The sequence below is a fragment of the Phasianus colchicus genome, chromosome 2 (genome assembly GCF_987193195.1).
Source record: "Phasianus colchicus chromosome 2, bPhaCol1.hap1.1, whole genome shotgun sequence".
Classification (NCBI taxonomy): domain Eukaryota; kingdom Metazoa; phylum Chordata; class Aves; order Galliformes; family Phasianidae; genus Phasianus; species Phasianus colchicus.
In genome coordinates this window covers 23,744,348-23,979,832 of record NC_143437.1, presented here as the reverse complement: position 1 = coordinate 23,979,832, position 235,485 = coordinate 23,744,348, and the positions used below count along the sequence as shown (strand labels likewise).

Sequence of the window (235,485 nt, the reverse complement as noted above, 5' to 3'; positions counted from 1 at the left end):
AAAAAAAAGACACATCAAAATAGTAGAAAATGTTTGGCAAATGTTTTTTATGGGTAAATTTATACATCCTGTGCATTCTGTCAATGAATTTATTTTCCATATAAAATTGTGGAATTTCCAAGTTTGGAAAAGGCCTCCAAGATCATTCAAATCCAACCCTCCACCTAATTTTTAACATTTTGTATCGAAATCATTTTATCTATTTCCTCACCCAACTATACTGGAACATATACCTTTCTCAGTTGCATTTGTATGAACATGTAGGTAATGGATTACCCCAGTCTCATAGCACTGTAAGAGAGTACTACTGGCCTTTCATTCCATAATGCAATGGTGGAGCTACACTGGCACATAAAGGCTGCTTGACACAGTATACACATTATAACTTCAAATAGCATACCTTATTCAAGATAATTAATACTTTTGATGGCTTAACACTCTTATTACAGCTGAAATTGGCTTCACAGAAATGCCAGTAATTCACAAATCAGCAGTTTCATCCTGTTGAAAAGAAGCAGCTTCTAGATGTTCACTGAAATGTGAACATCCTGACACACACAGAAGAAAGCACAAGAGGGAAATGAGAACATCTTTAAAAAGAAGAAGTCAATCTATTAACTTCTTTCTCATTATTTTAGAATTCAAGTAAAATCTAAATGGACTGCAAAGTAATCTCTAAACTTAGCTCATTAATAATCTAAACAACAAAAAAAGTTATAGAATTATAAACTGAAAGATCATTTGTATTTTCTTTTATTATTATTTTTATTATTTGATCCTATGCTTGCAAAGTTTACACTTACTGAGAGTGGACTGAAACTGCTGTTATTCAAATGAATTAAAATGCCAATAGTTAATCCCACCCTTGAATTTTTAAAAGTTCAACATACAGAGATTTTAGTAAATAATGAAAAGAAAGAATTACTTTGAAAATATCTTAAGATATGAGGAGTTAATAATTTCAATTTCTTACATTGTTTCTTCAAATGAACATGCACTATTAGAAACTTATGTTCATTTACTTAACTTGAAGAAGAAAGGTTAGGAAAAGTATGCTAGAACAGGAGAAGAGTATTTATTGAATGTGTGTTTTAAAGGTATGCAAAAAACCTTTTTACACTGCTATATGATGTTAATAGGGAAATCATAGATGTAGTTTGTTCTCTGCCATAAGGTCTTCACTGAGAAGGTTCATGCTGTGAGGATTTCCATGGCAACTTAAATTGACATAAGTATTCATTTTTAAAATTGAGTGCCCAGGGACATGATTAGCTATAGCAATACCATGTAAACCACCTAAATAGAGATCTTTTGTTCAGGTAAATCAGCTTTCTTTTCCTCCATGGGAGCTGACTTCAGAATGAGCCACTAAATAAGTTAATAAGTTTGAAAAATCTCACAGCTTCTATCCTTTTTTTTTTTTTTTTTTTTTAAAATGCAATAAACAACAGTGCATTTCCATATATACATACAGCTGAAGTGGTGATTTCTTTAGATTACCAAGTATGTCAGGTGGCCTATAGAAAGTCTATATAAATAAGGTAATACTGGAGTCACACAGAGAGGCATAAGACCAAATTTTTGAGATCATTTCCAAGTCTACGAAAATAAATCTGCAAAGACACCAAAAAGACTGAGTTCCCTCTAGTCCTAAATGAAGATATTTACAAAATAAGTACTCACCAGTAGATTGAATTGAAGCTGCTATAACACATTGATGTTCTGCTACAGTAGCTCTGTAGCAATACTGCTCTGTAAAGTACTGCTCTGTAGCAGTAAAAATGGAGGGTTCTAAAGTAACAAACTGTTCCAAAGGGAAGAAGCATAAACCAACAAAATGATACTTGCCTTACCAAACTTGAAATGGGAACAGACAGATCCTTTATACCTGTTTCCCTCCAGCAAAGTAAGCACACTGCCCATCCTAACCTACAGGCTCTTTGGAGATAACAGCTAGCCAATCCAGTCTTGATTCAGTGTCAGTTTATAATGGGATGGGGCTAATATGCAGAACCTCTACAACTTCTTGGCCCCTGCTAACTTTTCTCAGCAGTGGTCTTCCAAGGGATTGTCTGATCCAGCTGAATGTATTCATCTTACAGAGCTGATGGATAATATCTTTACTCATCAGCTAAAGTAATACTTAGAAAGCTTTCCTTCTGCAGTATAGTGCAGCTGACACAGATCATTAGAACCAGCTTGAAAAATATATTTACTTTTATGCAATCATCTGAAAGGGAGAATTTGATATCAACTCAAATAAAGTTCCATAGAATACGTAGCTTTCATATTCACATATCTATCTCAGACCTCCAGCTGTATCTCATTAATTTATTCAGAGAAGTATAGTAATCTGTTTGAAATTTTCTCTGTTATGTTAGTCACTTCATGCATAGTCTACAAAGATGTCCCTTTTTTTTTCCCTATAAGTGTTATTATACAGGGCTATGCTACAGAGACACTTTCTTACAAAAAAAGCAAAAACACCTGGAAATAATTCTTCTACCATCTCATCTCCTTTCCCATCTGAATGTTCAAATTTTATAATTCATTTCAAATGATATTTAAGGACTCATTCATGAAAGACATAATGATGGTGGAGAAAGATATCAAGAAGAGCAGTGGGTCAGATGGTCTGCAGCCACATACAACCACGCTGTACGGGAACATTCTGAACAATTCCAAAAAATACTCTTTTGAGAAGATGGTAAGGTTTAAAGGGGCTTGTCCCAGTACAGCACGGAAAGATAGCAGGGCCTTTACCATGGATTCTCTTTAAATCGGATATAGGAAACTACAAGCTGAATTGAACAAGAACTAAGGCAGAATTTGCTAATGCAAAATTCCTGTACCTATGCACCAGCTGTGTACTCAAAGCAGGGACTGGGCAGTAAAACAACTCCATTGCCAGAGCTGAGTGGGGAGGAGACATTCATCCTTGCTGACTCCTGTAGCTAACGTGCTACCTCTCAGACTGGGCACTGGAATATGACATATCCTCCTTGTAGCTGTTTGTTCCCACTGAGTTCATTAAGTCCTTTTGTTTCCCAGCAATGAAAAATAGTGAGTTCCCAAGCATGCTACCTGCAGGTTTTGCACTCAATTCATTTCCACATACAGCTACAAAGCACGTGGATGAGACACAATATGGTCCTCTGTGACTTCAGTGGACATTTCTTTTGCTGCATGCTCAGAGGAGTTTTGCTTTAGGATTCCCTGTGCTCTGGAAGAACTAACTCTCTCCTCTGTATAGACTTGTGTTATTTCTGTAGACCAGGAAGGAAAAGAAAAGCTGCACAGAAGGCAAATCCCCTATATCTGAGTGATAAATAAAGCAAATACTCTATGATGTAAAGCTCCCAGGCTCAGCAAGGCACTGTACAAACTTAGACTCTGAGACAATCTGTTTCCCTGAGGCTTATAGGCTAAATAGCAAGCTAGAAAATGGAAGCTACGCAACAAGCAGAGAAAGGCATCTGACAAAAGCCTCATTAGCCCTCCATTTCCTTCACTCCTGGCATATGTTTGTTTCTGCTTAGCACTGACATTTCTGTAGGTCTGTAGGCTCAATATTTACCGTGTATCCAACAGTGAGAAACAAAGACTACATAGTCCTCTGAATTAAAGACTTATTGTGTTAAAACTTTGCTTGTCTAATCAGTCAGTATTGTGCAAATTTAAGTGCCTGACTGAGAAGAGAAATCCAGAGTAGAGCAGAGATGACTAAGAAAAACACTTCTGCTACTTTAATTGCTTTGTATTGAGATATTACCTCTTGGTGTGTAAACATCAAATTAGCAATATTCTAAGGGTGAACGATAACATAGTAATCAAATAACCCCTTCCAGCTATGCAGCTTCAACTGTGAGCCCTCACTCCTGTCCTTCTGTCTTTTTCTCGTTATTTGGTGCTCTAAAAATACTTAAAAATGTATTGCCGTGCTGTACTCTATTAAATTCCAATTATCTTATCCCTTTGAACAAACTTCATAACACTGAATCTTATCAGCACAGAAAGAACTCTGCTGTAGCTGGTTGCAATGAGCCAGGACTTTGAGCTCTGTATTTCCACACTCAAGGCTCTCTCATGCAATTCATTGGAATTTTCTATAGAGAATCTACAGGCCAGCATTATTCAAAACAATTTTAGATCATTGTTTAAAAAATAATCCTAAAATTCCCTAGCATTAAAAAGTATGTTTTATCCAAGGCAACTTTCTAACTCATACCTACTTTATTTAGATCAGCTTCTGCAATATTGCTGTCCTGATTCAGAGCTAAATATCCTTCATAATCTGATGGCATATTTTATCAGTATCTCAGATATTGTCTAGGGGAACTTAGTTGCCATTGCAAAGCAAACAAACAAGCAAACAAAACAAAAAAAAAAAAACTCACAGCATTTTGGACACATGCAGGCATGACACAATGGCATTTCGTAAATTGTCTTGGACAACCTTATGATTCAGAATGCATCTCCACTGAAGAACAGGCTAATGCAGGAAGCTGGGAGCAGTTCCCAGCCATCCTGCAGCTCTGTTCTAGGGCATTCAGGCAGATTTCCTTCAAAATTAGAGAAAACTCTGAAAAAAGAGCAGTCTTAAAGGACCACCCCCTGCAGCATAAATGAGGTTGTAGCATATTTGTCCATGCTGCCTCAGTAAACACACCATTTTTTGGGAATGCCTCATTTAGATTATCTTGTTTTCAAATCAAAACAAGCTTCTGTTACTATTATCTATGGCTCAATTTTCCATTTCCTCTAGAATCCTATATTTAATCCCTTTCTATGAGGTATAAATTTACCCAACTATACCAATACACATAGTCATATTTGAATAACTATTTACGATGATAAAGTTTCAGTGAAGGCCAGAGATGTGTTCACTGCTCTCTTAAGTTCAATTGGCAGGAATCCAATGGATGCCAACTGAGCCAGTTGGGATTTTCATCTGTATAAATAGGAGCAGGATCTGGCAACCATACAAATTACATCTGTTCCATTGCAGCCATCTGTAATTCAATCTCCAAAATATTAATCAAGTTTATCTGACATGATTTTTCCTCCATCATCGGCTCACGCTGCTGATTTCTCCTTGGTCCGTTACCCTTATAGTCTAATAGATTTTTATTCCCTTTAATATTTATGCCTTTAAGAAAGATTGAGTTAGATTCATTGGGCTGTGATCAATACCACATTACTTCCTCCTTAATTGTTCTGTACATATCATCTGTTTGTTATATATGGTCCAGGCTTTCTTTACACTGTTAACCTAAATCGATATGTTTAGGCTTAACAGCGCATTTGAGTATTATTCAACCTCTCTGTGCACTTAAAAAACAGTAAGTCTATCACCTCATTATCTTAATTTTCATGCCAATTTCTTAAAGTTTTATTTTATTCATCTTCCTTTGTCCTGATCTTTCAGGCAATACTCTTAGGTGAGGTTACATTTCATTTTTCTCAATAATAACAAGTGCTAGAGAAGTTCTGTTTGTTTGTTTACTTGCTTTTTTTTCCTCTCTCTCTGTTTATTTATTTATTTTTAAACAAAAGCTTTGATTTCATAGAACTACAGAATGGTTTGGGCTGGAAGGGACCATAAAGCCCACCCAGCTCCAACCCCCACTGTGGGCAGGGCTGCTCTCCACCCCAGCTCAGGCTGCCCAGGGCCCCATCCAACCTGGTCTTGAGTGGCTCCAGGGATGGGGCACCACTTCTCTGGGCAGCTGTGCCAGCATGCCTCAGCACACTCATTGTGAAGAGTTTCTTTCTAAAGTAAATCTAAATCTCTCCTCTTTTTAGATTAAAGCCATTAACAGTAGGGCTATCTATCACTACACTCCCTAATAAAGATTTCCTCTGGATGTTTTCCTTTAGAAATTTTAAAGAAAATGAACAAGGTGCTTTATATGTTTTATAAATACACTTGTCTTCCATATATTTCAATCAGGAATAGTCCGTCTTGTTTGATCTTAGGGTTTTACTGATGCTATGTATGATTTATGGAAATAGCTGGCTTTCTTAAAGATATCACACTTAAAATTAATCTTCTTGATACACAGATCAATGTAAGAAATGAGTAAATTTTCTAAAAAATGCATATATGTTTAATCTACAACTGTTTGAATAGGTTAACAACCACCAGTGTCTGGTCAATCCAATCTAATATCCTTCCAGAAACAAGGCAAATAAAGGAGAAATAGAACTGTTGTACATTTACAGCAAGGCCCTAGACTTTGGTTCACATAGGTGGAAAAACATGTCAAGAAAGAACAGAGCAGGTGAAAATATACTCAAGTTGAACTTCAAGCAATACTTAAAGCTAGTTGAATAAAAAGTTGAATAAAATTCTACACAGAATTAGTGGGGACAACTGCAATGTGATACAAACTAAAATAAACAAACTAAGCATATAGAAGCATGAGCAGCAACTCATGTGAAAGCTTTGCAGGAGAATATCTGGAGGTCTTTGTAGATCAGCAAATGAAAACAAATATATAGGGCATTATAAAGGAAAGAATAAACATTATAGAGACGTATAAGCAATTCCTGAAGGAATCCCTTCCAGTCTATTGGACACTCACAATGCCACAGGTAGAGGCTTGTTTCCAGTTCTGTGTACGTCTTAAGAGGGAGGTATGCCAACTGGAAAGACTCCTTGACAAGATGAACAAAGGTGGCAAGTCCAATGGGCAAAGCTGGAAGAAATGAGAACTGACTGACGTAGGAAGAGGGAGACACATTGACAATGCCTATTACAATACAGAACAGGCTGGTGAAAAGAGAAAAGTAGTTTGTTCTGCTTAACTGTGTCCATTTCTCATTCTTCAAATGGAAGCTTAAATAAAAATGACCTCAATGTAGGCTAAGGACTGACTGCATTAGTGCTGAATTATAATCAAATTGCAGTGAAATTATTCAATTTCTGTCATTGCAGCCCAAGAACACATAAATTACTATTCCACTCCTGAGAGGACAATTTATCCTTTTTAAAGAAATTCTAAAACTTTGTATACTCCAGGAAAAGCTCTCCACACTAGATTACTGCTCTGCAAATATTAAGGCCATGCAGATTTTTAAATTATTCTCAGGCTCATTGCTTTGACATACTGCAAGAAATATATAATTTTGGCCCAGTGATTTGCCTAACTGTTCCTAAAGTAATAACAGGTAACGTTAGGAAAATTGCTTCTGATTTCAATAGCAGCAAGTTATACCAGAATACATTTCCTAAACAAAGGACAGACAGATGTGTTGTTATATCCAGTACAAAGTCCGTTATCTCAGATGTGACCAATTGCCTTCTGCAAAAATGTAAGCCTACTTCTTAACAGTTGATACTGCTACTTTCAGATACTGAAAAAAATCTGAATCACAAGCTTGACTGAAAAAAACATTTTATTTTACTGTATTTAAGATTTTTTATACATCTATCTTAAGGTTAACCCATCCCAACTAAAAACTAAACAGCATTATCTCAAGAGCTGGAGACATCCTAGGAAGCAGGAAATATGCTGGGATTTCTCTCTCACTCACTCCCTCACTTTCTCACTGCCAAGTATTATATGACTGAAGAAGAGTTGGCAATCCTGGTTATGAGAGTTAAAATGACAAACTAGATGACTAGGGTCCAAGACTGTAATCCAGCCAAGCTGTCGCTCCTTCCCTTTCCTCATATTTATAACAGCATCTGTTCCTTCTATCTTCATAGTGAGCGGCATAATTAAAGAAATGAGGAAATTTCCCCACTTTTTTTTCCCCTTGTCCTATGCATGGCTTCTCACCTAAATACCTGCCTGCCACACAGAGTACATAGCTTGTGAAGCACATTTTTGACAAGATATGAGAAGCTGAGATTTTATTTTTGATGGAAAGAAGGGAATTTCAAATTGTCACGAGGGCGGTGGATTACAGAAGGCACCTTCTGAAGCTGCTGCCAGCTCTGCAGAACTTGGCTTGGTAAAAGAAAAACAGGCACACGAAATATGTTTCATCATTGAACTTTTTCCTACATCTCCCTTATCAGTAATTAATGTGAGCAGTAGAATGTATACACTTCCTCAATAAAAGTAATGATCATGTAGAGGGCCAGAAGTTTTTAAATCAAAGCTTAAAAGATACCAAAATTACGTAGGCCTTCTGCAGGATTTCTAGAGGGATATTTTTTTTTCTCTCTCACTCTGAAAAAATTGAAATAATATATTTTTCTCAAGACAATCACTTTAGGTAAAGGTCAGCCATGTGTATCTGCTATTTTAAAATAGTCTAAAACTAAAGAGTGTCCCTAAAGCTACAGAATGTTAGTCAGCACCACATGCCCAAAGAAAAGTGCTAATAATCCAGCATTTCCCCTGTGACTCAGGCTGACAGATATGAGTGATGAAGGACACAGGTTGTGATTATGTGTTGTGTGTTAAGCAAGAGAATGGCTGGTTCAGCAAAACATGCTTTGCCCTCAAAGCATATATGCTGCACTGATATGCTTCAGATATGAGGTCTGTCAGTACTGGGTGCCACTTTCTATTATCATAATAACAGTTGTTGAAAAGGACCAAAAAAAAGCTAAGTCCTCCCTCCTATCAAGGCCTCTGGGGAAAGAATGTCAGTATCATTGAACAAAGATCAGATTTAAAAAGATTAAGCGCTTTTCCATATTCGTAAATCTGATCATTTTTTAGGGTTAGCTGTTGCTGAACAGTCATAGCAGATATCTGGGTTTATGGAGCAGAATCTCTAGGATCACAGCACAGTTAATCTGTAAATATCATTTAAAACAAGGACCACATGCAAACCTACGTCTGACTCCTTGTGGGTGACCAGGCAAGCTTTATTTTTGTTATTTATTGTAATTAAATTGGTTAAGTGGAAAGTGAGTGATTCATCCTTCACGTAGAAAATTTTATCACGTAGTTTACAACTTGTCACAGAGTTATCTAGATCAATCTATGCCTGTGACAGGCCTTCCATTCCTCTATAAAGAATTTGACAAAGGTAGACTTGGTAAACCTCTGTTCATAAAAAGTGCATGTATCAGATCTCCTTTACAATCACCCAGCACTTTCTATTGACATATCCTGGGAAATACCAATATGAATTCTTAGTTTTTCTGCACCTGAGTGCAATGCTAAACTCATCACATTCCATGAGTACTGCAAAGGTCTCATTAACACTATTTATTTTCTGACTTACTCAACTAATCACACAGATAGATGAGTTCATCACAGTTTCAGCAGGATCTGTGTTTTGAACTACTGTTCTACCTAGCTGCTTTGCTATCTCCTACAGCAAGACATACAATATTGCTAATATCTGGGGAACTGCAAATATTTCAGTACTTCTGCAAAACCCAGATGTCTGATTGAAAAAAAAAAAAAAGAAAAAAAAGAAAAAAAAAAAAAGAAAAAAAAAAAAGCATGCTCCTGAAAGAAACTCTGTCTGCTCTATGAATTCCATACCTAAGATACTTCCACCCCTTTTCTTTCTCCTGCCATCTGAGAAGAAATTAATGTTTTGGATATATGGTCACATTTCTAAAAATACATCTTGAAAGATCTGTGTGATTGCAGCACTCATTAGAGCATGCAGCAAAAATGTGTGCACACAAGTGCCTACCTTATAACTTACTCAACTTCAATTTTTCCATCTCAGAGGCTACCAGTTACTTTCTTTTCCCTCCAGTATCAAAGACTACAAATTGTCTCAGTGTGCAGGTCCATCTTCAAAAAGGGCCGGAAAGATAATCCTGGTAGCTATAGGCCTATCAGTCTCACCTCAGTGCCCAGGAAGGTTATGGAATGAATAATCTTGGGAACCATCATGGACCAATTAAAGGGGGATCAACCAGGGGATCGGGCCCAGTCAGCATGGGTTTACGAATGGTAGATCCTGTCTGACGAACCTGATTTTGTTCTATGACAAGGTGACCCACTTAGTGGATGTGGTCTACCTGGACTTTAGTAAGGCCTTTGACACTGTCCCCCATAACATTCTCATGGAGAAGCTGGCCGCCCATGGTCTGGATGGGTGTATGCTCTGCTGGGTGAAGCACTGGCTGGATGGCTGGGCCCAAAGAGTCGTGGTCAATGGAGTCGAATCTAGTTGGCAGCCGGTCACAAGCGATGTCCCCCAAGGCTCAGTACTGGGGCCGCTTCTGTTTAACATCTTCATTGATGATCCTGATGACGGAATTGAGTGCACCCTCAGTAAGTTTGCAGACAACACCAAGCTGAGAGGGAGTGTTGATCTGCCAGAGGGGAGAAGGGCACTGCAGAGGGACCTGGACAGACTGGATCAGTGAGCCAAGGTTAACGGCATGAGTTTTAATGGGCCAAGTGTCGGGTCCTGCATTTTGGTCACAACAACCCCAGGCAACCCTACAGGCTTGAGGAGGTGTAGCTGGAAAGCTGCCTGATGGAAAGGGACCTTGGTGTACTGATGGACAGTCGGCTGAACATGAGCCAGCAGTGTGCCCTGGTGGCCAAGAAGGCCAATGGCATCCTGGCTTGTATCAGGAATGGTGTGGTGAGCTGGACTAGGGAAGTCATCCTGCCCCTGTACTCGGCATTGGTGAGGCCTCACCTCGAGTACTGTGTTCAGTTTTGAGCACCTCAGTACAGAAAGGATGTGGAGGTACTGGAGCAGGTCCAGAGAAGGGCAATGAGGCTGGTGAAGGGCTTGGAAAATCAGCCCTATGAGGAGAGGCTGAGGGAGCTGGGGCTGTTTAGTCTGGGGAAGAGGCGGCTGAGGGGAGACCTTATTGCTCTCTTCCAGTACCTGAAAGTGGTAGGTCTCTTCTCACTGGTGACAGGTTACAAGATGAGGGGAAATGGCCTCAAATTGCACCAAGGTAAGTTTAGGTTGGACGTTAGGAAACACTTCTTTACAGAACGGGCGGTAAAACATTGGAATAGGCTCCCCAGGAAGGTGGTTGAGTCACTGTCCCTGGATGTGTTTAAGAGCCGTTTGGATGTGGTGCTCGGAGATATGACTTAGCAGAGGGTTGTTAGAGTTAGGGTACTATGGTTAGGCTGCGGTTGGACTTGATGATCCTTGAGGTCCCTTCCAACCTGAGTAATTCTATGATTCTATGGTTCTATGGTTTTGTAGGTATTGGAAGTTAGTGTTCCAGACTCCAGTCACACAGTAGCTATTTCTTCAAGAAGCATTGCTACAAATGTACAACTTTGTTGTACAACATGCTACAATGGATACATTATGTTGTCCTGTAGAGACATTCTACACTCCTTGGATGGGCAGAAAAAGTTCCCTGTGAGAGATAAAACACAACACACTGAAGACTGCCAAATTTGCAAAAGGCTAACTTCTTAAAAATCCATTTTTTCTGGGAAAAAACAAACAAACAAACAAACACCAAAACACCCAAACCCACAGGAACTTATTCTGTCAGTTTAAGAAAATGGCTTTTAAAATAAAGTAAAAAGACTCTAAAAAGTTCCAACTTACCTACAGTACATGATGGCTTTACAGTATCCCATAAATGATGTCCTTCATTTCAATAAGTAGTTTAAAGGGAGAGAACAAATCTTTTCTGAGCAACACCTATACACTGCTTATTCTTCAGCATCTCCCACTCATGTTAAGTAATATTCAGTCCTCCAAGCAAACGGAGGGTTCTTCTGTTGATTCTTTCTTTCCACATTCCTCTCCCTCTCTGTTTGGCTTGCTGTATCCATGAGGTGCCAGGTGTGTCAGGCTCCAGTCTTGCCTGGGGCCCACATCATAGCTTGTGACCATCATTTTATTGGGGTACAACATTGGAAGAAAATTTTCCATTTTAAATGTCCTGAATTAATGAGACACATCAGAATAAAAAAATAAAAATAAAAATAAATAAAAAATAAAAAAATTAAGCATTATGTTGATGTCATGTTTTGTATTACCTGAAGCATGAAGGCATTTGAAGGTACAAGATCTTTTGTGAAAAAAAAAAAAAAAGAAAAAAAGAAAAAAGAAAAAAGAAAAAAAGAAAAAGACTATTCAGTGCAAAATGAGGAAAATTAGTTTGGTCTCATCTGCACAGCCCTGGAATATGCAGTCAGTGGTCAGTCTTCAACACTGCATCTTCCTTAGAGAGCTGTTCCACAGTATGAATATGAGATCTGAGACAAATCTCCCATTTTTGCTGTGTACTGCTTACAGCTTCGGATCTCATGTCTGCTTCCATGTGTGCTGACGTTCCTTTTGGAAGAAGTTTCACTACAAATGCACTTATCAGAGGTAGGACTTTCCAAATAAATTTGCAGGCTGCAATATCACACAATCCTCTAGGACGCTCTTCATGAGCATACGCCAACAGTAAGTAGCATTCACAAAACAGCCCAAATTCTCCTCATACCAAATGCTATGACATCCTTCCCATTTACCACTTCTTTCTTTCATCTCTTACTTCTTTCTTCAGCATGAACAAAAATTATTTCTGGTTCAAAAATTCTGTCTCAATTACATGCCTTATTTTAAATACAGAAGAGCAAGACACTACAAATGTGGGATTTCTTGGAAGAATGAAGTTAGAAGTAGACAGAAATGAGTGACTTCAAGTCTTTCATTGGAAGGACATTTAAAAGTCATCAGTTGAATGTTATTGATGATGAAAATTGGGGGAAAAAAAAAAACAACAGTAAAACTTGTGGACACAAACAAGGTACGAGCTCAAGAATGACGACCCATCAGGCAAGTAGCAGGGTTCCCACTGATGCAAGTAGAGAAATCTGGTGAGCAAGGCTATGAGGGATTACTATTCCTAAATGGAATTCATGTTGTTCTATTTAATCTGGCAGTATACCAGCCTATAAATGGAACAGTCTGGGTTCTCATGTATTTTTCTTGCCTATTCACCTTGTGTCCAGGCCCAAGTTGGCCTCCCATCAACTGTGCAAGCTTTATTTCTCTTCAGTCTTCAAACATGATTACACCAGCAGTGCAGCTGTATCTTGGAACTGCTGTTGCAAGAAACACAGACATGCTGCGTGTCAATACTTATTTTACACAAAAACACTGTATTGACACAAATGAACTTTATTCATTTTCACTGTTGTTTGAAAACCTTATACTCATGTTCTTTTGTCCACCGTACAAAACTTTTAGTAACTACTCACATACAAAGACAATATCTGGAAAGCTAACACCATTAATTTGCACCTCCCTAACACTGATTTGTTCCTTACTTTTCTACAGACTAGAGCCCATTAGAGCACCCTTAATACAGGAAAACACTGAACCTCTTCTCTCCAGCCTTGTTTTATCTCTTTTAAGTCTGATAAGCATGATCATTGCATTATTCTTCAGGTTAAAACATTCACCACACATTTTCATTTTTAAAATACTTACCTTCTTAGAAAGAGAAGCATATAATCCACAAACTGTAAAGGCTTGACATTTTGCTGAAGGATATAAAAGCTCATAAAGGCTGATTGATAAAAATTACTACCTTTCAACAAAAACATGGAAAATCCCAGTAATATGAACTGAAAATAGCATTAAAGCATGAACAGAAATGGTTACATACAACAAATGTATATATGACAGACGTTCACATCATGCATTTTTTTTGAAAGGCTGATTGTTTCTAATTGTTCTTAGTCCAAAAAGGGAATTGGCTTCTGGATTTGATGCTTTACAAGGCTAAATATATATATTTATATTTACTCCAGGCACTGAAATAATCCTTTAGACTTACCCTTACTTCTAGATGAAACCCAAATACCTGGAGATCTATGTCTGATAACTATATCAATGTGTTTCTTAAGTTTTTACTGAAGTGCTTCATATCATCTCAGAGGAAAGGAGAAGGACTCAGAGTTTATCTCCACAAAATGGAAGGCATTCTTGTGAAATATTTATACCAAGTTTGCAACAAAACCAGTGGGAGTTAAAAACTCCTACCAGCTCCCAGAAAAGCTCAGCATCTTGCAGTAAACCATAAATGAGCAAGAAGATAAAATATATTCCTTATACCATATTTCAGATCTTTTAGATCAGAGTTAAACATAGACATATTGGCTAGATGGAATAAGAAACACATGTTACCTCTGCCAGTGGTATGAAGGCTGTTGATTTGGCAGCTTACAATTCTGTACATGGACTTTTATCTGGAAAGTTTCCTATTCTAGAGCAACAGTGGAAACAGTACACCAGCATCTCTGCAATTCCTTATCTAAGTGACTCATCTCTCAAAATAGAAGATATTGTATGCCTGTGAGATTTTCAGGCATTCTGGTCTGACTTTTCAGCTTGGATGCCAAATACAATTAGTATCAAACTTAAGATGGCAATTTCTGGGACCCCAAAACTTCGGTCAACTGATCACTCACTTTATATACTGTTTTACTAAAGTATTTCCATTTTTTTACTTCTTTTCTTAACAGAGGAAGATTTCATTAGTTTCTATATCACAGGAATGGTCAGGATCCCAGAAAGGTAGCACAATTTATATGGTGCCTGTGTGGAAAGAGATGTGAAGATGTGGTCCCAGCCACAAACAACTTCAAATCTAGGGCCCTAATTCTCATCTGTGTTTATCTGAGTCATAACTCAACCCATTTTGGAGTTGGTGATTTATTACTTTATGTGAAGTATATATATAATACACATAAGGACATTTCTATGCATTTTCTCATATATTCTAATTACCAGAAATAAGATGAAGTGCCAGCTTTCCCCATATGCCTCTCCACCCATCATTATCTGTCTTTAGTTGCTCAAACAAATCAGGGCTGGGGAAGATTTGTATTCAAATGGTCAATGACTTGAGGGGAGAGGGAGGAGGTCTGAGATTTGCAGAGACAATTAACCTCAAATTAAAACTCCTTTAATACGAGCCTACAAATATTGTTTATCTTCCTTTTCTGTTGATTAAAGCATTACCTAATTTTTTTTCCACTCTGCCTCTTTCATACGCTTAATAAACTCATGCCTTGTGGTGCTGGTGACTTTTACAGATCAGCTCCTCTACCACCCATCAATCTTTACGCAGAGCATTAATGTTTTATTACTCTTGTTCTGGTCGTAATGATTTTTCCCTTCCTCTGCTGATTTTTTTCTTTTTTTAATCAAAAGTAATTTACAGCGCTCTTCACCAAAATGAGCCTTTGCCAATTTAAAATACATCATGTGTGTGTTCTCTGACACTTGGTCAAATCAAAACCTGACCGATATGTTTTGCTGGCTTTTAATCAAGCTACATTAGGTCATAAATAACATGGTCCTGTAGGAATTTCCCTAACCATTAAAATTAAAGAAAAATGTCTTTTAAGTCACTTAAAATTCTGCTTTTCTGTGTTTTTTTTTGTTTTTTTGTTTTTTTTTCCAAATAGTATTAATAAGAATAACTGAGTGAAGGATCCTTTTAAAATACTGTATTGTATATTCCTTTGATCTGCAGTTTCAAAAGTAAAACAGATTTCCTCAAACATTCAGTTATTTGTCACTATTCATGAAACAGTCACTGTGGATTTTATTGAGTGGATTATGAATAACTGAAATAAAAGCTATTCAGAATCAATATGAATCAAGGCAGACACTTATCTGTTTTTTCACCTACAATCTATTCTACAAGAAGCAGTTGTCAAGTTCACCAATACATCACTTAGCAGGAGATCAGTTCTGCCAAATATTTCCTTTGCAACACTGGCATAAACCTCATTTTCACCTCTCTGCTGTGCATTAGAGCTAAAACTTTTCCCTTTATAAACACACCATTTTGTGTCAAGTTCACAAGATTCTTGGATAACAACAGTTTTTTACCATGGGTATTGTGTAGTATTTCTTATTCATTCCAGTAGATACTAGATTGTTTTTATAATTTTAATATTTTTCTAAATCTTCTCAGCAATAATTCATATTCATTTGCTAAATATTCAGCTAATCCTTTTCTTTTTAATTTTTTTTTTTTAATTTATTTTTTACATTGCTGCAAATAAAAAGACATCTGGTTATATTCATCTGTGAATTTGCTATGAATACAATTTATAACATGGTTGTACTTTAGCCTGCAGTCCATATTTGTTAACTTTTTCAAGATGAAGATTTGTGTACTGAAATTTTTTTTTGAATCTTGGACGTTTTTCAGAGTTGAAAGCTAGAGATTATCTTGTCCCTTGGCAGAGATGTTGTAAAAGCGTCTTCTTCTGTCCATCTCCCTGCTGTTTAAGAAATAGGCTGATGAGATCATAGGCTTCTGCCTTCAGACTCTTTTGCCAAAAACCTTAATTCTACAGAAACGAGAGTTTCTTCTGGCAGAATGTAATCCTTGAATTTTGAAAAATCTTGACATTTTTAAACAATTAGGAGTAGTGGTTATGTTGCTATGCTGCTTTTTCCATATGGCACAAAAATCCAACATGAAAAACTTAAAGCTCTTTACACCATTCTACATTCAATAGCCCATCTCCACTGAAATGTGGTGTTAGATAGATATCAATTATTATTGCAGGGAATACTCTCAGCCACTGCAGTAAAGGAGCTGAAGTGTAAAGGTGTCTGGGAGGGAAAAAGATGCATGGATGACTTACCAGCTCATAAGCTGCAACATGAAGACACAGGTTAGGCATCTGTCTGAAGCTGCATTTGAAAAAGAAAAACTAATTTTAAAATAAACAAACAAAGCACAACAACCTACACTACACTTCTTTTTGCACAGCACACTTTTTCTGAGCTACAGGCCCTTCAAAGTGCTTGACTGAACAGAAATGGAAACAGAAAGCAATGTTGAAGCCAGGGTTCTTAAACTGACGGCTCTATATGCTTCAAGCAACAGAGGAAACCATACTGATAAGAATCATGTTTGGGGGCAAAGAAAATAGAGGTCTCATATTGTTAGAGGTCATAGAAAGGCATAGTTTGGAAGGAACTTTACAGTCAGTCCATCCAGTTCCTTCTCCATGCCATGGGCATGGCTGCTGCCCACCAGACCAGGCTGCTCAAGGCCAACACAGCCTTGAGCATCTCCAGGAAAGGGAACTTTTCCAACACCTTCCATAAGGAGCCATCTGTATGAAAGTAGGAGGACAATCCACCAGTTTAAAACTTATATTTTAATATACGACAGAGTAGTATTTTATTTCAAAATTCTGCAGTGATTTTCTATCAGTTCTGTGCTACTACTCAACTGTCTAGCTGTGCATAGATGTAAACTTTCTAAATTGTACCACAGATGCCGACCTGTGTAAGAAAGAAGGGTCTTATGAGCAGTGTCCGATGCTCAGAAAGAGAAGGCGGCCCCACTACCTCTCCTATCTTTAGTACAGACATCTTACAACCAGCTACACATCACCCAGTCCTACCAGATGCTAAAGAATACTGCACTCACACCCTGAAGGCAATTCTGGGTATCAATTAAGCCAGAGTTCTGTAGAACACAATTCCAGAGAGAAGAGTCAGGAATGCAAATTAGCTTGTGCTGAAGGAATCAAGAGCCAAAGGTCTCAATTTTTGTTTAGAAAAAGAATAAATGAACTCCATGGTCAGCTCTGTTTAGATAAAGTGTTAGACCACGCTCACAATTCAGGCAATCTCAGCTTTTAAATTCTCCCTGGAAACAGAGAATCAGGCATGAAGGCAGTTCAGGCACGACCTTGGTGAACACAAAATGTATTTCTAATGAGCCCTTTTGTCTGCATGTGGGACTTTAAATAAAGAAATGCCTAAAAATATTTTTATCAGAAAATAGTTTTTATTGGTGCATTTGTAAAATTTCATCAACTTATAGCTTTGTGCTACTTTTCATTTTGTAGCACTGAAGAAGTTCAGCTCCTTTACAGTGGAATTAACAGGAATTTGGTTTTGGAGGATCAAACGTTTTTTATGTATTCAGGAGTTATTATGTCTGTGTGTGCGAGGAAGTAATTTCAAAAGCCCAGACAGATGGATATTATTAGCATTTGCTGGCCTTTTTCACACCATACAAGAAAAGACAGGACTACTTTCAAGATAAAATAGTTCATCTAGCTTCCCTTAATGTCCTCAAAACACTAGAATGATTTTCAATGGTATTAAATGTTAGGGAAAATACATTTAAGAGCTTGCCTTGCACAGAAAAATTGCTTTATTCCTATTCATGAGTACCCATGCAATCACAGAAGTACTTAAGTCTAATTCAGATATGAGAAACAAATTAAATTATATCAGTGCAGTTATATTCACATAATGTCTAACCAAGAATAACAAATTTGGAAGAGAATAAAAAAAAAAATCGTATCCAGGACAAAACTTTGTGCCAGGAAAAAAACTGCAGGCCAAACATTTAGTATATAGTACATAAGAAATCTCATCAGTGGTTATTTAACTTTTCTTAGAGTATAAATTGATGTAAATGCATCTGTATAAAGATCTTTATCCTAAAAGCCATCCCCATCTTTTAGAAAGCCAACTTCAGGTCCCACTGGTATGTGAAGATCCTGTTACAGGAAGATAACGATTTTCAGTAAGTGGTTATATATTCTCAGTATGAGGACTGTTACAAGATCAGGCTCTACTATCTTCCTGCCTGTCATCTATCAGTATTTGGCAGCTTCAGTGTTAAAGCATGTGATTTGGAGCCTGATGGTATCTGAGGGATAACGTAGCTCAGCTAAAGATATGAATATTTGGGGAAACCAAAGTAGTAACACTGAGCTTTCTCTTACACTCTGTGTGCTATACAGGGTCAGGGAGCTCACGGGCAGATCTGGAGTGTCTGAAGGCCTGGATGTGATCAAAATGAACTTCCAGGGACCTTCTGGGAACTTTGGCAAGCTCAGGATTAATTGCATGAGCTGCAGCCCTGGGACATGCACAGTGATGTCTCCTCAGTAGAGTACAAACTCACTGAGCCAAAAGGCAACAGCCCCATGTCCTAGGCACCTCTGTGCTCTGGCAATACCCAGTATTCATCCATGCCTCACTCATGTTTCTTCACAAAATTGGAAATACACATATATACATGTATACATACATGTGTTGTCTAATGGCTTCTGTGTGATGCTCAGGTTGGAAGAAGCACTTAAAAGAAATAAGAACCTGACAATTTCCTTACACAAATTAGTGCTCAGAAACTCACAGAGCAGGGGACTCTTGAGAAATCTGCATTAGCCAAAGTCTAATTTAGAAAGGGGAGCTAAAAAAAAATAATTAAAAACTCAGTGGAATTATGGATGGGATGAATAGCAGAAAAAGGAAAATAGACTTCAACACGCAATCAGTGATAGAACAGTTGGAGAAGCACATTTTACTTTCACCTCAATGATCTGAGGAGGGACTTGCAGAGGAAATGCTGGAACTATCAGAAGGTTGTACAATCCCTCTACAAACACAGCAAATGAGGAAGAAAACAAACAGTTTCCCTCTTGGGCACCTATAGAAAACAAAGCAAAACAAAACAGCAGGGAACAAATAAAAAAGATGTGAAATTGCCCATGAAAGCTTTGATGACCTCCGGCTATGACTAGCCTCGAGAACACCAGCTGTGTGAATTGCTTGGGCTTTTATTAAAAATTCAATTAATATAAGCAGTTGTAATAATGGAACAAAAAACTAAACTGGGGTTATGTGCAGTCAAGCCACAGTCCAATAATCCTGTTTCCTTTCTCAATCAAAAGCCTAATAAAAACAAGCACTCAGAGAGTGGGCTCATGGTGTTGCAAAGGGAGAGAGGATGTGCAAATGCTCAGATACTGCATTTGGAAAGGAGGGGATCCAAACCCACAAGCCAAAGACACACAAATGTACAGCCACCTTTCACTCAGAAGCAATTGCACAGTGAATGAAACCCATTTGAACACAACTGTGTGTTCTATATGATCAAGAAACCCAGCTGCCAAATATTCTGAGTGTACCTGCTTACTGACAAAATACATCTAAGACTGCAGCAAGGACCCAGGCTCTTTCAGTAGACCTGAAGCAGGAGGCAGAGACATTGCCACTCTATGCACATTCCCATTCCTGAATTTCTTCCTTCTTCAAACCAATTTAGCTAAAGATGGATCTTCTAGTGGTGACCTCTTCCTTTGTAATCTCTTGATGACAGACCTCTGTAATAGGGCATCAGGGGAGGCATATATGCTCAAGAGGAAACTATATCACAATACCAAAGAATTCAGGATGAAGAAAGAGTAAGAAAACCTTATTCCCTAAATCTCCAAGGAAAATACAAGGTCTTTTTTTACTTCTTTCATAAAATGCATGCAAACAAACACTTTGGAACATAAACCAGGTTTACTTACGGCATTATGACAGGAGGAGGGAAGCACCAGACAAAAACCAGTCAAATAACTAAGATCAGACATCTGCCTCATCACATGGCACAAAATTAACCTCAGTGGTTGGCACCATGCGGTCCCTTCTGCCAATTCCTGTGTTAATTTGGGCCACAATTTTATAGCTCAGTATGGGAAAGAATGGGAATAGAAATGTATCAAAATTAGCTGTTTTTTACATTTAGTAATGCTTACATCATCCTGGAATGCTGGAAAAGCATATATTTGCAATTATTTCTAAGTCAGCAATACTCAGAGAAGAAACAAAAATATTAGGAAGATATTAAGACTCCAGCATTCCAAAATTTGCTGGGTGCCACTTCATTCATAGAATCACAAATTATCACAAGTTGGAAGGGACCTATAAGGACCATGGAGTCCAATCCCTAGCTCCATACAGGACCATCCAACATTCAAACCCTATGTCTGAAAGCATTGCTCAAATGCTTCCTAAACTCCAGCATTGGGGCTGTGCCCACTGCCCTGGTCAATCTGTGCCATGCCCACCATACTCTGGTGTAGAACCTTTTCCTAGCATGGGTGTTTGCTCTATGAAAGGTGGCTGTGAAAAAATAAGTAAATAAATAATATTTATACATATTTGAGAAATCACGTGTAAGCTGCTAATTTCATGCATATGTATCTGCTGAATCAAGAATTACCATGACCCAATATATTTAAGATGTATTGAGATATCAACGGTTCTAAGAAAGTGCTGTGGGTGAAACCATCCTGTTAAACTCAATAAACCTTGCAGAATTATAAAAATATTTTTCATTAGAAAACCAACAGTTCTGAAATGCTTCATGAAAGACAAATCCTGTTGTAAGTTTTAAGCATTAGTTACTTTAAGAAACCCTTCAGCCTAATCTTTTTGCTGCTGCTATGTCAAATATACTACTGTTAACTCAATTTACAGAGCAATTTCCTTTTGCAGAATCTCAGAATTTTCTCACAAACTACAGAGTAGCACTAAGCTCCAAGTGTCTTAAAGGCAGGTGGACCTTGGCTGCACACACAACACTGCAAAACAAAGGTATGGAGAGCAAACTCCCTCCCTCAAAGGGACAAAATCAAGGTACTGCAAAAGGGACTAATTCAGAAAGGTTCCAATGAAGGATCCTCACAAAACCATGTGACTAGAGTGAAAGATGCAAAGTGAAATAGAACAGAACACAAATGTATATGAAGCTCTAGGAAGAAACAGAGGGCCGCCTAAATGCTGCTTTCCTATACATAGGTTAAGAGTCAACTGACATGGACATTGTGTTGCTTATAGCATGTATGAAGAAACCAAGGAAACTCTGTCTCTGGCTTCTCATAGCTGTTATGGTAACAAACTAATTGGCTCTGGGGATTCTGAACATCCTAAAGAGATGTAGAAATATCTTGCAAAGGTCAAATCAACGTTTCCTTATTCTCTTCACATCATATGGCAAAAAAATCATGTCAATTTTTAAATTTCATTTCAGAATGATCTATTTCAATTTAAGAATTTTTTCTAGTTTTCAGACAGCTGTGATATAATAATAAAAAATACAACTCTTAACATCACAGATAAAATGAAAATATTCTAACAATACTTACACAATAAGGAATTCTTTCCTTATTTATTTCCTGTGACAGACCAAGAACAAGGGGGGGGGTTTCCACAAGACAATGTACCTAAATTAATCTGTAAGAATACATTATTTCATAAGGTACAGTCATACCTATAAAATTCATTTCCAGATTGCTTTAACTAGTTCTGTACATTTAATAAACCGTAAGTCCAATCCTCTGTTCACACATAATTGCAATTTCCTGCAGATAAGATCATATTTAGGCAAAAGGCATCTGCAGCATAGTATGAATTGAAAGGCTTAGGAAGATTTCCCAGAAACAACCAAAAGGAAAGAAAATAAGTTTAATTCACAACAATTTAGAATCTAAAAAGATATCAAAATACTCAACATACTGTTTCAGGGAACAGTCTGGAACATCTGATGGTAGAGCACAAGAAACTTTTCCTTATGTGCAATCTTCTTAGAGTTCTTTCCCAGGGATACAGGTGTTCGTGGCTCTTTGAGAAACAAAGTACTAAACAGATAGAAATAATAATGGATATTAATATACTTTAAAAGGAAGTTGGATGCCAAAATGTTTTTACAAAAATCACTCCAATGGTTATGGTACTCTTGTTGGCTAATGACACAGATCCATGTATTTGATATCCCCCCAGAAATATGAAGCCATTTATCGGCGGTGCTCTCACTGAATGAGACTGAAAGAAACCAAGAACAGCACTCAGACTCTTATTCCAAGTGTGGTTTTGCTGGAATCCTGAGAGCAGTACAGCTAGGTTTTGCATTCTTTCACCGAGCAAATATTTCATTAGTCCCTAAGATATCTCTGAACGGTTTGTCCATCACAGTAAGTATGCTATGACTCATACATTTCTAATAGACATGCCACAACTTGCAACTTCATTGTACTTTCTCTGCAGCTCACTTCACAGGCTCTTGGCTAGAAAGTAGCCCTATTTACATCCAAATGCGGGCAGCAGTCTTCAAGCAACAACAACAACAAAGCCGGGTACAGCTCTAGAACAGCAGCAAGTAAAATGACAGGTGGACGTTTTTGATCATTCTTTCCTTGTGCTTGCAATGAAATTACTCAGAGCATCTTTTGAGTTTTTAGAAGAATAGCTGGAGATCAAGCACCACATACCCATTCAACAGAATTACTGCTTATTTCTTACTGGTGATCATTCTATCATTTTGTAAATGCTACTACTTGAAAAGAGAGTACCAATCTTCCAAAGATGTTTGCTACAAGATTAATCTATTCATATCACCACTGACCAGGTCCAGAAGTGTTGAAATTCTTGCTGCCATCACATTAGACAGCATATTTAAAGCAGTGAATAAAATATCAGCACCTTGTTCTGTAGAAATAACAGTTAGAGTCTGTATTACTGCTGCTCAGTTGAACCTCCTCGTTGTTTCCATAAAAGTTTTTCATTTTTCATTCATCAGAATTATTTAACTAGTACCTCTCCTAATTTTTAGGCATTTTCTGCATTATTTTGAAATTGAAGCTGTTGTCCAAAAGGCACACAGTCCAAAGAACTATACAATGCTGATACACATTGTTCTTTGTTATATAAAATACCTGCTTCTTTCCTGCTCTGTTTCAGTCAGCACTCTGGAAAACATACCAAAAACTGTTGGTATTGTGGCTGCCTTATTCCATGCTTCAATTGCCTATATATAACTGAAGCTTATGCCTGAATTAACAATGTATTGCTTTTAAAGCCAGAGGTCATAAATAGATGCAGAACAAGCTCAAAGCATTAACTCTCAGATGGTATTACTTCTTCAGAATTGAGTTTGTACCCCTACATACTCGTTATAGTTATTAATTAAATCAAAAAAGTTGCTTTTTGGTCTGTACATAAAAAAACAGGTGGGTACCTAATAAAAGAGAGTAAGAGAAGTCTGCCACACAGACTCAGACCAGGAACTGTTGCTTACACAAGGTCAACAAACTGAGATGGGACCTGAGTGCTGTGGCCATTTCTGAGCATCAGGTGGCATATACACAGAAGGCACACAAATGGAGTTGGATACACTCATGTAGTCACATACAATGACAACAGCACATCTGGGGGTGATACAGATCAGAGAGAAGCAGACTTGTCTCCTTAGAGGAAACCCAGTGTGATGCAGTTCTTGATATAGAGACCTTTACTGAATTGATGATAGCAGGTAGGGTGAATCAGGGTATAAATGTTATTAATGAAAATGGAGTTCTGCAGCATCATTTAGGTAGTGGAAATCCACATTTATAAAATGCCTGGCAAGCAAAGAAGCCCCAGTCTCAGACTTAGCTTTCATTTAACAGAAGTAGAACAATCTCTTTTGAAGAGCTAAGCACTCTAAAATATTAGAAATCTGTCCAGTGTACCATCATAGGAGCTGGAAGTCTATCCAACTGTCTCTGTCTCAAATACTTTTCAATCTCTTAGACAAATCCAGACACAGACAGTGAATCCTGTCCCTGTGAAAGCCAAGGGGGGTTTTGCAATTATTTTCAATGAAGTCAGAATTTTGTTTATGAAATAGAAACATGCAACAGAACAGAGATATAAGAAATGCATTTTGATATGTTCTTTCAATAACGGGGTTCACATGTTTGACACACAAAATGTAGCCCAAGCACAGAACATTCACCAAAAAACTGCACTGAGGTATGAAGCAGAAGACACAATAACAACATGAGAGCAGGGGTGAGCAGATGGAGAACTGGCATTAAAAAGAGAAGCAGAGCTTTGAAGTCATGGAACCACTACAGACTGACACTCAACTAATGAGATCAGAAATTGGCTTCTCATAGTGCAAATTTTGCCTCACTTATCAGAAAAGAAAATAAAATTAATTTTCCATGACTTAATTATCATAGTCTAGAATCAAGCCAAATTTACTAATCTAAATTTTTTCTTTCGGTATCCAGTGCAGAATGAGCACACATGCAGTGAAGATCAGACTGTGTGGTCACATCTGAGGCCTTTGTTACCCTTATTACCTAAAATCTACAGGAGAGCTACAGATTGGAACTAGTTTCTGTTAGGAAGTGCACAACAGGTTATGAATTGTCATCTTTGAGTCATCCAGGAAACAACTCAGGAATACATTTTTCTTGGTATAACTAGCTGATGCTGCTATGGTTTCACAGTGTTTCCCTGAAGCAGCAGTTCAGTTCTGTTAACATTGATCAACCTGCTGTTAACTCAGTGTTAACACAGTTGAGACCTTTATCTTCAATGTTTACTTTTCACAGTAAGCTTGTTACTTTCAGTGAGAGATGAAGTTACTTAGATTTCACATACACATTATTCAAAGATCACTGTTTCAATATTTATGATAGCTGAATACTTCTCACCTCCATAAACATTAGAAATTATGTTATCTCCTCCTTTGGTGACAGTCAACATTACAAAGTGAATAGAGCAATATCAAAATACATAGCTAGCTAATATTCAAAATTAATTCAAAACTTCTAAGCTACCACTGAGCAAGCAGCAGTCAAAAAGCAGCAGCAGTAGGAGAAATATAGCTACATTCATCTGATTATTCCAGAGCTGAGTATGTGAGCTTAGTGGCTACGGACCTTAAAAGACTGATATCAAGTTAGCCTTGAGAGGCTCCTAGATGGGAACTGGTGAGAGATCAGCAGTAGTTCTTATCAGAGAGGCTCATTGTAGACATTCAAAATTATCTTCCAGATTCATTTTTTCATTTAAAAACTCCAGAAGGAAAGGCAATGCCATATTGCTACAAAAAGCTAAGCTGATCTTCCAACTGAATGAAACCTACCTTATGTTAATATGATCAGACTCCAGGATTTATATATCCTTATAAATGTTTAAAAATCCTTATAAAAGCACACTTGGTTATATTGCTAATTACAAACTCAGCACATGGTCAGAGCCACAGCTGAGTTCCATATTTGTGTGTGGAATTAGTTCCTCATGGCCTAAAGAGACTCTTCTCTAATATTTCATTGAATCTCACAATATCTGTTCTGTAGACAGACAACTGAGCAGAGATGGAGAATTTATTAAGCAGAGATAATAAAGCACTGTTTTCATTTGCTGTTACCTTGTATGCTATGCAGCGTCTCAAAGTTATGCAAAATACAACCGATGGTAGAGAATCTTTTTATGTATGTCTGAAGGAGTATTTTGAACTGTTACAAGATCTTCCAGTATGCTTCTCCTGTATTTTTGGCTTTCAGCTGGTATGGAGTAAGATGTGATGGGCATTACTCCAAAAAATTTGGTAACCACTGAATGGGTTTATTGCAATTCTTGTATGCAGTAAGAGCTCTCTGCCAAACACCTGTCCAAATATGTTTTCCTCACTGAATGGGTTATTATTCTTCATATGCTGTAGATGGGCACAAATGTGTAAAATTAAAACTCACTCAACCTATTTGGCATGAACTAGTGTTCCTGTGATTACAGACTATCACCATACATTCTGACTCAGACTGTCAAAACAGTCATTGACAGGTGCATTAGTTATACTTCAGAATGTTTCTATAATACTTTCTGCTATTTTCTATGCAAAGGTGAAAATCAACTACATTCCTTGGTCCTGATCAAGAAAAAGAAATTTGCATACATGATTTTTGAAACATTTACTAGTCTAAAACAACAATGGGAAATATTTCTGTCGAGCTAGAAACCTTTTTCTTTTTTTCTTCTTTTTAAAGCATCTTACACTTGTTTTGATTTCTTTTGACCTAATGCTAAGTATGCAATACTCAAAAGCCAGAGAGAATAGACTTTTATCTGCAACACAGTCCTCAGAGTTTTGAATTAATTATAAGCTTTTCACTTAACTGAGAAAGGAAGAATGATTTCTTGGCTGCAAGTTCAACTGCTATTAAAATTATGTATTTGCAAGCAATCTGCTTCCATGACCAGAGGGTGCTTGTACTGCAGACAAAAGTAGTTTTCAGCTAATCCTCATCGTCCCACCTGTGACCACTGTGCTCCAGCCTTGCCTACTGCCATGTTTTACAGCAACTGAAGAGCTGCACTGGGAGCTACTTCTCCACAGAGTAACACTGGCTGGTGTCACAAGGAAAAAGGAACACGTGGCAGTATGACAGTGCAAAGGTCAACTGACTGAGTGAACCAAGCAAGGGGTAGGGTTTGTCTGAAAAATCCTTATGGTCACACAGGTACTAACTGACACTCTCCCCAGGCACTGCTTCAGGGAGGTATGGAGCCTATGGGCCATCCGGCAGCTGTGTACCAACAAGCAGCAGCTTCAGCTTGGGTTCTCCTCCACAGTGTGATGTCCACCTAGCAGTATTTTCCTTGATCTCAACTACTAGATGGGTTTATAGCAACATGATGGCACTGGCTGCAAATTAAGACAATTATCTAATTTGGCCTTGATTTTAATAGGGCTGGATCAAATGCCCTTTTCAGTCTAAGGTCCTTTTCAAATTCTGGCTTTCTATGATCCTCTGATAGGATCTTTCCTCTGCTCAGGCTCCATTTGCTGTTGACTTTACCCTTTACATTATTTCAATAAAAAACCCTGAAACAATTTGCATGTAGCAAAAAGAGAGAACTCCTCATTTGGGACAGCTACCAGGAGAGTTTTTTCTCTGTTCCACATCTCTCTCAAAGCAGAGGGTAGCAGCTAGATTCTGGAGAATATGTTTTCATGGTACCTACCCACTGTAATAATTGATGTCATATACAAATAAAGTATTAGTTCCTGCTGCTGGGCCAACAGCCATTTTTCTCTTCAGAATTGTGCTCAGGCACTGTAACAAGCTGATTCAGTGCTGCAACATATTGAAGAAAAACTGTGTTGATGTAATGTAAAAACAAACCATTGATCACACTGACACAAAACAAACAATGGATCTCTTCAATCTCAGAAATGATGGCTGTTGCAAGTGCTACCAAATCATTCTATACTACCCCATAGACAATGTTTATTGCTTGACATTAAAGGGGCTTTTTTCGTTGTTTTCTTTCCCCACTGGCACATATTTGTAGCTTTCCCCTTCCAGGTGCTGTTTCCTTTACAAGGGAATGATAGCAGAGCCAGATGAGCTACTTACAGAGTACAACTCACACATTGGTTATTATCTGCAGCTCAGTAAAGTAAGAAAAGGTCCTTTCCCAATGACTAACCAAGATAAAAACAGCACAACCTGAATTGACTAACAATTCAGAGCTGTAATCCTGCTGGGATAAGAAACCAGTACTTTTACATTTCAGTTCAATGACTGTAGACTACTGCCTGTGCTCATCCTCACCAAATACCAACGAAACATTGCATCGACTGAAGGGTTTTTTGACAATTTTCTTTCAAATGATTCATGAGCAGATGTCTTAGTAATTTGCTGCTTTTTTGCAAGGTACAAATTTAAAAAACTACTCCTAGGAATATAAATCAGATCCTAGGATCCCCAAGAATGATTGTCATATAATAAAGATATATTTGTCATACAATTTTAGTAGGCATTCACTGTTTATGAAAGTCATGTGGCTGCCATGTTATCTTGTTTACGTGTCTTATTCAGCAAAACCTAAATATTTTCCATGGTACAGTCAGCCAGTTGCTTGAACCACAGCTCTTTCCCATCTCTTGAATTTCCTATCTGAGATAAAAGCCCAGTGTACGTCTGAACTTGGAGCCCTATCCTTTATCCTTTCTACCATCATTAAATACAGCTTTAAAGTCAGTTTTCTATACAGCAACTACAGGGTAGCCACCATTTCAAAACTAAATATTTGCTAAGAGTTGCCAGTGCAACAGTTCAAGTAGCATCAACATCACTAATCACATTCAACTGCCTTGTAATTAGAAATGTGATATAATACTTTTTACCAGCCTTTTCTGTTTCATTTTTAAAATATTGATGTTTGACATTTTATTCATAGGAACATTCACAGAAATGACTTCTGGGCCCATGGCTGAGATGCAGGAGGAGATTTTTTTTTTTTTTTTTCAAGTGTAATGCATTTGTAAATGTTTATTTGTTGAGCCAGAGAACTGAAGAAGTAAGGTACATTCATAATACAACATATCACACAGCTTCATTATTAATAATGAATACCAAGTACCGATTAAAAAAAAAAAAAGTGAGTTTTTCCCAGAAAAAAATAGTAACAAAAATGAAAAACAATGGAAGTGCAATCAGCACTATTTCTGTTCCTCACAACCATTCCCACACCTCAAAAACAAACCAAACAGCAGAAATCATTTCAGAAATAAAATAAATAAAAAATAAAATAAAATTAGAAGCTCTGTCAACTGGGAGATCCAGAGCAGTAGTACTCCTAGCATATCATATTATTGTCTCTATCACAGATTTTTTGTCTAGGCTGTGCTGCATTTTCAATGTTGCAAAATACTCTTTCTCACAATGGGAGAAATCAGATATGTCATGGAGATCTCTGGTCAGAGCACATCAAGAATAACTTAATTGAACTTGGGATCTCAATCATACAATCTTTGAAAAGATAAACATGATTTTCAGGATGCACAGTAGCAGAATATTTGAACAAAATATCATATTATCATGTCTTGGTATGTTGAGCCATTTGAAAGAAAATAATAAATTCAACTGAGTTACTTGTAAAAATATTCTAGATCAAAATCCACATTTTCTACACATTAACTAAAAAAAGTACAGTCACTTTGACTATTTGAAGAAAATTAATACAAAAACAGATTTCTTAGGGAAATTATGTAGCTATTTAACTTTGCATTTAGGATACTACATTACTTCTACTTTTGTTGGCAAGGCTGCATTTCATGGTGGTATATTGCTTTAGCAGTTCAGTGGTTCAGAAAGAAACTGTACCACATCTCACTCCTATGCTGTGCATGCAGATGAGTAACATTCAGACCGTAAGTAAATATTAATTAGAAGCTTTTGAAATGCAGAAGCAAGATAAACATAAGCAGGGAACTTTTAAAAATAGAATTATTTCCTATTTAATAAGGATCATTTTCTCTCATGCTCTCACATAAAACGTTACTGATTTCTGTGAGATTAATTGTATGAACCTGGGTTGCAGAACCTCTGAGCAAACATGGCTGCCTAAACCACAGCTTTGCATTCAAAGTCAATTATGTCTCTGCTTCCATGTGCCAATAACACTATTGCCTCTTCTGAATGTTTCCTGTGTTTGAACATTGCACTTGCTAGTTCTGAATTTGTTCTTATCACGTATTATGAAATCACTAATTCTAAGCTTTGTCATAAATCAGAAAGGAAATTTTGCATTTTTTAGATATACATTTAAAGAAGCTTAGTTAAAAAGAAAAATGTAACTAGTAAAAAAGCTTTTCTTTACTTCTTCCACCTTGTTTGCCCACATCTTTTCTCTTCAATGTATTTTCAACAGTTCATCTGAAAAGACATGAGAAAGCTATCCCAGAAGAAACCTAACAGCAGACATGATTTCTCATGTTCTGATTACCTCAAGTACATTTTTGATTCCTAGAGTCCATGGACATGAATAACTTAAACTTTTTAAAGCTGATGGAAAAGCTTGGTAATACTCTTCACACACCAATCTCATCATTTAGAGAGCTGAATGCTTTTTAAAGAAAGCAAATTATTTTTACCGAGTTTGGGGGCTTTTTAGAGGTATAAGTATATTCTGACTACGCTTTTAATGTGCATTTGAGTAGTTCTTCATGTAAAAAAAAACTTGGGTATTTGTATGGGAACTGCTGAGACACAGCCTGAACCACTGATTGATCACCTGGAGAAAGGACCTGGTCAGCCCTGGGAGCACAGGTGAAGGAAATTCAGCTGTATGACCAGAAGGGGTGGAGCCTGGCTGCACCTCTCTTAGACCTCATTTAAGGGCTGACTCCCACTGGGGAAGGATATCTAACTAGAAATCCTTACAGCCAACCAATTTAATGATATTCTTTTCATGTGTAAAGATAAGGATAACATGTTCAAGTATCAAAATGAAGCCTTATGAAATTAAGTACTTCCAAACTCTTATGGACCAGTGGTATTTCCACAGACTAAATTTAGGACCATGGAAGATCTCTAAAATAAAAAACTTACTAAAGTAGAAAAACTTTATAGGATTGTTTCATGTAATAATTTTATCTCATTAGCTTTCTATCTGCTTTTATTTTCTACAACAGACTAAAAATTAGAGATGTTAACATCTTGCATATTGTGACAATTTATTACCATTTCTTAATTAAGTTGTATGTGACCTAAAAATTATTTTGTGGAATATACTGAAAAAGCTTCATAAGAGTTTTTCATTTTAATTCATTGTATGCAATGGTACTTATAAACCAGAACTGCTATATCACTAGCATGGAATAGTCTGCAATATATACATTCTAATATGTTTATTTAAATATACTTTTGAAAGCAAGTGGGAAGCAGATGCTGTTCTCCTTTAGACTGTACCAGCACAACTCCACTGGAATTCAGAATCTTCTGCTCTAAAGGCTCAGTCGAAATTCATGCATAACTCCTGAGCAGCTGCCAAGTTCAGCCGTAGCTGAAAGGCAGAGTTGTGCTTTCCCAGAGGCAGCTTTCTGGGACCGCACAGATGTGCCACCAGCAGATGGGCTAAGGGAGGAGCAGCTGTTCCATCCACCCTGAATGGGAACTATGAAATTTCCTGACTGGACTTCCCTCTGGCAGCTGAGGCAGAGGGGTGCTCCTTGGAATGTGTGTCAGTGGTTTAACCCCAGCTGGCAGCTCAGCCCCACACAGCCCTCTCTTTTCTAGTCCTGTGAAGATGCAAGGAAGCGTACAGACCCTAGCCTCCATGAACTCACTATTCTGACCTACTAAGCAACACAAGTCAAACACAAAATGCATCACTACACCAATTCTACTAATCCTAGGGAGATTTAAACAAACAAACAAAAACAAAACAAAAGAAGAAGAAGGAAAAAAAAAAAACTCCTATTAAAAAAAAAAAAAAGAAAGAAATATAGCATATGCTCAAGCATGTATATTCTGTAACCAATCTTTGTTAACTCCGACATCAAGCTTGTTCCTACACAGCATTTCTCCATTGTGAGCTTTGTTGCAGAGCAAAATTCCTAATCATGTTTGTTATTACAAAAGAAAGTCAAAGTGCTTTCCATATACTAAGAAATGTCCCAGGGGCATAATAGGTTTGTCCAATGCCCTACCTGCTGTGTCAATTCAAGTTTGCCATATTGATGTCTCAACAGTGGATATTTTCTGGAACTCAGTGAGCATCTGTGTGTTCCCTGACTACAGATAAAAACACCAGCCAGCTATATTGGGCAGCCAGTGCAGGTTACAGAAGAGCAAAGCACTTCTGTGCTGTGGCCAAAATTTGTCAAGTAATCTAACTGTGAGGTATATTTTTACATATTGCCCTGCAAAGCAAGCCAGAGTGAGTTGCAGAAATCAGAGCCAAAGGATGTCAGCATTAGCATGGTGATATCAAAACATTAAAGCAAATATGGCAATTACAACAAAGTTCAAACATGGAAGACTCCTCATTCTTATTGACTGCAGCTACTCACTGAGCATCTAGAAACTGTCCAAAAGATAATGAAGTTTCTAAAGGGTGAAGCAGAATAAACAGCAGCACATAAATGCTGACATAAAATGCAAGAATCAAGCACTAATACAAACCATAGCTGTTTTATTGATTGGGACACTTCAAATTTATATTAGTTCACTGTCTGTTTGTTTACTGTAATTGATATATCTGCCTTGTTCAGATACTAGATTATCCACTCAATCTGGTAGATATGACACAATGTCTTCTGTTCAGTAGAAATACTGTCCTCCCTAATACGAAGGAATCCTGATGAACTGTTTCCTCTATAGAACAGAGCAGTTCATCCAAGCAGTTCCGTGGGAATGGAGTTTTGCCACAGCACCTCATCTGCATTCTGATTAGAAACTCCAACCACCTGTACAATGGACACAAAAGCACTTCTCAGTTCTGACTTCAAAAATTCCCTTTATCACTGTCCTGTGCCATACCCAAGTATCAGAAACGCTAGACAGAATCAATCAACAGTCTTTCCTACTGATCCTCATACTGTATGGAAGTGTGAAAAATAACCAATAAGCGCACTTAAATATTAAGAAAGCCTTTACAAGCAGCTGGCAACCTCTTTCTACCAATACAAACACACCGCACAAAACTATACTTTCATGCAAGACATAACCACCCTTTATCCTTTATTGCCCACCTTATCTAGGAATTTTCACTGGTTTCATCAGACAAAAATATCATTCATATCTGAACCTCATTAAAATTCTTATTTTGAAACTTGACAAAAGCCTATTGAGAAGAAGGTTCTATTCTGAAAGTTGTCCGCAAACTGTCATGCCACCATATAAAAATGGGCTCTCATATCTAGCTATTATTTAGTGCTTGAGTATGTTTCTGCCATGCAGTCCGTGCTGTGGCAATGACATTTTTAACAGCATGCTTGTGCACTCTTCAAGATAACTGACATTGAAAATGTCTGATTTCTTTCTGCTCATCCAAGGAATGATATCATTTCAGGAAGTGTGATTTTCACAGCAATAAATCCACTTCTTTCATTTTAAATTGAGATGAAATGCTTAAAAAAAAAAAAAAAATCACCACCACCACCAACAACAACAACAAAAAAACCAAGCCCAACCTCTCAAAGAGGTAGAGGTCTTATCACTTTTCTGTTGACTGAAAACAGAGTTCCCTGGTTCCATCATTCCATTAGTCAAGCCATGATACTTCTTATCACTTTGCACAGTGATCATTACATCACGAGTTGGACACTGGCAGGAACCCGCTTGCCTTTCAGAAGTTCAGAGTCCACTTATCAGCAAGTCAGACTTGTCTTCTGACATGCTTTTGGGAGGGAGCTTGCCCTGAAGACAAAACAGTAAAATGGACACAAGATCCTCATGTTTTCTTCCTGACTATGTACATAGTTGCATCATAACTATTCATGATGAAAGAGGCCCCAAGAAGATGTTTTCCTCTTCTTTCTCAAACACCTCTCTTAGCCCTCCATGTTACCAGAACATTCCTAAGTGGCTGTAAATGTACCTACAACATAATTTTGAAGGGAAAAGAGCTCATTACTTGTAGCTACACTAGTTATTTCAAATAACACTTTCCATTGCTTAGTGAAAAAGTATATTTTGAGTAAGTGCTTGGGAGGTGAAGACAAAGCCCTTTCCAGTTGGCATCCCCACCTCTGAAAGCTTTGAACAGAATACAGCAATTTGAGAAACTGATTTCTAGATGAGGTGAAAAATGAGGTGAGCTTCTTCAGAAGAGCTCTCTTTTCATGAGGAGAGCTAAGTGCACAAGCACTTAAAGGGAACAGCACAAACAAAACATTCACCCTTATAATGGTAGCTGCATAAGAAAACACTTGCTGAGATACTGCTTTTGTTATACAAAATACAATGAAATAGTAATTTAGATTATTCAAATGCAAGAAAACTGTATTTGAATTCTCATCTTTGGATTTTTAAAAATCTAGGAATGTGAAATTCCACCAAGCTCCAAATTTAGCCACTAGAGCTTGAACTTGGGGTTTTTTTTTATAGCTGGACTGTTTTAATAGGAAACTACTTCAAGCATTATGAACCCTTTGAAGAAGTATGGCTCCATATCTACAGGTGGGCTGGAAATAAGCATCTTTCACAGAACAGATAGCTTTCACAAAGATCATGTTTAAATAAAACAGAATCATAGACATTAAAGTTGGAAAAGACCTCTAAGATCATCTAGTCCAACTGTCTACCTACCACCCCTATTGCCCACTAAGCCCTGTCCCTAAATACCACATCTACACATTTCTTGAATACCTCCAGGGATGGTGACTTCACCATCTCCCTAGGCAGCTTGTTCCAATGCCTCACCACTCTTTCAGAGAAGTTGTTTTTCCTAATATCCAACCCGAACCTCCCCTGGAGAAACTAAAGGTCATTCCCTCTCATCTTATCATTCTGACTTCCTGCTAAGGCTCAAGACCACAGGATAACAACAGCTAAATGAATTCTGAAACACGAAATATCAAAATACACATTACACCTTCTCTCATGCTGTTTTATTAAGACGACTAAACTTTTATAAAATTTTAATTAAATGTAGGTCTTCAAGTGAGTTTTCTGTTCACTCACTGCAAATGGAAATGTCTGCTTTACAAAATGAGCCTTTCTAGCATATACTGGGACTCTCTACAGAACTGGCAAGTTAATACATTGCAATAGTTTGCTTTTTATGGGAATACTAGGACTTGTTCCACTTATTTAGATACACCTGGGAAAAGAAACTCAATACACAAAATCATACTATCATTATTCTGCTCTGTACATTTTTATAAGTAAGAAGGAGAAGTTATACAGCCTCCTGTACCAGTTCTATATCACTGTCTCCTACATTCTGGAAAAGCTGATGAAAAAATCCAAATAAAGTTTGGATTAAATGACAGCACAGAAATGTGGTTATTACTTATGGGCAATAATTCTGCAGAGAGCACATTTTTTGATGAAGATTCCACTTTTTCTTTTCTCATAAAATCATACTGTCCTACTTTCTGATTCAGTAAGCTACTTCAAGATTACTTGCTAGAATAGGAGGAATGTATTAACATACAGCTGTAACCTAGCAAATAAAACAGAGCAAAAGTTGAAACCAGAAGAAAAACTATAGTTGCTGCATCTAACTTGAAATAAAGAATACAACACAAATGAGAAATCAAGTCAGTAGATACTTAGTCTGGTCTTCAGCTGGTGAACAGGAAATATATTATCACTGAGATCAAGAAAAGGTGCATTGATTTACAGCTACAGAGAGTCCTCTGTGTATCTGACATGACAGCCAAATCTATTGGTGTGAAATGGAGTCAGAGCTCTGTGCTGATAAATCTACAGAGACAGGAGTTGTTTTAAGCAGCAAAATTTAGATTGCTTGCGCGTAGTCCCTGACAAAGGATCTTGGACAAAGAGTTTGGACAATTTTAAATCAGACTGGGACATTAACTAGTGAAACCATTCAATCCTGCCTTTTCTTAACTATCTTTCTTTTTTTTTTTTTTCCTTGTTTGTTCTGAACAAGTATTTTATTGGAAAATATTTTTAGTACAATACTTTGTGTACTGGTGGATACAGCTCTGGGTTGCAGAAAAGCCTCATTGCCAAGTGACTGCCTCGAATGTCCCTGTGCATCTTTTTCTGGCTGCTGTTTCTTTCCAACATCTTTCTCATGCTTTTCAGACCCAGACCAAAAGGCATCTTTAACTCCTCCTATCTCACTGTTAGCCAAGTACCTTCAGGAACAACACATACAGACTGAAAACTCTCACTAATGACCAGGCACAAACAGAGAGAGATTAAAATAATTTAATCCAATTAATCCTGAAAGCACAGCATGAAATAGACTCACATGAAAAATAGCAGTTGGAATTTTCCGTGAAGGACGCTCTTCGATATAACTACGGCCAAATGTTAGTCTGCTTCTCATTTGGACTTAATTTCCCTACTTAAAGTCATCACATAAAACCTGCCTGTTAAACTAGCCAATTTTCCTAAGGCTGGCTGTTCCATTTTTATAAGATCAACAAGATTTTAAGCATTCTTGGGAGCGGCTCTTAAGAGTTAATTACAGGGTGAGGAAATGGGAACATGCAGGCATATGGCCTTCAGACACTGGCACAGAGCAGTATTTGCTTACGATCAAAAAACAGTTGAAGATTGGAGGCCCCTGGACCTAAGTTATACATATATTATATATATACATATATAAATAGAAATGCATACAACTCATTTGTTTAGTTAGGAAGTCTGTCTTCATCATGCAATACCGACAACGAACGGCTGGTCAAAAGGAACACAGTGAGCTCAGCCTATTCCTTATCTTCACAGCTGGTATCAATAGCATGTAGATAGATGACCATGTCAGGAAATCCAATTGCTGGTTTTTCCACAAAATGAAATGAAGAAAATGACAAAATTTTGTCAGAATTACATCGTGACTCTAAAGATAGCCCTTTCAAAGCCATTTCATTTGTGCTGGTAAGAAGCTTATGAAGCTAGTGTTCAGACTTCCCCATTCATTGGTATCAGATAGGCAGCTCTCCTCTTCATTCATCATTTGATTTAAGAATAACTTGATTTAAGAATCAAATTATTCCAATTTAAACATTTGTTACAGTCACAGGCACTCAAACAAACCCTTGCCCCAAAACTGAAAATGGCGATGTACATTGTGAGATCTGGGGTATTAACTCTGCCTGGCTTTAGAATACAATTCACCCTGAGTTGCTGGATGTTCTCTTCCCATCCCTCATGACAATGATAGCTCAAACTATATCACCTACCTATCTGTAAAAGATTTTGTCTTTTACAGAAATTCATGTAGGAGGTGGAGACCAATGAATATTTGCAGTAGACTTAACAGGTATTGCAAAACTACTATTGAAGAAGAAAGGACTTAAGCCAAATCTAAGTGATTTTAAAAGCACACTCTTATCAGAAATGAATACATCTCTGTTTGCAAAATAGAAACTCCATTTAACAATCCCATAAAAAACTATGCTTGTTCCAGGAAGACAGAATGCTAAAGCTCTCAAAACATATTCCAAATGTTAAAGCCAAATCCCCTGTGCTGAATTCCTGTACTGCCAGTAAAGAACTAGTGGGAAGCAGTTATTTTCCATGCAGATAACTTTAATAGCTGATAGTGCACAGAATATTAAAACATGAAGGAATTAAATGTTCGACTTTTCAGAAATTACATAAAGAAATGAAGAATCCCTGAAGCAAAGCTTTCCAAGAGACTGAATACTTTTTGTTGTGTGTACTTGAGGTAGGCAAAGCAATTCCAGAAATGATGGAAGCAACATACTAAGCCCGTAGGTTGGTGGCATTTTCTATGCTGCATACCACAATATAATTCTGCTTGAACCCTTGATAAGGTTAGAATGGAAGCCACACCTTAATGATGTAGGAGAATGCAAGTCTTTTGATGTGTGTGTGTGTAGTGGCGGAGAGTAAGACTGAAGACTGATAATTTTTTATAGTTCTTATAAATTAGTTTCAATGTTGTGCTCTCCAGCATATTTCCTCTTGAGGGAAAATAAGCAGTTTCTGCTTTCGTAATCAATTTACCCATGAAAGTTCAGATCAGACACAACATCTGGTTTGCAGCAAAATTTTCTTTTCCAAAGGAAAAACTGAATTAGTCTTTTATAAATGATTCAATAGTATTGATATTACAATCTGAGCAGAAATAAATATCATAAAACTACCAGACAATAAACACTACACTTACAGAATCACAGAACAGAATCATAAAATCAGCAAGGCTGGAAAAGACCTCCAAGATCATCTAGTTCAGCCATCCACCTAACACTAATATTCCCCCACTAAACCATGTTCCTTAGCACCATATCTACATGTTTCTTGAACATCTCCAGGTATAGTGACTGAATTACCTCCTTTCTAAAACCTGACCACTATTTTGGAGAACAAATCTAATATCCAGTCTGAACCTCCCCAGGTGCAACTTGAGGCAATTCCCTCTAGTCCTATTTCTAGTTGCATGGGAGAAGAGGCTGAGCCCCACTTCACCACAGCCTCCTTTCAGATAGTTGTAGAGAGCTATAAGTCTGCCCTTAGCCTCCTTTCTCCTTTTTTCCAGGTTAAAAATCCCATTTTCTTCAGCTGTTCCTCATAAGGCCTGTGCTCCAGACCCCTCACCAGATTTGTTGCCCTTCTCTGGACACACTCCAGGGCCTCAGTGTCTTTCTAGTAGTAAGAGGTCCAAAACAGAACACAGTATTTCAGGTGCAGCCTCACCAGAGCTGAGTACGGGGGGATGATTACCCCCCTGCTCCTGCTGGCTATGCTGTTTCTTATACAAGCCAGGATGCCAGTAGCCTTTCTTTGTCACTTCTGATTAGAGTATCCCCCTAAAATGAGAATTTGCTTCATCTGTTCCCAAGATGGTGCTGCATACGAGGTAATGTAGGTGCCACTTATGAGGTAATGAACAGATTAAAACCTGAGGGTGACAGGGTCATTTACCATAATGTAGTTTTTATCATTTTCTAATCTGGACGATATATTCTGAAATTTCATTTGATGTATGGCTTTTGTGAAAAATGTGCCATCTTTGCTGGAGACAAGATGTCTGGGTAATGAGTCAGTGAATGACAGGTCAGTTTCAAAAGCTTTATCCAAGCACAGCTATTAAGCACTAAAAATTTCAGTTATTGATCTGAATTATTTCAGAGTAGAACAAGGTCACACATAGATGCAATATGAGACCACACACCTCTCAAGTTTACAAAAGTACACAGTCCCACTGAGACCAATGATGCCCTCAGAACTCTTGCAACCTTGTCTGAACTGAGAAACACCCCAAATTCCTATAAAAAAGTTGATTCTCTCTGTGTAGTTTTACCACATTTGTCTTACAGTAATATTGTCTTGGCTGCAGAGGCCATCCCTGATTCATAAAATAATGGTAGTGAAAAATCAATAGAATTTAAAGCCTTGAGTTAAAAAAAATCACAGTAACAACCCCTTTCTTTCCCTTCCACCTACCTTTGGAAGAACCGTTTTCTTGATGAACAAACCATAAGCCTCTTTTTTGTAACTCAATCAGCAAGTTTTAACCTTCTCTGACTGAAAACTATCTGTAATCCCTGGAAGGCGGCAGCACACATGGGAGATCTTTCTTTCACTATGGGAGTTCTCATAAGAAGGTGCAGAGCCACGACTGTTGACAGAAGCATGAAAATTAGTAATGCTGCAGCATTCTGTCTTGTGATACTGAGAAATGTGAGGCGACTAGAAAGGGCAGAAGTTACTAGAGAGGGACTTTACAACACAGGTGCAAACAAAATGTATTGCAAATAGCAGTATTAGCACCGGTGGTAAGTGCAAGACACAGAGCACATGCTGCACAAAGCAATGCTAACAGGAAAAGTAACAGCACACTGGACTTCTCACAAATGCACTACACTCTGATCCAGACACACAGGGAAGAAATTCATCTCTGACTGTGCTTCAAGTTTGGGCAAAATCTAGATAACATCTGCCAAGACACACTTAGATGAAAGCTAGGGGCTTGATGGACTGCATCAATTTGCAGCAATGCGCGCAACTCAGCACTCATACATGTAGGAATATACAAATACATATTTGCATTAGGATAAAGCAGACATTGATTTTTGATTTTTTTTTAACCTGCTGGTAAATAAGTATTTTGTTTTTGTGCATTTCATTTATTGTGTTAATCTTATGAGCAAGCAAATTATTTAAACAAGGTACAAATTAAAGAGCTGTGTGCCCATAGAACGTATAAGCACTTTGAAACTTGTTTTACTGTAAATTAGCAGGACAATGTCAGATGTGCTTGTTACCTTTTGACACTGACAACATAATTGAGCTTCCACAGCTAATTGCCCTAAAGAACTGGTCCTCTATTTATTTTTTTTTAATTGTTCTTATTATGCACACTAGATGGTGCTCAAGTTAAAAAATGAGTGGCAATGAGTTCCATAAACTTTGCATGAGACTACCAAAATCCATGTTCTTCCCTTGCAGAGTGTTTAACAAGAAATCAGGAAAATATGCCTATTTACCTGAGTCTCCTCAGTGCTGATCATAAAGCATTGTACTTCACTGACTTGCTTCATAATTACTACTGATGTTTCATTGCATATTTATGAAAGATTTGCAGACAGACACTTGTAGCATCCTGCACCATTGAAAGCTGAATGAATTTCATGAGTATAGGTACACTGCTACAAGGGATGCTCCGAAAGTAATGCCTCCTATGTTATTCTGTTGGCACATGATGTCAGAGATGGATTTTGGTGACATGGTAGTAGAAGCTGAACCTTCCCACCAATATTCCATTGTGTTTTGTTGCTGTGTGACAGATGGCAGCAGAGGGGCAGCCTGACACGATGGCATGTGACATGGAAGCGTGTATGAAGCAAAGGTGTGTCACTGAATTCCTCCATGCAGAAATAATCACATCCACTGACATTCATGGAAATTTGTTGAATGTTTCTGGAGACAAAACAGTGGATGTGAGCACAGTGAGGCGGTGGGTGGTGCATTTCAACAGTGGCAGCAGCAATGTGAAAAACAAGCTATGTTCCAGAAGGCCATGCACAGCAGTCGTACCATGAAATGAAGAGTATCTAACTCAGCTGATCCATGCAAATTGGCTAGTGGTGGTGACTATGTAGAAAAACAACTTTTTTGCAGCTAAAACTGTGCTCTATCAAATAGAGTTATTGTCCTCTTCGTATTAGTTGTACATTCCATGGAAATAAATGAGGCATTACTTTCGGAGCAACTTACATATAAACAACATAGAAAATGAATTTCTTCAGCCATCAGAAACTGAGTATCTGTGTTCATGACAGTATGAAACAGAAACATCTGAAAATAGGATTATTTCTTTCTCAGTGATCATAGTGGACTAACCTATTATTTTATGGAAAAGTTATCATATCACTTGACATTTCAAACAGATAAATTGTACCAAATACGTTCCTGACCTTTATACTAGCTGTAGTCTGAATGTTGAGCAAGTCAGGCTCTTTTCAAGCAGCACAGAGAGAAAGGACTAAGCAATTCAATGTCTACACTTTTTAATAGGTATCCAGTCCTGGCTGGAGACTGATAGATACTTCTGAATTGGCAGTGATTGAACAAGAATGGTCACAATCAGGCACAAGTGAGAACTCAAAATAGGTGAAAAAGAGACACAGATGTCAATGCTGGATTAGTCACAGGCAGATAAATGCAGGCAATCAGAAACATAGATCCTCAAATCAGAGTGATTGGCATTGCATTGATTGATTTGAGATCATTTCTACTTTTCCAATAACCTCATGTGATATTTAATTCTGCAAGTTTAATAATTTTGTGGGTTAGGCTGTGGACAGATCTCTTCTTCCAGATGTAGTCATGTAGTTGAAGATGCCACTGACCTGAGCTGTTTGTCTTCCATGGCCACCAGAGCTCCCTCTGCTCCCCTCCCTCCTTGCTAGTGGATTCTCTTCAATCATCTTTCTTTCTTTTCAGAAAATACCATGTAGTTAATCATGATTTTCAGGCTGATTTTGAAGCAGAAAACTGCAGAGTCCATGCTATTTTTCCTGCTGAGAGAGGGCAGAAATCCCCAGCGGAAGATCAGTAGTGAGTAGCTGTTCCAGGGTGACATCTTCAATCAGCATGAGTGTTAAAGTGAACACCAACCCCACAGCCTTAGCCCAGTCCAGGTACCAGCTCCACTTTTGGAAATTTTTTTTCCAGAATTGCAAACCAATATTCAAAGGAAAAGGAGGTAGGAAGTAAATTAATTGAATATAATAGAACTTCACAAGTCCCTCTAAATATTTGCACAAAACCTGAAAGTGAGCTTGATTCTTTTTAGCTCTCACCTGCTGCTTTGTCACAGTCCAGCTGAAACAAACAAATGACTCCAATCTGCTGGAAATAACAAAAAGCAAGAGAGTGTCAAGGGCTATTTGCACAAAGAGAACTGTGCAATAAAGAAGTTCATAAAATCATGAGCAAAGTTCACCTTTATCCTCTACAAATAATGTTTTAACTTCCCTCTGTCTGTCTAATGAAAAAAAAGCAATGTTTCATCCACATAGAACCATCCGGTACCTTTCAGTGTATTATACTGTCTTTTTGCTATGATGTGAAAAAAAAACCAAAAAGTTGTGAATAGGAATCAGCCTAGATTCAAATATAGGGAGACCACTAAGAGATAGTCATTCTTTTCTGCCCCTTAATTCAGAACAGAGGAACACACCCCTTTCTTCCCCATGTCACACAACAGTACACCTGTAGAAACTGCTGTGGTGACACCTTCTCCTGCATCCAGGGCTAAGACAATCCTATGTCTCCTACCAGGTTCTGCACCACTCTCTTTTTTTAAATAAATACCACAGGCACTCCTGCAAAGCTATACATCTTAAAAGCACATATTTATATATATTTTAATAATTGCAGGAAGATATTAGCCCTAACCTAAAGAGCTTACAGGCTTAGCGTACAATCCTGATTCAGGATTCTTTATTAACTTCAAGAGGATTTGTACAGATACAGGACATTGGCCATAAGGATGTTTCTAGAAGCATCATGAGATCATGGAGATTAATTCTACAGTTCCTATGGTGAGAGTGGGATTTTCTGGAACATCCCCAGAGAGGATAACTGATCTACTCAGGAAATAATTTATCTATGCAGCTATACAGTCTGACACACTGTTCCCAGACTTGAACATACAGAGAACCAAATGCTTAAATGGGAGAATGAATGCAGAATAATACCTGTCCTTTTATTGAGAATTGTACCCATTAGAACAGAGGTTCAGAGCCTGCTGTTACAGACAGCACCTCGCTGGGTTGTCAGACTGTGTCTTCATTTTCAGTGATGTTTTCACTCTGGTTTTAGAACCATCTATGTAGGTTGGCCCAGATGGGCAGAAGGCTGAAATCAAATCAGCAAAATGAAAAGAGCTAATGAATCAGGTTTTCTCAAATTAACTGCTACTTAAAAATAATAAGCAACTGCAATTGATTCTTATTAGTGCATCAAGGGAAGATGGAGAAAATCCAGAGCTAGACAGTCACTTCATTTATATTCTTCTACTGAAATCTATCAAATTTAATCCACACAAATAGTAAACAGAAGAAAGCTACTCAGCATTCAAGTAGCAGGTCTAATTAGAGCCTGGCAAGGCATGTTTGATAGAAACACTTGAGCCAAACCCTGAAGCAGAACTCCTTTAAGCTTCAGGGCAGGATAAAAAGCCAAATAGGTTGAGACCCCAAGTTTGCAGCAAGCTCCTGACTTTAGAGCAGACAGTACACAATAGTGGCTCCAAACACCCAAGAAGAGACTTGAAATATTAGTCTGGATTAGAATTCTATTTGGTCAGCACATTATCTAGGTTCATTGCCCTCCACCCTTGTAGGTACAAATCTGTGATTTTGAAGATTATCATATTTCAAGTAAGACCTGAGCATATTAGATTAATCTTCATCAGTAAAGAAAATACCAAAATAAAGAAAGGTGTAGGGGAAAGAGTAATAGAAGATAAAACAGCCTTAAACTTGAAAATGATGGAGGGATGAGGGAGAAAAACTTCTGGGTGCTTATAGCATCTTCTTAATTATAATCTCCCTTGACATCATTCTGAAAAGTGAGTTAAAAGTCACAGACAGAGATGAGCGTTCAAGGAAGCATGGCAGGATTAGGGTGCCTGAACTTATAAGGGGAATGGATCCAAATAAGCCATTAAATAAGAGAGCTGGTGCATATTCTGGTTATGCAGCAGTGGAATGGAAGCACCTCCAGAGTCCTCAGCTAGTCTCAACCATTTCTTATGCTACAAATTCCATCATTGCCAAGAAACCTGCTTTAGTCCCAGAATGAGAGAGAGATTTTATTTAACCATGCCTAAATTGTGTACAAATTGCAGGATGGAGTCTAGCCCTCTTGGAAAGACCAATCAATACTTTGCCTACTATTGCAAACAGGAAAAATAGGCACTAGGGCTGGATTAACAAATGGCTAGAACTGAGTCAGGCTCCTGCAAGCAGACCATGGACACGGCTGCCTTATGGATTAAATGCATTTCCCAAGGATCAAAGGCATTCAGGGTAAGTTTGCTTAGATTCACTGTCTGATAAGAGGTTAAAATGCTAATGGAAATCCAGATAGCTCTCCCCCTGAATCAGTGCATTTCTCTGTACAAACTGGTGCTCCCAAATCTGGAAACTCTGTGGGGAAATAGTCTACTTTATCTCTATTTTTAATGACTGCAGAAAAGTTAAAACTTTGAGAAAAAAAAAATCACGCTTATTTTAAGTGCCCAGCAAAATGAAGGAAAGAAAACAAATGTGGAATCATTCATCCCTCAATTTTCATTGCATCTGCTCCAATAAATTATTTTAGCAGTTCCTTCTCCCAGTATGCAACTATGAGGCTGAGGAAATGGCACTAGTGTAACAGCTTGATGAATGCAGTAAAAGCAAACAGAGAACTGGGAAGAGAAAGGACTGCTTGAAAGACAGTCCAATCCTTCAGCCAGGGACAGTTACAACCATATAACAAATGAAAACTATATCCAGTGACCTAATATGTTATGTCATGCTATTTTAAGCTTGTACATGCTTTACTTACTTTTTAGCTTCACGGATGTACCTGTGAAGTTCCCTTATTGCTACTATTACCTGGAATGTTCTTTTATGTGCCTAGGCAGAAAATATTAGAGAAAGAGCCACACTTAGCCCAAAGGAAACAGAAGCTGCTTCCTCCACATTAACGAAACTATTGATTCACATTACGGGGCAGAAAATCTCCGAAGTAATAACAAAGCTGCACGTGGGGGCTATGGGGAAAACAAACCTGCCAACAAATTAGGGAGTCATCACATTTTTTCGGACTCAATGAATACTAGATTTTGGGAAGAGATTCTGCAGCCATGAATCTCTAACTCAATAGGAAGTGAAGCAGCATCAAAATCTGGCTCTAATCCTTTCCTCCCATTCTCTTGCTTTAGGCAATAGAGACTGAAAGAGGCAGGAGATTTTCTTCTTTACAAGGCTCTATCAAGCCAGTTGAAAACAAATGTGCACATCACACAATGTTGCTGACATAATACCAACTCTAGTGCTGGAGGAGCCTTCCAGCTACACAAACTGGACTTTTATTTGAGTGCTTATTTCAAAAACTTACTGGTCAGAGACAGCGCTTTGCCCTGATGTCTAGATGTTCCCATAATATTAGTAACAAATAGATTTCATTTTCATAAAGTTCCCCTGCTTAGCTTACAAAGAAGGTCTCTCCAGAAGTAATGCTTTCTATTTATTTCTATGAAAACTACAACAGCTACAAAGAGCACAATAACACTATTTGATAGAGCAAATTCTCAGCTATGAAACACTGTTTTTCAATAGCCATCACCATTAGCTATGCATTTTCATCAGTTATGAACAAAAGCCTGCATGACAGGCTCATAAAAATCCACACTAATGGAGCAGATGAGCATCTCAGACCTCCTGCTTTTTGACTGTGGCTTATTCTAAGCTTGGTTAAAAAGATGCCAATTTTCCCAGCTACCCCAGCAAAGAACTATGTCCAGAGATCATCTCCTTCTCACTATGATTATTGCTCACCTAGGGAAGGATTGATATATGTAATTTATCATTCCAAATAAACCCAAACACCATATTTGGACTTGGAATTTGCCTACGCCTCTTGGCAGGAGAGGATGACAGAGAATATCCATTCTAATGCAAGAACTTGAAACAAAATTTACAGATGACTCCAGGATGGGTGGGGCAATTAGGAAATAGAAAGAACTGCCTTGGACAAACCTGTGAAGCAGCAGTCCTGTTAAAATCCCACCGTGTGGATCTCCTCCTCTGCAAAAAACAAAACAAAACAAAAAAACCAAAAAACCTATCCAATGTAATTGAGGAAATTATTTTGCACGTTAGTAAAGAAAACTATTCAGTTTATGTCCCATATTCTCATAGAAGTCACCAGTTCTAGGTGCTACCAAATTAAAAGCAGTGTAATTTTTTGATACTAATACTGACCTGGAAAGTTTGGATGCCAATGTCAATGCACTGAAGACTATAATGCACACTGTATCTTCTAGTCTGTAGTCTTTTACCTAGATTTCAGTTCAATCCTAGACATTTTTCTAGTTCCAATACAATAAACAATAAACAATACTTCATGTTTCTCTTTCTCTCTTTCTTCTGAATCTTTTCTCTTTATTCACAGACAACTATTTGTGTCTTTAACACTAGTGCAGTTTTAAGAGTTCATCACATTTCAGTTTGTTGCTTACTGAACAGCCTATAAGACAGTGTCAATGTAGAAAATTTTTTTCCTACAAAAAGGACCAAGAGTCACAAAGCTTGTACACAAAGACACTTTAATGCAAATCAGACAGTAATATATTTCATTCTAAGGTGCTCCACATCCTCAAATATTCAGCATTGATCCTCCCAGTTTTACCATTCCTTAGAGAAATTCACTTACAATCTAAAGAATTTAAGGAATTTTAAAAATGACAGCTTTTTATGTTTCTCTTTTTAATTTAATTTTCAATGCTGTATTTCAGCAACAACTGTTATAAGCAACAGGAGCATACTCCGCAAATCTGTGTTGATCATTGCATAGTACAATCTGAAAACTCTTATCCAAAACCCATGTATTCCAAAATTAGGTTTCCTCCCTCTACATGCAACATTTGAATAAAAAAGTCCTGACTTACTCCAAAAAATTCCACTCTGCAGTTATATAAACTCAGATCTTTTGACACCCACTCTGGTTTATGAAGACACGGGTTTATATAAAAGACCTTCAAGAAGAAATGTAAAACAAAAATATTTTTGCTGACATTTCCAGAGGATTCTAACACACTTCCATTACCATAGCATTGCATATACAAATGCACTGTGTCTGCTATATTGTACTTTGCAATATAATATTTCTGAAGGAGTATAATTGTTCTCTACACAAGGCTGTAGGATATTATGCTGTGACTATACCAGAAATTACTACGCAGCCATTCCATTTTATCTGCAACTTTATAATTAGGAAAGTGCCTAGGTTAAAACGACATTTATTAAAAAGCTTGCTTCAGATTTAGGTGCACAATTTTTAAGTGCCGATTCTGGTTCATTCTTTTTCTACTCATTTGTTCTTCTTTTCATTTTTAATCCCCATTTTCTTGTACCATGCTGTAAGTTTTGAACTACAGAAACAAATATTTGCTTTTGATCAAATCAAAAAACAATTTAGAATGCCGTTGGAATGTCACCAATGTATTTTAAGTATTCCCAGATCCATCCTACATGTAGGATGGATTCGATCCTACATAACCAAAGCTTCCTTGACCAAGTCATTACCTTGAAAAATAATCTGAAAAAATATACTAAATATTTCAAGACTGCAGAATAACTACATACTTGAAATTGGTAACATTTTAACAAAATCTTCTTCCTCTTTATATGAGACCTCTGGACAAAAAAAAATGAGCATGCATTTTGCATGGTTTTTGAACTCTGTAGTTGTAAACGGAGAGGTGGTTTTTCAGATAGCTTTCTTATTTAGCTAACAAGAAAATAAATCATATTGCAAACACAGTACTGAAGCTGCCTAGATTTTCTTGCTCAGATCCATGTTAAGAACCAAATGTCTTGTCCTTGCTTCTGAGGCATATGTTTATACTCAGTGTCATTGTTGATGACTGAGATATGTTAGCTAGGTTTAAAATAACTAGCTTGAGAAGCTTGATAAAAACAGTACTGTGGATATACTGTTATAACTTACACAGGAATGTGCTCTTTGCTCAAGGTCAGCAGGAAAAAAAAAAAAACAAAATTCAACTCAACAGACAGCATGGAATTGCGAGATGTTATGGAAAGAACTGTCACAATTTCTACAGAAGTCAAACCAAACAGGAACATATTTTCACCTAACCTTTCATCATTGCTTTCTGTTGAAATTCACGGGTAAATTCTGTATCCATCCTCTGGAGAACATCTCACAGGAAGGGTAAGATTGAGAGAGAGCAGGTAAAGACAAAGGTGCGATACGCAGCGTGCAATTTCTCTGTGCACTGTGTGCATTTTAAAGGAAGGAAGGTCTCCATGCAGCTGCATGCAAAGCAGTTTGAGGATGGACCAGAAGTTATAACAGTGAACAGTCTCGACTGCATTAACCCTCTGTGAGCGTTGGCTGTTGGCTATTACAACCAGTGGCACAACTCTGCCAGGCAGGGTCACAGCATTACTTCCACTGCTTCCTGATGAATTCCCTCGGCTTGAAGCTGCAGGGGAGGACTCTTCCTTACCTTGGATGCTTGATGCAGAAGATAACTGCATCAAGCTGCATAACAGGGAGTCATGTTATGATTCTCTCACTCCTCAGAGGGAAAGAAGAAAAAATGATGTCACAAGAGACTGTTACAAATACCAATACTTTTGTCAAAGGCAGAAACACACGAGGCTTTTACAAAATACTGGCTAGACACTGTAGCACACTGACCGAAAGAAATAATTCAAGTACAAGCTTAATAAGGCAGGGTAGAAAGGATATCCATCAGCTTACAGCAAAAGACACTTTGAAAATGAGTCTGTTGTGTGTGATTTCAGGGGTGCCTGAGGGAGACAAAGCTCTTTCTGCTCATTTTTTTCATACTTTCAGTCAAATAGATTGCTGAATAATCATGTTTTTAATGGGTGAGAAAGCTATTATGCAGAAGGTGTTTCCATACGTCGCAGTTAATAAAGGCAATTCTTACTAATAAGATTGGGTTGTGTCTGTTCAGTATCTGATGAAAAACTCTCCTGTTGTGAGGAAGAAGCAGATCGTGTGGATAGAAGAGAATCCTAGGGCTGCGCACTTCAGTGGCTCCTGGAAAAATCTGTAAGCGGATGAATCCCAGGTCTTCTCCAATTGATTCCCAATCAGTGACATTCAGTAGGGTGCTCAGGGTACTAGAAGCATTTCAGGCAAAATCTCTCCTCCTTATTCACCCTTTGCTTGCTGGTGAAGGACAGTGGACAAGACCTGGATCCGTCACTCTGTAAAATCATCAAGTTCCTTCGCAAGGTCAGTGTGCTTTCTTTTTCGAGGAAGCATCTGGATGACTGTCTCAAGAGTTCAAAATCTGACGTGGTCAGCATGGCTAGTTACAGGCTAGTATCACAGATGCTCTTTCAGACTGAAACTGTAAATAGCGTGGGGGTGTATATTTCAGGAAGGGGAAGGAGGGAAATCACCCAGAGGTATGAGATACTACTTACACCTTCATCTTTCTAACCACAGAGCTGGGCATACATCCATAGCCAGATAATAACCTGACACCCATACAGTGCCGCTAGAGTCACCTAGTAAAGAACTAGAAAAAACATCTTGAAGCTTATTCTAGCTTATGGTGATGCGTTCAGTGTCTGACTATCTGTTAAAAGCCATATGGAAACAAAACCTATTGAAAGACATAACTTGCTTAAGATAATCAGTGTATCTCAGCTAGGTTTACACAGCAGTGCTACACACTGCTTGCCTCTCGATCTCAAAGTAGGGCAGAGATTATTCACCTGTAAGTACCTGAGTAGAAAAAAGACCTGCCTCTGTTGCCATTCCCACTTTCAGGGGGACTGGCAGCTTCCTACAAGTAGTTACAAAAGGCACATCATCTCTCCATGGTAAGTCTCCACCTGTAGCCTTACAAGTATGAATTTCAAAGCATTCTGCAGCAAGACAACTTTCTTGTCCATATGTATAAAAATGTAGTAATTATTTAGTGGAGAGTCATTGCTAATAGGAAATATTCTTATTTCCTCATGTTTTCCCAGGAATGGCATTCTGCTGGCTTTGACTGTTCAAAATAGACTTCAAGAAATGCTAAAAATCCCCAAAGAAATAGGTGGATGCTTGCAAATATATAGATAACCATACTAGGCAGATGGTCATGACCACACATGATACTTTCCAGGATTTTAACCAAAGTTAATACAGTCAGCATTTTAAAATGGGCCACTAATTCTGGGCATTACCTACTTTGGTCCAAGTTTCAGAACTGCTGAACAACTCCTCATTCCAGCCTCTGGTTGCTCAGCAGATCAGAAAATCAAATCCAAAGTGATTCAAGCCAATATTAAAAAATTCAAACATTTGAAGTCTGCAGCACTTTCTGAAGATGCTGACCCCTACAGGCTAAATCCTGTTACAAAGTCACAGCAATCATTTTGAAAGCTGCTTATTTATGTATCACACCACTAGAAGGCATAGACAAAATTGTGGGGGTTTCTCTGCATCCATATTTCTTCCTTGTGGTCAGTATAAATAGTCCCTCTCTGACCATCCAAGTCTGACGAGGGGAAGAGGGGGAAACAGCAGGACAATCATCAAAAGGCCTGCACAGCGAACCTTAAGTAGCCCTTACAGAGACAAAGGAGAACAAGGGCTACTGTTGGATCCTGACCAGAACACAGAACCCAGCCACAGTGTCCATATAGGTCCCAAAGATGTGGAAGGTCCCGTTGTGTCTGTGTTCACAATTAAACAAGATTTTAACATAATTATGTTGCTGATGCTGTTGTGTCTTCAGTGCGTGATGGTTCTTGGCTCTCTTCGTGCCTGCCTATTGTTCATGAGAGATTTTGTCTTCGCAAGAATTGGAGAACAAGGTGTTCTGGAAGCTCTTTTCAGCTGCAACTTGGTAAACTTCTTACGGATTTTTCTGTATGAAGGGAAGGAGGAAAGGAGGGAAAGAGGAAAGAGACAATAGCAGAGATAAATCTCAGTCTTTAACAGGCAGCTGAAGGGATAATTACAAACGAACAAATACTCTTACCGGAGCAGGAAGGCTAGTTCCTGGAAAAGAGACTTCCAGTCAACTAGAAGGAGCTCTGGCCATCAACTGATGATTCACAGTTGTCTTCAATTAGTAACTGACACTTACTCAGTGAATTGGTGTTAAACAATATTTGGATGATAACAATTACATGAAATCTTGGGACAGAATACTCAAATGGGGAATCCTTGTGTGTGATTTCAGTACAATAATGAAGGGTCACAGAAGAAAGAACCCAAACAAACGTGTTATTTCTTTAAAAGTGACAGACAGATCAATTTTCAGCGTGGTTATTTTCACTGTATCAATTTTGCAAATAACGGATAGTCTGAGACTTTGGGCTTTTTGTGCTAGTGCCCTTCAGGTGCAGTAAATTCACTTTAATTTTAGTCAAACATTAACTAGAGGTGGCCACGTTGTTTGTATTATAATCTTATGCATTCAAGGATAATTAGTTTCATTGAAAAAGCTTTGTTAAGTTCCAACTGCTCTGTTGTCTCTGTATTGCTATAAATCAAAACCATAGTGCTGACTATAATCAGAGCAAAGTAGCAGAAAACATGGAAATGATGAATACAGCGTATACTGAGAACCATCTTCATTGGCAGGGTCCAGAATATTACACAGTAGTGGAAAATTACTTATTTTCTGAATTTACTCAGGTTTGTTATCCCAGCTTTCAGTTGTATAGTTTATAAATTACAAAGGTTTTGAACTTATGGAAATGAACTACAGTGAATGCTGCCCTTTACCAATTAGAGAGATCAGATTTTCAAATTCAGACTTTCAAAGTTGAAAATCTGACCTGATTGCAAATTACATAGTGCTGATGTGCATCAGAGTGCATCAAGGTTTTGACACAGTAACCAAAGAATTGATTTTTCCCTTTCATCTTAATGGGCTGCTAACTCTGAAACTGAAAAATGGTGATCCTTGAAACTGAAAATACAGGGACAGCTTAAAATATACTCTATTGAGTACTAAAATGGCTCTTATTTGCACATTAAATTTTCAAGCACATATTTAGTTGCTGGTTGAGTTTTCCTCAGGAATCTAAGCTACCAACCAAGTAACTGAGCCAGAGAAAAGAATCTAATCAAGGACAAAACAATAAGCCAAAGATCAGGAGAATATACCGAGCTCTTACAGATTAAGGGAGTCTGAAAAATATGCCTATTTTGGTTTATGTTTTTGAAAGGCATAGGGAAGTATTTGTCTTAGCTGCCTGAAAGTAGGATGTCGTCAGCATCTCATGGTCTGGAATACCAAGCTAGGATTTAGCATCATTCAGTACTAAGCATAATAAAAGAAAAGGAAATGAATTTCCAAAAAGCAAAGCTTCAGCTATCCAAGCAGTCCCACAGAAACACTGATTACTTACTTTACATGGTCATCTCAATTTAAGCCTAAGGAGATATGAAATATATTGACAAGGAATTGTATTCAGAATGGTAAAATCATAGAAACATAACCTGAAATTGTTAGAAATACGTATTTCTAGAACAATGAGATAGTAAGGCTTTGTAAATTTATGTTAAAAGATGAGAGTTTTTCCCCACAAATATTATAATGGAGATCACTCCTGAAATAGCCTACAGAACTGGATCCATTTTTAATACATTTGTTTGCAGAATATGTATTTACTTAAAGAACTGATGTTTTCATTAAACATGAGAAGCCCACAGTTTATAAAATGGTTAGATAATAGTTCACCCTTCTGACTTTATAACATGGAAACTTCATAAGCTGTCAAGGAGTTCCTAGCAATGAAAAAAATATAAATACTAAATGTAAGGATAGTAAAATATCCGTGATTAGGATTTATGATTGTTATGCAAGGATAGTAAAGTCAAGAGATGTATTTAACAACTAGCACAAAGAATGGCAGAATTGAAAAGAAGAAGGTCATCAGCATTGCATCAAGCAAACCACAAAACCGATTTGTCAGCCCTTCACATAAATGGAAGTAGCTCCATACAGGCAGTCAGAAGAGCTAATCTGGTACACATTCTGAAAAGACAATCCAGAACTTCTATTTAAACAGGATTGTGAAAATGCTTCCAGAAATTAGCTCGCAGAAATAAAATGGGAAGGATGGAAATTTTCACTGGCTTTAATAGCAAAAATATGCAGAGTGAAGGAAACGAACTCATTACGCTGAAGAATTAACATCTAAAACAGTTAAACTTTTTAAGAGCCACAGATCATGTTTTACAACCCTTCATCATGCTTTTTTTTTTTTTTTTTAAACACTTGAGTAATCAGGTTATAATGGTAACTGACAAAAGGTAGGAAATTCAAAGATAAGGTTGTCAGCGCTTCTCTCTCAGAACACTTCAACACAATCTCCTCTCTCCCCAAGCAATATAGCAAATTAAGGGCAGAGTCACCTTTAATGTTCAATTTCCTGTCCCTTTTTCAGTTAATGCCAGCCATATGTTTTAATTACATACGGCTTTTTATTTGGTGCTGGCAAGTAAATGACTTTAATATCTGTAGCGGTGATAACATCCTTTGCAGTTGTTAGGAAAGAGTAATTGCCATTTTCACCTGCTTTTTCTTTCGATTCTTGTACTGGTGCTTGAAGCATGATGTGTTAAAGACTTCATTTGAAATGCTAATTAAAAAATGTTTTAAAGCCTTTGCATTGTACTTCCAGTCCTCCTGAGACCAAAGGTAGGAAAATGAATCAAACCTCCAAATAAGGGACTGTATATAAAGCCCACTGCGCTCATTTCTATGTCAGATGTGATGCACTGTTGCGAATGTAGAGGTTGACAAATTACTTATGTCCACATGATAGTAACTGCAGATAAAGGTAAATAAGGTGCCTGGCAGCTATTCAGAGAAATATGGAAATGTATGTAAGTACTGCATACTATTAAGACGTATTTTCTTTTTGCAAGTTCTATGTAGAAATAATGGCTACACCGAATAATGCATTTATGCCATGCTTAAACATAATTAGGCAAACAAGTTCACTGAACCAACCCGTTTTTAGGATTTAACTGGATTCTGCACTTTTACTTCCTCTAACCAACCATCTACTGAAGTTTATAACCTCTTGTGATATCTAGATTTCCCAGGAACAGAGATTTTCATGTCAGACGCCATTTTGTCAGACTGCTCCTCTGTTGCTATCTGTTACATGGCAACAACATGCAATGGAATATTGGTGGGAAGGTTTAACCAACCAACATTCACCTCTGACATTGTGGGACAACAGAATAACATAGGAAACAGTACTTCTGGAGCAGCCACTGTATTATTACATAGTTGTTGCTAGTAGTGCAGAGAATCTGAACAGGTCCATAGCAAGCATGAGAGAACGGATTAGCTGCACAGTCAACACTGAAATTTCACTGACTCTTTAGATTGGGGTTCACTATTCACTGTGACTTGCCAATTGTAAGCAGAAGCTTAAATCTGCCAGTTTTACAAAGTACTACCACCATGAAGAGAGTGGAGTTTAGACACTGACTACAACAAGGCAGAATTTTGCATTTTTGTACGTGCTTTATGCAAAATTTGCAATCAGTGTTAATATCAAGACACACAGAAAATAATAATTTTAAGTTTGCCATGGTCTTTATTTCAAGTAACAAAGATGCGTGAAGTTGCTACTGCTGCATTGTGTGCAATGTAAGCTCTTTGAATGCAAGCTCAAGGCCACCTAGAAAAACACAACTATTCAATAAGTAGCCATGATTCCTTCTGGCATAATTGTCTTAATTACCACTTATTTCCCTGAAGGCTTGTTGTATCCAGAAGTACATTATAACTCTTTAGTGGATTAAATTACAAGAAAGGGGGCTATTTTAGGAGTCCTACAGTCTTTCAATTAATTTCAACAAAGCTTTTAAACTAAGTGAAAGGCAAAAAAGTGAGCAATGCTGAGTCTGCTAAAAGAAAAATCAACTGGGATGTACTTGTAGATGCAGATACAGATCCTTTGAAACCTGGTAACTCATAGCACTTCCTTCATTTCTACCTGTGCGGAGTGGGAATGCTGTATTTTATTTGTCTATTTGGCTTGCTGATATATGCTTTTTTTTTTTTTTCCCTTCAACACTTTAATGCTCAAGTTTACCCATATATTTTCTATTAAAGTTCTGACCTAACCTCAAAATTATAGAAACTAGGACAATAAAGCTCCTTTGTGAAATGCTCATTTACAAAACAAAGTATGTTTTATTACGTACATGGCTACCAGAAAACACTTGCCTTGAGTCACTATTTTATGTTATAAAACTAATACAGGTGGCATAGCATGCTAAAATCTTTATGAGATTAAAGAGGTGCTGCTGTAGACACTTGAACATCATATAAATGCTTTAAGAGATTGCCTTATTTTTTCCCTTCTAGCAAGGAATTGTTTTCCTTTGCTTGTGGTTATCTTCCAATTTGGCACAGATATTAAGAGGAAAACTGTTCTCTGTGAACAATTTACAGACACACTAGTTAAAAGTCATGGTGCCAGATCTTCCTGAGCAGCTTAATATATTATTTTCAAACACCATACCACATCAAGGGCAAAAGCTTAGAATTACTATGAATACATAAAGCAGTAAACAATGTTTTTGAGCCATTTCATTATGGAGAGGAAAAAGCCAGGTCAAGTGTTTTAAGTACAGACTTCTATGACAGTGTTGTGGAATGGCACAAGATGCCTTTCTATCTCCTTCTACTTGCTCTGGTTTAAAATCTACTAAAAAATCCAACTTCCTTGGAGCAGAAACTATCCCTTTGTATATATTTATTGAGTACCTCCTAGAAGGGACCCAACCCATTATTGAAATTATTTGTATCACTTTTACTGCAAACAACTGGCATGGCTCTCTGAAAAATCATCTCATCCAGCATATTTTTCCATGCTTTTGTTTTCTCTGAAAATTGCATGTTTCGTTAATATTGTAAAGTGGCTTTGAGTGCTCTGAAAGAATTAAAGAAGTGCAAAATATTATTCTCAGCATTACTGTTAATTTTTCAGCTGAATGTTGGAACTGAGATAAAGTTATCTGTTAACCCCTAAGAAATGTTCTAAATAGATTCTGTCATAAAGCAGTCATCACATGATGACTAAACCTTAACAATCAACGATAGAATTATTCTCACAGTTCATCTGTGAGCTTGGTGCTTACCACCAAGAGACTAAATTTACCCACTGCAGATGGCTAGGACAAAAATGATAGCACATCAGTTTCACTGCAACATGGGCTCGCTCACTTTTTGGCAACGCTGGCAGCACAGGGGCTGTGACTCCTTCCAGTCCCCTCTGATTTGTGCTAAGCACCATTTCAAAGAAAAACCTCAATATCATTTGTAGAAATGACAGACAACGCAAGTCTCACCATGGATTAAGTATCTGAGGACTTGCCCTACCTCTCAGGTGGAGTTTTGCTAACTCAGAAATGACATTATCCCCTGCTGCAAGCCAAAAAGCAGCGCCTAACAGAGAAGCATGCACAGTCATGTTCCTCTGTTTCCCTCAAAGAAGGGAGAAAAGCCAGTCTGTAGCGTCATGGCATTCAACCACAGCGCCCATCTTAGAGGGAATGAGACCTAGGAAAAGTAGATCAATAGAATGGGTGAAAAGTAAATTATTCATACATTTTAAAACAAAACAGTGGCTCAGGCTTCAACAGACATGTAACCTGAGCTATGGGACAGCTGCTTCGAACCTTATTTGAAATTAATTAGCCCCTCCGTAGTTAACACTGAATTCAGACAGCTTAAGGCATGAATTTGCTCTATTAAAGAAAGAGTTGCTTAACCTCTCCTTCCCTATCAGCGTACCTACAAGATCACCACACATTTGTCAATATGTCTGCGCTCTGAATCCAAGGAGCCACAAAGTCCTCCATGGGCACAAAAGCCAGAAGATCTCAAAGCAACTCCCTTATTCTTCCCCTACAGGATGTGGGTGAATTCCCACACTACAGAATCTTATACTTTGCCAATAGAAATTGTCATCACCATCTAGTATTTTTAAGAAGAATAGTCACTCTGTATATTAAATATAACCCACTATTAGATGAAAATATATCCCACGTGACAGCATACATTTTTTCCTTAGACAAAAAAATTGAGAGAAAATGCATCAGAGCTGGCAGAATAAATGAAGAATTGCTTTCACCTCCTTCCTGAACATCTTGCATAGTAATTTATGATTCCTGTGTTATTCCAGAAGACAATTTGTTATGTCTTTAAGAAGGGGCTAAGAACATACAGTGTCTGAGTTCTGGCCTTGGTCTACAAACATTATGTGCCACTTACGTAGCAATAGACAGAATAAAACCCTACCTGACTAGTCTCACCATTTTGATTCAGAAAGATTTTTTTTTGGTTGATTTGAATTCTGTGATTATGTTTGACTTGGATGGTATATCTTGCATTTTGTTGTCTTTTCCACTTTCAATACGCTTCAAATATGCTGTCATAACTACTTTAGTACTTTATTTATTAGGAGAATAATTTCTATAACTTTTTTTAGGTTTTTTGTTTGTTTCTTTTCTTACTTTGTTTGATTATTTCATCTGAGGTTAGTGGCCTGAATTCTATGTTTACAATATTACATCTTATAACATTACCTGAGGCTGAAAAAAAAAAAAAGGCAATATTTTCTCTTTATCAATAATGCATATGCTTTTCCTAGAATAATACATGTACTGATAGAGCACATTTGAATGAGCTTCTTGGCACTATTTGCTATTAAGCAAAGGAAGAAAATCAGAATGAATCCTTCATACCAGAGAGAGCTGGATACCAAAATTTACCTTAAAAATCTGACCCAAGGGGCCTGCTCCACAGCATCAATTGTTTTCCTCAAAAGAGGAAAGCTCTGCCACAAAATGATTTGATATGCTAATTTTTAAGGTAATCCTCATTTAAGATCAGAATTTTTATTTAATATTCACAGTACCAAGGGTCTACTCTAGTTTGTTTTCTGACTACACTCAGAAGATTTCATTCAGCTCTTCAGTCTTATAGCCAACAGTTTTCCTGCCAGTACCGCACAGTGTTTCTTGGTCTGTTTAATTAAAAAGTGCAGAGCATCCATGAGAGCAGTTGTATATTAATATTATTCAAATTTACAGGCTAAAAGCTGGAGCTATTCAGATGGTAAATGCCTTGTCTGGTGCAACAGGAATTGTGAAGCACAAATCTGAGCTTTTACCACTTGCACAATATTCCTATTGTATTTGGTCAAGTAAATATTTTAACCTCTATTCATAGCACAAGTAATGAAATCAGCCACTCATCTTGTCTCCTTAAACATCTGACAAGAACTGACAGTTATCTCTGTGATTGTCTTTCACAGTCATTATGTTCTCCAGTATTTTACATTTAAAATCCCAATGTAGTTACTTACGCAAGCTTTTCCACAAAAAGAGACCAACATTTGCTTCTTCACAGCCTTATTTACATTAATTCAACAGAATCTTGCATTTAACAGATCTTAAGGAGTTTAAATACTCAGAAGAGCATAACAAATAATAAATGATTGAATGTATACGCTAAAATATAGACTACTTCAGAATTAAATCTTCTGTCAGTAAAAAAAAAAAAAAGTAATCTTTGAAAACTGAAATTTAGCAGCAGTGTTTGAGGATTACAGCCATCAATAGCAGAGAGCTAATGTGATAAAGCTCTGTGGTTTAGGCACAGGAATTGTGAGGGGAAGCTGCTTTTACTCCTGAACTAGAGTTACTTGAGCACTGCTACTGATAAAACCTGCATAATCAATCTTGACTTTTCTTTCATAACGAAGTATGTGGAAGACTATGCTGATCTGACAAGGTAGCATTTTCATTATTTTTTTTTAATATGTTTCCCAAGGCTCTATTAAAGTGCTTTTAAAATGGAAACTAGCTTCACGTACAAATACGTTTTCTTATAGAAAATAAATTCTTGTTCAAAATCAAATAGTTTTTAACTCCCACAACAGAATAAGGCCAAGAATTACAAGGTGACACATTCCCATTGGGGATGTGAATTTAGGAAAAAGCTGAACAACAAGCTAACAAAAAGCAAGTCCTAAGACCTTCTGTTAAAACATCCTGTAAAGAGAATTGGGTTCAGCTACATCAAATCTACTGCACAAACACAAAAGATGGCTTCTGAGGGAAAACCTTTAGAAACAGCCAACAGTACTACAAGAAATTCAAAGTTTATAAAAAAAACTGTAAGAAAACAGGTGAAAAAAATTGTGTGATATCCTAATTTAACATAAGGTTGAGTTACTGTCTGACACACTCAATCTACCTGCACTCAGTGGGAGCCAGGCATGCATTTAAGAGCTTTAATGAACTGGGATTAGAAGGTCTAACAAAACGAATGAGGTTCCTGGAAAAGTTAAGTAATCTTATAGGAGCTTTTCCACCAACATCTGTGCTTAAGACAGTCATTAATGAACTTAACATCCCCATGTTTAATTTCAGCTCCTTTCCCCCTCCCCACCAGGTTTTCTAGGAAAATAAAATTTTGCAAAAATCTTGTTTGGGAATTATATTTCCCTTCCCAAATATAAAATACACTGGCTATTTCCATGCCTTCTGTCTGAACATGAAATGATTCTTCTCAAAGTGAACAGAGGATGGGTGCAAGTGGTTGAGTAACACTCCTAAATGTGTCATTGCTCTTTAGTTGAGTCGTGTAAATTAACCACATTTGAGCTCCTACCTAAAATGCAATTGCAAAATGTTTTGGTATCTAAGCCACCATAGAGAGGCTGCATATGTGAATTTCTGCTCACAACAGGGTAGAATTCTACAAGATCATTTTACAAGATTCAACTGCGTGACTTTTCAGGCAGCAGTAACTAGGTCATTTACAACCATCTGTTCATAGCCCTCTGTCTCCCTGCTGTCATCACTGAAGCCATGGGGACTAATTAATTTTCACCTTCTAATCAGTGGAGATAGATCTGAAACTAACAAATTGCCCAGTCTCAGTCAGCAGCTTCTGGACTCCTGTGGATAACATTTCCGTGAGACTTTATTGTCAATAAAGGTAAAAAGTGTTTGAAAGGAGATTCCTTCTGACCTGCTCTGTGTATAACAGCCCTATGGAAGAATAAAGTAGTTTTCATTTGATTCTTCAGATGGAAAACTGATTTGTACATAATTACACTCAAATCTCCAACAAAGTATTTAGTCAGCTTATGAATTTTGCTATGAGGAGTTGGGCATCTAAACGCTTGGAGATACAGGCATGAGGTCTCACAGAAGCCTGTGAAAGAGCACCAAACTAAATCCAGTTTTCTCATGTCCTGCCTAAGAGTGCCAACATCTTCCTCTTAGCTTGTAGCTTTAAACAAGGTTAGTAGCTTACTACGTCACTGAAATTTTATCTTAAAGCTCCAAGCCAACATGGTTGTATTTCATTTGTTCTGAAGACTAACAAAACAAAATTCTTCAAAGCTTATGCTCTTCAAGCCCAACAGCAATAGGCTATGGGTCATAACTCATACTGAAATAATCCTTAAATGAGAGAATAGGTGAAACACTGCAGTTCTGGAATTGTTTTCTGAGTAGATATCTATTATTCCTTTAACATGTTAAAAAAAATCTTCACTTCAAATGATGCTGATTTTAGTTTCGTGAAAAATCCTGCTATTAAAAACATCAGCATTATTACAGCAATATTACTTTGATTCAGAAGGTATCCTAAAGCAAGCTAGAGGAAAAGCACCTATCGATGAATAACATCAGAAAGTATCTGCACATCCAAGAAAACTATTCAGAGAGAAACAAAGGGCAAGAGATTGTGACCTACTTCCTCTATTACTGATCGGGATCCCGCATCACAGCACCTCAGCTAGAGCTCAGGGGAGAATTATCACTTATAAGGCATCAATAATACATAACATTCACCAATGTTCCACACTAAATAAGGTTAAAATAGCAGTTCACTGAAATTCTTAGATTTTTGCTCTGAGGAAAGTAACAAAATATAGCAACTTTGAATACTACTTAGCCAGGTAGGACTTCTACCTGGAGCAGGGACAATTCCTCCCCAAACTCCCCATCTGCTGTATTGTACTAGAAATGATTGCACACTCACCTGAACTCACATGCATCCAATCAATATTTACAATCCTATCAACAAGGATTAGACATAATCCTAAAAGAGATATTCTAATGCTATAATCCCCGCTTTTCAAGATGTATGACAGTGATATAATCCAGCAGAAGTAAAGGAATCAGAAAAATGCATCCTTAGATAGTTATTTATTTATTTTCTGATTAGAGGTTTGCAGCTGGTGCATAGCATTGTTAACTTGCAGCTGATTCTCCAAGTGTGCAGTCAAGCATCTCCATGCAGTCAGATACAGAATGGGAGAGTCTCATGGCCACAGTTCCATGAAGGTAAGAAATGAAAGGGCACTGTGCTCTGTGATCCAATCATGGAGAGGCAAAAGCAAGACACAACATTTTGCTGAACTTAGTTTGTGAGCACCACATTCTTGTTTTTTGTTGGTTTTTTTTTTTTTTTTCCAACATGCAACTTTAGCTTTAAGCTTTTGTGTGTGCTATGAGACATGCATAAGTAAAAATGAGTGCTATCAAGTAATTATCATAAACACTGTGATATCCTTACATAGTACCTCAAAAAATCAAGGGAAGCTTTTATGTTCGAGAGGAAGAACATGATGTGAAGAATATGAAAATTGCCTAGATAATACTGGCACAGGGATGCCTCAAACCATTTTATCAGCAAAAAGGAAGCAGTGTCTGCTGGTAACAGCTAAAGATCACATTCTAATTTTAACAGTTGCAGTTAACTCATTCCCAATGGAGTTGCACTTACCGTGAGAAGGTTTCTAACTGCTTCAGCGCTGAAAGGAAACAAGCATTGAGTCATTCAACTGTAGTTCTATATGCAAATATGCTTCTTGGCGCATGAAGGGAAAGCATATGGAATCTGCAGCTATAACCCTTCCAGTCAAACCTTTCCAGACATTTCTTATAATTCAAATGCTGAAAAAAATGTCATTTTTAAACAATATTTTAGCTGTCCCTATACAAATATGATCGACAGCACACACATGTCCTGTTATGGACAGAGTGTTATGTATAGAAACAGTATGCATATTGCATACCTAGAAGTGTTAAGAAAAATAAAAATCTACAGATACATTTTCCTTGACATCCAACAGCTATATGGATTACTAGTTTTATTTACAAATTGTCTTATATAACTCAACAGATATTAAGCTGATATATTACATTTTCATTAAGTTTCAATAGACAATAAGAATTTTCCCAATTATTATATAAGACCCAGAATGGTAATTCATTACAAAGAATTTAATTTCACACACGGTAGCTATTTTTTGCATTAACCTCTAAAAGAGCCTACAATAGAATCTATGTTACAGCTAGTCAACAAAATGGGAATAAAACTCAAAAAGTTCCTTATGGCAAAGGTGATTTAGTACAATGATTTGAATAAAATTCTTTTATAGCTATGAGACTATTGTCTGATCTCAATTATACACATAGTGGTAGGACAATCCCAGCAGCTAATATCAAAGTATATTAAAAGGAAATAAGTAGACTCCCTTGGTGGGTAGTGATGAATGTAAGGCTCTTTAAAGAGTGATTTTTCAGTGAATCATGTAGATAGATTTTGCACTTTAGAATAAAAACTTGAGCAAGTTATTTTAGAGTAGGAAATTTCTTTTTCATTCAGGAAGTGAATGAATAAAGAAAAATATGAAAATATTAAATTCATTAAAGTTCAACATAAAATTATGATGTATCTTTACAGTAAGTGCTTTTGAACTGCCACCTACTTTTCACCTAGATTAATTCCTGCTTTGATTTCAACTGATGTTGAAATCCCAAGTAAGCTGAACTCACGCAGGTGTCAGAAATATCTAATAGGCATTCAGGTCGTGGTCTTAAAATTCTAGGATAATACCAAGGATTGCCTTGAAAAAATTAGACTAGTTGTAATTTCTTTAATTACTTTCCATGCTCTGAATTCTTAGAACCCTACTCATCCATCACTACCAATACCCTGGAATCTGAACAATCTGACATACAGTATTGAACTTTATAGAAATATGATTGGAGCTTAAATTCAGAGGTGGGAAGAATGATAATAATTTCTTTAAAAATACCATTTAACATAAAAGTACAGGCATAAAAACATACTCATCTTACCTATTGAAAGACAATAATGTTTTGAATGCTTACGTTATACATCTTTGGCTTGGTGAATGAAATTGACTGGCACCTCATTTAGTTTAGAAGCAAAAGGATTACATTATTGTGGTATAATTTTTTAGCTAAATGTCTGAGAAAATCTAGATTTACTGCTGGAGGTTTTATAGAAATATGTACCTTAAACCTTAATTCACTGCACAAGCAAAAATGTTTTTGGACAGAAATGAAAACTGTTCTGCACCATATCAATCCAAATATTATACTGAAAAAATATTGTAATTAGCATATGTCTTTCTCACGTGTATTTTTAACAAATACACATGATGAAACATACAGGATGCAGAAAAATAGGGAAACGTGCCTTAAAAAAACCAAGTTGGTATCTTGGCTCAAATGTGATGATTTCATTAAAAATGAGCATTCAGCAAATTTTTAATGGCTGCAAACTGGTCACTGAAGTATTTTCCTTTTTCATTTTATGGTAGGACTGGGTAAATTGTGTTTTGCTTTCACAGCCATCTCCTCCATATATAAGATATCTTTTCCCATTGCAATTGTGTTGCATTCAACTATGTCATAGCCATGCTCAACTGTATGAACTCCTATCACAAGGCAGGTCAACTGTTAGAGACCAATGCCTTCTCTCCCAAGGAGCAGAACATTTAATAACTGTCTGAAACTCCAGTACACTATCAGCAGCAGGACCAGGTAGGGCTTTCCACTTCAAGTTACAAAGGCCAGAGGCAAATGAAAGCCAAGAAGAGAATGAGCTACACCATATCTCTTTCAAATAATCTTAGAATAAGAGTGAAGGGAATCTAAAAAAAAAAAAAAAAAAAAAAAAAAAAGAAAAAGTTAGAAAGGAGAAAACATCCCTGGAGTTAGGGAAGGAATCAACTGGGGAAAAAAAAAAAAAAAAAGGAAAAAAAAAGAAGAAAAAAAAAGGAAAAGACCTGCGAGAGAGAAGGAACAATGTCATATGAAATGGAGTTTCAAGGGACAAAAGCTGCTGTCTCACACTAATTTCAATTTTGAATGTTGCACTTGTTATGGTTGAGGTACTATTACCTGTCACATTTTGGTGATATACTCACTAGGGACTTGTTTGATAGTGGCTATACACGCTTAGCAGTATCAGGCAAGCACTGAATTTTATCACTGAGGTAGACATCAGAAGCCTAAGAGCTTATCATTCTCCTACTATTATCTCTGAATTGCAAAACCTCTCATGCAAAAGAAAATGAAGTACTATGTTTAAATGATCTTGAAATAACCACTAAATTATCACATAGAATATCTACCATAAATCAAGTTAAGTATGTGTATTTTTCTTGGTTAGCTCTATATTTACATATATTATCCCTACTCTTATTTTATTATTGACATTTTTCTTTGACTGATAGCCTTTATAGGTCTGTGAAATAATCACAGAATTGAAGATCAGTCTGATGTTACACAAGTAATCCTTCTGTGATATCAAACTCTTCTGGGAAAAGTAAACGTTAATTAAATTTTATCAATTAATTTGGAAATGACAGACTGAAGAAGACTGTTACCTTAGTTGGAAATCAATTAATATTCCCGAAAAGACGCTGGCTGCTATATATTTCTCTTTTCTGTGTTATATATTTTTCTAGTTCTGAAAATTTTAGTTTAGCCTCCACTGTGGAGACGCGTGCACTTTGCTGGGTGATCAGCCATAAACTTCATTGTATTTGAACTACAATTAGTAACAATTTAAAAGTTCTAACCTCTGCCACACAAAGTATAAGACTGAAAAAGTGAAACACTGATAACATTAATACGCAAGAGATGAAAATTGGGTGTACGTTTTGATGTATCATGGCTCTTCACTCTAACACAACCTCAAACAATAATGACAAAAACTGTTATTCAAATAGTGAATCAATAGCATGTTTGCAGTTAAGGCTTTTTCCCTGCTTCAGTTTCATTTCTCTTACCTGGTCTCTTCCGTGGCTATAAAGAAACCATCATCTGAAGCATCAAGCCAATTTTGCCGCTGTCTCTTTATCACTGGAATGGCGCTTGTCTTAATGGTACTTGCACTGGCTTGCAAGGACTTGCCATTAGTTATATGAACGCGGGGAGCAGCATGCTGAAATCATAAAGGAAAAAAAAAGGAAAGATATTTGCCAGAGAACAAGAATAGTTCTCTTAACTGATTCTGCTGTAAAGGGCAGCCTACACACACTGTCATTCTCAAAAAACAGCTAATTCTTCTCAAACAAGTACCTACCAATTAGATAACATCTCCTGATCATCTGTGCACAGTGACATGTTTTAGCCACAGAACTGAAAGCTTTTTAAAACCCACTTGTAAAAAGAGAAGCGAAGCATGAATCAATGTCATGAACGAAGCAAGTCTGCAAGAGAAACCTGTTGATTCTGGGAGCAAATTCACTTTGCAAATTTTTCTGATCAAAACTCAATATCCCAACCAATTACTTGTTTTTTGATCCAAGGTATTTAACTGATTGATGTCTTAGTGCACAAAACGGATACTGCTCAAAAAGTGAGCAACAATTCATGCATAGAAAATGCAGTCATACAGCCCAGATGTACTGATTTCATACTATATTCAAAGTGATTATTTTTACCTGGCAGAAGGCAGTGCCATACATTACAGAGGACCATTCAAGGGACTGAAGAGCAATTTATTTTTTTTTTGCTTCCCCAGCCAGAAACAAGTTTAAGTTCTCACATATAATGGTTAGTATCTTTTCCTTTCTAATATGCCACTGAATGTTGTCCTCACTCAAGACAATCATAAACATGCAAAGTATGCTTAGGAATCATACAACATACAAGAAGTGCATTTCCTACTGCAAAAACTTTGTAAAACAGTTAAGCCTTATAGAAAAATTATAGGGTTTTTTTCATAATACTTTTTCTGTGGTAAAGACAGATGTCAATACTAGTCCTGAACTGTTTTTTTCCCCATTTCTCAGAATCTTATTCTTATTCCAGGCAAGATATAGTATTACAGAAAATAGTGCAAAGATTACAACATTGTCTCCTCTCTCTCACATCATAATGATTGTTTTTCCTTGTATTTCTCTTCTCCATGAGTCCTTTCAATTTATTTGGAGAAATTAATTATGCTTTGCTTAAAGACCAGTCTTTGTGCAAGGGACCACATTATCTTTAATTTCCAGTTAATAGAAACAATTGAATTTCTCAAACAATTTAAAAGTAGAAAAATCAGTTCAATTAGTTCCTCTAAAAAATATATTTACCTTTGTGTATTAAAATGAGCTTTCAGTGAAACGGTCATACTAACATCAATACCCAGAGCAAACAGACCTTTCATACGGAGTACTTTTAAATGCTCTTTCTTTTCCCTTTTTTTTTTTTTTAATGTTTCTCTTTTTTACTTTGTGAGCATATACAATTGTAGAAGGATTATGGATGCCTCAGGAACATTGCTAGTACAGCCACAGAAGCTCTACTCAAACATCATGCACACAGAATGCTAGGATAATTTCGTTGTCATGTTACTGTGTGCAACTAGCAGCTGGCATTTGATTTTGAGTATTTACTTTACTAATAAGCTGTGCTGCCATTTTCAACAAATCGCAGGTATGCCAGGTCCACATAACAGTGGGAAAGTGCAGATCAGCAGGAGGCTTACTCAGAGTTTGCCAGCTGCACGTTGGACAAATCTACCTTCCCAATAAGTGATGACTTCCTCACACATTCTTCCTTATTCCAGACTGAATGCATTCATTCTGCTGTCTTGTATCCCTAGAAGAAAACTGTTCTACACCCCAAAGACACTATGAGAAAACTTCTGAGAGCAACTGGAAGAGAAACACAAAGCACAAGAAGGTGTGGTTTGGGCAAAGCCTCCTAGAGGTAAACTGAGGAAATAGATGTTTAGAGTCTGTCCACATGTCACAACAAATAACTCCTTGAAACACATTTCTGAGCGTAAGTGAGATGCCTAGAAAGGCACCTCCACACCACAGTTCGGTGTTAGGCCCAATAGAGAAAAGTGTCCTGATCATGTATTGCTTCAGTGCGTTGATAAATGCACGCACTGAAAGTTTGGTGAGAAAACAAAGCTGTCACCAGTCAGCCTTACAGCCCAAGCAGGGAATAAAAAATCCCCATCACAACTTTAAGGCAACATGGTGCATTCAATAAAGATTGGAGTCAGAACAGAGTAATCTCCAGTAACAGTTTCACCTGCCAGGAAGGAGGTCTCCATGCTGAGGACTCTAAGACATTCTCAGAGACTTCTGAAAACAAGTAATCTTCTGAATGTGTTCAGCAAGTCTCTGATGATGAGTTTACGGGATGATTGTGTGTTTGTCAGAGCAGCTTCGCAGTGCCACCTGTCCCCCACTACAACATTTCTGCAGGGGTGCCATTCTCTGGTATTTAATCCACACACAGGCAGGTATGCAGCTCCATTTTTGACAGCTGCTTGCAAGTGCTGCTAATCAGCACCCACCTGGCAGGGACATGACTTTCCCATTTGTGTACACAACTCTTCATTTCCTAATGAGCACAAGTGAGGCACCTCCAATTCTCAGTGAATGCAATGCTCTTTTTTACACAGAAGATACATAAAAAAGTGTTTGAAGTAAGCACATAACACCAGCAGGCACTAAAAGTGTAATGTAAAAATTAATGAGGAATGTCTATGCTGGCTGTGACTGAAAAAATGTTTACCTGGATTATCATAAAATCCTAACTGGCTTTGAATTTTTCAAACCTAACCCTCTTCCCATCCTGAAAAGACATTTTTCCACTGCCTAAATCAGTGGGTTTTGTTTGGTTGTTTGTGGTTTACATTTTTTCTCATATAAATTTTTTTTCTCAAACAAAATCCAATGGTAAGATAAGATCTCTAGACAAAGAACAAATCACTAGAAGAAATCACGTGCTTAACATAATTGGCAGTAATTCATATTAATTGCTTCAATTTATTTAATTGACCTAGTTATACAGGATATCATGTAAACCACATCTAGACATTGAGTTTAAATTAGGTGTTGATTTATTTTTATTTTTATTTTTTGCCAGATCTAAGCAGTTCTTATCTGCTCAGACATTATCCCTCTCAAAAGAATCAAAGTTTGGAGCTAGTTTAGTTTACTTAGGGAGACTTGAGACAAATGCAAAAAAATATGTTTACATGGACTCGCTTCTAATATAGAAATTCATTCAAGTAACCTGAAGGATATTAAAGGTAATAAAAACAATAGATCATATGCAAGAAATTAAACAAATAGTCTACAGAAGTACCATTTTGAACATTCTGATTGCTACTTAATCTTCAACAAAATGCCTAGACTAGAATTAATTCTGAAAATCCTAGTCAATGACTTCTGTGCAAGAAGAAGATTAAGAAAAGGCTAACTTTCCAGGCTAAACTACTACCATGTTCATAGCATTTAACAGAATTTACACAAAAGCTATATAACCTCTGAATAAACCACATCTTTAAGTGCAGCACTTTGAAGTAAATGTTTATTTATATAGATCAGTCAAATTAGTAATGAAAGACTATCCCAGCCATCTATTCATAGAATAACAAGAAATCTGTTTTATACTTAAAATGGAGAAGACCCTCATTCCCCTCACATACAAACACACCCCTAAGCAGTTTTCTAGGTTTTTCATTTTTATGAACAGGAAGCTGAAACAAACAATAGAGGAGAATGATTGTATTTGAATGCAGAATTCTTGAGCTTTAAAAAATGAAGATATACGTAGTGTTCTCAGAAAAGCTGCGTGTTCTTTTTCATAGCAAAGTACACTCTATTCCACACTGGCTTTGATTTAAACACAAATCTGAAACTTCACAGAAAAGATCAGATTTAATGTCTTACTTATGCTATTTTTCTCTCATTCTGTTTGATTAAATATTATGCTTAATTTTGTATCTGTTAGAAAATTAATCAGTCAGAACATGTGGACTTAATTTCAAAGTAATTTATTTATTGCAGTAGTCATTCAAAAATGGACATCGACAGTATTGCTTTACTATCTCTGCATTGAAAAGACACTCTCATACTGCTTCTAATGTGCTGAATAATACATTTTCTGGCTTTTGTGATATTATCTCCCCACTGAGCGGTAAGAAATTTTCCATTGCACATTCAGTTATTTTATTAGAGAAGAGTGGGCACTGTCATAGCCTTTTGACACCGTCTAATTAGCGTACGTATTTTTAATTACACTTCTATTTATTCAAGTGCAGTGGACAACTACAGCATTGCTTTGGTTGCACAGCATTAGTCTGAGAGGTCTGAGCTTTCAGCAAGCAGGTCTGGGGAGGCTCAGAATGCAAGGAGGTTGAGAACTCAAGTTATTCAAAAACCTCTCTCCTACTGCCTCAAAAGTTTGGCCATATTTTGTGTAAGGACACACTTGTATAGGAAAAGAACATTTCTTTGGTTAAGTTCTTATAGCTGTTTTGATACACTGAGAAGACAGACTGTCAAAATACGTGTTATCTTTGGAGGAAAATTAACAGGGAAAAAAATTACAGGGAAATGAAGAATGTTCTTTTCAACAGTCTCTTAACCTTTAGCTCTTTTTCTGACATCAGTGCAAAATTTGAAAAATACTGAAAAATTTTTCAATCCCTTTCAACATGTTACAGCACAGAAATTCTACTGGTTAAACTTCTTATGTGGAAACAAGTCTACTTCAATACAATTAATCACAGCAAGGATTATATCACACCCAGTAGAAAAATGAAATGTTGCTTTTCAGATGTCTCCACTGCTTTGAATTTTTGTGGTCTGTAGTCTTAACCAATTTATTATCCATTAGCATTAGACTATTAATGGTTATTGGTGATAAATGCAATGAATTACATTTACCCTTTCCTCTGTGTTGAATCAAGTTTCCGTGTGGGAATTCACATGTCCCACAAATGCTGCACATGTCTAAGAGGTAATTATTTTAAATTAACGCTGAAAACTGTAGGAGTGACAACAAAGGCTCTAGTGACATCATGTTTTTTTCAGGTTGTTTTAAAATTTGAAAAGTCTGCCTCAAAAAATCCATCTTTTTCCAAAGTGAATAGCCCTCACCCCAAATCCCTGCTAGATGGGCATGTTCCTAGTCAGTCTTATCCTTTAATTTTTGTTCAGTCCTTATCTAACTTTTATTAGGAGGCTGAAAGAGAAAGAGACTGATAGAATGTCTCACTCTATAAAAAACCCAAGACAGACATGAAATCAATGACATTTTTATGCACAGAACTTTTTAATCTAACTTTTTAGAAGTTTATCAGTCAGTTTAAGTGTTTCACTGTCCCTGGAACACAAACTATCAAACTTAAGATAAAGTCAGAAACCAACCTCACAGGAACGTGATACAAGACATTACTTAACATGTTTTCAACTTTAAACATTCTCTGACATGATATATACATACAGTGTAAGAGATTTAATCAACTTTAATTTGACATAATTAAAAAGTCTCTTAAAAACATAATACCAGCATTGTAATTGGATATTCATATATCTACCTGCCAGTACTGCGATTTCTTAAACTATTCACCCTCACATTTTCTTCAAGATTTCCCATGAAATGACTCGCTTAAACTCAACAGTGGCAGTGGACTTTATATGAAAACTTGCTAGCAAGCTGTCTTATAAAGTTACCATACCTAATTTGTGTTCAAAGGACAAATCATTTCTATAGATTGATCTATACCTAAAATTTCCTTTATGCTTACCATTATTGTTCTTGTAGAGTGGCTGGATGATTCTGGAAAACAGAAGAACCACAGTGCATTAGAATATTGTCTTTACTCATAAAAACCTTATTTTCTTACGTTTACCCTGAAATATAAGATGTTTCTGCATGGCTACAACAAGGAGCATATCAGAAATGCAGGGACTGGGAAGAGGTCTCATGAAACAAACATGAGAATCATCACTGAAAATACATAGCAGATAAAAGTATACTGTTACTTGCACTCATTATTCTATATTCTTAATTGTCCACTTCTGCAAGAAAATGAAAAAAAAGAACTAATTCATATTTCACATCTCAAAAATTTTTTCTATGTTGCTTTTAAACTGCGGCACAGTTAATTTTCATAAATGATTAGCATTGTAGAAAAAATACAAACAGTAACAAAATAATTCCATAACTATTCCCATTTTGAAAAACTCTGAAACTACATTGTCCTTCACATGAGAATTTTCATGGATTTTTATTTTAAATGGCAGAAGGAGATTGAGACTTATAACATTCGGAAATTTTAATTACTATCTCATATATGATAAATTACAAGTCAGTCAAACACACGTTTACATAATATTGCTGAGAAATCATGACCAGGCCAATAGCCAACAAAGACTTCATCCTGCTACTTATCTTACAGTACATTTCCTTTGTTGTTGTTGTTCTTACTTTTCTCAGCGGGGACAGAAGACTCATCCTTTGTGGCATTATAATGCTACAGGTGTTACATCACAACTGTGCTCTTCCTAGCAGATTAGAGTGAAGGAACCTATGATATGTGCAACTCATATCTTCACAGTGAAGTTATTTTTGTTATTACAAGTTTATTTACTGTTTTGACATTACAGTCAACATTTCAGAGAAAACCCAGTTCCTGAGAAAACCCAGAGACTACATTCGTGGAAGGATATAACTCTTGAGAAAGGACTCATTATTTTTACAAGCCCAACTTCCCAGTAACCAAAACAAACCAAAACAAAAGCAACAACAATACAACATAAAAGAGCACAACTCCATTTCCTGAAGTGCTGAAAATCAGGTTAAACAAAAATAATATGGTTTCTTCTCTCTTGAAACACAAAGATGTGTTGCAGAGCACCTCCACTCATTCACAAACAGACTGAAATGAACTAACTAAAGCACATACTTCCTATATTCAGATACTCCAGAAATAAGAATATCTTCACTCTTTTTCAGAGGTACTATCCTTTTGACACAGATTTATATGTCCAGTCCTATAAAGTCATGCTTAGCCATGATTCTACTACCAATGTTCCAGAATAATATCTTCTTTGATATTAATGCCAATATTGATATTGATATGAACTGAGGACTGCAACACTTAACAGCAGAATGGACCTGGAGGTTGTTAAAAGTATTTTTCAACAATATGTTTACACACCTAATACAATGGAAACAGCTGTTGATTCTGGGATTTCAGCATTCTGATAACCCATTAATAACCAAGCAAAGAACTAAAGAAAGACCTGTTACACATACAGAGTGTTTACACTCTATAAGAAAGAATAATTTTTTGCATTTTTTTTTAATAAAGTGCTGCAGATACTGAAATACAATCTCAGTTGTGAAACACCTTCTAGAAAGACTTGAGTAGATGTCATGGTTTTATGTTTTTCGGTTTTCAGTATTCCGCATCAAAACATCATGTACTGGAACAGTGTTAATGCTCCAATTCCAGGTACTTATCCCTATACATTATGAAGTCATGGGATCTGACCCTTCTGGGTGGGACGATCTCTTACTGCCTGGCAGTGGGTGCAGGAAGGTGCTTTCATAGCCGTTCCAAGCTTTTCAGGTTTGACTCGGTCTCAGGAACTCTCTCTCCTATCTTATTTGATTTATTAGTTTCAATTTCAATTAGATTGTATTATATTGTGTTATCTTGTATTCTGATATCATAGTTAGTAAAATAAGTTTTCCTCCATAGATTGTTGCTGCTGTTTTTTTTTTTTCCTCCCTTCCTTCCTTCCCATTTGGTGGGGCTGAGGGGCAGGGGCCTACTGCCCCCTGTCATGGGCATAGATTGATCTAATTAACTCCATGACAGTAGATTTATAAATAAAAAAGCTACTGAAAGATCTCTTTAAGAAGTAGATGTAGTCAAAAGATTCTAGATCTAGCAAAGTACTATTGTTAATTAATATTTTTTAACAATTAATATTTTAATAATTAATATTGTTAATAAAGCACTACTGTTGCACAATTTAAACTGTCGCATACTCTGTTAACTAAATATTCTTTGAACTCAGAAAGAAATGATCAAGGTATAAGATAATTATAAAAATAATAATTCTCACATTTCAAGATGCTTTATAAATTTTACTGACAGATCAAGCATTTCTTCCTATTTACAGGCATTATGAGACTATAATATTTCACACTGTAAAACCACTAAAGGGTAAAATCAGAAAGAATCCACTGATAAATATGGTGCTAACTACCAAGTTATTTGAAGTTTGCATATAATTCCCCAGTGACATATATTTTTGTTCCCTTAGAGTCTTTTCTAACTAGGTAAGAAGCCACAACCTTAATATCACACCAGCCTTTTTCCAGCTGATAACATGTTTTGTTTCTATGTGCTAGTCACAGAATCACAGAATTGCCAAGGTTGGAAGGGACCTCAAGGATCATGAATCTCCAACCCCCATGCCACATGCAGGGCCACCAACCCTCCCACCTAATGCTAGACCTGGCTACCCAGAGCCCCATCCAACCTGGCCTTGAACACCTCCAGGGACGGGGCATCCACAGCCTCTCTGGGCAGCCTGTTCCAGTACCTCACCACTCTCTCTGTAAAGAATTTCCCCCTGACGTCCAACCTAAATCTTCCCTCCCTCAACTTAAAACCATTTTCCCTTGTCCTGCAGTTATCAACCCTTCCAAAGAGTTGATTCCCCTCCTGTTTGTAGGCTCCCTTTAGGTATTGAAATGCTGCAATGAGGTCACCCCGCAGCCTTCTTTTCTCCAGGCTGAACAAGCCCAGCTCCTTCAGCCTGTCCTCATAGGGGAGGTGCTCCAGTCCCCTGATCATCTTTGTGGCCCTCCTCTGGACCCTCTCCAACAGTTCCCTGTCTTTTTTGTACTGGGGGCTCCTCACTTGGACGCAGTATTCCAGATGGGACCTCACAAGAGCAGAGTAGAGGGGGACAATCACCTCCCTCTTTTGATGGAACCCAGTCTTTAGTCAGTCTGCTGATAGAAAACTTTTAATTTTTATTATTAAATATACATATTTACAGGGTGATCAGCAAGACTAGCAGGTGAAAGTTGCCCTTATATAAACCTTTCCCTATAAATAAGCTTTATCATTGCCTTGTATATAATCTTAAACTAAGAATTAGTTTGAATTTATTTAAGGGTGATTCTTCGTCTTCCAAGATCAAAATCTGAAACGCTAGAGAAAGACAAGAAAAGCAAAAGAACACAGAAATATACAAACGTATCAAAAAGTATCTTCCCCAGATGCAGGAACTTTGCAGTTAAACTGCTTAAGCAGTTTTCTGAAGGTGCCTTCCGTATCACATTATGCAATAAACTTGTACTTTGCAATCATAGCTTACAATAAATAATCAATCCACTTGGCAGTAATCATACACAGAATTACTAAGTACAAACTCCAGATCTCAAATCCAGTGCATGTAATTTGTGAGGTAATTATGCTCCTAACCCTATTAACCAGCAGATAGGATCGTCTTTCTGCAACTTCAATTCTTTAAAACTCTACCACTGGAAAGTAACCAGAGCCTAATTCCTGGAATGACCACCTGCACTGTTTTGTGAGCTAATTTGATTATAAAGTTGTTCTAATTGTTTACTGTTTTAAGAGCTGGTTTATTCTGCCAATTATAAAAGATTGCATTACTGTGAAATAATGCCTACACATTATCCATATGTATAAAAATATATTCTTATTTAGCAGCAGAAACTGGGGACAGCTCAGGGGACACTTCACCGTGGAATACCCTCAGCTCCCCCTGTGATCCCATTTAGATTGCTCATCCTACAATCTGAAACTGCCAGTTTCAGATTTTCCTTAGTCCAACAAGATGGAAGCAATGCACAGAATGCTCAAAGTGAGACATCAAGGCACGTGTGCTAATCTATTTTGAAGTTCTCAGAATTGAATGTAAGTGAAGAAGACTTACAAATGAAGCATTTCCTATCTTCATATAAATAAAAGCTCTTAGTCATATATAAGTTGGGAAATAACAAAGAGTTGTAAATGACTCTTTCACTGACGAGTCTGCTTGCCCAACAAATAGCAGTAACATTACAGAAATACCCACATCTCCAGAGAAATCTACTTCCTGTACTCACATTTCCATCAATTTCAGAGCACATACTTCAGTTCTTTACTGAAGTACGATATGTAGCCAAGTATTTCAAAACTTTTACTAGTTATAGCAAAGATCAAAACTAGCACACACATTTCCACAGAAAATTTCAGAGAAAAAAAATCTGGCTTTAAAACAATAAATAGCATTTGTTTCTCACTTTTCAGAAAAATGGGTACACAATTCATTATTAACTGCACGTTTTGTTTCAGCACAGGGGAAATGGTTACAGAAGATTCACACAATAGCTTACCACATCTCATTTCTTCTCTTTCAGTTTTCAAATGACTGGTATATAAAATGAAGTTTAAAACAATTTAGGTGGGCATATAGTTTATTAATATGAAGCATATGCATGAAAAAAAATCATGGTTTTATTTTTAAAGTGAATGGAGTATCTGATGTTTTTCAATATGCATTCCATGATTGTAATCTGCCACCTTGGTAGAACTTCTCTAGCTTTACCAAAACTAATATTCTGATAACAAAAAAAGCAGACACCATGAGAAAAGACATCTGTCTCTGCTGAGAGATTCAATCCAATAGTGAAAATATCTTCTTCCTAACATATCTTCACACAAGGTTATACGAAATAAATTCCAGGGAAACACATATATATATTTTTTCTGTTTCAAGAAATTTTGAGTAGGAAAGATTTAGATTCTCTGCTTGTCAGTTAGGCAGCTTAGAGTTTCATATATTTGATGGACAGTCGCAAATTCCCAATGGAAAAAAAAAAACAGGAGTAAAATATAAGCTTTCTTTCCTTGTTTATCTCTTCAATAGCCAATACTATTAATCATAAACGGAGTAAGAGAGACTGATCAAAATAGCACTTAGGAGAGAAGGTACAATTTTTTGAGGTCTTTCTCACTTTGTCAATTCCTCACGTCACTTTCTTATCTTTCTACGATAGAGATGCATGGGTTCCTACAAAAATGGGCCAATTAAATTTCTTTCTCCTTCTTAGATACAGCTGAATCCTTCAGTAATTTATTCCCTGAGGAACTGAAGTATGACTGTTGAAAGAATCCTCTTGAAGTTATCAAGACATCTCAGGCTGAAATACAGCACTGAAGGTCTCAAAAGAGGAAAATGGGATCATAGTTGTTGATTAAAATTTCTTCAGCTATGAACAACTTCTACTTCTGCCCATGAGTAATAAGATTGGTATCACTGGGTACAGAATAATCTCTATACTCCATCAGTGACTGTATCATCTTGGACATCCTGTGGATATTCTTGGTTCTGATGCATATAAAAGCAAAGAAACAGCTGTCAGTTGACAGAAATTACATTAACGTAAAATAACTTTACCTGATCTTTCCAAATACTACATGGAAAATTATCATTACAGATCCTACCAAAACAACATCCTGACGTGAAACTCAAATTACTTGGATGTACAAGCATCTTGTGAGTGAAAGTAATTGTTTGAAATAATTTCAGTAATTCACACAGTAATTTAAAGATCAGATTCAAAATATCTACAAAGCACCTCATAGTCACTCCTAAGTCTTATAATCATCAAATCCAGCAAACAACATTCTGCAACGCTGTGATCTTCTGAAGATATAAATTTCCCCATTTGAAAGAGACTGCCTTCACTACCGAAAACCATTTAAATATCTCGTGTTGATTTTCTTTACAGCAGCAATGGAAATTCTGTATCTCAGAGTAGTTTAAAGCACCAGCATGCATATTACTTGATGCTGTGCATTTTTCCAGAATAGAAAAAAACTTTCTAATATTTTTCTTTCTATCCTACAGAATGCAAGATGTCCTGTTATTTGAAAACAGACAAAAAAAAAAAATACTTTTCTAATATCATTCAGAAAAATTCTCCCTCCTACAGGAGAGAACACAAACACATAGAAGATCTTTAACTGTGAAAAAAAAAAAAAAAAACAGCTTCTGATTGCAACCTTTCTTCTGAAAACACCAACAGTTCATAATAATAGCCATAGTACTATAAATAGCACTTAAGCAGTGTTGTTTTATTCAGGTGTATGAATTATGTGTGGATGCATAGAACTAGAACTATGTCTCTTAGCCATGTGTGATTGATAATCAGATCTTTAAGCATAAGCCTCCCTATTTCCAAAAAGAGATGAATGAGCTCCCTCAGTTAACAAGGAATTATGGTCTGAAAATGACACACTCCCTCATCTATATCAGTTGCACCATTTTTTTGCTGGAGAGTCACACATGGGACATGAAAAAGAATCTTGTACTGCATTGGCCATAGTAAGGACTTAAGCCAATGTAAGAAATGGTAATCAAGTTCTTATTCCGTCATAACTTACTTAAAAGTATTAAACCATACATTACTGGTTTTTCCTCAGTCTTCCCCTTCTCTTTCATAGATTTGTTAGTATGACATTCTGTAAAAATGCAGCACTCAACTCACCTGGGCAATACAATTGACTTGAAATAGGCTAACCTAAAAATATATTTACAAAGGCCTAGGTGACATTTACTTGAATACTGTATATCTTAAGTAAACATACTTCTATGGCTTAAAAAAATATTCTAATACTGTTCTGGAATAATTCTGGAATTTTCTAATTAATGCAGTAAAACCAGAAACGATCAATAGTATTTTGGAAACAAAAAAGCCAAGAGGACCACAACCACTACTGAAAAATGGAGATTAAGATGATCCAAGTGATCATAGCCAGCAATGATCTAAACAAAAATTATGGTTAAGGCTGATATGTGGCAGAGGATGATAATGCAACTGATTTTATGCTGAAAAAATTGTTAAGACTGTTAAGGATCGTCAACAAAAGATAAGTTTTGGCCATTAACTAAGTTTAGTGTTTATTAAACTTCTGTTTGATTTGGTAGAACAAAGTAGTCTAATGCAAATTATATTTCCATGATCACTGTTGTATCACAGCCAGTGTGTCAGAAATTATTTTGCAGTTTGCACTGACTACACTTTGCAAGCTTTTAACTAAAGGGAAAACTAGGACAAGAACCAAAATACTCATTTTTATATGAACAAAATACACTTCCCAGATTTCTATTACCTTGGATATATGCTTTCTTTATGATTTAATAGAAAATAGATAAGTAGAAATAATTATCACCTAAAGCAACAATTTACAGTTCTCAATAGTAATTTTTCAAATTAGATTTAGATTAAATTTAAATTGCTCTTATGTCAAATTGTCTTAACACAGTTATGTATTTGATACAAACTAATCAATGTGGCTAATAACAAGTTCTATAAATACTTCATGTTGAAGAGAACATTCAAAATAAATAGAAGAAATGTTATGAAGCTCATCTCTTTAAAGGGATATCATCACAATAATGTTTACCTTGAACTTATTGCTATAGTTTTCTTTGCTGTGGAAATGTAGCAAAATCTTTATTTCCAGGTGAAATTCATTCTTCGCTCAAAGATTACAAAGACAGTCCAGTCTAATGGCCAGCATTAGAGAGGAGAAAAAGCAGCTTTTGTTCACAATCACATGCAGAAACTACGAGATCAGCACTACAGTACTTCACAATGAATGTCCACAGTGAAAATTCTGCTGTGTGAAACGTACAGCATTTTTAGCTATGCCTATTAATGGTATCATTGTTTTATCACACAGTTGTCATCTTAGTCCATTGAATAGCTTGCATTGCCATGCATGTTATTTGCCTACCATGTGATTGTTGTTTGCACAATGAGGAAATGTCCAAGTGATCCTGTCATACATATATAGTAAATAACCACTTTTTGTAAAAAAATTTAGTGATTTCTAGGTATTGTTAAACGTACAATAGGTATTTTCACTGCAAGATACAAATGACATTGGCAATGACAGAAAAGCATGATTGTTCTGGTAAAATAATGGATTGAGCTTTCACTCCTGTATTTGGAATAGTATTTCTATTATCTTGTCTAAAAAGAATCTCTCTCATTTCTACCTTGACCCGTGAAACATGAAAACAGAAAGGCACTTCTTTCGTGCTAATCATGTCTCGACAGCCTATTTTCAGAGCCTAACTTCTTTCAGATTTTCTACTTGCAACACCACACAGCAAATAATCTAATTGCTTACAGAAGTTATATCTCACAAGAAGAATTCAAGAAATGCAATGCATATCTCTGCAAAATATTTTTTCAAATAAAAACACAATAAAGCAAAGTGAAGCATTTACAGCATCTTTCTCTTTTCACTAAATTTGCTTTATTCCTTTCTTATGCTTTTAAGTAAAGGTGAAAGATTAGTAAGAAAAATGGTACAAATAGGTTTTGTAAGACATGGCATTAATGGCATTAATGAATGCTCACGCTCAGTGAGTATGCATCACCATTAATTGCATTACGAGTGCTGAAAATATGCTGTCTACACCTTAAATTTCTATGACTGTGCCTTCTTATTTAACATCATTTTTTAAAAACATACACCCTACAGAAAAGTCATAAAACTTTGCTGTTTCAGGTCCACAGAACATTGTGCAATTCAGAAATTTAATAGAATGTTTCTTTTATACTCTTTCACTTACCATCAAGACCATTATGATGGCTGTAGTTCCTTTTTCCCAAAATACTTAGTGAAGAGTGATTGGGGGGTGCAAGCAGTCGTTTTGTACTTGGACTTTGAAGGCTCGGAGTTGATCTGATTACATTGGGTTTCGCTGCAGGGTGAATCTCTGTTTAAGACAAAAGGGAGAGAGAGAGAGAAAGACCGACTTGATTTATAAAGCTTTTAGTCTACTTGGTTTACTAAATTTGCACTTTAATTTCTAGTAGAACAGAAGTGGTTTTCTTCAGCATGAATGTGTTTATAGGATCTTGAATAACAATTTGAACACACCTTCATGCCTATTATTCTTCCAAATAAGGAAGAATCAATTTAATTTTACATTGCCTGAGTTCACTGCAATGGTGTAAGGTATTCACAAGTGAAGAGATAATAGAGATCAAACTGAGACAGCTCTGTGTTTTCATTTCCCTCCTCTTTTGGGTTTTGTATTGGAACTACAAACCTACAAATTGTTAATCAAGGAAACAAAAGCATTTTACAACAGCGAAGCCACCTCAGTGTCTTACATTATTCAAAAATTTCTGTCAAAAGAGCAAGCTTTAAGGGATCGTCTGAAATACAGGTTGCTAAGTGCAAGGATCAGGGAGAGAGCTACAGCACTACCCCAAAACTGCAACATCATTACCCAGGCACTACCAGACTTCAATACAGAACCGTTATTATGGATTCAAATATTCGAGAGCACCTGAAAGAATTCACACAGGAGGATTACTTCAGGGATGGAAGAAGAAAAGCATATAAAAGGCAGTGAAACTCATCTGCCCAGTGGGATTCAGAGCAGGTAGCTGCTTAGTTTGCCAAAAGCTGGTGCAGTTGTATGGAAATTTCACAGTAACCTGCCAGATGAAGCTGGCAAAGGCACTGGGCAGCAGCAACGAATGCCACACAGGCTGCCCGAGGCGTGTGGCCCAGCTGAGACCTGCCACCTGAGTCCACCGCCAGTCAGAGATGCCCTCTGACAGGGCAGGGGTGGCTGGCCAGCGAAACAGGAGCCAGCTATCTGCAGAGAGGAAGAAAAGAAGGAAAAAATAAAAATGAAGTACTTCAGTAGCCCAGGTTTGCACCTGAAAAGTGATCCTTTCTGCTTTTTTTTTGTTTGTTTGTTTATAAAATAAAGCACACGAGCTGGGAATACATAACATCTAAAAGGAGGAATGATGTCCAAAGAAGAGGGCCTTCGCCTCTGCTATTCATAGCAATTATGCAGGAGAAACTGTTGTACAGGAGTCAAAGTCCACTCTGATAGCACATTTTTTTCTTCCACAAGTACTATAGCCCAATATCAGAGTGCACCACATGCCATTCTCATTGCAAACCTTCACACCTACCCACACCAGGAGTCAGGGAGCTCTGCAAAAGGTCTGAGGCAGCCGCAGTAATCTTTAATAAGCAGAAATAGGGAGGTGGGAGAGCCAAACAGCCTTATCTATAGAAAGGAGTATGATGGCCAGAGGGAGTCAGGCAGGCTGCATAGTGAGAAAGGACCAACAAACTTTGCACTGGAAGACTATGGTTAACTGTCCAATGTTTTGGTCACAGCACGTAATCTTACTCTTAAAAGTATGAACACTCTTATCCAAGATGTTTCAAGAGATTCAGATAAAAAAGAACACTCTTATCCAAGATGTTTCAAGAGATTCAGATTAAAAAGAGTGAAGCAGAATAACATTTTTAGTTGTTAGAATGACATTAAAACCAGGGTTCTGGTAACTGCAAGACAGTCCTGTAAGGCTGCACATGTAAAGGCTAGTTCAATATCTCTGATGTTCTCACTGTTTACTTAAGAGCTTTGAGTCCAAAATGCTCTTTTGGCAATCTCTTTCAATTTTCAGAAGGAAATGATTAATATTCAGGGCTAATACCACTAAAATATTATCTATTTGCAAAAGAGCTCCAGCAGCAAACAAAATAATCCCCAAAGCTGGATCATCAGACTAGAACTCAAACTCCTTCCATCTACAGTATAAAGGAGATATAACTCTGTATTTCTAAAAAGTGCTACCAGCTGAGAAAGGATGCATTTCCTTCCTATGAGATTTCTTCAGTTTGCCATTTAAACAGTCTTTTCTCTTTCTGCAGATGAGTAAAGTAGCAGAACCAAAAAAACTTTATTAATCAGTCAGACCATTTCTCAATAGTTTGAGTCCTTACACCATCTACTCTCATCCTCTACCTATAGACTTGCTTCAAATACTTGCACTTTTAAGGATCTTTTTATTCCCACTATTACCCTTATTCTACTGCCTAGTACTTTTCTTCACTGAAAATATCCTATCCACTTGCAGCTTCTGCTAACTTACAGAACTAAATGTAACATGCAAATAATCCAAATTATCCCAATAGCTATGGAACAAATAACCAACTGGCCAAATTCAGATTCTATGATCACTTCTGAAATTAAAATAAAAATGAAATGAGAAACAATACTTCAATTACATGTTAGGAACCTTTGTTATACGACTGGCTTCCAGCCCCAAGTAATAGCAATAAAAACTCTAAAAGCTCCCATTTCCACTAATGTCACTGAGATACTCAATACATATACAAAGCAAGCTAAGAAAATTTGAAGTCTCCTGCTGAGCCACTTAACTAACTAAGCAGCCTGAATTCCATAGGTGTTTAAGAAGTTGGATCTCTCTCATCTCTTCTCAGCATGCATCACTGCTGGAAACTCTAGACTGGTTTCCTCATAACTAAGAGGAAATATAGGGCATTTAATTATCTAGGGACTCACTTTAGAAGGGTTTGTTTTGTAAGTACAGTGAAGACTGTAGAGATTACAGGGGATTAACCCCAGCTCCCTAGAGGACAGGGCTTAGTTTTAATACTTAACCTATTCCACCTGGGGAGCTGGTGGCCCTGAAGCAGAAGAGACAAAGGAAGACAGTGACCTAGAATGCACAAAGCAGAGATATCCTCCTTCTGCCTCATCAGTAGGGCTCAAAAGAGTTAATAGTTAACAGCATTTCAATAAACGCTTGTGCGTATGGCCTGGAAGGGATTTTAAAAGGAAAACAACTACCTCCTGTGTAAGTTATCACATGACATTTAACACTAAATTTTAAAATAAATAATGAAAGCACTACTTATTCACTGGAACATACTATTAATTTCCAGTTTTCCCTCCCCACACAAAAAATGCCATTATCAAGCCATCCTTACACAACTAGCTTAGATGTATGCCCAGAACTATGTTGGGTATACTCTGTATCCCTATAACATGCATTGTTTGCCTTCTATTGTATTGAGATATTTCACTTCTCATCCACTCAGAAGCTAAGTGGATTCTGCAGATACCTTGTATATTTTAGCATTGTTAATCATCTTCACAAAACCCTCACCTAAGTGCACATAATGCTATCTAACATCATCCATCCATTTACTCCAATTAAATCTATAAACCTGTGCTCCCAGAGTTGCTAAAATGATCCCTTTCAGCCTAGATAAAACGACATTAAGAACATACAACATTTCCTAAAATGCTGTCCTTTCTTCTTCTGGCTGCACAAATGGGCCCAACCAGATGAGCCATCCCCTCCCTCAACCACAGCTCTTCCCAGTAAGTGGAAACAGCCCTTCTCTCCTCCCTTCTGTACGTAAGTAACAAAGAACGCATGGCAGGGATGCATGTAGGAAGTTAGCACTGTCATTTTCCTTACATTCCAAAGGAGGAAAAATCAAAACTCTGTGACGGTGGATATTAATTTTTCACTCTCCTGTTTTTTGAAGTTTGAATTTTGTTAAAGTTGGTGTTCTGAAAGAACAGTCATAACCACATTTATACCTGATTTCTGTTTCAGTAAGTCGCAAGACCATTATTGTTTACTTTGTTGCACAACAAACAGCCTCCTGTTGGTTTGAATATTGAGCAGAGATATCTAAAATGAGTTGTACTTCTGTAGAACAGTGATGACACTGCAGAATCTCTCCCTGCTTCTGATCAATTGATTGATTTTGGTATTTATTTCAGGATAAATTAAAAGCCTCTCTGGTATTTCATCTCTTAGATGATAATGTAAATATTTAATTGTCAGTTCCTTAAAAAGAGGACTATTTCCTTTTTTTTTTTTTTTAAATAACAATTACAATGACTGGAATTCCACCTCACTATCTTATGTGAGCATCACATCCTCTTGGCTATAGTATCAGTACAATTTGCGTCATCAAATTAAGAGAAGGTTAGTGTTTTAGGTTGGCTGAAGTCTGCTCTATCAGAGAACGGGAATTTTGAACATCGATTCAAGAAGCACAGAACAGCACGCAGAATACCAAACATCTCCCCGCTAAGTGCTAATGTTTTCAAACTACCAGACTGCTTTTTCCCATTGTAAATTTCATCGGGTTTCACTCTGCCATTTTAAACCAGTATCAGAAGGCCTTTTGCCTACATTTTCCATGATCAATCATACAATTTTCCAGCTGAATACAGTAGCAGACCAGAATATTTGTTAATTTATTCATTTTATAGTTTTCTTTTTACTAAAAGCAAAAATCTCTCAGTTTATGCACATAGAATTTCTAAGTATCAGTAAATACCAAATAGTCATTTGATTTATTTTACACTGGAGGAAGATACCCACCTAAATACCCAATGATACATGACAGTGGTTTTCTGGTGCTTTTGATCTTCAGAGGATTTCCAGCAATTTCATAATGCCGATCTGCATCTGAGAATTTTAAAGAATAAAACTCAGTTTAAATGTTTTACCATTACAAATATAATTAGGACACACCAGCCAGTTTTTGACTTAGACTTTTGCTACAAATTTTTGTTTGATTTTCTTTCCTTTTTTTTTCTCCCATCAACATTAACAATGATAGATATCTAAAGGTAGGCTATGTCTTCACTTATGTAAGTGATTTTTAAATTATTTGAATGTTAATACAAGATCTAGCAGAAATTCCATTTTGTCTACAAAGTCATTTTGGATACAGTAAATTATGCAAATGAAACACAAATGAAAAAACGCTAAAATAAAGGCAGCTCCGGCTATTAGCAAGAATTTACATTGACTTCTTCACTTTATTGATTTCCACAATCTTGTCTGGCTCTAATTGGGGTATTACAGAACTTTGACGCCTTTAATTCTGAAGTCTGAATTCTGTCACGTCTTACTCCCTTGGTATGGTGATTCACATAATCCCACTGTCACTATCATGGAGAGATGAATTTTAAACAAACAAACAAAGAAGACACAAACAGAAAAAAAACTTTACTATAACATCTAAGCAAACTGGCCAATTTGTAACCAAGTATGCATGCCAGTGCTCAAAGGTCTCAAAGTCTCAAAGACCATAAATTCCTGAAAATGAAATGAAAATAAGCAGTTCAGTAACTACCTAAATTTGATCCTATGACTACAATCTCACATTTTTAAAGGCACTGAGAATACCCAAACATGCCTTCTACATGCCCCAAACACAGAAGCGCTATAAAGAAGAGGTTCAGACTTAGGAATTAGACCCTATCAACCCAAGGCAAAAATCCACAGGACACCAAGTTTCATTAGTCAGTTTCAGGATTACTGGAATAAGCTTTCCTTTTAAACTCTTTGGAAAGAATGGGTCATCTGTTTTACAAGATCATATAAATAATCCCCCCAGAGAGTACATCCAGAACACAGATTTCATACAAAACCACATTCACAATTTGATACTGTAGATCTAGAATTGTCTCACATAGAATTTCTTCTTGCATATATACACACCCATGTACACGTTTTTTTGTATGCGTATCACGTGCACACAAATCTGCATTTTCTAACAAGCTTTACAAGAACTAGATATTAAAAATAGATTATAGTAATTATAATTGTACTTTGCATCCACAGTGCATGTTACTAAAATATTCCTGTGTGTGTCAATCCCGCACAGGAGACTGAGTACATTACATACAGTGATTACACCTACACGAAAAGGGTAAAACACTATACAGAACAATTTATCTTTGAGGAAAAACATAACATTTACCCTTTATATATACTCTATCCAAATCTGTGAAAAAATGTGCAGGTGATGTAACCACAGCAATGACTGTCAAAAGTACAAGAGTCTGTTCACAGGTGTTTTAAACCTAGTAGACAATGCTCAGCTTGTTTTAATGTTATTTTTCCTTAATGTAAGTAACAACATATGCTGTGCTCAGTGAAGAAAACGCACTGGAGCTAGTGCCTGGAATATTTTTAACATTCCATAACACTTGAACTATTTTAACTGACAGTAGAAAGAAGCATCTCCACTGACTCTCTTAGTAAAATAAGCACAGGCTATGCAGTGAATATTTTATAGTTTGGGAATAGTAGAGCATTGACTATGAAGAAATTAGCAAGAAGTTTTTCCACCTACATGTTTTCACTGTAAAAAAAAAAAAAAAAACAGACATTGAATCATAGTGAGATGCTAATATGCTGAGAATACAGACTGCAGAAAGAGCCCAAATTCCACGCTTCAGGCAAAACATTTTCACCAAAGGTGCCTGGTGGATATTCCAAAACACTGCTGTCAATGAAACATGTTTAATGATGGCAGACTTCAACCCACAGTATGGTACTTTCATGATAAAGATAATAGAGTTCATGATCTTTATGTACTACTTATGAAAAACAACAACAAAGTCCTAACATCAAACATGACTATCCATGTAGACACCAGATGGAATGGAAGCATTGAGAAATAAAAAAAGGCATTGCAAAAAAAAAAAAAAAAAGAACAATTCTTTAAAAAGGAGTATTGTATCTGATGATGTGTATTTTTCAGACATATCAAAAACAAGAAGTGCTCTAGTACTTGTATTAATATGACATGATCAAGCGTGATGCAAATACACAAGGCAGTTAAAGACTTGTCAGAAAAAAAAAAAAAAACCTAATTCTTTGAATTGGTGTTCACTGCTGAGAAACTTAAGAGAAAACACTTTTATGAAAAAAGTATGACAACTATTTCACATAAAAGTGTCCACGGAAAATATTTCAAAACAAATTAATGAATAGAAACAAGTTTCCGGAACCAGGTGAGATTCATTCAGCCAGAAACTGCTGAGCACATACAGTATTGGTGTTCAGTTATTAAACTTCTCTCAATTCAAGAGAATAAAAACATGGCGAATGTGATAACATTCTTTAGTAAGTAGTTTTGTAGACTGGAAAAAAAGGACTGAGCTATTAATAGAGGCATACAGATCAAACACCAAGAGCCAACAATGACCCTGAAAATGGAAAACACTTTTGTTGTGTTCACATTATTCAGCAGCACGCCCTTGCAACAAGGACAACTGCATGCTGGACCTTACTAGCATGGGTGCAGCCAGCAGGGAAAGGGAGCTAACCCCTCCCCTCTTCTTGGCTGTTGTGAAACCACTGTTGAGTTCTGGAATCACTACTGCAATAGAGAGATGGATATACTGGAGCAGATCCAGCTACTGGAAAGTCAACAGGCTGATGGGCCACCAGTATAAGACGTAAAGAGAGGCTCAGGGAACTGGGTCCGGCCAGCCTTTAGATAGGAAGGCCAAGGGAAGACTTGATTACCACCCACAACTATCCCAGAGAGGCTGTAGTGTCTCCATCCTCAAAGATTGACAAAAGGTTCTGAGATTTATGCAGGTGGTTGGATCAGACATTCATAGGCCCCTTCCTACACACATTCTGTAAAACAGCAACTGCAAGTGTCAGGGGTCTGCCAGGATCCTCTGAAGGATCTTGATACACTCGCACACATCTGATACTTCATCCAACTTGGAATTTCAAACAGCTTTTGACAAAATGTGTCACAAAAGACTGTTACTTTTCAGTGGCTATGATGTAAAAGAAAAAGTTCTGTCAGGGATTAGAGCCTGATTAAAAGTAATTGTCTATGCAATTCCAAAAAGATGCGTACTGTTCAACATTTAAATTGGTAGAATTGGTAGGAAAAAATGTGATTATGGAGTTCAAGTAAACTAAAAATAAATGACTGAGCATAATCAAAACTAAAACTGATTGCTAAGGATATCAGTAAGATCAAGCACTGAATGTAAAGTAATTCTTACAGAGTAGAATGACTAATATACAGATAAAAACAATGGGTTCTGAATGACCAACATGCAGAATAGAATTCTCAGTGTCAGTGCAAACGCTTTCTATAAATAGCTGGGCAATATTTGAAAGTGGTTGCTTGGTGAAATGATGGTGAAATTATTACATAATTAGAAATTACTATGAGAAGAAGAGTGAGTGTTTTGGGTTAACCAAGCAGGCAGGTCAGCACCACCAGGTTGCTCACTCACCTCCTTCAACAGCCAGTGGGATGGGGGAAAGAACTGAAAGAAAGGCACACACAAAAAAACAACACAAACACAAAAACCAAAGTAGAACTTATGGGTTGAGATAAAAACTATTTTCTAAAACAGAAAGAGGAAAAAATATGGTAGTAATTATACATACACACACACACACACGCACAAAAAAAAAGTGATGCACAAGCAATTGCTCACCACCTGCTGACTGATGCCCAGCCAGTTCCTGAGCAGCAGCTGCCCCCCAGCTAACTCCCCATCATTTCTCAAGTTTTTTCCACATGATGCTATATGGTATGGAATATCTCCTTGGTCAGTTCAGGTCAGCTGTCCTGGTTCTGTCCCCTCCCAGCTCCTTGTGCCCCCTGGTCCCCTTGCTGTCAAGGCAGTACAAGAAGCTGAGAAACTGAAACGTCCCTGGCTCTGTATAGAGCTGCTCAGCAATGACTAAAATATCACTGTGTTATCAGCATTGTTTTTCTTCTAAAACCAAAACATAACATCACACCAGACATTATGAAGGGAAAAATCAGCTCTGTCCCAGTTGAAACCAGGAGCAAAATAGTGAGAAAAACAGAAAAAATACAACGCTCTCTAAAATTATGGGAAACTGTGGGACACCGCAACCCTTAAAAAGATACAGTACAATTAGAAAAGCTACAGGGAGCAACATTACAAACCACAGTGTGAAATGGATTCTCTATGAGGTTTTAAACAGTTTAATTTCTCTGCCTTGAAAAGGGATGACTGTTGTGAATACCAAAGAAATCAGGCATTCTAAGGAGATGATGATAGAGAATGGAGCTTTTAAATTTGAAAGCGGTTTAAATTTTTTTGTACTTACTAGATTTGTAGACCTCTTAAGCTTAGAGATTCTCACTTGTGAGTTATTTCTGCCATTCCATTTCTGCCAACACTCTAACAAATATCCAACAAATTTACTGAAGATAGTTTCTGAATTTCTCTCCTCTTAGTAACATTGGAAAAAAGTCTCACATTCTTTTGATTATTTTGCTGGCTAAAAACTCAAAGATTACAGTAGAGCAAATGTTTTCATCTTATGTACAGCCAAAGATCTTCTGCGGCTATAAAAATCAAGAAGGTAAAGAAATGATTTCTGACTGGTAAATGTTGGTAAATGTTATTCACTTAAGAAGATTGGGTAGTGTTTTGCCAGTACACAGACTGTATGCTTAGAAAAACAAATCAGTAGCAAGATCTTTGCATACACTACTTAATTTTCACTTGTCTTTAACAAACAGTATTGTAAAATATAGCATCACGTACCAAATGTCTGTTATTAAATCTGCAGACTTAAAGGTGTATATTTTGGTCATAGACTGTTCACTGATAACATTTTGTCACCTCTATAGACAGCATAACTATCCAAATATAAATTACTGTGATTATTATAGATAATTGTATCAATAAAACTGTACGTGAGGAGGAATAAACAAGCAAACAAAAAACAACCAATGAAATTAAAATTTACATTGAGGCAGTGAAGTTCACACATACACGGTTCACTGCCAGGCATCAACAACTTGTAGGATTGGATCCATCTCCAGCTGATCTCTGACTGCGGAGAAGAAAACCTACTACAGTTTCCTTTAATAAAATCAATTGACAGAATTATTTTGCTCAACTTTCTAAAAATTTGTAAACTAACAAAAAGGTTGAATATTTTGCCTGATTCAGAGTATGAAAGTTTCCTTACTGAAACAGTTCACCAATTCTAATTATTCCTAAAAATCCACCAGACAAGCTTATAGTCTATTATCTCTAGGCAGAACAAAGTTTGCAATTTCCATGATGGATTGAACTCCTAGCAAGAGACGCCATGCTCGCTCAACCTTCTGGTGACCATCCGTAGATTAAACTGAGATGTGAATGTATCTTCTCCATTACCTCCTGCTGGCATCAGATCTCGGGTCATGCTACATGGTTCACTAATGAGGAAAATCTAATTCTTTAATCTAACCAAAGGAATGAAGAACACAGAATAGGACCTTGTTCTCTGCTAGCAGATGTAACAGGCTGAGGGAGATGATTACAGGAATTAAATAAATGCTCTGAAATCTGTGGGGTTTTCATTTGTTTGTTTGTTTTTGCACTATAAAAGCTTCCATGCTCCTCCAAGACAAAAGCAGTGTCAGCAGATAAATTCAAGCAGAATGCGAAAAACAATTTACTTTATGAGAAATCTAGTAAAAGCTAGAAAATTAAAGCTAGAAATCCACTTTATGACTAGCTTGTTCAGACTTCCTTTCTCATAACAGGTAATTAATTTTATCAACAACCCAGCACTTGAACAATTTGCCTAAGACTAAGAAGGCCTAAAACTTGATAGGCTGCTGGGGTTAGAGTGCCCTGCCTTTCTCCTTTATTTCAATTTTAAGATTTCTGAGAGAGTAATAATGTTGGCATAGTGCCTACTACAATATAGCTGTGAAATGCAGTTATAGCTCCCAGCACTTGTTCTACACACACAGAATTATGTAATTCTTAAAGAGTCTTAAAAAAAAAAAATTAGACTCAAGTTCCAGCGTACCAGCATGGAAAACAAATTCTAACCATCTCATGCTATACTGTAACCTATTTTGGCTTGGTTATCTTCTAAGCATGACTATAAGTATTGCAACAACACAACCATTCAATATTGTAACTGCTCAGTGGTCTTCAACATATGAAATAATTACTGCTAATTAAGTACCTCATTTAAGATGATTAATATCAAGCTATCATTTAAAGATTCAAGGCATTCAGGGAAAAAAAAAGTCTATTTAGAAATAACATTAAAATCCACATAGTGCACTGAACACAGGTCATCAGTGTAAGTACATGAACGAAACTAGAAGAGTCAGTTATTTAACAGTTTCCTTCAGAGGCTTTACTGGAGTAACAATATGACAAAAATCATAAGCAGGTAAGAACACTGTAAAATTCTATAGAAAGATGGCAAATAACAGAAAATCTGTATATATGTGCATTTACACACAAACATTAAATACATTTCATGAGACATAATTTGGTTAGCAGTACTATAAGCTAATTTGAATGCTGTACTTAAAAAACATAAACAACTGATTTATTTTTTTTCCTTCCAATCTATGTCAGATCTAAACCGGAAGCAGCAGCATTCATAAAGATGAAATAGCAAGGTCCAATTACTTTATGTAAAATGAATAATAAAAGATAGAAGCTACAGGAACAAACAAAATTGTTCCTGATGTTAATCTGATGTGGCACGTGTTCACTTAAAGGAACAAAGATGAAGCAGTCACGACATTGTTAGTCTGATACAAGAATGACTCTTCCATGCTGAAAAGCTCAGCTTTTTACCTCCTTTGTTTTAAAAGCTGAGAAGTGACTATAACATTTGTTCTACTATGATGATTAATGCTTGGATGAAACCTCCTCCCTCCAACTTTTTGAACAAAAAGCTCATCTGCAATAAGAAGAAATAGATAAAAGATTCAAGTTCAAGTGAACAAGTTTGCCCCTGTACTCAGTACTGGTGAGGCCTCACCTCAAGTACTGTATTCAGTTTTGGGCACCTCAGTACAGAAAGAACATTGAGGTGCTGCAGCAGGTCCAAAGAAAGGCAACAAGGCTTGTGAAGGGCTTGGAGAATATGATCTATGAGGAGAGACTGAAGGAATTGGGGATGTTCAGCATGGGGAAAAGGAGGCTGAAGGGAGACCTTATTGCTCTCTTCCAACATCTGAAAGGTGTTTACAGCAAGAGCAGGGTTGTTCTCTTCTCACTGGTGACAGGATGAAGGTAAATGGCCTCAAGTTGCACCACGGTAAGTTTAGGTTGGATATTAGGAAAAATTTTACAGAAAGGATTGTTAAGCACTAGAATAGGCTCCCCATAGAGGTGGTTGAGTCACCATCCCTGGATGTGTTTAAAATAGATGTGGTGCTCAGGGACATGATTTAGCAGAGGGTTGTTAGTTGGGGTAGTATGGTTAGGTCGTGGTTGGACTTGATGATCTTTAAGGTCTTTTCCAACCCGAGCAATTCTATGATTCTATTCTATGAATCTAATTCTAAAAATAATTTTCCTTTATGATTTAGTAAAAATCAGTGCCAATTAAGTTAAAAGGTAAGTTAAAAGGTACAATCGTTTCCTCTCAGAAAATAATGGTTACTTTGTATTAAGGATTAAAAATATAAGCACAGTCCAGCCTTGGAAATAATTGTCCCATGAAAGTACAGCCTGTTTTATTGACACAATGGGCATACAGTTTCCTTAACTATGAAAGTTGTTCTTGACTTGGCTGTTTTCTTTCTTCTTTCAAAGCTGTACAATAGGACAAGTAAATAAATGAGGACAATAAGCAGAAATATTCAACAAGTTCTGGAAGTCGGCAGAAGCAGGTGAAGAGTTTGCATGTGAGAAACAGTTGGTGTTAAAGTACATTAGGGAAAAATACTCAAAACCAGATTTTAAGCCTCTTATTATTTCTTATAATTAACACTGATATCATTGGCATCCTGGGAAAACACTTAGCACTAATCTAGTGAACATGGTTTTAAAACCAATGTCTTATATTCTAAATAGGTCTCTTCAATTGTGCTACATTTGGTAGCATGCCAGCACAGCTTGTTTTGGAATATCAAGTGCCTCATTGGAGAACTGTACTGATGAAGACCAAAATAGAACCAGGCAGTGTAAGCAGTAAAACTATGCTCTTCGTACAGACACAAAACCTGCTGAAAGTGAGTGACTTCATAGGACTGTGGAACAGAATCAAAACACATGAACATAGAGTGACTTCCTGATGCTATCAACAGCAACCCAAAACCATTTGTTATACTATTACTCAACCATTTCTTTGTTTTGACTACAAAAACAAAAGGCATCACACTGTATTTTATTTAAAACTAAATTTTGAAACAAAATGGACAAAAAAAAATGCAACTATTGTGAAATGATAAACTTGGCTATCATTACCCACTTGATCACATGATGAATTGTTGCATTACACACCACATCTAAATTCTTATACATCCACAGCAATACTACTTATTCCTTGGCCAATTCCACTGAGAAAAACTAAATAAAGTACAGTTCTATACTTTCTACTTAGTAAAAGAATAAACAACAATATAAATGCAAACTTCTTTCACATTATCTAGTTGGAAGCATGACTTCTGTCACAGCATGGATCCTCCACAAGATTTTTTTTAAATGACATTTTCTGTAAGCAAATTAGGCAATGGCTATGTCCCTGTTAATTCACTTGAAATGCCCCCCGCCTCCTTCCCAGCCCCCACCTCATCCCCAATCCTTCCAGCACCTTCCAAAACATTCTATTTTTGAAATAGTCTGAAAACCGTTCAAGGCAGCCAGACTTTAGGAATGTGTTGGTGATGTGCTAGACAAATGAAAAAATGAAAAGCAAAAGCATATAGACAAGAGATGTTTATTGAAAAAGAAAATAAAATTAAAAGACAAAAATGGGTGGGAAGCACAGCACACAGAACTAAGAATTAAAAAAACATCTTACATTCTGCCTTAATGGCAGCACAGTTAATAGGAACAAAGGGACGTCTTGCTGCCTGCCGCAGCCGAAGGGTATTTTTGCAGACCTGACGGGCAAGTTTTGTCCAGCACGTTGTGTGAAGAAAGAAAGCTTGGCGTGTTTTCACAGCTGACTTTGGACTTCCAGTGTTACGAACTGGAGTTCCTTGTGTGGCCTGCCGGGACATATGGGTTCTAACATGGGATTCCTACAGAAATAAAACAAAAAATAACAACACAAACTTGAATTGCACAATCTGAATGTTCCCTACTAGTGACAGGTGGTACCAAAAATAATTATGTTTAACAAAAGAATTATCTAGTGTTATTAGATCCTGTCATGTCAAGTTGAAAGAATGAGCAGCCTTCTTCCACCAAACAATGAAGAAAATGAACAAAAGATATTTTCCTCATAATTAATTAAAAAATAATAATAGTAATCCAAAAGCTGAATAAATTCACAAGGCTAATAAACTAATGTGTAAGTGCTATTGAAAAAACTGGGGCTATATATATGAAGCTATGCAACACACTGGAAAGCTCTGCTGTGAATTGACATACATTATACCATTCTAGATGAAATAAATGTTTTATAGTTAATATACAAATTGCTTGACAAGATGACATTTCTCCAACAGAAGTGCATGATGTGGACATTAGTCCACCTTTCCAAGACTTGGTCAAATAAGGTCAAGTCTGGACTAGCACAATGTTTAGCTATACGAAAGACAGGAAAAGGATTAATAAGAGTAAGAGAAGTTTTGTAACATCATGGTTGAACACACATATAAAATGCATGCCATTAATCATTCAAAGCACAATAGTGCTGTGAAGGCATCACACTTCACCTCAGGAAGTCTTATCTACACAATCCTACCTCTGCAGGTTGGCTGGAAGAGAGTTTATCTTCATCTGTCTGTGTGGGCATTTTCAGGCCACCATATTTCTTCCAATAAATCCAACAAGATGCACACAATCTACATTGCATATTAGGAGGACCCCAAGAGTACCACTGGTGAGACTGTGAAGCTAAGGATGAGAGAACACCACAACTAAATTGTATGCTACATTCAGAACAGTATATCCAAACGCTGTAATGCATGGCATTTCCCAAAAGCACTACCAAGAAAAATGTTTAATCCATTTGATATGGAGAAAAAGTATTTCTGCATTTATTTTCAAACTCAGGATTCTCTATCAGCAAAAAGAGATTTTCTTCCAGGGGGTCTTCAAACAAAAAAGAAAGCCAATCAACTAAAACAATCCCAAACAAAAAAACCCCTCTGCTCTCACTCTTCATGATTTCTCAACTTAATGTGGAAAACTGACTAACTAGGATGCTTGCTACCTACAGAAATTGTTTAAGATCCCTGTTTCTACTCTGTGACCTCCAAGTTACATGAAGCCAGTACTTATAAGTCAAGGTCCTCTTAAGAAAAGGGTAAGCACATCAACTAGTTTTTAAGATGCGTGCCTATCTTTATCTCGTGCATGTTCAGTCTTATTTGGAAACATTAATTTAGTCTTTTATTTTTTGTAATCAAACTTTCACCAGAAAACTACTCTTTAAAAATATAACTTGGAAAACAACAAATGTATGTAACTGGGACTTTTTAAACTAAAATAATATTTTTTATGTAATTGCTGCTCAAGACACAGAGAGCCATCACAATAAGTAAGGAACTTCCATATGCCAGGCTTTTTGAGTCTTTTCCAGTTCAGAATTTTATTATATCTTCTCTTATACGATCTATATCAGAAGCTGCTATTTCAAGAAAGGACAATCACAAATGCACAAAATACTAGAGAATTTAAAAAAACCCCAAACTGCAACACTACCCAATCTTGCCACAGCAACAACAGCAAATTAAAAGCAAAAACAAAACAAAAATCTGCAACAAAAAACCTTGAAAACAAATTTAAAGCACAAGCAAAAGTAAATACAAATTTAGAAGCCTGAAGGTAAAGGAATAACATCACATCCATTACATCATTCAATACTTGATTGTTCCATACTTACTAAATTGCTGAAGAAAAAAATTAATGACTTGGATTTGAGTATTAACATTACATCAATTTATTGAAGGCAGTTCTAATCTGAAGTTATTTCTGCTGCATAATTGATCAAAAATTATCTCTTACTTGTAAAAGTATATAGATTTTGTTTAAAGTGTATTAAGATTAGCCAAAACTCCTCAATTATTCAAATATTTATGAAAATTTGACTTACTATAGCAGCTTTCACAAGCCCTCCCTATTAGTGAGGCCTGTGCCTGGTAAGAGGCTCCCATTGCTCCATTGACCGTAGCAGGTTTCCCATTGTTGCTGGATATTTGATTGGGATTTGGTTTATTGCTAAAAAAAAAAAAAAAAAAAAAAAAAAAAATCATTTTTCAGAAATTATTTTCTAACCTGTTAATAAAAATGAAAACAACTTAATTCTGGAATTCCGTCTGGTGACAGCATCTGTAAAAATTAACAAAAGACTAATTTTTACGTTCTTCTGGTATTCTCAACACAGAATCATGCATAAAGAGCTGCTACAGTACTCAAATTTGCAGATCTTTGTAAAATGGTCAAACTTGCTTAGCAAGCTAAAGACAAAGCAAGCCCCACTGTCAAACACTGAAACAAGTCTGGCACAGCATAGTCCCCCTTTGCAAGGCTTTACAAGTTGAGGCTGGTCTTTCTGTGAAATACATAATACATGAAAGTAGTAACAATGCCTGTAATACAACAAGGCTGTCTAGAATAGAGGACAGCTTGCAGCTGTGTATCTAAATGAGAGGCATGTAAGTTTCCACTAAACGCAATATGCTGCAGTCCTATAACTCTGGCACAGGTCACCCGTGTATCAGGTTGTTCTGCCTGGATTCTGTCCTAAACCACTCATTCTAAGAGGACTGAAGAACTTATTCTTCACCACTCATCTATTGTGTACTCCCCCTTCTCCTTTGTTCATTATATCCAGTGAGAGACTCTTTCCAATTTCTAAATACTCTTCATCAAGAATCTTCCCAAGATACTTCCAAGAAGTATACTGAGATAAAGATATAAGGAAGATCAAGAGGTAGTTAAGTCTATTTTTACCTGACTATCTCTTGCTTAGTTACCTTCCAGAGCAACCAGAAATTGAAAGGGACTCTTTGATTATTGAGGACAGACTCTTGCTTTTACAGCAAGTACCTTCTGACAAGATCAAAAAAGTATTCAGTTTAAGAATCAATGCCACTCAGATTTCAAATACAATAAATTTGTCTTGAAATAGAGCGTTAGAACTATGTTTACCTACATGTGCCTCAGATTACAGCTATCAATGTCTCAAGAATTCCTGTTCTAACAATTGAATATGGATTTTGTCTTGACGGTAAGACAAGAGATGGTAATAAAACAAAATGAAAGCAAGTATCTGTATTTCAACAATAGGTTATGTCAAACAACACAAAATAGTCCTTAACAATTTTCCTAAATCAACAACTTCCCTGAGTTATGTAACGCTCATATGAGACTTTTCCTCTAGCCTACAATGTCAAGAAATATCCATGTTGCAAATATGACTTGAATGTAAAACTCACGATGCTTTTTGCACAAATGAAATTAAAAGACTGAAATTCACAGTTTTGCTGTTTGTATTAAATCCACTTAAGAGAAAAAAAAGTCTGTATGAAATATGCAAATTAAGATCTATTGTATCCAATTTATACATGTAATCAGAAAGGCAACAATGGATTTTCAAAGTATTTCATCTGGTATTCTAGTCTTCTGTTATATTAACGTTGGTATTAATGGGTAAATTCACACAGAGAGTCAATATATCCACAAAAACCTTTAAAGATTGTCATCTATAACCCCCTCTCTTATCATAATCTTAAGGAAATTATAAATATGAAATCGAGATTATATCTTGGTCTATAATCCACACATTAACAAAAGCAAATCTAGAATCAAGTTTAAATCTAAAGAAATAAAGTACAAATCTCTCAGAGGAAAACAGAATTCATTAACAAGAACTGATCAAAGGCAAAGGATTTGAGGCTGTGTGCTACCTTTAATTTACAGCCAGAACATCTTGTCTCTGACTCAAGAACAGATGATATCAAGATAAAACTGTAACCAAAGTGAGTATCTGATTTTATGCAACTACATTAACAACAGCTTCTATTTTAAAATTCTGAATTTACACAAATATTAAATGTTGAGCTACAGAGATACTGAAGCAACTACTCCAGAAAAATTGCTTTTAAATGACAAGACCCTTCTTGCATGTGAGCAGTTTGTGTAGCACTTGATCAACTTCTGCAGAAGTTCTCACCTTTCCAGAACAGAAAGTTTGATGGTCAAAGCCAATGGGTTGAAATAAGGACAAAGAATTTAGAGCATTTTCCAATTACACTTCTGCATGTGTATGTACTACTTGCATATACATGCTAAAAGTATTAGGACAATGATGAAGGAAATATCATGTGTGTTGATACACTTTACATTTTCACCTATAAGTAATTCAAAAAAGAACTTTATTGCTATACTCACTAGGTGGGGATGTATACTTGTTTCAATTTACTTTCTGCTTCAGCTGCTTTCAGGCGTTTCTAGATGAAAAATCAACACATGAAAATACTTTATTATCTTCAAGTACACAAACTCATAAAACTGCACATAATCCACCCTTAAATTATTTGCGTTTCATTTCACAGTTGTATAAAATACTCTAAGAAAAGCATAGAAATCTAGATGATGAAAATCATTAAAAAATAGAGCTGTCTATTTTTATTATCGGTTTGAAATTACAGCATGCTGTCCTTCCTGGCAAAACACAATCCTCAGCACATGACAACAAATTTGTAAAAACAACGACTACCGTGTATATAAATTACATCTACCAAAAGAAAAAAAAAAAGTATGACATTGTAGCTAACCCTCATCACAGAATAAATGCAAAATGAGTGAGTGAAACTGCACACAATGAGTCAATCAAGTAATTCAATATTTCTCGTGTGCTCTATCAGCTTGAGGCTGATATTTTATAAACAGTCCAAGGAAGCGGAACAGGAAAGTCCACCAAGCACCTGCGTTCATTTAATGTCATTACAATTCTGTCAAGAACACTGCACAGAGATAATCTGTGATTTTTCTAAGCTGTAACTTTCTTTTAAGAAACTCAATGCATGTTGCATCAAGGTATTATTATTACCTTAAGTCCAAGTGGTATTGCCTGTTTATTTAAGTTAGTGTTACTTGGCATGATATGAATGAACTTCTACACATGAAAGTTATCCATGACATATTGTCAGAACACTTATGAAAGTATTTATACTGAAGACAATTTTCTCTTGAATGTTTCAACCACACAGCAGTGGCATAAAATCCTTGAAAGTTAACAGAAGACACTTCAGTTTGTTTGAAAATCGTAAGTTACATGTCACTATCTCTTGGGCAAAATCTGGAGTCCCTTGATTTCAGTCAGGGTTTTGCCACTTTTTGTATCTGCACCATGACAGATAGTAACCAATCTGCAGGTGCCTGAGAACAGTGGGAAACTTGAAATGATACAAAGAACAACAGTTTTCTCAGCAATAGCACAAGACATATAGACTTCAGCTGCCTACTGGATATCTGAAATATCTGTCTCTAAATAAAATATCAAGGAAAAATATTACATCCCTGTTCTTCCTGTACTCAGGACACTATTATGCCTGATCACTCAAAAAATAAAAATGATTCTGAAAAAAGGTTTTTTATTATAGAGGAAAAAAAGACTCTGATATTCTCCAATAATACGTCAACACTATCTTCCTGCCTCCCAAGATTCTCCCTTTCTTTTGCAGGTGTTCCAATATAAGTCAATTTCTCCTACAACAGTTACTTCTCTCCTCTGCTGATCTCCTATTTTTTGATATCCAATCTTTACAAGGTTTATAATCCAGAAATATACTTCTCACCTTGAGAAAAATACCATCAAAAGACTCTGCTCTGGGAGTCTTTTACATGAATCATGAGGCAAGTTAGAGGTTTTATCAGCTTTCTTCTGGCTGAGTAGCCTGAGTAAGCATCCACATATAAACCACCGCTCTTCCATTTACAAAGTTGCCATCCACGACCCTAACTTTCTTTTGTAAAAACTGCATCTTCAGGGAGCAATCTGTAACTATAGTGAGACTTCTAAGCAGTCAATGCCACCATGAATTAATTCATATTCAACATTAAAGTAATCTTCACTTTCTTCCAACATAGATTTCTTTCAACAACTTTTTTCCCCTTCACATATGTCACCTTGTGTTTGGAGCTACAGAAGCGACTTCCACTGACACATCTGGTGCAGTTACAGTCTGTCTCCAGTACGAATCAACCTTCTGAAGGCCCAAAGCAAAAGTATAAATATGCTATGGTCTACATGCATAAATCAGTTTTTACAAGAGCAAGAAGAACAACAGCAGAACTAAGTTTTAGCGTACTTTTAATGCTGGTGGTTGTAAGTAATAGAATTTTAACAACTCTTTTCCTTGTGTGTTTACCAAAATTAATCATATATTGTCTTCTATGAAATAATTCCACAATGTTACTTCAGCATAAACTATATTTTCATGCACTAAAACGATGATTAACATTGTTCCCTACAAGTAGCAGAAAGTATCACAGCTTTAAAGCTGGTCAGTCAGTATAAATTCATATACTGTGAAAGAAGAAATAGTTGCAATTTGAGATGAACTTTCTACCTATTGAAATGCAGAGGGCAAATGCTAGGAAATTGAAAAGATTCCAAAATCATGAAAAATCACATGTAGGTAACAGAAATTTGAGAAGGGAAAGTCTGAAAGTTGAAGCTGGAAGTATTAGAATGACAACTACTTGTTTGTAAGGGTAATAGGATAATAAGACACTGGAATAATGAATCAGATCTTTAAGAAGAAAATAATGTGAAAACATTTCAATGAGTGAAATGGGTCATCTCGCTTTTCTCAGATGCTATATGTTGTGGTCACCAAGAATGATTACTGAAGGCCAGGATTAGTTTTGCTAGACAGGTTTTAGTAGAGATAGAAGCCTTCAATACAAATATTTCCCTTCACCTTTACTTGAAAGGAACATGCTCTAAAGGTGACAGCAGTATCTCCATCAACATTAAATCACCACCTTTAGCTAGAAAGTATGAGTGACATTTAGAGGTTATTATGACAAGGAAACATTCATTATGACTGACACAACACAGCCAATTCATGCAAAGAAATAAACAATTAAAGGGCAAATTTTCATATTAAACTGCACAAAGTCCATATTTTATGTATGTATAATATGTAAGAATGTACATCAACATTTCCCTGTTCCTCAAAGCTATTCTACTCCTCAAGGACTGTATTTAGAAAAGAATGACTCCAAAATTGCCACTTTTTTACTGAACATATATTCTCCCTGAAATACACTCAATCATTACAGCTTGTTCTAGTAGGGAAAAAAAATAAATCGAAAACCAAAACCCATAGTACCTTTTTTTTTTTTTCCTGAGCTGTATTATTTCTACTATTCCAGAGCAACCAAGACAATGTCAGGATGAAGTTCTGATCTCTGATCAGGAGGATTGCAGACATGTTCAGTAGCGTACAAATGAGATACCTGGTTTACACTGGTTTTGCTATTGATAATCATGCATGACTTTGAAAAGACCTTGCTTAAAACAATAAATCCTGTGGTGTCATGCCATGTTCTGAGTTAGGATGTTACACCTTTATTACGCAAGCTCAATGCATCACATCTTTACAGTCGTAGCAGCAGAATAATAATGAAGCCCTACAAAACTTTAGAAAAGGAGTCTCAAGAGTCTTTTGCCAACCAATCTAGAGCAATTTCAGAAAAATTTCACAGGAAACATGATCAGCTCTGAGCAATCTCAAATCAGCTAACAAAACTAAGCTTTCAGTTCAATTTATCCTCGATCCAAACCTTAACTTTTTTTAATCTGATTCTTCAAGATCCTTCAACGACCATTCCTCAGGAGTTGACAAACAGCAAAGCAAAACTTTGCTGGCAATGCCTTTTTAAGATGAATTTGAATAGTACAAAAAATAAATGGGGACAAATTGAAAAAAAAATCCTTGAATACAGAGCAAGTCATTTTCTTTTTGTTTTATCTAAAAGATCCTAGAGATAATTCAAAATTCAATTATATGGCTAAAAAAAAAAAAAAAAAATCAGAAACAAGCAAACACTTTTTCCCTTACTTTTCATATCCCAAACCAAGCAAAGAAACAAAAATCCAACCCAAAACACACACACACACACACAAACACACACAGAGAAGAAGAAAAAATAACCAAAACCACAGAGCAAGCTGCAGTAATCATCCTCTGACATACGGCAACAAAAAGATCTGGAACAACTCCAGACATCCATTTAACAATACAGCTGTCATCATTCATTAGAGCATAAAATTTATTTTCAACATTCTGTACTTCGTGTTTCTACAAATTATACAAGTGAATGAGCTACAAACTAAAATGTTAAATTGTGAATTACAGTGAAGTATTTTAAAATATTTTGAATATCTAAATCAAGGAGTAAACAGGTAAATAGTATAATACATAAAAAGTACTAACAGTAAAGTATTGCCTAAATCTGTTTCAAATAACCCAGCATAGGTATCCAAAATTATATTATCATTCTTCTTTTACAGGAGGACTCAAACATTCATTCAGAAGGATGAACATATTCATTGTGTGCAGAATGTTCTCAACTTTGTTTTTCTATCTTGGTCATGCCAAAGTAATATTTTAGCATTAAGTATCAACAAAATGTTCAAAACATTAAGAGTCACATTGAATACAATCTCTGTTTCCTTATCCTTTGATTCCTTACACAGTTTCGTAGCCTACAGCGTTTGCTCCTTAGCCCATTTCTTTTCTCCACACCATAGCAAGATGCAGAAATCATACTGCTACAAATGAGTATACAATCCACATGGCTTAAAAAGCACTTCACAGCTATGTAGTGTACAGTAGGCATTCTAGGATTTGGCAATACATCGTGTGAACAGCACAAAACCAGTATTCTGCATCCTAAAATATTACCATACGCCTCCTGCCACGTGTCTTTTTAAGAACACAAATGATTTTTTATTCTTTAGCAAGCTGAGACTTTTTTATTTTTTTAAAGAATGTGTCAGAATTATTCATGCTGAAATAACCATTAAATTACCTGCTGTACATATCTGTCAGTAGTTTTCCACATGTAGTAATATTCAATGATACTAGTCAGCGACTTCCAAGGGAGCTGAAAAACATGTTACAAACTGAAGTAGTTCCAAGAAATTGCAGTGTTCACATTTTATTCAATACATGTTAAAAATCACATATAGCGTATGCAGAAATTTTAAAATGTATATGCATTAAATACCTACTTTAAAAATCCATATGCATATAAATGCATGTACTACTAATACTAACAATCTATAATTAACAAAGATGCAGAATTGCATCGATATTAAATGAAATATTAAATGACACATGGATTTGGATATGTAAGCCAGACAGTTAAACTAAATGATCAAAACAAAAGCAGGTGCATCAGGAAACACAAAGTTAAATCTGTTATGAAGTGCATCAGATTAAGAATGATATCAGGACTAAAATAAATCACCTTGACATGACTATGTTGAAGTCTCATAATAGTTTTACTCTAAATAAGAAAAAAATACACTGGCTTTAGTAGTTAATTCACAGGTTTTTCAAGTCTCATAACAGCTCAGCTGCTCTTATAATACTGCTGGTTCTGCATCAACCTCTACACACTCAACCATTAAGCACCAAACAAAAGGATGCAAGGGACAAATTGCAATAAGAGCAAAACTGACACAGAGTACTTCACAAAAATTTCTGAGCAAGATCAGAGTAGTTGAATATTAATATTATGACCTTCTTAACAATTTTGGGTGCACAAATTTATCAATAAAGTGAAAATCTATGACCTAAAATCACATTCATAGACTAGGTTTAAGGAAAAAAATTAAGCACAGAGCAGCTATTTCTAATTAATACCCAATTATCTATTTCACAGCAAGACTAATTCAATACCATCAATTCTCTATTACTTAAATTAGTAAGACCCATACAGATTTAATGCAATTTTTACTTATAACCTGGAAAGACATTAGTATTTTGTGCACAGTATTTAATGGAGGCATGCATGAATGCTAATAATAATCATGCTGTGAAAGCTTATCTTTGCGATCTTACAAATTCGAGTAAGTGGGGGCTTTCTCCATGTTCTAAGACAAAAGGATAAGTTCCTGAACCTTTAATGAGTTCCTGAAAGCAGCAGAAGAAAAACCGTATCAAACTGCCTCTGCCAGCGTACAGGAGCTTACAGCCAGTTTTTCACTCTGCTTGCTTTCAGGCACTCAGACGAACTGTATTTGGCTCCCATTCCTACTCTTGGGAGCTGGGATTTGGGTTCAGATTTAGTTGTGTCTTCTTTTTCAGACAGTATACCACACTGTATAAATCTCTGGTCCAAACGACAGCAAGGTTATCTGTTTGCATTTAACTAACAAGTAGCAGCGCAGCAAATACATAAATTGATGCTGCAAAGAAACAGTAACACAATTCAGTTTACTGAAGTTTGTTTACTTTCTCATGTAAACGATGCCTTAAGAGAAATCTGACCACAAAAAGGGCTGGTGAGTAGCACACACACCTTCACTGTGAGTTGACAGATGAGCTGCTTCTCAGCACGTCCACATACTTCATGACACCAAGGTGAAACCCTAACTATCTGTTGTCATCAACTAGTCCATTTTAACTTCTTAATACCTATTTTCTTTCCTCAACATTTATGCTACTAATACATTCACGCCACAGAATATGTTTACCATTTCTCTAAACTTCCATCTGCTACAACTATGACTGTGACACGAATATGTTTGTTCACTCAATAGGCAACTGCAATTAATGGAAGATAATTAAGGTGGTTGAATTGGATAGCCATAATCCTTTTTACACTGAGTCACACATCCCAGAAAACCTGTTTGACACACTGAGTACGAATTGCCTTTATTCTGTTTACTTGCACACAGAAATGATAACACACTGTAAAGACACTAGAGTTTTCCTTACGTTGCTCTTAACTGCCACAGAAGCCATAAGCAGATACAGAATAATGTACTGCCATTATGAAATTATAATAAAAAATTAATTGAAAGACATACAAATGACCACCTTACTGACATTTTTGCAGGACAAAAATAACATTAAGTTGTTAGCAGTACAAAACCAGGAAGAGAGAATTTTTGTTTCCTGAGTTTTTTATGGGGCAAAAATGGACCACTCAAGTCAGACCAGCATGAGAAACATAGGACTAAGCTATTTTAAAATGAATGTGTTAACTTTAAGGCATATTTCCATGATTTTCTGATACTGGAATCTCTTTCCTATTTTATATAAATAGTTTGAGTCAGATTTTCAAGGCATTTCCCATATTTTTTGAGATATGAATGTCATACATTTGTGAAAAATTAAGATCATGAAAAACTAAGGATTAAAATGCTGTTTAGGAAAATATGTTTCGAGAACACAAAATATTCACTGTTTTCCCATTTTACAACCATGGGATGTGAAGCAATTCAAGTAATTCAAGTAAATTAAGTAATTCTAATCAAGTTAAAAATTTTAGGTTGATTAGGATTCACATAGCTCCTTAAAGTCAGTAGAATCTCAACAAATTAGCTCCTTTAACAGTTCATGAGTCAACAGCCAACAAAAATGATTATTCAAAGACTAGACTGTAATTTGATAACAAATGAGCTGCACCGGTCTATTAAAAAAGGTAAACTCCTTTATACCATTTAATTTATAATAATTATTTTGCTTCCTAATATTTAATGGTTATAGCATCAAGTTTGAGCTGCAACTTTAATGTCAAACAGTGCTGGTTCTTACTAATTGCTGGAAAGTAAATGAGCCTGCCCTTTAGAGAATTATAATATAAGGGCTGCAACTGCATCTTGCCTTGTAAATCTGGGCTGATTCAGATCCTCTCCTCTGGCATGTAATGACTCAAAGCGGTATGGCACAACCCTCTTCTTCACAGTGTTGCCATCAACTCCAGGACAGTCTTGCTTGCAAAGTGGCACTATGGTGCTGACTAAGCTGCTTAGGTTCAAGTTCTCAGACAGCAAAGGATTAGATGTAAAATAGGTGCTGAAACAAGTTAGCACACAGACTAGCAGTGTATTAACTTCTTTGTCTAGGCTTTTCCGACATATATAAGATTAACTTACAAGGTGTGATAACCGGTAATCGATAAATGTATTCTAATGAATAATTAACTGCTGAGCACTAGAAATGTACAGCTATCTCAGCATGCAGACTTTTCATATTATCCATAATTTAAATCTTAAAGGTCTATTTTAAATGATTACTTGAAAATAAAGGCTTGTTTTTAACACTCTTCAACTTTAGAATATTACAAAGCAAGTGAAAATATATAACTTTCTCTTTGGAGAAATTAAGGTATCTCACAAGATTACATGATTAATGTAGTGGAGAGCTTCCAAATTACATAAATTTTATCTCAAGATTGTGTGCACTGTTACCAACACTGCATGAAGTACTATGTAAAATACACCTTCTAATGATGCTTTAAAAATGGTGTGTCAATTTTTCAAAGGTTAAAAGAAAAGTGACTAAGGATAGATATCATTTCTGTTTTAACTAAGGGACTTTAGTTGATTACTACCCCATATTCATTTCTGCTCTACTCTGGCTAATCATTAATGCACCCTCTTTAGGCTACAAAACCCTATCTTTAGATCTCTTACATTCTGGGAGAGGAGCAAGGAAAAATAAAGCACCCATGCTTTGGCAACTAATATTCGATGAAATAGAGAGAGTATCAGTAAATATCTACCTGAGATAAAAATCAGGTAGATTTTAAGCTTTTTTAAATAGATTCAAAGCTCACTGAAGTAGCTATATTTGAACACTAAGAGAAAAAAAAAAAAAAGAAAAAAAAACTATTTCTGCAACATATTCTTGCACTGTATCAATCAACAGAATTTAACTACATATACTAACACATCAAAATTATACAGAAGTTTCTTTTCCATAAATAACAGAGAAAAGGCTTAGAGTTCCTTGCTCACAAATTGCTTTAGAATACAATTTATAAACAGCAAATAAAATACATAGTAGATGCCTTAGCTAAATACTAAGCATTACAAGACATTCAGTTAGAAGTCATAGTAGTCAGCTACTCTACAATTACAGCTTAGGACCCATTTATCTGCATGATAATTAGCAACCAAATGTAGTTTACACTGATTTAGGTTCTAAAATTCTATAACACTCCTTTTCACTCATTTTCTCAAATTCGAGAGCTCTTTCATCCACAGTGCAATTTTCAACTTCATGTGACAAACACAGTGAATTTTCTCCCTTAGAAATCAAGGAATTAAGCATGCACGTATAATACACCTGTTAAAATGTCAGCTCTCCAGAAAAACAATGGCCTTCCCTTCCCACTTTTATTCAATTATCTGTTTCATTCCAGCAGAGCTTAGTGTTTAGCCTCCTCCCAGTGTCCCACACACTAACTTAAAAGGACTTCTACATTGTACTATATAGTACTACTTTTCCTTTCCAAAAGTGATTAGTAACACCTACAAAGAAAAATAAATTTTGAATTCTCAGGCTGAAATTGCCATGAAAATGTTTCATTCAGCTTCAATCTTAAATTCAACCTTTACAATTTTTTTTTGGCTTATACCCTAACCCTTCTCACAAAACCCATTTTGAATGATTTAGTACAACGAAGGAAATACTTTTTCTTGAAAAGGAAATTCTTCAAGAAACATGCAAGAAAAAAATGTAAACAAATTACTAACAATTTCAGAATTCATTTCATTATTCTGCAGTAGAATGCTGCAAATTATAGCTTTGCTGTCCTGTAGTCTGATGCTTAATTATAAAAAACACCTCTATTTAGAAGGTATTGGAAAACTTTTTAGAAATGCCAGAATATCTGGTATGTCAAAGTTACTCACTGTAGTGGACTTGAAAGCTATCTGAATACTTCTTTTTCTCTGCTAACCACAGAAAGGAACCTCAGAGTTTTCAAAAACACCCAGAGAAGTAAAGTGTATAGCTAATAAATTCCATTCAAAATTGTGAACAAATTCTGACATTCTTCCGGAGCTTTTACAGATCTGTATTACATCCTGTTAAAATTCTTGAACAAAACACATTTCCATATGAGATGCCCTATCTGGCCAGGGGATTATCTTCTGCCAACATCTTTCTGAAGAATTCCAAACAAGAAAGAATATTTACTTTCATCTGAAAAAAAACATGCACATTAATTACATATATTAGCTGCACAAATTTCTCTTCCAGTTAATCTTAAAAACCTACAGAAAGTAGTTACGCTCACCTGTGTCACAGGAATAAAGAAGTAATCTACTTCAGTACTTACAAAGTCTTGTCGAATATCGTTGAAGTCCTTTCCATATTTTTCCAATGCCTCTTCAAACAAACTAGCTTCTGATGCTGACCATTCTTCCATTTCATCTCTACACAAGACAGGTCCTCCAAGTGGCACTAGAACACTGATGGCACTGCTCAAATCATAGTTATGTTTATGCAGTGTATCCATTGCATGAAACTAGGAAGGAGAGAATGAAAAAAAAAAGCTTGTTTAATTAGACAGTAGTCCAATTAACACAAATTCAGTGTATTATTTTCTATATGCTACGTAACAAGCATCAACTAAAGCTAAATATAGAATGTAATTTGATATCATAGGATTTCCACTATGAAATATGAGGAAAATAAATTCTTAATTACTTAATCTGGGAAAGGAAACATCTTAATAAAATGTTTGCTAAAAATAACATTAGTTAATTAGCTCCTGCAAATTACCAGCAAACATTACTGGAGAATCTTTACTTGGTAGAAATCGGTTTCAAGTAACCCAGAGGAGACAATGGCCTATGTTGACTGAGAAGCAATTTTAATTAGCAAAACTTCTAAATAGTAGCTGAAGAGCTTCTCAGGTATACATATGCTAAATATTCTCACTTCTCAAAAAGGAAATAATTTATTGTTTTCATTATCATCACACGGAAAAAGAAGTAAGATTTTTGCCCCTTGCTAAACAATGGAGATGGGTAAATTAGGTGTTTGGTTTACTTCACTTTCCCTTTAAGTGGAAAAAGGGAACAAACACGTTAAAGCTTTCTTAACTTTACAGGTTACACTGGACACTCACAAATTATGATGAACATTAAAAGGAAGTTGTTACTTAACAGACCCACCTGCGTGGAAAACGAGGAACATGCAAGAAGCCTTTCCAACTCAGAATCCTGAAAGCCTACCATCACAACCTTAAATCACTGTGCTAAAGGTGGTATAAGGGGTATTAAGTGTAGTACAGTCTGTATGCGATTGCATGTCATTGATTTGCCACATGATGGGCAGTGAACTCTAAGGGTAGCATGCAGCCTCTCACATAGCCCTAAATTCATCTTATGAAAACTGAAACTTTTTAAGGAAGGAATGGTCAGTACAGTGCATACACTGAATTTCCAGTTGAGTTTCTGCATACAAAATGCAAATAATGGATTCTCCTTATCTTTTGCCATCTCCTGCAAAGTCTTTCTCCAGCTCTCCATATACCTCTTTGAAAACTATCAGAGACAAGATTCTCAAACTGTTTAATCTGCAAGAGATAATGTCACCATTATCCTACAATAAGTCTCTTATGGTTCAAGCCACACTCACCAGCCTTGAGAAGAAGCCATTGTTAACATGAAGTATTCTAATACGGAAACACTGCAGCCTAAAGTTTAAAAGTCAAAATCTTTAGATTAGAGAATTAAATTACTGATCTATGGCTTACCATGTGGGCAGTGAACAAAGCAAGCTTAAAGATTGAACTCTTACGATAAATTTAAATTGCAGCCCTCTTGTATATCCTGCAAATTTTCCAAGCTAAATCCAAATTTAATCATTGAAATCAATGTTCTTAAAAATTACAAGACAATAAATCCATGCTCTTTCTTTACATTCATTTTTCCATTTAAAATGAACAACAGCTTCTATAAAGGTGTGGTTTTTTTTCCAATACTGCTTAAATTGACAGAGAAATCTGTGGGAAGAACAATCTTTACTGAGCTGTTCTGCAACAGAAAACTACTGACAAGTTCCTACGGTAACACTATCTGCCTTCCACAGGTCTGTCAGCCTCCACTTAAAGGAGATTCCCACATTACTAGGAGTTAAATGCACCAGCGAAAGCAAGAATAACCAAAAGATATTGTCCAAGACAAAGTCCTGAAGTTTCTCTTTTTTATCTCTTTTTCCTCAAGGATGTGAGGACTACAAGAAACAACTAATGGGAACACAATACCCAAGGAGCAGGAGGCTGGGAAGAGCTGTCAGTCAGTGACTCTCACAGATAAGGACTGGAAGAACACATGAGCCACCCACCCTAAGCAAGTTTGCCCAGAGTATACTCTCCAACATAAATGAGGGATCTCACCAGAGGAAAGATATTGTCCACACAGACAGAGGGAATTTCAAGATCAAAGTTCAACTGACAGAGAAAGAAGATGTCCACTAAGAAAGGCAGGACAGAGCCAGGAAAAAAAGGAATAGCAGGGCATATTGTAAACAAGCTCTAACAGTTCCCAAAACAGCTGCAATTTCAGCAATCAGTTAAATAAACTAGACAGAAGTGCCTCCAAGACAGCACTCAAACTGGAAACTGAATATGGATATTATGAATTCAACAATTTTGACACGATTATCTTATGTGCCCCGTATACAGAAGTCTAGTAAAATTTACAAGTCGTTATCAATAATTGATGCAAAGAAACATATGTTCATACTTTTTAACTTTCAAGACACATCCAAGAATAGATCACCTTTATAGCAAAATAGCATGGGTTCATCAGAACAAGCCCCCCACAGCCAGCACACAAACTGAATCTGTCAACCTCCTCTTCTTTAAGGGCACTCACCCTCAGTGTACACATCTTGCAACATTTTGGAATTTGAAACAGGAGACCTTTCTTCTCAGAGACTGATTTCATTATAAAAGAAAACACTCTGTCTGGGTGCACCAGAAACACAACCTTTAGTTGTCTCACCAGAGTGTATCATTGTAACAAACAAACAAAAAGCAAAAGTACACTATCATCTAGGAAGTTAAACTCACGTGGTTTCATGTCTTTCATCAAGGTTTTCTAAATAACTTAGTAATTTCCTGCCTTATCTCATTACCTTCCCCAGATTTTCAAGATAAAAAAGGCTGAAAGTAGCCTCTCACTGTTAAGCTCACAAGACCTTTCCAAATTGCAGACACCTACCCTGAATTTACTTATGTTTATAAACTAAGCTATCGGATTGCTTATTATCATCTCTAACTGGAACAACTAATTAAAAAGACTGGAAACCCACAGACATTGGGTACAGAATCTCCATTAATAAAACTTCAGGTGCAAGGGTTATCCAGCACTAAGAATACTGACAGTTTAATTGTCTTAGTATTAGGCACCTACATCCTTTCCAAACCATAAATGAGACCCACCGCAAGTTCTGCAAACGTCTGTACTAACTTTAACTGCTGTTCAAAATATGCTCCTAATTAACATGGGAAAATATGAAAGAATAATTACTAAAATGACAAATATGTCTTTTCTTAACTTAGAAGGAAGTACATTGCAAAATAGGGTTTTAAAAAGCTTGTGGGGGTAGGAAAATGAGAGAGAACAGACAGACACAATAATTAAATCTGGGGAGGTTCCTCCAGTGCCTCATTATAAGATATGCCTTTCATTAAGTGTAATGGAATTTAATGGATCATTTGCAATGCAGAAACTTTTATATGGCACTCAAACGTTAAATGCATCCCTTTATTAGCAGCGCTGCACATTTACTTTCAAACAGAGAGAAACTGCTATAAGAATCAATCCATTCTCTTAACCATTGAATACAGTTAAGAAGGATGTACATTGTGATAGGTTTATTACAAATCCTTAATCCAATGCAATATTAATAACATAAAAAATGTCAAATGGAAGAACTGTTATGATGGAAAAACTGAAGTATTTAATGTGAACAGAATTATGCCAGCAAGGCCATATCAGCAAGCATGAAACAAAAAGCAGCTTCAGAATACAGAACAAACTCTCTTGAGCATTACTGAAGAAGTTACCTTCTGCCACTGCCTTTACTACACCACAGCAGTCCAGGCTAAGTCAGTTTCCTATTTAATAGCCTTTGAGAGTACATGGTAAAAATGTAAGAAATCTAATATTTTTCTCATCGTACTAATGAATACAATTTACCCAGAATATAAGAAGTGCCCTACTGAATCAGATCAGTCAACCACGTATTGAAGTATTCTGTCCTTGTCAGCAGAACTAGAAAATTTCACTTAGAGAGTAAGTCCTGGGAATTACAAATGCTAGATGATCAGCTTCTCTCTGGCTCTTACTATCAACTCGCGGATCCATTGTCTGTAAGTTTTCTAATTTTTATTTTTCCTGCTAGCATTTCTTGTTCCTTCAAAATCTTGAGGCACTGAATAACAGAGCTGCTCTACTGTGTAAGGCAATACCTCAATTCAAAGTATTTTCTAGCGAGAGTTTCATTGAGTGTCCTCTAGTTCAAACATTCAATTACCTGATATGTAATGGACCCTCTTTACTATCATCTCTATATTGTACTGCATAGATATCCAACCTTTTGGCTTGCCTGGGCCACACTGAGTAAAAAGGAATTGTTCTGGGCCACATAAACATAGGCCACACCAAAAGTAATGCCTCCTATTTATTTTTATGGAAACTACAATAAATGCAATGAGCATGGTAACTCTGTTTGATAGAGCAAATTCTCACCTACAGAGCACTATTTTTCAATATAGTCACCACCATGAGCTATGAATTTTTGTCAGTGATGAACAAGAGCCTGCATGCCATGCTTGTCAAAACCTGCACCAGTGGAAGTGACCCACACTCACTGTTATCATTGCTGAAATGCACCACTCACCACCTCACTATGTTCACATCTACTGTTTGGTCTCTGGAAACATTCAGCAAGCATCAATGGCTGCAGCTTTTTCTGAATGGAGGTATTTAGCAGACTGCTTCTCTGCTGCCACCTGTTACACAGCAATAAATGTAATAGAATACTGGTGGGAAGGTTCAACTACTATTGCCATGCCACCAACATCTGCCTCTGATATTGTGGGTGAATAAAATAGGAGGCATTACTTCCAGAGCAGCCCTTGCAAAACATATAAGCAATATAAGTTAACTGTTTGTATTTTTATTAAAGCGTTAAAAAAGAGCAACAAAACAATAAAACTAGTGGAATATTTGACTTTTTTTTTCTTTTTTTCTTTTTTTCTTTTCTTTTTTTTTTTTTTTTTTTGCAAACCTAATGCATCAGTTTGGTTTGATTGCAATTATTGCTGTTCTTAGCAAGTTCTGAAGCTGCTTGTCAGAGATTTTTGATGAAGTTTTACTATTCCTGTCCTTCATCCTTCAAAATAGCTGTTCATAAATGGATATACTGCAAGAAATTGATGGCATAAATAAAGCATGACTGTGAAGCAAGGGATGTTTTCCTGTGGTAAGAGAGTTCTTATAAAACTCTGGTAAAGAGACATATCTAATTTTTCTTTTAGTTGAACATCTGATTGCAATTCTACAGATTCCATTTGAAAATTCACAAGTAATACATTTATTGCAACTGAAAATAGAATCGCAAATATACAAAAAAAAATTATTTTTTCCAAAAATCTTGAAACCTATCCACAGATTCCTTTATCAGAATGGAAAGCAGGACTACATGTTTTTTTACTGTTCAAAGGACTGCGTGTAGCCAACGTATCAAAATGCATACAATCATTTTCCATGATTTACCACTACACTGAGTCCTCCCTGTGTCCTAGTTTCAGTCCAGGCAGTGTTAATAGTACACTGATGGTTTGGTTGTTGCTGAGCGATGGGTGTGCACCTGGAACTAAGCCAGGATGCTCCATGGGGAAGAATCTCTGCCTTTACAGCATGGAGCAAGGGGTGGCTGCATTGTGAGCTGTGCTGGGTCACACACGGTCCACCAGTTGGACATGCCTACTATACTGTATCACCTCTCTGTACGCAAATATTTAGAATAACGAACTCCTGCTGGTGTCTTTGGAAAGTAAAAACCAAACTAATTTCTATGAAAGAGTAAGATTTTGTTCTCACACTGCTTTCCTTTTAATCCTTGCAGCACATCTCAGCCACTACGAATATGCAAAGATAAACTTAGGTCTGTAATTAATATACTTTTAAATTTCCTCTAAAAGATGTAGTTGCTTATATCATAGTGACTACTTCAATGAACTAAGTGAGCATCCTAAATATATCTTAAATGTTCTTCAAGACGTTGTTTACAAAATTCTATTGCTTATACTCTAGAAAATTTACAGGCACAGAGGTACAATCAGCTTTATTACAATGTATTTTAAATGACACTACTCATAGATTCTACTAGAGCTCTATGCAACAAGCATTACCCTGTTTCCTGCAAAAATTATCACATGTGAAGATGTTTAAACAGATCTCATTTGAAGCCAAGTGATTTACGATACGATTACAATGGCAGCACTAAGAGGTTACAGAAAATGCACAGGATTTTCTACCATATACATGGAAATAATCCACACAGGTATCTAGGTGAATTCAAACATCTAGGGGACAAAGATTAAAAACATACTACTCAAATCACAGATGTAGAAAAGCTGTAGGGTTTTTAACAAGCCACCTACCAGTGTGATGTCCCGGGAAGCAGCAGCTGCACTCATGTGTAAACTAGGTTGCCTGACAGAACTACTGCAGTCCAATGCCCGCGCAAACGTGCCAACCGCACTGCAACAGAGAAAGAGTACAGATAGTAAATGCATAAAGATTTTAAAGATCTATACCTTCTTTTTAAAAGACCAGACTATACAATACCCACAAAGGTATAATTTTATAATAAAAAGACACATACTGTAACTCTTAAGATTTCAGATCTTTACCAATTATGTAAAGGCAAACTACTGAATACTGCAGTAAAAATTCTGACCTCCCCCAAAAGTAACATCCTACATGCAAGACAACTTGTTTGAAATCATCTAGAAATGAAAAATACCCATTCTTATGTAGCTTATTTCCTTAGAAGCCAAAGACTTTGTGTTTTGCAATTATGACAACTTTTTCAAAATTAGAAAGCCAAACTATTGTATAATACAATTTTAAAACGTAGTTCACCAACATATTCCTGTGAAGAAATTAATAACATTGTATTCACTTCAGTAATACATGTCGGCTATTTCTATTAGTAAACAAAACACGTTAGCACCTCCAAAGTCATACTTTTGTCACAGCGGTAAAGTAACATGCGGATCCTTCACCCTAATTAATAAGAGCATAGCAGGATTACCAAAATGGGACATGATTTTCTCCAAACTTCTACCTTTTTGTGGCACAGAGATGGAGAACACGTGTGATATCTGAACTGCGACCTTTTCTTAAGAGCACATCCATCAGATATTATGCATGGTGATGGGAAAGATCTCGGGAATAATTTGACTGGGCTCAGCCCATCACAGAAGTGAGCAAAGATATAATGATATGTGAGAAAGATAATTAATAAAACAAATCATGCCAGTACCCTTACAGTTGAAAAAACATTCTTAAAGTGCATTGTGGCACTGTGATACTTGAAGAAATGATTTGCTCCAAATATAAGACAATGCAAATCTCTCTAAATTGAAAGATCTAATTACAGTATCAAACATTTTTAATATAGTGTAAACCTCCGGACTAAAGACTGGAACCAATTTCAGTAATTATATCCCACACAAGTTACAAGTGTGGGATTATATCAACAAAGTAAGTCAACCTCAACAGACATCAACATACATAAACCGTCAGACTACTGCATACTACAAACCTAATATTCAGTGTCAAAATAATAAGCATCAAGAGTTTTACTCACTATGGGTTATTACAGATAGTGGAGACACTGGTAACAACATCTGTTACTGAAACACTATCCTCAATCTCAAAACATTTAACACTTTTCAGTATGCCACCAAAAACATTTAAGACACAATTAAACTGAAACAGCAGTGATTAACGTATTGCAGACATGAACTGCTTCAATTTCTAAAGGCTGTGGAGTAAATAAGCAATTTTCAAGCACTGTTCTGTAATCTTTACTCCTTCTTTACAGTGATAGCAAATACGTGACAAACATCTACACACTGTTTTCTTTCTTTCTTTTTTTTTTTTTAAATACTTAGCTAGATATATAAATCAGTATCTGTCCACAGATCAGTCGCAACAATCTACTGGGAACATACATCCTGATAGTCAATCAACCCCTTTAAACACTTTGGCCTCGATGAGGATTGTAGCTAACAATCTTTGTTGTTATCATTCTGTTGCTACTGTTCAAACCTGTAAGGCAGCATGCAGCATGACCATATTTCCCTTCTGCTGCTACCTACTAGCTTATCTCTTTTCTTGCATAATTAACACTACTTTATTTGACCATAACTCTAAAATAAAATCAGAGCACATTAGGAAAATTACAAAATAGTTTCTATCACATTAAACTGCTTACAAAATTTCCAGGCTGACTTCAGGGTAGAAGCATATATGGATGACATTATCCAGTACATAAAGCTAAAATTAAGAGATGTGATACAACTAGTTTCATTTCAAGAAAGCGATAAAAAGATAAGAATTGAAGTACTAGTTGATATCACTTCCAATACTGTACTGAGTAAGACAAATCATAATCATGATTGATTGCTATGCTGGACTATGGTTTATGTGAGTGCAAAACATCCCAGAAATGCCATAAAGCACAGGCATTGTGTTGTTTTAAGGAGAAAGGATGGGGCATTTGCAGCTGTATTTCAAAATCAACTTATAGGTCAACTTTCCTGGAAATTTCTGAAAGATGGAGTTTTTCAGACAACCCAAAAAAAATAGAAATTCTAAAACTTTGACTGTTAAATATTTACCTAGTCTCAAAACTTAACACACTAATATGCTGCCCTCTATATAAACCAGCCATGCAGTCAAAATGAAAAGTTAAGTATTTACTTTAAAAATAGTCAGAAAACCCTGGCTATGGTTGTTTTTTTTGTTTTCCCACTAAAAATACACACACAAGGAGTATATTGATATCAAGTCCATACATTTCCTTTAATGTTCTTTCCTTGAGTGACTTTTTACTAACACTACCATGAAAGAGTGATTTAAAAATATTAAAAAGAAAAAAATCATCACTGCTCATTTCCAAATGACACCCTATTGCCTATACCTACCTGCTAGCAAAACAAATGTCACTGTTCAGCCAAAGTAGCCTATGCCACCAAACCCTAACTATACTTTTCATGTTTTTTTTCCACCTTTAAGCGTATTCTTAACTAAAAACATTCCTGCTATTATCAAGCCTAGAAGAGAAGCTCAGAGAGGATTTAACCGCAGTAGAGATGAAGAAGATGGAGCCAGATTTTTCTCAGCAGTTCCCAATGAAAGAAGCAAATGCAATGAGCAGAAAACGAAACACCAAAAATTCCACTTAAACACATGGAATATTTATTTCCTTTTTTCTTTTATTAGATTAGTATCCACCAATAGCCACCAGTATCACATACAAGTGGACACTAAGTTCACAGGATCAGAGCCACCAAAATGGCCAATGGCATCCTGGGTTGTATCATCAACAGTGCTGCCAGCAAGAGCAGGGAGGTGTCCCCCTATACTCAGCTCTGGTGAGAGTTGTACCTTGAGTACTGAGTTCAGTTTTGGGCCCCTCACTAGAAAGAAACTGAAGCCATGAAGGTGTGTCCAGAGAAAGGCAACAAAGCTGTAAGGGGTCTGGAGCACACATCCTATGAGAAGCAGCTAAGGGAAATGGGATTGTCTTGTCTGGAGAAGAGGGGACTCAGAAGTGACCTTATTGCTCTCTACAAGTACCTGAAAAGAGGTTGGGGCAAGGTGGGGGTCAGCCCCTTCTCTCACGTAACTAATGAAAGGACAAGAGTGAATAGCACCAAGGGAGATTCAGGTTGGACATTAGGAAAAATTTCTTCTCTGAAGTCAGGCACTGGAATGGGCTGCCCAGGGTGGTGGTGAAGTCACCGTCCCTGGAAACATTCAAGAAATGTTTAGATGTTGTACTGAGGGATGTGTTTTAGTGGGGAAATATCAGTGGTAGGTGTACAGTTGGGCTGGCTGATTTTTAAAACTTGGTGTTTCTATGGTTCTATGAGATACATAAATGGAGAAAAATAGCTTTTCGCTCTTGAGACACTAAACAAATTCCATCAGACTACATACACAAGGCCAAATATATACATTCATGCAAATGGGCAACACAAATAGAAAAAGAGTATTTTATCACCGTCTAACAAATAAAGTATGCTTGAGTGACTGAAAAAGCTGTTGCCTATAACATCAAGAGTAACTCTTCTTTCATCTAAAGCAGACTGAAAAAAAACCCACATGGGAATACATCAAGGACATCACGTTTAAAAAAGATCATACAAAAAGGTTTTTTAAATGCCCTCTTAAGCAAAATTACACATAAGAAATTGCTTAGAAAAAAGTTCTTATTGTTATTGTAAATTTGAAATTCTGTCAATTTCCAGGCAAAAGACAAATAACATCTCACTGGAAATCCAGCAGGCACAGCCAATGCCCAGATAACTGCAATGAAGATATAGCAGAGGGATCTTCTGAGTCTGCAGGAACAGATTAATCAGACCATAATACCAATTCCATACCCAAGCAACTTTTACTGGTCCAGAATAATGAAAGCCTTTACCTGCAAGCACACAATATACTGAATGTAAAGCTGCCATAATTATCACAGGTGAATTTTTTAAATCAGTAAGTCTGTTACAGAACCACACAAAAAAAATTCTGATCTTGAAGCCTGTGAAAGCAAACATATAGAGAAGCTTGGAAAGTGTTCCTCTCAGTTCAAAAGCAGCAAAGATGAGTGGAAGTTTGTGGAAGAACATCAATAAAGCAACTGTCTCTAACAAGATGTTAGTCAGACATCATTAGTGATTCACCTACCATAAGGTCTCTGATAGTTAACAGTTAAGCAGCTATAACCAAGACTCATTCTCTCTGTAAAAATATCCTCTGAAGTTTATCGATTTCTACATGAATGCAGACTTTGTCAGGGCATACACAGCACTGCATATGATGTCATAACTAAGGGGAAGAAGAGATTCTCTCTTAAAATCTCAGTCATTTGTTCTATTACTTCCCAGTAGATTGCCTACTGGCACAGTTGCTTCCAGAGGAGAACATTTTCAACTTGACAGTATACTACTTAAACTCCCCACGGTGGCTGCAAAACGGGAAGTGAAGGGATGTGAAGGCAATGAACAAACTCTGCAAAGACATACAATCAGTTTTGTAAGTCTTCATCTTAGGACATAGATCTTCCACTGATCACGAGAAGTTGATGTAATTGTTCCAGATTTCAGCAAAGCTTTTGATATTCTTTCTCACAGCATCATTCTGGACAAAACGTCCAACAAATAGCTAGACAAGTACACAATATCATGGGTGAATAACTGGTTGACAAGTCAGGCTTAAAAGGCGAAAGTAAATGCAGTTACATCAAGTTGGCAGTCAAGTCACTAGTGGTCCCATTTTGGGGCCAATTCTCTTCAATGCTTTTATCAGTGACAAGGATACAGAACTTGAAAGTACACTAAATAAATCCACAGGTAATGTTAAATTGGAGGAAGCTGTTGACTCAAGAGCAGAGAAGACTTGCAGAGATATCTATCTTGACAAATTAAAGGACTGAGCAATCACCAATCCAGCAAGTGTTGGTCTCTGCACCCGCAGTAAGGCAACCAAGGATATACAATATAGACTGGAGAATGACAGGTTGGAGTGCAGCCCTATGGAAAGAGATTTGAATGTTCTGGTTTATGGCAAGTTGAACATGAGTCAGCAGTGTACCCTGGTAGCCAAAAAGACCAACCGCACTTTGGGGTGCCCCAGGCCTAGCAGTGTCATCTGGGTGAAAGGTTATCTACTCTGCTTTGTGCAGCCTCACCTCCAGCATTTGGTGTAGGTATGGGAGCCACAATATAAGGACATAAGTTATTAGAGAGCATGCAACAGAGGGTTTCAGAGATGGTGAAGGATCTGGAGGACAAGGTGTGTGAAGAGCACTGAGATCCCTGGGTTTGCTCAGCCTAGAGCAGAGGAGTTGAGGGGAGTCCTCACGGAGCTACAGCTCCAGAGAGCGGAGGAGCAGTGCTGAGCTCTGCTCTCTGTGACAGCAACAGGACCCAAGGGAAAGGCATGGAGCTGTGTCAGAGGGGCAGCTGGGGCGTAGGGAAAGATTCTGCACCAGAGGGTGGTGGGCTTAGCACAGGCTGCCCTGGGAGGTGGGCACTGCCCTGAGTTGCAGGAGTTGAAGGAACATCTGGACAGTGCTCTCATCAAGTTTGAATTTTGGGTGGTCCCATGCAGAGCCAGGAGTTCAGCTCCATGTTCTTTGTGGGTCCCTTTCAACTCATGTCATCCTATGATTTTGAGACTCCAATTAAGCTGGAAGAGTAAAATAGTCAATCAGCAACTCATTTCACTGCACACGTAAGCTGGAAAGTATAAAGCAATTTCTTCTTTTGTTTTTTCTTCTTCACTGGTACTGTTTTTTAAAAAAGAGATAAAAGAAGAACAAAAGTTGGAAACAGCATTAAAAGATTATTTGCCTAGCAAGATTTGAGAATATGCTTTGCAATCAGGTTAGAAAAAAGAACAGAACAAATCAGGATAACATCTCTATGTCAGTCACAATCAACAGTACTCTGTTGGCATTTTTCTAAGTGAGACTAGAACTTCTGTAATCTATTCCTGTGAATTGAAGGATAAGAGTAACATGCTCTATTGTGCAAGTGTAGAATCATCCTTCAGTAAAAACATTTTCTAACATCTGTCAAAAACTCTGGAGAAATTATTTTGAAAGGTATTTGTGAATTCCAAGGGCTTCGATGGGCCTTAAATTAGTTTACATAATCATATATTAATCTACAAAACTGAACTGACCAATTTTTTTCCACTAATAAAAAGCATCACTTCACAACTGAGATAACTGCACTGCATATTAGTCAACTTATATGTAAATCTGGCAAGTTTTGCATTCATTGCATTTGTTTACACCTTCTTTATTTCTTCTTTATATTACACCATGAAATTCAAAACACTGTAGTACAAGACAGATATTAACACTGAAATCCCATTTCTAATTACTCTGATAGCAAAACAGAATGATGTCTACATTTAAATATCAAAATCCACTACAGTCTTAAACACAGGCAGTCTAGCACAACTCACTCTTTTTCTCTCTCTTCTGCACTGGTAAACTCAATAAATATTCAGAAGTTTATGTTCTGATTTTCTCTTTTAGCTAACTGTGGGAAACAGAAGGGCTCACAATATGGTAAACAAGTTGAGTTACACGATAAAGGGGAATAAATAATCAGTAGAAAAAGGAAAAGGATTCTTTTTTCATTAGAGGATTTTAATCTTACCGTGCTACAACTAAAAACTGGTCAATCTGACGGTCTGTAAGGGGGCTATCTGGATCCCATATTTTTACTTCCAGCTTTGCCTGTTCTCTGTCATCTAATTCTCCTGTCAAAAGGTAGATGGGACAAAACACTTATTACTCACAATGTTTTTCTCTGTGTACTTCTTGAACTACTTTTAAAAGAGACATTGTACATTTTTATATATATATATAAACATATGGAGTACTTAATAATCAGCATCTAAATCCCATACTGAAACATTCATAAAATAAGTATCTTCCCTTAACATCAGTATTTTAATTTATTTTAAGGAGGCATTCTTAAAAGGTGCAATATCAAAGAACTTCAATAAAATGTTATCACAAGCTTGAAACCAAAACGTAAATAACCAGTGGGGATTTTAAATTGCTTCTTAACTATATAAAAGTTTCATATAAGTCACATTAAAATTAATTTTACACTTAACCAGTTAGAGCAATTAAAAATCCAATTTGTAATCTGAATGCAACTCAAAAACAGAAATCATTATGGAACAATGCTACCTACTACATTTAATTATTTTTTCACCTCTTACTCTCAGCCTTTACATTATCTGTATTATTAATATTAATCATACTATTAGAATTGCAGTGTATATTGGCTACTTAAACCCACTTACAAAATAATAAGGTTACAGCACAATAAAGTTACCATACTGTACATAATCATTTTCTAAGCCCAATTTTATACACAGAGCAATCTGTGTACACACACGGCTGAAACAACAATGGAGTTTTCAGAAACTTAATTTGCACTCAGTTCATTATTAAAAAGCACTATTTTTCCAAGCAATACACAAAGTATAAAAACACTAAAATGATTCACATTCATATTGAAGCCTAAATCTTTTCTTCACTACTTTATCAATAACTACTACTGCAAAATGAGAAACACAACAGGCTGCTTAAATAGGCAACACACCACCTACTAGCATAAGAATATCTGCCTATGCAACATGGCCAACACAGTTGGAACCACAACAAATGAAGAGCAGATCACCATTCATCTTTGGTATTTTAGAATATAAGCATATTCTTCCTTCAGTGAAGATGTGATGAACTCAAGTATTCAGTTAGTTTCTAATGCTTCTTTCTGGCTTTCGTGAGATACTGCAAGAATAAAAACCTGCCTTTTCCCTCAAAAAGTTAACTTGTATAGGTATTTCTCGTCTCACTGAGCACAGAGAAAATAGCTTTAGTCTCTGTTATTTCTCATGACTTAATGGAATGGATAATCTAGATAGTTTATATATGCATAACATCACTAAGACACGAAAAACAGTGTCCTCGTAAGAGTCTGGAAGCAGACTGCAAAACAAGCACCAGTTCTGCTGAAATCCTGTTAGGTATGGCACATTTGCTTATTGCATTAATTCTGCAAGAAAAACTGTGGTATACATTCATCCCTGTCATAAGCACAAGTTAGAATTTCATCATGATATTTAGCTAATGGGTCAGGAACACTCTTAGAAAAATTAATCAAATTAACTTTTTCTGATGCACAAGCAATAAGGCCTTGTCTGCCTAATAGGACTTACGCTTCTGTTTAAGCTAATTCACATTCAGAACTAGAGACAAGATTTCTAACACTCTCAAGTATGACTTTTTGTCTATAAACTTATTCAATGGTCTACACACTTGTCAATAAAATCATTTATTCCATCTGTGGCAGACACATTGTGGGTGATGTTCTTTATTTTATAAATAACCTCAGAGCACTTCATTTCAATCTGTTAATGTAGTTTTAAAGTACCCTTCATATCACTTAACTGTTTCAGGACATCACATCCTGGAGATCTTAAATGTAGAAGTATGAAATACCCAATGCTTGGATAGGCCATGGTTCACAAAAAGAAAAACTTCTTACAAACATAACACAGATATTCAACCAAAAGATGTCATTCTCCTGAATCAAGTTTGCAAAAAGATATTTGAAATTGACTAACAGATATCCTCCTTCAACTAGAGGTAATTAATTTTCTTTTACTACAAAATTTTATTTGAACTGCTGATAAAAGTAAATCTGAAATACTGCCAAACTATAGTTTGTATACATAGATAAGATAAAAGCAACAGAATCTATACCAAAAGAATCCATATGACATACAAGATAATTTTTGCAGTGACATTTAATATTTCAAATGTTAGATGGGGAGGTATCCAATATGTACGTAGTCTCTGACAAAAAGCAGTTGCAAGATATGCTTTCTGATTATAATTATTGTTATTTGCCAAAATGGCAGGAATTGTCACTTCAGTAGGAAGAAAATGAACCTAAATAGTTTAAATTGCAGACAAGCAGAGCAGCTGAAATCTTTTCTTCAGAAACAAAAATTGGATACATGTCCTGAAGAAATCAGTTTAAAAAGATCCCATAAAATAAACAAGTCTTCTTTTCAGAGGCATTCATTCAAAATCACAGAATTTCCAGAGTTCGAAGGGACCTCTGGAGATAATCTGGTCCAACTGCCCTGCTAAAATAGGTTCCCTACAGTAGGCTACATAGAAATGCATCCAGATATCTTGAATATCTCCAGAGAAGGAGAACCCACAACCCCCTTAGCAGCCTGTTTCAGTCTTCTGTAACCCTCAAAGAAATTTTTCCTCATATTCATATGGAACTTCCCGTGTTCCAGTTTCCGACAGCTGCCCGTTGTTCTACTGCTGCTCACCACTGAAAAGAGTCTGTCCCCATCAATTCAACACCCACACTTTACAAATTTATGAACAGTGATGAGATCCCCTCTCAGCCTTCTCTTCTCTAGGCTGAAGAGACCCATGTTACTCAGCCTTTTCTTGTAAGGGAGGTGCTCCAGACCCTTAATCATCTTTGTGGCCCTCACTGGACTCTATCTAGAAGATTCTTGTCTTTCTTGAATTGAGGAGCCCAGAACTGGACACAGAACTCCGAATGTGGTCACACTAGAGTAGAGGAGATCACCTCCCTCAACTCGCTAGTCACGCTCTTTGTAATGCATTCCAGAAAAGATCTGATCTCAGTGAACTCTTACCTGTTATTCTTCAGCTTTACATCTGTGAAATGGACACAATATTTCTTAGCTATATTGCAAGGATATGGAAGATAATTACTTAACATTTCTTACCCTCCCTTAGTCCAGCACAGTGTGCAACACAACGAAATTTCCATAACTGAAATACAGGACCAGACTTAGAAGACAGCTTTTAGCTGATTATTATCTGAACTGTTAGAAAGTATATTAACAGCAGGTAATCCTATATCTTTTAGATCACAGCTTCACATGCTATGTAACACTTCAAAAACAGAAAACTAATAACTGAAAATGAGATTTCAATTCAGGAACCACCTTCTTAATCTGACATGTAAGACTGCTGGAAAACAGTTTCTTTAACCTACAGAAGAAAAACAGTATCACACTTGTTTGTTTTTCTTGCATTGTTTAGCAATGAACAAAGTTCCAGATATCAAACTTGCTTGTCTAAAGTAAAATCTAAACTTTCTCTTCCAATATCACTTCCTTAGTTCCACTCTTAAGCATTCAGCATATTTCTCCTGTCTATAATGAATATACAGAGGATAATTATCAAAAGACATCACACAGCTTTTCATGAACAACCGACAGCAGGATGGAGGGGAGAGAAAACAAGCTATAAAATTTTCCGTGTCACTGGGAAAAGGAGTTTTACATTAAGGTTAGGACAAAAACATCTTTCAGACTGTTATACAAACTATATTTACTGACACTTCATGAGTTCAACTTTACATATACTGAATTCATTTTAAATAGCTAGATGACTTGATCTTAACCAATGGAAATCACAATCTCTCTCATTAAAGCTCTGCAGACAATTCTTATTACTCATTTTTTACTTTTTAAATGACTTCCAGTTGTTGCTAGTATTGGTAATAAAAAATCATCCAGAAAAAGATTCAAAACCTTAAACTCAACTTGATACACATGCTGCTAACTTCTCTGATGAAGTTACCATGGGAAAGCTTAGATTACTTGGATATTATAAGCAAAAGGAAAACTACCTGTTTATTGTTCAGTTACAGCACAATTTTTTCCCCTGACTTTATTAACTTGCCTGATAGTAGTAGATACAAGATATTAATTAGTCCTTCAGACAATGTGTTCTATAATTTATAGCAGTGATATTCTATAACTTAATACATTAACATAACACACAAAAACACCACTAGTGAAAAACAGTCTACATTAACATTACATGTAGAGAGACCCAGAAGGAAAGTCATCAGGAGATAGAACCACATTCTTGGTCTCGAGCAGGAAATTTAAAACAGCTGCTAACCATTTTTTAAGCCAGTAAACCACATATACTCCAATTGTCTCCTACCCTCTGGAGCTCTACTCTACAAAAAATTTTCAGTCATTCTTCACTTGACAAATCTCTTCCAAATCAAACTTCCAACTCCATAGACTTTAGTGCTCTCCCAGTGCTTGGTCGTGCAGTGCTTATAAATTAGATGCTGGTGAACAAAAGGCAAGACCTCACAAAGCACTCAAAAGTTCATTTCTAGAGATCTAGAACTTGATGAATTAAACAGAATTACTATTGGACTGAAAACAAATTCAGCTGTTCCCAGGCAATAATGACCAACTTTTCCATAATGCTGCATCAAGAATAGCAGGAATGTCTGAAAGAAGAGGACCAGAAGAAAGGAACTAATAACGTCACTTTCACAAAACCCTGCAGACCAGTACTCAAAAAGAAACTTCCACAGACCTGGAAAAAGACAATAACATCCTCAAAACAGACTACTCCTCACTTTATAGTCCTTACATTGAAACCACATTTAAAAAAAATTGTCCTTTCATTTTAACTTTTTATGGCAAATCTAAAGGTAATGACACGTTCATATAGTGCATAAAATCAGAAGGCCACCTTCTGGTTCAAAGGCAAGGGTAATTATTTTAGAGACACCTGAAATTCACCTTTATTTTGGAACTGTCTTCTTGAACTCCTTTGATATCTATGAATGAACCTCAATAGCGTGACCTGCAGCATGATTCCTGCTCTCTTGCCCCCATTTCAGGTGATGTTTTGTTCAACTTAGCATTATGCTGTGGCCTAACACTAGCAACTACAACAATTTTTCCTTAATTCCTGAAAGAACCATGCATGAGGTCATGCAGTTTTCAGGTAAACAGGGTGAAAAATAATACTACTTATAAGTAAAAACATTACCATACTATATATAGGCATTAAGAATATTTTAAATACTTGTTTTGGAAAGAGCAATACCATATCACATGGACACTGTGTTCTTCCAAGAGAAACAAACAAAGAAAATCCCACACCATTAAATTATAATAAAATCCCTAGTCCAGCAATTTATTTTTTTACATAAGCAATGTTATGAATATGTGCAATATCTGGCCACAGTATGCTAAGGATAAAATAAGACTATTTGTTTGCATAAATTTAAACCAAATATGTAATTCAGATAAGAACTTTTACTTTAGGAGGAAATATATTTTGAATAATTCAAGTGTAAAACACATTTCATCTACATCTGACATTTGTTTTTCATCTTCTACAAAATAAACTTGAAAGAAAATCATACTTTTAAAAATGGTTACAATAAAATGGCAAAGGACACAAAAACTGAACATGCAATAAGCCCATTTAGGCAAAGTTACTGAGGTGGAAAAACACAGCAAAGTCAATTAAACCCTAAGATGTTGTGACTTGAAAGGCAATTTGTGAGCTCACTGCATGGCATTACTTTGGATAATAAGCACATACACAGCATACAATACATAAGTGTATCTCTATCTACCACACAGAACTCATTCGATATTTGAACAGCCTCAGAGAAGTCTCTACAGCCATAATAAAGACACCTTTCCAACAGCAAACACATACAGTCTTCCAAGTCAATAACACAATACAGATCATTTGTCATGGGCTGAAACCAGTACACCAAGAGAAAATAGCAGTTTGACCACCTCCTTCAAGCTGTTGAAAAACAAGATGCTCATAAAAAACATATGAAAAGAATGGCAACAGATGTGCATCTCCTTGAGATGGAAATCATAGCTCTCGTTACGAATGCTAAAATTGTGACTTCTCCAAATCATCAACAAATTTAAGAATTATAGCCTTGCTTTTATAGGAGGAGGAAAAAAAGACCACTCCAATAAGCAGAAACACCTGAATAACTGCCTTCAAACTGCTGAACAGTTTTTATAAGATGTAATTTCCAACTCTTCTAATTTATCATTTGACTGACAACACAAAAGTTGTGAATTATCTGAGAATCAAAGTTTAGAAACATCCAAGTACCACATCATATAACATAAAAATACTAAAAGAAGCATGCAGTTAATAAACCATAGAATTATAGCAAAACGCAACAAATATTTTAAAATTATTAAGTGACCTAAAAGATAGGTGCACATTTCGTTTCAAATCTATTTTTACATTTGTTACAAGACTCCATAAAACACCACATTTCATTAAGCAAAGTTACTAATACCTAATTGGGCTTCTGTACTATATGTGGCCACAGTGCTGAAGTACAGATTTCCCTTGTAGGTAAGCAAAAGAAAATGAAGTCTTTACCTAAAACAGGCAAAAAGAGGTCATTTACATGTGTTTTGTTTGTTTGTTCAATTTATAGTAAAACTGATCAAGAGCCCATAAACATTCATTTAATTGTTCAGCACAGAAATCACACAGCTGTCAAGAAAGTGACTAGTAAGAAAGATCCAAGTGGTATTATAACTCTTTAAGAGTTTGACACAATCAATATTGTAAGAGTATTTTACTACTTTAGATGATCATGGATTTGACAGTTAGTTACAAAAACATTACTTCGCTGAGTTTAGTAACAAGAAAAAATATCTACAAATCACACAAGAGATTACTATATTTAAATCTTGCTAATGATCAAGAAACAGCTCCTTCTGAAGAAGATAACAGAAAAGCTTTTGATGTTAAGTCAAAAGTGCAACCAAGCGAAACTTCATTTGAGAACAAAATATAATTGAGAACACTAACAAAAACTTCATTTTGTGTATTTATTGCCTTTGTCAAGATTCACCACATCTACTCTTAAACACCCTCTAATCTATTCAGGTAACCATTATCAGGTGAGATGAATGACATCTCAGCATTATTTCCCTGCTTTGATCATAAAAGCAATCCTACTGAGCTAGCAGAACTGTACCTTTTATGTTTGGCATTCTAATCCCACAAGCAAGAACTCCTGAATCTGGTTGTGTTATTCTTTATTTCGTACATCTTCTGATAAAATGCTTGCTTCAGTGAAATAGGAAATTGTCGTCATCTATTTTAACCAATGACCCCCAAAGACCTCCCTCCTTCTGGCCTACTCTGACTAAGACAAGCAGAGAAAGTTCAGAGGCTACTTCCCTCTACAATCTACTTTCTGGCTAATTATTTTGTGTTAAACCTCAGGAAACAGCTCATGTTTCTACAAGAGAAAAAACAAATATTTAAAGGCTGTTGCTTGCTCTGTTACCTGAATCAGACTAGGCACATGCAAAGCTTTTTAGTGTATTACCATTTGCATAATCAAAGTGTACACAAGATTTTTGGTTAAGTATTAATGCTGTTATGACATTAGCGTTTGAACTTGCTGATCTTTGAGTTCCTTATGTTTCCAGGCTAAGATTTGCTAAATGCTCAAGGTGCTGTCTCAAGGCTTATTAGAGAAGTCAGGTGATATTAAGCATGCTAATATCAGCAGTGACTGAGTACGTACTAAGAATTTATTCACTACTCAGCATCATACCAGGAGGAAAGAGAGGTTCCTCTTGAAAAAGCAAAACAAAACAAATCTAAACATATCACAAAAGAGAGCAATACAGACCTTGTTATATAAAATAGAGCTAAAAAAAAAATCTGTCAAAGTTTATAGCAATTTGAATATACTCAAAATAATTTATGAAAGCATGCTTTTTAACCAAACAATAGTAACAATTATGAACACAAAACTAACAGTTAATTGTTTTGGGTTTTGTGTTTTTTTTCTCTCCAGGTGGTAGCATACGTTTTGGTTATTCACTTATCTTAGAAGTTACTGATCAGAGACAGTTGGTAGCTGCACCAAAATCTATCTATAGCAGAGGACTAGGCACCTTGCTCCTGGACTGTACAGAAGAGATGCTTGATATAAGCAGCTCCCTGCTCAAATAAATGTTTCAGCTCTGAGATGAACATTGTATATGGGAGCAGAATGTTATCCCACAACAGAAACAGATTTGAAAATAAACAACTATTATATTGACAGAAAAAGAGCTTGAACATGTGGTTAAAAGAGAAAGGATCTTCTTTAGTATCACTCTCATAAGAAATTAAATCAGTAGTGTATAATCTGCTGTTCTTCAATACAATAAAAGTAACTAAAAAGACTCACAATCTTCAAACTGGAGCACATGACACAGGGGGAGAGGGAAGGATTTCACTCAACCATCATATTATTCCTTGCCTGACTAACCCTGTAGTCTTACGCAAAGATGCTTTAATAGAAGTAGTATTAGAGTGTTGAAATCTGGTCTGGTCTTTATACACTATAGTCTTTACTAAGTATAACTCCTTACTACAAATAAAAGCAGTGTAGATACAAAGTTTAGATATTTTTGATGAAATTTTAACATAGCTTGTATTTGTTTATTATAAGGACAGCAAGAGTAGAGGATTACCATTCTATAAATAAATTATGTTCTTCATATTCTTCTTAAGCACTTACATTTCTAAAGGATTTCAAAAGGTAGGTTATCTTCTAAGTCTACCTAATACTGCCTTCTTGTGCACTATCAATTCTCCACGGCATCTTTACCCATCATCTGATTCACAGCAGACAGAATTCTGCACGCTAGCTCACTGAGCAACCATTTGTATTTTTCATACATTTGTGTCCCTGTATCATATTTCCAAAATGTTATTTAAAACATCCTCAAAATAAAAGGATTTCTCTCTTAATATGACCCTCTATGGTACTCATACCTAAGAAATCCACGCTTCATAAATGCTTTTTAAGCATTCCCTCTACTTATTTTTATTCTTTCACGCATAAACATGTCAGTCTTTGTGACTTCCAGGCATCCAATTGGAGATATGCAACTTAATTTATCAGCATTTAGCAGCTGTATTTTCAAAGTATTAAACCATACCTTCTTTATTTTGCATCTCTTTTGAAAACTCTACCTCTAAAGTAGTAATTTTGCTAGACAACATCCTGACAAAGCTCATGCAACATCGGCAACAAACAAAGGGAGATCAGAGGCAGAAGAAATATTGATGGTAAAATCAAGCTATGTAGGGAAGTGAAATCATGAAGTTTATAAGAAAATTTGGGATTCTATGACTAACCACCACTTCACTTAACCATACATCTGTTGAAATATATCTTAAACTACTACTGAAAACATTACTTTTTAATCTGATTATGCATCAAATAATCAACTATAACTGAACTATGCTCAAACTGAAAGCAAAATATATAAATACTTCAGCATTCTTCAATGTTTTTCAGTGGGAAAATACTGTTCAAACTGACATCAGCTAAACTTCAAGTTCAGCAGTTCAACTTCATAGTCCAGCAGTTCTGCAAATCTAATCTTACATTTTAGTCTAGTATCCAGAATTATGATTCCAGCTTGTATTAGGAATCCAACAGTCTAAGTTACATTTCCCATGCAGTCTGTTCTGAAATATGTGACCTCCAGTAAGCAAAGAGGCCCCAGAAAATTTGAGCTCTCTCCACCTTCCCTCCATACATGCATTCAAACACACCCAAACAGAAGTCCCTTCCCCAAAGTGAATGAGAAGTAAGGGAGTTGCTATAAACACTGATTCAGAAGTTTTCTTTCTTGCTTGTTTTAGTTTACCTTTGTTTTGTTTTTCGTTTTTAGACTGAATCCTTTTGGAAATCACTGGGTAAGTATTGCAGCCATTCATCAGATAATAAAACTAATATATCAGTATTTGAAAGCATATATATGAATGATATATTCCATCTTTTGGAAGGCTGCTTTACAATGATGCCAGTCAATGACCACCTCCTCATAAACTTATCTGTACACTTCTCTATTGACAAGTAAGCATATAGTAACGTTTGGACTTCCAAAGTTAGATATACAATATCTTAATGCATGCCCTGTTTTAAATAAATCTTTTAATCTTCTAAAAAGAAGATATTCTTTTCTTTTAATAAATTAGGAAGACAAAGTTACACAATTCACCCTTGGGAGGAGAAAAACAGGCATGTTTTATCATCTGAAGTTTGGCCTACACATGAAGTTCAAGTTTTCTTTTTAAAGGAGTAATGGTAATGTCAGTTAAAAATAAATAAATAAATAAATCCATTCCAACAAAAAAAAAAAACAGCATCTAGTCCTTCAATAAACAAAAAACTAAGTAGTTCATTTAGACAGAAAATAAGTTATCAGAATACTGTAAAAAAAAAATTTTTAGTCTCCTGGAAGCTACCAGTGCATTCATATATTCATATCGAAATGGATTAACTCCCAAGCTGACAGCTTACACAGAGACACCACAACAGCTGAACCATCTTTTCCTTTAAGGTCTGAAGGCTGCAGAAACACAAATTCACAATTATCCAAAAACACTGTGGATTTGGCTATTTTTATCCTTCCAAAACAAAATTATTTTTTCCACAAGCCACTGCAAATATGTGTAGAAAACAAACAAAAAAAAGGGTCTCTAATGCCACCCAATCTTTGGTTTGTGGGCAACTTTTGCTTCTGAATCTTAACAACTGATGGACTCTTACTGCTTACTGAAGATATCAAGAGGACTGCATCACTTGCTACACTTTAGGGATTAAGGAGTGTGAAAAAACAGAGATAGTAACACAGACTGAAATCCTGTCTTAATAATAGTAGATCGATCTACTAATTTAACTGAAGCAAGGATTTGACAGAATCACAAGATTTGGAAGGCACAACTGGAAACCATCTAGTCCAAAACCCTCTGGTAAAGCAACCTACAACAGGTTGCACAGGAGCATCCAGGCAGGTCTTGAACATTTCCAGAGGTGACTCCACAACCTCTCTCAGCAGCTTGGCCAGAGCTCTGTGACCCTCAGTTTTTCTTCATATTCAAATGGAATTTCCTTTGCTTCAGTTTGTGCTCATTGCTCCTCGTCATGAAAAGAGCCTGATCTCATCCACTTGACTCCCACTCTTTACATATTAATAAGCATAGATAAGATCACTTCTGTCTTCTCCATGATGAACAGCCTCAGGTCTCTCAGTCTTCCCTCATAAGGAAGATGCTCCAGTCCCTTAATCATCTTTGTGGCCCTCCGTTGGACTCTCTCTAGAAGATTCCCGTCTTGAACCAAAAGCCCAGAACTGGACACTGCTCCAGCTGTGGCCTCACCAAGGCAGGGGGGGAAGATCATCTCTCTCAACCTGCTGACCAAGCTCTATGTCCAGTACCCCAGGACACCATTGGCACACTGCTGACTCATGGTCAACTTGTCTATCAGGATATCCAGGTCCTTTTCTGTAGAGCTCCTCTCCAACAGGTGAGCCCCTAACCTGTAGTTATACATGCAGCTATTCCTTCCTAGCTGTAGGATTCTGCACTTGCCATTGTTGGACCTCCTACGATTCCTCTCAAAGGTAAACTCCAGAATTTAGTAATTTCTTTTTTTTCTAGAAATCAAGTTCCTAAATGTTAAATTTCCATGAAAGAAAAAAAAAAAAAAAACATTCACTTTAGATGTATTATTTATTGCTCCTGAATTAGTCTCTATTGTTAATAATATTTCCTGCTGTATTCTGCTACTTAAAAGCTTCCTATTTGGAAGACAATGGCAACTCATCCTAAAAGCCCTCACAGTTCAGTCAACCACTTCAAATCACATTGATGCTTTCTAGTTTCTTCATTAAGTATATTAAGACTGTCGTTCTCTTAATTGTCTGAGAAACATTCTTCCTGAGCATAAAAACATCTATATATATTTCCTTTTTTGTGAAAGGCATATCTTACAGCAGGAATAGCAGTGTATAATATTCTTGCCATTGCCTTGTTCCTAAATAAATCTGTATTCTTTATAAACAAATCTAGAGTAGTCTTCCTATAGCTTATTTTTTTATTAAAATAAGTAGTATTACACATGAGCTTCTAAACTGCATCTAACCTCCTGTTTGCCAGAAATTGAATAATTCTTCTTTTATATAGTTCATTAAATAAATTCTGCAGAAATACCTGTTTTGTACATGAGACAAGTATAGTATGCTAAAAAGTCCATCCTTAATAGAGAACACTCCATTTAAACTTAAATCTATGTATCTGGGCATTCAGAATTATTTTGAGTTAAGTTATAGTACTGTTGCAAAATCATCTTTTTTTTTTTTAAATTAATCAAAGAATATATACCAATGTTCTTAAAAATGATATTTATATCTAGATATTTCACAGGAAATTTTTTCTTTTGTTGGTGACCAATGTAGAACACACATTTCACTGAAGAAAATTTAAAATTTACCAAGCAAACATACTATAATTCAAGACACAGACAGCTACTCATGCATCAACATCCACACTCTAATTAAATATTGTGTTTTAAATTCTGTTTTAACAAAGTTCCTATGTAGTATAAGACTAAAGCACACATACTTTTTGTTCAGTTGTGCTAAAGAATGATTTGATGTAAGCTAATATTTTGAAATATGTAATCAAAATGGCACACATTACATAAGCAGAGTCTGTATTAAGAGGAAGAGCAAGAATACACTTTTCACTTATTCTGTGACTATGTTGTTATTCTACAGAATGGGTTAGACCTCAATTTTTTTTTCCATGAGGCCTGCAAGAAAGATTTAATTGGACAGTACAATTACATTAAAAAAAAATAGAATGGGGAAATTGTTAACAATCTCTTTTGAAGAGCTATTCAAGCAGCATTGCTCGTTTCTTCATAATACCTACCGATATCCATAGATATTGTAAGACAATTTTCCAAGACCTAATACTTTATTTTCTCAGCTTCAATGCTGACCAGTTTAATCCTAATTATTAATGCTAATGTAAATACTGCATGATAAGGATATTTTTTTAAACTATACAAGGAGCAAATATTTACCTTCTGCAAGCATGTCAGGCACATCTGCTTGATATCTAGGCCCCACTCTGATTTCTCCTTTGTCTGCCAAAAGCGTTTTCAGTGATGGATCATACACCAATGAATAAAAAAAAGTATCCTAGAAAAGAAGATACATTTGCAATAGCATAATGAATTTCAGAATTAGCTTTGTAGATCTACCTCACCTTCCATGTGAAAATAATTAAAGTAACACCTCTCATGTGCTTTCACAGACTACAGGTTTGGCAGAAGAATAAAAATTTTGAAACATTAATCATTTTTAAAAATGCAGATCTTTCACGTGAATACTGTTACATGGTTAATCAAAGCTTTTCTCACTGCTAGAAGTTATTTCAGAATAGAGAAGCAATGAAAGGATCAATACTCATGAAATGTAACAAATTAAAAAAAAACTGTTAACCATTTTCCGAATTTAATGTTTCCTTTCTTAAATATTTCACCACACTGACTTTTCATACAATAGTCTCAAACAGCACAAAAAAACTGGCAGTGACTGAAAAAGGCTTACACAAAAATAGAATTGACATATCTTGTACACTCATTTGTAGTAAAGGTTAGGTGTTGCTCTCAAAAACATTCTACAGATTATCAGTGGTTTTGGTGTAGAAATATGAAAATAAAGAAATGCTAATTCCAACCAAAAAAAAAAACCACCGTCTGCTTGCTATTAAGATTTCCAAATAAAAATACATTTATTTTTAAAGGTATTTTGCATTACAAAACTAGCTTAAAGACTTATCTTCCAAATTCATGGATAATTTGTTTCCTTTCTAGTAAAGCCAATTTTCTTCTACCAGAAAGAAAAGGAGACATTTTGCTTACAGAAGTTCAGAGTACTAAAAATTAAACCCCTATGCTACGCTACCCTCTGGAAGAGCATCCCATTCACTTTACAATACAATAGTTTGTCTCTGGAAGACTTGTCTTTCTAGAATGCCTCAAGACAGAAAAATAGTAACTACACAACTAGAGAACAGTAAGAACAAAACCAGAAAAATACTGTATTGTGAATTTCCCTGTAAGTATCCACTACCTGAAAAGGTCTACATGTTTTTATTTTGTAAGATACCATGTGAATTACTTTAACTATTTTCTAAGAAACCCGCCATGTGCCATTTCAGTTACTGTTCCAAAGCACTTTCAAAATCAGCACTCTCAACATTTTTCTAACATAACATTCAATAAATAAGTTTGCCCATTTACTGAAAACAAAGGCATAAAGCAAACAAAGCCAAACAGAACAAACATAAAACCATTCCCAATATTTATACAAATAGAAATCACAAACATTACCTCTTTCTCCAGATACGACAACACAGATTCTGTCTCATTCAGAAGTGCAACACTGCATTTTCCCCTAAAAATACATAAGAACTGTTACTTTTGTAAAGCTATTTTTTTGTTGTTGTTGTCAAAAAACCCTGCAAATTTAATCTAACTTTATTTTAAAGCAATGCAAGCAGATATGGATGAAAAATGTTAAGTGTACTGAATCCTTTTGCTAGAATAGGCTTTTTTTTTTTTTAATGCTACCATTTTCAATTCAATTATTTCTTTGTAAGAATGCATCTATTTCCTGCATTTCAGGCACCTAACTCTTACTTAACTTCTATCAATTTGGGCAGTATTTACCAATTATCCTCGTGGTCTTGGACATACAACAGGACCATTCTATCTGCAACAGATTAGCACACAAATAAACACTAGAAAAGACAAATTACTTTAGGGATCTCTGGGATTTAAAGATATAAAGACTCAAAAATATTATAGCAAAAATCCCTCTTATTTCAGAGAATGTTTTCTGTTAAATTCAACTGCAGATATTACATGCCAATTGTTAACCGCAAAAAAAAACAACCACCAAAAAACACCATAAAAAGACATCAAAAACATAGCTAATGTCTCTTTCATTACTGCTGGAACAGAAACAGAGTTAAAACATTCATTAATATATAAGCTCTTGAGTTTCTCTCAGTCTCAGTGTCAAGAGAACCACAATTCCAAAGAGAAATGTTGGAAAAATTAGACTGAAAAACCTGAGCACAACACACAACAGCAAGTGAGAAGATTCCTGCAGTAGAAAACAAGGAGAGCATCTCTATAATCAATTATGTCTTTGAAGATTTTATTGAGCTTTTGACCTTGATAATTCCAGAACACTAATATCTAAAGATTAATTATATGCTATACCGTGGAGACAGTTCATCAATTTTACTTTCTTTTTTTTAGTATTAAAGGCTGAATAGTTTAACTTTCCAGTTTGTTTCTGTTCTGTACACTTCTAGTATGTTCACTCCATTCCAGACTACCCTTATTTAACTCCAATTATGGCAGAGGCTTTCCTTCACTGACACTGTGGCTGAAAGGGCATAGTATTGACTGACTTTATATCATATTGCTGAAAGTTTAAAAAGCTTCGTTTTATTTCATTAAGAGAGAGGATTAATTTCCACAGCACATCTCCCAGCTGAATGAATTTCTATTTGATATTAGATTTCTTTGTGCAGCATTTTAACCATCTAATGTCTGGAATCATTACTAGTATTTTATGTGCTTCTAAGATTTTTCATGTGTATGAATTATAGCCTCAGAAAAAAAAAGAATACAAGACTAAATGCTAAAATGAAAAAAAAATAAGAAGCACTTGGAAACAGGTAAGCTGATCAACTATAAGGAACAACACAATAAAAAGAATCTGTATTATAGTTGCCAGCTTCCATGATTCACAAACATGAAATTCTTACTATAAGTATGTAGAATTAAAAGGCATAAAATCCTATCATTTCTATATCTGTTTACTCTTTCTCCCCTTCCCCCCATGCACCAATCAGAGGAAAATCCTCAGCCTACTATAAATGGTCAATTCTGTTGAACCAATGCATCTTGACAAAAACCTATCAATCATGTATACTTAGGAAACAATTCTGTGCAGACTTAAGATGATGCATCCCTAAATATTCTTTAACCACCATCGTACTCTTCACCTCTTCTTCCAAAACTAATAATCAAAAAGCTCTATGAGAAAATTAATGTGGTTTAAACCGCATTGCAACCAGACTGGTCTCAGGGACTGGATAAAGGGAAACATCACTGCCATTTATAAGAAGGGATGGAACACTGCATCCAAGCCTAGGGCCCCCAAAACAAGAGAGCTGTTGGAGCAGGTCCAGTGGAGAGCAACAAAAATGGCTAAAGTGCTGGAGCACCTCTCCTATGAAAAAAAGGTAGAGGGAGCTGGGCTTGTTCAGCCTGCAAAAGAGAAAGCTCTGGGGAGTATCACTGCAGCCTTCCAGTACTTAAAGGCAGCTCATTATCAGGAGGGAAACAAGACTTTTGTGTGCGTGTGTGATCTGATAGCGGTAGGATAGGGGGAATGCTTTTAAAGTAAAAAGAGGGGAGATTTAAATTAGAGGTTATGGGGGAAATTTTCACCTAAAGCATGGTGATGTGCTGGAACAGGTTGCCCAGAGAACTTACAGATGCTCAGAGAAGTTACAACCACCTCCAAGGATGAGGCATCCAGGGTCAGGTCACATGGGGCCCTGGACAAGCTGGACAGGTGTCTGACTTACTGGTTGTCAACCTTGAAGGGGAGCTGGAACTAGATGACCTTAAAAGATCCATTGAAACCTTCTGCTTATCATTCAGTTGTGATTCTGATTTAAGCTATATTCCTCTACCATGCAGCATCCCTGACTTCTCTGTTCTCAATAGCAAAAATTACTGGTAAATAGCATCAAAGATGTTGCTATTACATTCCTGGTTTTGACTTTGTCTATTTACGCTCTAAAAAAATCATTATTATTTCCCAGGCAATTAGGCAAAATTGATTTTGTGTGAATGTTGAGTGGATCTTTCTGATACCTCAACAGTGTATAAATAATAGCAAACAAAAAATAAGTTAGCGTTTATGTCTTCACTTACAATTTAATTTTGATAAGATAAAACTGCCACTTCAGAATCCCTTCTACTCTCAGAGGTACTTAAATGTACTTAAACTGATAAAAGATAAAAAGTTGCTCCATTTAGCTGACAACAATACCAACATAACTTGCCAAAGTATTAAATCAGCAAACAAACAAAAAAAGGTTATTTACAGATCACAGAATCGTAGGGGTTGGAAGGGACCTCCAGAGATCGAGTCCAACCCCCCTGCCAAAGCAGGTTCCCTACACCAGGTCGCACAAGTAGGCATCCAGGCGGGTCTTGAATATCTCCAGAGAAGGAGACTCCACAACCTCCCTGGGCAGCCTGTTCCAGTGCTCCATCACTCTCACTGTAAAGAAGTTCTTACGCACATTTGTGCGGAACTTCCTGTGCTCCAGTTTTCAGCCATTTCCCCTTGTCCTGTCTCCACATACCACTGAAAACAGTCTGGCCTCGCCACTCTGCCCCCCACACCTTAGATATTTATAGACCTGGATCAGGTCTCTTCTCAGTCTTCTCTTCTCAAGGCTAAATCTTTCAGTAAAAGGAAGTAACAAAGCTTACCTGGGTATATGCTCATGGTATTATCAGCCTCTATTATATAAACCACTCAGGATTCAATTACTTCTTCTGTCCTAGAAAGCTCAGCTGTAACTCAATTTTTTCTTTAAACCAGTAACCATGTGAAAGTTGTTTACACACATTACACCTTTGTTCATTGCTATGTCTTAAAAGTTTTTTTCAGTTGTTAAATCTTTTGTTGTATCTTTCAGCTAACTCCACCAGTATCTGACAATTCTTGGCCATATACACACATCAGCTAAAGGATGCCTAACAATCTCCCTCTTTTTTCATGCCTACCACCTACTTGAGTTATTTCAACAAAGCCATTCTGGTACAACACAGAATTGAAATCCGAGCACATTTCACACTAATTCTAAAACACTATTCCTTCAGGAAAAAAAAACAAAAACCAAACCAAAACAAAAAAACATGCTTTAATCATTTTGCAGAAAATAAATTCTTCAGTAGCCCAAACAGTGAGCCTCAGTCTCAAAACCAAAATGCTAACAATTTACAACTAAAACAGCAAATAGACACAGGGAAACTAGTGAAGGTTACAAATAAATGGAAAGACATACTAGCCATCATGGTAAGCAGCAATCCCAAGAAAGAGAACAAAAATATTTTCTTCCTTTCTGGGGGGAGCTACTCTGCTTGTTTGTGCTGTCCCTGTAATCATCTCATGAGATTTTTCTTAAAGTAATCAATATTGCAGATATATTTATACAATTCCTCAACAAAAGTAATGATGGAAACCAGATCTTAAAAGTACCAGAATGAATCAAAATCAACAGCTATTTTTATCATTTGAAGTTCTTATTTTGGCCCAGTCCACCCTTTTAAAACAATAGAAACCTCTACAATTTCTTCTCTGTCACTTTTGCAGGCTATTTTTTCACCTGTTTTCACTAGATCAGTAAGACAGTCCATGAGATGTAAGCCTTGTTTTAATAATTATCTATTCAGACAGGAAATATACTAGCAAAAATTACAGAAATAAATTACAAAAGAAATGCAATACTTAAGCGTCTGTTAAGCAGCATAAGCCACAAAAGTGGAAAAGGCAGCCTGATGGCTAGAGTATTATGTCCCACAAATTTCCTGTTGTAATGCAGTTGTATCTTGGGTAAGACTGGCACAGAGTATGAACTTTCAGAACTCATTGCTCTGGGTTCCCACCAAGTCAATGGAACTTGCTGTGCGTTAGTCATGCTGATGCTATTTAAATAAGAAAGATAATACATGCAGTGGTGACCCCACAGACTTTGAAATTCTGCTATTAACAATTACTCATCGCCTTCCTGAATTTGACAAGATAACATCGGGTAATTTCATGCAGGTAAACTGATTGTCTCTTGTTGCTCTTGATCAAAAAATGCTGATCTCAGTAGAAATTTGAAATACGAAACTTTGCCGCTAGTTGGATAGTAAGAACAAAGTAACTGCAAAGAATATTAGGAAATGTTATGCTTATGAGGAAAATCTGATTTGATTTTAACATATGCTGCTGCTTCAATGACAACTAGAAATTAAACAGAGGATAAAGAGAAAAACTGAGAGGGGCTGTAAGGCTCAAGAAAAACCAGACCACAAGAGCAACCTTTCTCCTATGAGTCATAAAGGAAAAAAAGGGAATAAGGGCACAGAAAGCAAAGGATGAGACAGCTACCCTAAATGAACAAGGTATTTCCTGAATTATCTGAAATGTTTTTTGAAGATTTCCAAACAACTACTTTGAGCCAAGTCATGACCCCTTACAAAAAGTCTAAATTGCAATGACTATTGCCAAATCACATACTGGGAACTGCAGAGTTGTAGGACCTTTCTCAAATTACATAAAATTGATCCCCACTTGTGGGAAGCCAATACCAAGTACACTTGCATATTCTGCTTTTAAGTGCAGCTCAAGGAGCACAGAACGATGCTGACAGGCACAAATACATAGCAATTTCCAAGCTCTCCAAAATGCGCAGATATTTACAAATGGAGTGCAATATCTTGAGTATGAATATATTATATATATGAATATGTTGAGTAGCATAAAAGCATTGTTGCAGTAACTAAAAGCTGTAACAGACACCCCAGCTAGAGCTTGTTTTTTTTTTGTTGTTGTTGTTTTTTTTTTTTAATATTCACAATATATAGAAGATAGATTCTGACAGAAGAAAGATCTGCACTCATTGATTCCTCCTGGGCAGAGTTTAACTCCAGTCATTTACTGAACTCTCTCAAAAATAAGGGGAGAGAAAAGTCTCACTTGATAAATAACTAATACTGAGACTCATTTTTCCAACAAAATAATACAAATTGCCCGGACAGTACAAGATCACATGTATGATACGTATCTGTTGCCGAAATGTACATTTTCCTGTTTAACATAGGATTTATAAAGTGAAACTAAAAAATGAACGTACAGCCAACCAACTGACTTAGGTACATCTAAATGAACCAGTAAATGCCTGGCATCTGAACATACGCGTAGATCACACAGATGATCCAGAGTTTTTACGCTGAGTGTGACTGTCAATCTGAAAGTTCAAGGTTTTAACCTTAATTCCAATTGAACTCCTGATTTTGAGAACTCCAAATTGATGCTATTTAAAGGTTAAGTCTGTCTTGGAATGATTGTGCACAACTGATACTAATTCAACAAAAACTTGACAAAACTCCACAAAGTAATTTACAGACAACGTTCAAATTACTCTTTTCTTAATATGCTTAAATATCCCTGAATTCCAACTTTTAATGACAACCCCATCAGAAGAAAAAACATCTCCATGTGAAAAACCTCATTTTTAAAAGACAAATATGAAGAGTTTCTATTCAGTATCAATTTACATAGTTTGTATACACAAACAATTACCTAATTTGCAGAAGAGCCGAAGCATTCAGCAACATTACAATAAAAACTTACTGAACAGAAGATGTTAAGATAAAAACATCTGCATCTATGAAAGCATGCATGTGGGTGGCTGGCAACCCTGCCCACAGCAGTGGTGTTAGAACAAGTTGATCTTTAAAGTCCCTTCCAACCCAAGTCATTCCACAGTTCTATGAAATTATAACTTAAGACTGGATTTACAGTCATACCATCTGTACAATCAATGAATATACAGATGTTATAGTTATGAGATGTACCAGAGAGCTTGGCTATGCAGTTATTATACCAAAGCAGAAAAGATAGGATGCTCACCCATATCCCAGGCTCACTTACAAAACTCCAGTGGAGCGGATCTCCAGAAGAGATCCTTCCCCACTGGTAGTCAGCTCTTAAATGGGTCTAGGAGAGGTGCAGCCAGGCTCCACCCCTTCCAGCAGCACAGGTGAATTGCCTTCACCTGTGCACAGGTGGCTGACTCATTGCTCACCTCAGGTGATCAATCAGAGGTTCAGGCCATGACTCAGCAGTTCCCATACACCATCCCAGTTTAAATCACTGATTGCATTTTGAGTTCTGTTGCTGAGAAGGGTTTTCAGTAAGAGAATATATACGGAATAGAAAGAACAATGCCAAGAACAAGATCCAGATCATAATATGGAAATAAGTTCTTGAACTAGGCATAGCAAAACTATGTTTTCTTATCTAGCTAACACAATAGTACGTATACTTCACATAGATTGTAGTAGGAAACTCAAGTCATTAGTCTTTTTTCCTCAGAGATTAATTCAGTCTAAAAAGGAAAATAAACTACTTTTTAACAGAAAAGCAGCAATACACATGTATCTAAGAAAGCCATGGGAGGCTGGTTAGGAACAGTTTTTCTGCATGATATTATAGGGTCATCTAGCCTGGAAGCAACACTCATTGCTCCTGAACTATATAAGCTTTGCACTACAGGAAATATTCTGACTTCGCAATTATGTCACTGTGGGAAAAACTATAATTTTCTTACATTTAACTGACAGTCTTCTACCAATAAACATACTTTTTCTTATACTCTGTTATTACTAATGGCTATTGACCACAACTGAGAGCAAGGCAAAATTACAATCTAGACCAGAATCTTACCTGTGTAACAATTCTCCAAATTCTACTGCCAAAGGAAAAAAAAAATAAACAACACCACAACAAAACTAACAGGCATCAGACATGCTGCAAAAGCCACCTTTCTCTAAATAAACTCAATCCAGGAAGGAAGAATTCCTTAGCAATCCAAATGACCAAGAACATGCCTATTCAAAGTAGATTCACTCAATTTATCTAGTTGTCTGACTTACATTAGAAAATAAAGAAGATTGAAAGCTCTTATAAATTATCTAAACTTTGTAGCTTACATATTTGTACCCATTTGTCTGCTGAAAGCTTCTTGTTTGCTGAGAATGACAACGTCCTAAGATAATACCACCAATTCCTAGCATACCATACCTTAAAAAGTCACAATGCTACTATAAAATGACCTGTTCCATCCTACCAATTACCTGTCTTTGAGCTTCTGACTATTTGGTGCGTTCTATGCAAAAGAATTGTGAAGAAAAAAAAGCATTCTATACCTGCTTATTTTAAAGTAGTAATACTAGGGTAAGGTCTGGCAAGATCATAAAGAAGAAAAGCTCAGTATAATGAAAGTTGTATGATTCATTACGCATCAAAGCTAAGGCAAGTGAGAGTTTATTTAAAAGAAAGTCCAAAAACTAACCTCAAACCTGAAACACAGACTTGTTAGATAGCAAGTAAAACTTAGCTAGTAGCAAGCAAAGATAATGAAATGGTAAAGTGAATCCTGATGGCTAAATAAGTTTTTACACAAATTATATGAAGCATTAAATTCAAAAGCAAGCACAAATAATCTAAGAAATTAATGCAGTCTTTTACAAGAATTGCCTACTAACTCTTAAAACCTCAATGAAAAGTGAAAATACAAAGACCAAGATAACAAGTGCATCTTTCCAAAGAGATTTTTTTTTTTTGTGAATTGTTATACAAATAGTTGGCAGATTCTTTTCACCACATGCTGAGTTGCATGATGCACTTCATAACATCAACCAACAATCTCACCATGATGACAACATTTAAATAATTTTTTCCCTGTGCCTTATCATGACTTTCCAAAACGCTATATTTAGTAATGCTAAATCTCTGCAAATCAAAGCTAAAATACACAGCACTTTGGCTCAACTCAGTCCCTTACTGGGACCTGACACTGTTTAGATGAACTATTTGCACCATGAATTATGCATGCATTCACTATGTGATGTGTATACATACTCAATGAAGGAAAGGGCTCAGTGAACCCACAGCAGTATAACATCATTGTAAAATTTGGAGATTACAGAGCATGGCAAAACTGCATTTGTAATAAGCAAGAATTGGGAAGGAAGGAGGTAACTTATCACTGGAAGAGTGTTACTAATCTTATACATTTGAGGAAGGAGAGGAAGCAGTAGTTTCGCTTGTAACTTGACAGGTAGGAACAAAGCTAACAAGCCCTAGAAATCCAAATGAGAACATCTTGACACTGTCCATCACTGCATACCATCATTTCAGAAGTCAGTGCAATTATACATTCCTTCAACACATTATACCACATCAACACTGAGGTTACAAGACAACACTGCCACAACTGTTTTGTCCTATGTGAAGCCAGGAGTTGGAATCAATTATCCTGAATAAGAAGGGAACCAAAAGGATATTTTATGATTCTTGTATCTATCTCTGCATATTTTCTAAATCTGTTTTTTTTTTTTTTTTTTTTTAGAGCCACAAAGTTTACCACTTCCTAAAGTTACTAAAATGGCAGTGAGCATCACCTAACATAAAACACAAACAACATTAAAAAAATATATGTTTATATCAAAATGAATTATATTTAAAGAAAATTACATGTAATGTGTGTTGCAAAATACAGAGTATGGGAATATGGACTGATACTGTATTACAAGTTTTAAAAGCAAACAAATGACATCAGAATTATTCAACACAACTTTACAGGCCATACAACTTCAGGATTATTTGTACAACAAAGAAATTGAATCTATTATAAATTTAAAGCACATTAATTATAAAGTGGTATCATCGAGTATGCAAAAGAGACATTGTTGTGTTTTTAATTATGAATTAGAATAAAATAAGTCATGAGTGGGTTTCTTCAGAGGGAGGGATGGAAGGGAAACAATGTCATTTTCTCTGCCGTCTGAGTTAAAATTAAAATGATTTTATTGCCTTGAATTACACAGAAAGAATTGTTTTGTTTTTTTTTCCCTTTGCTGAAGATGCCAGTAAAAGTTCAAGATCTGTAGTTACCAAGAGCAACTGCAGATAATCAGCCTCCTCTATTGCTTTTAGCTCTCCCCTCTTCCTTCTGAAGTGATTGAACTTGCCTTCTTACTCTTGAGAGAATTTATCTCCGTTCTACATTCCATTCTATCATACTATTTATTCTCTCTTGTAAATACTACAGATAGTGACAACTAACCAAAGTCCACAGAATAGAGCTACTGAGACTTTTAGTGTGCGAGTCTTTCCACATGGAGAATATTGGTTTGGTGGACTAGTGACAGCAACAAATGCCCTTTACTGTGACTTCAGCAAAGCCTATAGCATGTCCTATATTGGATATTAACCAGACCAGTAACATACAGGGTAGATAAGCAGACAATAAGGTTGGAAGAAAACTAGCTGGCACATCAGGCTAAAAAGGTTGAAATGAGTGGTTCAAAGTCCAACCAGCAGCTGATTACTGGTCCTCCCAAGTGCTAATACAAAGGCCAGCAGTTTCACATCTTAAGAGTAATCATTCACACACTCTGAAGGAAACAGACAGATCCTAGTGCTGTCTTCAACTACCTAATGAAGTAAATAAATAAGAGAGGCTATTTTCAGGGAAGCACAGTAACAGGACAAGAAGCAATGAACAGGAAGTTCCAAATAGCCCCAAATAGATGTCAGGAAAGACTGAAACAGACATCCAGAAAGACTTTGCAATCTCCGTCCTTGGGTATGTTCAAAACTCAACCAGACAAAGCCACAACAGCCTGATATAAGTTGATCCTGATTTCAGCAGGAGTCTGGACTAGATGACCTTAGAGATGTCTCTTCAACAGCATACTATTCCACAGCTCTAAAACCTTTTTCTGAAATACTATCTATTGGGAAAAAGGTGCAGGAGCACTGCCTTCACAGTATTTCAATCCTCACTCTATAGGAAAAGATCACAAATAAAATTTACATAAACAATCAAGAAGAGCTGAGTTTGTGAATGTTCAGAAGTTAACATGCTCAGTAAGAACTATGTTGTAGGAGAGGTGTTTGTTAAAAATTCATTAAAATACATACAACTTGTTCCAGAACGCATCTGGTAAAGGTCTTATTAGCAAATGATAGTATAGCACTGCAGCATTTAAACATTCTGAAAAGTTATTCAAGTCATGCCACTGTATGTGCCCACTGTGCAATGCTGCATGTACCATGAATTCATATGGACTCTTTGTGAAATGTGTACTGAAGAATCTCTTCTTCCTCCCTGAGTAGTAAGGTAAGAAGACATTTACAATACTGCTTCACTATAACCTTCTCTCGGGATAGAGAATACCTTATTTCAATATTTAAATGTCAAAGTAAGTGAAAGAAACTGTGCAGGACTACTATCTCTATGCTGTATTTGGGAAAGCAGAGATTTGACATCTGAATGATTTTCTCCAAGTCAGAGAACAAGTGGATGAATCAAGCACAGGAAATTAATAAATAATTCCCAACTTCCAGTTTTTATTTTGGCAGCAAGAAAGATAAGAAGCCACGTTTGAGAAAGTACATATGGACATACAAATATTCTCTCTTACTGGAGCATATAACTACTTTTCTTTTCTAGCTGAAGAAAACAGCCTGAAATGGTTGAGGGGAGATGGATGTACTGAGAAACTAAAAATTCCTTTGGAATACAAACTTGTATGAATTCTTGTTTTACACTTGCCACACTCCTCTTCCATTATGCTCCTGATTACTCTCTTCTATTTCCAGATACATTCCCCTCTTCCCCTCTCTAAAACTTCCCCTTTTTCCCCCCAAAAAACTGTTTGACTCCTAAATAAAAAATTACTTGGGCACTTAGAATACTTACAGAAAGACATTCAAAACTTTTTTTTTTTTTTTTAGCTTTATCAAGCCTCTTCTTGCTATCATAGATTATCCGCATCGTGGTAATCTAAAACAATACTTGAAACATTTAGCCAAACTCAATCATGACTTCTTCCCATTTACTAAAGTAAGTTGAGGTAATTTTATTTTTAAGTGTGTGCAGCACTACAATGCAGATCTGACCACTGAGTCACTGTTCCTTTCTAAACCCATCTGTGGTTTCCCCAGGCAAACAAAATGGTCATATTTCCTTTGGACAGCAGAAGAAGAATCAAGAACACCCCTCCAAAGTAGGCACAGTCTGACTTTGTACAACATGATCACTTGATGTTTCAATTTGCAAGCTAGAGTTCTGTCTATGACTGTCCCTTTCAAGGCTTAAATGCGAAGAGACAAAAGGCAATACTGAGGGTGGTACCAAATCAATTCATGGCTCTACCTGGCACAACTAAGCTGTACCCAAACACTCCCTTTTGCAAGATAAAGGCTGAAGTGTTCAAATGGTTGGGCTACTGGCAAGCAGTCCAGCTCAACAGAATACAGATAAGCAATATTTAATTCTTACCTGATGTGAGTTGCTGGAAGAGACTCATACTGGCGAGAAAGAAAGAGCTCTCTGTGTTTCAGCTGATGTTTCTGTTTATCAGTCAAGTCAACCTCAATTGTAGTTTCAGACTCTTCTTCAACTTCTTCTGCAGAGAAGCAGAGCGTAGGTCGAAATTAACTCTGTTACATAATACACTTACAGCCATTTCATTTGACATCTCCCCCACCCCTCAGCAACTTCCCTTAGTATTTGAAAGAAAAGATAAGTTCAACAAGACTAGTTTATGTAAGTTGACAGAATATTAAGTATTTTTAATTCCATACCTTCTACTTATACCCTTTACAAACTCCTCTCCTACTGTACTATGCACTGATGTCTTTCATACAGCTGTAAGAACAATCCTAACAAAATTACTCATTCTTTGTTCATCTTCTTCCACCTTTTTTTTCCTTTAGGTATGCTTCTTCCTTGCTTACCAGTACATTCTGTTACTGATACTCATATTACTACAACTTTTACAAGGGTCCTGGGAAAACCACTTTATGAAACAGAAATTTACTAAATGCCATAGATTGGCTAATCACAGTATGGGAAAACTGCCTTCCATTATGTTAACCTTAATAGAGACTAACAGCAAATATAATTTATTTGCATATTTACACAAGATTTGAAAATATTCCTCTTTCAAGGAATACAGCACCATTTTGTCTAGAGGAAGATAGTGTCTAAAAACCATCAAGTCTTACAAAATATTTTTGAGGGATTTTTGCAGTTTTTTATAGTAGTTCTAATCTGAAATTGTCCAATATTACACTGAATATGATAAAACCAATGGGGAAAAAAAACCACCTCCTTTTAAAGTTTTAAACCATCTGTAATATGCTAACACAGAGGAAGAATTAAAAGCGGACACTAGAAAGTGTCCCACATAGAGTTAAAAAGCAATGCTCACAGCAGTTGCTAATATACTATATGGACGAACGCACCCTCCAAAATGCTATCTTGGGAGCTTCAAGGCTGAAATATGCCTTTTGAGAGGGACATGCAGAACTCCTACTCTAACTTCCCAGAAAGGACGTAGTCTTAGAAATGCAGCATGCAAAAAATGCAGACATTTGAATAATTTCTCAAGAGATTTAGCAATTTTCTACTTGCTGTATTATCCATCAGCTGCAAAACCAAATGTATTAAGACGGTATGTCTTAGGAAATTAAACAGTGAAAACTCAATCTTAGCTAGTATTTCATAAAGCAACCTTAGAACGAATCACCTCACTTGCTCTTCAGAAGAAGCACTTTCTCAAACAACCTACATGCTGCCCCAAAACAAAGCCTGTATCCTCATGGCAACCTGGTTCTATCCAGATGCAACACTGCTGTAGGACTTTTTTTGTTTGTTTGTTTCAATTGTGACTTCCTGTAGCTTATTTCACTTTTTCCCACAACAGTGATAAAACAGCACGATCTCATAACCAGTTCTTCAAATTGAGCTCCATTCACCATAAATCAGTTTGGCTTGTAGGATCCCATTCACCATCCCTGTTTTGGCAAGCACTGTAGGACAGTTTCAGCAAAAACAAAGCCTGACAGTCTCACCTAACAGACCTACAAGTGCAACTCATACCACAACTCAGTTCAGAGTTATCTCAACATCTGTCATATTGACTACAAATAAAGCTTAAAAATCCTGTGCAAATGCAAAGCATTATTAAACCAAGCAAGCAAATAATGAAAAACATAGGTATTAATGTGAAAAGGTTTATGTTTCAAGCAAAAAATTAACTTTGATTGTTTTCTACAATAAATGACTATTGTTGGCTATATTTGTATTTCAAAGTTCAAGCACTAATATTTAAAATATCCGGGTGTGCCAATATTTGTTTTTTTTAGGATTATGGTTGTGGGTTTTTTTTTCCATTGTTGGTTCTTCATTTGTTTATTTCAGTATATGCACTGCTTGTAATATTTTAGAGGTCCAAAGTTCTCATTCGACTATTTACTTCCTCTCCTTCTTAAAAGATATCAAAAGCACAAAGTAATCCAGTATTATAACTATCTGAAACCTAATGACAATTAGCAGTCCATTAGAAAGCAATTTAGACATCCAAATACAGGCACCCAGGGTCATTTTAGATTGACATATCCAAAACATCTCACAGTATGCATGGTACAAAACACAGGAGAATGTATGCCAATTTAAAGAGACAGCACAAAGCCAGGAATGATATCAAAGAGAGCTTAAAATTAATTGCTTTTTAGACATCTATGCTGAAGTAACATAATAGCTCCCTTAATGAGAAACTTTAAGAAATAAAACTGCGTATTTTTTGTACTTTTTCAATTTAGTTACTGCAAAGAGCCCAACTTCATGTTCCCTATAACCTCCTCGCACATACTAGCAGAGCACTTCTTGTCCAGGTGAAAGAAGCTCAATTTCCTTAGTCTCTCCTGCCAGGGAAAGTGTTCCAGTCTCCTCTCTCTCCTCACCATCACTGTGGCAGCCTCTGATGAACTTCCTCTAATAGATCATTAACTTCCCTGTATCAGAAACCTAAAATTGAGTGTACTGAAGTGCTGAGTTTTCATAGGGGATAGCAGCCACTTCTCTCCATCTACTGGCTATGTGCCTGGCAATACAGTCTCCTGAAGAGCTGCTACCTCCAGCCCTTCCATCTCCATCCTATATTGCAATCAGAGGCTCTTCCTTCCCATGAGCCGGACTTGGCATTAACAATCAGTTTAAGCAATTTATAGTGTTACAACAGCTTCATCAAGTTTAAAATACTTCTAAAATCGTATTAGATCAGTTCAAAGAGTGCCATTCAGCTTGACTTTAAGAAGAGTTTTTAAACTTCTATGATTTCCTACACATCTTTTTCTCTGAGCATAGACTGTACTATATGCATGGTGTAAGTAAAGCGAAATCTATACACGTGGTAGGTATCACTACCATATTTTAAAACCTATAGATAAAAGGCTGAGAATGCTAAGCAGCAGCAAGTTTACTGTACATATCAGATGGCAGTGTGTAAGTCTCAAGCTTAGCTGATTGGAGCAAAAGCATCAAGCATGCATTTGGCAGTTGGACACTGCAATAGAAAGGAATTATAAATATAGATTTGAGAGAATAGATTTGTTTGCTGTCAAAATGAATACAAAAGGCAAACATTAAGACTAACTATGAACAAGACTATTCCTACAGTGAACGAAGTGCTCTTTTAAGTCAGCAGTTGGCCAATTTGCTCAGTCTGCATGAGGTTTCTTGCCACATGCTGTGTTGTACTAACTTGGTTGTGATATTTAGCCCCCTAGTGCTGCAGTGAAGCAGTTTAATCAACTTTGGGAGCTAGACGATGCACAGTTATACAGTCAGTTTGACTGAGACAGTGTTTACCAAAGCTGATTTAATCAGCTCTACTTACACCATGCCTGTTAGCACAGTGCTCAGACCGTATGTGACATCTACGTGGTATTTGCTGCTACTGTCAGATAGGATTAGAAATCTGAAACACAACATGTATGGATCATGAGTCATTTTGATAATATACTACTACATCATGTGTGCATGAGCAATTTAGCAGGTAGAAAAAAAAAAACTGGTTGGTTGTGCTTACAAGAAGCAGGTGTACTTTTTATTCCTGCTGGATAGCACAGATACATACACTCACTGCCTGTACGGGGCTTTCCATTTTTCTTACACAATGAACCAAGTGATCCTCCCACACAACGATATCATCACTTTTCTAAAGGAGGTCAGAAATAATTGCATTCCACAATCATTAAGAACTAGGATGCCACACCTACTCGCCAACAGAAAAATATTTCTAAAACCAAGGACAAGGTTGTTTCAATATTTCTAAGTTGTATGTTATATAGTAACTACAGTAGCAATTCTCAAGATTACAGTCACACAACTTGTAACTATTTCATGCTTATCTTAAGCCTGTAGCATGATGAAAACCATGGCAATTCTCATTAGTAGAAAACTCCCCATTCCAAAACTTGATGGATGGAGATTTTTGAGAGCAAGGACCTTGTCGGCAGAAGGCAGGGAAGGATTACCTTTACAAGTAGCATGAATCACAAGTGCTACATGAAGAAATATATAATGATAAGTTAAATGCTACATGAATAAATGCAGGAGTAAGCATGCTATGGTTTAACAGCACTATTTGGTGATGCAAAAGTTTATGACAACACCTCAAAAAGGAAGGGTTTCAAAGAAGCATGAAAATGGTAATATGCAGGCAGTGATGAAATAGAGCTGGCAATATTCTATCAAAAACCTTAAAGTAGACTTTTTAATTCCCCCACCCCCCATCGACCTGGTTTCTGTTTCATTTATTCAAATAGTAACTACTTCAAAAGAGGAAAATATGCTGTTAGAGAAATCAAAAAGCATTTTGTCATGAGTACACCTTTATAAACTGCAGCAACCTGTTGCAGCATGTGCAGGCAACAGTCCTGCACAGCGCGTTCCCTTTAGCAGTTCCTTAGAAAACAGCATACTCAAAATTGTGCCAGGGACAAAGCTACATGCATTATGGTTAATATTTCCAATGTCCACATACTGGATCAGGCTCATCAGCTGAATTAGAGTCCAATTAGTAAATATTTTGAAGTGTAAATACGTCTAGGGCTAGGTAGGAAGGCAAGTGAAAAGTTTTTGTTCTACCTTCGTATCCAAGCTGGCAAACTATCCACAGAGCAAAATTGCATGCAGGCAATTTGACACTGTTCAAGTAAAATAAAAACATGAATCTAGCATCTGGCTCAAGAAATATGAAGGCCACCTGCATCAATGTCACGTAGGTAGGATTCTGCTCTTTTAAACCCAATCATTCCTTCAGAGCAGCACAAACATTATACAAACCTTTTTGTACCAAAGTAGTCATGGGACACGTAAGAAAGCTTCACCTTTATGACTAATTAGTAGAGAAATCTGTATCTTCCATTTCCATGAGACTGATCCTATTAGCAATTTTTCCCACCAGTTAGATTTTAACTTTTCTACACAAACCAACCTGCTCATAAGACCATTTTAGATGGCATTTCCTTTAAAAACAGCTAAAGTGTGCCTGATTGAACCAGTTACCAAGTGGTACAATTGCCTCTCCTTAATAAAATGCAGTGTAAATATTTAAAAAACACGTATCACATAGAGTACTAGTAGCAAAAAAAACCCTTAAGTGTTCCGTAAGAACCAACCCAGAGTTTGCATTTAAGATCTATACAAGTGTTTTCTTTTATCATGTTAGGATAATAACCACAGAATTTCAGAGATTTAAACTGTTTTTTTAACAGCTGATTTATATCCGCAGTAGCAGGTATAAACAGCTTTTCAAAATTTGTTGGCAAAGGAAAGGCACAGATTGTAGAAGCACTTTCCTCCCCCTACTCAGAATGGCATATGATTCTGCTTATAAAACACAAATTATTTATCTTCTACACTGCCTCCTTCCAGAAGGGCTGAGTTTTTGTTCGACTTTTCAGGGAGGAAAGAAAGAATAGCAAAAAGTAAAAATAAAATAAAGGAAAGAAAACGATTTATATATCCAGTTCCTGAGTAAAGTTAATTAAGACACATTAAAGTTTCATGTTTAGGAACTTAAAATTAGAAAAATATTACCCAAGGTAAAGTCCACTCTATGCCAACACGGTAAGAAAACTTTTGTTTATAGATTTGATGAGATGAGCAGGAAGAGAAGTTCATTCACTTTGATAGCCTTAGTCTTGAAAGTTAATTTTTTTTCATCTTCAATCAAGTCAGAGTTTTATCTTCTTGGGTCTGTTCTTCCCTTGATGCATGTACAGAGATTTTAAGATTCTAATTAATGATAACTGCATATATGAACTGGGAAATGTATAAATAAATAAGAAAATATATGACTTGGAAAAAAAAAAAATCAATAAAACCTTGAGTTATGATGCCAGTTGTGTGAGGAAATCAGTGTAGAAATAAACATCCCATTGTATTAGATAGTCAAATCTTCAATATACGTGCCATATTTTCTTTTTCTTTTAAGTAAACTGAAATAAAAGGTCAAAAAAAAAGTCTTTCTACTACTCATAGCATTTTGTTTTTACACAACACATTCAAATACCATGTTTGCTATAGTACCAAGTAAAAATATTTTTAAAAAATCATTTCTACTCTTCATACATGTTGAAGTTGAATATTCAGTATTTTGATCCTTGACTCTGCCTCTCATTTTAAAAAAAAAAAAAAGCCTGAAAACAGAAAAAGATGGAAAAACGCTGCAGGAGTATATGAAGCTAGTCACCCCTTGAAGGCAAAAAATACAGAAGCTGTCCATTTGTCATAGCCCTTTTTCTTTATGATACTTGGCCCCTTGAAGCCTTACAAAGAACAACAGCATCAGCATTTTAATCTTGAAGGCAGCAACAAAGGACCTGGCCCAAAGGAATTGTCACACAGCACAGGGCCACAGTGACCTGTAGGACCAGATCACAGATCACCAACCCTGCCAACATTGCATTTCTGCACTGATTTAAGCCAAACAATACAGGAAGCTGCAACAAGTCACCATCTTCAGCACTGTACGTTCTTCACAATCCCTAATGGAAACAAGAACTGAAATGAAAATTTAAGTCCATCACTTGGCACACCAAAATGGGAAGACAGCTAACTTAGTTTTTGATAGATGCTTAACCTGCTGTACGAGTAGAAAAACACATGTATTTACATAACCTCGGGATGTATGCGTACATAGCACTTTATGCATAGCCCATCAACTTTGCAATCTGCACAAAGACGATAAATCTGCAAACAAGTTTTGGATTCAGACAGACTGCGACAGCCAAAATGAACTACTCAGCTCTCCAAAGTCTTTTAAGAATTTCATAACGTAAAACAGGCTTTTACTGGTAAAACTGCACTTTTCACCAGTCAAACTTGTTTTGCTCATGGGTGTGATACATTCCACATTAGAATAAAACATCTCTCTGCCAGGATCCTCACAGAAGCACTTGCGTAGCACATATAAACAGGTTCACACAACAAAGCTTCCCCTGTGAAGACAGGGCTACAAACAGTGAGGGGGAAAACAGAGTATTGATCAGACAGGCAAATCACGTCTCTAAACAGCACAGCTATTCTAGACACCCACTCTGCCACTCCATACGGTCCAGGGCACATCAAACTCAACATACAAGGTTGAGGATATGAGCCCATATCCTGTTATTCATGGAGGCTACATTTAACCAAAAACTAAAGAATAAAAAAAAATGTAAAGGCAAACCTCTACATATAATCACAATACATAATCACTCTACATATGAATCTCATCTGCTACCTCTACTTTATCTGTAATACCTCACACCAAACTACTCAGTGCTGCACAAATTCATCTGTCAACTTGGGTAGGAAGCACCACGTCCTTTCTCACACAGTGCTCTGCCCAAGCTAATAAGCCCTGTCTCTATCATCCTGTGTGAATTTAAAGGCATGCATAAGTATCATTGAGGACAGCTATCACAGACTTCATTTCACTGTGCAATGTAGACATATGCAAGAATTACTGCTGGGAAGCCTTTAAACCACCAGACCTCACCCATGATTCATACACCTAATTGCCACAGTCAGATGGGAAAAAAAGTCATTCTATATTACTAGTGAGTTTACATCACTTGGATTTGTAAGTAATACACTACTGATTCAAATAGATGATCAGAGAACTCTTTGAAGATGTAAAATGCATCCCTAATTGGAGCTTTAAAGATACAGATAACCTAGCAACGTGGGATTTTTTAGACTAAAATTTATGCCTTGAGTGCTTTTTCTCACTGGGGAAAAGATGGGAACAGCGTAGATTTCCATGATCTTGAATGTTTCTAGGAGATGTGAAAGACTCATTACCTTTGGGAGACAAACAATTATGATCAATAATATCAATTTAAACTAACTATATTTTGTAGGTCATCAAGAAAACAGGATCATGACCTGGCTTGCAACACTGACAAACATGAAGGTGGTAAAAAGAAGTTAACATCTGAGATGACAGTTCACAAATCAAAGAAAAAGCAAAAACAGTAAGCATGGCAATACTGAAGCACATATTTAAGCTTGACCAAATGGGAACAAATCCCAAAACACGCTGGGAAGTAGAGAATGCACAATGCTTAGACTGTTCTCCGTGAACACTGCCTCCCTTCCAACAACTCAAACATGAAGAATTTATTTTGTGGGTAGAGCTAAAGAAGTGCCTCCTTCTTTTGTGACCAAGCAAGCCACTCCCTACAGAATAAATGACTTCAGTAAACAAGGAATAAAAACACAAGTTGAATTTCACAGCTTTGTTAAACTTCTGAAATTAAACAGCTTTTAGTACAAATACACGGAAGTTGGTAATTTGCAGCTTTTTTTACTCTCCACAGCCAATCATAGAATTATAGAATCATAAGGCTGGAAACAACCTGCAAGATCATCTAGTCCAACTGTCCTCCCATTACCACAACAAGCTACCACAAGCGCTAAACCATATCTCAAAGCTCCTCATCCAGGTGCCTCTTGAACAGTGCCAGGGACAGCAACTCCACCACCTCCCTGGGCAGGCCATTCCAGTGCCTAACCACTCTCTGAGAGAAAAAGGTCTTCCTTATGTCTAATGTCTAAACCTGCTCTGGTACAACCTGTGGCCATTTCCTCGGGTCCTGTTTGTTGCCTGGGAGAAGAGGCCAAACCCCTCATCACAGCCTCTCTTCAGGAAGTTGTAGAGTGCAATATGGTCTCCTCTGAGCCTCCTCTTCTCCAGACTAAACAACCCCAGCTCTCTCAGCTGCTTCTCTTAAGACATGTGCTCCAGACCCCTCACTAGTTTTGTTGCCCCTCTCTAGACACATCCCAGGGCTTCAATGTCTTTTTTGTAGTGAGGGGCCCAAAAAAATTCACAAGGTTAATCCAGATTTTGGTTTTAGTTTGTTTTTACATTCACAGAGATCAATAGCAATGTCTTTAAGCCTTTTAAATTATGTATATTGAAAATAAGAGTTTGAAATTTAAAGTTAAAAGGGAAAAAAAAAAAAAAGAACTTTCAGGTATGGCTGTCCAGAATTATAAATCTGTTCTTAAGAGATTAACATTTAAAGCTAGCAGCTAGCTTTCTAATTCAACCACACAAAGAACACACAGTGGACATGCAATAATTTTAACACACAATGTCTTACATACTCAAATGCAGATCCTACATACTCAAGTGAAAAAGTATACATACATGCTTGCAAGTCTACTGTCAGAATTATGATCTCCTTTAACTATAGACTTGGCTGGTAACCCATTCACTCCATTAAGAGAACATGAACATTCACAATCTAATAAAACATTCTGCACCAAAGGAAGTGACTGAACAGCCACAGAAGTTAGTAATTCCACACTATACTTAGAGCTGACAGTAAGCTGGCTAATGAGACAATATTCAGTACAGTTAACTACTAATTCCAAAATGTCATTCACAAAAAGAAGACTGTCAGAAGTAAAGAGCTCCTCATTACTGTTTCTTTATTGTTTTTATCACTGAGGGGAAAAAAAAAAGTACACAGTTCCTGCACAAAAATGGAAGGAAAAAAAACCACATTATTTATGAGACAACCCAAAGCACCCTTGAAAAAGATAATTGGGAGCCTTGGGACAAGTTTCTCCTTGGCGACAAGGATGTGATTTTGGACAAGGCTTGCTTTATTTTAGCGAGTTCTGTACTTCCTCCCCAGTAAATTAAACCCGAAGTAATTCTCTCCAGTAAACGAAGAAAAACTTTCACATTCCCTTGTCTCTGGAGATGAAAAAGGTCACGTCTTCCTCTACAATAACTTTCCCTCAAACTAATTTTTAGTGAAAGTGATAGTTATACAAAAATATCTTAGCATAAAAGCTACACTGCCACCGATTTAAGAATTTGTTATTGGAATCGTTCTTAAATGGTCCTCCTAAGGTGTGTCTTACCACATCACAGACTTGAGGATAGCCAGAAGCAACATTACATACTTAACTTTGCTAGTGCTTATTTACAGTCAACTGAGGGAGACATGTAAACCAAGCATAACACGCAAAATCCCAGTCTCAAGCAAGAGATCCACTGCAGCTCATTCTCCCAGGCTTTCTTAGGCTACTACATTTGTTTTGTATCTGCTTGCCATTTCGTCTTCCAAGCAAAGGCCTGAGTCTTCTGATGGCTTGCTCAGACACACTATCAAAAAACTTGTCTTCTCCTCAAAGAAAAGAGGACAGAAATGCTAGGTCAAAAAAATCATTTTCTCTTACTTCTTTGCTACCAGAGAAGGCGAAAGCATCTAATCTGCAAACAAACAGTAGTTATGCTTACAGAAGCCTTGAAACTATAAAGGCAGCATCTCACTGTACCAGTTACACAAGTCTGCACACCCACTCCTCAGGCATATCTAGCAGCCAACCCTCCTCCTCAAGAAATGTTCCGAGATTCTCTTATCCTTGATTCCCAACTTTGCCCTCCCAGTCTTTAACTCATTTTCCTCCTAACACTCAGAAAAAATGGTATACTTCATCATAAGGTAACACCAACAGATTTGTTTTCTTAACAGTGAGAGATAGGCCTTCTCACCTAGTGTAATTAAAAATAAAAGTTGCACCCTAGCAGAAAATGTAGTGTAGATTACTAAATCTCATGGAAAAAGAACAGTTACACATTATTGCAAAAGTAACAAACCAACAGAACTCCTGAGTTCTGAATACCCTTTCTCTCCCCACATCACAACCGTAAGTAAGATCCAAATGGATTTGGGTGGATCCACAAAGGTGGATAAAATGGATCATGTGCAATGCAAGAATTAAACGTTCATCTCTGGCATTCATTTGACAAAACATGCTTCTGATTAAACTTAGGGTGAGAATAAAAAATAGGTATTCAAGGGAACTCGGAGGATCAGAAATAGACAATTTTAAGTCTTCATATAAAACTTCAAAAGATATTTTATATTCTAATACATTAAATGATTCAAATTAAGTAACAAGAAAAGTTCTCACACTGTAAAATTATTTTTCAGTGGGGATTTTGATTAAAGAAACATTTTATCTTTCTGACCAGCAGCATTTTAGTTTTACGTACAAAAATACAATACTGGAAACAAACCAGAACAACAACAACAAAAAACCCATACAACTTTCTGACTGTTATCATCTGATTGGACAAAAGTAATCCAGAAATACTGGATGACTGAAGTTTTGAATTACATTCTATCAAATACACGTCTCAGAAAAAAAAAGACCACCACAAAGTGTTTTAGGCACTTTACTTAGGAGTCCTTTACTGAAACTCCAGGGTTTCTACGGACATACAATTTTTCTTTTATGAACTGAATATATGAATTGCCTTATTCCCATTTTAGTTCCACTAACTCCTGATAAAAATACTGAAAAGCAAATCTTTAAGCTGTGTTTCTTGAATTGTTGAAAAGGATTAAAGAATTTTCACGTGTTCCACCTAAAACTGAGTACCTAAGACCACCACTATGCGACAGCAACCATGTATTCAGAAACCTGATGACAAAAGAAAGGTACAAATGTAGCTACATTTAATTTACTTTTATCAGTTTAGACCACATAAGAAATTCTATCATGAGTCCTATTTTACAGATAAAGAAAAGCACAGAAAGAATGTGATTTATCGTCATGAGACATCAGTGTCAGACCAAGAACTGAGCAGAGATTTCAAACTTTCCACAGAACCCACCTGATCACTAGCCTCACTGATTCTTTGTTCCTAGAAATCTCTACGGCATAAACAAAATCCTGAAGGAGAAATATCATGTTGTATCACAATGAGACAAGAAAGCTGACTGTTTAAAGAGAGAATGCATTACAAAAAGTCCTTTAAAAAGTGCAATTATAAGATGCACAGACAGTAAGTGATCTCAACAAAGAGCATATGGACTTACAGAATGGGAAAAAAAGATAACAGTACCCAAAAAAAAAAAAAAAGGAAATACAAAAGAAGGAAATACAGAAGTTAAACCTTTCACTGTAACACAAAATTCGTGCTCAGCATAGCCCAGCTATTAAAGTGTTTTCCTACAATGTTTATAACAATCCCACTTTATCTAAAGGATCAGCTAAATCTCACAGATCAAACTACATTTGGCAATTTTTAACAACTTCCCACACTGGTAAGAAAACATTGCTATGCCACCCATTTATGTTTGCTTCTCCCATTTTAATGAGCTGCATTTTTGTTCAATCTCTCCAAGTTAATTTCTTATGCACTTTGGTCATCTGTTGCAATAGCTCTTGCCTGCTCTCTTCTCCCTACAAAGCCAGCCTTACTCTGTTGAGGAAGGAAAGACTCCCTTCCCTAGGACCCCATGGCAGCAGTTACCAGCTAAGAGCTGCTGGGCACTGCACCTTGACAGAACTCAGCTTCTTTACTTAGAAGGATCTACTGTTGAGGACAAAGAAGTACATCTTGTCAATATTTTGTGTAGGCTTTCAAGCTGGCCTTATCAGACCCTGTTTTACCAGTGTGTCAGCAGAAGTCAAAGGGGAAAATGTACTATCATCAAGGGCTCATAAAACATCGAACATCATCCTCTAGATTCAAATGCCTGCAGTTTGCTAATGAAATTACTTACAGATCAAGAACAGCACACACTATGTTGGTAGGGAAGTAAAAATGCTACCTTAAGTTCCATCAGAAACACCAGGTTTAAAAAAAAAAGGGAAGAAAAACAACTTCCCCATACGTTAGTGACAGATTATTTGAAATTAAGGGAACTCCTCTATACCTGAGTATCAGGTCATCTACTCTCCCCTTCATCTTTTATATACACACACATATATACACACACACACACACACACACTAAATTTTTTTAAGAGATTTTAAGTATGCTGAATTCCTTACCCATGACCATTTCACAGACCTAATTCACTCAGTTTTCCCAAATATCATTTAAAATAGGTCTGAAAATTTTTCAAGTTACTGAAAAAAAAAAAGACTAAAGTTCCTAAATATTTTCTTATGAAGGCATTTTAGCTTATTAGACAGAACGTGTATCTACAAAACACCACCTTTGTAAACCGCAATGTTGCCCCAAAAAAGCTAACCTCTCACCTAACTAAAAATCTCAAAATATACATCAGTCAGGATAGTTTTCAACATTCAGAAAGGAAAAGTAGCAATCAGTTGTAAGAGAAAATGTCATTAGAAAAGTTCAAGCAGATCATATAGTTGAGAATTCTCTGGACGCGCACATTGGAGTAACCAGTGACTGGACAGGAGCTTCCATTTCATCAGAAATTACTGTCTTTCAGCCTTCATTTTTAAACAAAGCCAGGTAGAAACGTTGAAGCACCAGCATGTTCAGTCGTATAAACATTCTGTCCACAAATACCCAAATATTTTGTTTACGTACATCATATTTTTTAAACAGAACACTGATATTTCAGAAACAAAACATTTAAATTGATTTGACATTTAAATACATCTGCTGTGTGAGCTGCACGAAGATCCAGTCCAGCAATTTTACACTATGTGCCATCCTCTGTAATGAAATAAACATCTCATAAGACAATTTAGCTGTGCAGATTGGTCAGAAGGAAAGCATTGTGTACTGAGAAAGCGCAGCTACGGAGAAAATTAAATGCTAAGAACAATGGTTATAAGAATTACTACCTGTAAAACATAGAGGCATTCTAAAGAGGCTTGCTGGATCAGATAGAAATCACATCTTTACTTTTTCACATGAAAACAGCAAGGGATTCTCAGTACGGAAAGCACAGCAGAACACTCCCTGGTGCTTCTACTCACTCCACAGCAGTGCTAGCTGCTACCGGAGAGAGAGAGGACCATCAGCAAAGTCCTTTGTGCTGAAGTGCTGATGAAATGGCAATCTGTACCTCACTGAGAAGTTAAAAATCTTTTTTCACTTTTTCAAATTGAATGATGTCACGAGAACTACCATTTCTTTTACTTACTTTTTGGATTCTTTTAAAGCAGGAATTGAAGATTGCTTTTTCGAAAATCAAATTCAAAACTTATATTTTCAGTAAAATAACTTTCTTTCTCATCCTTCTCTTCCCCAGCACAGAAAAGAGAAAGGAGCATGGGAAAGTTCAGTGAGACTCACCTTAAGTTCTACATTTCTATACATTTCACATAGGAGAACTGAAAAGACTGATGACACTGGAGGTGGACTATCATAAATAGGTCAACAATAATTCTGAACTGTGTGCAACAGCACTTGAATCACCCTTCTAGATCAGTATCAAAAGAACTCTTCCATTGAAATACCGTGCTACATTTAGAAAACGTCATTCTGAAAAGAAATAAAATTACCTTTTCTGTATGTGATTTCTCCTTGCTTTAAAACCAAGCTAGCGCTTCATGCTACATGATGAATTGGAAGTGATTTAAATAAGATCAGTGAAAGAACAAATTAAAAGCCAAAATCCAACTGTTTCTCTTCACTGTGGGAACACACGAGTAACATTAGCAGAATTTGACCTGAAGTCAGTTGTAAGGTATTTTCTTAAGAGTCCTATCACCCATCATTTACCTGCCCACAAAACATGGCATTAGATCACATTTTCAAAGAGATGCACTGAGATAAATTCTTGAATGGAAACTCAGGACACATACAATAGTTCTGAAACATCATTCATAACTGAGCTGTTATTTAACAATGTATCACACCATTAGCTACAACGTTGCAGAGAAGCCTAGCGTTTCAGTTGTTGACCAAAAGGCAGCTCCCACAAACAGCTAAGTGTGTGACAACAGTAAGAGTTTCTCCCTGTTACCATCACTTCACTACTTCTCTGAAAAAAACAGCAAGGTGATATTTTATTAATATCTGGCTCCAACAAGTGCACATCATAGCTATTTCACAACGTGCAGTGATTTTCACTCCCTTGGAATACACTTTAATCTTAACAATAGACCTTTTAGATGTGTTTATGCCTGACCCAAGTCAAATCAAATTGCCATCAATGCTCTTAAAGCTTAAAACGACTTATACCCAATATGCACTTTTGACATAAAAAAAGAAATATAGTTAGCTATTCCAGATTTAAAAAAAAAAAAAAAAAAAAAAAAAAAAAGCATTGAAATGGAGAGTTCCCCTCATTTTAAGTACAGTTCAAAGCTCCAAGAAACAACCACTAGAAACGGGGCCAATATCAGATAACAATAGGAATCTAACAGGATATTAATTACTGCTTAATATAAATATACAAATATACATTACTCATGCCAAAGAAATTTGAAGTACAAAAAGCAAACAGGCTGTGATAGAAAGAGAAAATGCTCGTGCAGTTTACTTACTAGCATGCTTATCTGCAAGCATGATGAGGCTGTTGGAAATATCTCTCCTCCTGTAGAAGCACACCACTTTCGCTTCCACATTTCCATTAGCAGTCTACAAAAGAAATTAAATCACAGTGCGTCCCTGCTCAGCTGAGTAACACAGACTGCACATCCCCCACTTGCATTTTTTCCTTGTATTAAGCAGTTCTTACATGAGTAGCCAGACTGAAATAGAACTGCAGGAACTGCTTCCTGACATGGGCTAATCAATTTCATATCAAATTACAGTATTGATTATAACTATTTACTCATACAGTACCATACGTTACTCAGCAACTAAGGGACGTAACACCAGTATCATGCTAACATAAGAATACCTAAGAAGCAGTAGAACCTTGTGAAGACTTAAATATATACATATATACAACCTAGTTTTAGACTGAAATGGGGACATCAACAAGTGTGTACTTCAACATTTTTTTTTCCAGTCATATTTTATACGACATGGTGTGTTTTAAAATTAACTTCAGCTTACAAGATAAATTAGCCAAAAATATATATATCATCCCTATTTACATCATGATAAGCATTTTGCATGTTAACTTTTTACATAACAGTTTATTAGTAATTAATAATACTGCTTGATGGAATAGTAAAATAATAAAGCAGTGTGTGTATGTGTATACACACACACACACACACTCTGCTTTATTATTTTTAAAAGTCATAGTAGTATAAGAACCAAGAAATATTCATGCTTTTCCCACACACTGGAAAAACTCTATACCTTATATAAAAATAAACTCGGGACAAAGAGAGAGAATATAGTATCAATTTCAATTCACAATCCCCCATTCAAAGCTACAAAAAAAGCAATGTGAGAAACATCCACAGGAGCTATGTATTGTTACTGGATCACTGAAAAGTCTCACTGACACCTACAAACTCTTTACATAGGTATCCAGAAGCAGACATGTTATATTATTGCCATCACTCCAGATGGATTCAGTGTCATCATCATGAAAAGAATTAAATTTAGTAACTTCCTCAATCATCCACATGATTGGTTTGGATTTTTTTTTTTTTTTTTTTTTAAACAGCAGGGAACTCCTGTTCACTGAGAATGATAAACTGGGCGTTTCCTTAGATAACAGGGTAGAATTCCAACTTATCACACAGCAGTATTTTAATAACTGAAATACAAACAAACGCATAACAAATCTCAAGGAAGTAAAAAAGGATTCAGAAAATTCTACCAACAGAAATCTCTCGGGATGTTTAAGTCACCCTTGGTTTTGGAAAAGTACACTGACAGTTGCTGTAAACTAAGCAGGAACCTTGGATGTTTGTGTACCTTGTTAAGCTCTTCAATTCGCCTAATAAGATACGGATTGCTGGAGGAATTTTCAAAATAAACATAATCTGCAATGAAAAAAAAAAGAAAAACATTGTATTAATTCAAAAAATAACACAGCTAAAAATATATTTTTTTGTGCAAAAGTTTTTCTGAAGCTAGAGTAACCTCCAGGTGACCTGCAGAGGTCCTTCCCAACCTCAACCATTCTGTTATTAAGGGAGATTTAAGAAGAGAGGTCTTAGTGAGTTTCTAGATTATAGAAATAATACCCGTGTAACATATGTTACTTCACATTCATTATCACATGCTTCTGTAACACAGTTGTCCAGATGAGTAATGTGCGTTTTGTGATATGTGGCTTTGCTGTCATCTCTCCTCAGTAACATGTAAACTACATTCAACCATAACAGAGCCTCAAGTCATGAGGTTCTTCTCTGCCAAAATCTCTTCTAGGGTCATTAAAATAAAAGTATTCTCACAGAGTATATGGAAATTTGCTCACATCCTAAAAGCTACTCCCAAAGAACACGCAAACAAAAAAAAAACTGACACACAAAACATTTCCTTCTACAGGTTTCTCAAAACTTGTATCAAATGAAAAAGTAGCCATCAAATGATGACACTCTACACTCCGTATCCAACTTTTGCATGATGTGTCTCACAAGTTTTACTTAAAAAGAAAAGGGAGTGAGAGGAACCGTAAGGACATATAAAACCTTTTGCGATGCTTTGATGTGAGGTTAAAGCCAGGCAGAGCCTCCATTAGCTCAAATAGCACTGAAGGAAGATCTCTCTGGTTATTGCCCACCCTTAAAGTTACAACAAATAAACTCAATGATCTAAGAACCAAACCCAAGCAAGACATCAACAGCGCTGCTCGGGTAAGGATTACTGCGACGGGTAAAGGCTGATGGGATTACAGCCGCAGCGCCCCGATGAAGGAGCGTGCAGAAGGGCGAGCTGTAGGTACGTCAGCACACCTTGAAGCCGACACAGAAAGAGACTGAAGAGCTGGGAGGGAGGGCACGGCTCCCTGCTAGCATCGCGCTCGGCAAGGAGCAGGAGCCAGGAGTGAAAAGTAAACTTCTGCGCCGCACCTGAGCGGCAGCACCGGAACACAGCCACGTTCGTTCCACGGCGGGGGAGGAGGGGGTGGAAAGTTATCAGAGTCAATTTCGACAGGCCGGGGATGGGGAATCCAATGTTTGTTTCGCTCCCAAGCGACTCCTCGCTCCCGCCGTATGCCAAGCGGCCATCTACCGGGCCGGCAGATCCCTCCATCTACCCGTGCCGATGCGTAATTCATCTCCAGGAGATGCGGGGAGGCGCGCAGGACCTCGGAGGGCTCCGAGGCGCGGCCCGCAGCGCAGCGCCCACTGACGGCCCCGCGCCGCCCGCCCGCACCACGCCGCCCGGGCCGCCAGGCCGCAGCAGGGCCGGGCCCGGCCGTGCCAGAGGGCCGGGGGCGCAGCGCCCGCCAGGCCGCCCGAGCCCGCACGGCCGCCGCGAGAGGCGCGAAGGGCGGCCACGCCGTGCCCGGCCCGGGAAGGAGCCGGCGGCGCCGCTCCCCCTTTCCTTCCTTCCCTGCGGAGGGCGGCGCTGCCCTTGTGCCGCTCGGCGCGGGGCGGCCTCCCACCCTGCGCGCGGGGCTGCGGGGAAGAACCCGCGTCCTCCGCTTCCCCCCCCCCGGGGCCGGGCTCGGGTGCGCCGCTCGAGGCCGCGGCGCCGCGGCAGGAAAGCGGGGGGAACCGGGGAGCCCCTTCTCGGCCCGGCGGGTCGGGAGCGGCGCGGGGCGCGGAGCCGCGGTCGCCGTGCGGGTGCTGCCCCGCCGCCACCTACCTCCCACTCGGTACATGTTGGCCGCCATGTCTGCGCTCTGCGCCCTCCTCCCGCTGCCGGGCCGGGCTGGGCGAGGAGGGAGCGGCTCCCGCGGCCCCCCCGCCCCGCTCTCACCCCCACCCTGCGCCAGCCCTCCCCGCCCGGGCACAGGACACGGCGCCGCGCCTCGAGGGGCCGCCGCTTCCGGAGCCGCCCGGCGGGGAAGGGGTTAAAAACCGCCCCTGCTGCCTCCTCCTCAGCGCGGACGCCGAGCCCGGGTCGGGCGTGGGGCTCGGCCGCGGCCCGCCGACCCCTCCGGGGGAAGCCACACCTGCGGCCGCACCCCCGAGGAATCGGCGAACCGCTGCCGAGCCCCCTTGCCGCATCGTGACTGTTTGTGCTCCGCTCGGGCCTTTGTTCCCCGCAGCCAAACGGCTTCGCTCCCCCAGTGGGCAGCTACTTGCGGCAGCTGGGGGAAAGTTTGGCACACGTGTGCGCGCAGCACCTGTTGATGATCGATTGGGAGAGGGTTTGTTTCCCTACAAAGAGCGGGATGCGACCCAGGAGCACGCTTTGTGGCTTCTTAAGCTGTCTGCTGTGCTCGGTGAGGGGCAGTAGAAAGCATCCTCGACAGGACAAAGATAGATCCCGCAGCACCGCAGCGTAAGGAAGAGCTGAAGCAGCTGCTCGCAAATCATCTGATGGGGGGGGGTGAGGGGGGTGGCTGAAAAACATCGGTATTAATGTTGCAGGAAGGCACCTCCCCGTGTTTGTACACAGCCTGCACTACCGCAAACCATCTACGTACTTCATGGCAAATTTTACAGTGCTCCCTTCGAGGAGAAGGGCTTTTTATCATTTCCCTTGCAGGGATGGTGGTGATTTATCACACGTTTCACACCCCAGATTTTTCTGCATGCATCTTGAGCAGTACCAAGAAAGATTTTCAGTTCATCCTGGGAGAAAAATGAGCTTTCCCGGTGTTTCAAGTGATCTCTCCTCACTTTCTCCCTTTCTGTGAATCTGGGCCGATAAGATGAAGGCTTCTTTTACTGCACATTTAACTTTCTGAAATACTGCTTTGAGTGAAGCAGATTACAGAATTGCTGAATGATGTGCACCTGGCGTACAAAACACGCAGTCAGGTAGTCCTCTTTAATAAAAGGCAACAGACTCAGGCACTGAAATGAAAGATCTGGTATCATCCTCTATTTTGTCTCCTGGCAGGAACATCTGTGAGAGCTGACAGAAAGCCCTTGGGAGGCTGCAGCTCTAACTAGCTGGTTCCCCCAGAAACAACAGCACTACTGTGCCAGGGACCCAAAGAAAAGTGGCTAGAAGTTAGGTGGGGGGTTATTTTCACTCTTGTGGTTTACTGCCTGGTTAATGAAACAGAGCTTAACTGTTGAAGGCAGGAGAGTAGTAAAAGCAAACAGTTGGCTTGTTGTAGTGGTTATCAATTAAACAAAATGCCTTCAAGCTCCTTCCCTTAGTTGAAGCCTGCACTGCGACATGAGAGGAATTTCCCACGCTCTGAGGCTCACCGTGTCCTCATCCAGCAAGGAGAGGATTTCAGTGGAAGTAGACTCTTCCTCCTGTGATCTGAAGGCATAGGTTAGACATGAGGAAGACAGCTCCTGAATTTGCCAGTCCAAAATCAGGAGTGAACAAACAGCCCAGAAATTCCCACAGTCCTGAGCTGCTCCTCTAGGACAACAGACGGCCTGAAAGCAGCAAGATAAAACCTTATTTACAGCTGCCTGATTAAGGCACGCGTAACAGCCCAAATAAATAAAGAATGCCATATATATACCTTAGCACTGAATCTCTGGGCCTGATTGTTCACACTACAACAACTCTTACAGTCACAGGCTGCACGACCCAGTGTTGTGCAGTGTCCTGATTTTGCATGGCTCAGAGTTACTGCTTCAAGCTGGGGAAAGCTAAGGCACTCCTTGCTGTGCTCAGGTGCTGAGTTGCAGCACTGACAGTATATCTTGTTTTGTTGAAACACACATAAAAGCTTAGACACAGTTTATTTTCTGTGCTATCTCAGAATAGGAAAAAATAAAGTTATTTAAGCATCTTCACTTTTCTAAATTAAATATAATGGAAAACTTGAATGCCGTCTCGTTTTGAGCATGGCATTGCTAAGGAAAAAAATAAAACACACAAGATTGTTATCTCAATCTTGTAAATGAACTTCACTTAGCTACAAACTATGCAGGTTTTGAACAACTTACATCCTATTTTGAGTCCAGATAACTTCATTTTCAATGTTCCAATCCAGTACCTTCTCCGTAAATCTAAAACAAACAAGCTAAAACAACAAGAAAAAAAGCAAGAAAACAAACAAAACAAAACCAACACATATGAAGCTTGCAGAATACACCAGTGATGAAGGCAAATCTTCCTACTAAATTAAACTGATAGTTCAGAGGTCTAAAATAAAATACATCGACTGAAGTGTTCATAAGACTGAAGTATTTTTTTACCTTACCTGTAGGAATATCATACTGAAATCAGCAAAAACAGCAAAGAGCTGTCTTTACCTTAATGAAAGGTGCTTAGCTACTTGTTGAGCTTTAATGGAGACACATCCTCATGTCGATACAACAGAGAGGAAAAGGCCTTCAGGGTTTCTAATCCTTGAGCCATACTTACAGGTCCTAACTCAAAGTCCATCAGACACTGAGTTTTGGCAACAGAAGAAACATTAAGCAGAAGGTTTATTCATTTGTGCCAAGGGAATGTGGCTGCCTTGCTGGTACATCTTTGCTGCAATGGGTAAGCAGGCTGTATGTGTGTACCCATACAAAGAGTTAAAAAACTTTACGTTATTATCATTCCTTATCAGCCTAAGCTCCTACTCACACCGGGAGTAATTCATTCCCACAGAGGACTCGGGTAGTTCACTGACTTGTCCATGAATCAAACATTATATGTAGCATATACAAAGTCACTTTCATCTAGCATGGAAAAACATGCCAGTTAGTACAATTTCAGGTCTGGCACACTGGGTTATGTACATGCCTGCAAAATCTCATAAATGATTTTCTAGCAAAAGCATAATTCCTACTGCTATCACTTATTTAGTCACTGAAAAAATACATTTTTCCATATTAATATTCATGAATGCATTCATAAAAGCTTTAGATAACTTCCATTGTACAGAAGGTTTGGGGAAGATTTTTAAACTTACAGGAACATAGAATTCAGTTTATTATCAAAATCAAAAATTGTGGCTGCCTTTACTGGAGTATAAACTAGGTGCAATCTGTTCCGGATGCTTCCATTTCAGCTTCTTTATAAATCAGCGAATAATAATAAAAAAAACCTACCCCTAGACCTCTCACAAAATAAAATCTTCTCTTGACATCAAAAATAACGTGTTTTTTTTTTGTTTGTTTTGTTTTTTTTATCAGCTCTATGAATCAGATCTCTCTAGAGACAGATAGCTAAATATAATGTCACTATTTTCATTAAATATGATTTATACTATAGCATAAAGTTAATTGCTGAATTATCAGTAGACTGCAGATTTAGAAGCTCAGTCCAAATCTTAAAGTCCTAAGAACGCCACTAAATCAATGTGTAGAGAAAAGTGGTGCTTATGCTGGCAACAAGATATTACTTGAGTGGGTATTGAAAAGAGATATTGGTAATGGTTTTCCACTAAGCATCACAGAGTTACGTAGATAGATGATATAGGCTGCCATATGGCACTGCTTTGAAGCAACGCATAATCTTATTTCCCATAAATCACACAATTAAATTAAGGAGATTTTTTGCAAAAAAAAAAAAAAAAAAAAAAAAGTCAGACCTTGTATCAGTCTTCATACTCTGACTGCATTTGCTATAACAAAAACCATTCTATCACAAATGGAAACGCAACTATTGGTTTGAGGGAGGGATATTAAAGTGTGGTTTGTCATTAATCTGTAAGAAACTACTATTAATGACTATGTACACTAAAAATTATATGTTCAAGAAATGCATTTATTTCACTCCACAGGTTTTGCTAATAAACTCGGGAATAAAGTAAAGACCTTGTTTAGTACTCAGATAAAAGAATAAAGAATAAAGAAAAAAAGGGAAATTTACCAACCTGGAGATTTAGTTGGTAGCTGCCACTGCATTTTGCAGCTCACATCCTAACAGAAAAAAAGCCTACAGCTCTAGGATTCAGTCTGGTAACCCATTTTGTTTGCTAGCTTTACAGAAGACTCGAGTGCACATCTGGCTTCTCTTAGAGTCTGTGAGTTTCGTGCTGACTTTATAAGGACTAAGATGAGAGCTATTGTACACCTGCATTAGTTTTGACATAAGTGAAGCTGAGAATCAGAGTAGTTGGAAGCACATCGCTGTGTTGCTTTCACACGCAGTCCTAAATGAAGCCTTTTTAGTCTTAAATATAATTATACCAGATAGAGATTAAACACACTGCACTGGTTTTACTCCTTGTTTCTCCCCTTCCCTCAATCGATCTATTTTTCATGATAAAGACCTGCTAAAATGCTGTCAGAGGTGCTTAATGACACAGATTTAAGTAGAGTATGGTACATTCGTCTGAGCAGAATTAATTTAAGTCAAGGACTCAGCATCTGTTCGGCTCAGCTTTCTGGGGACTGAGTGATTACAGGCAACTACCACCCAAGTACAACTTATTGATCAAAGGTACAGTTAGTCTCTCCGTGCCTCACCATACCTCCAACCACTGTTGTGTGTTTCCATTATGGAAGGGTTTGACCTAAAATTCTCAGTTCTCCTATTCAGCTTGGAAAATCAGAATAATCGCTTTATGCAGGTCAGCATCGTGACCCAACAATTTTTTGCTGCTCTGTTGGTATAAGAAACATCAGTTCTGAAGTGGCTGGGTGAATTTCAGGGACATTTTCTCTCTGGTGCAATACACATACACCTTCTTCCTCTTTGGTCACTGGAACAGTGCCTGCTCACACACAGTGAATTTACCTTTGTTATCAGGTGATGTTTATTTCTAAAAATAAGTAGTGCCACAGAGGAGGTCAGTTGCCTGCCTGCTTCACAGGCTGCTGACTTGATGACTCGCATCCCCACTCAATATGTGGTAAGGAGCAGCAGCGCTCCCCAGGACTGTGGCAGCACTGTTATTTCTGAAAGAATCAGTGGTTGCTTTTAAGCTGGCAATAATCATATACCTGGCTGAAGTCAGCAAAGTGCATGCAGTTTTCTCAGGAAAACACAAAACATACTGGCGGGCAGCAAGAGAGCTGGAGACAGCCCAGGTCAACACACCAGGCGTGGGGTGATGACATGAAAATATTGCAGGATGAGAGGCTACAAGAGGCTCCCAAGGTGAAAGCTGGCGTGCTGTTTTGTTTATTTGCTTTAAATCAGCTCTGTGTTATGCCTGGCAAGAATAAATAAACAGTTTGAAAACACTGTGCCCCATAGCACACAATGACAGAAAGAGGAAATGCTATTTCTTTGTTGCTTGCCAGGGAGCAGGAGATATTACATATTTCATAAACAGGAATATAACCAGGAGTGTAACTTTGGATGTTACACCAATTCGTATGTCCTGCAAGTTCTGTAATTAAAATTATCTGGTCGTGCTGAGCAGGCACAAGAATAGCCAGATTTGGTTCAAATAGGCACAAACTGAATAACTGAACAAGTAACCACCCTCTAAAGCATCCCCATCCAGTGAAAATCTCCTGATTACTGCAGTTGAATCTCTTTTCTTTGTATGGAAGACAGATACCAATTCTACTATCTGATACCCCATGCCCATGCTCAGACCATCAAGTTTTACTCTTCTTCCTGGCATAGTGAAGATGTTTAGCTCTGCAATCTTCAGCACCATTTAGCAGATGAGCCTACAAATACATGTTAGCCTCCACAACTAGACCTTCTTGCACCTTGAGTCTTGGTTACTGCTAAAGATGGAAATCCATAAAATCTAGATAACCTAGATTAACAGTCTGTGAATACGAGTTTTAATATTCTACAGTATGGCCTAGAAAACCAAGCAATATTTTTTGTGCTTACAAAACAAATAACTCCTATCATTTATATTTCAATATAAACAACAACAAGCAAGGTACACCAGCTGCACTGGGATGGAAAAGTACGGCATATAGCTGAGGTAACTGAGCCCAAACTGAATGCTTCCACTCCTCTGCCTTCCTCAAAGCTACCCAACCAACTACTCCGAAACAGGGAATTGGCAATGAGGAGAACTGCTTAGAGAGAACCTCAAATTCTTGCTTTCAAGAAGAATATGGCCAAAGAAGTGCCTTTTGCAAAATGCTCTTTGAAATAACCTAGATTCCCTGATCCAACGGCTCTGCAATAGAAAACATTTCACAGTCTGTCCTGCAAGTGCTGCTTTGGGAAAGGACTCAGAAGTTCCAAACAAACAAACAAACAAACAATGAAGATTGAAGAAAGGAGCCTTGAGTTCACATGCATTACAGTGTGTTTGGTTTCTTATTCTTGCAAATACAAGAATAAGCTGTACTGGAATAACTACCTTTTATACTGACACATCTGTGTTCCATTGAGGAGTCTGTAAAAGTTTTCAAACTAATGCATATCAACAGCAATGATAAAAAAATAAGATAAAATACAAAACACACACTGCACAAACCAAACCAAATGAAAAAACTAGACAATAAGTGTTTGGGACTATTCTCACTGAAACCAGTTCCTGAATTTCACTTGAGTAATGAGCAGCAGTGAGGTCAAAGTACAAATATCTATGTATGCAAAATGCCCAATGACATCAGAGAAAAGATGATTACAGTTTATGGTGCTGAAGCACATATATTCTGTGAGAGAAGAGACCAACACTCAGATGTTGCCCAGATCTGCTTCCAGAAGTTCTGGTCATGCTCCTGAGAGAAGACTTAAAGCCTTTGAGGACCAGCTGGGTCTGTAGCTAAGCAGCGGTCAACACCCAAACCCATCCCTGTAGGTCTCATTTCAAAAAGGTGTTGAATGCAAACTGCTTTCATTAATGTCAACTGGAGATGCAGAATGTAAAGTATAGGCCTTAAACTTTGCATTGCTGGAGAGGTTCTGGTAATAACTATTCATAACATCAGCTCCCTACAACCTTCTCCATGTAAAGAGTTCAAAATACTGGAGCATGAGAGGGAGGGGACAATTGCAATATTAATTTCCAAGTCATAGGACTGTCAAGCCTTCCAGAATATTACATTTTTAATGAATATTTTAAGAAGATTACATGTCCTGATGCGGTTCTTTTCTGTCAGTTTCCCTACATTTTGTGATGAGGAAGGTTATTTATGATTGTTCAATGAATATTTTACTCGGAACACAAGTCGTGTTTAGCTATCAACCTTTTCTGTTTAGAAAATAGAATAACAAATAACTGAATATAGCCTCATGATCTGTTGTGACAGGAGAAGCAGGAGAAGGTGTTTGTGCAGGGGTGTAGTGTTGCCTCCTATAGGATGGCAGGCGAATGCCAAGGAGTTCACACTACTAAATCTGAGGTTTTACCATGACTTCAACAAGCTTAATAAAATCCATGGAGCATAGAATATGTTCAGTTTATATTGGTTCTTTTCTTAAAACTCGAAGAGGAAATTGTTATTTAAAGGTGACCAGCCATATTTTAAAGGGCTGTTGTGTATTCAGTTTTCCTCATACACCCAAATGTAAAAAGAAGTGAGTGAAAGAGTATCAATTTAAAGAAGAGGGGCTTAAACTATGTATATACTTTTAAATGGGGGAAACTGCTGCTGAGCAGCTTCCTTATTCACCTACAGATTTCTGTCTGTTGAGGACTGAAAACAGTATTTGCCGCTTTATCAGTTCTTAACAAATTCAAGTCTATTTCTGAAGGCAGTGCACAGTTCAAGCACTTTGTTGTTCAGCAGTGAGCTGTTTCCTAAAAGCCCTGGGAAAACCTCATCACACTTCCAGAACTATTTCCCCACCAGAGAGGACAGAAGGAACTTGACTTTTTCACGATCTTTCTGGAATTGAGTATTAAATTGAATTTCACCTTCTGTCTGCTGTTCTGAACACCAAAGGGTAGTGTTGCTATTTCAGACACATCAGTCCTGCAATCCCCACTGAGAGCAAAATTTCTGGGCTCAGAGAACCCATCATGTCACCGTTCATAACTTTAAATTTTTCTCCATTGCTATTTCCATGCTATTTCCATTATGAGTCTCTATTCTAAGGTTTATAACTTGGCTGCAATAGTTTGCGCTAGGCTGAAATTTGTCCTGTGAAGTTTAAGGAACCCAGGAACTATTTTTTATTTTTATTTTATTGTTATTATTATTATTATTATTATTATTATTATTATTTTTACTACAGAATTATTTCTTTGGTTGTAGGAAACAGAGAAGATTGCTTTTCTGTCAAGAAAATACACAGAGTCTAATGCCTGCAAACAACTGCACCAAGGAATTTGTCTGTGAGAAAGAAGTGTTTTGTTACTCAAAATAGCTGTCTCTTGTGTTAGTTGACCTAAATGGCCACATCTTTTTAAAGTGCAGACACTTTTCTATGGAATTTGTTACTGCAAGTTAAAAGAAATTACTTTAATACATTGAATATTGGAGTACTAGATAGACTATCACTGCTAGTGATGAAAATGTATTATATTATTTGCCTACAGAGACTTAGAAATACTGGGTCATAACTAACTCTCAGTCATACCACTGTAAATTCAGCCTAAGAGATGGTTAAAAAAATAAGGAATAAAAATCAACAGCACAAGCAGACAATCTGATTATATCTTTGACAGTGCCAAATATTTTTTCACATTCTGTTAAGTCATTGAAATATTGAATTCAAGAGACAAGGAGACTGTAAGGAATATTTAACAATTAATCTGTGGAAATAATGAGACAGAGCACCAGGCTGCGGCACATCGTTTGGTCCTGCTGGGACCCAGCCATGGCAACTGTATGCATCTTTGGATGGAGGGAGCTCTCCCCAGGCACAGCCCTGAAGGCACCACATCTCTGAATGGGCAACTGCAGCCCCTCGGTTTTCTGCAGGCTGAGCAGGGAACTCCTCCAGTTACGCAGAGGCACAAAGGAGGAGAGGAAGAACTCATCACTTCTCGAGTAGGACAGTCAGAAAAGGGCCCCCTGCTTTTGTACTTCTTTCTTTAAAACAAACAAACAAAACAATATTTCTTCCACATTTTTTTTTTCTCTCTGGGAGAAGGAATAATTTTTGCTAGACAAAAAAACTAAACAAACAAAACAACAACAACAACAAAACAACAGCAATTTGAATTACTGAATTAGACAGATCTCAGAACTAAAGGTATAACTGGAGGAGGAAAGAACTCAAACAAACAAGGCACTGAAAACGTGAGATATATGTTCCCAGTGAAAGTCTGTTTGGCAGCACAAATGTTTAAACAGATGAAATTTCTAAAAAAGAGAAAAGAAATAAGAGTTCCATGTAAACCTGATGAAGAAAATAAAACATACTGATGATCAATCAAAATATTCTTCAGAAAATTACGGAAGAAAAATGATCATAAGTTCCTGTGTTGCAGCCGTGAGCATGAGGCCACAACAAAAAATAATATTAATTAAAAGGAGTCCAAATCCCCACAAAGGAAGCTCCTCTGAAACACACCGTAGGAATACTGCAGTTCCTGGACAGAGATATCTGCCACATACACATGTTCCTACAATTTCCCACCTTTCAGAACTGGAGCAATATTGCATTCACTCAAGTACAACACCTGCAACACTGTGCAGAATGTCTCATTTCATAGTGTTGAGCTTTTCAAAAGGACACGTACAAATTTCTTTCTATTACAGTTCTGAGAATGTTTGTGCAATAGACCCTCCCTCCCTCTACCCTACTCCCCTCATCCCTCCAAAAAACCACCACAAACTCCTGGCCTTCCTCAAATGAGGAAGACCTCATTTAGAATCTGAAGCAAGTGCTTTGTTTCATTCCAGCTCTTGCAATTGAAAGGCACATAAACCTGCCTGGCACCTAACACACAAAAACCGAATTGTACTGAATGTTTACCAAAGATCCTTATCAGAGTAAATTTGCATAGCTCTGCAGGCTGCAGTAACAATCTGCTTCTTGGTCATTATTTCTAAGCCAAGATTTGTTTTGTTATCAAGACCACTAATTTTGTCCTTGTGCCACATCCAGTGTGGAGTCAGTCCTAAGCTGATGGCAAAGTTGAGGCCAAGTCCTCCCAACCTCAGCTGTTAGAATTTGTCCCAGTAGGAATCTGGAAAATTAGGGGCTATTCAAACTACAAATGCTGCAGCTCTCCGTGCTGCAGCTACGTAGGCAGAAGAGTCAGAGCAGCACTCACTGGCCATTGCAGCAGCACGAGTGGCACACTTGGGGTTTGCATGACACAAACACTTCTGGGAGCACATAGCCTACAGTGGTGAAGGAACATGTGTCCTCCAGCTGCAGTTTCATTATGGACTTGGCATGCATTGTAGAGGAATATCACCATCTACCCTCTTCTCTTAATCCCAACTCCTCCAATCCCAAGGGAAGAGCAGGGAGTCCACCTTCCTTTTCCGTCATTAGTGGGAAAAGAAAAATTAATGAACGTGTTACAACTTTCCAAGAAGTGACCTCAATGAGTCTAAAGCATGGGGACAGGCCTGCCTGAATGTAGGTGGGGTCGGCAGCTGCCAGTAGAGAAACAGAAGTGTGTTGAAAGAGGCAAACATGCTTAAAAAAATAATTAATGAAATCAGTAATTGCACAGAATGAAGCTACACCATGGGAACTGCAGTATTCCCATGGTGTGTTTCAGAAGCTAGAGGAGCTTCCTTTGTGGGGATTTGGACTCCTTTTAATTAATATTATTTTTTGTTGTGGCCTCATGCTCAAGGCTGCAACACAGGAACTTATGATCATTTTTCTTCTGTAATTTTCTTCCAGTAACTTAATCTGGAAGAGAACATTGCATAGAAATTGTACACAAATGAATATTTCTGCAGTGCAAAAAGAAAAAAATATATATTTTCTCATGTAGTTGGTTTAATCTCAAAAGCGTTTCAGCTGTTCTGATCACTTTTTTGACAGAGAGAGTTAACAATCTACTGTATAGTCCTGGTGGATTTTGCTGCAAGTGTTCATACCTGATCCAGAACATCTGTTGCTATATCCTGAAGTCACTTTTGACAGAAGTCATGAAGAATAGTCTACCACCACAAAAGGGTAGATGTAGCACCTGTGGTGAGATGATGGGTTGATGGCTGGACTAGATGATCTTAGAGGTCCTTCTAAACCTTAATGATTCCACGATTCTATGAACAGAGAGAAAAACTGAAATTCTTCCTGGCTACAAGGGACATTTCTAGCTGTACAATGGAGATGATCATTTCTAGGGCATGACTGAGGAAGGAATCATTTGATATATGGGGTGAGAAGTTAGTACTTCTAGAGACAAATGCTAACTCATGCCTGGGGTGCAGCAGTGAACACAGGGAACATCCATGTAATTTACTTGGATGTTGAGAAAGATAATGTCAGCATTTGTGGAGGACTGTACACCATTGCTTACGAGCATCTGGGGATAACACAGCCTCTTTGTCAGAAACAACATATTAAAGGTAAGCCAGATGAGTTGCAGAAAATACTGAGGGATCTTTAGGTTCTACCTGCATAGCAATGAGAGACAAACTTCCATTCAACATCTTATGGGCAAACTCAGGCTGGAGAAACTTTATTGGCTTCCCTGTAAATGTAATGGAGCTATGCTCCAGTTGTTCCTGAAGCTCTTACAACACAAAGGCTTTAACACCTCACTGCACTGCAGAATCGGGTCTGCCAATGTCCTGAGGAGGTATATGAACACACCGAATCCTCCAGCACTGCCACAGCCTCAGGAAAGGAGGATTTTTATCCGGTCAGGTCTCCTCACTGAGAAGCAAAGGGATCTCTTTATGAACAGAACAAAAGACGCTGCTGTTTTATTAACTTTAACTGGATAAGTATTTGACTTCAGTTTTAGTATGTTAGGAACGTGATCATCTTCTTTAGGTTTAAAATAGTTACATAGACATCCTTCAATGTATGCAAACATGACAATTTTTATAAACTGTAGTCAACAAGAAGACTTCCTGAAATTTCTGGGAGAACATGTAGGATTAGACAAAAAGACAAACCGTTCTTTTTCCAAGAACACAATTTGTTGAACTGATTACATTTTGTATCCTCAAGTGTAACAGTAACAGGGTTTCTAAGTCACATCTCCTTCCCCTAGGAGCTTTAATACCTGCAATGGAAAATTATACTATTTCTCACTAAGGAACAAAACACGTTACCCAGTATTTTCAGAAACCTCTCTTTGGAATATTTTTTCACAAATCTGGTAGAAGTGTACTTACAGGGCATTAACTCGCTGTGGTTGAGTCTCTCCTATCTAGCCATTGGTGCTGCCAATGAATGAGCAGGCAGGGGTCCCATGCTGCCTCTGCTGGCCCTGCAGGAGCTCTCTGCACACTCTCCAGCCCTGGAATTCTGAGTCCCAGTAACCTTTTATGTTAGCTAATGCAAAAAATGTAAGATACCAACAAAATAAAACTTAGACACATTCATCGGGCCCAGTTTTCTCCCTCTTCTCAGAGTGAACTATAGATTCCCCCTGAACACAGCTTCCCTAAGTCCCAGTATTTCTCTCCATCACTGCAGAGTTTCCCTTCCTCTTGGTAAGCATTTTGCAATGGATCTCAGTAGTGTGAAAATGTATTCCTGTGTTCTTCTGTCCTGTGAAAATATGCTGATGCCTTTGAATTCCCCATTAGCAAGTCTCCTTCTAATCACCTGCCTCAGGCAGGCAACGTCCTCCTGTCTGTGCTTGGTGTCTTCCTGCCTGTGGTTCTCTGTAGCAAGTCGGCTGAGCCCAGCTAGCAGCCATCTCCAATTAAGAGGGCTTCATAGGACCCTCTGATCATTGAAATGTAATGAACATCAATCATTAGCCTGGTATCATGTTCAAGAATCTCTGCTGGACTTTATCTCAACATGAAGGTAAAAGACAACAGGGAATGCAGTTGTACCTCATACCACAAAAGCTCAGTCTGACCCACACTGAGCTCCTGATATAAAATCCATTTATTCATGGCCAAATTTCCCAAATTGTTAGCATGTTTCATGCAATAAGTTAGTCTAATTCTAAATGTCAACCACAGATTGTATTCTGTGCACATGTATATATATGTGAGTACCCAGCTCTCTCCTAAATGTCATTCAGCCAGTTTTAGAAACATTCATATTCAAAATTATTCAGATTTTTATAAGTGCCTCAGTGACAAGGGAACTGGTGCTCTCATGTCAGGTGCCACTGACAATCCCAACTGCATCTGTCATTGGACTTTGGTTTGCAGTTCTACATGGCAATAGGCTCTCTTCTCATAGGTTTTCCAGGTAGCCCACAGACCATACTGAAGCACTGGGACTCTGATGCAGAGAAGCCAGATTTAAAAAATGGTTCTAGCAGAAATTGTTTTTTCCCAAGATCTAAACTAAAGATAACTGCAAACCACAGCCCATCTGTGCACACCAAACCTTCTGAAGCATTTGTTCTATTCTTTCTTTATTGCCTCTTCAAGTAATTAAGATAAATTTTGTCAAAGCAGTCCCTTAATACTGAAAAACAGTTTTCCTCTCCAAATTTTACATATACACACTGCATGCTACCTAAGCAGGAAAATCTTTAGTTCTGTATGTACAAATCCATCATTAGAGGATCCTGCTGCACAGCTGGATCTTCTGGTGCAGCGGTCATAAAACAACCAAGGATCCTGAGGGAAGACATTGGCAGAAGCCAATGCTGCCTGCACTAACAGCAATCAGTAGCTTCCGCAACTGGAGCACAGTCTGACCTGGAGTTACGAGAGAAGCCTGCCAGCAAAACACGCCGACTCACTCACAATAAAAGACTGAAGTAAAGAACCTCTGTTTTTAAGAGCAAACACAGTGCTGCACTCAAAACACAGAGCAATGGGCTCAGCATGAGGCCAGAAAGATTTGGAAATGGCAGAAAATATTTCAAGTTCATTAAATACCCTTAGGAGGCAATAGCACAGAGCAAGCCAGGAAAATAAATGTTGATACACAAAAAGCTGTTTTTACATAATGACTATTAATTGTGAAGTTCCTCCTGGGCAGCAAATGATACAACTGTTAACGCCAGGAGAAGTGCAGCTTTGATACAACAGCCAGTGTGTATTTCCAGAGCATTTTAAAACAAGAGCCACGCAGAGAAAAGAACCCCCAACCACCTGGAGAGCTGAACTCGATCAATCTCTGGGAGAGGGCTTCACTGCACTTCAGGTTTTTAGCCAGCTCTGTCCCACCAGAGATCCACTTTAAGCTCTCCAACCACAGCCTTTATAAGTGTCTTCTGCTTATATTTGCACTTATATTTTATGCTTATTTGTTTCTGTTTATGGTCACACTCAGTCTCTTTAAGTGCTCTGTCTCTTTCAGGATCTCCATCCTGTTCTTCAAATTTCTTCACTCACAAAACAACAAAAGGTTTTTCTGCTCACTAAAACTTCCAGGAAAATAAGACACACACCGAACAGACACTTGTAATGCCTGAGTAATTCCCATGAAAGCACCTGAACTTCCATGAGCTGACCAATAAAGCTGCTATTCCATATCTACAGCAATGCGACCAGCCACAGAGGGCCACAGATCAGAACACTTTCTGGGAAATCACAACTCCTGACTGAAATCCGAGTGTTTGTTCCCAGCAAATTGCTGTTCCTGGTGAGGGAACTCGTGGCTTACAGCTACCGACACCAGCTAGCTACAGGAAATCACTGTTGAAAGGTGGTAACTGTAACTAAAGTAACTGAAGTGCAACATTCCTGACCACAGAGAGGGAAGAAAATGGCAACCGACATTGCTGTCATCAGGTTAGTGTTGCTTACCAGCATCGATCTAAAGGAGAAAATCACCATATTCAGAAAAATTGAAAAACACATAGAAACCTGTATTGCCTCACACGCTGGGTCACTTTCAAGCTACAAAGTGACCGCAGCATGTTACCTGCTCTGCCACGGGGCCACACAGTGTACAGAGCTCCGTCTGCCTCAGATTGATCTCCTGAAGGCACACTGCTGCGCTGCCATACAGGGCCCTGCCTGTTCTGCTCTCCTCCTCTGCAAACTCACAGCAAAGTAACCTGCGGTGAGGTGTACAGAGCAGGAGGCACAGCACAGCGTGACACTGGAGGCACACGGATAATGCCTGATTGCTGACACAGCTCCAAACAGATTCTGCTATTCTCTCTCTTTTCTTTTCTTTAATCAAATATTCTAATAATTGTTTCGGAAAGACTGAAGGGCAGGAACACACATATAAAAAAAAAAAAAAAAAAAGTGCAGAGATTTAGAAAAGCTTTTGCTGCTTATAAAATTAAAGAGCAGACAAAGCACACGAATCGGCAGTTGCTGGAAGCAAACAGTTTTACAGCTGTATGAAAAACAAAAGCCCAAAAGAATACCCAAAAGAGAGCAGAACGACGTTGATGTGGAGCTGACGCGCTCACCTTCCCACCTTCCCAGCCGGCGTGGGGTGGTTCCCCGCTCCTCCCGGAGCTCTCGGGCAGAACAGCGACGCGCGGGGACCTCTAGCGGCCGAGCGGGGTCGGGCGGGGCGCTGGGGCACGGCTGGATTCATCGCCTCCTCCTTTCAATCACAGCCGCCGCTACAGAACGGCTCGGCCGTCCATTTCTTTTCACACGTGTGCAAACCTCGGCTGTGAAAGTAACGTGGCGGCGGCAACAACAACCGTAAAGACAAACACATGTACCGAGAGACACAGAACGGGGACGGCGAGCGCCGTTCGGACCCGGGGGTGCTCCCGCAGCCTCACCACGGGTTGCGCCGTGCTGGGAGAGGCGCGGCCGGGAAAGCTGCGGTAGGACGACGGGGAAACGAACGGACAGTGAGAGGGTGGTGGGAAGGGACTCCCCGCGCGTGATGCGAACCCGTGAGCTCGGAGCGCTGGGGAGCTGCCAGCTGCTGGCGGGGTGATGTTGCCGTGCTGGAACAAGAACGCGGGCACGAGGGCTGAAGCCGCTGATTGACACTTGGACACTTCGTCCGCGCAGCAAGAGAGAGAGAGAAGAGAGAAAGAGGAGCGCCGCAGCCGCCTTCTCCAGCTGTGCAGGAGAGGAGGGCTGAAGGAGCCCAGCGACGGAGCCGGGCAGCCGCCGTCCGCGGTGTGCGAGCAGCGCTCGAATCCCAACTCTCAGCTTTTTTCGGGGTAAAACACCCCAAACTTCTCTTGCGCTTGGGCGGACGCTCGCGGGGCCGAGGCGAGGGCTGGGGCTCCGCGCGGCGCGGGGGAGGCGCGTCCCCTCCCCTCCCACCCCGCCTCCCGCCCGCCCGGCACCGCCACCGGAGCGGTGCGGAGCGGAGCTCCCGGCCCCGCGGCCGCACCCGCGAGCGGAGCCCGAGCCCTCCGCCTTCCTTCCTCTTCCTCCTCCTCCCCCCGGCCCGTCGCCGAGCTCTGCGAGCGGAGCCGGGGCAGCCGCTGCCCCCCGCCGCTGCTCGCCGCCCTGCCCTGCCCGCCCCCCTCCTCCGTCCCGCCCAAGCCATGAACTTTGGCCGCGGCCCCGCCGTGGTATTGAACGTCGGGGGCACCCGGTACTCTTTCTCCCGGGAGGTGCTGAAGGATTTCCCGCTACGGCGGGTGAGCCGCCTGCACGGCTGCCTGTCGGAGCAGGACGTGCTGGAGGTGTGCGACGACTACGACCGGGAGCGGAACGAGTACTTCTTCGACCGTCACTCGGAGGCCTTCGGCTTCATCATGCTCTACGTGCGGCACGGGCACCTCCGCTTCGTGCCGCACATGTGCGAGCTCTCCTTCTACAACGAGCTCATCTACTGGGGGCTGGAGGGCTCCCACCTCGACTACTGCTGCCAGCGCCGCCTCGACGACCGCATGTCCGAGACGTGCACCTATTACTCGGCCGAGGAGCCGCCGGGGGAGCCCAGCGCCGGTCCGAGGGGCAAAGCCCGGCGGACGGCGGCAGCCGAAGGGGGGAAGTGGCTGGAGAGGATGCGGCGGACTTTCGAAGAGCCCACGTCTTCGCTGGCAGCCCAGGTGCTGGCCACCGTCTCCATCCTCTTCGTCATCGTGTCCATGGTGGTGCTGTGCGCCAGCACCCTGCCCGAATGGCGGGCGCCGGAGAACCGCAGCGTGGAGGAGCAGAGCAGGTACACAGCAGAGTCAGTCAGGGAGCCCTCAGGGTAGGAGGATCCTTTATTTTCCCGCTGTCCCGTGTGTCCCGTCCCGTCTGTCCTGCCGCTCGTCCTCGTTCTCTGTAGCTGCAGCCGCGGCGGAGAAAGCCCAAGTGCCGGAGCGGGAGCCGGGGGCTGGGGAGAGGGCGCTGCCCCGACGGCCCGGGCGGCTGCGCGTTCCGCTGCCGGGATCCGCCGGTACGGGCACCGCGCGGCTCCGCTCTCCGCGCAGCGTCTCGGAGCTGCCGCGCCTTCCCTTGTAGAAGCCGCGGGGCTCCTTACCCACAGAGAGAGGTTCGCACGCTCGGGAAATCGCGTTAGACCGTACTGTCTATTTAGGGAATAGAAGCTTGTAAAAACGCTGATCCCTTCTCTTTTCCTTTGGGGAAAACACTTCGGTTATTCACACAGGTCCTTCTGCTGGAGCAGACCCAGTGTGACGGATCTGACCTGGTAAAATCTGGCATGTGGGAGCAGCCTCACCCCGTCCCGTTTTGCCACTCAGCATCTCTGAGCGGACCTATCGGGCTGAGCACGGAGCTCCTGCAATGCTTCATCCCGTACCCCGCTGGGCGAACGTAGCAGATGTTTACATTTCCTATAGACACAACACGTGTAAACACGCTACACATTGTGAAACAATTGCAGAAACAAGAGCACGGGTTTTAGGCTTAGCTCCGAGTCCTCCAAGCTAGAACAACCCCTTTGTTTTTCCTCTTTGTGACCTCAGTTCGGGGTTACAGCCATGTAACTCTGCTGACTTCGGTATCACCACTCTCCATCTTCTGCTCTCCTAGGGAACAGAATGAGCGCTGCTCCACTAAGAGTTCTCTCATAAATAAGCCTCAGACAACACCGATTAAAGTAAACGCTTCTTGTATTTCCCACACCTCTTCGTTTAAAACCAATAGAATATTCAACAAAAAGTGTTCAGCTTCTACTCTGCTCAAGGGGCCCCACAGTGAAACTGCAGCCCCGTCATTATGAAATTACCATCTTTTACCATAGAGTTAATTGGAATGTGATATATCACATTCAGTTAAATTAATTCCTTGGAAAGTATTTTCCTAGTTTCCATTAACTTAATGGAAAGTGCACCTGTATTTCTGTTTGTAGCCGAGCCAAAGCATTAATTGTATGAACAACAAGAAAGCAGCTACAGAGTGAGAAGCTCTTGGTTCCTGCCCAGATGCAGCTATGTCAGAAGCTGCTTTTACACGTTCTTCCAGTTAGGAAGCCTTACATAACCTCTGCAGACTTACTTCAAATGGGGGATGCTCTGCATGGCCTTTGTGTAAGGCAGCACATTGTGTAGATATCCCCATTAGATACGGGAAAATACATGCAACAGCAACATAGAATCAGTGGCACTTTGGCCATATCTTTGATCACGTCTTTATGATGTGGACATTAACAATTTTCCACTTACTGAGAGTTTAATGTGCAGACGGACAAGGCAGATGACCTAATTTTTATTTCGTAGTACCTTCATTTTCAAGAACATGTATAGAAACACATAGTTTTTTCTCCTCCAATTGATTGTATGTTGCATAACAGGTGTTGGAATCCTAAGTACTCATGAGATTTTCTGTATAGCCAAGCACCTGCCAGAATAGGGAAGGCTGCTTTTAAAAAGGAAAGGAGCACTGCCAATGATAGGGTGAGTTTCCTTAAGACCAGCTGTAGTAGTCTATGAATTGGCAATAATAACTATAAAAGTTGCTGTGAATTTCTAACCTTCTTGAAAAAGTCCATTGCACACAAACACACAGGCTGGTTCATTTCAATATGTGTCTTAGCCCATGTGCTATCTCTATATGTTAATCAATAGCAATTTAATGTGAACACACTGACAACAGACACAAATATATTCTTTTCTGTCCACAGCTTGTCACCTCCTGAGGTGGCCCTGTCCCCTTAGAAGAGTCACTCCTTTCCTTGTTCTGCCTGCTGCATAATGGCTAAAATGCCTGAGATGCCTAGAGAAAAGGAGTGAGCTACCGTTGCTTTTGAGCAATCCAGTTAAGTTGCATCTATTGACACTTGCCAGAGGATTTGACTTAATATATCTGGTTGTCATCTGACTTCACATCATTTACACTTCCTTAGGTTTCCAAAACCTTTCAGCTTACCTGAAAGTCTGACCTTAGAAATTGCACAGCAGTGCACGTAGTGATGTACTCTGGCAGTACCGCCTGTCAGTGAGAACGCTCATAGAAACTTGCCACTGCTTTCCAAGCAATCCAAAAGTTTGAAGTGAAATTCTGTCTTTTGTTTATTAAGCGAGGTGTCTTACTGAAATGAAGAAATTCTACGTAACATATAATATGCAATAATGTTTATTGCCAAGAGAAATTGTGACATTATTGCTATTTGGAGGTGGGTTTTGACATATAGCACCGTAGTAACCAGTACAAAGACTTTACATTATCCTTAAAAACACATTTCAAAAACTTTTAGAAATAAAAATTGAATGAGCTTATCCAGAACTCAACAGAAAGGCAATTTTGGATAGAACTGACTATTCAAATCAGTATCACTCAGTGCTTAGAGCAGATGAGCATTACCTCAGGAAATTCAGTGACCCTAAAATCTTGCTGATATTTTCAATCTTTCATAGGTTTACCAATAAAAACCAAAAACAAAACAAAAACTGTCCTTTTCTCAACGTTATGTTACTTATGGCTGGAAAGGTGCCACACAAGTCATTTCTGTGGCTAAACTGAGGTAACCACCACAGAACCGCTTAGGGCAGCTGTAGTGGAAACTGCTCAGCCAGGGTGTCTCCTCCATATCTGGACATTGTTTCTAAGGGCAAGGTAGTAACTAATTCCATAATGTACAAAATCAGCCTCTTTAATGATGTTTGCAGTAAGGGTTACTACTGCTGCCAATTAATACCAGCTGTGTTTATATCTTTTTTTTTTTTTTTTTCCCCTATTATACAAACACCTCTTCACCAGAAGAGGAATTGAGTCCACCAAATTTTTACCATATCCTTCTCAGAGACCCTTATGTTGTTATGACTTTTCACTATGATAGGACTGTCAAAAGGTGAACAGTGTATGTCTGGTTTTGGTCCTCACAGTAACACCCTTTAGAGGACAGCAGAGAACTCCAAGGCTTTTAAAGGAGAGAGGGATGAAGAATCTGATCTCTGAATTTCACAGATCTCAGATACAATATAATTCCCTCATTTGAAGAGGGATTGCCTTCCTCAGGTCTCTGTTTAGGATGAGGGATGAGCTATTAAAATTTTCTCACATTCTATGGTTTCTCTCTCTTCCCTAACTTGGCAAGTTTCGCTTACCAGAACTGAAGATTTGCATCAGATCTGCACAGTTTAGAAGCAGATAGGAGGGACACATGTCTCCCTTCTGTTGCTTCTGGCAATTTTAAGTCATCTTTGCTCTCTTCTGAACTATGCCAACAGTTGCATACTGAGAGTCTCTGATCACAGAACCATCCATAAACTGACCAGAAGCATCATCTTCTGGAAGGAGTTTAAGCCTGTGACAGGAAGTAATTTGAAGCTGCTTGACTTAGAGCCAGCACAGTTCTACCCACCTGTCTTTAAACTATTTTTCTTTCACTAACTATGAGTAGCTAGGTAGCATAAAAAGAGGCTGTTGCCTCTTTTCCACTTATGATTAAATTGACATTGAAATAATCTCTCAGTTGTCACACGTATATGATTGCTGTGTTGTTAGGCAAAAGAATTTAAACAGCATTTCTCAACAGATGCCAGTCAGCTTTTTTTTCTGTCTGCAAAACATCAGCTTAAAAAGTTACATTTGAATTTTAGAGGCACAAAAATCATTATTATTCCAGAACACCCAAACTTTCATGTTCAACAACTGTTCATAAACATAAGAAATTCTTTCTTGGAGAAAATCTAACCACATTTTTGCCTAAGTTCTAAAAACAGGATGAAGGTTATGAACGGAACTCCAGATTTAGTTTAAAAACCCAGATGTGGATTCTTCTTGTGAATTTAAGAGATTTTTGAAAAATTGACATAACACAAAGAATGGACATGCATCACTCCCTGGCCACAGTGGAACCTGAACAATCTCACCAAGGCTGGGTGCTAATCCCATGTTCCAAGAATGTGACAAAGATGACCTCAGGGCTGGAATGTTCCTATCCATATGTTGCCTGGAAGCTGGGAAGCATTTTCCCCTTCTCCAGGCAGTGCTGGTCATTACACCTCCCCACAAGAGGCAGACACTAACCAACATTTAATGCATTGAGAGATACTGCTACCAGAGCAGGGAGGGAAGGGGAAAACGTCTGCAAAACTGGCTGTTCTGTGGTCTTTGCTCTGCACTTTGTAGGCAGGCAGAAATCCTGTTGATTTCAAAAGGATTAAAAAAGGCTTTTTGCTGAAACGATGACGAGTCTTCCTGAGCAGGAGTTTGATCTTTCTAGCTACTGCTTGGACGTTCTTCAGGTGACATGGAAATAGGATTTAGCAACAATTTAACACATCAGTGCTAACAGCCTTGAATCCTGTCATAGACTGTCTTTAACTGTTTCATGTTTTCCTCATGTCTTGTTGATGTTTATGTTCTACTTACAAGTTCAATCAGTAACAGTGCCACAAATTAATATGTTGGGGAGATTTCAACTGAATCACAAGGGAATATTAAAAGTATACAAACTGGCACATTGGGCCAAGGCATAACAGCAAGATCAAACACTTTACGATGTTATTATACTAAAAAAAGTTAAATCATATCATAAAACTATTCTTGTTAGTGATTGAAAAATATTTTGCAAGCACTTTAATTTAGTGTACATAAAACTGCCTAATCCAAAAGGAAGTTATCAGATGGAACAGAAAATTAAACACTGACTGGATTACAGAGGAAGCGAAGCTCAGAAAATCTTCACTGTCAGTTTATGGCCAAAAGACTCATTAAGTACCAAGAAGCAATTTATTGAAAAAAACAAAAAAACAAACCAAAATCTCATCCTCTTTTATGTAACTTAGGTCTGGGCCAATGAATAGTAACTTTGAGCAGAAATAACCTGTAATTAATTAAAAATTAGAACTTCATATTCTCTTTGGTTATTCAGATTTAGTGGGGAAACATCAAATAAATACTTCATGAGCTTGTTTTTAATTTCCTGCCTCCTTTTTGGATATCAGCTATTTTAAAACTGAATGGATAAAACAAACACTAAACAAGAATAGGTATTACATTTTACCAAATAAAGCTCATGATTTAATTATACACTTAGATACAGATGCTAAAGCAGCTTATTATTTCAGGAACAGGCAGTCTGTCATATGAACATGCAGCAATATTTTAAGAATTGATTACAATTTGGTAACATCAGTCTTTTTAGTGAATTTCAGTTGGCCTTAGCTTGATACTAAATTCTTTTAAGGATTTTAATTTTCTTATTAGGTATTATTTCTCCATTAACAAGGATATATCTTAGTTATAAAGATAAGTTACTATAAAGAAGAGGGAGATGATCTGAAAGTGGAAACATAGTATGTGGCACTCTAGGTCTCACAGCAGGTCAGAGGCTTCTAGTTGTGCTCACCAAATCACTTACTCACTTAGGTGATTCATTAGGATGGTTGAAATCCATCTACAAATGAGAAAAAAAAAAGTGAGAAGAGAGGAGGAACAACACATTTCACTTGTGTCTAAGTAGTAAGAAAAGACCCTTCTTTGTCAGCTCCCAAGACAGTGTATGTTGTAATTGATGACAAAAAGGATTGATTAATAATATATATATAAATGGAGAAATGGAAGTGCAATGTACTGTCAAGCAGATGTAATGCATCTCCACTATTTTGATAAAAATGACTGCTTTGTCATTTTTACATCATTGATGTTCCTTAGCTCTCTTGTAGTCCACAATAAAAGGTTCTCCAGTCCTTCCTAAAGTAGTATAACTGATGTAGAGTATCTCTCATGCTCAGGATCATTGGAGTAGAAGAATAGATTCATCACATTTCATCTAACACGGATTTTTACTTACACAACTATTTCCCAAAGTTATACCAGAACACTGAATCAGCTGTGATTCATAAAGATAAATTCTACTGAATCACAATGATTAGGACCTAGCTTCTTCAAGACTTGACTCACAGATAACCTGCCAATTTGGGATATAGTCGAGGAATTACACCACTGTTGTTTTAGGGGCATCAGGAGGAAATACCAAATATAGCAATTTTTAATGATAAAATTAAGAATGGCTTTTTCATTTAAATGCTCATATCATAGGTCACATGTAGAATTATCAGAGAAATCTAATAAGATGGAATGGAACAAAGTTTGTTGACATTATTGAATATTCCTGGCTGCAAATTTATTTCCAGCCACATTTCTTCTTGTAATAGTTACAGGAAGACTCAGCCAACTTAGAAGCACTTTCAGCCTTCATCGGTTTGTTCATTGCCATAACCTTGCTGTTTGGCTCCTTTTAGTGAAGAAAGCTTTATGTATTTTCTACTCAAGTGAATTTACCCAATAACATTTTTTTCTAGATTTTTTGGTGTGATGATAATTCATATTCATACAATAACTTTCATATATTCTGTACAAGACTTGTTTAGAAGGTGTTATGATCCGAACTTTCTTTTTAAAACCAAACTGGGATCTGACCTAGTTACCATTCACTATTATTATTCACAAGAACACCAGTGTCTTCAAAGGCTCAGTATTTAAGAGAACACATAATTCTTAAGGGAAAGCTATTTTTGAAATTTGTGGGTCCTTACATCAGAGGTTGCTAATGTGAACAAGTAATTTATAAGCCCTTTATTAAGAAAGACCCCTTTTTTACAGGGCTTTCACTGGTATTTGTGAAACACAAATAAGATCATAACAAGGTATGTGGCTGAAATCATAGCATACGTTATGAATATACATCAACTGACTATTACTATTGCCTCTACTTTTTAGTATATAACTGAAGTGAATAAAGGAATAAAACAAAGTTAAAACAAAGCTTCAGTGTATGAAGCTTTTATGAAAGTTGTTCTATAGTCTGTTAACATAATTACAGCAGTTATAGAAGAATCTGTCTCTCTAGCAGCCCACTGTCTTAACAACAATGTCAACAGATTTCAGGAACAGTAAATATGTATGTATATGTAAATGTGTTAAGGAAACAAAACTTTATGCTTTAAGTGACAGTTGAAAAATTACTTACAAATCATTACTGTTCCTATAGACATTACCTTATTAGAAAACCTGAAGTAGAAAAAAGTTGCATCTAGTATTTTCAGGTCTCCACTCTAAGGTCACTTAGGTGTCAGGCCTGTTGGTAGAGATGGTACTGGTGAGTGGCTTTTTTTTTGCACAAAAAGCTAGTGAAAGCAAACAAAGGAAAGAGGGAAATACTAATTCTCATTCCATCCAAGCAAGTGACAGCAGTTTGAATTCCTAAAGAAAAGGGATATTTTGAGATGTGATATTCAATAGAGTGTGCACAACCGTTATCAAATAATTGCAGAGAAAATTTATCTTTTGTTTCTACCTTCTAGTGTTTCAATTTGAAAATGTTCTCAAGTCTCACATGCTCATGCAGGACTTTAAAACACTCAAGAGAGTACTGAAATCACCCTCCAGGACAGCAGTGCTTTCTTTTATCAAGGCAGCTACTTGTATTTGAGAAGACAATCCTGCCTATCATTTTGTCCCCCGACATTTTGCTATGGCACAGTTTAGAGGGAGTTACATTTAAAAGAAAATATAAAATTCAGTAATGCTAACCATAATGGTAAATAAAGGCACACCAGATGATTACTTTGGTACTATGTTTACCCTATGGCGAAGAATAAAATACTATCTGTTTTCAGTGGCAATACTATGAAACCTTGAATACAGTTCTAGGTAAGCCTCTGTTTGGGATGCAAATAAGACTGGTTTCAGCTGGTTCTTAAAGAGCCAATTTGCATGAATTATCTGATGCAATAGCTGATTTCCACCTACTCCATCTTCACTTTCATTCTAGTTTAGCAGTCTGGATCAACACATTGCCAGTTCACTGATCCACAGTCCTTGGCATTCCTAAATGGATCAAACCTCACAGATCTAAAACGAAACCAAGCAGTATTTTAGATTATGTTACACACTGGCATTGGTGGCACACCATTTTCTCAAGGGTCCCACATTTTGTGGTCATATTTCTCCAGTATTAGGATAGGCATATATAATCCACAGAAAATCATCAGTGAATGAGTTCTTAGCACGGATAAGTTTAAACTCCTAATTAGATCCTAAGGTTAGTTGCTGAAATCTGGTGCTTCATACTCAGAATAAAAACAGTGTGGCTTTCTGTTTGTCATTTGTGAAGGTCTGAATGTCAATTTGGTAATGTCTGTGGAAAAAAAAAACATCAAACCTCCACTAAAGCCCTTTCACAGAACATAAATGCTGTACTTTCTTTCTTTTGACAGGATAATTGAAGCTATCTGCATAGGCTGGTTCACTGCAGAGTGCATTGTGAGGTTCATCGTTTCAAAGAACAAGTGTGAGTTTGTCAGAAGACCTCTCAACATTATTGATTTACTGGCAATTACTCCTTACTACATCTCTGTTCTAATGACAGTTTTTACAGGGGAAAATTCGCAGCTCCAGAGGGCTGGAGTCACCTTGAGGGTCTTAAGAATGATGAGGATTTTTTGGGTGATTAAACTGGCTCGTCATTTCATTGGCCTTCAAACACTTGGTCTGACTCTGAAGCGTTGTTACAGAGAGATGGTGATGCTCCTTGTCTTTATCTGTGTTGCTATGGCAATTTTCAGTGCACTTTCCCAGCTGCTTGAAAATGGGCTGGACTTGGGAACTAAGAATAAGGATTATGCCAGCATCCCTGCTGCTTGTTGGTGGGTGATCATCTCTATGACCACAGTTGGTTACGGTGACATGTGTCCCATCACAGTACCAGGAAGGATTCTTGGAGGAATCTGCGTCGTTAGTGGCATCGTTTTACTAGCCTTGCCAATCACTTTCATTTATCATAGCTTTGTGCAGTGTTACCATGAGCTCAAGTTCCGATCTGCTAGGTATGGTAGAAGCCTCTCTGCTGAATTCTTAAATTGACCCAACTTGAATTCTGTTGTAGTTACTTGCTAAGCTTTGTCTTAGAAGAGAATGGTGGGAAGTCCCTTCATGTTTCCTCCTTGACTGGACGGTCCTATGGAACAACATTCTCGCCCGCCTGGAGAAAGCCTGTCACCATTCAGACAGGAAAGATGGCTACCTACCTTGGGCACCTTGCAAGGAGAGAGTGATGTTTTCAAATCCGAGAGAACAAAATGACAAAACAGGATTCAGAAATCCTCAACCAGACCAGCTTGGTCTTCAGTTTGCCTTTCCACACAAAAGCAGAACAAATAAATGGGCTTAACACCGAGGTCCATCATTCCCATAGTTACATCTTATATCATTCAGAGCAATGTGTAGCAGAAGTACATGCAGCTCTGAATGTTGTAGCAAAGACCTCCCTAACCACAGTTACTTTCTTCTCTGGAATCAAACCTTTAATAGAAGTGTTGTACTTTATGAAGATCAACATAAGAATACTGGCATTGATAAATGTATTTTCAGGTAGTTTAGTGAGAGCGCTATCCAAATTTTATATACCCTCAGTTCAACTCCATCCACCTGAAATTACATATTCATAAGCGTTGTTTTCTTTCCTCTTAATTAAACATTTCACTATATCACAGTGAAAGCTCTTAAGACAAATTATAAAATGCCATCACTTGAAACAGTCTGGAGAAAGCACGGAAAACAAAAGTAGCTGCTCCCTGTCAAATGAGACTCTCCATCATATTTAAATTACACAGTCCCTAACAAAGGATACACTTCATGGAACTTTTAAAAGCAATTGCCCAAAAGATTTCAAAGACAGTGAAATATAGAAGTGCAAGTTGCACTTGGCAAAAGGGTATATTCTCCAGTGTAACTACCAATTAAAATGAATCAAGTTAGGTTCTGAAATGCTGTTCACTACATTTCTTGTGTAGTACTGCTAACTAGCCTTGTACTGTATAATTCTGAAAAGCTGCTATGTAGAACTGTGCAGTTACATACTAAAACACGTTTAGGTACAGCTTTACAAATTTGGGTACCAATAAACATCAGTGAGGAACCTCATTACTAACCTCAAAGTTCAGAGTCATCAGCATAGTTGAATTTGGTGTGCTTGCCTTAAAATAATGCATTTAATGTTACCGCGCTGTAGAATCATCTTTTGTATATGTATTTGTTAACAGCTTTAGAAATAAAATGAGTACCACCTAGAAAACACGGATTTGGAACTGCTCGCTCAGAGAGAAGTATCACATTGGCCAGTGACTGGTATGTTGAACGCTCTACTCTGAAAGAACACTTGAGACTTGAACAATTTATTAGCATTTTCTGTCGTCTTAGTCTTAAGTAGTCTTAAGAGATACACTGAAAATAAAACGTTTCTGAAGACCTGAAAAGAATTTTAGCTGCTTTCTCAAAGACAAGCTTGACTTTTCCTGCAGCAGTTTTTAAAGAACGTATTATTGAGTAACATTACAAACATACCTTTATTTCTTGCCACTGACACATTCTGATGCGCAGGTGGTCAGCTGTAAACTTTCCTATTCTGCTATACTTATGCCTTTTGTATCAGAATTATGTAGTTCAGAAATGTGCTCTTGCAACCACAGAGAGGTGAATATCAGTTAAGCAAAAAATTCTTAGGTGAGATTCACAGCTGATGTTAGCTAGGCAAGCAGTGACTTCAGAGACACTCAGATATCTTACTCTGATGGAGATGCTGGCTCTGTATTCCTGCATGTGTACCTATATATATCCTGCATATATTATATATTATAGTCAGTTGCAATATTTTCTCCTTACAAAAAAATTCCTCCTTGATAAAACTGAAATTTCAACCTTAAATGCAAACACAGCTGTTTGAAGAAAATGATATTTTCATCTTCTAATGAAAAGTTTATTTTGACAGTATAAAAATAATCCAAATTTCAAGGAGAAAACTTCCTTTTTTTTTTTTAAACTTCTCTCCAAATTTTTTCCTTTAAAAATGGAAAAACAAAAACAAACAAAAAACAATACCCGGTTAAGATCATCTACCTACAGATTTTCATGTTATTCTCAAGTATTAACCTTGGGAAAAATACCAATGAACACACTTAAAAATGACTTCTTTTGTTCATTGACCAAATCAATACTTTGAGGTAGAACCCTCCTTCCACAAAACAATGCATCATCAGGATGACAATTCTTTGAAATCAGTATACAATGGAAATGCACTTTAAAGCATGTTGCAATCTTGATTCCAAGACAAAATAAAACACTTCAATATTACTCAATACTACCATAAATCTAATTTTTAGATGTCTGTACAAAGGAAAAAAAATATATACAAATTAATGCACATGCTAACTTGTGAATATCAATTTGCATCTTGAATCATTTTGTATAAGCAATTAAGTACAGGAAATTTTCAAAGATGAACAGATTCAGGTTATATCTGGTACACAAACAAAATGTTTGATCCTTTATGAATTGTTTTCCAGCTAATGAATTCGTTCCCCAGTATAAAAAGATTAGCTACAGAAAATAATTGTGTAAAGGAATAAGCCTGTGGAGATTATATACTTTTTTTAAAGTTTATGTTCAATTTTTGTATGGCAAAATGTGGACAAAATGACCTTATGTATTTTTAATTCAGCTATAATAAAATATTATTTTGAAACTGCTCTCTTTATAAGACAACTAAGAAGAGATACTGTTGGGTTAGTTCTTCTGTTGTAGGGTTGGTGGTTTTTTGTTTGTTTGTTTGTTTTGGTTTTGATTTTGGTGGGGTTTTTTTGTTTTGTTTTGTTTTTTTTTGCTGTTGTTTCATGATTATCAGCATGTAAACTTTGGTTTTCCTAGAAACCAAGTTGAAGTAACATGATCTCAATAGTAACCTTAAAAGAGAATCTTATACTAAGCAATTAGGGTTCTTGATTTTTAGCAGTATATGTTATGTCATTCTCTATGGACAAGTGTTCTCCTTATTTTTTTGTTTAGTGAAACTGTAAAGTAAATGAATTATATTTGTGGTTAAAAATAAGAACATATTTGAACAGGTGAAACTTTTACTGAAAGTGTACTTGAGATCATGTTTTATGCAGCCATTGGGTACAGTGCTTTCTTTTAAAACACAGCATGTCGAAGCCAAATGAGGACAAACTGGCTCATTTCTAGTATTTACCAGTTTTAATCCAAAACAATAAAAATATTTAATGGTTGGTACCTTTTTGATCATTAGAAACATTTGCAATTGAAACAGATTAGATAAAACACAAAATAATAAAAGTAAAGATAAATGAAGACAACTTACAGTTGTGACCCAGCCTTTCTGTTCACCTGAAGTTAAACCAATGCCAATGAATTCTGAAGTACCATTATCCATCTCGAAGACAGCAAGGGTTAATCATACCTTAGAATAGGATCAAACTTCAGATTTGATCCTCAAGGCTGACCTACTGGGTCTGCAGACCTTCAAGGTATTCAGTGCCACTTAAACATTTGATAATTACTGAAATCACTGTTATTGAAAGGTGCCCACACTTCATCTATCTTCCTTCTAGAGTTCCTCGTGGAGCATCATTCTCAAAAATTGCAAAGAATTAGAGACAGTTTCCTTTGATGCAAGTCTGTGAAATAATATTTCTCTTATGGACTCCTGCAAAAAAACAAACAAATGAAAAACCCCAATTAATTTAGTAACTGGTGATTTTACAGTTTTATTATCATAGGGATCAGCCATTTAAACGCGTGGAATTCACTCTTACTGCACAGTGGTTGATGCTGGTGCACAAAGGAGCAAGTTTGAAGATAAAAAAATCCCATACACCTTTCTTGATGCCTATGTATTTAAAGCAAAAGGTACTTGGTTTTTGTATTGTCTATGAAATTTTGTCCCTGTGAAGGAATCAGTCTCCAACTTCTTTAGTGTTCAACTTTGCTGTTTCAGAAAGAACCTTATGTGTTCAAACCACTTGTCTCTTCCCCTCCTGGTAATGATAAGAAAACCTTACAAGCCTCAAGAGCCTGCCAGCAGTAGCAATACACACATAGCAGACACTGAATTCCATATTCAAAGCAATGAGTCTCCCATAAGCCAGCAAGATGAACAAGGTCTGCTCTGAACATTCTTCCTCGTAAGAGATTCAGGATAAAACAACCAATTAGAATTTTGGTCTCTTGAGGTACCTTCATGTTTTTAATATTATTCTTTCCAGTGTGCTTACAAGATGTTTGCCAGAAAAGAACCTTAGCTCTGCGAAGAAAAATAAAATAAAATAAAAATAATGACTTGTTTTAGAAAACAAAATCCTTCAGAAAACATTTTCTGTTTTTTGTTTGTAAAAGAAAACATACAGATTAGTATATAGGACACCAATTCTTGCTATATAAAACAGTTTTCTGTTTATAGTAAGGAGACTTCCTTAAGTGAGAAAGGTCCTCTGGCCTTGCTAGAGCTACAGCTTACACAGTTACAGTTTACGTTAGCTGAAAACGTGTCCCAACACATGTGGAAGAAACAACAAAATACCACTCTTATAGTGGAAAACTAATATGATCTATAGCCTCTGAAGTGCAACATAAAGTAGGGAGTGTCTTTTACAGATGATGTAGTAGGATAAACATCAAGAAGGCTGCACTGGGAGCAAGCACAACTGACAGTACGCTTGACAAGAAACTTTAAGAGCCACAGAAGATGAATAAAATAAATCTTTACTCAAATTACTAAAATATGAATGTTTGCAACTATATGTCAGACTCCTTTATTCTTTACAAACTCAAATGTTTATAATTTTATAGAACATTTATATATTGTTTGCTTCTCTGTCAAGAAAAATGTATGCTATCATTTGGAAATATAATGGATATGTTTTCTTGATGTGAAATACAGAATTAGATGCCTAAATTCACAAAATAAAATTTATTGGTTTTGTGAAATATTTCGTGGGTAATGGGTCAAGACAAACATGTTTAATTGTATGAAATGTTTTACTTTCAACAAATTATGTGGCTATTCATATTGGTACCATGGCAAAAGCTTTCTTCCTTTAACAAATTTTGGCTTTTGAGAAGCTTGTCATTTAGAACCTTGTCATTTAGAACCTTTAGAACCTTGAAGCCTTACTTAACAGAAAATCTGTATGTTTAATCCACAAGCTACTGTGAGACAATAAACAAGCAATAGAAAGGATTATTCTTTTCAACAACAGCAACTGAATGTCATTATAGCAATATCTGGATCAATGTGGGACTGAGTTTACCATCAGTAAGTTTGTGGATAACACCAAGCTGTGTGGTGTAGTCAGTGCACCCAGGGACAGGATCCCATCCAGAAACCTGGACTTAAGGCTTAAGCAGTGGGCCCAGAAGAACCTCATGATGTTCAACATATTCAAGCACAAGGTCTTGCATCTGGGTTGAGGGAACCCCCACTATCAGTACAAACTGGCAGATGTAAAGGTTGAGCATAGCCCTGCCAAAAAGAATTTAGGGGTACTGGTGGATGGCAAGCTGGGCATGAGCCAGCAATGTGCCCTCACAGCCCAGAATGCCAACTGTATCCTGGGCTGCATCAAAAGAAGTCAGAAGGGCAAGGGAGGTGATCCTTAGTTTGTGATGGTGAGGCCTCACCTGCAGTACTGCATCCAGATGTGGAGTCCTCAGTACAAGAGAGACATGGACCTGTTGGAGTGCGTCCAGAGGAGGGCCACAGAAATGATCCAAGGGATGGAACACCTCTCCTATGAAACAGGCTGAGAGAGATGGGGCTTTTCAACCTGAGAGCAACCTGTCAGTACCTAAAGGGGGGCTGTAAGAAAGAAGGGGCTAGACTTTTTAGCAGGGACTGCTATGATAGGACAAAGAAAATAGTTTCAAACAAAAGGAGGGGAGATTTAGATTGGATGTAAGAAAAATGTATTTTATGATAAAGGGTAGTGAAGTGCTGGAACAGGTCGCCCAGAGAGGTGGTGGATGTCCTGTTCTTGGAGACTTTCAAGGTTAAGCTGGACAGGGCTCTGAGCAACCTCACTGAGATGTAGGTGTCCCTGTTCATTGCAGGGAAGTTGGACTACATGACCTTTAAAGATCCCTTCCAACTCAAACAGTTCCAGTTGATGATAATTATGGGCAACAGAAAAAATAAAAAAGAAAAGAAAAAGCAACCATGTGGTACATTTGTTATTCCAGAAGAACAATCTAGAACAATTGATTGAATTTGGCTTCAAGTTCACTGAAATATATTCATAGTTCTGGAACTACAAAGTAACAAGAAGGTCCCCTAGCGCAATGCTTGCATTGCTGTGGCTCATGATAGGAGCTAAAGGGATGAAGTAAGAAGAGATGCACTTTGGTGATTCATTAAGTGCAGCCATTTCAAGTGTACTTTCAAAAATGAACACAACTAATGTTCTTTAGAAAAAGTTTGAATATTTTAAGAGATCGGTGTATTATCAACTACTCTGGCATCAGCCCACTGCATTATTATGAAAATGAACAGACTTTTGTTTAGAACTCATGAGCATTTTTGCTTCTCACTTATTTATCAGTTTTCTATGTTTTTACATGAAATAAGTGATATGAATATGCTCTGCAAACATTTTGTTAAAAGAACTTCTGAAATATTTTGGAAGCAAAAGTTCTCTGTTTTTAATATTTTAACACATTCTTTTACAGATACTTTCAGCACTTCCATCTCCTATCAATCCAAGATGTAACCACAAATATACTGAATACCAAAAAGTAAAATAGGATTCTTGCTATCTCAGGGAACATTTAATACATTTTTTTTTTGTCATAAGAATTTCTAAAAGACTGAAGAGATTCAATAAAATCTAGAAAATCAGAAACTTCAAAAATTACATACTTTCCATTGTATATCAGAAGGTGCTGACTTCAATTTTTGTTTTTCTATTTCTTTTCATTCATATTTCATCAATACTGAAGTAGCAACTAGGAAAACAGAAGCCTGGTTTCTAAGTAATATACAGCCATGGGTCAAAATTATAATGTCGCTCCAAAACACACACACACAAAAAAAAAAAAATCCAAAAAACCGAAACCCATCATCATCCAAGACCAAAACACAACACCAAATAGGTAGCAAGATGAAAGTGCAAGCAAACAACACTGCTTTTCTCTGCAGCATGATGAACATCCCTAATTTGTTGAGTCTGGTATACTTTTAAGTACTCAAATACAATTCCTCTCCTCCTCCTCCATTTTAGAGTTGCTCACACAGGATGCAGCATTTAGAAGTTGATCATTCCTATGTTGCCAAAAAACCTTTGTCATCAGTACTGGCTGTGCCAAGATAGCACAGCTTCTCGCCATGACTTTGTTGCTAGGGTTTCATATTCCAATTGGATGTCAGTGGAATCATTTGATGGAAAGCTATGAACAAGAAAACCAAGGCAGTTTATTTGAATAGCATCCTGAATCCTTGACACGATATAAGGATGCTATTGTATAGAAACTATATAAATGTCATAGAAGAGAAACAATCCCAACAGGTTAATTTCTAAGTGCAGTCAAGCAGAGGCCCACTGAAAAGAAAATCTTCAGTAAGAAAAATTATTTCATTAAAAAATAAACTCAAATCTAAAAGTGTGGATTCCTGCCACAAAGTCTGGCTTATAGCCTTCAGATTCATATGGATTCCTTGCGTATCCCTGCCTTTGTATGCAGTGACTTCAGGCTGCATCTGCTGGGTACAAACTGAGCTTGTAGGTCACAACAGCTTTTTTAAACTACATTGCCTCAAGAGACTTAAGAATCAGATATATCTGAAAAGAAAAAAAAAAAAATAGGGATGGGCAATGAGTACAGAATTAAAGATGGTTAAGAAAAATTTTGCCTTGCTTTTAAAAAATCTGCTTGACATCTGAATTATGGAGGACAAAGGCTTGCATATGCCTGCCAGATTATTCTCAGCGAGACCAGGGACTATGAAGCTCACTGGCTTCCCTCATATAGCAGATACCATACTCAGCATCTCCATCCTGCTTGTTTCCTTAGACTTTCTCTTTTTGCCTGATCCTCAGTCAAGGAGTGTTAAGGTTAAACATTAACATCCCACAACTGAGGCACCTCTTACCTTTGCCTTCTCTTCACTTAGATTGTCCCAGTCACATTTGAAATGCTATTCAGATTAGATAGCAGAGAGCAAATATCCATTACATTTCTCTGTGTCAGCGTAGGCTAAAAAACTCTCTCCTCCTCCACAATAAGTGTCACATATAATGGGAAAGAAACAGTCATGCAAAGCAAAGCAGTAAGTCATGCGAAGCTTTTACAATGCAATACCGAATAGCCTAAATCATCCACATCCTACCCTTTGCCTACAGCTTCAGCCTGGCCCCTCACATCCTGCAGCCCATTCAAATCCACTCTCACATCTGCAGTAAAGCTCACCAACACTAGATGACCTGGCAGCTGAATAGGTATTGCCAATAGAATGTCCATGTTGCTGATTTGTAGTATCAAAAAAATAGAATATCCTGAATTTGGAAGGGACCCACAAGAATCATCAATTCCAACTCCTGGCTCCTCATAAGACCACTCAAGATTCAAAACTTATGTCTAATAGTGCTGTTAAAAGACTTCTTGAACTCTGGCAGCTCAATGCCATGACCACTGATCAAGGCAGCCTGTAACATACCCACCACCCTCTGATGCAGAACCTTTCCTTAACCTCCAGATGCCCCTCCCTTGTCTCATCTCCATGCCATTCCCTCAGGCCCTGTCACTGCCACAGAGAGGAGAGTTCACTGCTGCCCTCCACTCCCCATGAAGAGCTGCAGTCTCCATGAGCCTCCAATCAGTTCCTCTGCTCTGGGCTAAACAAACCAAGAGACCTTAGCTGCTCCTCATGCACCTTCTCCTCCAAACATTTTACCATCCTGGTAGCCCTCCTAAGAGGGACATAAAGCATGAGTATCCAAAGATTGTGGCACCCAAACTGCACCCACTGCTCGAGGTGAGACCGCCCAGTGCAGACTGGTATGGGACAACTCCTTCCCACTCCTGGCTGGCAGTGCTAGGCCTGGAGCACACCAGGTATGGTTTGGTCTTTTTGGCTGTCAGTGTACATGCTAACTCACACTCAGTATTTACCCCTTTATTTTTTGGTTTATTATTCTAAGTCATTATTTCTTCTAGGCATCTGTAAAGCAAATCAGACAAGCTTGAAACAATGCATGTCCACTGGCCTTTCCACCAGTATGCAGAAGCAATACTAGCAGCAACCAACAGCTCAGAACTTGGTATGCTTTACTTTCACTTGTTAAAGAATTCAGTTTAAGACCCAGTTGAAGAATCATTACTTTACATTCCATGGCCTGGGGGCATTTATCACTACTTAGAGGCTAGGACTGTTGTGCAAACTGAAAGAACATCACAGAGAGCTGATGGAAGGCTGATTAATGGAAAAAAAAAAAAAAAGAAAAGAAAAGAAATGGAAATAGAGGGATAGGCAGAGGTTGAAAATACTAACTCTAGCTGTGCAAAATGCTCTGAGACAATTATGAAGTCCTTTCTAAAAGCAACTCACCAAAAATTAAGAGCAGACAATACAGATGATTCCCAGACACCAAACACAATAGGGCTACACTGTGCTCTCCAGCCCTCCACCCCATCACTGTTAATGTCCTGCCATGCCCTTCCTGAGAACACTTCTCTGCTTTCCTTTGCTAGACTTTTTCAATCCAACTCCCTTCCTCTTTGATTCCTACCCTTTTCATAGCTGCCTCATTTTCTTTCTGTTACCAGCTGTACTGGCCTCTGTGCGAGTACCAAATACTTCTGAAATGGTCTGCTTTCTCATCCTGTCTATTTCTTTCTGTTTTACTGTCATCTCTGCAGGTACATCCATAAATCACTTCCTTCAAGGAACTGTGTTAAAAAGCAGTTCTGCAGTCCACTCATCTCTTGTAAGCATAATCCAGTGGAAATCTGCCTCCTTTGATAAGAAACACTTTAAACCCTTTCTTCAGGTTACACACTGTGACAATTTGTATTGCCAAATTTGTGATTTACTATTTCTCTCTAAACGTCTTGTGGAAGCGTATGCCTACAGAAGCAATCTTTCATATCACAGAGAAGAAAATCTAGCACCATCCCAGCCCATTCAGCAGCTGTCTCTTTCCATTGACTGATAATGTCTACCCAAAAAATATACGGCATCCATAGTAAGGAGATCCAAGGACTGGTCTGTGCAGGCTGTAACTCAAAACACACATAAAAGCAAACAAAGGGCTTTGACTTAAAGGCTCAGAAAAGTTACATCTCCTTTGATAAGAGTGCTGGAAATTTCCATGGACATGTGTCATCTCAGCATGGAGATCCTAGCTTTTAATCATGACAGTTGATAGACTAAACACAACCTGTTGCTGCTTACACAAGCTGAAGTTGTAGTTAGCACCATGTCAGCCAGTTTCTTGCACTTCAGGCTAATACTAACATATGCAGCAAAGTCTGCTGTGGTCAGTTCCAGAATCTGGGCTCCCAAGCAACATCCTTAGCAATTTTCTCCTGATATTCTAAAGCACAGTATACTACAAACAATCCTTACCAATTTGCTTTTCAAAAGAGAATGAAACAAAAGCTCAGCTGAATTGTCTTGGAGACCACAGCAGGGAGAAGAGAACTACAGTAGTGCATTAAGCGTTTTCACTGCTCAAAGACGACACACTGATCTGAAACAAAAGGCATTCAACGTGCATGGATGGTACATTTCAGAGTAAAAACAGGGTAAATCCATTATACAAACATGAAGTTATTTACCGGTAGTCGTAAATAAACCATAAGATCTCTATGATGTCTTCTATTTCCTCTTCACCCATCAAATATGTAAATCATATTTCATTATTTCAGATTTTTTGTAAAGACAATCAGGAAATTTTTAAGCTTTAGGGATGAAATCACTCAAAAAGGAAAAAAGTGAAAACAAATAGACAGGTATTGTTCCAAAGTCCAAACTAGTTTATGTAAGAAGCAAAGTCAGCTCTTAAATTACACTGAGCATATACAGACCTTAAGTAAAAACTTTTTAATGGTGTTTGGAGAACAGTTCTCTTGTCTATACCCATAAAATTTTTCTGTAAGGATAGAAAGTAGATCTTACTTTCAATTCATTTCTTACTGAAGCAGTGCAAACATGATGTTATAATGTAATAACCTAGTGAAAGCAAAAAAGAAAGAAAGATGGAAAGAAATTAGAGTAATATGGTTCCTTTTGTTTCAGCATAATCTCTACATTATAAGGCAAGTGCCTAGCCAATGCTGAGAGGCTTGAGTCTGTAGACTCAGATTATAGTAATATAATATTGTGTCTGGTGGCAAATTGATTTGGGATGAGCAATTTAACTGGGGTTAAAGTAGTACCACCTCCAGCAATTCTGAGGACACAGAGAATCAAGTTTCTATTCTGCCTTTGAAAAGCAAGCAACAGGAGCTCTTGTCAAAGGGACACAGGAAATCCATCAAGAAACCATAGTCCCATTGCAAAAATCTAAAAAGAGAACTAAATTGGGGATGTGAAACAATCAAGAAAACATGAATTAAAATGCAAGTAAAATCATGCTGCCAAATCTGTTTCCATACCTCCTCATCTTTTCAGCTCCCTGAAGCTACAGAGCAGGACATGGCACTCTTACTAGAAGATGCCTGCACTATGAATGCTTCTGCAAGCTCTGATATTCCCCAGCAAAAGGGAACTCAGATTTTCCCACTACAAGAGCCCAGACTCCTATATTCATTGAGCAAAATGAAAATCTTCACAAATAATTTTTACAACAGAATCAAAGCAAGACAAGTCAGACAGAGTTGGTTCGGCAAAGTTTACAGCGAAAAACCTTTAGCAGACAGGCTGTAGCACTCTAGCACTCTTCAGTCCATTTTTGCAGAGCTGCTACTGCATTTCCTTCTTTCTCTTAACTCCAGATTTTCTCAGTGTCCTCCTGCACTTTTACCAAATCTTCACAACTTCTTTCTCCTATGCAGGGAAATGCTGTTAGGGTTTTTTTTTTCATCTGCTAGGATACCCAGTTTTACATGTTCCTCTTCTGACAACAGTAAGAAAGCATAGATAGGTATACAAGAGCTGACAATGAAAATATTTTAAAAAGTAAAAATATCACTTTAACATGGCAAGACAAAGGGTGAAAGCACTAAAAACTTGCAAAAAACAAGTATATCTGAGTTACACTACCATGTGAAGAGACTACACTGGATACCTGCTTACAGATGTGAGTGAGGCTACAAGATGCTGCAGGGAAATTAACAAGTTGAGTTACAAATGTATCACAGCATAACAGATCCTGCTGCTGGCAGAATACAATCTTCAAAAACAAACATTTTTAAACCTATTCAATTTTCAAAGCTGGAGACACTGATCACATGGCAACAATCTATTTTTATTATGTTACCTCTGATGTACTAAATGATTCATAAAACAAGAACATTTTCTGTGAGAAAGATTTCTCTAGTAACCACACAATTGACATTAGTATTACTAAATTTAAGCGTGCCTTTTTATATTTTCCCTTCTTCAAAGCAGCCAAACAAAAACCCATTAGAGTACAGCCTGTTGAAAAATAATCTGAGCAAAGCTGGGCGTTCTGAGTGGGTACAGCAAGAGTTCAGTCAGCTCTCAATTGCTTTATCTCATGGCAGTACCTGGAGTTGTGTCCTAGAGGTACCAGCGGTGATTCTAGGCAGGCATCAGGATCTAGAAAATCCATCTTTACATCCCATTTTCCACAACTTACCAGGTTATGCCCCCTGTGGGAAGCAGTGCAGACAAGTGATGGAGTGAAGTGCAGAACAAAACAGTGGATGCTGAGGATTGGACATCCACACCATGTACGTTCCAGGTAGGTTTATTTCAGATTACTTCTAGACTTGGTCACTGCTGGGAAATGATAAACTAAGTTCAAGTATTTCAGAACACCATATAAGATAGGCAACTGATAATAATTAAAGTCATAAGCGTGAGTGACTTACGAGGGGGCAATAAAGTGACAGACTTATGCACTCAAATCAAGCCACTTTCTATAAATTGCCCTGTGCGTTTCCAAGACAATGGTATTTAGCTGTTAATACTGAGAAACAGCAGAGAATCTTTCATCAGCTTGACTCTATACTATTGTCTATCTGCTACATACTACACAAATTGCACAGAGTATTTTGTGGTTTTTTTTTTTGTTTGTTTGTTTTGTTTTGTTTGTTTATCTTGCTTCATTTAGAGAACTTGCTGCAATATTGCTTAAATACACAGTCATCTCTGAACTCCAGTCTACATGTATTTGCACAAGGAAAGGCTGACAAGAAGAAATGAAATACGACGACAATGCATCATCCTCCCAGTATCTACAACAAAGCTGAAAAATTAAGCATTTGCTGTGGACTGTTGGGAGATAAACACTCACAGGCTAGGGAGTGATAAAAGGGAGATGAAGGAAGATTTTGGCAACTGAGTAAAAATAAAAAATCTTGAAGATTAATTTTACCACTAGATGTTCAAAGATACAGCTCACTTCACTTGGGTGCCTATTTCACTATACATAATATTTAAAAGAAAAGACCAAATAGTTTAAGTCACTGCCACACTGAGTCTTCTCTTCTGGTCACAGAGGAAAAAAATGTATCAGAGTAGAAAAAAACAGATGTGCTTTTGAGGTGCTGTCGTCTTCATCAGTCAAAAGCAAAGTGCAAAGGATCCTGTCTCTCAGCACGGTGTTTCAAAAGTGATAAGCATTTTAAGACATAAAGAGAAGGTACAATAATTTCAAGATTACTTTCTTTAAAAGTATATATGGTGTTTAGGTAATTATTATTTTAACGACAGAGAACATGGATGTCTCACTCAGATGAAAAGCTTACCTTCAGTCCTGCAATTCAGATAATACAGGGAAAAATAAAAAGCAGAGACAACAAAGCTGGGAAAAAGAGAAAGAAATATTTACTGGAGGTCCCTACAATGCTTTTCACATCTGAAAATGGGAGAATTAAACAATATTTTGTCACTAACCTTGAACAAACAACTGCTTTCACAATTTCCAATCTGCTATTAAACATGCAACACAATTGCAAAGGAACAGACTACTAAAAGCATAACTTATTGCCCCAGAAGCTTTATTCAAGCACTGGGCTTTACAAGAATTAGATCACCCTGCTCTTGTGAGGCCCCATCTGGAATTCTGCATCCAAGTGTGGAGCCCCCAGTACAAAAAAGACAAGGAGCTGTTGGAGAGGGTCCAGAGGAGAGCCATGAAGATGATCAGGGAGCTGGAGCACCTTCCCTATGAAGACAGGCTGAGGGAGCTGGGCTTGTTCAGCCTGGAGAAAAGAAGGTTGCGGGGTGACCTCACTGCAGCATTTCAAAACCTGAAGGGAGCCTACAGAGGGGAGGGGAATCAACTCTTTGAGAGGGTTGATAACAATAGCATGAGGGGAAATGGTTTTAAATTGAGGGAGGGAAGATTTAGGTTGGATGTCAGGGGGAAGTTCTTTACATAGAGAGTGGTGAGGTGCTGGAACAGGCTGCCCAGAGAGGCTGTGGATGCCCTGTCCCTGGAGGTGTTCAAGGCCAGATTGGATGGGGCCCTGGGCAGCCTGGTTTAGCATCAAATGGGGAGGTTGGTGGCCCTGCATGTGGCAGGGGGTTGGAGATTCATGGTCCTTGAGGTCCCTTCCAACCCTGGCCATTCTGTGATTCTGCGATCACCAAGTTTTCAATTCCTTACTTATCTTTTTGAGTTAAGTTCTGTCTCAAAACCCGAAAAGAATCTTACATGACAAGAGATAGATTCCCCTAAATGAAATTCAACACCTTTAAGATGATTCCTCATTCATACACTATAGCCAACACAATGTCATTTTTGCCAAAATTGCTACTTGTACTATGTTTTTCTCAAGCAGAAGCCCCACAAGAAGACACAAAAGTGAAATAAATTGTTTCTAAACTCACATAGAAGATAAATAGCTCTCTGCTTATATACCTCATGAGGAAAAAAAAAAAACAAAAAAAAACCACAAGAATTTTTCTACAAGAAAGGCACAAAAAATGCGGTTAAATTTATACTCGTAACTACATGAATAGTTTTACAATTAAAAGCTATTTTAATCAATTTTCAACATTGTTAAGTCTGTTGAAGGGAACTCTTTCAGCTAATAACAGTATTTCCAAGAGTCATCCGTGATGTATCCAGTAAATTGAGCAATAAAGCATCAATAAGTTCAGGTAGCTTTTATAAACAGTCACTACTTGAAATTACCATTCTGTGCATAGGATTTATTTCTTACAGTTGATATAATGATTCAGACAACATGTTTACAATGTCACAGTCTCTTACATTAATAGAGTTTGGTGATCATCATCTAGTTCGGAGGTTTGTATATATTACACATATACACACACAGATACACAAGGCAAACATTAAACAAATCCAATCTAGTACTTTTAAAAAATGAGTACTGCATAAACAAAGCATAAGTGCACACAGCAATTTTATGTTCTAAATCCACCCACACAGTTGTTCTCAGGAATTCAAGGACAGATCTGCATGGGCAGATTCACAGAATTTGAGTTGCAGACATCTGTGCTGAAATATTGATCAGCATACGAGGGTGTCGTTCATTAAGCAATTGAATAAGGTCTCGGTTTTTTATTTATTTTATCCTCAAATTGAAAATAAAAACACAATTTCATCAACAAAAAACCCAGAGTAACCTCAAGGTACTCTGCTTCCTCCATTTACTCCCCAAAATCTATTCCCCTAGAGGCATAACCTTAAATTTGCATGTATGAAATCAGCTATTTTAAAAAATCCTGGAAAAATAAATGGAAAAGATTAAACTACAGCATAGCTTGTAGACCAGTATTTTCTTCAGCTTCTGCCAATATCACTCCACAGATGAAGGTAAAACAGCCCTAACAGACTGACTGTAGTTATCAGTTTCCACGAATTGCTCATCTCACTGCTTAGAAGCTAGAATTCAGCTTAAAGTCTGATGCAGGAACTCTCTTCCTGCCGGGACATTTTGTTTACATTAGCAGTGCATACTTCCATGGTTCACAGAAATCGCCCATCCTCCTCTAACCCTGCTAGGGAGAGTGGCCTTTTTTTTTATCCCCAGTTACTTCCTATAGCAGTAGTTTTACAATCTAATTCCATATCCTGTTAGCAAGTCTGATAAGCAAACATCTACAGACTAAAAGAAAGTTGGACCAAGAGGCTAAAGCACAAATAATTTTCTTTCTTTAATGGGAAAGGCTTCATATTATCCTTTATTTTATTTTCCTTTTCAGGGAATATTTCTGTGCTTTTGTGTTATGAGGACAACGGAAGCTCCAACTGTAATTAATTTTAATTGTCCTCCTATGTATCTCTTTTGCAAGGCAAAGAATTCCCAACCTTCCATTTTTCTGAGCTAAAACAAGAGACAGCCCCTAGGTTTATGTTTCAACAGCTCACTTGTAAGGATTATAACTCAAATTAGCTAACTGAAAAAAGTGATGCATTTGCACATTTTTCATTTCCTTCTCAGAGCTCCTTTCTGTAGCTTTCAGTCAATACTGAACATTTCAAAAAACTGGACTCAAGAAAGCAAAGAAAGTGGCATCATCTCCATATGTGGGTGCCACAAGATTCTTCTCCAAGATTCTGTATGCGTTCACACTGGAACAAAATGTAGAGGAATGAGATGTGACACAACTTTAGCAAAAGAGCTTGCAAAGCAAACCTATTTGTCTTCACAAATTCTGAAAGAGCAGGGCAGGGGGAGCTATGGTGCACATGCAGAAAATCAGGCCCCAGGAAAGGGTCTGCAGCAGTCACAGTACAAACCAGCTCTAATGGACATCAACAGATTGAAACAGTTTGCATAAAAAACATAGCAATGATTCCATTCTAAAAGAACACACATATCCTATCTTCAGCATCTTTGTTCTCTTACAAGCAGATTTGCAGTCAAGCTCATCTTCCAGTTTCGTTTTACCAGAAATAAGCAGAATTCTGAGCTGCAAAATCCCTTCTACCAAAAAAAATAAAAAATAAATAAAATAAAAATACAGCCCTCATTCCAATTCATTAATACTTCCTAGTCTTTAAAGCTACAGGGATTTCACAATTCTTCCTGTAACATTTACAAAATGCTTTCATAAATCTCCTACCTACTGAGCAAATAACGCAGCACTGCTGGTTAATGCCCCTGATACCGTCAGTAATGTTTTGTGTCACACTTGCAGCATCCTCCTGGCTCCCAAGAGGACAGCAGAGATGGACCTAGTGGAACAGCACCCTTCCTGGTGAGGACATCTCCTCAGAGGCACATCTGGTGCCGCAGGGACTGCGCTCTGTGATTACTGCACCCACGGGGCACCTGCAGTCCCACACAGCTCAATCACCACGAAGCATTACCACTGGAACATCTTTTATTATGCGGAGTCAGCCTAGGGCAGACAATTCGCAGGGCAAAAGCATTTGCGCTGTGAGACGCGGATAACAGCAGCAAGCTTTCAGTACCGAGAAGCTGAGAGCAAACTGCCCCACACCCGCACGAAGCAGACACAGGGCACGGTTTGTGGAGCGGAGCCGCCTTCGCTCGACCTCTTTCACCTCGAGACCGCCGCCCGCCCGACAGACGCCCGCCCGCAGCCGCTGCGCGTGCGCAGAGCTGCCCGCCTCCGCTCAGGGCGCCTTCCCCGTGCCTGACGGCCGCCGCCTGCCCGGCTCCGGGGCGGCACGCAGCGCACCGAGTCTGGTGTTGCCGCGCGCGCGGGCCTCGCTCTGTTCTCACTCCTTCGGCTTCTCCTCCGGGCGCTGCATGCAGGCGCTCGCTGCGGACACCCGTGGGCCCTCGCGCGTCCGGGCGGCGTCCAGGAGGCGGCGGGGTCCTTCCACGCCGGCGGGGTCCTTCCGCGCCGCGCGTCGCCGCCGGTGGGTCGTGAGAGCTCGCGTGCCCACCATGTACTACAAGTTCAACGGCTTCACGCAGCGCCTCGTCGGGGCTGCGGCCTCCGCCGCCTACAACCCGCAGGTAACAGCGCTGCCGCCGCCGCCCTAAGCGCCGTGGCGGCCGTGACCTTCGCTGCCCTCGTCCGCCTGTGGCGGGAGGCGAGGCCCGGAGCCCTGCAGGCGGTGCGGGGTAGCGGCTGGCAGCTGAGCAGCGCTGCGCTCGTCCGCCTCTCTGGTCCGTGCATGCGGAGAATGCAGCTACTGAAAGCGTCACAACCTTTGTTTCAGAGACTAGGCGGATATAGCAGTTTGCTTACAGGAAGATTAAGAAAATTAAAGCAGCCATTCTTTTGCACGATGCTTACTCATTACTTCAGAAAGGCTTTTGCTGACAGTAACATAGCTGCTTGTACTAACAAAAAATCCCTTAGCTTGAGACCTGTACCGTTCTTTCTCTCTTAGTCGTAGCATTCTTAAAAGTCTTCATTTTGCACTTATTCAAATTACGTAACACAGCATGAATAATTCAGCCCAGTTGAATAAATGGAACTTTTTCAGTCAGTGCGGGTGAGGAGTCAGGTTAAAAATTGCTGCTTCTATTTAAGAGGTTAATGACTGCCATGACCATTACATATACAGTACAAAGTGTTCACTCAGACAACGGGCTTATATTCAAAACAGTAGTAATGGGACCATTTGCAAATGCTCATCTAATCTTACCTGATAGCTTTTACCTAGTTCTTCAAGTCTGGCCGTAGCCTGAGTAGAAATTTTGTCACGCTGCTCCATTTTCAGCTGATACACCTTACTTTGCTTGTACCTACTAAAAACAATAAAAAATAATTAAAAAAAAAATCCACTAACCACAGATCATCTAACTAGGGTGAGTCGCTCGGACTTGGTTGAGAAACTTGATGTTTAACCTTTCATACTGTAGATCAGAATCACTTAAGTCTGCTATTGCAATGCCACCATCGCTTTACATGATCCAGTCAAAAAGCATTCTTGTGTTAATGATAGCAAACAGATTTAACCTCATACATACAAGGTATCATCTGCTGTGAAGAACCTGCTATTCATGTGAAAAGTGTCTAGGTTCAGTAAGTTCATAAGAATTACTTCAGTTTATGTTTTAAAATAGTATTTCTCAACTTCCTTTCCAGTTTTCCCTTTTTATTTTGGTCCTTACCTCGGTCTTCTATATTTTCTCATTCTGTGATTCAGATTTGCCAATTTCCCTAACATATGTAAACTTAAGCGTGGTGCTATTTCTATTAAGTTCTGCTCCTAATCTTTAACTCTTTTGTGCTGTCAGGAAAATGTAAATCTGCCTTGGGATTCACGCTAGCAAAGCAAACAGCTGTACAGAAAATAACATGCCTGGTCTACAGGTATGTAGGCATAAAATAATACAAGTCTGACTTCACAAACTACAGAATCATAGAGGTTGGAAGGGAGCACTGGAGATCATCTAGTCCAACCCCCCTGATATAGTAGATTTTCTATAGTAGGTTGCACAGGAAAGCATTCAGGTGTGTATTGAATATCTACAGAGAATGGGACTCCACAGCCTCTCTGGGCAGCTTGTTCCCATGCTCTGTCACTTTCAAACAAATTTTTCTTCGTGTTCAGATAGAACTTCCTGTGTTCCAGTTTTTGCCTGTTGCCTCTTGTTATGTTGCTGGGCACCACTGAAAAGAGCCTGGTCCCATCCACTTGACACCTACCTGTTAGGTATTTATAAGCATTGATAAGATCCCCTCTCAGTCTTCTCCAGGATAAGCAGTTTCAGGTCTCAGCTCAAAATATTGTTCAATTTGTTAAATATTGAATGTATCATGTAGACCTTTGAGCAGAAACTACAATTCCAGGTGCAGCCTTAGCTACATACTAACACAGATCACTATGAAGATCAATTACTCCTATTTGAAGTTTAACACAAGCAGGTTAACACAATAGTGTTATGTCTTTTTTTATGGCAAGTTAGAAAAAAACAAACACAGTTGTTTCAGGAGTTATAATGTAAAACATCAGTGTCATGTGCTGAACTCTAATGGCTAAATATAACAATAAAGGTAAGGAGGCCACCTCATGACTGCAATGACTATGTACACTTAAAATTTAAGTGTACATCGAACTGGATTACGTAGGTTTTATCTCAGAGTACAGCCATCTGAACTGAAAGGCAGTTAAATTGTGCTGCCTTATAAGAAGTACATGAGGGTTGAAAAGCTGCAGCAGTATACAAATTAAGGTGTGTTGTTAGACTTATGTAAAACAGCCACCAATTCAGGGCTTCTTAAGTGCCCTCAAACACCTAGCCTGCATCTCCCTCGCATTTTTTTTCCCCTCTCATTTTCTTTTTCCTTTCCCTTCTCTCTTTCTCCAACCCATGCATTCCAATTATTTAAGGCTAAATTATATAGCAACTGCTTGGAACATGTGGGAGGAAGAATTAGAAGTCTCCTCGCTCAATCTGACCCAAGTTTTGGGGATTCCCTGCTCCCAGTCCTATTGCTGATAGGACCTGGGTACTCTATGCAAAAACAGAATGACTTGGGCCAAGTACCAGCCCAGAAAAGCTTATGATAGCTATAGATTTGTCATTTAAAAAAAAAAAAAAAAAAGTTTCTGTTATCCTTGCTAAGTCCAAAGTTGTAGCTAAGAATGTCTTTTATTTTCACTTTTTTTTTTTTGTTTTGTTTCGTTTAAACCATGGGTCTTCATACCAAATATATATTTTTGTAATGTATCCTTGTAATGACTGGCAGTGTGCCTGCCTAGCATGACAACTGGTACATTTACAAGTATTGTATACCTTTATATTTTAATCTTTATTTATGCAGGGACTCAAACCAATAGTTTCTACTGAATCCCCAGCTCTGGTTTTTGGGACAACAACTAAACTTGCTTCAGATTTACCAGCAACTGATTCTTTCTTGGGTAAAAACCAGGTGCCAGACCTACAGAAACTTTTTCAGGTAATGACAACTTTGAGAGTAAATTACAGAAAATGAAAGAGTGAACCATATCTTGCTCTATTTTAACGTGGCTGACCACTTCCATCATTCCACAATGCTTAAAATTTTCTAGTTAAGGAAGTATAGTATAACTTGTATTTCTTCCTCAACCTTGCGTGGGGAATAAATACAGAAACTGAAAAGCCTAGTAAGTTTATCTTTTCATTTGCTTCAAAAAATGTTTATTTGACTAGTGGAAGCACTTTACATCTGGAATCCAAGCATATGACTGCAAGTAGAACAGGAGGAGCAAAGCAAATAGTTGTTTTGTGTATAATAATTTGAATATTACAGATTCTGTTGTTAATGCAGTGTTAAAAAAAAAAGCACAGTAAGGTTTTCAAAGCCAGTTTGTTAGCTATGCAATTTCTAAGTGTACTGGATCTTCTCATAAAATATTTTTTTTTCTCTTGTTGGTAATAAAAACATCAAAAATGTGCTTTATAACGTACCCTTTTCTCTTTCATGCCACTTGCATTTGGAATATATCAGTCTGACTCGGTGAATAACCTTTTCTACATAACTTTCCACATTCTTTTGTTAGTGACATTTTTCTCACCCAGGTCCTCTTTAGAAATATTTCACAATATATTTTTTTCTGCCTGCATTTAATGGCTTTAACTAATACAATTAACTTGCTTTGCATTCATCTTGCTAAATGAAAAGCACTTAGTATATCTGATTGTATGTAACCTATCAGAGGAGAGGTTTTCCTTAGGAAAGTCTCTTAGTTCACCTGAGGTATCTTGTTCATTGTGTCTTCTGTATGAGTGTTTATTTCATTCTATTTATTTCTAAACTCTTCCCACAGAAAGCAGATGGGCTGCCTGTACACCTGAAACGAGGAGTTCCGGATAAGCTGCTTTATCGGACCACTATGGCTCTCACAATAGGCGGGACTATCTACTGTCTAGTGGCACTGTACATGGCCTCACAACCAAGAAGCCAAAAGTAGACGAACCATAACTCACAGGACTTAATTCTTTGAAAGACTTCCTGCGTGTTTCTCCTGCTTCTTAATTCTGTGATCATTTAATGTTCATCTTTTCAGATCAAATTTCTTGGGGAAAGATGTTTTTAAATTGGTTGCCTTATGTGTTCTAGAAATTAATATAAACAATGACTTTAAGTCATCATCTTACTTACGGTTGCAGCTCAGCATTTATTGTCTTGCAGGAATGTATGAAGTTGGAGAAGGTTGAATTTCTCCTTCTTTTCCCCACTCAGCTTCAATAATGTTGGAGACAGGACAGAAGTACCACTTTCTGGACTAGGCTCCACATTCCTTAGAGGGAGCTTGCTGCTAGTTTCCAAAAGAGTAAAAGAAAATCATTTAATTATTATGACATACACAGCTCATTTTACATAAGCAGGGGGCAGTGGAACTTCTCTAAATGCTGGCATATCATTAAATACTTGTACCTCTGATGGTAGGGCAAATAGCTTATCTCCTTGGAACTTGTAAACTGGATTTATTTCATGTGAACATCACGGTATGCAGCAGTATTGTAGCATCAGTTATACCAGTTTTTGGACTTTTCATTTGTCAGATGCTCTCATGCATAAAAATAAATACATGAGTAATAAAATAGACAAGTCTTGAATGTTTCATACCATTTCAGCTGTCCTGGTAGTACTGGTAACTGTTATTCAGGTTTAACTTATAGATCACAAACCAGAAAATTGGTTGATCTACCTTACCGTAATCTTTTAGAGATGTTAACCCTCTTAAAAACCTGCCTTGGAATTCAGTCATTGTTTTAATTATGTGTTTTAGAGAAACAGGTCACTGCATTTCATAGCTCAGCTGTGTATTCTTTCCAGCACATGCACAAATGTATGTACATATAGGTACTGTCCCTAACACAAGAAGGACACAGAGCTGTTGGAGCAGATCCAGAAGAGGTCCATGAAGATGATCGGAGAGCTGAAACATCTCTTCTATGGAAAGCCTCCAGGGAGACCTCAGTGTAGCCTTCCAGAGCTTAAAAGGAGCTTATAGGCAAGAAGCAGACCAACTTTTTACACAGGCAGATAGCAATAAAACAAGGGGGAATGATTTAAAACTAGAAGAGGGTAGGTTTAGACTTGATGTTAGAAAATTTTTCACTCAGAGTGGTGAGGTGCTGGAACAGGCTGTCCACAGAAGCTGTGAATGCTCTGTCCCTGAAGGGGATCAAGGCCAGGTTGGATGTGGCTGTAGGCAGTCTTTGCTGCGGGGAGGAGGTGAGGGGGGGAGCAGCCATGCCAAAAGCAAGTGATTGGAATTAGAGTCCCTTCCAATCCATGCTATTCTCTGGTTTTATGACATATGAGCATCAATGTCCTTTTCTGTGTGGGTGAAGGTGAAACTAATAAAACTTTTGTTTTTTTCCCCTGTAATATCATAGCCTTGAATCACAAGTTTTACATAAGTCCTTTCAAAAGGTATCCTCTAATTTGATAGATTCTGCTCTAATTTACAAACAGAATATTCACTTCCAATCACTCAGGCAACGAGTCTGAATAAGCATTGGCCTCTGTGAGGATTCGTCTCTCAGAAAGGTGAAGAAAAAACGTAAATAAGCAAAACCAAAATTAAGCAAAACGATTGATAAAGGAACATGAGATTTCCATTAGATCACTCTTTTACTAAAAGAACTGATCTGTTTTGTAGTTAAGTTATACTATAATACTATATACTAATACTATACTACACCTTGTTACTCTTTCACAGGAAAGAAAATAGTTGCTTGTATTGTGATCTCAGATTTCAGTCAATGCTGGTACTTCAAGAATGGAGAGATGAGTTTACTAAATAAGAAAATTGTAAGGATAGCAATACTCAAAGAATTATATAATGTTGTTCTCCATGAACTGGCAGCGATGTTGCCTCAACTAAAAATATATTCTGTCTTCAGTAATACATGCTTCCATAGCACTAAGAATCTTAAGTAAGCTGCTAAACTTTTCTTTTTTGTAAGAGTAATTAAATAAATAAAGCAGCAGGGAGGTCATTGTCTTTCCTGCATATCATATATTAAGAACTCCCCTACAATCCTTCTAATAAAGGATACTTTGCAAACAAACTTCATACATAAATTTCCACGAGGATGAGTTTCTGCTTTCCATTTGTTGCTACAGTAGATGTGGATAAATTAACTGACCTGTTATCCCATAGCATATTAACCAGGTGCAATAGTTGTCCAATTACTTGTGGAAAGAACAACAGAGACATATGTCGCTCACCTTCATATTTATTTTGAAGGGAACTCAGCTAGAATATTGGGTTTATATTACAATAGCAGTCTTGGCTGGACCTATGGATATCAAAATAGTCTGATTCTCCTTTGTCTAGCTTTTTCCAATTCACTGTGAGATTTAGCACGTGTGCTAAACTGAAAATACTGTAAAACTTTGCAGATAACCAGATACTAGATAATGCATTGTTTTATTATAAACACTACAGGTTCTGAAAAATTTTTACTTTTTCTTTCTCACACAAAAAAAAGCATGATGGAGCTGAATCAGGATGTGAATGCTCCTTCAGTTTGTCAGATCCAATCCGTACTTGAGTTGGAGTTTAAAGAGTAAAGTGTTACCAGCTGTCAGTAAGAGCAAAGTGCATATCTATTCTCACAACAAAGCACTCTGAAGAAGAAAAAAACTTGGAAGCTGCAGCCAGAGGGTTAGAATATAGAAGTAAAAATCCTGCCTCAGTTCTCAATTAGTTTTGAGATTATCATAAAAAAATTTCAACATGATAAATCCTTTTTATTCCTAAGAAGAACAACATAAAACAACAACAAACTGTTGAATACCTACTTTAAAATATTTGAATGCCACAGACCTTATGAGGATTGAGAGGATTTAAGTGCTTTGAATTGTACTTTATGATAGAGGGACCTAATCTTCTTATACTGAAGTCCTCAAGAACACACACTTAAATAATCTCTCTCCCTGGCCAGATGCCAAACAAGGACTTAAGTAAGGAAAACAAGTAAGGAAAATGATGAGTGAGTGTTGGTATCAAGAAGGCTACTTCATTCCCACAAATAAGAATCAGAATTGGATAACACAAATTTCACTCTTCTTAAAAAAAAAAAGTAGTACTTTTTGGTTGTACCTCAAAATTTACACACCATATCAGCAGCAAGGTCCAAGAAAACAGGTTGCATTTTTTAAGTGATAGCTTCTACCCAGATGCTTTGGCTTGAATACAGAGCAGAGAATAAATTGTAGTAAACTCTTATATTCCATGGAGCTGGGGTTGGAAGGGAAAACAGCTGAGATTTACAATACTCAGGAATAAAATTATCTCATGATAATCATTCATCCCCATGACATTATCCTATGGTTGAGAGACCATCTTTTCCTTCTTAAATGATCTCTCTGGCAGCCTGGATTCAATAGTTATATCTTTGTAATGCTTTTTAAATAAGATCTCTCTCCCTTATTTTATGTGGGTGTTCTGGAATAAATGCACTTGAGAAGATGTTGATAGTATGCAAGTATGTCTTCCAGCAGCTTTAAAAATAAGAGTATGCTAAGGAGAGGATTCCTTCCCAATATTATAGCATGACCATGTCATCTCAACAGATCTTTGCCTCAACATTTTAAATTGTCAATAACCTGATTATTTCAAGGTTAAATCATTAATTGGTCTTCCTTTAAAGCATAGGTGTCCAAACTTTTGGCTTACTTGAGCTGCACTAAGTGAAGAGGAATTGTCTTAGGCCTCATAAAATACATAATATATGTAACTAAGAAAACTTTTTTCTTTTTTTTAGCTGTTTTTTTTTTTTTTTTAAACTGTTTTGCAGCTGAGAATTCCTTCTATCAAACAGTGTTATTGTGCTCTATGTAGCTGATGTCATTTCCACAGAAATAAATAGGAGGTGTTACTTTCAGAGCAACCTACATTGCTAAGTCAGCAGTTCACATCTGCTTTAGCTATGCAGGTGAATCCCTTCCCACATTGGCAAGTCTTTGAAGAAGCCATTACACTGCTGTACAGACGTAGGGGCAGCAAAAGACTTGCTGCTTCCAGGCACCTCACTGTCTGTCTCAGAGAAGCGCAGGAAATATTTTATTTCCTGCAATATTCTTACAGTTACGTTATCTCAAATGTGTATCATAGTCTTTTTTTTTCTTTCTTTCTTCTTTTTAAAAATATCTTCCATATAATGCAGTCATACACATCAACCTTGCTTCTAATCGCTCTATGTGTTTACGATCTGATGCTAGCTCAGACCCGAACAGCATCACAGGATACCTTGGGTTGGAAGAGACCACAAGGATCATCGAATCCAAATCCCAGCTCCATGCAGCACTACTCAACAGTTGAACCCTATGTCTGAGAGTTTTGTCCAGATGCTCCTTGAACTCCAGCAGCTCTGGGCTGTGCCCACCATTCTCTCATGCAGAGCCTGCCCCTCTCCTGGCACAGCTCCATGCCGTTCCCTTGAGCCCTGTCGCTGTCACACAGAGCAGAGCTCAGCGCTGCCCTCCGCTCCCTGTGAGGAGCTGCAGCTGCTATCAGGCCTCCCCTCACTTCCTCTGCTCTGGGCTGAGCAAACCCAGGGACCTCACCTGTTCCTCATACTTCTTGCCCTCTAGACTCTTCATAGCACTCTTTCTGACACTTTCTGATAGTTTTATGTCCTTCTTACACCGTATCACCCAAATCCACACCCACTGCTGGAGGTGAGGCTGCACAGCGCAGAGCAGAACGGGGCAACCTCTTCCCTCACCTGAAACCAAGGGAGAAAAACTAATGAGCAACTCCTTCTTGTTAAACTTAGTACTGCATAAATATAATAAAAATAGTTGGTCTTCTAATTGGAACTGATGAAATAAAGCTGATATTCACAACAAAACACACACAAGCACACTCATCATTAACAGTGTCACCCAGCAGAATTTACTGGAGTTGAGACTTCTTTTCAGGCTCTTATGAAACAACAGCAAAACCTTATTTTGCAATAAAGCAGTCTGAAGTCTACGCAGGATAACCAAGATGTGGAAAAAACAACAGTTTCCAGTGCTGTGATCTTAAAACCTCTGTTAAGAAGCGTTCTTTAAAAACACAATGAACACATCATTTCTGGCAAGCTTGAAATTAGATTCCCTGATTTCTCAGAATTTCACCTTGAGGCCTTTCTAAAGCCCCACAAAACAGTTTTCCATAGCAAGCCTGTTAGACAAAAGTCTGGACTTCTGTGTAGACATACTCCTAGTTATGCAGAAACTGGTAAATAACGCCTAATAGATCTGTCTACAGAGAATCTGTATTTGATTCCTCCAGTACAAAACATGAATATTTTACTAACGCACCATTTTCTAAGTGTGACAATATTACAGTGATTGAATAATTCAGAGCAGTATGTAACCTAAAGAAATTTCTCATTTGTACATGGCACATTTTTACTTTCACTGACCAACAGATTGTGAGAAAACCTATGTAAAACAATTTCCTGTATTTCAGACTCAAATCCCACATTCTTTATTTGAATCATGGGATAAACCAATCCATGTAAAAATTAGAAGAAAATCTATCAGAAGCAGTGTTAACCTCAGCCTTCCCCTCTCCCTGGCTTGCTGCTCCTCCTTTCCAGGAATGGATGTTAGTGTCTGTGCTTTTCCTGCCACTCTTTCTGGGAATAGGAAGCAACAAGCCAACAATGCTGATGGTATGACCTTTCTTACTCATAGAATGAGGGAGGTAGGGTGGCAATAGGACAGTTATTTCTATGACATCAATTACTTTCTTTTATAGATGCAACTAAACAGCAAGACTGCAGTTTTGTCTGAAATTTTAGTGCCTCACATGCCTGATTTGTCTAAGGAGGAGGGGATGAATACTCTGGCTGGTCAAATAGTAAGTCTCACTACCATAGTTGGCACTCAGGTACAAGTGATAGAAGAACTTTGTGAAAAGTTTTAACAAGCATTTTTCAGTTAATGGCTTTGTTTTGTGAAAAATTTCAAGGATCCTAAATACTGTCATTTTTTAGAGTCAGCTTTGTCAGCACAAAGTGTTTGGCCAGAACTGGAAGAACCCTGCCAGGTTGCCATCTTTCAGATGGATCCTCTCTTCTGGGAGGATCAGAACAAGGTGCTAGTTCATTTTCTGGTTGTATTTCCATACTCTTCACTATTTTATTAAAAAAAATTATGTTTGTTCAGATTTGCTTAGCAATCTCCCCCAGTTTAACTCCTACTGGCAAAATCTAAGCCACAGTGGGTACGTACATATGAAAGACATTCTTTATATTTCTGTTGCAATGGTCTATTATACAAACATCCAAAGTTAAGTTCAAGGGCATTAGAAAATTAAAAAAACCAACAAACAAAACACCAAAAGAAGTTCCTGCCCATTTTCACAGATTATGATGGAAATTACCTATAGGTTACAACACTATCATACTCACCAACCCTCAATATTTCTCATTTTATCCATCCTGATCAGAAAGATCAAGTTGCAGAGAGCAATTACTTTTTTATGAAGTGGTTTGCAATAGGCCACATGTCTGCAGCTCCAGACAGGGCTCATGCTGACGTCAATGGAAGTTCTAAATGTGAATATGACAATATATATGACCCAGTTTTATGCTCTTCTGGGAGTGAAAAGTTAACAGGATGCAGAGCGTAGATCAAACTATAAAGGAATTATACAAAAATAGTCCTTTTGCTATCTAAAGTATCCAACATAGATCTATGAGGTCATACCTGCATAGTGAAACAATGCAGTCCTGATTGTCAAGTCTGCTAAAGTGTTGTAGAATGGAAAGTGGTGTGTTCAGTAAATGGTAGACTGTGAGTCTACCATATGCAGACAATGCTTCTATCAAACACTATGGTCACATCTGAGGAAACAAAGGGAAAAATCAACACCCCAAACACTGAAAAGGGCAATTTCTAATTGGACACTCTGGAATAATTGAAAAAGTATATTAGCTTTCCTAGATTTACTCAGAATCTGCCTTTATCTCATACAAAGTCAGTTGTGCATTACAAGATGTAGTAGTATTTTTTTTAACAGTGATGGCAACTGTAAGCATCTTCATGGTTGTGTTTGTGGTAAACAACTGGGTTCTGTGGGCTGGAAGAGTCTGTCAGATCTCACAGCCTGAATGGCCATGAGATGTCATCTTATAATGTTTTTTTTTTTTTGTTTTTGTTGAATGTAGGCCAAGCTCTGGTATTTATTTCAATAGCTCAATTTTTTATTTTTTTTTTTTCTCCATTTAGAGTTCAACCCAAATGTGATTTATTCTATTAATCCTTCATTAATAATATTTGGTTAGGCCCGAACTATGAAGGTTATTTTAATACAGTAATGAAAGGTTTGAAATGTATTTCACATCATGCACAAGAGGACTGGGGAAATAAAAGAGGCCTAGTTCTCAATTTATCAGCTGTAATTGTAATATCTGTTCAAAATAAACTTAGGATAATAACATTTTAATTCAGTAAGAAAAATCCTCATTGATTTCTATTTCAAGTTGAGCTTAAAACAGTCCATTCATCTTGAAACAAAATATTCTGCTCTCAGGTAATTTAACCTTCAAAAGTTAACTTAAAAATAGAAAAAAGTAAATGCTTTAAATGACATACATAAAACACACACACAAAAAAAACCCCAAACAATTTATGGAATAAGTCCATCACATTAAATCACATTCAATATTTCTTACTGTTCTTTTCTTTCTTGTGCAGATGAAACCTTTCATTGAGTTTACCCCAAGACTGGACAACTTTCAGCTTTCACCGAGATGAACTCTAACAGAAGATTTAAAAAAAAACAAAAAACAATAAAATTTATCTGGCTCTAGTGCAAATGCCTTAAGGGTGTTTTAATGTGCATTTATCTTTCACAGGGCTGAATCAGTAGAGTGCATGCGCTAGAATAAAAGATGCAGTACAGAAGAAAAGAGGGAAGAAAGACAAAGGCTAATCTGAAGGCTAATTTAGCATAGTGAGGACTGAAAAAAAAAAAAATATGAAGGAAAAAATAGTGTGGTTTTATAGCAAAACAGACTTCAATAAGACTAGACTAGTACACATGAGTTGAAATCCAGACTCCACTTCTTAGAAAAGAAATAGAAAGGAGCATTCAAAGAGCAGAAGAGAAAAATGATGGCAATGTGAATTTCCCTCCAGTGTTTCCCCAGCATGTCCAAGCTGTCACAAAGAAAAATTATCCAAACAGTTCAATTAGAACCAACACAAATAACTGCATTTGTGATGGAAACGTTCATCTGTGAGTTGAAAGAAGAAGGCAGACCTTCCATAACAGACCATTAAAAGCTTTGTATGAACAGAAGCTTGTTTCTTTTCAAAGGCAATGAGGGCATTGAGACATCGCAGTGAAGAGGGCTGTTTATTTGTGTTTCTCAAACATAGGCTGAGACTATAGACCTCAAAATGAAGAAGTCTGTTGATGAACACTTGAAAACAAGCCTAATTTGTACACTATTTTGTGGAACTTTAATGAAGTAGAAAACTGAAGAGTTTAATAACATAACATAGAATAGTGCTTTCTGTCTCGAACTTACAACTTGATTATTAATTAAAGTAACTATACTGCTTCTTCTAGCTAGAATGATTTGGAAATAATTTCTGGTTGATTGACCTCTGTGTTTTACCCTAGCTATTGAATTTTAATGTTGCAATGTTTCATGTAAATATGTTTTTGTCTTCCTTGTTGATGAGATGTGATTCTCCATTTCAAAAATACTTATGAGATGATATCTTTGAAATATTTTCTTTGGAATTTGAAAATTATCTAATATTAAGACAATGTAAGATTATCCTGAGACTCGCAGCCACTTCGGACAGAACACACGGCTTCAGAACAAACATCTTAGTCCTTAGTCCCAGTGAAAGACCACAGCCCCTATTGGATAAATTATTGAACATTTGTAGTTTAAATTCACAAAGGAAATAGTAAGCATTCAACACTTGACGGGATTAGAGTGTAGTAGCTATCATGATTGCTTTGCCTGAGACTGACCTTGGGGATTTATCTCATTTGAAAAACATGGGCAAAAAATCCCTCAGTACCTGTTTTGAAAGCACAAAAGGACACAAAATTTAAGGGCCATCTGTGGAAGACTTGTAAGGCTTTGATCTTCAGCCTGACTAATGCTAACACAATTGTACCAATTATGCCTAACTGCCTTACAGTCTCATTGTGCCCCACATTTGTTTTTCTAGGGCTTCTTCTCACGTCAAAACCCAACACACAATATATTTTAATAAATCTCTATTGATAACCACTTCAGAAAGGACATGTTCAGGCAACTCTGAGAGGACAATGTATGTTCACAAGGCAGTGTGAAAGAACTGAAGCCAAATTGTTCCGTGTGCAATAAAAATAGTAACAACTGTTCTGCAGTACTCATGCTTTAAACCTCAGTCTTGCCCTTCCTTAGAGGTAAACACCTAGATCCCTTTAGTATTTTAATCAGGGAACAGATAATTACGAGCTACAGACAGGCTAACAGACAAAATTAACACTGTCAAAATAGCCCCAACAAATCACAAGCAGCATTTGAGTTCCGCCTGCTTTTCCTAACACTGGTAGCATAAGTCTCTCAACTCTCTACTCTGTCAAGGCACTGATTTTTAAGAAGCTTACAGGAATTTAATTTTTCAGAATTTGAAAGAGATCAGCAAATATATTTAAAACAGTGTAAATTGGCAACTGAAAGATAAACAGTAGGCCAAATCACATGTTGCATAACCAATCCACCACATTGCAGGAAAGCTCTTGGGCCTGTGCAGAGGGGAGAGATGGCAGTGCACCAAGACAGTAGTACTCTGAAGGACTGAGACTGCTGATGTAACTCGCAGTGATAGCCTATAGGACCCAAATTACTTTGTAAGCTTCGTGATGCTTTGCCAAAACATATTTGCTGATGAGCATTATCTTTGTAGAAAAAGGTGCAAGGAGGTATGATTCACCCAGGCACGTAGTGGTTTAGTGCCAAACAACAGCCAGAGTATTGGAGAACTCAACTCATTGCATTCTACTGCATCTATATCAAGCAAGAACATGATCATCAGCAACTGATGTTATTAAAAATATCCATAATGCAGTAAAATACTGTTTAACTAGTCATTTAACCAGGACAAGCAATGTTAACAAACACTGAAAACTGCATCCAACTTTGTGGGCCATCAAACACTATTCAATAAAATAATAAAAAGATTTAATGAGTTGCCATCATGCCTCAGGCATATCCTTTCCACATAGCATCTACTGTGTATCAGGCAGCATCATTCCCTAGCAACACCAAACATTATAATTAGCATTTTAAGTCCCAAGGTTATTAGCCAGCTATGAACTCACACTACTTGAAAGATAAAAACAGAATATTTTTTATTGCTCTCATTCACCAGGTGGTGTTTTAATCATGATGGTGCCTCATTAAAAAGCATTACATTAATGCTGTCTGTGAGTAGAATCTGCAAAGCCTGTTGCACATTGCCTTTTAAAAAAGTCTGTCAGCTTCCTGTATTTTCAGAGTGCTTTGAGGTCTAAGCCTTTTTGAAGAATGGAATAACTGCACACTGGAATTTTCCCCTCCAGTAGAAACCATGTTTATGAAACTGAAGTCTGAGCAAAGAAGTGAGCTATATCAAAGTCAGAAAATGACTTTGTGAACTTGTAAGTGGAAGGAAGGCAGGAGGACTGTCTAGTCTTTGGCTTCCACCCCCAAAATTCTTCTCAACAGAAGGAAGCATTTTCCCATATTTGCCCAGCACAGCAGTGCCTCTGACTTATTCAGAAGGGCCCATCAATGGGCTAGAAAATTCTTAGAAATGTATGAATTGTATTTACAAACAAAATAAGTAAAAGCATTGCTATAGAATAAAAATCCTTCAGTCCCTGGAAAGAGTTAGTCTACTCCCCAAGTAAAGGAAGGTAAAAGAAGTCCTTTGGCACCTATGTTGTGCTGGGCAAGCTACAAACTGGGCACCTTCTTCTGTCAACTTCTGCTCCACCTCTTTTGCCCTTCATGCTCTTTATTAGTCCATTTCTGCTTTCATGCAAAGACCTTTTGAAACTTTTACTGAGGCTTAGATTTGAGAAGAATTAGTTTTGCTGAGAAATTGTCTTTCCCAGCCTTGGAGACTCCCTTTCAGAGCACTACTCCTGATGTCTACAGCTGCATCACATAGCATGGGACGAAGCAAGCTGGCCTCGTTCCTTTGAGTTTGAAAATTGACACACACAGGTTGTCCATAATTTCTCATTTCAAGACATTGAGTGCCACAGCTCTACCTGTGCCATGTTGCACTCAACCACACCACCAGTAAGATGTACTTTCCCCTACAGGGGGAAAAAAAGTACCTGAGCTTTTCTCATTGGGACATGAAGGTGAAGGCCGGTCTGCAATCTGAACACTTCTTAATTCCACTGACAGACAACACACGGCTCCCAGCTTATTCCTGCTAATACCAAGATTGTGAGTCCTGCTGAACACTTCTCTCTGCAAATTTGAAGAAATAGACTGTGATGGTGTGCATCGCAGCCTCCCATAAGCCAGCCTTCATTAAAAGGAAGTACTTTGGCTTCCTCCTGCAGCTCTGAAGACAACTGTGAGGCAAAGAAGGGTGTCTTCAAGTCTCAGGTCAATCAGGCAAATGGAAGCAATTTCAGCTCACTCCACTTGGGAACTCTTACCTTGAGAGACCAATGGCTGCATGATGAATCTCAGTCCCATACTCCCTGGGCACACTCCTGTTCCAGTGACAAGGTGAGACAAGAGGTGGAAGATTGGTTTATGGCCAGGCTGGTAAATTCATACAGACTCCCACATACTGACATAGATCAAGTAACTGAAACACCAAGTGATAGCACTTTCAGATCCCCACATGCCAATACATCTTATTAAGTGGTGCAGATAGTATTTATTTGCATATAGATACCTGTGAATCTTAGCAGCCTGAACAATAGCATTTCTCATTACCAAGTCCTCCTCTCTATTCCTGACATCTAGCACCTGCACTTTGTCTTCCTGAAGCAGCAAAAGCATTTACTGAGCAGAGGTGTCTTTGGTTTTGTAGCTTTTCTTTCAGAAGCTCAAATTCATGCAGCCCACAGACTGTAGTTCACCATCAATCCCTAGACACAAACTACAGGGTTATAAATTACCCTGCAAACAGAAGATGGCTATCCCCTGTGACCAGGGGACTCTGATTCCCAGTGCAGCTCAGTGGGAACAAAACATCAGAATCACGTGCTTTCAATCCTGCAGATACCTGCCCTGCATGCATCTAATGGATGACAATGCCACAGAATCTACATTTTGGAGACTGTGTTTTGAGAGAATAATATGTGGAAAGGAGCTTCCTTAGCTTAATGATACTTTTTAACACAGCATGTTTTACAGGAAGTCAAAACCTAAACAGAATCAAAACTAGTCCTGCGTTTGCAAGATGTCTGAGACCAAAAAAAAAAATCAGCTTCCAGCTCACCTACAGTGCCAATCTCTCTCATCCACATGTTCCTTCTTTTGTGGCACTAAGCCTTAAGTAGAAATCATCTGGGGATAATTCTAAATTGGCTCACCAGTTGCCCTCCTATTCAGCATATAGCTGCAACTTTCAAATTAACAGATATTTTCACTGGAGCCTACACTCTAAGACTCATTATTCTAAATTTATCCACAGATTGAACATCTGTAATCAGGCCAGGTACTAGCAAATCCCTAGTACCTCCCTCATCTAACCACATTATTGCTCATTAATTTTCTCCTTTAATGTCGTTGTCAACTACCCACACAACTTCAGCTAAACAAGTGGACCCCTATATCTGATTTTTATTATAGTAAAATTTAAACATTTATATTCACCTCTGTAAATCTGAATCTTGTACGTTCTGCATATCATTACATAGGAGTGTCTAAGAGAGGCTTCCCTCTTAGGGAGGTACAGACCCTTCCAGCCTAAAATAATTTCAGTTTTTAATTTTTCATTCATATTTTTCTAGCTGGAACATGACAAATTCCTATCTGATTTAAGAAATCTGAGCACTAAATGGATAGGAACTAAAAGAGAAAGGAGACAAGTACACCTTCTCCTAGCAGGTGAACATTAAAAACAACAACAGAAAAAGTACAAAAAAATTCCAATACCATCACAGATGGTTTGAAATCTAAAAAGAGACAGTGACACATCTGTTCAGTATGTGATGAAAACGAGCTGTAAGTCATGAAAATAATATTTAACAAAATCCCCAAACATAAGAAACACATTCATAAAAGAGATCAGCAGAATCCACATCTGTGATCACCCTGCCTTCATTTTTCTTAGTGCTCCTTTCTTTCTCCTCCAGCACACCTTGTGTGCCCTCATCATGACCAGTTTGTGACTTTCCTCCCAGCCCCAGCACTTTCTGCATTTCTGCGATGCGACCACCAGCTCCCTGAGTGAGCAGAGGCATACACAACACAGCCAATCTTTTGATCACAGCAATCACGCTGTTTTCAGACACAGCACTCCCTTGTGACACCTCATGTTTCTCTTGCTGTGTCTTGCAAGTGTGTACAAAATATAAACAAGCAGCAATGAACCGCAGCATGAGCTGTGCAGCTACCCCTGCAATTCTCTCTGTTAACACCAGACTGTGGTGTCACCTTCCCTTGCCAAGCATTTTCCCCACTATTTTACCCAGCACGAAACCTAAATACTCTATCATCTAATACTCAGTAGAGCCCTATTGCATGAAGCTTTGTCACAGCAAATGTCCTAATGAAGCAGAGGAGCTGTTCCTACTCTGTACTTTGCAGTGCCACTCCTTGGACAGCAGCATCTGGACACTTGCAAAAGGAAATGCAACTGAGCCCTTTCAGGTTGCAATAATTTAGATAAGAATCACCCTTAACAGAAGATGATGAAAACAAGCAGGAAAATACCTCTACCCACATACCATTCTCAAAGGCAAAAAAAAAAAGCCTTTTTGAAAGAATAATTTTTCTTTCTAAAAATGAAATAAGATAAGGGCCAGACAGTGTAACACTGTGTCTTCTTCAGGCTGACATTTTAAGATGCTGTTTGTCCTTCATTCTTCACAGATGACAAAATGAACACTCATCCATACTATCAGTGAAATAACATTATTTAAATGCCTTAGAATGCTTCTTCCAGTTTTTTGTGCTAAATTTTTCCAGCTCTTATACGCTGAGCTATGCAATCTATTATAGCTTTTATCTTCACACTAACCACTTCAGGAGCAATCTGTGGATATTCTAATCTTTCTTTTTCTAACACCATAATCTCCTGATCTTTAATCACAAAAAGAAAAAAAAAGATTTGAAAAGCTGTTCTGTGCCTCCTGTTCCATGTTAGCAGTTGCTAAGTCACTTTGCTGAATTACTGCCGAGGAGCTGAGCCTTTCTGCTCTACTTGATATTTACTCTTAGTTGTGCTCCCTTTGTTCACCTTCCACTGATGCTTCATTAGTCTAGGAATGAAGAAATGAATAATATGTGGTTTCAATGTTCTCTATTACTCAATGATATTGCTTGTGACACCTTCATTCAGTACCACACGAAAAACAAGCACATGATGCTTATTGAGCTAGACCAATTTAAGGTGAATGCAGATGTATTTTCTGACCGTTGTTAGTTTTTTCTTTTTTTCCTCCCCAGTGTTTAATAAATGGGAACCAATTGTAAGACATTCTAGTTATACCAGACTGAACATTTACATGAATCAATGTTAATGTTGAAGTGAGATTTGTTTGGGTAAAGAAGCTACACTGATCTCCACAATGATCTGCAGAGGACCCTTCCAACATATGGTTTTTTATGACTAATTCCATTCTTCTCCAGTTCTGTCCAACTTACATTTTCCCTTTGATCTTTCCTCTGCTTTGCCACCCAGGCTTTCTTTTAACACAGGCAATATAAAGTCTCTCTCTTTAAGTCCATGTATTTATGGACAGCTAGTCTGTCAATAAAGCAATTCAGGGTCAGGTCTTTCCTGTCTATAGTCTCACCTTTTTCTCTCATGTTCCAGAGCAATACCTGAAATAGCTGCTTTAGATTTATTAATACATTTTCTCTTCACACTGGGACTTCACAAGACTGAGGTTTACTTCTCCCAGGTAATCATCTTTAATACTAAATTGTTTATCATGTTGTCTGGTTCCATTCCGATTCTATTCTAGGTAGATAACCTTCAATTACTTTGCTCTGGGGTATAACATGTCAAAGTGAAGGGAGACTGTAACGTCATCCTTCTTGTAGTTTTAAAACACTTGTGATGTGTACACACACACTACAGCCTCTGTTTAAAGAGAACAACAAAATAAATGAAGAAAGGCCTCTCTCTTCCTCCCAGTTGTTCAGTATCGAAAGGGGGGCTATAAGAAAGAAAAGGACAGACTCATTAGAAGTGTCTGTTGTGACAGCGCAAGGAAAATGGTTTCAAACTAAAAGAGGGGAGATTTAGATTGAATATGAGGAAGAATTCTTTTACAATCAGGGTTGTGAGGCACAGGCACAGGTTGCCTAGAGAGGTGGTGGATGCCCCATCCCTAGAGACATTCAAGGTCAGTCTGAGGGGACTCTGAGCAACTTGGTTGAGCTGTATGCGTCCCTATTCATTGCACAGGAATTGGTCTGAATGGCCTTTCAGAGTCCCTTCCAACTTAAATGATTCTATAATTCAAATAAAGCCAAAACTTATTTTCACAGACCCAGAAGAGTCCACACTGATCACCTCTCGTGTGGTTCTAAACCAATGAAACAACATGGGTAGCTATTTTTAAACTTCATTAATGGCACAAAGAATTACACTTGGGTTATTTCTCTCTTAGAAATTAGTATTTATAACTTGTTCCCGTATCCACTCAAACAGAAAAAAAAAACCCAACTATGACTAATGTGAAGAGGCTGCCATTGTTACATTAAATAGTACATTGAAAAATCGATCTCTTCTGCCTAAATGCTTCCTCAGTGCTATTACTAAGGTTAGACAGAAGGTCACAAACTTACTTTTCTGCCCTTGTTAGGTTTAGTAAATGTATTTTTTTTTGCAACAACAGAAGTTCTGCAAGCTGGTTACTTCTGTTGCATCACATAATTAAAAGCTTTCAGTTATCTCTGAGGGGCTCATAAGAAGACGTGTCACTTCTATCCACCCCTACAAATTCCACCCAATGCTTATTTACATGTTCTTCAGAAAAAGGGCTGTCTCACCCAGTATGTAGTTATAGGATGCAGCTCAACAGTCTGCTATGGCCTCAGGACACTAACATCAAGGAAAGCATTAACAACTGAGGTTGTGGTGTGAAACACAGCCACGGCCCAAAAGCTTCATATAGTTATTTGAAATAAGTATTAAATAATACTTTTTTGGTGGATGACTTTCTTCAGTACAAACAACCAGATGAAGTTTTGAAGGAGTATGTGAGAACATAAGTGGGATGTTAATGAGTGAGCAGGGTGGTATTACCATGCCCCAAAGAGAATGTTATCTCTGTGCTATGAAAGAAGCTAAAAATGATACCTGCCAACTATGGAACTTTTTCTGCTTGAAAGAATAAATGATTAAATAGCTTCAGAAAATGCCAAGGAAGATGAATAATTATTCAGCAAGGCCATATTATTTTACATTAAGAGTGATGGAGCACTGGAACAGGTTGCCGATTCTCCTTCTTTGGAGATATTTAAGACCTGTCTGGACAACTACCTGTGTGACCTATAGTAGGGTGCCTGCTTTAGCAGTGGGTTGGATTTGATGACTTCTTGAGATCTCTTCCAATCCATGCAATTCTGTGATGTTAATTACAGCTTGGAAAGAAAATTCCTGGTAGGGATGTTTCTGTAAGTTTACATCACTGAAGGAGAACCTTTCATGTTCTATGTAATGAACTGAATAATGAAAATAATAATCACAAAAATAAATAATAAAGAAAACCCAACAAAATCACAACAGAAAAAGAAAACAATAAGAAAAAAAAAAAAGCAAGCAAAAAAGGATGGAGATTCATGCTGCAGGAAAACTTACTTCATAAACAGGAACCAAGAACTACTTAGGGTTGCCCATAATTTCTCTGCTAGGCCAGGAAACTCAATACAGAAATATACCGCAAGATATTTTGTTAATATTTTGCCCTTAAAATAATGCAAACAAAATAAATCAAGAACCATGCACAGTCCAGTGCAGAACATTTAAATCTATAAATTTAAACAATGGAGGGAAGAACCCTGTGAGAAGTCAAGAAAATCTGAAGGATAGTAGTCCCTCAACTTAGGAAAAAAAACATAATTTCGATCGTTCACATAACCTTTCAGTAAAGCATAAAGAAATAACAAATTGATGAAATTCCCTTCTGCTAGGGAGAAAACTGTGGTACCACAGTAGTCTCTCTGTCCAGAATTATAAAGATTGCCTGGGGGCAATTACATTAACCTCAGTTGCAGCAACCGACAATTACAATAACACAAGCCCTACATCATCATTTGTCTTATTAAAAAAAATGCCATATGTATCAAGATTATATGGTTGTCAGATTCCTGCCCTATCAAAACTGAGCATCCCAAGCTTTCACGAGCTTCTTAGTCTTACACAGATAATACAAAAACTCACAATAGTACTTTCAGAATCAGCTCAACAGCTTCTAACAAAAATAAATGTTAAAACAACAATAAATTGAGGTGATGCTTGAGTTTAACAATTTCACATGCCTTGAGCAATTGTCATCAACTAGCTCTTTCCAGCAACACAGTATCACACAGAATGAATATCTGAAAGCCAATACAATTTTAGTACTTTCACACATAGCAATAAAAAATTCTCTGTGGCTCATCCAAAATTGCCTCCCTATATACAATGATCTCTAGACAAAGTTCATCTTTTTAGATGTTTGTGTCTCACTTCAGGTAGCTAACAGATGTCATGGCTTCTGCCATGATGCAAAATTCAATAAAATTTAGATATGATATTACAAACATATCAGGCCCTACCTTTAACTGGATCACATTTATTCTTAAACGCTTGTTAATTAGCAAATACTAGCAGATCCAGAAATCCTAAACTGCAGCCACATTCACACAAGGCCATGCCAATATCTCCTCTTCTGATTTCAGGCTCTGAGATCACCACCATCATCCCCACAGAAACTACTAAACAAAACTGAGAAGGTCTTTACTTACCTCTAAGGACACTTCAGCTCCTCAAGCCTTGCCATTATGAGCTGAGGAAAGACTTGCAACAGACCAACAAATCAGGGAAACTTTTCAGTAGGAGGAAAGAATGAAGCAACACCAGGAGAAACAAATCCCAAGCAAATTATGAGGGCAATATCCAGCTGGCACTCTCCACCCTCTGTTGATTGACTATTTGTTACCTTGCAATCTGACTCCTGGCATAAATACCTTCATTTCAGTATTACTCTACTTGCTCTTTCACTTTTTTTCTTTTTTTGGCAGCAGATCCTCAAAGCCTTTCCTTAGGAATTAGAAAAACTAGTATCTAAAATGAAACAACAAACCAAACACACACAAAAAAACATACCTGAAAACTCAGTAAAATCCTTATTTTTAAAAGGAACGGAAAATATAAGTGGTCATCTGAGAGCAAGCTTGCTACTGCTGCAATCCATTGACTGCTTTATCTAGATCTTATGTATGATTTTCTATCCCTTTTTTAAAGCTTTGTAAACCTAGACTTCAGAGTTCAGTTTTGGGTGAAGAAATTTTCAGTGTTGTTGAGAGCAGCCTAGAAGATAATGTAGAGTACAACACACCTGTGTTTGCAAGGCCATGTTAAGTAAGCCTGGTTTTCTTTTTGAGGGCTGAGAAAATGATTTATACTCACTTAATGTTTTGTAGGGTTTTTTTGCTCTAAAAGATAGATATCAAAATGTTTGGTTGTAAAAAAGGAACGAATACTCGTTAAAGGGTGTATTGTTATGTCTAATGAATAGATCAGGAGTATTAGCTATTTACCTCAAGAGAGATAACAAACAAAAAGGCAAAGAAAAATCACCAAGTTAATTGTATGAAGTTAGAGAAGGGTGAGCATTCAGGTCTGCAATTGACCCGTAAGCATCCCACAGTTTAAATTATAAGTTTATTTCAAACAGATCAGTTTTCCTTTTCTCTTAGAATAAGAGTTTTTCAGCCTCGGGATATGTAGAGAAAACCAGTTCTTTTCATTGACCATTTTTTGTATTTTTCCTAATTAAAAGTTAGCTATTTAACCAAATGAGGCATTTGGTTTGATCTTAGATACTCCTCAAAATCACCTAGGGAGAGAAATTGTTAGTTAAGAAAACTCCAAAACTCCAACAGCTTTTCCAAGCAGTGCTTTCATTAAGAAGGTTAGTGAAGCCCATATTCACAGTGTGTTTGTCTTCAGTGTTTTTTCTCTTCCAGAATTGTTTATTTTTGTTTATGCAAGAGGTGGAAGGTCTTCAGAGCAAGCCTAGTATAGTGTGAGAAGAGGAGCTAGCAGCTTTGGGGATTAGTATAGACCCAGGATCAGAGCATAGGATCTAAATTTGTTCTGTGCTCTCTGATAACCATTTTCAGCCTAAAAGCCTAACAGGGATTTGCCTCAGTCAATGCAGCATGCTAACCAATCAGTATGTGTCTAATACAACTCCCTGCACGATACAAAACACAGTTTCAGGCTGTATGTTCTGAGGCTCTATAATCCATACATCCTTTTCTCAGCTAAGCATATCAACATGAATCAAAATCAATAACAGCACACAAAATTTCAGATATGCTGATGGATCAACTCAGCTAGTAAGATCTGTTTGTCTTTGTTATCCTGGGTTGTTACATAGCCACATTGCTTTTCTGAAGCACCGGTGTTGTGTAGGCAGGTGCTAACAAACATGAATCCCTTGCAATTTCTTTTTAATAAACAGAAAATGATTAAACAAATACAATGAAATGAAAAATGTATATACTACATAAACAGCTATCTTTGGCAATAAATCTACCCTTGATTACACTTTTTTCTTTCTTTTTTTTGCTAGTGCTCTTTGTCTGAAGACAACTTTTATGTTCCTCTGGCTCTATTTTGTATTTCTAGAAAGTTTCAGCCCTGGTGATATTTTTCAGTGTACAACCTTTGTATACATTTTCTTGATTTGTTTTACCTCTGGTATCAAAAATGTTCAGAAAAGATGCAGACTCAAGCATTTTGTTTATCCAATCCTGTGCAGTTTGCTTTGTGCAAAGAAAGCTTCTTCACTGGACAATATGATCCCTCTTATTCCCTTGAAAAGTTCCTGCAAATGGAAGCATAGCATAGCCTGAATGTGAGCACATACACCAAAGCCATGCTTGAATTATTAGAGCTAAGCTGAGGCTGTACTTCACTATTGTTGCCAGAATCTCTAGAGAAATATCTTGCTTATTAGCACTGCTCTAAGCCACTTTATGATTGTTTTATTGAAAAGACAAAAGTTCAAAGCTCTCTTTGGGAGATTCTGGCCAAAACCATCTCCATTTTCATATTTTTTCAGCACTCCATGAAGTGGAATATAGTCCACATTTTTTTCTTTCCTTTAGGGTGTATTTTTTCCTGGCAATTTTCTGAAGGGCAGAATATCATCGTTTCCTTGAAAAAAAAATATCATCAGTGCTCTCTGCAATACTAATCTGCGCCTTTTTTGGTCATTTTATTTCCTTTTTCCTACAAATTAAATTGATTTGCAGAGACAGAACTCTTCAAAGATATTCCCATAAGATCTTGGGTTAGATTAAGCCAGTGCTTCAAACGATAATGAATCTGTTTCTGAAAAACAAATGTTTGTCTCTTCCAAATTGTGCCTGGGGTTCCCTTGAGCTTTACAATTCAGTGAGCATTAATGTTACATAGCACAAATGATGGGACTTCTCTGAGAAGACAGGATGCAGCTGCTTGTGCTTAATTAAAAGTTATAAGATTTGGTGGGTTGCTTTGATCTCTTTGTTGTTTCTCCACCTTTTAAGCAAAACATCTAACAAAATCAAAATATATGCTGCACATTTGTCTAAGTGAAAATCATTAGTGGGGACCATCTCTAAAGATTTCAGAAGAAAAGGACAATTCCTGTCAAGATGATAGAATTT

General features: G+C 37.5%; 3 protein-coding genes and 1 long non-coding RNA gene across 9 annotated transcripts; 2 read left to right on the top strand and 2 right to left on the bottom strand.

The window, feature by feature from the left end:
• Positions 1-13,806: 13,806 nt before the first annotated feature.
• LOC149918896 (uncharacterized) lies at positions 13,807-42,281 on the bottom strand. Of its 2 annotated transcripts, XR_016464639.1 has the most exons (4): positions 42,230-42,281; positions 41,777-41,947; positions 22,210-22,331; positions 13,807-16,581 (listed from the first exon to the last, which is right to left on the bottom strand). It is a non-coding gene; the product is annotated as an uncharacterized LOC149918896 (long non-coding RNA). The 2 variants fall into 2 exon arrangements; XR_016464640.1 differs by lacking the exons at positions 41,777-41,947; positions 42,230-42,281 and adding an exon at positions 26,779-27,136.
• A 938-nt stretch (positions 42,282-43,219) lies between these two features.
• On the bottom strand, positions 43,220-166,396 carry MTA3 (metastasis associated 1 family member 3). Of its 3 annotated transcripts, none has more exons than XM_031594979.2 (20): positions 166,163-166,394; positions 164,321-164,388; positions 162,985-163,078; positions 147,697-147,823; positions 135,863-135,926; positions 134,549-134,666; positions 121,421-121,523; positions 114,617-114,716; positions 108,269-108,457; positions 102,998-103,072; positions 98,342-98,400; positions 96,042-96,166; positions 94,689-94,840; positions 93,798-94,020; positions 84,588-84,674; positions 79,967-80,113; positions 71,086-71,117; positions 65,324-65,478; positions 61,999-62,026; positions 43,220-43,289 (listed from the first exon to the last, which is right to left on the bottom strand). In XM_031594979.2, exons 1-20 carry the CDS (start codon positions 166,188-166,190, stop codon positions 43,260-43,262), a joined length of 2,004 nt encoding a protein of 667 aa, XP_031450839.2. In that variant the 5' UTR covers positions 166,191-166,394; the 3' UTR covers positions 43,220-43,259. The 3 variants fall into 3 exon arrangements, with proteins under 3 accessions (XP_031450839.2, XP_089991261.1, XP_089991260.1); XM_090135134.1 differs by lacking the exon at positions 43,220-43,289 and adding an exon at positions 50,926-51,072; XM_090135135.1 differs by lacking the exons at positions 43,220-43,289; positions 61,999-62,026 and adding an exon at positions 47,812-51,072 and having other exon boundaries at positions 166,163-166,396.
• Positions 166,397-182,642: 16,246 nt separating this feature from the next.
• On the top strand, positions 182,643-192,920 carry KCNG3 (potassium voltage-gated channel modifier subfamily G member 3). 2 transcript variants are annotated; one of them, XM_090136680.1, is made up of 2 exons: positions 182,643-183,358; positions 191,814-192,920. In XM_090136680.1, the coding sequence occupies exons 1-2, from the start codon at positions 182,736-182,738 to the stop codon at positions 192,457-192,459; spliced, it is 1,269 nt and encodes a 422-aa protein (XP_089992806.1). In that variant the 5' UTR covers positions 182,643-182,735; the 3' UTR covers positions 192,460-192,920. The 2 variants fall into 2 exon arrangements, with proteins under 2 accessions (XP_089992806.1, XP_031455528.1); XM_031599668.2 differs by having other exon boundaries at positions 182,643-183,391.
• A 17,224-nt stretch (positions 192,921-210,144) lies between these two features.
• Positions 210,145-215,008, top strand: COX7A2L (cytochrome c oxidase subunit 7A2 like). Of its 2 annotated transcripts, XM_031594991.2 has the most exons (3): positions 210,145-210,474; positions 213,239-213,373; positions 214,224-215,008. In XM_031594991.2, exons 1-3 carry the CDS (start codon positions 210,262-210,264, stop codon positions 214,365-214,367), a joined length of 492 nt encoding a protein of 163 aa, XP_031450851.1. In that variant the 5' UTR covers positions 210,145-210,261; the 3' UTR covers positions 214,368-215,008. The 2 variants fall into 2 exon arrangements, with proteins under 2 accessions (XP_031450851.1, XP_031450859.1); XM_031594999.2 differs by lacking the exon at positions 213,239-213,373 and having other exon boundaries at positions 210,179-210,474.
• Positions 215,009-235,485: the final 20,477 nt, after the last annotated feature.

What these genes read in the sequence shown, in the direction of transcription:
- KCNG3 (XM_031599668.2), top strand. Translation starts at nt 182,736, where the DNA reads ATGAACTTTGGCCGCGGCCCCGCCGTGGTATTGAACGTCGGGGGCACC. An exon ending in TCAGTCAGGGAGCCCTCAGG is followed by an intron (nt 183,392 to 191,813) that starts GTAGGAGGATCC and finishes TTCTTTTGACAG; the next exon opens with GATAATTGAAGCTATCTGCA.
- MTA3 (XM_090135135.1), bottom strand. Translation starts at nt 166,190, where the DNA reads ATGGCGGCCAACATGTACCGAGTGGGAG. An exon ending in GAATTGAAGAGCTTAACAAG is followed by an intron (nt 163,079 to 164,320) that starts GTACACAAACAT and finishes TTTCTTTTGTAG; the next exon opens with ACTGCTAATGGAAATGTGGA. An exon ending in CCATCATAATGGTCTTGATG is followed by an intron (nt 71,118 to 79,966) that starts GTAAGTGAAAGA and finishes TCTGTTTTCCAG; the next exon opens with AATCATCCAGCCACTCTACA.
- COX7A2L (XM_031594991.2), top strand. Translation starts at nt 210,262, where the DNA reads ATGCAGGCGCTCGCTGCGGACACCCGTGGGCCCTCGCGCGTCCGGGCG. An exon ending in CCGCCGCCTACAACCCGCAG is followed by an intron (nt 210,475 to 213,238) that starts GTAACAGCGCTG and finishes TTATTTATGCAG; the next exon opens with GGACTCAAACCAATAGTTTC. An exon ending in ACCTACAGAAACTTTTTCAG is followed by an intron (nt 213,374 to 214,223) that starts GTAATGACAACT and finishes CTCTTCCCACAG; the next exon opens with AAAGCAGATGGGCTGCCTGT.